Below are 275,490 nucleotides of genomic sequence, written 5' to 3' on the forward strand. Positions count from 1 at the left end.
ACATCTGCAAACTGCCCAGCTACTCTGTGAACGTTTCCTGTTATTACCCTGACTTCAGCCTCCTCTGCCCCCTGCTTTAGTTCATTCGGGGGTTACGTCTGACTTTCCAGTATCAGTTCTGCACAGGGGGAAACGGGCTGCAGCAGCATCGATAAGGTCAGGGATGCAGATGCAAGGAGGAGCTCTGGGAAGTCCCCACGCCCCAAATGACAGGACTGGGCCCTTGTCAACGCGTGGGGAAAAGGAACCGTGCGACCTGGCGGTTTCCCGTCGACTCTCAGCCCCCTGGCAAGGCAGGACGCCGCTCGGGGGCCCGGCAGCGCGAGCGGGTGGTGCCCGGTCCCTGCCCCGGGAGGGAGGGAGGGAGGGAGGCGCAGAGATCCGGGATGCACGTCGGGGCTGGCCCCGGCGCGCTTGTGGTGGGAGAGCCAGACCTGAGAGGGGCTGGCCTCTGGCAGATGATTGACACCAAACTGGGTGAGGTTTCATGTTTAAAAAAAAAAAAAAAAAAAAAGAAAGAAAGAAAGGAAAAAGGGCGAGCGCAGGGGAGGGGGTGACTGTGGGAAGGGGGAGAAGGAACTACTGTAAGAGTAAGAAAGTCCTGCCCAGCTGTTTGCGAAGTTTAAGATTTCCTGTTTCCCCTGCAGCGCCGAAGTGAAGTTTTCAGTGAGTCACCCGCAGTCCCGAGCAGCGGAGCGGAGCGGCGCAGCCCGCTCCCCCGCCAGCCCCGCCGCGGCCTCCCCCGCTGCCCCGCCGGCCCTGCCGCCCCCCGCCCCCCGGCTCCGCCGCCCCCCGGCTCCGCGATGACTCCCCGCCTGCCGAGGAGCCTGCGGCGGCTGCTTCTGCGCGTTTCCCTCTGGGTCCTCATGGGCAGCTCCGTCCCCGCTCTGCTCCGGGGTAAGTGCGCGCCGGCCCGGCGCTCCCGCTTGACAGTTGCTGGGGCCGGGGGGAGGCAGGAGCGGGGCCGGGAGGGGGGCAAGGGAGGCTGGCGTCCGCCGCGGGACGGAGAGACGCGGTTGCTAAGAAAGTTTTGAGGCTGGAGACATTTCGGGAGGGATGAGCGTGTTTCTTTATTGCCCTGCTGGAAAGCCAGCGGGGAAGAAAGGACTGGGAATCTGGGGGTTTCGCGGCAAAAAAAAAAAAAAAAAAAAAAAACGGAGGACCGTCCGTGGAGGGAAGAGCGGGGGAGAAAAGAGAGGATTCGGGCAGGAAATGCAGCAGGGTCTGGTCCGGCCGGAGGAGCCCGGGGAGGGCAGCCCGGGAGCTGACTGCTGTCCCCGGGGGAGCGGCTGCCCGGCCCTGCAGCTGCTGCGGCAGCTCCCGCACCTGGTGCCGGGCCGCAGCGTGTGCCCGGGGGGCGCCGGGCCCGGGGGGACCCACCCGGCCGCGGCCCGCGGGTCGTGGTCGCGGGTGCAGCATCCAGCCCCCGGCACCGCCTGTGCGATGCCCGGTGGGACGGGGAGCAGGGGGCGAGGGGGGGCGGGAGGTGCCCGCTGGGGGCTGCATGGCCTGAGCCGGTGTGGGCCGGCGCTCAGAGCTTGAGGGCCTGTGCGCGGCCGCCGAGCTCGGGGCTGGCTGGATCCGCAGCTGCTTAGCAAAAAGTTGGTTTACACGTGAGTTTGTGCCTACGGCAGAATGAAGCCGTGACTGTGAGCGGTTGGACTGAGAGTAGCAGGCATTCCTGTGGCACTCAGTGCTCACGTTGTTTGATTCACTTTTAATGACACTTCGCATCCCTCATTCCGTTTTCACCAAGACATCCTCAGATAGATAGGTTTCTGAGGCTGTGGCTTGCAGCATTCTTCATAGGATAATTTGGAATGTACTACGAGCTTAAAGTGCTGCCGCAAAAACAAGGTCCCTGCCCTGAGGAGCTTTTGGTCTCTGTCCTACCAGTTACTAACCCACATATGTGAACTAACATCTGTAACCACAAGATTAGGCCCTAAATCGTGTTGCAGCACAACTGGTGAACCTAAAAAGAGAACATCAGATTGCAGCACAACTACATCTGAAACAGCTTTGAAGAATTAAGTAGATTTCTGAGATGTCTTGTGATATCACATGTCTAGTTTTAGTCTTCAGGTAAGATGTGCAGACACCTGAGCTTCTACAAACTTTGCTCTGTGCCTCTGATTCTCCCTTGTGGTCCGTTCATGATCAATAATGATCTCAAAATTGTTGCTAAAATATAATAACATAAACTAGATAGCTCTTGTATAGCTACTCCCAATAGCTATGTACAGAATGAATACCTTCATGTTTCATTAATAATCCTGTCAAAGTCAACAGGTTTTACATACCTGCAAAGTTACTCATGGAGGCTTAGGGCAGATGAAAAAAACAGTTTAAGAATAAGACACTCTGGTGTCCCAGGGCTCAAAATGGTATTTTAAATTAGAGGTGTGAAGCTTCTTGTTGATTTTGATATATATTTTTATTATTCCTGATTAATATAAATCATACTCAACTAATGACGGCTTTTATTTTGACCCCAGTCCTGATTTTTTTGCAGATTCCCATCACAAAAAGCTTTAAATAAAAAAGCTCCACTTCAGTTAATCTTGTATTATGTATTATTATGCTTTTTTTTTTTTCACTCAACCAGTATACACAGTCTCAAACTACAGGCAGATTTTAAAAATGGACATAGCTTAAAGGTTTGTTCTTCTTTCTTGTCATAGGTCCAGTGAGAAAAAATATATAGACTGGTTACAGTTCAGCATTTTTCATACTGATCTTCATCTACACCCTACAATAACTAAAACTGAGTAGACCTGTTGTCAGATAATCTATCCTATAGCTCCAAAAATTGTTTTAATAATCACTGTAGGATTCTATTTTGTGTATAACAGGAAGAGTTGGTCAGAAAATAACAGTTCTGTGGGGGCAGAAAGTATGATGTTTGGATATTGGTTGTTATTTGGCATCAAAATAAAAACTAGAGCTGCCAAATGTTTGGGGGAAAACAAAACACTAAAAAGAGTACTTACTTTGTAATAATCAGTAGCTTGGCCGTTCATGAGGATGAGGCAGGAGAGATACCAGGCTTAGGAGAGCCCAGTTCCCAGGTATGCCTGTTAACCAGCTGGCTCTTGTTGGTGAAGAGGTTAATAAAGCCCCAGCTAAAACTTCATTTTAACATTCTTCACAGCAAAATATTAGACAGGAATGGCATGTTCCCATAAAGGTTCTGGACAAAAGCACAAATTTGTGAGCAGGTCCAATAGGAACTGTCTACTTTGAAAAAGATGCTCTCATGTCCTGTACTATACACAAGTAATTGAAACTTTTCCCATAGAGTGAAAGGACAAGGTATGATTTTTTTGAATGATTGTGAATGCTATATTGAGCATTAAATCAACACATGGCAGTGCAAACCAGCAGTTGCCCACATGAGAAGTTGACGCTGCTGTCTCCAAGTGAATATGAATCTGTAGATTATCTTTGGGGTATCAAAACCAGAAATTTGTTCCTTAGAATAATCTGTGTAATAATTGTTCGTTTCTGAACATCAGGAACTTAATTTTGCCTTTCAGGCAAACTCTACTTGCATTATTGTCTCCTTATTTTTTAAAAGCCATATCATAGTCAGTTAATTTTATAGTAACAAAATCAAATCTAGAGCTTCAGATATTTGCAAGAGGGAGGTAGGAGAACAAACATCTTTGTAACATGGTAGAACATGTTTGTAACATGATCAAATCTAAAATGCACTCCTGCCCCCCATTAAAACTGGCAAATTTCCAGTTATTTTGGGAGGGAAGTAGGAATAGAACAGAGATACTATTGCATTTTCTTCTACTTGTGGGGTATCCTTGAATTCTAAGACTCTATACCTGAGACTTTGAAAATCACTTATTTAATTGCTATTTTGAGCTCCTTGGCCTTAACGTGCTTCTATAATATTCAGATGGTGAATTCCATATAGGAATAGTTTCTAATAAAAAATGATGAGCCAGATCTTAAGCTGCTGCAAATGAACATTAGCATCAATAGAGTTACATAGAGTTATAGCATATAAGTTTTCTGAAACAGTTTCAAAAGTAATTTCAAAAAAAGGGCAATGGAATAATTCAGATTCTTCATATTACTAATATTTTTTCACTTATATTTTATAAACACTTGCTATTATACAACCTACATTTAGCCAAACAGCATTGCTTCAGAATGAAATACTCCTCTCTGGGATGAATTGTTACAGTTTCAAAGATGCAGTGTGCTCTAACAGTGCCTGATAAAAGTTGTCATTGTGACAAGGTTAATTCTGAACATAGGAGCAAAGATAGTGTCAGGTTCTTACCAGAAGGAAAATTCTTCATGGCTGGGTTTTTGGGGTTTTTGTGGTTTTCTTTTTTCAGGACTAGGCTTTTAAGAAAGGAGTTGCTCTTTTGGGGGGAGTAAAAAGAGCATAGTATCACTGTAGCACCAGTTGTTGGAGTTTCCCATGCTTATATTTCTTCTGCAGGATATTTTTAAGTTGACATTTTTGCATCTGTGGCATAGAAACTTTTTTTTTTTCTCTCAATAACGTATGTCTGTGCTTTGCACACATATGAATACACTTTGCTAGCATTCACTCTGTATCACTGTCACTCTTCTGACCTCAGAAGAGCTGTGTCTCATGGTATAGCAAGAATGAGCAAAACCAACTGGTTGGGCCCAATTTGTTATTCTCTTGGATTTTGTATAACAGGGTGCATTTGTATCCGCTAGGTATGAAATATTATCACTAGTGCTATACAGATTTTGATCTGAAAGTGATCCATGAAGTCTCCATGCTGGCTGGCATGGCTACAGTTGAGTGTTCGTGGCACAGTGAAAGTCAAGGCTTCCAGCCACCTTTGTGGCCCCATGGTCCTGGCTGGCATCTGCAGGAGGGAGGCAAGTCGTTACAGTCCTGGTCTGCCCATGGTCCCCGCAGCCCCTCTGGCACCTGGTGAGCTGAGGAACAAAGGGTTGTCCAGAGGCAGGTGGGAGAGCAGCGGTGCAGTGTCTCCTTTGCCACATAGGAGACCTTTGACTCGGGGGATATTGCCAGGTAGGCACATCCCTGGGACATCAGCTAGTTTGTATTGCCAGAGCACTGTAAACGCAGTAAAATGGACTAAGGTATCAACCAGTTATGTGCAGATGTTGGAGAATATAAGGGATTTTCAGCATGGACTAGTAGAGAGCCAGTCCTGTTAGGAAAAAGAAAGTTGAGTCCTAGTGTGAGAGTTTTAGTGCTGAGATTTTGGTTAACTTAAGAGGTCTTTAGCCTTAAATTTTGTTGGTTTCAGAGGGTTTTTCATTTCTTTTTTCTTATAGGATAATGGGAACTGGTTTTTAAACTTTATAATCAAGAATAAAATAAAAGGTCACGACAAAATACTTGTGCTTTTTTAAGAACTCTAATTCTGGAACGTTAAAATATACCGAAATAAATAAGAAAGAATATACCTTGTTTTCAACAGACTAGTTATATGTCCTTTGAAGATAAAATTCACTGCCAGGTGAAAGTGATAAGAGTTGTATTAAGAAACAGCAGAGAAACTTCTTACTACAGGGGATGCTCCTTTTACAGCAAGGAGTGGGCATACAACCTGGGGCAAGGCCTTGTAGTTAAGGTAAATGCTGCTGATCTGTATGCCACTGTAAGCAATGAGTTTATACTAAATATTTGCAAGATTGGGTTCTCAGTAACCTAGCTAAGTCTTCAAAGGTTATTTTTCATAGCATCTCTTCATTCTGGTGTAAAGACAGAGAAGCAGCTCTGGCATTGGTTGAGTACAACCATTTATATCCTACTGCCTGAAAGGACACATATTTAGTTAGTGTACAGATGTTTAGGGTAAGATATGTAGAGAGAGCAAACCACTTCAAACACCATCCAGTGATGAAAAACTCATCCAAAGTAGTAGTTAGAACTAACAAATCTCACCAGAAGTTGCTTAATTCTGCTGGTGACCGCACGCCATCGTTTGTTTGTGTCCATTAACTTTTAGGGATTTCAGCAGAATTTAAATTGGAGCATGTTTTAAGGGGTCTGCCCCACAGTCCATATGGATTCCTGAGTCAGGGACTAATGTCCATTTGTTTGCATTGCTGTGAAGTTTAGCAACTGTTTCAGATTTTAAGAAACAATAACATTAGCAGTGGCAGGAGAAATACTAGTTGACCATTGGTCCATGTTTGTGCATTTATTTTTTTTTTTTAATATGCCACTTCCTTTCTCTTGCTCTGAATGCCACTGTGGTTGTTACAGCTGGAACTACCTGTCCTTTTTTTCATATGAGTTTTACAGCCTTTTTACCTCTGGGAAGATCATCTGGGGAAGGAGTAGTTTTCCTTTGCTCAAACAACTGGTATTTAGCAAGAACTTCCTGCTGGCATTCATCCCTGAGTTGATCTGGTTAGAATTAGAGCTGGTTGAGAGGTTTTGACACTGTTTTTCATGGGAAAATGCTGATTTGTCAAAACTGAAACAATTTGTGGAAATGTACCGGTTTCCATTAAACTTTCATCAGGAAACCTTTTTTTCTGTTTTCCCCCTTAGTCCACGGTGGAATTTCTGATACAGAAAGATAGAGAGAGAAAGAGAAATCACCATTAATCAATAATTAGAATAATCACTGATCAAGGATAGAAGAAAGTCAGGATCAAGTGCCTGGTCTGACTCATAGAATGCACGTTTGAATCTGGAGCTCCCCCTATCCACTCGCCCCAGGATATTGGAGGGCTGTGACTCTCTCATTGTGCATGCATGCACAAACACCCCCACACCCACCACTTCAAATGATTTTGGTTTCGCTCTGGTTGTGAATATGAAAATGTATGAAAAGTTACAGCACTTTGTAGGGCAGGAAAAACATTCTTCCTGACAGTGTTTGTTAGATTGACCTGTTGCCATGTGTTCATTTTCTCCTTGTTGGGTGGGAATGGCAGTGCTCTGAATGACTGGTGTCTTCTAGTTTTTGTTTCATATCATAATAACAAACTGTATTCAGAAATTTCTGTCATGCAAAGGAACCACAATTTTTATTAGTAACAGTCCTGATAGTCTGATTCCAGGATTCCAGTTCTCCACTCACCCAGAGTAGTATTTGGGCAAAAATTTGGCTGAAATTAATAGATTTCAGGAACATATAGAGGACTCTGCTTCCTCACACTTAAAGCACCCTTCAGTTTACAACCCAGCAGATACATCACTACAATGACACCTAGGGTTAATGTTGTGCATTTGAAACAGTAATCTGGAACCAGAGGTATTAGAAAGCTGTCTTCTGTTTACTACATATCTTCTGTTTGTACTCAAGGACTTCAGCCTACACCCTCAAAAGAGCTGTTGCTCTGCTCCATAAGTAAATACCTGAGGTTTTAAGGTAAAATAGAAAGACATATCAAGCAGCCAAAGCCATAAACTCACTGTGATTTGAAAGTCACACCATATTCTTTCTGGCTCGTTTACAGTCACCAGTAATACATGTTTTGAAAGATAGCCTCTGCCCTCTATGCAGTTGATTGGTTCCTCCAAAACATTGCATTGGTATACCTGTAGACTTCATTTAATTCAGCATTTAAACTCAGTTAAAAACCTGACCTATGCAGAAGACATTAGAAAATCCATCTTGTGTTCCCAAGGTCATGGTGGCTCTGTCAGGACTTAGAGACTTCCTTCTGTTAGAAAAGCAAGTGAATTTAAACAGTACATACTCAGAGAGCAGCAGTAAGGTTTCACAGTCTTACTCTTCTCCTCAGAGCAACATTTTCCAAGTAAAGACCCAAGTGTGGTTCTTACGTGCCTGGGGCACTTTAATGGGCTGCTTTAAAAACTAGCATTGTGCAAGTGGAACACATGCAGGGCCAGATTGTCAGCTGGCATAAATCAGTTTTACTCTGTTGAAGGCAAGGAACCTGCCCTGATTTATACCAGCTGAGAATCTGGCCACGGAATAAGTAATAGGCAACTGTATGTTATGAGGCTGTAATTCCCTCGAGGGGGGTTTTGTGATAACAGTCTTACAGGAGCCAGAGTGATCCAGTTCTCCAGTACTTACAAGAATAATTTGACTGCAGTATTTTGAAGTCTTCAGAACATTAGGAAGGAGAGATTTCAGGCAGTCAAAGGAAAGAAGATGCTTCCAAACTTGTATCATTAAGGTTTTTTGCCCAGGAAGAATTGTGGGAGGAGAATTTGAGAGGATGGGGATGAATTGGTTTGGGATAGGTAGTCCCAAAAAAAGAGAAATCAGTAAGAGGGATGATTGCTCATTGAGACCAGGCCTTTCCTTCAAAAGCACTCACGCACATTTCCCAAGCTGTATGAAAACTGAAGGTCCCTCCTCACTGCTAAGATGCTAGTGCTGGTGTAATTAATAAGGAAGCAAAGTGAAGAATGGAAAATGAGGACTAAGGGGCAAACTCCTCCTCAGAATGTGGATGTGGATGTGATTTTTAATTTTGTTTAACATTTCACCCAGAAGGGTAGTAAGTGAGCTGTACTCATTTTATTGACTTAGAAAGAAAAGGGGGCTCAGTTAGATTTTCCAAGAGTTAACATGTAGTTCTCCTGGGTCTAAATATTTTAGACGTGAGATGCAGGTGAGCCACCTCCCTCCTGTTTTAAACCTGCAGTGGATTCTGCAGCTCAGAATGGGAGTAAGCGCATCATACGTATACGTCACCTGTTGGCATCGTTAGGTGGTGCCTGGGGCTTTTGGATGATAATGTGGTAATTTTGTAGATTTCATCTCACTAACTAATATAAGCACATTTTCCATATTGCTTTACAAGAGGGTGAACTTTGAAACAGACCACAGATGATTACTAATGGATTATCACTTCTGGTTATTTTCAGTGAAGGAAGCAGAAGCAGCTGTCCAAGGATTCTTATGTGTCTTGAGATGCTGATCTGGTCTGATCCATGAGATCTAATTAGTAGCTGAGATACTATTGACAACTCACTATATAAAGCTGCAGAACAGCAGTGGTTTTGATAGTATGGCTTAGGCAACAGTTTAAGAAAGGTTTTAGTACTCGAAGGGAGCTGAAATTTCTTAATGTTTTGACTGCTGCCCTGTTTTTAGTGTTACCAGGCTGTCCTGACCAACTTCCATATGCTTTAGGAGCTCTGTGGCTGGAGCAAATCTGAAGTCAGTTACATCAGGACTTAGCATCCTTGTGCACCCAGAGCACTCCAGGAGAGTAGCATGTGTGAATATCTTCTGTCCATTAAAGTGTGTGCTTGGGGAAATATGGTAGATGTAACTATACTTTTTCCCCTTCCGTTTTTTTTCTCCAACTGTCTAGTCTCTTAAGATATTCCATTCTTTAGACAGTATCCACTGTGCAATTTCAGGCCACTGCTAGAGGGAGGTCTGTAGCTACATGTTAGTTTATTTTACTTCAACTCACTGTAAAGATTCTAATTAACATTGAGTAGCACTACTCTCTTATCCTGAGCAAGACATTACATAGTCTGGGATTTTTTACCTCTTACCCTAAAATGGGCTGCATTGTAAAAATATACACAATTAAGGATGTATCTTTTTTCATTATGTTATCACTAGTGATAAGATGGAAAGATAATAAAATCACATGGGGGAGTTCAGCATCCAACCAGCACTGAGTTGCTTCTGGAGTTCACATGATAGTTGGTTGCTTCCTGCTCTCAGGATACTCCCCCCTCAGCTCCGTAGTTATCTTATGCTTTCCTGTAACTTGACTGGGTAGTGACTCCAGGGTGTCCTATTCTTCTTGAGAAACTCATAGAAGGAGTGCAGGAATGAAGAAGTAAATCTTTGTGTGTTTCACTAATGGGAACAATTTAATGAAGTTTTGAACGGCACAAATTTGTCAGTCTGTGATCAGGTACCCATGAAGATTTCAAGAGAAGAGCTGTCATATGCAGGTGGTGGTTGATCCTTTATTTCCTTTGTCTGGTTCTGCCTGCAAGCATGCAGCAATTACCCTTCTCATTTGTCTCCTGCATACGAGGAGATCTATGATTCTGCAGTGACTCTGCTGTGGCAGTTGGCCAGCTGCCCTGCAGTGTACCTTCTACCTCCCCACAGTTCCCATTATGAATTTACATGGTTGCACTGCCTCCTTTTCCTACAGTGGCTGGAGCCTTTGCCCAGAAAGTGAGAGGTCCATGATCACATCACTCCTCAGCCTGAGAGTATCTAAACTCCATCAGTGATGGGCTCTGAGAGGAAGGATCCTTGCTGGCTGAGACTGGCCAGGGGTTTAGAGGTGGCACTCTGCAGAGAAAGGGTTGACGTGTGTGCGGGTGGTCCCCTGAAGCATGTCAAAGGAGAAGAAAGCCTGTTCCATGATGGATTCATTCATTATTCTAGCCCCTATAGGGTGACTGATACTCTCTCCAGGGAGTTCACAGCGCAACAAAGAGATACTTTACATACAGAATCTTTTTTTCCTTTTTAAACTGAAAACAACCATTTCTCATCCTCATAAAAAGATCAGAGAGGACCATGTAATAGTCATGACTTCGTAAGCCTCTTTATTGAAGCTTTCACAAAGTAACTAGGTCAGTGATACGTGCTTCTGGGCTATTGAATTTCCCCTCTTCCCCTCAGTCTGTTCTTCCATTTCCTCACTCAATTTTACCACAAGGGAATGCCTTAAGTCAAAAATCTGGGAAGCTGATCCTTTTATTGCATTTGTAGTATTCTCATCTGGTATGTACGGTGCCAGGCCATCAGGCTTGCAAAGCTGCCATAGCCCAAGTTTGCATGTAAACAGCAATACCACATTGTCTGGTTGTAACTAAAGCCATATCTGCTCTCTCTTTGCCTCTGGATAATAGAAATAGGAAGATATTCATCGGGAAGAGATTGGTGAACTATTCTGGAAAAGGGAATACAACCAAAAAGTGTTTCTTCATCTCTGTTTTTCTTTCTCCATCAACTCCTTTCTCACACACTCCTTCCTTCTCACATTTTATACTTCTGCCTTGAAGTTTCTGCCTGGCTGTGGGCTTTGCTGTTCCCCCTCTTCCCTGAGGCTGCACTGGTACCATGAATGTTAGCACAACAAGAAGCAGCCTAAAGCTTCCCATATGTACATGTTCCCTGCCTTTAATGTGTGTAAAGCAAAATAAAAATGTGATTCAAATTAAATCACCAAAATTCAGGAACATGGAATTCAGAATGAGGACTCAGGCATATCCCATGTAGATTTTGAGTTGTTTAAAAAGTAGGCACTTGACCCTAAAAGGAGGATTTTGAAGTGTCTGTTAGGCATGAAAGCTCCTCCTGTACATGTTGAAGGGGGTTAAAGGCTTATTCTTTTACATGGGAGGAGGAGGAGGCAAGACTTGTTGATGACTTATAACTGAGAACAGCTTTTGCATCTCGACGCATGATTAAAGCAGTGAGCTAGGAATTGAGAAGCCTGGGCTCAGTCTCTTAGTCTCTGGAGACCCAAACCCAGATCTCCAGCTTCCTAGAATTTCATCCACTGTGTTTTTGATGCCACCATTAAACTTCAGTACAGTTATTTGTATTAGAACTGCTGCAGTTTCGACTAGTTCTGCTTAACATGTGGCAAAAAAATTAATGCATTGATGTGTTAATTAGTTTCTATAGACAATTATAGAACTTGTGGGAAATGAACAGAGATTGTTTCAACACTGGTCTACTGTGATTGGGAAACTGAGGTTCAAAGAGAGTCATAACCACTGTTATTTCTCAACAGAAATTCTCAGAGCATTCAGAAATTCTCCTCAGCCTCAAATACCCTGCCAAGTTCAATAAGACACAGTTAGCACTTTTTTTCTCCCCTATTTATTTCAAGTTAAGAGGCTGTGTGCTGGGAGCTGCCAGGGAATGGTGACGCACAAGGAAGCTTTGGTAGCTTTCTTCAGTTTGGCCGTTTAAGGCCTAACTCTTCCCTCAGTTGTCTACATATATATTATTCACAGTTCAGCCAACTTGCACTTCCCCTAACTTTGCTTTTTTGTTCTGGTAACTTGTAATATGATTGTCAGGCATATACCTACTGGTGGTTTGAAGTCAGAAACATACTGGCCTTCTCATGGGTGAAGGTGGGTAGCAAATGCTAGAAGAAAACCACTAATTATTTGAAGTATCTTCCCCTTGAAAGTTAATGAGAAGGCATTTACCACTATTGTAACCACATACCTAGAAATAGAAAACACTGACACCTGCCTTTCCAAGCTGTTGCTTAGCATGGGTAGTTAGACTACCAGTCATCACTCTTCCCTTTAAAAGGTGGATTTTGTTTTGAGTTTCCATTTTGTGCTTTTGGAACAGAGGTGTAGATAGCTTTGACCAGAGCAGTAATTTCCATTAGATTGTCCTTAGGTCTGCAGTGGGTTAGGAAGGAGGTGGTACTGTTTGTTTAGGGAACCATACTGCCTTTTTAGGATTTTCAGGTAAGAGTTTAATGTTAATGATTGCCTGCCTTTTGAAAATGATGGACTGTTGTGGTTTTGAACATATGAAGAACAAAAGAATTAGGAATAGTACCTTCAGCTGCTATTTCCTGGCTGGATACAGATTTGGTCAGATATGCAGACAGTTTGCCATGCCTTAATAAGATACCACACATCACACAAACACCAGTGACAGGGAGCATTTGCCTCAAGACAAATGTAAGGTAGTGCAACCTAGGTAAATTTGTTCTGCCAGAATGCTAAACTGTGGGTAGGAGAACTCACGTGGAAGTTCACCCTAGTTAGTTGATGGAGAATAAAGTGTTAAACTGTGCTAACTTGATATTTCAGACTCTGTGGTGGATGAGATTATGAAAGGTGAACAAGCATCTACTCCAACAAATGAAAGCTGTAGGTGAACTAAATCACTCCAGAAACAAGGTGTGCATTTTTAACAAACAGGATAATTTCATTATTAGAGCCCTGCCAAGGGATGTGATAGACTCCCCAATGCAAATCTCTAAATCCAAACAGAGTTTTGCTTTTAAAACATATACCCAGAGAAGTTAGGGCTTTGCAAAGCTAGCTGAGTGGAATGATTTCACTCGCGGAAGGCCAGACTGGGAATATCATCCCAGTTTTTCCTGGCATAGAGCTCCTGTAACATACAAATCTGTGATGAAGCAGGTTACCACCACCAGGCTGGTATCAGTCATGTATGTTCCCTCTCATAATTAGGACTAGCATCTCCAGAGGCAACAAACAGTTACGCTACTCTATTAACTAACCCTGTGCAAGGATATTTCAAATATGGCTGCGTTATAAAATTTTGCATCCAAGGAATTAAAAAAAATGCCTCTATTCCTACAGAGCACATTCCTCTGGTATAACCTAAACTGTTACTGCATTTGAAAAGCTTGGAATTCTGTTTTGTGAGAACACTTTTTAAAACATACTGTGTTCTACATGAGTGCAATATTTGTGAAAAATGCCAGAGTGACAGCTTTAGAGAATGGGCTGCCCATGTTGCTGAACAGTTACATCAGAAACCATAACAAAGCATGCAACTGCCTCTGAATGTTTAAAGGGACGCTGAGTGGTTCAGCTACTATGGCCATGTTATGCACAGCTTCCTCAATGACAGTTGTTGAAATAGTATTTTCATGACATAATTATTAATCCACTTGGCGTTTGATTAAAATGATCAAGGCATTTCATAGAAGCCCTTAGACATCATGCAGACTATTAACTGATTTCTACAGTTGAATAAGTGCCCTCTAGATGAAGGATGATGATGTGCTATGACCAATATCCAGAAACATTCAGTGACTCTAAACTGTTAAACATCAGCTAGTATAATTTGACATAGCAGCACTCAGACATCACAGATTAGCATCTGCCGAAGATCTCATCCTATTAAATTTGACTAATACATGTGACAGTAAACATCTTCTGTCCTGTGGTATCAGGATGAGGAATGTTATGCTGTTGCCAGAAATGAACTGCCCCATTTAAGAGTTTATGAAATGTCATCATGTTTTGCCTATCATAGTTCTCAGTTGTTAGAAAAAAATTGTTGAAGTAATTGGATGAAATTTGAGATATTCAGATGAAAATTTAGAGGCAATGGAAGGTTGGCTTCTGAGCTGCTGCTTGATATCCTTGATCTTGTGTTTCTGTCTTATCTCTTCCCAGCTTTCTCCCTGAAACAACTCCTTCAATAGAAGTAATTGTTTTGTAGACACTTAAATTAGTTTCTTCTTTGCAGTGTTTCTTCACAACAAGCTTGTAAGTGTATATGCTGTCTTGGAGTGCTGGTGAAAGATTATGGTCTGGAGAATGGCTTAAGATATAGCTTGAGGACTGAAATAGTGGGTTTACAGAAGCAACGACCATCTCTAGAGCAACTGGGAGGGGAAAACCATAGAAATCCAACTCCATGTGTACATTTCACATTTACAGTTTTATTCTGTCTCATCATAAACAAAGTGTAAGAGCCTGCAGTCTCTCACACATCTTCAGGCAGGTAGACTAAACATTTTAGACTGGCAAGTTCCTTCCCACTGAGCTGTGCCTAATGTAGGAATGTCCTCACCTTACACTGTAATGCCAACTCTGCTGGAGGCTGGCTGCTGCAAGCAGTGAGTAGTGTATTGTTGTATGGAGTGAGAATTGTTGTATTCCTACATGCAGATTTTTTAGTGTCCAGGGCTAATTTTTTTAACATGGGGGCTTACCTGCTGAACCACACACACATGCAGAAGAGACTGCCCTTAAAATACTCCATTTTATAGTATAGTGAATGAATTATTTGCACACGATTTAGAAATTATGAGAAAGATAAGGACCTTTCAGTGAACTTTCAAGGGATGTATCTAGGGATGAAACACCTATTTATTTCAGAATGGGCAGGTTTCACCCATGGCTTTTATTTTTCTTTAAGCCCAGTAAAATTTCAGCCTCAAATAGAAATGAAGGAACTGATTACTCTTTCCCTTATTTCAACAGGATGGTATTGCTAACTAGTGATTCAAAGTCTCAAAGGCAAATGCATTACAAGGAACAGCTAATACCTGGGGGATATGTTAGCAAATTTACCTTTGGCAGATAAAGGAGATGGTGCTTTGTTGGTAGAGATACTTCTTTACCAAGAAATCTGATAGCTCTCTAACGGCATGCTACAGCACTAGAATTTCTGCAACAGAAATCAGCAAAAGAAAGTTTTCCTAAGGTTGAATATCATTAGAAGTGTGTATTTTTATGCGTGTGCCCTTTTCTCAATACTCAGTGTATAATTCCCATTAACGGTTGTGGAAGTTAGATGCATCTATCAAGAGAACATATCCCCAGGGTATTAAATTCTGTTATTCTGTTTCTTTGCATGTAACTTGACAGAGACAAATATAACTATCCAAGCTACTGAATTTGAGAAGGATGTGTATTTTTCCCAAAATCCATTCAAAGTGATTCTGCTCCCAAGGGATTACATTTGAGTCCAACTTTCCTCTGATTTACTATTTTAGCTGAGCTGATGGATTATGAAAGAGAGTAATTTCTTTTTCATACTGTTTTCCTGAATCTGTCATTCAAAACTTGCTGTGTGGGGACAGAATGGTTCATAAACATTATCTTCCTGGAGGAAAATGGCTTCTCACAGTAAAAAAGAGCTCTGAACAGAGCTTCCGCATAAACATGTTTGCCCATCAGTGACTGACAGAGAAGCCTCTGTGCGTGTTAAGGATGTGGACTTGTTAAATGAGACTTCTTATTTGGAAACAGTTTTTCAAATAGACTAGGAGGGATGGGCTATATTCAGATCTAAAGAAAGAAATTGCATAGAATTCTGTTTTACCAGAATCTCTAGAGTATATTGTAAACTGGTACCACAGTAGGAGCATCCTCTGGTCAGGGGACATGCCTTAACTTAAATTCCAGATCTCTCAAATATTCCTCAAGTTCAGAGATCTTCAAAAAGCTAAGTGAAATTAGGTCTTTTATATTCCTTACATTAGTAAGTTGTCTTTTTATATTAAGCTTGAACCAAAATCCCCAAGTCTTCATTTGTGATTACAAATTTTACACCCTAAACACATTCTTCTTTTTGTTTCATTTCCTTGTTTGTTTGTTTACGGCTGGGAGGGAGGGATAGAGGCAGTGAATGCACTTTGAAAAGTCTCACTAATGCTGTCCTTTTATCTGGAAAAACAAATATTTATAAATCCCTCTGAATCATGTAACTGTGTACCGATTGCAAGTTTGAAAGCACAGTTGTCTGGTTAATCCATTTAAATGCTTATTTTAAATGGGCAGCTGTGAGTCTTTGTGTGCACACAGCTTCTCCCCATACCTACTGGTGTGTTATAAAATACCATGGAAATTCTGGTTTGGTTCAGTAGCAACCAGAACACATACATATAGTTTTCTACTGTACAAGATAAAGACTCTCCCCATGCAGAGCACCTCCTTGCTTAAGGTGGACTTAAGAGCTGTGGCTGAAGCCAGTTTGCTTGGTCACTTCCAATCCTGGCTGTATAGGTTACTGAGATCATGCTTAAAGAATGTGTGGGTCCTGGTCAGAGGCACAAAGCGCCCCCTAACTCATGACTTCAACATGCTCCAGCAGTTGACACAAAAGGGGCACTTGTGAAGGGCCAGTACAAGAGGCGCAATATGGAATTCTGCATGGAAAAAGATTGAGGAACTTTAGTTTGAATTCCTCTACCTAGGTAAAAATAAAACACTGAACAGCAGGACTGCAATTTATGTACTCCAAACCATGCCATTGTACCTAAAATCTTTTTATATCTTATTTATGCTGTTTGTGCCCCTTGTGCTTCACAATTATGAAATATTTCCTGCTTGTGAATGTGACACTTAAACCAATATTTGAACAGATGCAGCCCATTCCAATTACTGTTACATTTTGAGACTGCTTTTGATTTTCTTTTTTTCGAATCCCAAATTCATTATTTAGGTTTAGCTTGTTTGACTAAAGTTTTGTTCCTTGGTCCACAAGATCTTGCTTCCCGTTTACAGAAAAGGAAGTGTAGTCAGAATCAGGCCCTTTGAAATCAGAGATGGGAATTACAGTTCAGCAAAAGTTTCAGAGCAAAAGGTGAAACTCGGGCAGTACTTTTAGTCTGGGTTTGTAGAGCATTTTCCCAGACTAGTAATAGTTTCAGGTAGATGTTCATCAGACTTTTCCCCCGAAACAAAGCAGAATTGGAGTGACTGGCTGAATTTTATTTTTGGGTTCATATTACAGATCTGCAGCAAAATCAGATGTTTCACTTCACACAGAGGCTATCTGTGCTTCACTGTACTATCTGTCCCTTTTATATAGTCCTTTCTCTTGAAAAAAGTGTATTCTAAAATCAAGACTGTTCTGACTCTTTCAGCATCCTGTGAAGAGGAGACATCTGCTAGGTCTGTGTACTGCTGAGGAAACAGTCACAGAGAGTAATACCTGTCTTCTCAGATGTCTCCCATAAACGTTGTTAACTGACTTGAGATGCCAAAACTACTTTTTCTACACTTCAGAGTTAAAAGAATCTCCCGTCTACTTTCATAGTGGATTTAAACAGCTATGGGGCCCATCCTGAGGTGCCTCTGCAAATATTTCTGGGGAGAAACATCAATCCTTGGAGTGCTTCCCAAAGCGTCATAACCCATGCAGAGGAGTCCTAGGCAAGGCCCATCTGCTCTTGCAGTGATGATGCCTGGCAGAAAAGAATAACTGCAGAGCCCTTGTTTCCTCTCCTGGAAGGGCTGAGACATCTCCTGTCGTGGGGCAAGTGGCCTGTGAAAGCAGACCGCAGTCAGGTTGGAGACAGCAGCAGACAGCAGGTCCCCTGTGTCCCGGGCACAGTGGGTAGCCTGACCCTGCCCCAGAAGTAATTGCAGCCATAGATCCACAGAAACTTTTCTCTGCCCTCAGTAGTGCTGCTGCTGTTGAAATATACAGTTTTGCATTACCCTCGCCGTGGGTTCCCGCTCCTCATACCACATTCTTTATTGTGTTTGTGTAGTCAGATAGCTGTCTAGACTGGAGAACTGTTCTGGGTCAAACTGGCCTTTTGGAGGGGGAGGGAGGTGTGGTAAGGTGTGGTCTGATTCCTCTGCGAGGGAGGAGAAAGTGCAATGAGGGATGTGAACAAATAACTAGAGCAGTGGAGTAGGACTGGTGGTTTTTTGCAAACTGAAACTGTGCAGATATTTTCTCTCACTAGAGAGAAAAGAAAAAGGAAAGAGCTTTTGTGTTCATAATGCTTAAGAAACAAATTAGTAATTTTTCTTAAAATGGTTTGAAGACTTCCCTATGAGGCAGTCAATTGTTCTCAAAATATGTGTTTCCTTGCATCAAAAAGCAACATTAAAAATAAGATGTCAGAAAAGATGTGTGAGTATGAAGAAGGCTCTGCAGTGCATCCCCAAAGGAGGGATCCGCCGAGAGCTCTGAAAAGCTGCATGTGGCAGGAGCCTTTCAGAAGAAAAGGTGGGTATGGCCTTATGACTTCCAAAATCTGTCAGGAAAGTGTGTCAGTAATTTTAAGGGGATATTACTAAAGCAAATAAAATGAAAAATAAAAGCATGAAATGGCAAATACAGGAGTGATACTTTTTCTGATTCACTAAGCAACCTAGCTGTATCAAAGGGAACCTGGGGGAGTCAAGCATAACTTTGAATTTCCTGTTTTGTGTGATTTGTCACAGTCTTAATGTTCGTGCTTTATTTTCACTACTTCAGAAAGTAAGCAAAAAATCTACCCCCAAACTAACGTATTTCACGACCTTTCCTGGAGGTTCTTCTCTGAGACCAGAGTGGGTTTGCAAGTGCCTGTCAGTCTGCTGAGTGAAGGAACAGTGTTGTTAAACATCTGCGCATCTGTATTAACTCTTCATAAGGCACAGCAGCTGCTTTTAGGTGTTCTTTACACAGTTTCCTCTACATTAGTTTGCTTTTTTAAAAACTCTAGAGTGCAGTGGACATACATTTAGCAAGAGTTTAGCTGTAGCAAGAGTTAACTTTAGCAAGAGTTGAACTGTTGTTTCAGGAGGAAGATTTGGCTTTTTGCCACCTGAGTTGCTGCATGCTGCCAGCATAGAGATCAGTCTTTAAATCATTACCATTTTGCATTTGGAAGAAATGATTTTCTGCTGTCTATCTAGCCTTCCTTATTCCTGCTGAAAATGCTGCAAGTAGGTAGTCAAGTAACCTGAAAGCTTTTTCCACATACAGTATTCACACCTCTTGAGCTTATAGTTGATTTAAAAACAATTGAGTAAAGTGCTACAACTTTGTGTGTGGTAATTCTCAGCTCTCACACTGGCTAGACTTGTTCCTAATATAACCTATAGTGAGTTAAATCAGCTTTAAAAGGATTTGAAGATCCATGTGCAAAACTATAAAACCTCCACCCCTTTAATCAGTTAAACTCATGTGGTGGTATGTGTATGCCAGGCCAGCACTTAGTTACTTGAAGCCCTTCGAAAAGTTAAGAATGACAAAGCCATACACTAAATATGAGTAAAGCCCTGTAGGAGTGCCATTTGTGAGTGTTTGGCCAAGCAAGTATGTTACTATTTTTGATTTCTGTGTGGCTTTGGTTGTGCAGTGGTCTGTGGGAGCTGCGGGCAGGGCTCCATCTGCACAGCATGCCGTGTGGCTGCCCGCTCTGGTGTCGCAGTGATGACCCATCAGGACAGTTGTCTGTGTAAGGGAGAAGTAGGAACTGTACCCATGTGCCCACCTACTCTGTCCATCACAGGTACCACAACTGCAATTCCCGGTGGGAAGGATGGCAGGGTCTGGCCATACAGTATAGTGGGAAGCTCGTAACACTTTGAAGTTTGCCTCTTTATCCCTACCATAGATCCTAATGTGTTCTGCTGCCCAGAAGTTTAGCAGAAGATGCAGTCACTTGCCCTATGATAGACTTCAAAACTTCTCTGCCTTCCTCCCACCTGTAGCCTGTCCAGTGAGGATGGTCCTAAAAAAGCAGACAAGATTTGTTTTTGTGTTAAGCAGGTATCACAAGATAGAGACTTAGGACTGCTAGTAAGTAATAAAGGGACGCCTTTAGGTAAGCAGCGCTGATACCTTGAGAATATGATTCATTTTTTGATGATCTCATGGATTTTTCAGTTTGTATGTGGCCTTACGGATAAACTGAAGAGCCAGGATGTGTCTCTATGGAATACTTCATGGCTAATAGAAATAGCTTGGCCATAACGTTGTTAGAAATGTCCTGAAGTATTGTTCCACCTGTACTGGGTGGATTCCTGAATTTCGCTGTTGGAAACTAGGAGTTTAATAAATCGGCCTTTGAAAATAGGGTTCAATGACTTTTTACGGTGGACATTCCTCATTTCTCATGCAGTAAGAGAGATAAAGGGAAGAAATATAAACTGAGCTTTTGGAGGGAATATGTGCTTCTGTCAGGACAAATGATTCACCCTTCCCAATGCCATTATGAAGAATGAAGAGCCCTATCATATTTTGAAGTAGGTTGTTGTTAATGGTGTGACTGTTGAGGGGGCAGGAGTGGAGAGAAGCATGTTTCTACAAACTGCTTGCTTAACTAGCTGAAGGGAAAGGAACGATGGGTTCAGAAACTCCATTCAACCTACTTAGAAGATTCAATTGCATGGTTTTGTTCTGGTGAGGCTCTGTAGCTGAGAGTGGAGGCACATTTGTGTTTTTCTGAGTCAGAATTGTTCCTAATGGTGTGTGTTTTGAATGTCACAGGTTTTGCCACAGAGACTCTTCTGTCATGAAAAAATCTTTGCTTCCTTCTGTATCACAGAAATAACTGTCTAATGCTTGAATGACTGCTGTCTATTTTCACAGCATACAAGTTGGAAAAATAATATTTGTGCAAAGCTGAAGTGTTTATACTCTCTCAGTTCTGTTTCAAGTGAAGCAATGTCAGCTTTCACTGGGTGGGCAAGAATACAAAAGGAGGTGAAATTGCCGGATATGCTTTTTAATGGACAGACCAGAATTAGCTATGCAAATGTCAGTTCTGAACCATGAATCATGCTTATTCCAACAAAGCGGGAAGGCTGTTTTTCCTGATCTTGTGAACCTGATGAGCATTGCTGTACTCAATACTCACTGTATATCTGAAGCCACAGAAGGAGTTAACCCTCAATGACAGCTTCCAGTAAATTCCAAACTTAATGCATTATGCAGAAAAAAAACTAGACCCTGTAGTCATAGTTGAATAAATTGATCTTCGTGTTATATCACATATGGTTCTCCAGTGCTGTGTGCAGTTTATGGGCTGTGTTAGGGAGGCTGCGGGTTAAAGTCAGGAGAAGATGAAACATCCCTTTGAGTGCCCTATGGGAAGCCATCATTTAGATTTTTTTTCAGCCTTTTTGCCTGGAGACAGTATTCTTTTGTTCCGCCTACCATGGAGTGCTAAACAGTGGCCAGAAAATGTGGAAGAGAGCAACAAGTTAAAAATCCGCAGGTAAAAATCCATCTCATTATTTGAAATATCCCAATAATGTTATTTTTATTCCCTGTTTTCAGAATGTGTTCACACTTCTCTTGTAAGTGCTGAGCTGGAGTCTCCTCACACCTGCACAAATGTCAGTCAGGAGTCACAGCAATGAGCTCCGTTCTTAGGCATGTTTGAGGCAGTTCACTGCCATGCCCTGTACCAGTAAGAAGAGCCCAGCCCATAATTAAAACTGCCAATGCTAGCTCATTTTGGAAGTAGTGGATAAAAATAGTGTTATTTTAATGCTTTAAATACAAGAATGATTTTTATCTTCAAGATCTCCAGTTTAGTATGCTGTTCCCTCCCTTATTTTCTCTGGCTGTGTCCCTCCCCCCAGCTCCTGCCAGATTTGATTCTGTTTCTGTGTCAGTGCCTGCAGCAATCCCTAAAGCAAAGTTTTGCCAGTTCTACTTGCTGTTAAAAGCCAGGCACTTCCACTGCAGAGACAAGTTTTCTAACTCCTGCTCCATTTCCTTTTGTCTTACCCCTCTGCAAGTACCTTCCCCCCACTCCTTGCCTACCTGTAGGTGGGAAATAGGGGTTTCCCACATTTCAGTGCAGTTCATCAGTGGCCTTCCCACTGTGAACCAGTTCTTCTGCTGTGGCCTTCCTTCAGCTGGGGAGTGCCCAAACTACTTATGGCTAGATCTAGCTTGTCAGAATGGCTTACCTAGTCTGCCCTCTTCTTTCCTAGCAGACTTCTCAGTCATGGCTGAAGAGCAGGTCATAGCCTGCACAAACTCTTTGAAGGCCTGTGGGCCACTCTGGACCATTCTTTCCCCTGTCTCATAGTGGCTGCTTTGTGATAGGATGGGTTGCAGGACTGTATGTGTTGCATTAACAGTTGTGTGGTTGCCATCTGATAGGTGTGACTTGCGTTTTTTTCATATGATGGGCAAGAGCCATTACATGATAGGGAGAAGTCATGACATGCATCTCCTCCAAGCAGTTCATGAAGAAGTGTGTTCATAAAAAGGAAGTTATTTTGGTCTTTATCCTTTGCAGAGCACCGATAAGGTTTGATCAGACACGAAAGCAACACAAAGCTCCCAACCACTTTGCAAACAAAAGTGCAATCGGTACACTTAAAGGCATGTCTTTAAGTACTAAGGCAGCTGTTGTGCTAAGCCAGAAGGCTGAAGATCAAAAGGAAACCTAAGAGGTGAAACACCTTCTGAGGGGAAAAAAGGGAGTAAGCTGCTAGGGGCAGACCAGGGTGACAGCAGTGATCTGTGACTATATATGATACAGATTGAGGCAGAGAGATTCTGCAAAAGAATCTGTAGGAATGTGGGTTTTTGGAGTCCTGCCACTGGGATAGTTAAATATCTGGTGAGCTAAACATTTATGGAACCTGTTTTCCTCTGACATATTTTGGTTGTATGTGAAAGATAGCTCATATTTGGCTTTACAGAATCTGTCTCAGCACTCTTGATAATCACTGTTGTTAATCTTAATAGAAACAGTCACAAAAGTCCTGTGCCCATGGTAGTCCTACTGGGATAAATCATAGTTGAGGTAAAGGACTGCAGCCAAGTCAGGGTCCAAGACAGTATGAAGTATGTGAGTTCATACTCACATAGTGAGTATGGGGGTATGTACCACAGAGTGACACTCCATTTCAACTCATGATGGCATTAAGCTCAGAATTGGCAGCTGTAACTGAAAAATCAAAAATACTTATTTCATAGGTCACTTGTGAAAGTGTTGTCATGGGACTTATTAGGTGATCTCCAAGTGTTGCCAACTCCTGTGATTTTATGATGAGTCATATGATAGCTGACATTTTTCTTGAAGATCAAGCTCCTGGATTCCAGTGATTTATTTTCTTTTTATCTTTTCATTTTGTAAGTTAGACAGTAATTCCAACCCTCCTGCTTATGGCCAAAGTTTCAAAACATGATTCAAACACACTCTAAGAGTCCAGGCAGCAATGGCAAATAGAAGAGAACCCAGCAGTTGGGTTTTGGTTGGGTTTTGTTTTGGGGTTTTTTTCCTTCCTTTATTTCCGTGATGTCTCTGGCTAGTCTTACGATTTTGTAACTCATGATTTTTGAGTATTTGGGGTTGATTATGGTTCCATCTTTTCTTCCTTGTATTATTACTACACTGAACATAATCAGTATAATTGAGAATAACCATTAGGATATGTCCAGGTCTTAAAAGCAAAGCTCAGATCACACATTTGCCTTGTCTCCTTTCCTCCTGCAATTACTTCATCAATATTTGTAAGGCAAAGAATGTGCTTTTGCATCATCACCTCTCCATTTTCATGATGCTGGTAGTGTCCCCATCACTGTCAAAGGTCTCCTGAGCTTACAGATCATGTATTGGGGTGGTATGCAAAATAGAAAAAATGCTGTGTTTAGTACTGTTCCTGGCAAAATCTTTCTTTCTTTCTGTTGGATGAGAAGGTAATACAGCTTGGACATTCTTCATAGCTGCTACTGTGCTTTCCAGCCACTGAGATATGATGTCATGGAGCTGTGCCCTTTGGGAGAACAAGGACAAACTCTAAGGTTTTCTGATAAAGGCATCCTTCCCCTTGTGGATTTCCATGATGTAGTAGAATGAAGTCTTAAATGCAAGTTTCTCCCATCAGGTGGAATTATTTCACAGCAGCTGAGTACTTGAGTTCCCATTCCAACATCTCCCTCAGCAATTTATTTTTTTTTAAAGGGATGGGATCTATCTGCTCAGCAATGCTATTTTATATGTATACATGTGCCAGAGGCGCTGGATGAGAGAAGAGAAATGCAGTAACAGTATTTTACAAGATAGGAGTAAGACAAATTGACTGCTGTTTCCGAAATGTATCCTAAGACACAAATAAAGTTTTCCAGTGTAGATATTCCCAAAAAGACAGCATGTTGGTTTGGGCTCTATTTAAATGTTGTTGGCTTTTGAGAGTTCTGTAATGATACTGAAAAATAAGAGGAATGTAAAGTATAGCCTGAGGCCTCAATGGAAGTTACACATCTACAAACAACAGACACAAAGCAAACAACTTCAAGACAGTCAGTAGAATTTGGGTGAGGCGTACTGTTTATAAGGTCCTGAGAAATCATAAAAAACATGTGAACCATAGAGTAAAAGTGTTGTCCTGCGAGCCTGACTCTGCCAGAATCCATGGAGTTGATTTCTTATGTAGCTACTCTGGTGTCTCTTCCATAATATCCAGCCCACATGTTGGCTTGCATGTTCCATGCATTTTAACCATGGTGACTGATCTATGCTGAACTGTTTGGTTGAAAGCTTCATAGCCAAGAAACCGCAGTCTTTTATTTAGAGCCCTCTCCATGGATAAGGAAGCGAGGAAAGCTAGAATTAGGCTTCCTGTAGAAGTCAAAATAAGAAAACTAGCATAAGAGAGTAGGTGGCAAAACTCAAATTTTAGGAAACAAGCACACATTTTAGAATGGCTTCCTTCAGATGTGCAAATCTGTGTTTTCTCTGTTGACTTTCCCATTATATCCACTTTTTTTTTTCATGCAAAATGAAAGGTTGCTTCTGTCCACAGTGTTCAAGTGACTTTGGTTGTCTGAATGGGAGAAAACCTTGAGGAGTTGGCTCACGGGGTATGAAGTGCGCAGCAGGATGGTCAAGCATTTTTAGAGATGGACATTCAAGTGACTACAAGAAGAGGAGCAATCTTGCTGTTGGTTAACCACTCATGGCTTGTGGGCCCCTCAAGGAATGAGTGAATACACTTCTCTAGGGAAGAAGCCTACCAACTTGTTATTCTCCCAGCAGGATTTTGTTGATTAGAGATAGGTCTGAGTTCATGTGACTTGGAAGGAGACCAATCTTTCCTGGATTTCTAAGTCCTCAGAATCTAATAGCAGGCTGTGATCAGAAGAGAGTGATGCTGAGGTTCACATCCGACTCCAGGTTTCATCTCAGGCCCTTTGCAGAGATTGGTTTCAGCATCAGCCTGATAGGGGAAAGTCAAACTTGGCTTTAATTTGGGACTAGTTGAATTATCAGAGTGGGCAAGGTTGAGCTGTATTAATGAACAACTCGCCAACACCTGCTAGAACAATGTGACAGTATTAAGGAAAGTAAACTGCAGTCTCACTTTAAATCAAATGTAGAAGCATGGAAGAAAGTTTGACCACCTGGGTAGTTTATCCAGTACCTTGAACTGTCAGAGACATGAATAGAGAGGCACTGTCAGCCTCTATTACAAGACTTTTTAGGGAGAGAATTCAAGTGCAGTCAGTTCTGGAAGTCCTAAAACCCCATTAGATTTTGCCATTAATTTAACCTGTTCAGAAATTAGCTGGTCCTAACTACCCAGTCTTTTGCTAGTAATTGAATTAAGGCCTACCGCTCTAATTTAGAAAATTAAGGTTTGTGACCTTGCAGTGGATTGTTGCTTTCCAGATAGTCTGTTGTTTTTTGGGTTTTTTTTAAATCAAGTTGCTTGGTTAAGAGATCTCTTTTTGGAAGAGGTCCAAACATATTTTCATCTGTTTATTCCAGTGGGTGAGTCTTGGCAGAACCTGGCATGGCCAGGGATGGCACAGGAGCAAGCCCTGACTCTCAACAAACATAATGTGCTTGAACCAGTTTACCTAAGGACATGTGACTTTTGGCTCCAGCGCTGCGGGCACTAGAGAGGACTGAGTCATGTCTGTGGCAGAGGCATCCATCGCGACACAGCTGCCCAGTGAAACAACAGAGCCATATGAGCTCAGAGCTGAGAGCAGTGTAGATCCAGCCAAAGTCTTTGCACTTTGAGCAGCAGATATCTTTCCCCTGTGCTCAGTTGTGAGCTGCTTGGCACCCTGCCACAGGTTTCCTGTGCGAACTTGGGTGAGTCACTTCATCTCTCCCTTGATATTTGCTCATCCAGGTTTTTAGGACCATGGATTGTCTTTTACTGGGTAGAGGGACAGTCCCTCATTATCAGGTTGTTTTGATCAGTACTGGAACCTAGATAAATCAATATAGCTATTAGTTTCTCTTCAACATGGGGTAAATAACAGGTACCATCCAGAAGAGAGGAGCAATTTGCCATAATGATGATTATATTAACATATATTTTGTAGTACACTAGATTCAAGACCTTTTGAGTTCCTACCACACCTACTTCCACGAGGCTTTGTTCTTCTGCATGGCTTCTGGGAGTTGTTGCAACACAAATAATTAAGAACAAGAAATGTTTACCTCAGGCTTACAATTTAGCCAGCCCATAACATACTGCCAGTATTCTCCACCCAAGTAAGTGCTCCCAGTGAGCTCATCATAACCCTACCCTCTGTGCAGGAGCTTCTTCTATACCATTAAAATCATTGGGAGTTTTGCGACTGATTACAATGACAGTAAGATCAGACCTTAGGTCAGTACCAGAGCATGCTAGTGATAAGAAGGATGATGGTTTGGATGAGGAGGGAAGGCTTTTCTTTCAGTCCCTCACAATGGCTCAGAAATCGATTGAAAATGTTAGCAAGAGGCCTTTTTATTTCCTTCTGGAAAAAGCATGTATATTTAATTCCTGTAATAAAACATTCTCATGGTAGTAAATAATGAAGTTCTAGAAGGAAAAAATTGATTTCTCAGCTAATGGAGGAGAGAGGGGGAAATTACAAATCCCTGGTTGCCTGTTATTGGTTGACTAGCAACACTTGGCCACAGAGAGCAATATGAACATAGTATTAACACACAGGTGGCTACGAGAGAAGGACTGTGCTATATGAAGCCCAGTATCTCCTTAAAGTGGTTCAACCTACTTTTCCAAATATATTACAAAGTGAGTCAGACTGAAACTGTTGTAGATAGTCTGCTCCACTTCAGATAGTTGCATATTCATTTTAGTTTTAGAAAAAAGTTTATGTTGGCATTTTCTGTTCTGACTTTTCAAAATAGTCTTTGAACTAAAAATATATTTCCTGAAATTCATACACTGGGACAAAAAATATCTCTTCCCTTACTGCTACCACACTGAAGCAGATGGTGAGTACTAAGAGTCGGAACCTGTAAGCAAGTAATTCTTCAGTGCCTGGGTGCAGAAATGTAGCTGTTGGGTGACAGCAGACTTCTACAAGACAGACTGTCATTGCAAGTTAGTTTGAGTTCAAGTGCCCCTGAGTTAGCCCAGGAAGACTCCAGTAGCAGATTACATACAGCTGCACAGATGTCCTATCGCATTTCCAGCTTGAGTTTCACCCACAACCTCTGGCAGACCATCTACCTTAAGTTGAATGTCAGCTCCAGCTCTGTGTTTTTCTGTGTGAACAGTAATCAGATTAGGGACGACACCCAGGTTATACCTCAGGTTAGTGAAGACAAACTTGCAAAATTCATCGTGATCTGTGTCATAATGATGTCACTCATCTAATGTGCATTCCCACTATAGTATCCACAGTTACTCCGGCACACAGACCATGATGCAATATATTGTACATGGGGGACAGATAAGCTGCCTGTGAATAATGCAAATGAGTGACTGCAGAGTAGTTATTTCAGTGCAAACCAGACTCAGAATGAGCTTGATTCTGTAAATTACAAAGCAACTTTTGCTCCCTCTGAAGTCAATAGAAGTTGATTTCACTTTTCAAATGCACTTTGATTAACCTGGTCTTGACACTGTGCCACTTGCCCTATTGTAAAGAAAATTGGTAGCTGTGAAAGATCCAAGATTTTCTAATTTAAGGTGGGAGGGAATGTTTGCTGCTGATGAAAAATTTGTCTTGATAATGAGCAGTAAAACAATCTGATAATCTACCATTATTGAGTTTCCTTCTCTTTTTCTTTTTCTTAAGCTGAAATTATGTCACCCGTAGACAGAAATAAGGAAAATGGATTGCAAATGCCGAACCTATGCAAATTTTGTGACATTAAAGTAACAACCTGCTCAAACCAACATCAGTGCAAGAGCAACTGCAACATCACTGCTATCTGTGAGAAGAATAGTGAAGTCTGTGTTGCTATATGGTAAGTTATTTCCTCACACAGATGGGGAGAGGAGCACACCTTCATTCACCATTACTTAGTACTTTCCTTGATTGCTCTGATATTTGGAATGTCCCTGCTACCTCACCAGGCTTTGCTCTATTGCTTCCAACTTGTATCTGTGTTGAGCATACTGAGAGTTGCTTGAGGTTAACAATAATTCTGATATGAAATGTTCTGGGGACTTTTTTCTTCTAAAGCAGTTCTGTTCCAGCTTATGCTGTTATTGGAAAAGAGGCATGTTTTTGCTCAAACCATTAAGCTGCATCCACCCACAGCACCCAGAGTAGAAACAGATTTGAGACTCAGAGAGGATTGTGGTGGCATTTGCTGAAGAAAGACAATTCTCTCTCAGGTTTCAAAGTGAACTAGATTATGTAGATCTATCACAGGAGGCTTATTTACCATGTATAGGTGGAAATAATTTCTCTTAATGGTAGAAAAAAGTCTTCTGTGTATGTAGTGACTCTGATGTAAGCATGGTGCTTTTTATATAGTGTATGTCTTGGTTCAGGGAAATTAAGGATATATGAAAATGAGTTGTAATGCTTTTTTAGGATTTGTGGACTCTAAACTTGCATTCCAGTCTGAAAACTGGGGGTTTGCCCTTCCATAAATGGTAAGCCAATCCTTCCAAAGAAAAACCGGAAACAATCTTAATGAGCTCATAAGTGGACAAAAGGAACAGAACTGAGTATTTGCAACATTGCTGCAGATTTAGGAACATAACTAGAAATGCTTACAGAAATACATAATTAATTCATTTATTGAGGCATTAGTTGTGTCCATTGACTTGAAATGCAGGATCAGTCCAGTGTGCTGTTCCGTATTTGTCTTGTGCTCCTTTAGTAAGTGGTCAATATATATTATTATCATACAAACTGACTGTAGTGCAATTTAAGATACATTCTGGATTTTTTCATGCCAAAAAGCCAAGTGAGTTGAGAACTGAATCTAAAGTGCTCTTTGCCTGTGCGTCTTGTGTCAATGAAGTGAAATCTGTGGACCAGGACAAAACACAGGAATATGGTCCAGATTATCAGCTGTAAATATTTCCCTGACAGTGAGGCAACTCCAGTTTGTACCAGTTCTATGGTTGGTACTGTTTTTTTGGTTTGTTTTTTTTTTGTTTTTTTTAAATTATAAAGATAACTTCAGTGCAGAAATTGTGCTGATTGTAGGCTTCAAAAGCAAAATAAAAAGACCAACTCACTAGGAATTCCTCAGATTTTGAGGAAATAATTCCGTTTTTATCATAATTTCCCACAGATTTTTACTGTCTGAACAATGACCACAAAAACCAAAAGTATGTTCTGAAGTTCAGAGCAGTTCATTGAGCATTAGCTTGAATAATTCTGGGTGAGATTTTCGAAGGCACTCATTGGAGCTTAGTGGTAATATGATACAGGAATAGCTATGCCATTTTACAAATGCCCCAGTGTGAGGAGCCCAGACACAGCCAAATTTACCCCATTCAGGAAAACTGGAGAATATATGATACTCTTTAAATCCCATTTGCAATCTCAAAAGAGGCAAATTTTGGGCAGGTGCAGTCCTGTCTGCTCCCTTTGTAAAATATTTCTTCTTTGATTTCAATTTTCTCCTTTTCATTTTTAGGAGACAGAATGATGAAAATGTGACATTAGAAACAATATGCCATGATCCCCAGAGAACACTGTATGGTCACATGTTGGATGACTCCAGCTCAGAGCAGTGTTTGATGAGGGAAAAGAAGGAAGATGGGGGATTGATGTTCATGTGTTCCTGTACGGGTGAAGAATGCAATGATATGCTCATTTTTCCAACAGGTAGGTTTAATAATTTATGCTGCATTCCTAGGCTATACCTTGCAAGTAATATGAACTGTCCTTCCAAGGGACTTTGGAATCACATTTTGTGGAGGAAAACTTCTAGTGGCAGGAGATATTTTGGACTCTTCCAAGCCTAGCAAAATTTAAACCTTTCTTTTCTGCATTCAGAGGATATTTCTTCCTGCCAGGCTGTCCTCCTTTTGAAATAAGTCTGATACTCAGCTCAAGACATTGCACTGAAAAGTTGATGAAAAGAAAGATGAAAACAAGATGTTCAGAGTTGTTCTGTTGACACACCAAAATGCAACATATGCTAATTACATTATAAAACATAAACAAGAGGCAAATGCCATATTTAAGGTCTTGCCTCTTCTAAAAGGCTGTATTGCCATAGTGTGGCATCTGTATATACAGATACTAGTGAGTAACTTGATAGGATGTGAATTTAAAGTCAGCTTCTCTGTTGTCACTGACCATCTGCACTTGTTTTGTGGTAGACATGAAGTAGATAGAAGGTTCTTTCACTGATGGATATGCTACATCGTGCTTACTACAGCAAAAGGGCATGTATGTGAGTTCAGTTAAACCAGTGAAATCTGAGTATAGACCAAGTCACAAGTGTATAACCCATCTCTGTTCTACTTCATGAGTGCCTACATAGACCACTGCAAATTCAGTAAATGCAGTGCAGATGTGTACAATACTGGTGGACCTCATGCTGCACACACACGTGCATGTGTGAATGCACACACTGCACTTTATTTTGTCCTACCTGCTGGATCCCACAATGATTCTTTTACTGAGACTAAGTCAGGTCTCTCTCAGGCAAGTGTGAGGCCTCCTGTTGAGAACACTCTGTGGACACACTTATAAATGAGTGTGGCACAGAACACCTGTACATTCCTTAGAAAAGGCTATAATCAAATCCTAGTTATCTGAGATAACGAAGAGTTGGGACACGGCTTCCACTCCTGGGAGACATGGTGCGTGATTGCATTGACACAGACAACTATGTGAGTGGCTTCTAGCTCTCAATTCCCAGCCCTCCAAGAAGGCTATCTAGTTTAGGTTGCAAAACCACACCAGATTAGCCAAGAGCAAGCTAGAAAGTCTCTGCCTCCCTTGGCCAAGGCTACCCATATCTGGTGCCATCTCTTCCCCTCTTCCTCATCCCGTCTCCAAGTTTGATTTGAAACCAGGCAACATGGTTGTATGACCAACACTTACTTGGGCAGGCTTTAAAGGAGTTGAAGTAAGTGTTTGTATTGTTGTGAGCACAGATGGTAGACCCAGGACCTAATTCTAACAGATTGCCTTGATTTTATTGAAGAGAACGTGTTCACCATGAAAAGATTGTACTCTGTGTCAGCTGTCTAGAGTTCTTATACAAAGTGAACCACACCCTTGTGGATTTTGGCTAATTTGTTATAAATTAGTCACTTTATAGCTCTTTCTCCTGCAGCTATGTAGCTGAATACAATCACTCTGACAAATGTGTGTCTTTTGTGTGTATGCTTATGAAAACCATTCTATAAATTCAACACCAAGTGTCTTCATTCCCATCAACTCTGCAGCCCTCCTCACACTTCCAGAGCAGCCTAAAAGGAGCTGTAGTATAAATTAAAACCCTGTCTTTTTACCTTAATTCCTTTCCTCATAGGTATGGAGCTTTTCCTTCTAGGTCATGTGCTGCAAGCACTCTAGGTGACTCATGAAAACTGTGCCCTGCATTCACATGTAGTAAATGGATAACTACAGATAAAAATTAAAGTAATGTAAAACTTCAGTTTGTAACATTTCCAGTTCATTCACAAACACAAGTATTAACTCCAGTTGGGAGGGGGAGAACTGAGGCTTTGTCATTCCTTTTTTATTGTTGTGGATTAGTGTTTCTTTTAAATGAAAACAGCCCCTTTGGGTTGCTTGCCTGGTTAGCCATGGCAGGAAGACAAACGATTTTTACAGTATCAGACATGCGGTTTCCTGTCTGTGTTTAACTTTGAGCAGAACATCACAGCCAGCTGGTCCACAGCTCCTCCAGACAACTAGATAATAGCCTGTAATGATTTTGCCTTTGAAATTACTGTCATCCAGATCTATTCTGTACATTGTTCTTTCCTCTTTTTCTTTCTACATTTCTTGTACACCAGAGCAAGAGTTTTTGCAGTGTTTTTGCACATCCTATAGTTTTAGAGAGTGGACAAAAGTTAGACTAGAAAAGCCTGATCAAAAAGTGATTGTACTCATTTATTAGCAGAAACTGAGATGATAAAATGATTTTTAATTTTTCACCTGATAATCCTTTCAAGCTATAGCTATAAATGATCGGCGTTTTAGCTCTTCTTCCTCCTGGATGCACACTTAAGACAGAACAGATATGGTTTGTTCCTGGTGTTTCTGAGTTAAGAAAGAAAATTGTAGGTAAGGCAACAAATTCTGATTTCTACCAGAGGTTAGTCACTGCATTCCGGTGATTCACAGCTGAGCTGTTACTGCTTATAGAAGAATTGGTTTATAGCACTGTTGGCTTGTATCAGTCTTGACTGTGAAGGGTAAATCTCATAACTCCCAGTTTTAGATACAAACATCTAAAGGTTTTAGGTAGTGGGAGGTGTTGTGACTCACCCAAGAGCGGTTTTGGAAATGTTTGAACTAGTAACATCCAAATCAAATGCCTGCTTCTTATATGGACTCTCATTTAAATTGCCAGTCTGCAAAATAAGCAAGACACAGTCAGGCATGTGCCTAAACATGCCTGTAGTTCTGCTGTGTCAGGGGGCTTCTGACCCTGATTCGGATCCTTGGCATTTCAGGCCATGGGCAGCCAGTGGAAAACACTATGTGCAGAATCACTCCAAACAACGTTCTGTAGTTCTTGGAGAAATAATACACAGGAGACAGGTAGCCATTGCAAATCTGACTACTCTGTGTTTATTTTTTAATCCCTCTCTTTTTTGCCAAATAAAATTGGTGACTGGCAAGCAGCTTGCACCCCTGTGGTGGAAAAATGCTTCTGACATCAAAATTCAATGCCAGTCTGTTTTAATTATTATTTATTCAAATGTCTAATGTCAGTGTTACCAGAAGGCAAAGCCAGGGAGCAAAACCACTGGAAAAGATGAGCCAAAATCAGGGGGAAAAAAGGCTGGCTAGAAGTTGGCTAGATGGCAGACAGGGGCCTGGTCCTGCTGTCATGGAAAAGATGAGTGCAGAACTGGACTACCAGAGTTTTTTCCTCCCTGATGTCTAGTTGTGTCTGGTGGATCTGCTGCATCTTGCTTTGCCTTCTTATGTTTTGATCTGTTATGATGAACCAGCTCGCTCTGTAGCTGTTAGCACAGTTCCAGGCCTCCCCTGGTGTTTGGGGAGATTTGTTCCTCAGCCTTCCCTTCTCCACACCATCTCCCAGCCTCTATTCATCAGCCAGTGCGAGCATGATCAATGCCTATCAGAGTTCTTCTTTATTAACAATCCTAAACTATTTGGCTGAGGTCAAGGCTTGTTTACCCCAAGGGACCAAGTAGGACTCAGCTCTTTCCAGCCTCATGTCTGACCCATTCTCTATGGGCAGAGATGACCAGGCACTCATTGTAGCTGAGGAAGTGCATGTTACTCAGTGCATGGCCTACCTGCAGTGCAGTGCAACTTCTTCCTGTTGTGCAGGCTCATTCAGACACATTCATTCATTCAGTGGTGTGCAAGAGGGTGACCCCAGCACTGGAGACTGCAGACAGGAAAATAAATTCTTTAACTACTGTTGTCCTTATATTTGCAGTTCTTATCCTGAGCATCAAGTTCAGATCCAAGCAAAACTGTAGAAGTCTCAAAATTTGGAAATGGGATTTGCAGACCTGTAGCACAGCTCTCATTGGTTTAGAGTTGTTTCATTCTGATAACTTACATGGTGATCATTTTTCATCCTCACCTGTCTTGCCATGTTATGCAGCTCTCCATGCAGCTTGCAGTCAAGGTGTGTGTGGGATTGTTCAGGTAGACTGTGTTTATTCCTCATGTACCGCAAGAAGTCATTATTTTGGGTATTCCCACTGCACCCATTGTAATATGGGAGAAACCTGTAGCAGCAACCATGTATACAGGCTTTAATGATTACCTGAACCATCCAAACAGTTGCCTTGAAATATCAAAACTTCGGTAATAGAGATGACTGACAGGCCAACAAGAGTTTATGAGAATAATGAAGCTAATTGGGGAAGGGGGGGGGGGGGGGGGGAAGTGTTGTGCTGCTAACAATCTTCACATCGATCATGGTTTTACTGACTTTGCTAATTGAGAGTGTAAGAGACATAAGTATTTGATTAATCAATTGTGGCTGAGTCATTTGCGCAAACGAATTACAGCGTATGGATTTGCAGTGTGTCAAGTGCTGTGATTGCTCACTGTGTATGGTTGTTACCTGGGAGACCTGGTATTGTTCTGCTGCCTGAACTACCACAAGCATGCCTGTGTGATGCCTTGTCCTGTGCCCAGATCACAGGAAATAACAGATAATGTTTTAGAATTTCCTTAACTTGGTATCTCTCACTTGTCTCTAACATGTTGCCCCTGTCTTTTCCTTTCTTTCTCTCCTCTTCCTCTCCTTACTAGAGTCAAAGCATTAGTGATTTTACTTGACTCCATAGGAGGATCTCAGACTTAAGAGCAGACTTAAGATCTGTGCACAAACAGCCGCCAGGCCATAAATACTCATGTGATGAGTTGTCCAGTGCTCAAGGAACAGCAGAAGGGAGATGATTACAGCTGGACTGCTTCCAAGTGGATTTTAACAAAGGCTTTCATTAATCTGTTTTTCTGTTATCCAACTAACATGTTCAGAAGGTAACTGTCTTCCAGCTGCCCCATAAAAGAGGTCAGTAGCATTACATAACATTGCACAGAGCCTCTCACCGCTTGTATATTGGCATTGTTCTCTATGTTTCCTCTTAGGTATTTGCAGCCACAGAGTCCCACCCAATGCCTGCAGCTGTATGTAACCAAAGGAGAGGCTGTCTAATACTGAACGTCTGATTCACTTAGTGGGATAGAAAGGAAATAGAATGGAAAGAGGCAAAAGAAGCCAAAATTTTGGTTTGCTCTGTATTATTTATATTGTTTGCTTCCTAGGAAAATAACCATGCAGAGCTCAGTTACAGATTTGTGTAAAAACAAACTAGGCAGTGCTCTTCCAGTCTGGTTGGCATATTTGTTACAATTTGCATCACTTGAGAGCTTAATAAGTGTGGGAATGTGGCCAACCTTTTATCAGGTTGTCATGGAAGAGACTTTAATAATTACAGACAGAAACAAACTGTAACTAACACTGGCAACATAATATTTTGGGAAAGGTTGGAGGGGTGAAACACAGGCTGAGAATAAAAATAGTGGTTAATGTGTGGCATCTGTTGGAACATATTGAAACTGGAGAGATTGATTTGTTCCAGAAAACCACCAGCAAACAGCAGCAGACACCAAGTTGTATAACTGAGGCATGTATCACAGAAACACAGTCACATCATGTAAGGTTAAAATATGTGGGCTTTCATATCGCTGAGTAGGAAAGCTGAACTACAAAAGTCAAAATGTGTGAGAGATGCCATGTACACACAGTGAAGTGACATGTTAGAATGGGAGAGATAAGAAGGGAATGCATCCAGGGGTGGGAGATTTTAATGGTGCTGTGCCAGCAAACCAAGGAATTACACCTTCTAGCCAGCAGTGAGGGAATAAAACAGCAACAAAATATTTGTTCTGTCTTAGAGCTTAAGAGTTTCTTAAACCTCCTGGGTGCTGAATAGCATACTTGGCAATTGGTTGAAAAAATGAAATTCTGCTTACAATAGATAAACTAGCCATTACATCATAGCTGCCCAGCCTTTTCACTGAAGTTAGCACCCAGAGGCAATCACGTTGCCTGCCTCCTGCCCCAGTGACTAAAATGCAGCCATTCCCATCAGGTGACAGATGCATACGCATGACTGCTCCAACATGTAACACATGTAACCGGGGATTTTCCCTGGGCATAGCAGAGATGTCTTGAGTCCTGATCACCCAATTGTGGGTAGTCATGTGCCAAGGCCAAAGCTGCTGGCTCTCAGTGGAGAGCAGCAGTGAGTGTACCACAGCTCTCCAAAACTGCTCATACCTTTGCCTTACTACCTACTTCTCAGGAAAAGAGGTAAGTGTTGGCACTGGGCAATGGCCTGCATTAAATGCTCTGAGGGCTGGGTCTGGTTTGCCAGCCATATGTTGACTGCAGAGCAACATTCAGGCTGGCAAATAACCAAAAGGTCAAGTGAATGAGTTCCCACACCTTTGAGCAAACATCCTTAGGTCCCAAATTCCGAGCCATGCAGATGGCAGTGCTTTAGAAAGACAGCTTTAGACATAGGCTCTAGATATGGCTTTACCTTGTCACTTCTACTGTTTGAGCCCCTATAGCAGGCCAGGCAGACCTGCCAGCTACCAGAGCTAGTGCCTCTCCAGGACACTGCTTCGACAGATACTATGTTTTGAATACCCTGGCAGTATCCTCTTTAAACTAAAAGATGAAGACATACAGTTCAAACACAAGTTACTGGCCTTGACAGACTTGGTTTACCTAGTCCAAAAAAAACTTGTCAGATTCAGGAACTGGCTGCAGGAATTTAACTTTCAGGAAAGTCTACAAGAAATGTCAGGGTTTATTTTCTACTGGATAGCAAGATAGAGTCCACTCTGGTTCTAAAATTTAGTAATCTCTGTATTCTGCCATCAGATAGTTCGGCATAGAGCTGAGAGAGGGGTGGAACTGATTTTCTGCCCCACAAAACTATTAAGTTTAAAAAAAATTCTTCATCTCCAGCAAGGATGGAAAATTAAAATGTTTCCAAGAAACTGTCAAGTTAAAAAAAAATGCAGGTTAGTTTGAGGTGCAGCATTTGAGTTTGATTATTTCAAAGTATTTTCTATCAGGATAAACCATTTTCCTAATGAAAAAGCTCCCCATCCACAAAGCCCAAAACACAATGCCTGTAAAATTAGCAGAAGTTTTTAAACACAAAAGTTGGATCAACTTTCAGACCACTTTTGTCCTCAAGATAGGGGTTTCAGGGAAAAGTACAGGAATGTCAGAAGCAGAGATTCTGTTTTGAAAATCAACATTTCCCATCTAAAAAGTTTTGATGAAGATTTCCAAGTCATTTTAATTCTAAAAAGACCAAAATCAGGAAGGTACATGAGACATTGAACTACAGAATTTCATTGTCACTTGAAGATTCTGCAGTAGAGATAAACTAAATTACCCAAACAGCTGCTCAGAGTGAAACTTCATTTCACTGAAAATGAAGCATTTTATAGAATTAGTTTTCATCCAGAAAGTAGCGCTGAAGAGATGGGCAGACTTTTCCATATTTTATTGCCTAGTGTCTTGCCCAGAAGTCAGTATGCATGTAAGGTTCAAACTCGTATTTCGCCTGATTTGGAATAATCGGAGATGAAAAGCTCTTCCCTGAATCAAACAGAGCAGGACTTGAACTTGGAGCTCCCATACCCCAGACTAATCCCCTCACTGGTGGGGACTCAGCACTCGCATCTCTTGCCAAATTGCAACATTTGAACAGAATTCTGTTTATGCAAAAACATTCAAAAAGTGCTAGTTTTCATTCCAGTGTGGAATTGAAACCAAACTTTGAAACCTCAGAATTGCTGCAAAATGGAGTTATCCTCCAGTCAGCTCAAAGGGCTGCTTTGTGTCTCAGGAGCTTGCAAAATAACTGGATCACAGTCCCGGCCCATATTTTGGGACTGTGTTTCTGGGTTTTTTTAAGACACTAGACAGGCTTGCGATACATCAATGTTGATATGTTTAACCTGAGTTCTGCCAATATCAAATATATTCTTGCCCTGCTGTGTGGCTTTGACTAGCAATTGAATAGGCAGCAACTTTAGAACTTGCATAAGCAACAAGCAGCACTAAAGTAGTTCTGTCAGGACTGGCTGTGTATTTGTGCTGCCCTATGCGTTAAAGTGTGGGTTCTAATTTTATTGCCATTGTTTTATTTCTTGTCTCCGAAGTTCAGTGACACCAAAGTTCAATCAAAGGCACGCAATTCAACCTAAAGAATTTGCAGGCAAAGCGATGTTGTGCGTTGAAGCTTCCTGACTGAACAGGGGCTGTACAGTGTTTCCATTTTCCTTGGCACCTGAGCCCTATTCCCTAAAGGCTTAGGTAGTGTTAAGGGCTGTGCAGATGGCTTGTGCTTAGTTTAAACCCCATACAGGAAGCTTTCTTTTAGCTCAACTTCTCTATTGTTATACTATATTAATAGGCTCTTTTGAAGCTTAAGAAAGGACTGATCCTCCTAAATAATAGGTCTGGGTGGGGAAAGTTATTTAGGAGCATGTTTGCAAAACCTGAAAGGCTGTTTAATTTAACCGTTTCCTTGCCTGCCTATGCAGCCAGGTTTTGTTCATTCTGGTGCTCAGCAAGAGGAAGCAGCACTCCCATTTTTGAAATTATGGGGTTTGAGTCATAGGTATTTATTTTTAAGCAAATGAACATATTTATTCTTAGATTCCTGTAGTCAAGCCAGAAAATGTTGGCTAGCCACTATGCAAACATACAGATATGCTCTGAATTTTGATCCTGCCCTGACTTTGTACACAGAATCAACAGAGAAGTACCCCAGTGTGAGCTTGTGCTGGAAGGACTGATTTTGTTCTGCTCATATCAGCAGTCAAAATCAAAGGCAGTTCTAGAAGTGCCTTGCTCTGACCAGCCCTCAGTGCCAGCAGCTCCTGGCTGCTGCTGTCCCCTTTAAATCTACTGGCAGGCAGCTCACTCCCCTCCTAAACTCAGGGTTCAGCCTTGTCAGTCCTGACAGTCAGTTCTCCATGATGGGTGCTCATTCTTGCACTTCCCAAGCCTTGAGTGGGCCTTGTCCTGTGTCCTAAAAACTGACAATGAGCAGTCCCTGTTGCTCCGGGTGGGGGTGTGCAGCTTTTCACCCTCTGCCTCCCTGCTTCCTCCAAGGGACGGTGCCAAAGCGGATGTGTCACTTTGCAGCAGGGGTGCAGGATGATACAGTGCTCAGGGGAAGTGGCCAAACTGTTCAGCTTCTGCTTTGATTAAAATTTTTTTTTCATTCTTTTTCAAGTGTGACATTTGCAGCATCAACAGTTTCTCCCTTCCACCCAGAAATCCCCCTGCACCACAAGTAGAGCTTTCTCTCATGCAAAAAGAGGAAGAGCCAAAGGGGCTGTGAAGTCTGCTGGAGACTACTCAGCTGTAGGCCAAAATAATGCAGTCTGTTCTAGGGCATTATAGGAACGTTTGGAGACCCTCACACAGGTAGCCATAACAGTCAAGGAGTGGCAGCTTTGGGTGAGTTTCTTCTCAGTTAAAGATGAACATGCACCCAACTACCTCCAACTGCTTGGAATCATGGGGAGAAATTGGAAAGAGAACTAATATATCTTGGTTTTTTTCTCCCTCTTTTTCAGGAGGACATTTGTATTTCAAATATCTGGGCTACATATTGCAGCTCTGTGGCAAAAAAAAAAAAAGAGCTTAAAGGGCCCTAAAGAGACATTTCCATCTATTAAAAAGTATGCCATATGATATAGACGACATATTACGCAGTTCCAAGAGCAGAGTCCAAACTTCAAGCATGCTTTTCTGTGGTCAAGAAAAAAAAAAACAAAACAGAACCCCAAACGTTCATCAAAACTATTTTATCTGAGTGTTACAGATCATAGTTGTGTTCATGCAGTTGTGGCCTGCTTGCAGCTAAAACTCTGAAAAGCCATCCCACAATGTAGTCAGTTCTCCACTGGGGTGTTCTTTATAAAGCAGATTTTCAGCAATTGAAGAATGCACATGGGAATAAACAATGCAAATCTTCTGTTTACTGACAGTGACATTTCTCCAGTAAGGGCCATAAAAAAACTGGGGTTTTTTTTCCCTTCTTCAACATGTTGAGAAGCAGAAGGGGTGCCTGTAATCTGTGATGAACTTTTAAGCATTTTTTTCATTTAAAATTTAAAAAGTTTAAAACTTACTAACAGTTTGTTGCCAGAGGAGATCACTTGAGAATAAGGATTTGTGGTTTGCATAGGTGTGCAAGGGATTGGCTTAAAACATTATTTTGCATAAATGAAGGAAATACGTTCTTTGTAGGTACTGCTAATGAATGTCACTGACCTGTGCTAGCCAGGGATGTCAGTGTTAGAAAGGCACTTCCTCTTCCTTGAAACCCTATGAGAGAGGCTATTCAACCCTATTGAATTACGTGCTCTACATCTGGTTGATGAACCTTTCAAACAGAGGAAGCATATCCTGGTACAGGATTCAGGTCTTCTTCCAAATAAAGAAGAATATATTGTTCAGATGTCCCATCACTTGCCTTTGAATAGCTGATGGCTCCTGTTGCTTGCCAGCTAACTGTGTTTCCAATAGAAAAGTGATTACAAGTGAAATTGGAGAGCCAGAGGACCTGCTTGTTCTGATTGTAAACTCTTTTCCCCCACCCCTTTCAGCATTGCTCACCTTCATTTTGAGAGGCACAGAGTAGGGGAAGCAGTTAGTGGCAACTTCCCTTCAGAGCTTATTAAACTTTCCCTTTTCATATTGACTTATTTGACCTGATACACAGAACCTGAGTCAGTGACATTGCTGTAAGCATCTGCCAGAGCATTGTGCTGCCAACACAAGCCACTTGCTTAACTGTGGTTGCAGCTTCAGTTATTTTAGTCCATTCAGGTTAATCTCCCAGGGCTTCTTCCAATCAATCCCCTCCCTCATGGAAAGATAATATAGTACATTTGCTCTGACTCAAAGGAAGAAACAGGCTGAGAGAGTACATTTGCATATGTCTGGTCAAATCAGGTTCAGATAAACTCTGACCCTCCTTCTTTAATCTATTTTCAGAATAAAACTGTTCCCTTTTAAACTGTTTATCTTCCCTAAGAAATACTGAACTAGAAATTCACTTCTAGAGAGACAAGGCAGCTCTTGCCTCTAGAATAATGATCTTTACCTTCCCAGAACATCTCCCTATTCTAGGATATGTCCCTGTTGTTCTTCTATTCCCTATATGTTCCACCTAAGAATGTGTTAGTGTGTGGACTGCACCAGCTACAGAGTTTGGAGTAAATCATCTACTGCTTTACAACAGGACTGCCAGTGTACAGCCAGCAACTGTCACACAGAGGAAGTTTTCAGATACATAAATCCATGCAAAAAGTATATGGGAAGGGGGTGCAACAATTCTGATATGTCATACATGCCTGATTGTGCCTGCAGGATTCAAACACCTGTGTACATGCAGATGTTTGAATTTGTTCTAGCAAAACTCTTTCACATACATCAAAGTAAGAGAATGAGCTTTGTTTTTCAGATGTGTATGCAGGCATACGTATTGTGCCTGAACATTAACATGCAGTAGTTGTGTGCGAATAGGCTTCCTGAAGATGTCTTTACATGGATCCCACTGAAATATCCTGGATCTGGAGTGGTAACTGGGCAAGTGGGAAATCACATGCTGCATTGTCTATTTATTTATCCTAGAAAAATTAATGTGTGCTAGTAATTACTGGTTAAAGGGGCAGATATGTCAAGAATACATTGACAGAGTAAGTGCAGGAGACTTTGGCTATTGTATTCAGGAAAGTGAAGGTTTCATCCATAATGTATTAAGAGCCTGAGAGAAGAACAAAGCTATTAAATTACAGTAGGTTCTTTCTCATTCAGTTCTGGCTTCTTACAAAATAAGCAGGCAGGGAAGTCCTGGTAAGTGGAGGCCTATGTACAAAACAACATTTTGAAGTAAGAAAGCAGTGACAATTTTTATTATCTACTATTAGTGGAGGAGATCACTTATTACACTCTGGATAAAAGTTATAATTATTGACAGCCTCCTGTATACATAAAGCTATTATATCATTTAATGGATGCTTTCCTTCTGCTGTTCTTTACAGATGACCCTCATAAACCAGAGGAGAAAGATGAAATTTGCAAAGTCACAATCATAAGTCTTGTCCCATTACTGGTGATTTCTGTTGCTGTGATTGTTATCTTTTATGCTTACCGCACTCATAAGAAGAGGAAGCTCAACAAGGCGTGGGAGAAGAATGTTAAGCCCAGGAAACATAAGGATTGCAGTGATGTTTGTGCCATTATGTTAGATGATGACCGCTCAGACATCAGCTCTACTTGTGCCAACAACATCAACCACAACACAGAATTGCTGCCCATTGAGTTGGACATTGTTGTGGGCAAAGGAAGGTTTGCTGAAGTGTATAAAGCCAAACTGAAGCAAAACACATCAGAGCAGTATGAAACTGTGGCAGTCAAGATTTTCCCCTATGAAGAATATGCCTCCTGGAAAACTGAGAAAGACATTTTTTCAGATGTAAACCTCAAGCACGAGAACATCCTCCAATTCTTGACAGCAGAGGAGCGTAAGACAGATCTTGGTAAACAGTATTGGTTGATCACTGCCTTCCACGCTAGAGGAAACTTGCAGGAGTATCTCACACGGCACATTATCAGTTGGGAGGACCTCTGGAAACTGGGTGGGTCCTTGGCCCGAGGGATTGCCCATCTGCATAGTGATCACACCCCCTGTGGTCGCCCCAAAACACCTATCGTGCACAGAGACCTAAAGAGTTCCAACATCCTGGTGAAAAATGATTTAACCTGCTGTCTCTGTGACTTTGGGTTATCCCTGAGGCTGGACCCTTCTCTGTCTGTGGATGACTTGGCTAACAGTGGACAGGTAAGTTAAAAGGTTGAAGGGGGGTGTTGTACCAGTTGGTGTGTCAGTTCCTGGGATGAAAAGAGGGAAAAAAACTTATGCTGCCATATTTACTTAAAATAATTAAAAATAAATGTGAAAGTGTTCATAAACAAAGAGGCTCTAAACTTAACATCAAGGCAACAGTGGGAGAAGCACAATGTAGGTTTTGTTATGATCAGAGAGCTGCATATGTATATGATGCAACCATCCTCTCTATACACTTATACTAATCATATATGAGCTTGTTAGCAACTGTTTGTGGTGCTGCTGCGGTACACACACACAGATACAATAAGGCTGTGCTTCGCTGTTGTGCCAGAGTTTTCATGCCTTGTGGCATCACAGTTTTGTGTGAGTAGACCAACCCCTGGTGTACCCCAGCATATGTGAAGTCAGTCTTCTGTCTTCAAGAGATTTAAGCAGATAACTAGAGTGATAGATAATCACTTTAAAAGGCCCCAAATAAACTTGTTTAAGATTATGGTACATTCTCCACATGCAAGCAAATGCAAGAATGTCAAATAAAAATAATTGCCCTGTTGTGCTTTTTCAACTAAGTAGCATGGATAATACTCATCTACTTCACAGGTATGCCAGGAGGATGTTTATGAATGCTTCGAAGATGAAATTTTTCAAGTATATCTCTAAATATTGGCTCTTCTAATGAAAAGTCCCATGGTATAAATTCAGACCATTTAAGTTAATTAATTCCTGATCATTTAATTATACATATATGTGTATTTTATATTTTTATCCATAGGTCGCATCAAAGTCTGTCCATTTGCACTGACTTTTACTTCACGTGGAACTAATATTTTGGTTTAGAATGTCTTCGGGGACAGCTTTTTAGTCAGTAGTGCTCTGTTGAGTTCACGGGAGCTTTGCTGTTGTTTATCTAATGAAGATCTGTCTTTGAAAGTCTCCTTAGTGAGAGGCAACTGTCCTGATCTCATTTTGAGAAGGTTTCTTAACCACAGTCAGGAGTGAATGTTAACCAGTAGAGCCATATTTAAAAAAATAATACAAACACAGCTCACAGTTACATGTAATTTCTAGCATGCCAGACCTTTTCAGAGTTCAGTGAAGTGCTATATTGTCTGTCATAAGGTTGTTTTTTTAAAGTGAAAACAGAGTGTTCGTCAGTGTAAGGCAGGGACTCTGAAACTTAACCCCACAGACACTTTGCTTAAAGCCGACCCTTGCTTCAAGCTGATGTCTCTGGCATTGCTCACAGACACTGGGAAGTAGGAGGACAGCGCTGATACTACCTCTTCCATAATCCACACTGACAACAAAGTAAGGTGCTGCCCAGAGCAGGTTACTGCTTTGGAGTTGGTGTCCTTGGGCACTGGTGTTGAGGCCCACTGTTTTTTTCTGTTTAGCTCCAGTGAATCTGTTTGAGGGTGACCCAACCAGTGTCATTCTTCTCTGTGACAAGGAGTATGATCATGTGAAGTGGCTCAACTTCAACTTCTACCTTTATTCTTCAGGGCACACAAGCACTACTCACTTAAATGCCCCAACATGCCAACTTTAGTGCTGTAGCTTTTGCTAAAGGGGTCTTGCACAAGGATTTGCCTTATGCATCATTTCCAAACTTTACCCTTTGACTCAAACCCTTCCCATGAGAAGGTGCAATTTTTTACAGTATATAATGGAGCTGACCCAAATTTTAGTTCAAGAAAACCCGTAACTTCCTATGAAATAAATAAAAGAGTGTTTTTTACCATTTTTCTGGTCAGCCTTGGACAGTAATAGTCAAGGCAAGTCATTGGGGTTACAAAGCCATCTTCTTTCGCATCTACCCAACTACCTTCCATATCATGCAAATGTAGCCATTATTGACCATACAATACCAGTGCCCTTAGTGACTGGCTGGAAACTGTCTTTTTCCCCATTAGAATCTTTGCAGTCTTTTCAGTTTGGCCACTCGTGATGGTTAATATTTGCAGACATTATTTAACGTGAGTACATAAATCTGGACCTGTGTCCCGTTGTGTTCAAAGGACTGGCATGTGCCAGCAAGGCCAGCAGTTCCTCACCTCAGCAGTGTCAGCAACCCTAATCAGATAAAGAGGGATATCTACTGCTCCTCTGACTGACATACCTCAGGTCACAAAACATCCCCCAACATCTTCAAAGAAGTGTAAGGTCTGCAGTAAAATAAACCAAAAGTCACAAAAATTATAATGTACCATAGGAAGAGAGATGATCCCGCCCTAGAAGTTTTAGAGAAGCAAGAACTGAAAGCAGACTGGTTTTAGCAAAGAGAAAGCATATCCAGACTCCAGAGGGAGTTTAGATACCTAAAACACCTTTGAGACTCAGGACTCAGGTTTCCGTGAGATACAGGAGAAGTGTCTTTGACCCAAAGACCTAATAATCTAAATGCAGATAAAAGGACACAAGCAGAGCGGAACACGTGACAAATCCTAAGCAGGATGGAAATGGGGTTGATTTGATAACATTCTTCAAATTATTTTAAATTTTCTCTGCATGTTCCACTGTACTTTTTAGTTATAGGGTTTGATCATTGTCAAGCAAAGCCACAGACTGATTTTCACTGCTGCAAAGAGGATGTGGAATGACAGGCCAGACCAGCACTTTGTGACAATGTTAAGAATCTGTAGTTAGTCACCATTAACTCTTGTTAAAATCAGCAGGATTTGGGGATGTGAGACTGTGGGCCATAGGGTACAGGTAACCCTTCTTAAGCTTTGTATGGGATCTGCTTGGGGAAGAAGTTGTGTGCTGGGGAACGGATGGGAGATAGGAACAGCCGATGCTGCAGAGTTTCTATACATTAATGTTCTGTAGGGAAGGGAGATTCTGGTGAACTCATTGGTGCTGAGATAGGATTGTCCCAAATACCTGTTCAGTATATGGCTGTTGCATATGTGCTTGCCCTTAAATTCATCACAGAGTCCACGTAATGGGGAATTTAACTTCAGGACTGATCGCACAGGTTTTTTTCTGTCCTCTGTTTATAAGGGCTTTGATCCTACAACCATTTGGATATTTTTGATGCAGAAATTCTCTGCTGTTGCAGGGTCCTATAGCAAAGCTATGTCCTTGATCTTTCCTGCTGTTTTCTTACGGCGCATTGCACTTTTTGTGAAACTTCTTCCCATTTGCCCTGAGCCTGGGGTGATAAGATGTGTTTACAGAAGCTCTTAAAATGGATGTTGTAGGGCTCTCTCAGGGACTGTACATTTACTGTGTGGCTCCCTGCAGTTGCAGACCCAGTAACTGAAATGATCTTTTGCAGTCCTGCTTGCTGCTGGGCTCTGGAGTGATTGCTGTAGTGAAGTCTAGCTCATTTGAATCACAGGTCCTACTGCATCATCCACTGGTACTTGTTCATCTCTGTGATTAACCAGTCTCCCATCTGAAAGTGTCTTTGCCTGATCAAAGACTTATATTTGCAGTTTTTCAAGGGGGATAAATTTTTTATACCTACCCTGTGAAGAGTTTGTCATTTGAGAGCAACTGTTGAGTGATCCAAAAATTATTCCTTAAATCCTTTCTTGTGATAAAAACAGACGTTTAAACTTTGCCTTCTGCAATGCAAGCTCATAATCTAGATCTCAGCAAAGCTGCTAAAATCGTTGCTGAAAATTGCTCAGTATGAATAAAGTTTATGAGAACGGTTTTTCAAACAAAGGGGCCGATTTTTGGTTTCAATTCAAATGTGTGCTTCTGCATTCAGCATTTGTGTATTTGCTTTCTTTTGCCAGGCCTGCATTTACCACTTTCCTTTTAAGCTTACCATGAAAAGAAACAGCTAACACTGTAATATGCAGTGCAAAAGAATACAATGTGTTTCTTGCTCATCTGAAAGACACTCGGTCAGTGGCAATTGCTTCAGGCCCAAAGGGCAGAGTTTATCTGTGAACAGCCAAAAAGTGAGAAAGCTTGTTACTGTCAAAATTATTTGCTTAAGGAACTAAAAAGGGCTTCTTTATTTTTCTTTACCAAGGGAGGTGCAAGTAAGTTGGTAGTCAGGACAATGCCAGATTCCCCTGGCAGCAGAAAATATGACCTGTGCCAAGTATGGCCTGAATTTTTGGATACATGTCAAATGGAACTGTTTCTTTGAAAGCTGAAGTTAAATCACAGCAGAATCCAAAACATGAATTACAATTGCAGCTCCTGAGTTCTCCCCGATCTCCTTTCCTGTAGGTTGGCACAGCAAGGTACATGGCCCCTGAGGTTCTGGAGTCCAGGATGAACCTGGAGAATGTGGAGTCCTTCAAACAAACAGATGTGTACTCCATGGCTTTGGTCCTCTGGGAAATGACATCTCGCTGTAATGGTGTTGGAGGTAAGTGCCATCAGTTTTCCTCTCTCTGAAAATATGTTTGGACAGACGTACTCTTGTGGCTGTCTGGGGAGGGGATGATTCTTTTTAACTCTCACCAATCGTTCTAGTGTACCTGGATGCTGTAAATTAACAGGCCTTCGGTAGTATGAGGCACACATGTGCATGAGCAGGCTTGAAGTGCAAGCACCTGAGAGCACGAGAATACTGGTTCTCAGTTGGTGTAAGGATAAATCTGCTGATAGGTACACCACTTTTAAAGATAATTAATGTCTGTTTTTTCCTATAATATCTTGAGTAGTCATGGATTGACTCAGTCTGGTTGACCTCACCCAAGATGATTGGAAACGTAAGACAATTTGAAATATTAAGACCAAGAAGTGATAACTGCCTCCCATTTACTTTCATGGAATGTTAATTCTGAAACATAATGAGGGCCAGTTAAGTGTCACATTTACTAATTGATCATTTCAGTAAGAGCCATCATAGTGATACAGAAACCTTCCAGCTTTCCCAAAATCCCCAGCTGCTGCTCATCACTTTTTTGATGTTGCAAGAGATCATCCATCTGAGAAATCAAGGGATGTTTGCTGTATGAAGTGCAGTAACAAAATAAAAATGATTGGAACTGACTACTAGAACTGCTCCGGGAAGAGCTGCTGTCCTTGTTCATATTCAGAGTTTGTTCACTGAAACAAAATCTCCGTTTCTGCTTGTCTAAAGCTGCCCCAGAATTCCCAGTGTGCAGCACTGGTATGTGCTAAAAATCAGAAAAGTTGCTGTTGAGATATCTGCATTACATATTGCCATGTTTGAAGATTTTCACCTTACTTCAGGGAGTAAAATGAGACTAAGTTACAGATAAAATTCTTCAGTCTGCTGATATTGTCTAACATTCATTCTAACAAAATCTGCTGCACAGTCCAGGGCTCTCACAGGCAGCCTAAGGAGTGGGGCTGTAAAAGGTGACACTAATGTGAATATCATAGTAGATATGTGACTATGGTTTGATTTGTTACCCTTCTTCCAAAACCACAGAGGCTCCCTTTTCATTGGACTCGTCACGATTGGATCTCAAAGGGCTGCCACAGAGATGGTTCAATCTTGCAGGCTAGAGTACTACAGTATGGGGAACATGGTGTACAGAAGGGAACCAGTGTCCCATGGGAAGATGTGCATAGCTGTTCCTTGTTTCTCTTCTAACACCCGTGGGATACCACAAAGGTGTCCATGGAGGTCTCTGAAGCCACTCTGCACAGTGGCTGTGTGGCTGCAACACGGTGTCCATGTGCAGGCGGGAGGAGTGCCTCCACCTCAGTCTCCTCCTGTGTCTGACCAGCATTTGGTCTTGCTGGGTGGGCTGGACTGTGGGCAGCGGATTTGCCCTCTTTGCACCCTGCCAGGAAAGCTACAAAGCGAGTATGTGTGCAAACAGCTAGTGCTAGCATAAAAGCATGAAAAAAAATTATTTTCTAGTCAAACATTTCAGGGAAAAAACATTTGGTGCTTTAGGAACTGAACCTCAGAATGGCATATTCCAAGGCAAACCTATCCACATTTAACTGTCATGGTCCTGCCTGTTTCTAAATGCATTGGCACAACCTCGGCCTTTCATTAGCACTTTGTAAATGTGGCTGAGGAGATTTAAAACCCAAGAAAAAGGATCTTTGCCCTGTCTCTTGAGCTCTCTCTGTTTCTTGCATTTAGGAACTCACCTTATTAATATAAATATGAGCTGTTCACTGTGGAGTCTTTTATCTTTGCTGATGCCTGAGTCCCTTCCTGTTCATATTTGCTGAGTACAGTGAAATGGAGATTGTGGCAAGAGCAAACCTTATTGCTGCTGTTCTCAAAAGGCAACTGCCTAAAAGAGGATATAAAGGGAGTTTCATAAGGAAGGAAAATCACCAGCATGTTTAGCTGAAAGAGAGTGACCCATTATAACCTTGAGAAGAAGAGCTGAAGTCATTTCAGGAAAAGGAAAGATTTCTCTGGCCCAGCATCCCCTTTGCTTTCAAGGTGGAGCTTAACCCCCACCCACATCCTGATTTTCCCTCTTCATTTCATCCCTCAGTCATCCTCATCTCCAGAAACACATTTCATTAATTTTGTTTCGCTGTTTCAGTCACCTTTCCAGGGGCTGAAGTCCTCAGCAAAACCACAGGAGTACTTGGGCAGATCTGTGGGGGGGTGGAACCTGGGCTTAGTGTCCTCGTCCAGAGCAGTTAAATACAACTCCAGGATCTAGCTCCCTTACCTTGTCACTGGTACGGAGCTGCAGAAGCATTGCGCGGTTGCTCTCATTTTCTTCTTAGATTTTCCCCTGGTTCGTGCAGTCTGACTATCTTTGCAACCAGCTGGTGAAATACCCTTACAGTGATTCATGACTACAGCTCCCCCTCTGCTTTCTTTCTCCATCTGTCACTTGTGAGACTCCCTCCTCCCCTCGCAGCCTTCCCAAGGAGCTGCCTCCACTCACGCAAACCCCTCTTTTCTTCCTAAACTGTTAGGCACTGAGAAAAATAACCTCCCATATAAGCTGGAGCAGGCTGACCTGATTGCAGCTAGCCTTTCCAAAGGAGCCTAAAAGGTGCAGGCACCATCTTTCCAGGGCAGGGTTAATTTTGGTGTCAGCTCCCTGTCGCTAGAGAAACCTGTGGCAGTTCTGAGGGCAGGAGTGGCAGTCTAAGCTGAGGCAGTGGCATTAGCAACTTTAATTAGGGAGAGACACATGGGGGGGGGGGAGCTAATTGCCATTCAGCCACGTAAAGGTACAGTGACTTATTTCTTTTACAAAGGAAGCTCTCAGGATTCATTTGTCAGCATGCAGGTGTTCAATGAGTGTGGGAGGCAATGGAGGCAGGTCCTTTCACTACAACAGCTTTGTCAAACACAGCCTCCATGCTATGCCAGGCCTTTTCAGTCAGCAGACGTTTAAACAAAAATACCCAGCAGCATAATCCATACTGTGAAGCTGCTGTAGTAAATAAGCAGGTGGGGACTGGCTTTCAAGAAAGGCCATGCTGTTCATTGTTACTTTGTTGTGCTAAATATGGAGAAGCAGAAATGGGGCACGAGGGAAAGGGAGACAGAGGCAAAGATCGAGTTTGACTGATTTTTCACTGGAGTATAATTTAAGAGGCATATTTAGAAACTCAGCAATACTACTTTGGGGAGAACTTCAACTGTTCCACACTGCCGTTAACTTGGTATTTCATTCAGTGCAACAGCTGTGCACCAGATGCTGCACGTTGCAAGAAATATAATTTTCATCTCAACCACTTGCTTTCAGAGAAACACAGCTTTGGCGACTGCGGCAAGTGTAATTTCTCTGACAGCCTCCTAGAAAGAAAAGAAAACCATCTGTTTTGTATCAGAGCTGCTACGGTTGGGGGACTGTTGGAGGTGGCAGGGGAGAAGGAGAGGAAAGGGAACTTCTGGATATAAGGGGTTGGTGAAGAGGGAGAAGAGAAATCCCTCAGAAAATGTCGACGTTGCTCTTGCAGTATTGTACTGCCTGGAGTGGTGGCTGGCTTCAGTATAGCAGCAGGGCTTTGTTAGAAATCGCAGTTTTGCTTTATCAGAGCAGTGTTTAATGTGAATAAAACCAATGATTAATCTTATGCTTACTTGGAAAGAGTCAGCCAAGAGCCACAGTTTGGTAACTAAACATTTGTGCATCCTGTACCTCGTGAAATGTTCAGCTTTCATCACATCGATGTGGAGAGGTGACAGTTTCTGGTGGCAGGGAGCATTTTGATAGCCTGTACAGTGGGGCTGTGCCTGCACATTGGGCCCTGAGGTGGCTGTAGCTAGGGCCTGATTTAAACCTCTCCTTCAGTGGAGCAGAGCCCAATTAGGGCATATCTGCACTGCGCTGGCTTGTGGTGGCATATAACCCAGAGCTGGTACATCCACACAGTGCAGCATCACCCCATGACAGTAACTCGTGTCCTAGAATTCTCTAAGTGTCACCACAGTACCACATGTAAGGTAGCAAGTGCTGTCCTTCAACAAGCCCAGGTAGCAGTAGATAAGATCATTGGCACTACACTCCATGTTGGGCGTTGATGTGCTCTGTGTTTCTCCACTTTCCCACCTCAAGATCCAGCACACAGTGACTAAGCAGCCTGTAACCGTACACTGATGGCAGAGCTTGTGCACTCCCAAACCTTTGGAAGGGTGGCTGTGTCTTTGATCACCAGATGTGAAGTCACTTACTTAAAGATGTCTGTGCAAGGGAAATTGCACAGTGAGTTCACCCATCCCAACGCACCTTCACCCTTCCCAGCTAGCATCTGTATTCTGAAGAAGTGGAACAGGGAAACCTAGAGAAAATGTGAACTAAGCATTTTGACAGCTCCTTAAACTTGGCCATGAAATGGCCTTTGGAGCCTCTGCTTTATGCATTATTATCCCTTTGTGCAACAGCTAAGTAGATCCACCGCCCAAATTTCTCTAGCATGAAGACACACACATGTGTGTGTTGTACGTAAGCTGTCACAGTAATTTCACCACTGATTGATTTATCCCTTCTGTGGCTCTCCCTTTGTAAACTATAAAGGAGTGTTTCAAAAGGACCTAAAAGTTCCCAAACACAAACCCACTGCTGTGGACTGTTCTTCACAGTTGATTTTTGCTGGCCTTCTTTCACCTCACTCCTGCTTTGATTCTACAAATGAGCCTTCATATTCCAAAATATGAAGTTGTCCCACAGAAATCATTAAGACAAATCACATGAGGGAGTGTCAACAGGGTTTGCAGGTATGCTGCTCTGACCCAAAGGAAGAGAATTTCACTGCAAAGAATTTAAGAGTAGAAAAAGTTCACATGAGCGAGGTGTATTTTTCATGAGGAACTCACAGCCAATTTTTCCAAAGCATTTATCAGGCACAACAAATAGATTTTCAGTAATGTCCCTGTATGGGGCTAAAAATCCAGTCCCAGCCTTTCTGAGAGTTATGTCCAGGCCAGTGTCAAAGAAAACCAACCAAAGGTACAGCAATCATTAATGCAAGGTAGCTCACAACCATAGAGATTAAATGCTGGAGGTTAAAGTTGAAGGAACTCTGCCATTACCGAACACTAAAGGTGCTGTAGTTCATGGTACCCAAGGTATTTATGGTACTTCAGCCAGTTGTCATTTTTAGTGCCTGACTGGTCTAAAAACAATCAAAAGAAACATATAAGGCATGAAAAATAGATTCAGCATCTGTATACAGCCATGCACAAGCATCTAGGCACAAACATCTTAACCTACCTCAAATTGACATCTGTTACATCTACTGTAGAACGTCAACATGATCCATGAATAACCCTGGCTATTACTGCAAAAGGTGTCTGACACCTGAGATTCCACACCATAAGAATTATTTACTGCAAGAGGATTCAGTGGGCTTTTCCTTCTAAGGGAAAGAGAAGCAAGATAATAAATAGCAAGAAGATGCTTCAAACTGAGGGAAGGCACAACTGTATTACTATAAAGTCATTACAGTGAATTGGCATCTGGCCTCAATTTCTCTTTCTTTACCATAAAAAAACCCAACAAAAAAACCAAAAAACAACCACAACAAAAAAACAAAAAACAACCACAACAAAAAAAGCCAAATGTTGAAAAACCTATTCAGTCTTTATATTTGGAAGAGGAATGCTTATAGCATAGAAGGAATTTCTGGAACAAGGAAAATGTATTACAAACCTATCAATTCCCTGGGAAGGCTTTCCCTTCCCCCACTTGAACCATCTCATGAACCTGAATGGCCTTCGGATTAAGCTCAACAAGAGGGAGCAGGTCAGCACTGCAGCACCAGCTTCGCTCTGTTTGTTGGACATTTGGACTCCTCTGTCTCCTCATACTGCAAGAAGATCTCAGAGCCTTGACTGGTGTCCATGACCGCTACCCCAATCAAACCATGACTGATGGAGATGGTGTAGGAAAAATGGCTGTCAAGGTTATGCTTTTTAAATTTTCCCAGCAAAATTTACTATTTTGGTTAGCTTTGAAAGTAGAGGTATCTGCTTTGTAATCATTGTGCATCCGCTGCAGAGTAATCCAGGTCTGACCAGCAAGATGGCAACTTCCCAACTAACTTCTAGGGCTAAAGTCTTGTAAATTTATTTTGGCTGAGTAATCTCTAACTCAGATTAATGTGGGTGAAACTGGTATGCCTTCTTGTAGAGGAAAGAAAGCAAAGCAGACTTTGGCCCTTGAGTCTTAAAGAAAGTAATTTACATAAGAGAAGATAGGAGTTGTGTTTAGGGACTATAGCCACTCTCCAGAGCATTGTGTGGACAGTGACCAGCACCACATGGTTCAGGAGAAGGAAGGAGAGCTGTACAGGTGGCATCTGTGGAGTGACTACTGCACTGCACACACAGTTGTTTGCAGCTGGATCTCTAAATGCTGCACATCTGAAGCGCAAGGTTTAATATCCTTTCCAAAATGTTTATTGTTACATGGCTATTCTTTTTAAGCATTAGAAATTCTTCGTCTTTAAGCATTATAAAGTCTTCACCTTGGGGCCATCATCTACATCTTCATCTACAGCCTGACTCTAAGGTTTTGGAGAAAAGTCCACCTTTTAGTTATGTTCAATGCTACCTTGTCTTTATCATAAGACATGACAGAAGGATCTGACCTGTGTTATCTTGATCATTAGTTATTTTCAGTATCTTACCATATGACCTCTTACCTTTTTCTCCAGAGGAAACCGAGCCAAGCTTTAGAGGTTCTTCCCATTTTTTCTGGTCCTTTAATCACTGTTGTCACCCTTCTCAGAGCTTCTTTTTACCCCTTGAGAGGAGTGAGCAGCACTGGACACTGCATTTGAACTTTGGTTGTAACATTACACAACAATACCGTGTCTCCCATCTCGTTCATCTCTCTTCACACATCTTCTGGGCACTCACATGCATTCTTCAGTCTGCCTTGTAGATTACACTTCAGTTTTTCTTGCCCTCAATTAATTCCTAGAAAGAAATAAGAGGCAGCAGAACAGGCCAACTTCATAAATCTTTATCTAATACTAGCAAGTCATTAGGCCTGTGAGTAAAGTCTCCATCTGTTCCCAAAGAAACCACAGCATTTTCTACACTGTGTCAGCATCTACTATAATATTTCCGCTCTCAGAGATTTCTTGAGTTTTCTCCAAAGGTCCCATATGTCTGCCTCTTCCTTTCTCTCTCCAAAGAAAAGCAAAGAAAATATGCAACATGAAAACAAAAACTAGAATGGCAGCAGCCCCTTCAGGAAGCTGTGCCCCCTGCATCATGGGCCAAAACTGACCCATTTTGGGAAAGAGGCCTAAAATAAGAGCAGACTACTACTTTCTACAAAGGAATGCAGCTCAGTAATAAACAAGGGCAGCATGGCAGCTTCCAGCACTGCTTCTTACTGTATCTTTGTTCTTTTCAAGCAACTGTTTCCTCCTAGCAATCCGGCACTTTAACATCTATCATGATGTAGATAGATTTCAGTTTATATTTCACCTTGTAAGTGTGAGTGGATGCCAGGGGACCTAAGGGAGACCAGTTCTTGCAAGCCTGGCTCAAGCAAAACCACCTTGAAGCCCCTGTGGGTTTTGCCTCAGCACAGATTGAAAAGCTCACAAACCATTATAGGTTACTGTGCTGCTCTGACTGTTGCTAATATGATTATGTACTAAAGGGTTTAAATGAAAATTGTTTTGTTGGCTAGGAAAGAAAAGGGGAGGGAGGGGGCGTGTGGGAGAAACACATTTGAAACATTTTTGAAAATGCCAACTGGCTTTGCTTTGTTTGGAGCTGGTCAAGCAGAACAGTGGCACTGAGCAGCTAATCAGTAGCTCGTACTCCTCCAGAGAACAGTCAGCTCCCTTCACACTTGGCACCAGCGCAGCCCAGCTGAATACCCTTGTGTTTGCTTATTCTCTTGGCAGAAGTGAAAGAGTACGAGCCCCCATTCGGCTCTAAAGTGCGAGAACACCCCTGCGTGGAAAGCATGAAGGACAATGTCCTAAGAGACAGAGGGCGACCCGAGATCCCCAGCTCCTGGCTTAACCATCAGGTAAGAGCACCACATGTGAGCAGCTGGGGGCTGCACTGTGCATTTAGCTGCTGCCTGAAGCCTGAGCCTTGAGTCGGTGTCCTGCCCAACAGGCTGGACCACTCTTTTGCACAGATTACAGCTCTGTCACACTGTGACACCGGTGCTGCCGTGGTTCAGACACCACAGCGCTCTGCACCATGCCTACCCCAAAGCTCTGGGATTTCTGCTGCCCACCAGTGTAATCTGAAAGTGATCAAAACAAAAAGATTGGAAACCTGAGACCCGACAATCATCCAGACAGCCACAGAATAATTAGGGCCTTAAAGCACACTGTGTGCAGGCTCTGAAAGGTCAAAGAACAACTTCACACATGGGCCCCTTCACCAGAGAAAACAAATCTCAGTACTTTATCATGGAGACCAGTCATAGTTGTATCCCAGCTGTTGACAAGTTTAAGAAAATAGGAAATGAGTCTTCAGCAAGCCAGTCTGTTTTTATTCAGGTTGCGCATTAGCAGTCCGTTTCCCTTGCATGTCGTGAAGCACTCTGTCAGCTTTCCCCATTCACAGATCCCATGGTTGCACTTGCTAGGCGATAGTAGATTTCTCAGTAGATGAAACTGAATGGAAACAAGCCAAAAGCATGCAGCTCTTCACCTTTGCTCTGAGCAATTGTATCAGTAGAGAGAAAATTATAATCGTATCAGAGAAGTGAGGCGTGGTCATTCCACTTGTCAATGAAATATGTTGAGTGGTCTTTACAGACAAAAGGAAAGCATCATGAACATATAAAAGTCCAGGCAACCAAGATCAGCTAGTATTTCCATCAGGAGCAATGTAATACTCCCTTTTTCATTCCAGTTGAGATGTTAAAAATCACAGTCTAACACCTACTTAGGAAAGGCCAAGTGAGTGGCCGAAATCAATCATCTTTCCAACTAAGAACAATGCCGCTTGATGACTATGGCAAAGGGCAGCCCCTTCCTGGGCCACAGGGACTTGCTGCTTATGTAGTCGTCTGTGATGAGTAAGGTTATTGGGGAGGGCTGCTTTAACTGGGGAGGAAAGCTGTATTTTGAGGGACACCTGGATATCTGACGTTACAAGTACTGAAAAGCCCTTGACATTTCTAGGAGCCATAGATACAACCATATTCTAAATAACAAATTGAGCTGGGAAGGAGAGATTATACAAATGCTGATCTTTATAGAAAATAACTGGCTGCAGAAATTTTATTAAAATTGTGGATACGCTGATAAAAGGGATCATGAGTTGAGTGCAGTTGTTTGTTTTCCATGAAGCCAAAATGAAGTTCAAACCAGTAATACATATGGGGTACTTTAGAAGAGCCCAATTAACAAAGCAGAAAAGAATCCTGAGCCAGATCATCTGGGAGATAAAAATTAAATAGTAGAAAATGCTTAAAATTAGGAACAGTGAGAACATTTCTCAGGATATTCAAAAGACATGGTCTCATGTGTGAAAAAACACAAGAAGGGTAGAGAACTGATTAGGGGAACAGAACAACAAGAAGATCTGTGGTCAGCAGACTTGAGGGTAATCACAGTTTTCTCAAGAGCAAAAGGAAATCTAACTCAGTACCAATCTGTTGCTGGATATGAAAGAAAGATACTGCTTATGTTAATGCAAAGGCAGACATGGTCAGCAAATATTTCTGTTCTGCATTTGGGAAAAGTCAGATGACATACATGTAGCAGAAGGTGATGAAAGCCCTTATAAAGCAAAAGTCATTGGCACTTAAAGCAGGCCTGGGGCAGAGTTAGGTGGCCCAGAGGCTTGTCTGCGTTCAGGACAGGGCTACTCCTGTGGGCACTGTGGCAGGGCACTGCATTACGTGGCAGCAGAAACAGACAGTATGCCCAGAGGATATGCCTTGGAGAGAAGTGTCCAGGAGCTTATTTCACGCACAGCCAGTTGTAGTGGCAAGCATAGGTGTGCCAGCATGCCCAGGGTGCCTGGGCAGAGGAGCACTGGGCTCGGGATCCCCGTGGTGCTCAGGCATGGGGCAGGCCCACGGCTGCTCTCATGGCAGCAAGCATGAGCGTGTGGAGGGCTGCAGCTTGAGGTACTGGCGTAGAGCTTGTAAGATACACTGTGAATTTCATCACCTCTGGGTTTACATAGTAAGTAAGATGATCACACTCGGTGTCCTGCATTTGACTTCAGAGGTTTCTTCCCTTTGTAAAACCCAGACCTCAGTCTGCCCCCAGTACAGGGCACCGACTGGGAGGACCACACATCTGTGCTTGTGTGTCACCAGGACGGGCACAGCTGGCTCCAGCAGAGTTCAGCTAAGAGTCTAAGGCAGGAAATGGATGCCTGATAACACACTCACAGGACATTTAATGAAGGTGGATTTAATTCCCTTCATCTGAATCCCTTCAGCGTTTTACATTGCCCTATCTAAAATGCAGTGATGCATCGGCTTCCACGAGGCTGTGACAGTTTGCAACAGCTGAGGAGCTGCTTTGAACTCCATGGAAGTTGCTCTTACTGTAATGGCTCTTCCATATTCATTTCCTTCCTCTGCAGTTGTGTTTTTGTAATGAACTCATTATTCATCGTGATAAAATTCTGGAATGGATTTACATATTACAATTTTCCCCCCCCCCCGTAATGAGATTTGTTGCACTATTGATTTCAAGTTAATGTTTAATATTTAATTTAATTTACTGCTTGTAATTTCAATGCCAGCAGAAAACTAATGTTATTTGTATACAGACAATAACGTTCTGCTATTAACATTGACATCAGTCAACATCACCAATTAGGTAAATTATGCAATTAATGCAATGTTGTGAAATGTTATTTTTTTAAATAAGAAGTTTAAGATAAATCCTACTTAATGGGCTTTTAGTGTCATAAAGCAAAGCACACAATTTCCTGGCAAATACTTCATGTTTATAAAATGCATTACAGAAACGCAACTGGTTTTTGCTCCTGTAAACATATGCATCAGCACTGAAATGAAGGTTAAATAGTTACATCTGTGAGTGACGTGTTTAAGTGTTTGTGGGACTGTGGCCCATATTTGCACATAGATTTAGGTAGTCTGCAAGGAATTCATAAAGGGCTGATGTAGGACCTGATATTGCTGGCAAACAGAATTTTGTTTGTAAAGCCCAAACAGAAATTCAGGCACACAAAGGCATGGGTTGAGTGGGAAGTCACATTATCCAAGAATTCTGATCATATTTATTAAAAAAAACCCTACTTGATTCTATAGCACTGGTCCAAAGCATCATTTTTCTTGTTATAAAGTATCAGAACATATGGCCAGAAATGATGGTGCCACCTGAAGTGCTGAAAATAGTGTAGTAGGGTTTCTTTTAAAAAAAAGAAAAGCATGTCCCCATGACAGTAGCAGCAGAGCCCATAAAGCACCTCCAGGACACACCTGAACTTCAGAGGGCACTAAAGCAACTATCACACATGGGCTTTGGCGGTGACTGGCTCCATCACAGCTGCTCTCTGTGCTCTCTGCAGGGCATCCAGATGGTGTGTGAAACTCTTATTGAGTGCTGGGACCATGACCCTGAGGCCCGGCTCACAGCGCAGTGCGTTGCCGAGCGCTTCAGCGAGCTCAAGCACCATGACAAGCTCTCGGGAAGGAGCTGCTCGGAGGAGAAGATCCCTGAAGACGGCTCTGTGACCACCGCCAAGTAGCGTGCACCCGACAGCTCCGAAAAGGAGGGAAGTCACTCCTAGACGCGTTCACCTTGGCAAAGGAAGAAGTCTCGATCGGTGCCTTGACTTGCTTCCTGAAGGACTGAGGCTGTCCCTACTCCCTTTAGGCTCCGGCTCCAGACAGGGAGATGTATTCGTGGGAATTAAAAGTCAGGGAGTAGGTGTCATACCCTAGCATTGGCTGCCGGCATCATGTCATAGGAGGAGCTATGTATGTTAGCACTTCCTCAGGAAATGAGATTTGAAAATAGCCAATAACATTATGCACTTTATTAATGCCTGTATATAACTATGAAATTGCTATTTTTATATATATATATATACATATATATATATAAAATGTGTGTGTATGTGTATATATATATCTCTCTATATATCTATAAACAGCCATGCTCTGAAAAAAAAAAATTTTAAAAAAAAGTGTTTCCAGGAAATTACCGGTGCATTAAAGATCCCTCCTCCTTAGGGAAGGAGCCTGGGGAGACTGGCATAGCACAACACCAGCAATTGTGCACTTAGTGCTCTGCCAAAAAGGTAAGAATAATATGCAATAAGAAGATGGCTTTCAAAGCATGTGCTGTAACCACCTGGCTGTGGCCCTGCAGTTCGCAGTTGCAGGAGCAGTCTCACAGCAGACAGGCCAATTTGGCTTTGCAGTTGTACCTGCGTGGTCCTGTCTGCAGCACATTTTGGAAAGTTCAGGGATGCCTTTGCTCTCTCACTTTAACCCCAACGTCCTCACAGTGTCCCAGAACAGGAATGTGAGGAGGTTTGGCCCTCCTACATGTGTGTTCTGATACAGAGGTCATTAATGTTATATGTTTATCGCTCGGAATTCATGCTGCTTGCAAGCAGGTTGAAAAATATCAGCAGGATGAGTTTTCCCCTCCTCCCATCCCCACCCCCAAACCATACAAAACAAGATGGGGCCAGCAATAATCCAAGCAGATGTTTTATATTTGCTGTGCATTCTGAGTGCAGGCAGTACTTTTCTTTTTTTCCTTCCTTTTACCTTAATTGTGTTGCTGTAAGAACAAACATTTTTTTCCCCATACAGCATGTCTAATTGCTTGACACACCACAGTCTGACTCTGTTCCACGCTTTCTAGAGAAAAGTAAGAGATAACAGCTGGTGCCTTTATTTTTGCAAAAGGACCATGGAGGTGATGGAAAGCTCCGTAGCATTAGGTTAATGACATATCCTGCCCTCAGCACTGCTTGCATATAGGGCTGCCCTCAGCAAGTCAGCAATTAACAGAAAAAAACAAAACAAAACCCAAGAAAGACGATTTATTCCAAAAAGACCCTTCAGACATTGCTTACATTCTTTCAGTTCTCCAAACTGTTTAAGACAGTTGACATCACATTGGGCCTATATAAATGACAGCAATGCATTTAATAAGTGCTAACAATTTTGTCTTTGGGAGTTTTGCAGTGATTTTTCCACTTTTTTCTTCCCCATGGCATGTAAGCAGGCCTTGGAAATTAGAAATTCAGCCAGCACAAACCAGTCCTATACAGATGTATCTGGTGTAATTTATTAAACACCTTTGACAGATAAACATCGATATTTCTCTAGAAGATGTTGCCATGTAAGTCAATAGGAATCATGCTTATTCAAATAGGAGTTAAGATTTACGATGACAAATATTTGAAATGGTTTTGTATCTGCTTTTTTTTTTTTTCATTTTAACTAAACTACTCAGAAATATTTAAACAGAGCAGAGCAAAACCTCAACAGCTACAGTGGAATTCAGAGGATACTATGTCAAATTTTATAGGGGGGGTGGGGGGTGTTTTTTGTAAGAAGAAAAGGAAAGAGGGAGCGGGGCCCGCTGCCCTCTAGCGACGTGCCCGCCACTGCCCGGAGCAGGAGGTGGGGAGAGGGAATGTTGAGGCCCGTTTCTCTTCCTCCATCCACGCTGAAGGTCAAGGAATAGTGCCCGGTAGTTCCTGACAATACTGACATTTTTATGGTGGTTTGTTTTTTTTTTACTACTACATGTAAAGGAAAATTTTTATTCTTTTAAGGAATATTTCACCGTACATCATGTATGAAATAGGAATGTGAACGATATATACTCTTGTATATCAAATGTTTCAAGCACTTAACTTGCTTTGTAAACAGTTTTGGGGTTTTTTGGTCTGTTTTGTTTTGTATAAATCAAATGTTTATTGGAGTAAATAAAATAACACTGACTGAAGTTTGTCTTTCATCTCTGGAGCATCCAGAATAGGGAGAGGGCTCTTCCTAAAATGAACCCTATTCTAAACTGCTTCAGTGTTTCCTTTCCACCAGAATGTCATGCTCAGTGTGTCCAACGGCTTTTGCATGTGTCCTGCTTGCTAATGTCTCCTTCCCGCCGTCTCCATCCTGCCCTTCAGCAGAACAGCACTAGCAGATACCCAAACCTGCTGGCCCCTTAGCCCCTGCACTCCACTAGCCTCAGGGGAGGGGAGGAAGAAGAGGGTTCACAGCTGACTCTCCTACTTTTAGGTTGCTCAGTTCTCAGTGCAGATAAGGCCTTAGTTAAACCTCAGTTGTTTGGTGCTGGTATTAAAGCGAGCCAGAAGACAGCCCACTAAATCTGTGTCACTGAGAATTGTATGATTAATGTGCTTGTGCCTTACAGCTACTGCTCTCCACTCAGAGCTTTCACCTTTTTAAGCTGATACCCCTCCCAAGACAGACATGCAGAACACAAGCACCACATAAACAAAGAGCAAGATACCTCCCTCTTCCCCCCCTCAAATTGCCTCAAGTGTGACTTAGGTTGAATCTAAGCCTTTACACAGGATGCAGTCCACCAGTGCCTGATGTAGGCATCTGAGACTCTCCAGGCATCACCATTTTTTTCAGGGATTGTATTTTGGTGCCAAAACCTCCATCAGAGCTCATGTTTGGCTTCACTGAATATCTCCTTTTGAACTTCAAGTGGGGATTCCCCAAACAGGCACCCATGTGTCTTTGTTCATGAATCCAGCAGAACTGCAGAATAACTGAGGCTGGCAGGGACCTCCAATCCAGGCGCTGTGCTCGCTGGTCATCTGGTCCAGGCTCCTGTTCAAAACAGGCAGCTCAGATCAGGTTGCTCAAGACCTTGTTGAGTTTTGGATGTGTTCAACACTAATGATTTCACAGCCTATCTGAGCACCTGGTATTCCGAACAGCAACACACATAGCCGATGTCAGGTGCAGTGCAAAGCACAGTGGCCACATCCAGTCTAAAATCAGTAAAATGAGAGCTTTGTGAAGAAGGCCCCCTCCAGCCTAGGTGTCCCCTCCAGCAGACAGCTGCAGGTGACTGGCTGTTCCTTCAAGCCAACTACCCTCTGCCCCATACTGCCAGACTATAAATCAAGCTGCACTGTGAGGGTGAAACCAGCCTGCTTGGGGACACCATGGAGGGGCCTGCAGGGACCCTTGCTGCAAGACTGCTGCCAAAGATGCAGTCAGGACAGGACCCCTGCCAGCGGCAAGGCAGCGCTGCAAGCACCAGTCTGGCTGTAGTCGGTCTAGCATTGAGGAATGGTGGAATGCTCAACAGCCTGCGCCTCCCCAGCAAGCATTAACAGTGCAACGTCTCTCCTGTTCCTTCAGTAAAGGTGAGGTACAAATCAGCTCTCAGCTTCCCTACAGGCATGCAAAGCCTCACTGCCCCCACCTCTGTGGTTTCCAGCAGTGTCCTGCCAAGCCCTAGGCAAGCCTAGCATCACTGTAGCTGGCCCCAGCATTTGCTGGTGCACTGGTGGCAGTGGCTACTCCTCACATCCCCACCGTTGACCGTGTATTGGCAAAGATCTTCAAGCCCTGACATCCTGTTTACACTGGTTCAAAGTCTAAAAGTTCTTTTGGCATAACAAGGCAAGCAAGTGTTGCAAAATCAAATATAAAAATGTATTAAGGAAATGTAGCAGGCAAACTCCACAGACCTTTTAGTCTTGAAGTACACAATATCCTTGAAATAAAGTACACTATATCCTTTCAATATTTTTTTTCAATTATCGTTTTTGCCCACCTTGGTTATCCTTACTATAGTATGCAACATCCTTCTTAAGCAGCTCTTAATTAGCATGTCAATCAACATTTTATCACCAGGGTACAAGGCAAGGAGGCTCCAGCTGTGCAATGCAGAAGGCAGTCCTTGGGTTTACTGCTGAACCGTGCCATGGTCTAAACCAGATGGCAAAGTTTCCCAGCACAGCCTGCCTCTCTGTTACCAGTTCACACAATTCCCAGCACAACGGGGATTTCACCCCCTTCTAGGATAGTCCCAACTGCTACTGGAATAGAGATGAACAATAAAAGAATAAAAAGCCATGACCCAGCTCCTGAGGGGGAAAAAAAAGAAAGGCATTAAGACATCGTTATTCTGAATGCTCCTGGAAACAAACTGGGCCACATGTAGAGCACCTGCAATATTGTCCTCTTGTCAAGCCAGCTGTGCTCAGACCCAAGGGCTTCCTTTGCTTCCAGAGGAACATTGATTAATTTATTTCCTGATCCTTAGCTCTTTCTCTCTCTCCTGCTTGCTTTTTTTTTTTTTTGGCATTATGTTTTTAATAAAACGCTGCCTATGGCAATTTTTCCCTCTGGCCACAAAGAAGATGGAGTGAATTCTGTTCCAGACTGTCTGCTTGTTGTTTCTGAATGCAGTTTGGCTGCATTTATGCTGCTTATTACTTGGCAAATGTTCATACAAGTGGGTGCACACCATATGCAGGTTCAGAAGGCTCTTGCTGGGGGTTGGGGTGGGGGGGGTGGTGTTGGTAGTGCCAAAAATTCCAGTCTCTGCCTGGGTAGGTACAAGTGACGCATCTCACTGAAAGATTTTGGTGGGATATTTTTTAGGCACCTGTGTCATAACTGGGTTCCATTTGATAGCATGACCCAGTTGGCCTGAGCCCATGGTGGCCCAGCCTGGCTGTCCAGACCCCATTTCCCCACAGTGCTTTGACCTATTGGCAGCTCTCACCTATTTTTGACCTCCAGCAGCTGAAAGGCCTTGCTCATGAGCAGAAAGTTGAGGACAGTCAGTGGTTTGTTGAAATACAGCCAAATTGGGAGGCTCCTGGGAGGACCAAGCCCAGGAAATAGATTTAAAACTCTTGACTAATGAATGCTTTGAGCACCCTCTAATCACATCATGAAGAGGCAAAGGCAAAAGGCAGCTCATAAATTATCTGCTGTGAGTGATTTGCTCAGTTATAATGGTGATAAACCAATCTCTTCAGACAGTTGCATTTTTGACGCTAAATACTTGAAAAATAAAATGTCCACCTGATCAAGTTAGCATAATTAACCTCTCACGGCTGAAATTTCTGTTTCGCAAATGTGCTGCCATATGATTGCAGGTAAAGCAAAGATCCCTGGCATTTCTTCCCAGGTTAGCTGTCGCGTGTGTCACAGGAGGGATCACTCACAGCTGAAAACACCCCCCCTCTCTTCCTCCTCCACTGCAGCAAAGCTTTCCTGTGGAAGAAATAAAAAGCAATTCACCCTGCCCTCTTATATTTCACCCTTCCATGGCTTCAAGCCCAAGCTGCTGCCCTCCCCTCCCTGCTGCTCCTCTCCTCCTCCCACACACCTTTGGGTCCTGCCACTGGTTTTGGATCAGGGCATTGGTCTTTCTCTCATGAAAGCAACTCATGGTATTTGTGTTTCAGAACAAGACCAGCATCAAATATTGGGGTTTAAGCATTGAGTTCAGCCTTGTATGGCCTCCTGAAAGGCACCTCACCATCGTTCTGCACAGGCTGGAGCATCCCTCTCTCCCTCGGCCCCCTCCTCTCCCCAGCAGGGACTTCCTGATCACCAGGGTTTGTCCTCCTCTGGAAATAGTGCCTGAGTAAACCCATTGCATACACCTGTTTCATACACCACCACTTTGCTTATGTAGGGCTGGAGCGATGCAGAGGAAGCAAAGACCAAAGGAAATACACATCATGTTTCTACCCAGTGTGCATGGAGATGGCGAGCAGGTCTCCAGCCAGGCTTGCCGGCTTTCTGCTCCAGCATGAGTGGTTGAGTGAGAGTCCCCAGACCAGGGCTGTCTCTTTAGTTTTCTGAAGGAGAGGATGACCACATCGTCCCCTCCTGGCACCCCAGAGTGATGCTTTCACTGTTTTTTGCAGAGTGCCTCACCCACCAGTTGGCTGTGCGTGGGGTTTAGGGAAGTGCTTTCTTTAGGATGAGCTAAACCGATGTGACATGCAGGACGTTATCAGAGCTATATGGTGGGCTACAGAAGAAGAGCTCCTCACCACCCTTCACAGCCCCAACAAAGCCCAAATCTGGCACTTTCTCTCTTGCACAAAGACCTCCAGAAATAGACTTCTTCTGTTAGAAATATGCCAGGGTCTTCATGCATCAACCTTGCTGGAGACCATTTAAGGTTAGAAAATGTTTTACAGAAGATAATGATTACATCTAATTCCTGCTTTCGCTTGAAGGTGAAAACTGTCTTTCTAGTTCTCACACAGAAGACAGTATAAACTTCTTCCAAGATAAACATCTGTCTGTCTGTGGCTGCAAATGTTTAGCTCTTAAAGGCTAGTCTTTATCTACTGGCTTCCTTATACATGTATGTGAATGCTGAGAGGATCGCTGCACTCATCTCGCAAGACTGTCTATGCTATGACTACCCAGAAAAATAAGATTATAAAAACATTGATATTAAATTGGGAATACATCATTTGGCAACATATAAAAAAATGCTTCCCCAGACTCTGACATGCCAAGGGTTGTTGCTTCAGAGGTTGAGATGAAAATGCAAGGCCTACTCTGGGGTCTTTCAGTGCATCATTGCAATGATTGTTTGAGAATCATTTAAAGTAAAACACTGTTTTTTGAAAGAGCAAAGCCTTTTATACAGGGTATATGAATGCCTGGAATGACAAAAACAGTGTTCTATCTTTGATCCAACAAAACTGAACTAAAGACTGTCAGAGAAAGGAAAAAGAAAACACAGAGCCCATACCCTCACACCACCAAGAAAAACAGCCACACAGTGCTGCCACCAAGGAGAATTATAACTTTTGGCACATGGGTTAACAGACAGCATATTCAGGAGCAGGCCATCCATAAGAAGAGAGGCACTTAGCAAATGAAAGATGATGATAACTACTGATACTTGAATCCAGCCTCATTTCTGGAAAGGTGAGGCTTCCTCCTTTGGTAAAATTAAAGCCAGGGTAACGATTCTCTTCAACTGAGGTACTCGCTTTCTATAAGCCATCCAGTGCTCCTAGAGGCAGAAGAAAGTAGGCCATAGCTTTAATTAGCTAAAAGGTTTTGAACAGGACATAAATCTCATACCAAGACTTCTAATTTTCCAGTTGTTAAGCCTCGTACACTTTTACACAGGTTTGCTCATGTGCTTTGGCTACAGCACCTTTTGCTCATCTAATCCCCATGTGAGAAGCAGGAAAAATATTTCTTAAACATGACAACGTCACTGACACTTCAGCCTCACCACTGAGGAGTCATTTGCAGAAGCAACTTGCAGGGGATTAGTCTGAAATTTTTCTTCTAACGCTTTGAATGGCATAGCAAAATGCTCCCATGTTTTAAGGTATTAAGGGCATCTCCCAATAAGCAGCAGGTTGTTTAGCCTGAGTACTTCTGGAAAGGACATGTAAGCCTTATTAAATAAGGGGGGGGAAAAATAAGGCAATTTCATTTTAATGTAGGAATGTTAACATTAATTTGCTTGTCTTGAAATAATTTCTGGAATGGTTGCTTTAAGAACCTAATCTTAACAAAGCCATAGGAAATGGAAGAAAGAATTTAAATTAACTTACTTCATCCATTTATAAATTGTTTAGGTTAATCACAGTAAACCAAACAGGATTCAGTCATACTTAAACACAGCCTTTGCCCAAGTATAAACTGTTTATTCTATCCATGACACACAACCAGACAAAATTCATTCCCGATCTGGGGAAGAATCTAATTTGGTTTTATTAATTCTAGAGGAAAACACTTTGGCAGCAGAAGGTTCACTTTTCAATATGAAACATTCTCAGGAAAACTGTCCCAAGAGCGAGTGAGTAATGCAGCAGAGTCTCACCATGTTCACCACATCAGCTGCTTGGCCTAAAATTGGGTCCTATGGAGGGCAGGCCCTCCCCAGGTGGGAGCTGGGCTGTGCAGGGAGCCAGGAGGGAGCCTCAGCACAGGCAGCCAAAGGTCAGACAGCTGAATCTTGGAGAGATGATGCCTATTCCATGTGTTTTCATGGGCTTGCATTAAGACCATCCCTTCGCCTCACTCAATAGGTTTGACTTCAGCAATTTGACCTATTATGTCTATGGATTATAGGCAGATTTTTAGTATGGACAACATGCTTTTCCCACCAACATGGAGAGCGCCACAGACTAGCTTAAAGACTGGTTGTTCTTTTCTTTACATGTCTTCATATTAGTACTAATGACACAAGGTATTTGATTCAAAATTCTTAGCAGGAAATACAATGGATTTTTACAAAGAAATTTTTGCCTTTCAATTTTCCAATTAGCATTTTGACAATCCTTGGTGGGTCTTGATTGCCACGTGGGTTGGCTAGGCTGGAGCGCTGTATTTTTGCATCACTTGCCCTGATATGCAAAATCAATCATATTAGCTTCTAGAAGAGATGGAAATTTATTTCATGGACAAATGCATGAAATAAGCTTTGGCTACAGGGTCAGACAGGTCAAATGATGATGTTCATCTTTTTTCATCTTCTTTTCTATACATGTGGCCAATGCATTAGCAATTAGAATATATGAATGCTATAGAGTGAATGACTCCTCTCACCATCATAGTAACACATTTCTTGCTTGAGCCACACATCATGGCAATAATAAAATTATTAAATTGAGGATATTAAATGCCTTGATTAATAAGCTGTGTATGCTTGTGACTCCATTTTGCTGTACTTTATGGTAAGAATTGCATTTTTAAATAACTGCTTTAATTGCCTACCAGGAGTATTTAAAATTAAATTATAGGTATTGTGAGCTGCATGTAGTGCTTTCATTAAGACAATAATTATGGGGGAAGGGCTCTTAATAGGGCAAGGGGGAGGAGCTCTTTTTTTTTAATGTCTTATGCCTCATCAGGCCCAATACTTTGGGTCCAGAGCAATGTCTTTGTCTTCCAGTTCTAAAGGAACCCAGCTAACTAAAAAAACTGGGGGTAAACTAAATACTGGGAGTATTTTTTTTCCTACAGAGCAGTAGCTCTCGTAAAACAGAGAAGATACAGTAAACATCATAGGTCTTGAGCTTAGAAAGGCTTTTGACATCACGTCAAGTGATATTCTTGTTAGCAAACTAGGGAAATGTTGTCTAAACTCAAGTACAGAGTGGGTGCAAAGCTGGATTGAAAGATACGGTAGTTACCATGTAGATCCCTAGGAGGCATTGAGTATGGTTCCACAGTGACCCGAGCCTAGCTCCTATTCAATATTTTAAATAATGGCCTAGGTGATGGACAAAAATATATGCTTATTAAATCTGCAAACTGTATCAGTCTGTGAGAGGCTGCAAGTGTGCTGCAGGATGGACTGATAATTCAAATTGTTCTTGACAGATTGAATAATTGTTTTGAAAAAATATGATCCTCTTTAGGGGCAACACTTATAAAGGAGTAATTAAACGTACAGATATCTATCTAATGGGGAAAAGCCATTAGATATAGCAGCCGGCCAAAAAAGCTCTAGTGCCCAGGTGGATCGCAAACCTCGCAAGAGTCAGTAGTGTCTTGCTGTTACAAAAGAACTGTGATGTATAAACAGCAGTGGTAGCTGAGAGATCTACAAAGTGATCCTGCCTCCCTTTTAAAACCTGGTAAGGTTTCAGAGAACTGCTCTGTCTTGTTTTGGGCAACAGAATAATCAGAAGAATTTCAAACATGACCTCTGAGGAAACGTGGGAGGAATGGCCGTAATGCAGGACTAGAAAAGAAGATAATTAAGGGGAAATAAGATAATAATCTTTGAACATGTAGAAGTTGCAAAGAGGAAAAATATGTGTTGGCCCTAATCATGATCAAGCACAGCAGGGAAAATCTAGATTAGCCATTAAGAAAACCTCATGGGAAGGCTGTCCAGCATTTTGGGTCATGACTTATAGACTAGGCAAAGGTTAGACACTAGTTCTCTGGTATCACTGCTCCTATCTAGGATGGAGGTGATATCATCTCAATGACGTCTTGAGATACTTTCCTGCCACAGGGGTTGATGTTCCATGTTCGGTCTGTATCTCCAAAGGTCTGAGGTTTGGGGTGGTCAAGAAGCTGGAAATTTTGTTCTATGGGAAATACCAAAATGTGCTGGAGCACGGAGGCAAGACATCCTCTTTTGTAACTCGCCATAGAACATCAGTATTTCTCATGGAGAGGAAAATATAAAAAAAACCCAGACATTTTGATTACTTCAGAACAAAACCAAGCCTGGAAACTCAGCATTCTGAGGCCATACAGCTTAAAAGTGGCTTGCGTGTTCCTAACTCCATTTTTAACCCTGGTAAAGAGCAAGAGTAAGGAATCACTGCTCAGCTGAGGGGCTCAGAGTCAGGGAAGTGCATTTTTCATGGCACCCTGAGCTCCCCATTGCTCAGCTTGGATGTCCCAAACACACCAGTGTCGTCGTTGGAAACACATTCCCATCACTATTTAGGCAGGATGACAAGAAATGATCACAGGTCTGCATGCATTTCCCTGAAGTCCATTGAAATTCAGTATTTTCACAGGAGACTGACTAAAACAAAGCAACATTTTCTGACAAAACATTCTTGTCTGAAAAATCCCAATAAGTTTTAGTTCCAGTTCCCTCCTCTGCCACATGTGAGACATCCAGGAGTACTCGTTGGAAGAGACATCCCATGTGTGGTACAGTTGGTTACCAGAGAACACACAACTAGGAGTGCCACTCTTTGGCTCTGTTACACCGATTAATATTCTCACTTCACTGCTCACATCTTGAGGCAACAGAGCTGGGTGAAGGAGGCCTGGACCAGCCATGAATCTGCCACCCATCTAGCCTTTCCTTGCTGCTATGCTCCACCTGAGAGGCTAGATCTGCTTTGGTGTTTATCATTGAATTTCTTGGCTGGCTGACCTTATTTATACGGCATTTACACTTAGCTCATACTATTTATACCATCAGTAGACTTATCCCCACAATTTTCTGTTTCCCAAGTGTTTAGTACATTCTATCTCTAATCAAAAACTTCTTGCAGCTTTTCTGCAAGTCCCCAAAGATTTTGCACTTCATTTGACTGTCTCCCCTGCCACAAGCTCTTAAAATCACCTAGTTCTTCTTGCATGTCAAACTCTTAAAACTTCCAACATAGCTTCATCAGCAATTTTCACGAACATATGTCTGATCTTTCTCAAAGGGTTAGTGATAAGAGTATGAAGCTAGATTAGCCCAGAATCAACACCAGTACTTGAGTGGTATCTTCCTTTCTCCATCACTAGAAAGTCCTAGCCCCCTTACATTTGCCATTCTGCTTCCCATCTTGTGCAGGTTTTCCCGAATGATACCACATCAAATACTGTAAGGGTACAGTCTAGAAAATAATTTTTTTTTTCCCAAAAAGCTCTTTGGTTATCCTAGCACCATCTCCCTCTGCTAAACCCACTATGTCCCATTTTTCACTCACTGCTGTCTCCTGGTAGTGACTCCTTCAACAATTTTTCTAAAGCCACAGTGTAAGCTTTCACAAAAACAGAAGTTTTAAGTTCCTTGTGCATCATTCTTCTGTAAAACAGGACAACTAACATTTCTTTCTCCCACCCTTTGTCTTATTTAATTTCCGAAGGCCAAACTGGTCTCCCACATGCACAGAGAAGTCCTGATCTTGGTGTTACCATAGTTCTGATAGGAGCAGTGAGCGATCATATGAGCATCTAGACAAATCCCTTGCTGAGAAAGAGAAGGCAAAATGTCACTTCAAGATACCAACTTGAGCGCTGCTTTTTCTTCGGCTTTCAATCTTCCCCCTTCTGCTACGCAGACATTTTTCCGATGGTGCCAAATACTGAAAATCTCCCTCTGAAAAAATGTCCAGGTATGAGAGAGGCCACAGAAACAGAGCAAGAGTAAAAACCCACATCACCTGGCATGAAAGGGGAAGGATGTATAAAGCTGCCAGTGCCAATGCCTGTCAGATTTAAGGAGTCACTTCCCAGAATGACATGCTGCATGACAGTTTCTTGGAAGAACAGTGCTGTGCGGAGGACAATATAGACTGCACAGTCCCAAAGGCAGATGTTATTTTCCACGGGCTTCTGCTATTTCATGGCAAGTGCTTTCATCATACTTCCCATTTTTAAACAGAGCGCTGTAGAAGTTAATGCTCTCCAAGTTACTTACAAGAAAGAAATTACTTCATCAAAACAGAACATCTGTGTTTGACAGAACTATTAAGGGTCCATGTCCTTCACTTTATTTATCCATCATAAAATAAAGATTTTATTGGTTTTTTTAATGAATTTTAAAAATGTGATCAATTGTGCTTCAATTGTACATGAGCTACTAAGGCTTAAAGTAGTCATCTCTGTTGGACTTGTTCAAGATTATCCTTTCAGTATCACTCTTATTATTGAGATCGCTTTAAAACAAACTTTACCCTGATATATACAAAAACCTTTACTGTACTACTAAGTCTGAAAGGACTTGTCTAGGATCAGTGGATGGACCGTGCTGTGTTGGGGCAGGTTGCTGCGGTGTCAGGGTATATGCAAGCTCTTTGGTGACTCCATGATTGGTACAGCTTCACTGCTGCACTCCTGCAGCACAGCCGTGTGGTGCATCATGTACATTAGATTTAGCAGAGGTTAATCGTCCGCACAACCATTGTTTCCTTCTGTGGGTTTGCCTCAAAACCTTTGACGTTCTTTTTATTGTACCTCTTGCTGTGCAAATTTCCTTGTTTTGTTTTGCTTCTCAAAGTAATTTTTGGTTGATTATTGTGTAGTTACAGAATTAGAGTAATAACATCTAATTGTACATCTGAAGCAAAAACATGTAATTGTGGGAGACTAGATTCAATTTAAAGAAAGAAAACCCTTCCACCAGGGTTTCTCATGGTTTGCACAGTGCATTTGCCAGGCAGTGCTGCTTTGATTGCATCTAACCTGCAATTAGCATGTGCAATTAAGACATAATGAATGTGTGCAATTGCATTATTTCGGGATGTAACAGTAGCAATATTTAGCAGTTACTGTACTAGACACAGTGCTTATAAGCTCAAACGATTTATCAGCACTTAGCAATTATGCCACAGGAAGAAGGGCAGGCATGTGAATGGGCCTTACCTACAGCTGATTTCCAAAATGAACACACTTCACTCTCCCACTGAAAGCCCATGGAAGTAGCCAACAGGGAAGAGAGGCTGGACAGATTTGGCACTGATGAAAATGGGAGACTCAAATGACACTTTCAGCTTACCTTTGGCTTGTCACAGAGCTCATATGTGACATAATAGGAGAAAGCAGACTGAACATTTAGTGTTTTTGAATTATCCTCTGCCTTCAACATTTCATATCAGTTCTGTAAGCCCAATCATGGTAACCAAAGATTTAAAAATAAAAATTATTTGAGCATGAACTAATTCTGTGATCTGTGTGCATGAGGAAGCCTCAGGCACATAACAGGTTTTTACATGCTCTTACCTGACATTCTGGGAATGCAACTCTACCAGTTCTACCAGGCTTTTCTTAAAGGACATTTCTTGTCCTTTAAGGGTCAAATGATATTTGAAAAGCATTTTAATGCATCATTGAAGGATACAAATGAAAATACATTTCAATTCAGTCTCCCAGAAATAAAGATAAATCTGAATTTCTCTAGGCACGAACCTTGAGTAGATAAACTGAGATGTTCTGAGTGCCAAACTGCTGGTGTTGAAATGAAAGATCCCAGCGATAAAACTCAGGGCCCAATCCAGCAAGGGTTTCCAGTTAAGTCAGTGTGAGTTAGAAGCACTAAAATCATATATAACCAGAGACTATTGACTGGTATTAATCTATCACAGAAAATCATATTAGAAGTCCTGAGACAAGGACTGCTTGTTTCAGGCACGATAATTTGTATGAGTGATTTTCACATGGACCCAGTCCAAAGTTCTGACAAGATGCATCCACGCAACTAAGAGCAAAAACTGCCTCAGCATCCCTTCTGTCTAAATATTTCCTTCATTTCCTATTGAAAAAAGATTATTAGAAGTAGACAGAAGAAATTGCAGTCAATGTATCAGCTTCTACACAGACTTCCAGAACTCGGTTTAGCATCTTGAGAGATGGTGCTTGTCTGTAACTAGGAGAGGGAGCTCATGGGCCAATGGCATCTAGTTAGAATAGTAAAAAAATAAATAAAATGGCCATCTCTGCAGACAGTCTAGTTTCTGCAACTGAAAGGAAGAGGAAGATAAATTGTGACACGTTTTCATCCAAGATGTTTATTAAAGATGATATGGGCACAGCACACAGATAAACCACATCCTGAAGCAGGGTTAAACTAGGTTTCACATTTTAAAGCTGTGCTGGCAGTTTGTTGTCTCTCTATCTGGAGTGCTCATAGGTACCTTCTTTATATATATCTCTGCAGTTTTAGATTGACAAATGACAAACACAGCCTTCATTTATAACAGTGTCATTTACTTCACTTTTTATTAAAATCACCAGCTACAAAATAGACATTTTGTACATACTAGTCCTAAATAGGCAACTATGAGAAAATGACATTAGTCCTGAAATAAGACCATCATATTGCACACCTGGGACGTGATAAGGGGTCAGAAATAATAGAAAATATATGACGATTAGATAAGGTACTCACATCACACTGGAAGGTTAACCTATACCTTTGAAGAAATCAGTGCACATGTTGATCAGAGACGTATTTTCTGCAAACATTAAAAAAGTTCCATTTCACTCTCAGTTAAAAATAGTATAGCCAGTACTGCCACAGAAAGGAACTGTGTTACTTCCGTCTGACATGTGCCATAAGTGTCACAGTATCTGGAAGCAGAAATGCGCTAATATGAAAAGAAACAAGACAGTAACACTTTTTTTGATAGCAGTGGTGTCACAAAACACCATGGACCAAATTCTTAGCTGATGGAAGGTGACATAGCTCCCCTCGAATAAAAAATCAAGTACTTACCAAGAATCTGGACCATAACCAAAATGTCCTGACACTGTATTTTGCCTTTCTCTTCCAGGTCAAAAAAGAGAAGAAGAAGGGGTAACAGTCCAGTCTAACTCAAGAAGAAACAGCAAAGTCATCCCATCCATCCAGCTCCCCTTGTGTACTCTGCACTCCACCCGGAGTGGCTGAGGGGCTAAATAAGCCTTATGGCCCATGAATTTAGTTAGGGCTTTCCAAGATCCTGATAGCTGGTACAGCCAGAAGCACAAGGCAATAAATGATAAAGTGATCTGTGGGTATTACAGGGCAGAATCCAGGGGCCACATTGTGATATTCACTTTTATATTAATATCAACGTGGATTTTGGCTTAAAGTCCAGTGGATCACTATAACAGCACAAGAATATTCACTTCCAGGACACTGTTAAAGGCATCTGTCAAGTGCCGCAGGGTGACTCTTGCTCCTATCTACTGCTCTGATAGTGTGACCTCCTTGGTTACCATGACCTTGTTAAACTTTCCACACCATCATCCTGGAGATTGGAAGTAGGAATGTCACGCAATGGATCCTAATACAATGTAGGAAATGAAAACAAGAAAGCATTATGTTTGCAGACAGCTTTCAGCAGGACAGAAAACATTATAGCAGTAAGCTTCATATTGGTCAGTTCTACCTCGAATACAGAATAAGAAACAAGCATCAAAACATTAAAGTTAAGCAGGTGTTGATTACATGGTGAAAGACACGGTTATTTCCACTAGTTTGCTGCAAGAACGTCACCCCAAGAAATACATCTCTATCTTTATAAAATAGATCATTTTATAGAATAAAAACAGATCAAAAGTATATTATAATTCTTAATGCAAAGACAAAGTTTAGAACTTAATTTTACAACTTAAGATTGACCAAAAATGTTCAAGCTGTTCATATCATAAAAACACAGGCAGGCCTTCTCTGATCACCACCACCTTAATTTCAGTGTCAAAATATAAATTATACACTGATAACATAAGATTGAGTCATCTCAAATCTGTAGTAAAATACAGACAATGACAAATAAGTCATTTTGCTATATTCTTAATAGATATAGTCACCATGCATAAAAAATACGTATCTTTCAGGTAAATATATCTTTTTTCTGTTATAATTTTAAAGTGCATCTAAAAGCTGCTAAATAAATCTTTACACTTTAAAAATAGAGGAAGGTGAACAGCAGTTCAGAAACGATAGGTAACTCCTATTAACAAAGAGGTAAGAAGTTCTAAGTGCTATTCCAATATTCTCAGTCTGCTAAAGTGGTGGTGATATTTTGGGTGGGCAACATTGGCAAACACTGATGGGACCCAATGATTGTATTTCATAGAATCACAAAATCCTGTAGGTTGGAAGGGACCTTAATAGGTCATCTAGTTCAGCCTGCTCAAAGCAGGGTCAATACTGGTTGCTCGGGGATTTGTGCAGGGGAGTCCTGCAAACCTCCGGGGATGGTGACTGCACAACCCCACCGAGCCCCGTTCTGATGTCTGCCTGTGCTCACAGGGGAAATCCTGGGCAATCCACCTAGTTAGGGGCCTTGAGGAACTCTTCATGTAAGTCCACAATTTCCAGTCCTATCAGTGTAATTACCAACCAGGCCTCTACCCTTAAACACATACCAAAGTAAAATACTGACAGAGTAGACAGAGTATTAACTAGCATTTTAAGGCTCACTGAGCTAAATCCACTCCTAAAAGTAACTTTGGAGGAATATTGCCTGCATATGTAAGTGACCAGTTTGAGCTACACTGTGCACAGGCACCCCGTAAATAGCTGCCCTCCCTGGGACATAGACACCATTTTCAGAAATGCTCCCTTCTTGAGGAAACACTTCCCAGAATGGCAGTGGTGCTGCAAGCACCAGCCTGCTCCTGGCCACTCAGCTGATTTGCCATCAGCAAATACTTTCCTGTGAATGGGGTGTTCTACCTGCAAAGCTCTCAACATCACTGTAAAATGACAGTTTCCAAACTACATGTCAAGTTTTTTACTACGTTTCACAAAGTAGCACCAGAATGCTGCTGCCATTCTCTCTCCATAAACATCACATGTGAGCAGCACCTGGTGCTGTGGAGCTACAGCTACAAGTCCTTAGCAAGCAGTTCAATTTCATCCAGCAAGAAGTCCATGTCCTCTCGACTAACATGCGGGCTGATCACCACCTGGCGGAAGAAGTTGACTTTGCCCTGGTGAGGCTGGTACCCAAGCATCATGCTGCCCTTCTTCATCATCCTTTCTTTAATTATAGGAGCAACCTGAAAGTAGAGACAAAAAAAAGGTTGATTTCACACACAAAAATACAGCAGATTTGGGCAGGAACTGTATTTTGTGACTCTGAAGTTTTTTTGAAGTGTCTGAGTTTTGCACCCCTTGCCTGCCTTCCCACTGCCTGCCCCATGAAACAATAAAGCTCAGACTTAAAGGTTTAGAGGCAGACTGTGCACTGGAGACCCTCAGGTTCTGGGACTCCTGGAATAATCAGTGCAAGATCTAAAACTCTCAAAAGCCTGCTGCTTGGGACATTCATCTGTGACATGGGAAAGCTTGGGTTAAGGTCCCTAGATTTCCTGAGTTAGATCATAGGTTTGAACTCAGGAATAACATCAACTGCAGCTGGTAAAAGGCAGGGTTTCTCTCCTTGTGCTAACTAGGCTAAGCCTGACTACTCACCCTGATGGCCCTTCTCCTGCCACATCTGCAAAGCCACTCTCCCTAGAGAACACTCTCCACTGAACCCCTGTGAAACTTAAACTTAAAGAAGTCAGTGTGATGCAATATTAAGGGAGAAGGCCTGATCCTGGAGCGTAAGATTTCATCTTTCAGATTCAAGTCATAAGTAGCATTTGGCTACACCACTCTTGTATGGAATGGGATAAAAACTCATAGGTGTCTCACAGCAGAAAAAAAATCCATGGGTAAGACTGGCAGAGTCAGGTCCTTATAGCTGAACACTTGATCTCATCCCAGCAGGGCTATTAACCTTGTCCAATTAATCCTGTGCTTAACTTTAAGCATGTGATTAGCTCCATATTCTCATGCTTGAAATCAGTCATAAACTGAAATGCATTGCTGGATTAAGTACTCTATTCCTTGGAAGACAGAAATCAACATAAATAAGTATTTTTACAGAAGTAGTATTTTTTAAAATGTGTTGCATTTTAATATATTACTAATAACACTAACGTATTTCAGAACAGTGCGTTCCTTTTCTTCCTTTTGTGACAGTCTGACTTTGAACTAAGTAAATAGGTATATGACCTAACCTTGGTTTCTGCATTAATTTATTTCAGCTCTAAAAGTTAGTGCCAGAAACTACCACCTGATCTGCAAAAGAAAAATGATGATGCCAACCTTGCCTTAATAGCTTTATTTTTACATGGCACATTTTAGTAGGCAAGTCCCATACAATTTGCTTAGATAGAAACAGCTAAGGTTTTCAACATTAACAGCTTAGCTTTCCCATATTTGTTTAGTGGTACATGTCTAAATTACCATTGTTTCAGAATGTAGATTGAATTCAGAGGAGGAGGGTTTATGGTTCTAATTTAATTTGTCTCTCTGATTTTGGTTAATCTTTGTGACAAAGCTACGTGTTTTATTTAGTGTTGGTTTTCTAAGCTATGAGAGTGATGGAGTCAGAATTCTAACTGAAGTCCAGAGTGTGACATCAGTATGAATTATGCACATGAAAGAAATGTGCAATCAGAATTTTGTTTTTTTGTCTATTGCTGCAAGCAACAAATTAGAAATTAGTTGTGAAAGTAGTTCTGATAAACATTAGGGAAACAAGAAGAAAACAATGAGGGCAGGAACACTCAGAATTACAGCAGAAATGTTAAGAGGCATACTGTGATACCCTCAGTCACATTCAATAGCACCTTTTTCCATAAAATTCATAAAATCTAATGTGGAGCTCCAGGTGTGCCTCCTGTGTAAAGATCCTAATGAAAGCTACCAATGAAAGCACAATTCTGCTGTGTATCTGCAATGCGTACATCGTTTAGAAATAGAAGTAATCAAATAAATCCCTATACCATCATCTACCTGGGTTTCTGTCTGCCTAGCAAATGATTCAAGGATTCCTCAATTCTCTTGTTTTATGGCTCAGAATTACTTCAGACTAACTTCATTTAGTCCACACTTAAGAAAAAATTAAACACTGGAGTTCTGCTCAGATAGAGATGGTAGCTATTTTGCATGAGACAGCCTTCTTCATCCTGAAAAGTATGTTACTCAACAAACAATCCTCTTTGCTTCAGATGAAATATTCCAAACTGCATCCTAACAAACCACTGAACGCAGTACTGTGCAGTGTTAACACTAGGGCAAAATCTGGGTCTTATAATTGTTTTTGCACATTTCCCAGTGGTGGAGTCAAACAGGAAGACTCTTGGTTGGGACCATTCCTGGTTATGTACACTACTGTACATACCTGCAACACATCTTCTCTTAAATAGTGAGTAACTTTGGCATGATAAAAATTTTCCTACTTCTCCTACAGTTTGCTAGTGTTGCACCCTTGAACAGCACACGAGCCTAGTAAGAGCTCTACACTTCCATTATTATTCACGCCAGCTATGGCCTGAGATAGCAGTAACACTGTGACATTGTTCAGAAGACATCATGCCCAGGAGGCACTGTGCTGGGCACCATATAGATACAGAAAAGAAAAAATTCCTCCACCCCTGTACTTGAGAAGAACCCCCAAGCGACTTCTAGTCATGGAATAAAGACACTACAAGTGCAAGGGGAGAAGTGAATTCTTCTTAATACACTTTCTCAAGCTCTTCTTTAAGATTCAAATCCCTATGGCAACTTTTAGCCTTTATTGATGTTCCATCAGAGTTATTTCATCTTTTGTATCACACTATTGATTCTCTTCATCTCAACACCCAGTGCTCCACAATCCATCATCCCAAAACGTGCAGTAGCACAAATGGAGACCATGAAAGCAAAAACATTTAGAGCTTCAGTAATATGAGGACTGTAAATATACTGCAATTCAGTAAGGTCTTCTCTCATGAAAAGGAAAGAGAAAAATCTCATTTTCATTATCTCATTTATTAGCTCATTCATCCTCCATACTAATGAAGCTGTCCTCGATTTGAAGTGCATCCATCCCTTTTTGATGGCAAAACAAACACTTCCTACTTAAAAGAAACAACAAAACCCATAAAACTGTCTTATGGGCTTTTAAGAGGATTATTTTTGGAAAGGTTTTCCATCAAGTATTTTGCATGTTCTGCTTGCTAGTGGGATGCAGTCAGTGTAACAAAACTATCAGGGTCCCTATCCACAGAAAACAAGGAACAAAATATATGCACAAATGCTTAAGGACATGTCTCACAAAAGAACCATTAAAGGATACATGCATGCTAAGGCTTGAACTTGAGGATCAAAGGGTATGACTGCTAACTGAAAGTAAAGGCAGCTACCACTTTGCAGCAGAAAAATTAGACCTATAAGGAACTAATTGCCTAGTGAGGAGTTCAATGAGTTTAATTCCCACCGAAGCCAATGAAACCTGAGGATGCTCAAATATCAGAAGGAGCTGCACAGCCCCATTCAGGATAGGCTCCTCAGAAAGCAATTTAGTGAGAGTGAGATTGCTTCACCAGTCCAATTATTTTACTACAGAACTTACTTCAAATTGTAAATCTAATTCTTTATGTTACCTGTCAGTGGAACAGTCTCAGAATTTTAAGTGTAATGTATCCTAAAACTGAAGTCCTCTCCTTTGCTCCCTTCACCACTTCCTTCCCATTGCTGGCCTCCCCTGCCAATCCACCCTGGAGATTATTATTTCAAATGCTCACTTCAGCAGCATATTAGGTATCAGACATGCCCTTCTTCCACCTAGAAAGGTGGAGAGAAGGTGCAGTGCATGGAAAGCCATCCTACAGCAGAGCTGCGCACATTGCACTGTGCAATCAGACGCCCAGGGAACTGCTTTGCCTGAGGACTGATGGGTGCATCACAGTCTCCCCATGCAAACCTACACAGAGTCTGTAACATCTCATGTTTCCCTTACTTCTAATAGCAGAGGTTTTTAAACTAGAGAAGCAATGACACAGTGGTTTAGCTCCTTCTCCATTTACCTGGGTGACATGATAGTCTCTTCTCCCACTCTCAGCCAGCACTCAGCCACACTACAAAAAGTTTTAGCCCTAAAGTTTAAGCTGTTTCTATCAAGAGTCCAGACCACAGCTGACCCTCATATATATTCACATGGAAGATGCCAATGTTCCTTCCCAGAACATAACAGAGCAGTGCGATAAGTAGCTAGGAACACCTTGGACACTACAGCTGAAGTACCTAGTGCACCAGGAGGATCAGGAAAGCAATACATCTCCCTCTCCATATCTCAAGTATTCTTGAGAAAAATGGTTCTGCACAATTGTACCACAGGGCAATACCTTAAAAAACACTGTGTTGCCCCTAACTGTTTTGTCAATGGCATTCAGTGCATTTCTCCAACACTTCAAGAACTTTCACCAAGCTCAGGCCGTAACCACATAACACCCTTCAGCAACCACCATTAAAGACTGACTCATCAACAGAGTTGAGCACATTCTCAGCAGGATAAACATGTACCTAGTGTCTCCAAGAGCTAGTTCCCAAGTTTGGACACTTAAAATCCTTTCAGAGGACTTGATGAAACACCTATTTCAGATAATTTCTTCTCCTTCCATCTAGCAAAGGCACCGAAACCATTCTCACAGTGGTCAAGTTATGTAAGCCTGGTTCTTAAGGATCAATTTCCTAGCACATGTGTTTGTTATGTGAAGTGAAATCTCCAGAGCAGCTCTGTTAAATAGGTGGTTTTTCCCTCTGCACTAGTCACAGCACAGTATTATGCTTTGGAATTCATTCACTGTAAGCTGCCTCCTACAGAATAGTATGGACATTTGTAATTAGAGTTGGTTTGTAAAAGTTTATTCTAACTACACAAAAAAAAAAAAAAAAAAAAGGATAATATCATAATAAGATAACCAGGTGCCTAGCATTTTAAAACCACACAATCCCATTAACTTCTAAAATACATACCCCACTATTACCAGCTTATAGCTCAAGTTCAGCACTTAGTCCAAAATAGCTGATGCCTTCTGATAACAAGGGACAGAAAAGAGTAATGTAGCTCTTCTGTTCATATGAGGTAAATCCACTAAGCCCTCAACCCCAACCGCACTAATGCTGCTGGGTATGGATAGCCAAATAAGTTGCCCTAAGGACAAGCAGAATTTCCCAACAAATATGCTACCTTGTTTTTCTTGCTTAAATAAAGAAATAAGCACCTACTGGGTTTAATTAGCCCCTTATTTTTCTCCTCTAATGTTGGTTCTGCCAATTGCAATTAACAGATATTCTGACAGTGTAAGATAGCTCAGGTTGAACAACTGCAGAATAGTTTACTGATAATGGAAGACAATGTCCAACCTTAGTTATGAATTTCTTTCTCCATGCCCGCCCTTAATCTGTAAGGGATCTCCTTTTAGGCCTAATCCAGTATTTTCAAACTGTCCCATCACAAATGATTTTCTACGCCTCTGACACTGTACCTCTGTTACGTGAATGCTACTTGTACTGCAGTCATTCTCACAGACTCTAGTCATATTAGTCTAGTCATACCAGATGTTGACATATCACAATAGCTTTTCCAAACTGTAGGCTAGAGGCTATATTCTTTAAAAGCAACATTCTGTAAATTTTGTATTTAAACACTCAGGTAACAGGAATGAGTTGTAAATTGATAACAATGCTGGGTAAAAATATTCTGCTAAGCAATGAATTTACAAAAATATTTTGCTTCAGGGGAAAAAATAAAAATTCAAATTTGAGAAATAGCCCAAGTGAAAAGACAGCATTAGCAAGAAAAATTAAGAAACCAGAAAAGCCTAAAGGTTTTCTAAATTTTTAAAAGAAAAGTATTTAGAATATTTGTTTTAAAAACACTGTTTTCAATTAAATCTTAAATTAAACTGGAAATTGACCCATTGTTATTGCAGAAAGTAGAAAAGGACTGAAGAAACCAAAACTGAGCAAACTGTTTCATTTTAGCTTGTCTGAAAACAAAAATTCCTTCTTGTTAAGTAAAACCAAGAATTGCTTTCAGTTTCTTAATTCAGTGGCCAAACCAAAAAATCCATTATTTGTCCAACCATAAATATGTGGGATCAAAAGTGATGACACTGCTTAACTGAAACATCTGTAGAATTTCTGGCCCCCAGAAAAGACAGAAAGTATGAGAAAATTCACGGGACTGCCTGTTCTGTCAGCAAAATTTGGCTGGGAATCTCAGGTGAATAGCCTCGAGCAGTGTGAATGACTCTAAATGTGCTAGCCCAGCAAGCGCTACAAAGTCAGAATGTCTGTAAAAACTGGTGTTAATACTGGCAATTGTTTGCAGAAACATTTTTTCCAAATATTTTGGACAGTCCCCAGGTCACTGAACATGTATGCAACATAAAGCTGAAGAGTTATTCCAGCTGCTGGCAGCAGCAACTCCTAGCCACCAGATCCCATTCTTCTCCTCCTGAAATTAATTTCAAAATTGCCACGGACTTCAATGGAAGCAGAATGCAATTATCTAAATTTCCTCCTTATGTGTCTGCTTCAGGTGGCAGTTTGCAAACAGCCTTCAGCTTTTACTAGAGAAAGCCACACTCGCAGTAAATTGATAACCTTTCTAGGGATCCACAAAAGAAGGCTAGACAGCGTTGGAAGGACAGGAGCATATTAGCAGCTCAAACTATTTCTCTTCCTCAAACACAGCCTTGATGAAATTTTCCAAGGTACTGAATCTGCACTAGAAATTGGCCAAAGATTTGTAGCTGGAAGACGAAAAAATCACTCTTTTGACAAAATGGAAAGATCACATTCTCATGATTTCACAAAAATGGAAAACACATTTTGTGTTCTTGCCTCAATTATTGCTTGCAATGAAAACCAATTTTATACAGAACAGTCCCCTCTCATCTGACCACAAAAATCTATTTTGGCCACCTCAGCAGAGGCAAATTCTCATTTGGAAGTTCATAATTGTTACTTAAAAGGCAACTTATTGGCTATTCAAATTCTGACAAGTTACGCTTCCTGCTAGAAATGACCAGTTCGGATTCATGTATATTCATAAGAAAACAACTATTGCACAGAATTGCCACCAAAAAAAGTAAACAAAACCCCAATTCAGTGAAGTATTTGGATGCAATTTTAAACTTTTACATACGGGCTATTAATTTCAGTGGGTCTTCACAATATTGTTTCTTATCTTGCCTAAACGATAGCACCGTAGTTGAAGTACTGGATACAGACTCAACAAATAGGACCGGTCCCTAAATCTGCCAGAAGCTGTTTGGACAAATCACTCCATCTCTTTTGGGTAACATGTTTCTTTTTCCCTTCACAGAAGGCATATAACCCTTCCAGGCAGTGAAGTCTCTATGTGTTCACACATCTATTGTAATCAGCCCTGATACCTCATGGGTGCTCTGTACACTGGTATTATATATATTAAATAATTTCTGTGCCAAATAGGTCTCACAAACATCTGTCACAGCATATCTGCTGCATTTCCCAGTGTAACTGCAGAAGATAACTTTGATATCAATGATACCAGTCAGTATTAAGTAAGAACTGTAGCTGGCATTTTTAATATCGATCATTGGATGCAATACAAGTGAGCAAAACAGTTTCCTTGGTTGGCTGTAATCACAAAATTAACTAAATACTATAAATATTTGGAAGCAATAGTGCTCTCAACATATTATAACACTGAGAAAGTATATCCTCCACCGTTAAATATCTTTCCTTGCCTTGTGCTGCAACATCAGTTGCTGGCTTTAAAACAACAGGCTTTTTCCCTTTTGGTGATAATTAAAAACAAACTCAGACCATTTGTCAGCTGTCACCCCAACCGGGACAATCGAAATACCAAATATTTGCACACCCAATCACAGCTTTGTTCCTGTAGCCAAGGCGCTCTGTAAAACCCAAACATGTTTTTCTTTTGTCTAGAATTTGTTCTGGGCCCACATCCCTAAACCACTGATAAATTATTGCCGTACACTATTGCGCCAGTGTTCCCCTTGTGCCACACCAGGCAACAAAAGGAGAAATAAGTGCATTTGTCAAAATAGCAGTAACCACTTCCACATTCTTCAGAGCAACTAACACATCAAAGGAGAACAGATGCTGCTGTATTTTTGTCCTGATACCGACACTCTCCGTGCACCTTCAACTCAGGGCTGTGCAGTATGTCTACGCTATCATATTTTGCACGTCATCTTCTTAACCATTGCTTTTTGCCAGAAGACACATTAATGAACCCCACAAATCACTGAAAATGACCTGACTAATATGAGATGGCTGGTTGGCTTGGGATTTTGATTGCCTTAAATGACTTCTTCAGCCAGTCATTTATGCAACAAAAAATAGCCTTCAGACAAAGGCTTTTACACTAATGGCATTTGCCTCTGAAAAGGAGGAGGCAGAACAGACAGCACCCAGAACAGACAGCACCAGAACAGAATCAGCACTTAAAGATGTCTGTCTATATGTTTACTTACAGCTAAAACGTACATTGGTGAAAAACACAGCTTCCAGGTGCACAGTCCGATGTCATCTTCTGTCTGAGCCCATGTGGCTTTTCAATACAATTCACATGGATTTCTTATTATTTTCCTGTCATTTCTGTGGTGCTTTACCAAGGTCTTATTAAGTAGCAAGAGAGTTGAGCACTACCGCTTTTATAAAAATAATTGTTTTAAAAGCTTTCATAGTGTACATGAGGTTCTTCTGTGCATCATTTTGTTAAGTTCCCATTTTAGTGACTAAGTTTTCCAGGCTTTCAACCCTGCCAAAGATAAGTTCCCTGTCTCCATCCAGGATGAAAGGACAGCTTGCCATCTTGAAAGCAAGAGTAACTAATAAAAAAAATATCCTTTTTAATTTGTATGCATAGGGATGAGCTTCTGTTCTATTCCATGAGGGAAAAAAGAAATCACAGTGCAATGTGAATGTCTGGGGCTGGGAGGAGTACTTTACAGTAAGCAGATTACATTATATGGTGACACAACTTCAAAAACTCAACACACTTCTGGTGTAGAAAAAGGAATGTTGATTCAGAAACTTTGAATTATTCCCAACCATTAAGATCTTATTTACTACTTGCACAAGTCAGCTTCTGGCATAAGGTAACAGCACCTCTGTATTTGAATTACAGTAAGGATTAAAGAACAGTAATATGGCTTTGTTCATATTCTCTAACCAGATCTAAAGAAAAATTAGTATTTCAACAAAACTAGTTATCTTTTGTGACTTTTTTTTTTTCTCCTTTAGAACATCACAATGATCTCCGAGGCTGCTTACAATCTCTTGCGGGGGATGAGGGGACGGTGCCTACCATGACCCAGACCGCTAGCACAAAAGCAAGGCTGCTGTCTCATCTGATCACCCAATTTAACAAAGAAAATAATCCCCTTTCTCCCTCCACCCAGTGAGATATAGGACCTGTAACTGTCAGTTATTAGAATTGTTTTGCCTACCTGAGACTCATTTATTTAAAGCCCAATCTAGCCGTGAAATAAAGGCCACCAAACCCTTCCACATGGAGGCCTATCAAAGTCACAACACTTCCCATGTGCATCTTGTCCCAGGGCAAATTTCATTCCATCTCAGCCTTCTTCCTCTCCTCATCTCCAGTGAGCATGTTTTGCTTTTTTTTTCATCCACAATTTAAATGCAACATTACAAATATCTATGTTTAATTACATGGACAATCAGGAAACTGAAAGAACAAAGCAGGATCCCTAGGGTTTCAAAATTCACAAATTTTCTTGCAGTCTGAAAGGGTGGAAAGTGAAGGGAAAATAATGATTTGCACTTACGAGTGTTTGCAAACTAAAGAACCAAAATCTAGGTAATTATGATTAATAAAGTCTTAGCTAAATAGAACTAGACTGCAGTCAGTCCCTAGATAATTTAAGGGCAGTTGGAGGGGGAAAGGCACACTGAGCTCAAAATTTAGCATCTGTTTTGCAGAGATTTGTAACCTCAAAGGAATACATGGAATAAAAAATTTGCTAACCTTGGGCCTACCCTACACCCCAATAAATACAGCTCAGCATTCAGAGTCACAGATTAAATCCTCTAATCCTGTACACTAAATTTCTTTGAGAACCTTATTCTTTTGCCAGTCTGACCAGGTATTCACTCTGGACTATGGCAAATACCACAATTTCCCTTAGTGCCACAGCTACCTACAAATCACACCAAAAAGGTAAAAATCACAGAATCATAGAATCATCTAGGTTGGAAGGGACCTTGAAGATCATCTAGTCCAAAATGGTACAGTTAGAAGGAAAAGAATAGCAGGGTGAAAAACTTACACATTTTTGTCAGGCTTCCACATCAACATAGATATTTTTACAAGAGAGAGAGCAATCTTTTGCTCTTCGAGAGCAGTTACAATCTACTATATAAAATTCATCCATTAAAGTCTCCTAGATTTCACTTCCTTTACTGAAAAAAATCTGCAGAATTCAATAAATACAAATAATCTTCCTACAAAATGTACAAAGTCTCCAACTGATCAGTGGCTCTGGAAGAGATTCTCCACATTAATCAGCATTCACCTACAGAAGTCTGCCATTGAAGTCAGGAGAAGTTTTATAGCTGAATTCACCTGCAGTAGAGTTAAGCTAACACGCTTCCTTATAACTTTATCAAATTTTAAAGGAAGGTCTAAATATCTGCTGAATGGATATCAATCTCAAGTCTTTTCTACTGCTTTTAGAGGAACTCTCCTCAGCTATAAGAAATTTTGTAAGACTGGTAGATATTTCCAACCATACTGACCCCTTTGGAGAGTAACAAGAAATTCCTTCCTTGCAGGCATGAAAAAGAAATATATTCCACCTCAATCCTTGAGATGCCTACAGTTAGAAAGGAATATGTGCTTAAATATCTGAAGAACAAAATGAAATCTGAAGTCCTAGAAAAAACTTTGTATCTCAGTACACATGAAGGAGCAGGATTTCCTCCCACTCATCCCCACAAATATTTTTGACACCACTCACAACATTACACAAAATATAAAGACTACTTAAGTGAGCAGATGATGCAAGCTACACACTTTTTCTGTGGCATTACTTGTAATTGATTTCTTTCTGAACATTTCTGAAATTCCTTATATAGCAACAGTAAGGAAGGGCAGTTTTACATGAAGAAAGGACAAAGACTTTAGGGCCCAAACCCTTCTTCCTCTATTTGAAAATTCAATGTTTTCTTGCAATTTCTTAAAGAAGCATTTGATACAGCAGGAAGGAAGTGCAGCTCCCCTCTCCTCCTACTGAAGTTGTTGATAGGAAACAGTGCTAACGTAGTAAGTAGATACTCATTTAAGTGGAGGCAAGCTTAAGATTTATTGACCTGAGAGCAAGAGGTCAATATTTATTCAGAGAACAATAAATCTTGATACTTGGTTCTAATAGATGTTAATCCAATGTATTATTAAATCCATGCCATTAAAGCTAATTAGATTGTGTGTCCTCGTGAGCCTTGGTTGTCAATAGTCATTAGTATTGCATGGGTCATAATTACTGTGCTTTGATAATTAAATCATATAATTTTCAATAAATTTAAATATGTGGGTATAGAAATACTTATTTTTCTCTACCATGACTGTATTATTATACATTTCATTGGGTTCTTCCTTTATGATGCTGTAGACCTTCCTTCCATGCTTCTGCCAGGACCAGCACAGCTAAGGAACCAAAAGCTCTGAATTACACCATTTTTTAAACTTCCTCATTCATCTTAAAAATCTGATACTCCTAAAGCCACATCCATCTACTATTCATGCACTAGGCAGGTAAGGAGCAGGGACACAAATCAATAAGTAGCTGCTGTCAGGGAAAAGAAAAAGGGAAAAGAAAAAGGAGTCATACTCCTAAGCATAAGTGAAAAAGTCCTTCTATTTTGGAGTTTTACAGTGCTTTCCATCCCCACATTTCAATGTATTTCATAGACAAGAGAAAATACTATCATCTCCATCTTAATCTCTGGAAGGAACTGAGGCACACAGAAAGGAAATAACAACCAAGATCTTAATCACAACTCTATACCAAAGTAGATACCACTCGGGTACATTAGTGAGTCAGTGAGCAGGACAGGGTATTTTTAGTGCAAATTTGTCTTGCAGAATACACACAAACTTGCCATCATTTGGGTCAAAGAGGTTTCCTTCTTGAAGGAACCACAGCCGAACTCAGTGTGGGTGCAATGCAGAGTGCCCCACTTGCAGTGCAGATGACAGCTCCTCCAGTGGTCAGCACTTCATGCACTCACAGTGCACACCTAGGGCTGCTGACTGCTGTGAACTTTACTGCTGGTGAGGACTTAGTGAGGATATGAGGGATCACAGAAAATCAAAGCCTGGTTGCTCCATCTTCTTTATGCCACACACATCAGTAATATAGACTACAGTTCCCAAGTTTCAGCTCCATGTATTGACTTACATTGATCCTTGACAGTATTTTTCCATCGGGACCTGCATTGTGTACAGATGGTAGTTGCCTATTTCTGTAAGAGTCTCACACATAAGGGGAGTAATAGCTTGAGAGGAAGTGTTAGGTGCATTGAACTGTACGTCATGTGTTACCCAGAGACATGGCCTCCAGCACTGAAGTTAAAATGTGGAAAGTAGGATTCAAGTTCCATCATTTTGGCAGTCTCAAAGTTAGACATCTAGCTTAAGATAGTCACCTAGGCTTTGCCTTTAATTAACAGAGAAAAAGAGGCACCTCTAGAGAGTAGATCGTAGAGTAGGCATCTAAGATAGATGGGGTCAATTTGAAAAAGCTCCTCTCTTCCTCCATGGGCTTCAGTGGAAGAGCTCTACCTAAATTTCAGATGGCTAAAGCAAGGTAAGACAAAGTCTATGCAGACAGTTTATCTTAAATCAAAGATATCTAAAATCCACATTCCTCTGCTGTTTCTAGGCTATGGAACTGCTGGACAGGCCCAAGAGCTGCACTGGTCACAGTGCAGAGGGAAGATATCCAAAGTACAAGCAGAATCAAGGGAACCAAGTGCTCCTCCAGTGACTAACATGGTGAATGTGCATTAGGTGATGTGATTAAAAGCTAACCTCAAAGACCCAGCAAGGATCAGAGAAACAACAACAAGCAGAGGAACCCTGGTAACCTGAACAGTGAAAATGGAGCACATCACATTGACTACTCCTCTGACTATCACTTCACACTTGCCCCTAGTGTGAAACCCACAAAGAAAAATAAATTTTAAACTCTCAAAGGTATGCCAGGCAAGGGGTACAGTACTTACTATGGGATGCAGAGGGAAGAAGATTCTGGGACTGTAGAAAACATTTTATGGGATACATAGGTGAAGGACCAAAGATATGGACAGAGAGAGGTCAAGAAGGATTGGGGAGGAACAAGTGTGGTAATATAGAGGGAAAAGAAGATAAACAGGGCAGTCAGATACAAACAGACAGCTGGTCAGTACACTCACCTAGCCAAACCCTGCACTTGATCACTGCAGACTTTATTCTTATTAAATTCTATTTCTTTCTTCTGTGTGGATGTGTGAACAACAGTGAACTTCAAGATGGACAAGCCAGCTAGCAGGATAAGAGGTCTGAGTACCTGCAACCTGAGAGGTTTGCAGACCAAGGTGCCAGCAAGTGGATAGACTAAATTTCTAAAACTAGCTACCAGAGAGACCATATTGTGCGTATATTTACCCTGCAAGATTTCAGTCCTTATCAGCTGAAGAGAATTTGGTTGTTCATACTGTTCATGTCTGTATGACTATTATGTGTGTTTATGGGAGTGCCAGTAAAGACACTGCTCTCTGTGTTGATCTGTGCAGTCAGCTGTGTGTATACCATGTGTTTTGTGTATGCGTGCACGCACACGTGCACCTATTGGAATATGTGTACTCACCGGACCTGGGGACAGGAACCACAATGGCCTCACACCTATTGGGCTGGAAAAGGAGGAATAGCTCCTGGGTCCTGAGAACACCTGGATTCAGCTGCCTTCTGACATTGTACTGAATTGCCACTGCTCTGAAGTCTTTTCTGTGGCTGACAATTGACAGTTTACAATTTTCACTCAAATGGTGGGGACATGTGCTTTGAATCATTTTCTATATTTAAGAACTCATTTGCATTTGATCCCAGGAGCATCCCATTGGTCTCACACATGCATACTGATCATTAAAAACCTCTGTCTTCAGGGTGGAGGTTCATCTGGCATGAACTTGAAATGGAACTTCAGACTAGGATTAAATCCACATATGCTTTTACCTCATTATCCTATCGTATGTTAAATTCTCTAAGATCAAAAACTTAAAATGCATAGAATGAGACAATGTGAGGTTTGCATTTCTGATTCTTTTTGAGGAAGAGCCATATTTAACCAAGAACAGTTGTGAGAATACGTGCTAACACCATACTAAGGGTGTGCTTCAGCTCTCTTGACGCTATTTCCCTTCTACGTTCAGAGCCAGTTTTTATAAATTTAGTGCATACAAATCCCTTTGGTGCACTGCTGCCAAGCTGGCTATGTGTACATGCAAAGATCCATTTTTCGTGTATACACAGATTATTTGCATGCATATATTACATGCACGCAAGTGTATACATGCAGCTGTGTAGGACCAATTTAGAACAAAAGTCAGACTTGCAGTGGACTCCTCCAAAAAACACAAACACAAAAAACAGGCCAAAGAAAAACCTCCATCTAGTACGTGGCACAACCTCCATCTCTCCAATGTGCTACAGAGCAATTGACTCTCCGCATCTAGCATGGCTACAGGCTACTGCCCTCCTACAAGCTTCAAACTGTTGTTATTTTACTTCCCTCAGATGATTCTCATTATAACCGAGCTGAGTGCTGAGTTAAAAAGTCAGCGTATGAATCATATCATCAACTCAGTTGTCTGGAATCTTGCTTTTCCATGCATTTCCTCATTGCTACATGGATCAGCAGTGTAAAACATGCTGTAGCTGCATCAAATTTCCTTTTGTTCCTTTTAACCCTACAACTGCCTGTGAGCAGACACTTATTTACCGTTATCCAGCTTCCTAACCACTGATGATCTGTGCCTTCACTGCCTGCCTCACATTAGTCACAGTTACAAATATTTAACTTGAGGTTATTGCCCAAAGGGGATCTCTTTATCCAGCTTCTGGGATAAGGTCTCAGCATTGGCTGTCTGTGTTCTGCTCAGGAAGAAAAAAAGAGGACTCTCAATTTAAACCTAATTTAAGCCATGCCATTACTCCACACACCATCAGATCTTCTCCATCTCTCCACACATGAAGGTGGCTCCACAGCACTGTATCTTTTGCCATACCCCATGGGACCTCCTCCCATGCTGGAGCAGCAAAAGAGTTGGTTCCACCAGCTTTCAACCCTGCCAGAGGAAGGGTATATGCATGAAAGTGGCCCTGAGCACCAGTCCTGAGACAGGCTTCTGCTCCCTTACTTACAGACATTCAAAGAGGACAAAAAAACAAGCTTTCAGCTATTAAGACTTACTATTTATGTGACAACCTCCTTCTTTCAACTGTTTATTTGAACTACGCTTTTGGCCTATAATGGCTATAGTACAGTCCAGTGTGTTATACAATGGCATCTTACAGTCCCGTGTTTTCCACATTCCCCTTCTACTATCCAAACACTGCACCACTGATATTTCCTACCTGCCATCACTCTACACAGTATTCTACTAGCTTTCCCCATGTCCCGAATCTGTCTAAATCCATCTATCAGCCTCCAATCCTGAAAATAATACTTTGATTTTTTAGTAAAAGGAGTATTTTTGACTGATTCTTTTTAGTGGAATGCATTTTTCCAGTTACAGAATCCAAAATACATCTTGCAATCTTTTCCTTTGAAGCCAGTTTTGTTCCCAAGGTACAGGATTAGAGCAGCTTTTATAATTTCAGGGTGGGCAGTATGAAATGGTTTCTCCTTGGTTTGTTTTTAATCTTATAAAAATTTGTAGTCATGTTTTCAGAGTAGTGCTCCCCATTTTTCATTACTACCTTATATTAACTGCCAGTAATCAATTTGTATAGAGACTGAGTTTCAGTCCATAGCAACTATTTTAAGAACTGGTATATTTGAATTCCTGTATTGTGGAAACAACACTAACCCCAGCCTGAAGTTACGGTATATTTTATAAATATTTCATGATCACACAGACAGAAGTACTTCCTATGTGTTTATCAAACAATTGATTTAAAAATCACAGTTCGAACAGGTTATATGAATTTAGCAGCGCCCCTAAACGCTTTCATTTCTACCTTAATCTTCAAGAGGATTCTGCTAAATAGATTAATCATTCATGAAAGAGAAAAAAGTTTAAAAGCTTGGCACGAAAAACGGTCAGTCTCACATGCTTTCATTTTCCACTGTCAACTGACTTTGGGAAAAGACCATACAACTTGGACTGATTTTGATCACCATCTAGTGCATGAATTAAGGAACTGCACAAATTTAAGGAGTGACTTCCCGATTTAAAGTGAAGCAGCAGTAGAATTAACAATTTTTATCATTTTTAGAAGACCTCAGATAGGCTTAGTGAACTTGAAAAAACGGTAATTTCCAGATGCCACTAGCCACCTGATGAAAGCCAGATGTTTAACGATGACACTGTTTTCTAGTAGTCTGTGACTATGGCGGTCTAGGGATATTAAGAAAGCAAGACGTGCATAGTGAAGTAGAATCTTCTCCAGGCCAAATTACTTAGTGAGAAAAAGCATCGTGGTTTCAGGCAACGAGTTCTTTCATCAAGTCTCCGTGTCTTTTTCCAGGTGTCTAAATATTACATTCATTTCATTTTTGTCAAAATTGTCAGAAATAGTATTTGCAAAATTTTTCACTTACAAAAATTAATTGTGTGTGTTGTTATAACTCAAGCTCACATTCTGATTGTGCTTCGACATTCACCCATGCAATGTGGAATTCAAGGCCAGTAAATCAGTAAGACAACTGGACAAAGGAAGACCACACACCATTGGGGATGAAAGTCCCTGGCAGCTTTAGGTTTTGATCACTGCAGATGACTTGGGATAACTTGGACAATGCTTTCCAACAGCACTGGCTGAGCAAGGCCAGGTCTCGGCCAGCAGCCTTGCCTTTCAGAAAGCATACTGTGACTCAACACAGAGAAACTCAGTATCTTTACACTGAGGAACTTAAAAAGGCTAAACCAAAACAGAAATCACATCTTTACTTAAACAGGGTAATACCTTCAATATTAAATAATAATACTGTAAATTTTCATCAAAGATTAGCAGAAGGAATTTCAGAAGATGCTTGGAAGAAGCCTTTGCCTGCAGACAGCAGAAGAGCCTTCTTTTTAGATGGAAAAATATTTCTCTCCCCTTTTCTTGTGAGGCCAGGTCAGGGAGCAGGCAAAGATATTCTGACACCATGATTTACCAGTAGCCTATAGTCATTGTTATACAACATTTACCCGTGCTAAAATCCACACAGAGCAACTAGCCAGAAGGGATGTCTTTACGTATCCCTTCACATCTGAAATTCAGATCATCAGCTGAATTGTCACTGAGGAAAAAAAACCAAACACCACCACTCAACTGTTGTTAAAACTGTAGACTAACTCCTCAAACATTACTGGATTCAGACTCCATATAAGACACTCAAATGCCTAGGAAGGAAAGAACTGTAAAATCTTTACAAGCAGTTTCGTATTTTCTTAGACACTGACCTCTCAGTGATAATTATTCAAAATATCTTATTCAAAATTACTTTCTAGTCTAAAACTTGTAATCAATACGTAATTTTATACAGGGGAAGGGGAAGAAAGGAAAGGAAAGGAAAGGAAAGGAAAGGAAAGGAAAGGAAAGGAAAGGAAAGGAAAGGAAAGGAAAGGAAAGGAAAGGAAAGGAAAGGAAAGGAAAGGAAAGGAAAGGAAAGGAAAGGAAAGGAAAGGAAAGGAAAGGAAAGGAAAGGAAAGGAAAGGAAAGGAAAGGAAAGGAAAGGAAAGGAAAGGAAAGGAAAGGAAAGGGAAAGGGAAAGGGAAAGGGAAAGGGAAAGGGAAAGGGAAAGGGAAAAGGGAAAGGGAAAAGGGAAAAGGGAAAAGGGAAAAGGGAAAAGGGAGGGAAAAGGGAAAAGGGAAAAGGGAAAAGGGAAAAGGGAAAAGGGAAAAGGGAAAAGGGAAAAGGGAAAAGGGAAAAGGGAAAAGGGAAAAGGGAAAAGGGAAAAGGGAAAAGGAAAGGGAAAGGGAAAGGGAAAGGGAAAGGGAAAGGGAAAGGGAAAGGGAAAGGAAAAGGAAAAGGAAAAGAAAAAAAGCTAGTGCTGCCTGGAAAGTAGGAGATAACTCATGCTTGCTATAGTTTATTCTTTACCAGCTCGTGCCTTCAAAACAGAGCTGATAGTATGACTGAAGAAATAATGTTGATTTAAGAACTGGAAGAAATTTCCTCCCCTCCGCAAACATCGGGTTTTTTTCCCGACTGCACCAAACAGACATTAACAGCGTGTGCACTAATTAGCAGGTCCGACATATTACTGTTGTTCTGGTGCCCCCCAATGGTCACCTGCCTTTACTACTAGCTACGGCTTAAAACCCTCTCTTGGAAAAGCTGTGCCCCAGATGGCATCCCCAAGGGCACGTGTAGCTCTTCAGCCGGGGGGACCCGAGCTCGGCGCCCTGGCACTGCTACCGGCACCGCAGATTTCCAGAGTTGGGCGTGCAGGGCAGGTCCTACAGCCAGGTACTAACCACCCTCCCTAACCACTTCCAGCAGAGTGCTTGGGCAGCCTGAGCAGTGAGCCCTCCAGGGCAACACAACTACCTCATAGCTACTGTTGATGGCAAAAATTAACCTGATTCACAAGCACAAATGCTACATCCAGGGTCTCCGTAGGAAACTGCACTGTATTAATTGAACTGAGGCATCATTCAAGCAGCTAAGACACCTGGATACCCAGCACTGGCTGTGCCTGCCTTCCCTCCCTTCCCCAGTCGCCACATCCCATTGCCACACACGCTGACCTAGCATGACCAGACAGTCCCCATTTCATACAATGATCAGTTTTGCACAGCAATGCACCCTTTCCCAACACAGCAGCAGGAGTGGCATGGACCCAGGATGATGCATCTTCATTTCCAACCATATCGCGGCACAGAGAAATTAATCATCGCTCTATAAATCAGCACTTCCCTCTGTGAACTGATCACAACCTGACTATACTCACTGCAGCCAAAGCAAAAGGATGGTCCCAATCATAAAGGGTGTTTCAGAAGACTTCATTTCCAAAAAACTTCAGGTGGAAAAGATAGATGAAAGCTTAAAGCTCTTTAAGAAGAGATTAGATGGCCAAAAGCTGCAATCCTTCAATCAAGAAAGAAGACAGCTTTATCTAAAAGCCCATCCTGGTTTATTGGCAAAGCGAAGATAGCAAAGCAATATTTAACAAGTTGAAAGGGGGAAGCAGATCAGATAGCAATCAATACAAATGTGACACGGAGAAAATTTATCAGAAGGAAAAGAAATCCTTGACTGACAGGGCTAAGGAAAGAAGAAACACTTCAGTATGTACATTGGGGATGAGTTAAGCCCTACCTATGGTTAATCATTAAAAATGCAGGCAAGGCAGAAGTGTTCAATAAGCTTTCAGTTTCTGCAGGGAGGGATTCCTACCACAGATCTGATGAACTTTCCAAGCCATCAGCAGCTATTGGGACGTTAAAGATCTACTGAGCGCAAATTTTTAGATCTACAGGCCTGGATGGCTTGTACCCAAGATTAAAAAAAGCTCACTGAATCTTTGGATGATTTTTGGAATATCATGGAAATTTCAGAAAACAAGCACCAGTATTAGAAGTGGTAAGGAGATAGATCTAGTGAAATAAGGATGCTTAAGCCAATATGAACAAAAAGTTAAAAAAAAACCAAACACTTGTACAAGATTTAGTTTGTAATGTATTAAAGGGTAAGAATATATAGCAATTTTAAAATTGATAGAAACAGATTTAAAATTTAGTCTTTTGTGTTCGGTTACATTTATATCTTTGGCAAACACCATTTTTTGGGTCAGCCTGCCTTCATTATTTTGCTGATATTACAAGTTTTCTTGATGATTTACTTGCACTTAGAGCTTTAATAAGAAAGCCTTACACAAGCCATTTAGATGAAAAATAGCAGGAACAATTCAAACAGCAACAGCACAAAAAAATTAGGACCACACAATAGCAATACAGTAAAACTAGGCAAGATTTGAATAACTAGCATATCTCCACATGTAGTAAACAGGGTGTCAATCAAATGTCGCTGCTAGTGAGGCTTCACAGAGATCAGGATTAGCCTTGATGCTAATCCTCATTGTTGGTTTTCTGGAAGTCAATAAATGGCAGGTTATACCATTTGTGAGTGAGAGGCTTGCAAAGGGAGAAAAATGAGGAAGACACAGCATTGCACAGACCTGGAGTGCTCAAACCAACTCCAGCAATGGCTTTTTAATACAGCCAAAAGCTAAGTTGTGCATGTAAGAAAAAAAAACACAGATAGCTCAGAATGGATGACTATCCTAAAAACGGTGACTCTGAAAAGACTGTAGCAGTGAACAACAAAAAAAAAAAATCATATGAGCTTCCAGGTCACATATCAGAAACCAAGAATCCTTCCTGGCAAGAAACTGACTTCTCTGCAATTGTTTTCACTCTACATCAGAGCCAAATCAGCTTTTAAAAGCTCTGGCAAGAGACAAAGTTTTGTAATTTATAGATGCTTCAAAACAGTTAGGGCTGCTCTCAGATCCATAAGCACAGATCCACAGATCCTAGGACCACTGGTTAATCTGTGATGTCAGCCTGTTTTCCATGGGCCAATGGGAAAAAACAAAAAAACAAAAAAACAAGATGTCTTTATTTTGTTCTTGAAATAGTCATTTATACACACAAGAAAAGTTTTCATTTCAGCATTCATCATCACAATGTATATACATAACAAAGACTCATCAGCTTGAGCTCCCAAAGAAATATGGTAGAAGAAAAAAGTTAATATGATTCATGATTTTATAAACAAGTGTACATGCATTAAGGAGGCAATTTTATCTCCATACACAGTAGGGGAAACTCAGGTGCTGGCAAACAATACATAGTTCAGATGTTCACTTTTTTTTTTCCAAATAATAATGAAAAACTGGAAGTATGCTGATGACAGCCACAGAAATGATTCAATGGCTAATGATGACTCAAAGATGTGAATCTATTTGGTTTATAAACAAAAGAATGAGAGGTGACTTGATGATAGCTTATGAGCATGTGAAAAGGGAAAATAGAATAGAGGAGGCTATTTTAGTATGGAAAGGTATTTTTTCACCATCTTTTTTTCCTCCCTTCTCAATCAATCTCCTTTCATACAGGAAGGCTAATTAGCTATTGAAAGAATTAGCTATTGCCAGAAAAATGGTAGTTTTACCATTTCTTGATATTTTCCAGTCAAGAATAGATGCCTTTCTAGAAGATGTGCGCTTATATAAAAGTCACCAGCCTACCCAGAGAAAAGTCCCCAAAATACAGAGGTGGCAGGGTAATTCCTTTTGTTTTTAAATTCCTTTTGATCACAGGCTTCCATTTTATGGCTGGATGCAAATCAGCTACAAACATGTAAATTAGTTGATTCATTTATTTTCCTAAGTCACTTGCAGCAACCTGAAGCTTGTTAAACAATAGCTAATACGTTCCTGTCTGGCAGGAACAATTCAGTTTAAGTGTACTTTCAAGGGAAAAAGGTAAAGCCAGTTGATGCCTTCCCACAGATCCCTGGACTGACTGCAGCTGGCTCAGGTGGTCTGCCCAGAAGAGGGAAAGGGGAGAGGGACGGCATCCCCTGTCCAGACGCATCTTTTCCAGCACACCTGGTCTGTTCAGAGAGTAAGGGCACAAAAACTGTGCTGGTAAAGAGCTGTGGCTGCAGGAAGCAGCAGAAAAGGGCAGAGAAAGACGGGAATGGCAGGGAAAGTACAACTTCATTGCTCTTCTTTGTCAGAGAGCATGCTTTCCTCTGGAGTACCTGCACTCCTATTCCGGTGCACAAAAAAACCTGCATCTTTTGGACAACCAGGAACAAAGTAATGACACTTCCATGCACTACTGCTCTTCCACAAAATCTACATAAGCTGTCCAATATAAGCAGAAGTGTAAAGCCATAAATGTTTCATTCAGACCCTAAAACAACCACTAAACAATTCTTTGATCAAATCTTTGTAACCCAGGTATGTTTGTCATTCTTTTCTAGAAATGTTGTATATGCTCAAGTGCCCACATCCTCTGCAACTCCACCCAACATGGGAGTTCCACACTTATACCTGATATAACAAATACAATGAAGTATTTCTCCAGATAGGTTAAGCCAGCATTGCAGTTGTCACCCATGTTTCAGACCACAGCAGAAGTTTACCTTTCCTGTGAGGTAAAATAAAGGCTTATCTTGTTAAGCAGTTTCTGGTTTTCTGGCTGATAAGGCAGAAAGATATCTTATCTTGTTTTCCACCAAATACATAGTAACTCACGCTGTAGGGGTCCATTAATTAAGGGTGAAACTCAAAGATTTTATTTTCCTTCTGTCCAATTCCCTATAAAATGACCCCAAAAAATCACTGTGCTATTTATCTTGTAATCGCTATTACTGCACTATAGCCAATTCATTGTTGTTATTTATTAAACATGCCAAAACCAACAGAATGCTAGAAAACATTTGGTTCATTCAGAAAGCACAGCAGGTACCAGCTGGCAGGGCAGAATGGTCACGCTGCCACAAGAAAGATTTGTAACTGGAGGAAAGTTTATTGTGTAGGGCAGAAAGGGTTCATTTAAAAAGCCAAACTACCAACAGACCACACTAGCACTCATTATTCATTCACGAAGTTGTCATTTAGTCCACCCACAATTTCTGATATTCAAGTACCTTTATAAGATATTTAAAGCATTCAGAGAAGCTCCTGTTACCACACCCTTGTGGAGGGAGAGGCTGCACTTAAAAAGGTGCCAACCAAGAAATGGTGGCTTCCATTCCACATTACAGTTTTGCTGTGTGCAAAAGCAATTAAAATCATACACTAACAATTAAACAACAGCTGAAAATAATTTTTGCTTAGCCACGTTCTTTGTTTTCACTCTCAATGAGATTCATCCTATGCAAATAGGAGGGGCAGATGTTACTTTTATCCCACACATATCCTTCAGCATTGAAATATCAGTTATTAGCAATGTTAAGGAATATATATAAGCATCGTATTTCAAGCCAGTGACTCTGCTGGACAGTCACCTCATCAATCCCTAGTGCATCCTAAAATGTTCATTGCAAGGGCTCACCTAAGAATCATCTGCTATTCCCTCATTTGCATTCCTCAGTCATCAACCCCATTCACTTCAAACCCCCACTCTATAACAGAAAAGACAAAACTCCTGATCCTCTGAACCGCATACCAAAATCCTCACAGGGACAGGGAGCCACCACTTGGACAGCTGGAGGAAGGGCAGCTCTAGGAGCAGCTTACAGGCACAAGGCGAAACAATGGGGTGAAACAATGATGGTCTTCAAGGAGCACCATTGCCCACCATGAGATGGGACTGATCTGGGCTGCATGGCTGCCTCACTACCTCTAACCCTGAGGGTTCGTGTCAGCCAGCATGCCCCGCACCAGCCCAGTTCTGCTACAATCACATGATGCAGCCCTGGCACAGGAGCCCCATGATTACAACTGAAGAAAGGCCCAAGGGTCTCAATTTGGCCAGACTTCCTACAGTTTCATTCCAAGTTTTTTTTCTGTCAGTAGGATGCTGCAAAAGTCAACCTTCCTTCCACCACCTTCACATAGGAATACAATTTATCCCCTGTGCAAACCGCAGAGCACCAAGTCCACAAAACCCTTCTGTGACTGCTGTTTTCCTGAGACAAGACTATACATCCTCCCCACACTCACACAATACCACCTGTGCAGCCCCAAGGTTGCAAATTATTGTGTTCTCATCACCAAGGGACCAGTTAGGAACCTTCAGAGAGCCCCCGGGACTTCTCATATGAAAGGAGTAAATTCAGAGCTGGCATGCAGACCAGTTTCACAGACCCAGAGAACGTGTTCAGTGCACCTGTGGGACTGCTCTGCAGGCACACAGCACAGAGAGGAGAGAGCCATGAGTTGAGTGTACTGGAGACACTCTGAAATGCTAATGCCTCTGAATGACTGTTTTTCTCATTTCACAGAAAATTAGGAGGTGAAAGGGGAAGAAAAAGGAGTTCCTTGTTTCCTAATGTTCATTCCCCTAAATGCCAGATAAAATAATTTAAGTCAGTGCATTAAAATATGATTACTATTTGTTACAAAAAGAAAAGATGGGGGGGGGGGGGGGGGGAGGGGACACAGCTTTTATTCAGGTAAAAACTGAGCACAGAATGAAGCTTCTAGTGACCTCAAGACTCCAGTACTTAGACATTCCCAGGATGCTTCAATTATTGAGTTCCCCTGTGATGTATATTGGGTTTCATTTTGATCCACAGGCTATTAAACATGATCTATGACACTTTCAGAAAAGCTGCAGTTTGGAGTTCAGCCTGTAACTCAAACTTTTTTTTTTCCCATCATAGGTTATTAATGTCCATATGGCACTGAGAGCATAATGAAGGAGTGTACAGATATGCAGGAGCACAGTGCTGCCTTATAAGAACATAGTCAATAGGGTCAACTAGAACTAAATTTACTGTGTTGAGTGTCTTCAAACTCTGCTTTCTTATTAAAAGCAGTTCTCTTCACAGGCAGGCACAAAAGAACATTTAAAATATTAGTCAATATGTTTTAACACCAAAATGAAGCAAAGGAAAAGAAGAGTAATTAGCCCTATTTAAGCAGAGGAAAATACATGCTGTTTGGGCAAACAAGTACTACGTAGTCAGGAATCTGGATGCACTAGCTGAAACCAACAAAATACATCAAGAGTATAGCAATTTCCCATAGCTTAGAATAAAAAATATTTGACTGTAAATAGGCTAAGAATACATACTGTATTTTTGTCAAAGAATAAACCATAGATTTACAGATCACCATTTCTTGGAAAGCATATATTTGCAAGGAATAATGTTGTGTTTGCTTTCATAGGGTTGTGGGTTTGGGGTTTTTTTCCTTAAAAGTAGCCAAAGACTATTAAAATAGCAAAAATATTGACCATATTTAAGAGAAACTGGAACATGCAGACAATAGAGGCTGGAGAAATGGGCTGATAAGAACCTCATGAAGTTCAAAGGGAAATGACAAATCCTGCACCTGAGGAGGAACAATCCCATGCACCAACAAATGGTGGGGGCCACCCAGCAGCTTGGCAGAAAAAGGACATAGGAGGCCTGGTGAACACCAAGTTGAACATGAGCCAGCAATGTGTCCTTGCCACAAAGAAGGCTAGTGTAGCCTGTGCTGCATTTAGCAAAGCACTGCCAGCAGGTCGAGGGAGGTGATCCTTCCCCTCTACTCAGCACTGATGAGGTCACACCTAGTGTACTGTGTCCAGTCCTGGGCTCCCCAGTACAAGAAAGACATGGAGAGAGCCCAATGAAGAGCCATGAAAACTATTAAGGGACTGAAGAATCTCTCCTATGAGGAAAGGCTGAGAGAGCTAGGACTGTTCAGCCTAGAGAAGAGAAGGCTTGGGGGGGGGATCTTATCAGTGTATATAAAGCTGGTTGATATTCAAGGATCACCTCCTCCAAGCTCAGAAGAGATGAATCATAATAAAGAGGAAGTCCAGCAAAAACACCAGGAGGCCTGCATGGATGAACAAGGAGCTCTTGGACAAGCTCAAACACAAAAAGGAAGCCTACAGAGGGTGGAAGCAAGGACAGGTAGCCTGGGAGGGATACAGAATAATTGTCTGAGCAGTCAGAGATCAGGTTAGGAAGGTCAAAGCCCTAATAGAATTAAATCTGGTCAGGGACATGAAGGGCAACAAAAAAAGCTTCTATAGGTACGTCGGTGATAAAAGGAAGATGAAGGAAAATGCGGGCCCTCTCCAGAAGGAAATGGGAGACTTGGTCACCCTGCTATGGAGAATGCTGAGGTACTTAATGACTTTTTCACCTCAGTCTTCACCAGCAAGTGCTCCAGCCACACCACCCAAGATGCAGAAGGCAAAGGTAGGGACTGGGAGAAGGAAGAACCACCCACTGTGAGGGAAGATCAGGTTTGAGACCATCTAAGGACCCTGAAGGTGCACAAGTCCATGGGACCAGATGAGATGCATCTGCGGGTCCTGAGGGAACCAGCAGATGAAGTGGACCAGCCACTATCCAACATATTTGAGAAGTCATGGCAGACCAGTGAAGTTCCTGCTGACTAAAAAATTGAATCATAACCCCTATTTTTAAAAAAGGAAGACTCAGGGAACTACAGGCCCGTCAGTCTCACCTCTGTGCCTTGAAAGATCATGGAGTGGATCTTCCTGTAAACTATGCTAGGGCACATGGGAAATAAGGAGGTGACTGGTGATGCCCAACATGGCTTCACTAAGGGCAAATAGTGCCTGACAAATTTGGTGGGCTGCTATGATGGGGTTACAGCACTGGTGGGTAAGGGAAGAGCAACTGATATCATCTACCTGGACTTATATCTGACACTGTCCCACACAACATCCTTGTCTCTAAATTGGAGAGACGTGGATTTGACAGATGGATGACTCAGTGGATAAGGAATTGGCTGGATGGTCACACTCAAAGAGTTGCAGTCAACAGCTCGATGTCCAAGTAGAGAGCAGTGACGAGCATCATTCCTCAGGGGTCGGTGCTGGGACCAGCACTGTTTAACATCTTTGTCAGTGACATGGACAGTGGGATTGAGGGCACCCTCAGAAAGTCTGTCAATGACACCAAGCTGTGTGGTGCGGTCAACACGCTAGAGAGAAGGGATGTGCCATCCAGAGGGACCTCAACCATGTAAACCTCATGAAGTTTAACAAGGCCAAGTGCAACATCCTGCACTTGGGTCGGGGCAATCCCAAGCACAAATACAGGCCGAGCGATGAGTGGATTGAGAGCAGCCCTGTGGAGGAGGACATGGGAGTAGAGGTGAATGGAAAAGTGACTATGAGTCAGCAATGTGCGTGTGCAGCCCAGAAAGCAAACCGTATCCTGGGTTGTATCAAAAGAAGTGCAGCCAGCAGGTCAAGGGAGGCTATTCTCCCCTTCTATTCTGCTCTCATGAGACCCCACCTGCAGTACTGGAGTTGTGGTCCCCAGCATAAGGACACAGACCTGCTCAAGCAGGTCCAAAAGAAGGCCACGGAGATGATCAGGTGGCTGGAGCACTCTCCTATGAAGACAGGCTGAGAGAGTTGGGGTTGTTCAGCCTGGAGAAGAAAAGGCTCCAGGGAGACCTTATAGCAGCCTTCCAGTACCTAAGGGGAGCCTACAGGAAAGCTGGGGAGGGACTCTTTATTAGGGGGTGTAGGGATAGAATGAGTGGTAATGGTTTTAAACTGAAAGAGTATAGATTTAAATTAGATGTAAAGAAGAAATTCTTTCCTGTGACGGTGTTGAGATACTGGAACAGGTTGCCCAGAGAGTTTGTGGCTGTCCCCTCCCTGGCAGTGTTCAAGGCCAGGTTGGATGGGGCTTTGAGCAACCTGGTCGAGTAGAAGGTGATCCTGCCCATGGCAGAGGGGTTGGAACTAGGTGATCTTTAAGGTCCCTTTCAACCCAACTCATTCTGTGATTCTATGAAACACCTGAAGAGAGGGTGCAAAGAAGACAGACCCAGGCTTTTCTCAGTGGTGCCCAATGACAGGCTCAGAGGCAATATTCACAAACTGAAACACAGGACATTCCCTCTGAATGTCAGGAAACACTTTTTCCCCTGTGAGGGTGACTAAGCACTGGCACAGGTTGCCCAGGGAGGTTATGGAGCCTCCATCCTTAGAGATATTCAAAAGCCTCCAGGACATAGTCCAGGACAACCAGCTCTAGACATCCCTGCTTAGCAGGGGGCTTGGATAAGATGACCTTCAGAGGTTCCTTCCAACCTCAACTGTTCTGTGATTCTGTTAAGTTTTTCTAAGAATTCAGTTACTTGAGTAATACTATGCCTCATTCCATCCTCTCCCTTTTCAGGAATAATTTTCTTTTACATGATCCCAAGATGTAAAACCAAAGTCATATACGTGTATGCATGAGCACACACATTTACATTCAGAAGGCACATATGAACAATTTTGAAGAGTCTCACAGTGTTGCATTACAAAATATGAAATTTTTCATTTCTATAGTAGTAATGAACAAAAAATGCAACACTGTTTTGTGTGGCAACATGACTCCAAGTAAGAAATGCTTATCTTTATTTTGCTATTGGGAAAGGACAAGGGATAAAAAGTTGAAGTGCTAAATGCAAAACCAGATTATAAACTTACATCCATGCCTTTTTTTCCTTATTTCCTTTATCTGTAAAATATTGATAATTCGCCACTAATTTACCTGTCTTTCAAATATCTTACAAGCGTTCTCTAGTGGGACAAATTCAATGTAAATTCCCTTCAGCTTCCTATACTCTGAAAATAGTTTAATGTTTGCTTTTAAAAATGTCAGATTTGACTTAGTTTTCAGATCAGCTGGTTTTGCCTATTAGCATAAGGACAGGCTAATAAAAAACAGAAAAATGTAAAATTATTCTTTGTTTCTGTGTTCACAGCAATAACCATTATTTTTCATTTCCACCTTGGTCATTCATAATAGGATATACCATTTGAATGCTTCAGTTTTACCCTAGTATAACACTTTAACCAAGACGACCATTATCTTGAAATTAGGAACACTTAGATATATATCTTAGTTTTTCAATTCTTCACAAACGCAGAGAGAATGATTTTGTGAGGTATGTCATGAACTGCCTACTTAATTGATATGAACTGTGCCACTTCCACTTAATGCCCCCAAAAAGCCACTTTTCTGGAAAAGAAATGTGGTTTAGTTTTACCCTCTTAGTCCTTCTACAATCTGTGAGACTCCTAACAATAGATGCAAAATGTCCACTGCTCTGGGTAACAGTGGTGTTTCTATTTGAAAGCCATACAAATTAAATAGTACTGTCCTTGTTCACACAGAAGTAGCAAGAAGCGCTTATGCAGTGCTTAAGCACCCTTTAGCCAATTGAATCTGTGGCAATAAAGCAGAGAATGCAGTCCCACTGAATCCCCACAGCCTTTGTTTCTGTGATCTTTCAGTTAGAAAATAAGGCTTTTTAGATGTTTCCTGTATGTAAACATAAAGATTTATTATGTGTGAAGCTTTTAACAGTGCAAAGGTCTAGAATCACCTTGTTTTCCATATCTGAACTGAAAGCCAGAATGACCCTCAGGTTTTAGCGAGGCAGTATGCAAAATTTTTAAGACATTGGACAAGTAGAACCTTATGCTTGCTCTGTAAGAAGGTAGTACATCTACATAAAACATATCGCACTATCATAGGTGATTTGCTTGGGTCCCGACAGAACAGTCATGTTAACTAACCCGTCCTTATGAGATAGTTTTTAACCTGAATTAAGTACCATACTTACATGTGGCCATACTGCTCCTATTACCTGAGCTAGTTAAGGTACCTTCAGAGAGCGTTACGTACTGTGACGAAAATACACCTTGCATTGATCTCCCTGGAAGGTTTGGTCCTTTACTTTGACTCTGTCTGTCTCTCATGATTTTATTTCCTCACAATATTTTTCTCCACTTTGTCTATCTCCCTCCCAGCTTCAGTTCATGCCATTATGTGTATTGCCACATGGAGAAATGATTGGACCCTCCATTAATCCTTAAAATGATTTCAAGCAAGAAACAACTAGTGTGAAACCTACTTCACCTCTGAACATCTGAGCAATCTTGCTCTGCAGGTGGCTGGGGGAAGAGGAAATCCTTGTTCAGCCTGAATGCAACACATGGAGCTGCAGCAGACGCCTTCCCCGCAGCTTCAATCATTTCTGTAGACTGAGCACTAGGGATCAATAGAGCTCAGTCCCCAGTGGGCCTTGAACATGCACAGCCCAATGTTAAGCCTCTGACAAAAGTTGCCCTGCACTCATCTAGTAAACGATACAGCAGCAAAGCCATTTGGGTTTCTTCTCTTTGTTCTGAGAATGGAGGGGTAGTTTTAGCAGCTGTGTAACAGTGCTCTTACAATAGAGAGGTTTTGCTGTCAGATGCGTTATTATTGCTGGATGGGATGTAAATATTGTCAGTTCAAGATATCACCTGGTATTACATGTCTGGGAAGGGACTGAGGAGTAGAATAGAAATAGTAAACTATCCAAAGGACAGAAGTTAAATGGTTAAAATGAAGTGAAAGGTTATTTAGGGATGTTGATTCTTGCCTATTTGCCTCAATTGAAACAGTACCACCAACCTAAAAAAAGTATAGATTTCTGCATGAATAGAACTGCTTTTAACTGGAGCCCAACTGGTACTACCCATTCCTGAAAAGCCAGTCTGGAAGAGGGGCAAAGCAGAGAGCTAGAACAGAAGTCTCTACAATTGCCGTATCATGAATTACTAAAATATCACTTAGGACTATTATAGAAAGCATGGGCTGGAAGCAGTTCACATATTTGCCTTATTGCCATATATTTGCTTACATCTACTGTAGGTTACAATAGTCATATAAATATACCTTCTTTCTATTCCCATACACACATCTGATATGCCAGTCATCCTATGAAAGAGGAAGTGTAAGATCAGGTCAGTCTCACAAACCATTATATGGGGCCAAAAGTTAAGCAGATACAGGTACAAAGTTGGTACAAGTTGGTACAAACCTAACAATATAAAATATATCCTGAAGTGTTGCTAGCACCTGGGTCTAATGCTAAGGTGAGATGGACACCATCAAGGTAAAATGCTCTGATATTTTCTTCTGCTGATGGAGACTTTAACAGTGAATTTGGCCCCTTAGACTAGCACTACTACTTCAGCACTCATGCAAGAATAAATATAACAGAGAACAAAGACATAAATTCCAGTTATGTGCAGATATGCAGTCAGAAACCAAAGTATTCAATTTTGAATTAACAAATTTTTTTTAAAAGGCATGTTAGTTTTGTGTTCTTACAATTCAAATCTATGGAGGAGACATTTAAAAAAGTCATGCTAAATATTTTTTTTTGATTACAGCTACAGCCACTTTTGTACTGACGAGTTATATAAAACTGCAGGAAAAAACATTAAAAGAGAAAGTGTGCAAATCCCTCATTAACAAGGTACTGAAACACTGCTATAATTTTTCTCTGTTATTATATTACACTGTACTGTTCCTTCTCATTTATCAGAGCTCAGATCTCTCTTAATAATAACAGTCATTTATATGCAGGTAAACTACAAAGATTTTATTCATCTACTCTATATTATGTACTATTAGTTGCAAAATAAGAGATGTTGTTACTTTAACAAGTGACTACTTATTATTACGTTTCTGAGCACCATCCTCTGCTGAGGAATGGTCACACTACAACGTAAGTCCTGGTTATTATTGTATTACTCATTTTGTGGCTTCAGGGCTTATTGTGCCTCTCTCCCTTAAGGTCTTTGCCTGCAGCCCTGCTTCCACCAGGCCTCCTGCTCCCACCTCTCCCAGAATGCTGCATTTCTGGCCCTCTTGAACAAAATACTGAGAATTCAGCTGGGTCCATTGAATTAGGAAGAGATTTTGCACCTCTTCCCTCCAGGAGTCTGTAAAATAGAGGCCTAAAACAGCACACAGCATGCTGAGAATTTAGTGTTGGGTTCTTCTTACTTGTGTTTATTAGCTAAAGCACCCAAGTTGGGACCTTGACATCCCTAAGGTTCCCCTCCTGAATAATGAAGACCGACAAGTCTTTCCCAAGGGTGCTTCTGACTGTAGGTTGCCTAAGTCATGTTCTGGGAGTTCCCCTTCTCCTTCTCCATGTTAAAAATGAAGGAAAACTGTGCCAACTCCTCAAGTAGCTTCCGTGGGTAACTGCCTCAAGTTATATACAATGCATCTGGAGCTTCTGTTGACCCTGAGGATTTCCCTGACACACCAAGTTTCTTCAGACAACCCCTGTGGAGGTCCCCATCTGACTTGCTAAAATGACAATCCATCCCCCTAGGAGGTCTTTATTTTAGACCTGCCAAAGCAATCTCTTCCACTTGTAGATTTTTGTTTCTTGGAAGTCCACAACAGATATGTAGGTTGCTTTAAGAGAAGGCAAAAAGGTTAGGGGATGGCACCACCTCTTAACAATCCTTACATGTTGCAAAAAAAAAAAAAAAACCCAGAACTTGACCCACTCTTTTTCTTTCTGTTCTTTTCCAAACATATTTCTACATGATTACATTATTTCAATGCAACAAGAAAGCACATGGGATCAGAAACAATTAGATCAACATACAGTATTCACAAATGACTGATGAACAGTTCCAGATCTGTCAGTCACAATGATTTAGCCAATCTAACTCCCATATACTTCTGTGTAAATCTTACTATTGATTTTCTTGTCATTTGATGTGGCCCTCCACAGAAACTCATGTCAAACAGAGCTAGATGCTAGAGTCAGTAGGCTACTTGTTACCATAAAAATTACTCATGTAAGTAAAGTTCACAGAAATGGGTCTCTACCATTACTCTTCAAACACACACATTAAAATATTGTTTAATTGTTTTCTTGTTCAAGCATAAGAAAAACTCGAAGTACAGTACACAAGGATGACAGGAATTCAGGTAACATTTTGCACGCAAATCCCAAGTGGAAATATACTTGCAGTAACATATTGGGGACCTTTCTTGCATATAAACCCGGGCTCACTGCATTTAATGTTGTGGTGGTTATGTCACTTTTCCCTTGTACTTCCAAAATACAGGGGACAAATGTTATTAATATAACCAATTGGAGGTTTTGTTTTCCCTTCCCATTCAAACCGCTTACCATAGTCAATAGGTATTTTGAATACATAAAAAAATACTGAATCGGGTCCTTGATTAGTGTTTGATTTATACCACAAAGACCACAAGATTCAGAGGTTGCCAAGGCAACATCACTTCAACCTCCTTACATTTCTGCTTCAATATGAAACCTCTCATTATATAAATGTATCACAACACCAGTCAGCATGACAGGCTATTTTACAAATATGCCTTCGGATAGCAGACAGCTATATTCTCTTAAGTGGGGGGGGAAAACACAGGAATAAGGTTACCTTTCACTAAGGGGAAGAGGGGAGGAGCAAAAATGGCATTCAAAGCTATAGTATCCTGAGCCTTCTAATACAGTCAACAAATTTTGTATTTTTTTGGCCAAAAAACCCACAAAAGGGCAGGAAAGAAGCAAACAAAACAAAAAAACCCAAACACAGCACACAAGTAGAGTGTGAGACTGATGCTAGAATTTTGAGTAATTGGAACCAACAACTGTGCATAAAAGCTTTACTGAGCCATTGAAATCTGATACCCCAGCACATGTTGTTCAGAACTGCAGACCAGGCAAAGTTTAGTAAAACATAAAAGACATACCAGGAACCTACTGACACCTTTTTAAGCCCAGTTTTAATGTCTATAGTGGTACTTCACAATATACCACTAGCCTTCTTTACTGAGCAGTATTCAATATGCAGTAGCCTACCTACACTTATGCTCCAGGATCCTTCAGCAAAGCTAGGCTCCCACAGGAAGAGGGCTCTGTTAAAGATGGCTACTTCTGTGTCTCCTAGACCACACTGAGTTTGAGCAGACTACAAGCTCATCCAGAATGCACAAGGCATGTCTGGCTGGCTGGGTTAGCAACAGGATGGCAACAGTTCCAGATGCATCCCTCCAAACCCTTCCTTATGCCCTAGCACCCTCTGTGCTGCCAGGAGGCTTTCCAGAGACAGTATTACTAACAATCAGCTAATCCTGCATCATCTGGAGACACTTCAACATAAGCTGAGAAAGCTGACTTCTCTAAAGAGAAAATTGTTACAAGTAAGAATATGCATAGACATTTGTAGTTATGGAAAAAGTACGAAAATCGGAATGATCTGGGCTTAAATTTCTTACTTCTTCCCTCTCTTCCATTTTTGGCTTGTAATTTCCAGTTACACTTTTGTCACTGTGACCTTGTGACATTCTGACCACCCTCAGCAGTAAACAAAGTAAATCTTACAGTGTGTCACAAGAGGAAGAGGAGCAAAACCACCACTAGAGGGCACGTACAGTACTAGCAAAGCAATTGTGCCTTCATCCTGTCAATTATGTCAGTTCCAGGTCAGAGACAACTGCCCCCTGTTTGCAATGACAAAATAACCCCGTCTATAAATATTTCTAGTTGAATGTAACAGCAGCTCCCCAATTACCAGAGAGTGCCCATTTGTATGGTTTCTACAAGTAGAAATCCCTCTTCACCTACTTGTGAAGAACGTTACTGAAAAACACCTTACATCACAGGTTCCTTTAAGGTCATGCCATCTGCTCTGCCTTCAGTGTTCTGCAAAATGTTCAGGGCACGGACTATCTTGGACCACCCAACTGCATCCAAAACCTTGCTGTACAGTCTACAGAACCAGTTTCACTACACAGCCAATTCCCACTGTAATCCCAAAAGATGAAAGTGGTGTAAGACTGCGGATGTGCAGAGAATTCCCGGTTTCACTGCATAATGGAGTAACATACCATTTATGCTTTTCTTTACTTCCCCACCAACTTGTTGTTTCTTCTTCCCCTAAAGCATTCAGGTGATGAGTCAAATGACCAGCTAGCAGCTGTCCCAAATCCTTGAGGCCTCTCTTTCCTATCACCTTTCTTTTTTGAATGTTGGGGACTCTTGAAGAGGGCTAATTTTACACCTAAAATCTAAGGCCTCAGAATTTAAAACAAACAAAGAAACAGCCTACCACAAAAAAAAAAAAAATGCTTCTGAGAGACACAGTTTATATAGGACAGCTATAAGACTGACATCAGAATCAGGTATCACACTGCGATTCAGTCAGCCCTGACATATTTTCACCTAAAGTGGGCCATGAAAGCTAGAGAAGAGCCAGTACAGCAGAAAACCTTCACGGTTACTTTGCATAGGACTATGCAAATTCTTCACAAAGCTGAGGACCTGAGATCAGAGCTATTTGCCTATCAACTTTTGCCAGCACTGAAACTCATATAACTAACCTTAGAAGACAGCATGTTATTCTGAACAATATTGCTGAACTAGCAGTTGAATAAAATCAATTACTTGCTCAAGAGATTTTTAAGACATACATTTCCTTAATTATTGTCAGATATGCAGGTCAACAAAAAGGAAGACTGATTTCTGGATAAACAGAATAACTGTGATGTTAAAATGTTGTGTGAAAGAATTTGTGAATTAAAGCATTTTAATACTCATTTTAGTGAAATGATGAGAATATTCAGGAAGCACTTGCAGTCAAGAAACTGTACACATCCCCATCTGCCCATCAATGGCATAATGCAACAACCTCTCCAGTCTTCATCTTCTTATCAGTTACACCTCACTGACCAGGATGCATTCCTTCTTCCCCAGCCATATATTTGTGCTGATTAATGTAATATAATGACTATGCTGTTTGCATCAGCAATGTTGCAATCAACAAATTGACATTAGCTGGAAAAGTCAGACATCTTTTGTGACCCAGTGCTGTCATCTCATATGCTCACTGATACATGTTGTGCCCCAAACCGGCATCCAAAAAGCTAAGTAACCCCAGGCCTGTCCCTGTAGAGGATCAAGGAGGTGAAATAACATGTTTTAGTTGTGTAACAGGCTCATTTCTGTAGTGTCCAAGAACTTCCCAGCAGTGCCTAAAACAACGCAACTAACAATCATCATTTGTTGTTTCCTCTGGGAGAGGAATTTGTGCCATTCAGTGCCTTGCTTTGCTAGGGAGTTTTAGTCTGTTTTGTGGTAGATTTTTTTTTCAGGCTTTTGTGGGGAGGAAGAAAATAGGTTATGTTTTAGGATTTTGTGTTTCTTAGTGTTTCATCAGAGGAGGCATAACAATCAAAAAAGTGTCACCTTGAAAATGAAAGGAGTGGTTGAGATCTGCAATGGTGCTCAGTTCTTGGGAGAAACTGCACACAAGCTCCTTTCCCTCCAAGTTCTCTCCCACAAAACACTGGCTAGGAAATCCGCATTTCCAGCATCAGTCTATCTACATCAGTACATAAAATAAAGCCAAGCATCTATTCCCCACCCTGACTGGAAGCACCATAAAGCATCAGAGCAAAGAACCAGTAAGTTACACTCAATAAGCCACTCACAATATATGTGCTCAAAGCCATTCATTGTACTTCAGCCCTTACCTCCTCGGTCCCTTCCGTAGCACACATAAATCAAAAGGTGACAGTTGCAGCACTGTTTCTTCTACGCCTTCCCATTGCTCTTTTCCAAATCCTCACCACTCCATGGGCAGAGGAGCTGTTATAAAGTTCTGTGTGTGTGTATATATGTACACATATATATAGGCCTTCCACTCTAACAGGGGAAAGGGAAGCCCCATATGAAAGGATCATAACCCATCCATGCTTTGTGAAAGCATGGTAAATGCAAAGCCCTTGTATCCACACTGTGGCTATGCATGGCTTTGTACTGCAAAAGTTAAACATACTTTCCGAAACAATACAGACAGTGTTAAGGAAGACCTCAGCCCTAAAGACACCAGCATCCCGCATAAATTGAAAGCAATTCCTGTGAAAGAAAAGCTGCTGAAAGGAGAGCAGATGTTATAGGAAGTATGCATGTATATATAGTATGTATAGCATCTGTATACAGTATGTATACAATATGCATGTTTGCATATGGTATGCACATCCATGCTCTAGCTTAAGTTTCCAAAAGCAAATTCTAGGAAAAAATAAATGCAGAACACCAAAGCTGCTACAGAGAGGAGCAAAGAATGAATTAAATTCAATTCCTCACAGAACAGCTTATTCAGTAAAACATAATACCATAGTGTCTATTGGCATCTTAATTAAGTCTTAACTACTGATTCCCCAGTAGTAACTTCAAAATGTTACTGCTGCTTTTTTTAAGATGTTCATGATTTTCTACCAGGATGGCAGTTACCAAAACACTCACCAATGAAGTTTTTCCCATTGTATTCCTGTTGTCATTTATCACAGAATCGTCTAGGTTGGAAAAGACCTTGAAGATCATCCAGTCCAACCATCAACCCAAGATTAACAGTTCCCAACTACACCATATCCCTCAGCGCTAACTCGACCCTGCTCTTAAACACCTCCAGGGATGGGAACTCCACCACCTCCCTGGGCAGCCCGTTCCAACACTTAACAACCTGTTCTGTAAAGAAATGCTTCCTAATATCTAGTCTAAACCTTCCCTGGCACAACTTGAGGCCATTACCTCTTGCTTATGGGTTGTTTAACATCAGAAATATATTCTTAAGCACTTCCTCACTTGCATTATCATAGATCATCATCGATAATGCAAGAGAAGTTCCAAGGACAGCATTAAGTGTCTGAAACAGGTAATGAATACTCTGTCTAGACAAGAGATGCAGACAACACTGTTCCTCTTCTCTTGGTTCCACCAGCTGCTAACAGCTTTGATAGTAAGCTGAATACTTGTAAATGCCTGCATCTCTTACATTGAGAAAAAAATTAATTATCCTTGTCTAAACAGAAAACAAACTTAAATCCTACCAACATCTAGTGAAGGATTAAATCCCCATTCTACTGGTAGGTTAATGGTGAGCAAAGCCAAGGGCCATTTCACATTCTTATCTGGCACACAGATCAGTCAGTAAGATACAGATAACACTGTTCATGTGATGCTCACCTGGTGTAGCTTCTGCCAAAATTCAGGTCCATCCTCCATTTTTCTTAAACTTGGTGGAATGTACCAAAAGCAAACGTTTGCATACTCCGGCTAAACAAGAGAACAAATGATTGCTTACAAGATGTAACAAATGGAACAGGAATACATATTATAGCTTGTCAAAGAGTTCTGCTTTATTGGGGGGGGGGGGGCAGGGAATGGAGGGAATACCTTTGAGTTTATACCCTTTTCATTAAAAATTCCTTCTCTGACTCACGTTTTGTTTCCCTTTTTTGAAGCTAGAAATAATTTTCATATCATCCATTTCTCTTCCTGCTGCCAGAAAAAGGAAACCTGTTGTGGTTCCTTTTTCATTTCTTCTTCCTATATACATATTTAACTCTGCTTTGCTCACTAAAAACTTTGGTTAGGAAAAAAACTGTAAGAGAGGCATACAGAGGCAACTTAAAGATTTCAAAATTGAAGCAACTTTAAAGAGAGCAACACTCTTTTTAGTATTTTTTTAAAATGGAAGTTTCCTATGATGCATTTTACAGAAACACAAACTCAATTTTTGTCACCATTTAACCCTTGTACACCTAGTCATATTTTACTCAACAATGCTAATCTCCTTTTATATTATATAGCATGCTACACAGTGCTGGAGTTAATGCTGGCTTTCTCAATCTCCACATTTTACAAGAATCTCGGGACTCCTTGAAGGGTATATGCCATATCCTGGATATATCTTGTTCAATATCTAAGCAGGCCTTTTGAGCAAAGACTGAGACTCCACATGTCTGCTTTCCTCCAGAGAAATTTTGCCTTTAAACTCAACAGAGAGTTAGCTGTAAGACTCACAACAAGAATGGCTGTTCACCACGCATTATAAAATAAGGCATTTTATGCTCATGAGGTTTCTGTTTCAGCTATGATTGAGGAAATGTTCCCAGCAGACCAGTCCAGGGTGTGTCTACATTTCCTGCTAATTTGGAACAAATTTAATTTTTTTTTTTTTACCTATACAGATAGCAATAGCATGAGGAATAGATCTGCCTTCTAATCCATCCAACACTACCCATAAAACTACTCAGTCAATCTTGACCTATGTTATTTGCACCACAGTATTTAAGTGGGGTCTAGATTATAACGTGGATTATAAACTCCCACACACCTCTCCCCTCCCACATGCCATCCTCATTAGTACTGGTTGAAAGAAAAAAAAAGTTAGTAGCTGGGTCACACCATCTTTTAGCCCCACTGTGAACGCGACTGCTATTACAATCCCAGGCAGTCCCCTGAACGAGGAGAGCCCACCAGCTGAGACATGTTCTTTCATGAAAGGGCACTGAGAACTGCTCATATCATTTTCTGCCTCACTTCAAAGAATGCATTAAATACAATTTAATCATCAAGAAGAATATCGTTGTCAGCAGGAACAGAGCTGCAAACCTGCCACCTGCTGCCACTGAATGAAATAAAGCTCAGCTCTTAAAGTCCCATTTCTTTCCCCAAGGAGCATGCATTGAGTACACACATAAACACAGACCCTGAAAAGGCTGCGGCTTCCTCATGAGTGCAAGCACTAGCTCACTGTTACAGGGTTTATTTTAAAAATATTTAAAATCAGATGGCAGGAGTAGACAGATGGCATATATTACCATATTGTCATTGCCTATATTGCCTTCTTGATTATCTCAGTTTCCTTTCACACATCAAATACATCATCCCCCTCTGAAAATACCATTCATCCTAGAAAAACTTAACTGCCCCCAGCCATGCTTCACTATTTCTGGTTATCTTCTCACAGCAATTATCCAAGCAGGTAAGCAATTATACCACAGAAAAGTTCAAGATGAGTGAAGTGCGAGAGGCATTTCCAGGCCATAGAGTGGTTCTCGTTACAGGACTTTCCTCACTGCACGTACCAGAGGATCATCTTCCTGAGCTTCTTGTCCAAAGTCCAAATTCCTTTCAGAAAGGGCTCACATAACTGGGCCTAGTTGCCTCCCAGCAGTCTTTCTTTGAATTATCACTGCTTGTCTCCCTGCACTCCTGAAAACCTTTTCTTAACCCTTGTTCAACTTCCTTCTTATAGCCCATACTGTAGCACTCCTTCCAATCCCACTTTTAATACAGGTGTCCTGTTCCTGCAGGAACTAAACAGCAGCCTCTGCTCTCACCAACAGCCTTCACATCTACAGTAAATCTGAGCTCTCTGCTGAACTCTACAATAACAGAAAATGGAGAGTTTTTAACAGACTTGCCACTTTTGTAATCTCATCACGTGCTGCTGGTCCAAACTCCTTCACTCCATGTAAAGTTTCCCAGTACGCACTTTTAAATTCAGTTTTCAGAGTTAAAGGGAAAAGTTTATATTGTATGAATAGCATAAAATATTTTCATATTTCACATTTCTTCTATTCTAACCTGGAATGCTCATGGCATCAGCAAGTGTAAACCAAACCTGCATCATTATGGTTTGTCGGTCTTCATGTGTGGCACTTATTCCATTTCCCTTCCTCCTCCATGTGTTCTCTTCCTCCCCATGCTACATACCCAGCTGTCTTTCACACACATACACTTCCAACAATGCAGAAGGTTTTTCCAAAAGTGACAGGTCTTTGCAACATCCTCAGATATTAGTCTCATTAACCAAAGAGCTGAGGATAAGTGGAAAAACAGCGCTTTAGCTTTGCCCTCTTTACTCACTCTCCCCCAAACAACATCACCAACAGGTAATAAACTGACAGGTTTAGCAAAGGTGAGTGGAAAACACAACTTTTGGGTAGTTTTTATTGAGATAGGTGTAGAAAAAGAATTAAGGAAAAAAACCATCAGCTTTAACAATGAAAACTCTATTTTAGGATCAAAATATTCTTCCACATAGTACACAGTCTGACAAGCACTGGTTTTTTTGCAGTCAGACTCTTCACTTTCACAGACAAGTGCTCCATCTATAACCCCTGAGGCAATACAGGCCCAGAAGCTAGGAAAATAGGTAGAGTGGTGATAGGGAATACAGCGCATGTTATAGGTGTTCAATAGTATCTGTGTATCTCCAGTACACAAACTTACTATATACTTCAAATACAAATTGGCAATTGGCTAAAAAGAACAAAATCAAACAATAGACACCCTCCCCAATAACAACAACAGTTCAGTTCCATTTTCACTTACCTCCAAAAGAAGCTGGAATCCCTCTCTTTTCTTAATTTCCTCCACTAGATATCTGTAATTAAGAATGCAGCGTTTTAAAGCACAGAACAAAACAATACATGCAGACAACAACAAAAAAAGGTCTTGAACATGTATACACTTTTTTCCCTTTTTTTTTTTTCCCCTCCCCTCCCCCTAAAGAAACCAGAGTTAAACCTCATTTCTACCTGCTGTGAAAATGCAGTAGCTATCAGTTCCTGGAAACAAATGAAGGCTACAGCCATCCAAGGAGCACTGAGGAGAGGCCAAAATCTGTCCTCAGGCACAGATTTTCAGTGGAGCCACATGGCACAAATTGATCCTATTTGCATCAGACTGTGAACTTTCACAATGCAAATTTCCATTGATGTTGCTCTCTACAAATTAATTCCTCCATCTCTTTCTCAAGTACTGATGCTGTGCTGCCATGTTATTTCATGGTCACTCTGACATCTCTTGCACTAACTCTCAGTTACTCTTGTAACTGCGACCACTTAGTGTAGCCCAGAATTTAAAAGTTTCCATGTACTTCAAGCCCAGCAATTTTCCCAGTGTTCCAGACTGTACACAACAGTGCACATTTTCACTCAGTAAGCCACTGCTGATGCACAATAATCCCTGGGCATCCTACGCTAACAATGCACTGAAATACTGATTTCTTTCCTCTTTCACCTGTCAGTATGAAAAGCATGGAAGCCTTCACTGGGAAGATGAGTTTTAATCAAAACTTTGGATCCAAACAGCTTCAATTTATAGAAATTTTTTAACACATGACCTCAACTTTGCCATGGCACACATCACACAAGAATTCTGAAGCAAAGAGGACACTGATATAGCTGGGACTTCTCTCTTTATTCCCCACCCACCCCACCCCACCCAGCCTTCCCAAAGAAAACTCCAAAGAAATCACCCTCAAATTCACACAGCTTTTCCATTTCAACAGAACTTAAGTCTTCCACACAAAGATTTTGCTGTCTAACAGTAATAAAACTGAGACAGATAAACCACTGATTGTGTATGAATCTGTTCTTTTGGTGCATTTATTTGGCATTTTCTTACCTGCAGCTGCATTACTGGTCAACATACAAATAATTTGTTTATCTACTACTTGAAGAAGAAAAATATTGTCAAAATAACCCACCTTGGTCCTATCCACATGCCTGAAACCTGCCCCCACAGGGACACCTCTAGCACAGTTGTATCTGCAACACCTGCTATTCAGTAGACATGCTGCAGAAACAGGTTGGCTAGGGAGGCAGTAATCAATACCCTAGATAGTATACATTTTTCAAAACAGAGCATAGGGAGTTGTCACACTGTTTATTATTAACAAGTATTGTGCATCTGACTCATTACCTCTTAGCACACATCTCTGCAAAATGATTGCTGTGGTGGAGTGCCAGCTCCCACAACACACAGCTCTGAGTTGCACCGCACTGTGCACTGTTGAGATGTTTCTTCTCACTGTAACAATCTGAGGTTCTGGGACTTTTCTGACATGATCATTTAGATCCTACTGTGTGCATTTGTTTGTTACCTGGCTGTTAATGCCCACACTACTGTTTAGGTTGAAAGAGAGGCATGCTGAAAGGTAAGCAGAAGGCTAGATATCATGTGAGCGTATTGGGGGGAACCTGCTTCTGTAGGGAAATTGTCTTAAGTAAAACAAGCTGAGTGCTTTTGTCCTGTTGATTAGAAGATACTTGTCCGTGCCATAAAACCAACATTAAGTGAAATCAGCAAAAAAATGTGGCCCTCTTTTTTCTTTAATAAATCATGAAAAAGAAACCTATGTATGATCACCTTTATACTCTTCCCTCTTACCATAAGTGCCTTCTTTTAATACCACCATCTGATATAGGACACCTGATGTTGGTCAAGCTCACAACACTGTTAATCATGTTCTTAACTACATTGCCAATAGCCTAAGAAGGCAGCCATTATAAAATCCATCACCCATGATTTATCTTGCCAGGACCATTTGATGGCAGTGGAGCAATTTACTCTGTGCATCTTTCCACAGTTGACAGTGGAGTTTTATTATCATGTCATGGCTGTAGAATGTCAGAAGGGCTTGAGTCTCAGTGAGGACTGGAGCGCACAGAGAAGTGGTGTTTGCTATGATTAAGCCTTACAGAAAATGAGGGATGGAGATCTGCAGTGAAAGTAGACATATGTCTGCTAAGAGTGGGTGTCAGAAGAGGAATCGGGCAGAAAAACTGCAAAGATGCTGAAGCATAAAACGCAGAGGTGGTTGTATTCTAAAAGCAGTTTACTTCTATTTTCTTTTTAGTGTACTTCATAAAGCAACATCCCCGCATCAAAAATAATTGGAAAAAAAAAAAAAAAAAACAGCAAAAAACTTTCTGAAGTGATCAGCAGGATGCTCTACTGTAGGTATTTTAAAAATAAGTCTTTCCAAATAGGTAGCATCACAGTGTTCCTGGGATATCTAATACACTGAAAACGTGATTCATCTCCAGAGCAAGAAGAAATTACTGGAATAGCCAATAAGCAAAGTCTGATGCAATAGAAATTTGCCTGCAATTACACTAAAACCTTTGCAGCTCTGCCTGGCCATGGGAAGAAAAAAAAAGTAATCTTGCTCTTAAATTCTATAGTCAGTGGACTAGGTCCAGAAATAATCCAGGTCTGTGTTCGGGAACACTGAAATACTATCTTTGCAACATCAAAGTAACACCTACTGTAACAAATCAGGAGAAGGGCTGCACAGCTGTTGAATAGTTAGGAAACCTGGCGTAGTGCCCAGTAAACCTGATGTCTCAGCTGCAAAGCGTCCATGTCCATGCAAATTCAAGACAGCAATGCAGCTACTGTAAAGAATATGTTTCATCAGATAATGACTAAGAATTTCTTCTTAAAGTGGAAAAAAAAAAAAAAAGGAGACAGCCCAGTCACTCCCTAGAAGCACTACCAGCTGAATCCTAACGTTTAAAGAAAATATCGATCCCAGAAAAGTCATTAATCACTACACTCTCAAACAACCTTGGCCAGTGACCTTGATAAGGCTGAATTCTCCTACTGATAGTGGAATGAATTACTTACTCTGTACAGACACAGAACAGTACAATGCTTCGGAACAAAAACAAGGTGCAATTTAACCAGAAGATACTAAGGAACACTTAACCAGCCAAACAATGAGTGGCCTTAAAGAAATAAAATAGAGAAAAAAGCCACAGTTCATTTGGGCTTTTCTGGTTTTGCTTCTTTTTATTCCTTTCTAATCCATTCTGGGTTTAGGACATGGGTATTTTTAGCTTTTCTTTAAGTGACTTCATTAAAGTGGGACTATTCCTTTAATTTTCACTGGAATAAATATTCAGTTCTTTTCAACTTGGTAGTTCATAAAAAAAAATAAAATGGCAATATGATATGGGTGACTGTTTTTCAGTATTAATGATTTGACTTATAGTAGTGTGTAGCTAGCCCAGGAATTGGTGAAGATTTCATTGTAGTTATCTTGTATAAATTCTGAACAAATATGATACTTCAGTCAATTATTTTTAATGGGCCATTATCTTATTTCAATATTGATTCTTCTATCAGAAGACAAAACAAGCTGTGTATGGAAGTTTCTTCCCAGAAAATGAGACATCACCATCACTTTAGAAACACCGTCTAGCAAGGATTTTGCAGAATTGATTTGTAAAACTCATTTCTGCAAGACCAGAAACTTCATAAAATTGAACAGGGTGGGTGAGGGGAAGGTTGTACAAAAAAGGTGCTTCAGTCCCTAACAGATCATACTGTAAAAGCATTAAGAACTTCAGCAAACTTGGAGAAAAAACAAGCAGTATCTCAGAACAATATGGCTTCATATACCTCTACTACATCCTAACATTAACTGAGTGTCCTCATACAAATTTCCCCACGTCATCGGCTCTCTGCATTTTCTCAGCCATGAGGGATGAAGCGAACAGAAGAAGGGCTAATTCACTTCTTGATAGACGCAGCTCAGAGCCTGGCACATAGGGCTTTTACATTAACACCAGAACACACAGTTATGAGTTAGAAGAGGGTGTATTGGTAAGCCTGTCCTATGTCTGGTTCAGATAACGTAAATGTTAAACAATGTAGATTGATAGTCTAATTTGGACTTCTATGCTTACCAACATCTATGCTTATTGCTAAAAGTAATAATTACTATTAAATACTGTAGCAAACGTAGTAACACTAATTATTATTGCTATTAGTTGTTCCTATTATACACAAACAAAAGGAGAGGGAAAAAAAGTAACAATGTAGTCTGTTCCAGGATACAGAGTATCAGCAGTGTCAACATTTCAATCAGATTAGACATATTCAAAATTGTGAGGTGGTACCTAGCCAAAGCCAGTGCCCTGTTTACTCTCTCCTCCAGGCCTGTGGTTCCCAATGCTTTCCACATCAGCCAGAATTTGAACGCATCCGGACGCCTGCTGCACTGAATGGACTTGTCACCAGTGTCATAGCTGACATCGTAGAACTTGTCCTGCTGGAACAGGTATGCAGCCTTGGCAGAGTAACACTTCTTCAGGAGGCCCTATTAGAAACACAACAGAGACTTAGACTGCTGATAAGCATTTTGAAACCTCTTATTCTTCACAAGCCAAAGCCTTTTTTCCCCCTGTCTGTACCAACTGCTTAGTAAAACACAACTGGATGTGCAGGAAACTATCCAAAGCTTATGGTATGGTTTAAGAACCCTGCATGAACCCGAACCAGTGAAGACAGCACTGACAACAATGAAACTTTTTTTTATTATTTTCTTCTTCACGTCACTGAAGAGTTGCAGGCTGAAGAGGAATTCTGACTCAAGAAGCCATGGGAGTGAGTACCACAGAAACAGTTGCCCAAAGAAATACACGGGTGGGAAAGAGGGAGGAGAAGCAGCAGCCTTTGTCCACTGCTCCAGTCCACATATTGGAAGAACAGTGCCTGAGGAGCTTCCTATGTGTTCACAAATGGCTCAATCTATTCCATCGTTGTCAAAGAACTTTATATACAGCACAGTTAGTTGCAGATAGGGAAGGTTTTAGCCCCAAGAAATAAATGTTTAGCCCTTATGAGAAAATAAAGTCACTTAGGATTTAGCATAGGCTGACTGAGTGTAAACACCACGAGAAGATTAGCACAACCCCAGTTTTTGTCTCTTTTCACAGTTCAGACATTTTAACATTTAAAAATAAACCTCAGTAAAGGTACTTTAGCATACCCTAATTATGGTTTGTTAATGAAATTATTTTTATTCAGCAATCTCCAGCCTCCAAATTCTGAGAGGCTGCCTGGGCAGAGACAAGCAGCAAAAAACAGAGATAAACGAGTAATGTGGCAAGTTCCAGCTAGGAAAAAAGCTGGGAAACAGAAAGCACAGAAGCTGTTACAGACTTAAAAGTGCAGGGTAAGAGAAGAGGCATAGGACTTGCCGTTGGCCAAAGAATGAAATAACAAAGTATACTCTGTAATAGTATGAAGTGGAGAGAAAGACAGGCAGAAAGCAGGTTACGAGAGCAGAGATGAGGGTGGCCCTAACAAGGAGCCCAGGAGACAGACAAGGTTGTAGATTTGTCAGTGATATTAAAAATGGTTAAGAAAAATAAACCACAATCTATAAGATAATACTAGAATAGAAATTCAGATGCGGTTAAAAACATGGCCACAGCATCTCAGATCTACAAACATGTACTTAAGTGACAGTTGAACCAGAAGTCTTCTGTGCAGAACAGACCAAGGAACAGAAGTGGACACAGCATGACAGAAGTTGCTAAACAGTATCTCGAATAGCACAATTTATTTTCCAATTCAACATCACTCTTTGATTTGAACCAACTGAAAAAGCATTTCACATTTCATCCTTTTCTCTGCATCTGCTGCAAGTCTGATTTTAAAATGGCAGACAGTGTCTGACATCACTCTTAATCAAAGTGTCATATTCCCATAACAGAGGTACAATTCTTGATCTACACTACAATACACTACTGATAACTTTGGAACTGACAATAAAATAGAAAAAAAAAAGTCAAGACAAAAAATCCAAAGGAGAAATAATCCACTGGCATACACAGAATAAGTCTCCCTCTCTCCTACCTTTTCAGTTCCCTCTATCAATACTAAAAACAAAACAAAAAAAACCCCAACCTGTGCACCTATTCACAGAGCACAAAAGGAGAACACCAAAGGTTTCTCCACAACTTCTGTAGGGGTTTGAATATCCCACTGTAATATTGCTGGTTTGCAAAAATGACAGCAAATTCAGTCTGAACTCTAGCTACAGGACCAGCACATTCAGGCTTGTGAAAAGACAGTTTATGTGACAGCTTGGGAAAAAAGGGGCAGTGGCCGCTCTCCCTCTGAGGTCAGAGCAATAGTGTGCTGTTGCAGCACATGGTAGCCGTAGTTGGAAAGCCAATCCCGGGCACAGTTCTTTTTGCAGTATACAAGATTCTCACACCCACTTTCCAACTTTCTCAGAAAAAGAAAGGCGAGAAGATGACACTAGAAACCAAAGAAAAGTCAAGCTCTGAAGCATCCACCCTTCACAGTTCTTCTGCAGCTTTGTGTTCTCTGGCTAGCAGCTGCACAACAGGAACAGGAGTCTATTTGTCAAGCCATTGTGCCCTATTCATTTACATCCCCATACCTTAATTTTCAGGGTAAATACAAGTTTACTAGACACTGTATTTTAAAAAAAAAAAAAAAAAACAAAACCAAAAAAACAAACACCTAGCAACATCCAAAAATTTAAGTTAATTGCTTTGTCTCTTACTGACTTGAAAATTTTGCAGTGTTTCTGCAGTGAGTGTATAGCAGGGTTGATCAATGTGGGACTATCTTCTGTCTTATCAGAATGTAATAGAGCTGCACAATAGAGGACATCACAGGATATTAGTTCCCCTCACGCCTGTCATCCGAGAAATAATAACTTTTGTTTGTCACAAGGAACCCAAACTCAGTTGGCAATATTATGGAGAGATTGTGAAAAGTTCACTTAAGATCACAGTACAGCTGCAGAGTTTCATAGTTTAAAAACAAATGCTCTAGAGTGAAAACGCAACAAGAACAAATAGTTCAATCTCTCTGAGTGAACTCAAATTCCTGGGAACATATTTAATTTAAAAAAAAAAAAAGTGGGTACTGTCCCACTCTCCTGGTACATCTGAAGCTGACAAAACATGCTGGCTTGATGATCCTTTTCCATTGCTTATCTTACTAATAATGCAACATGCTCAAGAAATCCTGCTGAAGATATTGCCTACTGTCAATCTTGACAGGCAAGTACAGTGACATCCTCCAGCACCTCACTAGAGCAGACAGAAGAAACAAAAATCATGCTTTGTGAGAAAAAGAAATATGCCAGACCAATGCAAGAAGCAAGGTGGAGGAGAAAGAGAAGTGAAGACAAAGGCAATGTTAAAAAACAGTCTGGGCAGGAAGGACAACAGAAGAGAGAAAAAATCCAAGATAAAATTTTATGCTCAAGAAAGCAGTTATTCCTTGATCACTGTTGTCTCAGAAGTAATAGACTCAAACATGCTGAAGACATAAAAAGTCATCTCAGTTTTCCTAGTCATATGATGGAAAAGTAGGGAAAAAAAAAGTAAAAAAGTATATGTTTTCTAACACTCTCAGTCCCAAGAAGACCCCAACATTTTCACAGAATCACGGAATCACAGAATCATCTAGGTTGGAAAAGACCTTGAAGATCACCTAGTCTAACCATTAACATAATATTGACAGTTCTGAACTATACCATATCCCTAAGAGCTATGTCAACCTGATTTTTCCACACAGTAACTGAGCTGCTTCATCTGTTCAGAAGAATTGCAAAAATTTCATTAGAACTGCCCGCCCCATTTGACAAGTTTAAGATTCTTTCTTCAGCATCTTTTATCTTTCTAACCTTTGTACAGAGACTAATGGTAGCAGCTCTGCTTTATACTGGAGCTGTTAAAAGTTTAGAAAATGGAAATACTATTTTCATGGAGGTCCCAGTCCACTGTGAAGTTTCAAATATCCATAGACTTCATCAAAACCAAACACTAGTTGCTGTGTATTCTAATTAAAGGCAAATAAATGAGTAATTATTGATACTGAAATCAATACATAGAAGAACTTCAGTTTCATAATTCAACATCATTTTCTCATTGAATGCACTTACCTACAGCAATCCTCCTGATCTCTTTCCATTTCCATTGCTAGTTTAAAGTGAATTTCAATTTCATTAACAAAATTTTTTTTCCCCAAGCTTTTTCTCCCCCGAGACAAACAACTTCCTGATTTGCCTCATCTGAAGCAATAAGGACAATCTTTTAAATGGCATACTTGAAAATTCTCAAAAGCAGTGCAGTGCAAAAGGCCACCCCTGTAATTCACTTCAAGAGGTGAGAAGGATCTCTCAGTTGTACTAACCCCAAACAGAAAGCAATGGGAATAGATTATTTCCCGCAGCTGCCCTGTAAAGGAATCAGGGAAGTAGATATCTTTGTGATACTGCTAATGAGGAGGAAAAGATTACGCTGTAGATGGCTACCATGATCACCTCAATCAATTCTATTCTGTGCTAAACTGGGATTTCATTAGCTACATTCTTTGAGACTTTATTTTTAAGTAAGAAATGAAAATTCTGCTCATTACCTAGAATTGATTGCTAATTACCTAACCTAGTGCTACATTCTAACAAGTCACAGAACTTTGGCATTGGTGATAAACATTAGTTCTCTATATGGTGATAATATTCACATTTATATGGATTATAGCAAGGAAAAATTGGAGCAGGTCTGTGGTCCTAAGGGAGTATGTATAACCCAAGACTGATTCATAGCATTTTAAGAACATATAAGAACAAAGCTGAATCACTAATGTTTTGAGAATATTGGTCCACCTAGCTTTGTGTTTAAACAGTCACTGCAATTCACACCACAACAAGACAAGTGTTTTCTGAGCAAGTCTATCTTATTACAGAAGTGATCAAAGTTACTAAAGGTATGGCAGTGAAAAAGAAATAGCTGTGCATTTCTTGAGTGCTTTAAGCACTGAAGAACTAGTGTCATTGATCTGAGCTTTTACAAAGATTTAACCAATCTCTCTTTCCCCTTGCTGAAAATGCTTCTCCCTTCCAACCAAGTCAAACACATATTTCTCTTTTCTATCCCTACCTTCTTTGGAAATCATTCCAATTTTGTTTTGCTAAGGCTGGAAAATACTCTTTTATCAGTATGTCATTGCAGTTTATCCTTTTTTAATCTATATAGGAAAATATTTAAATACAATGTTTCATTCTAATAATCTAACTGCAATGTCTTAAGCCTATTAACATTGCTAAACCACATAGCTTTATTGATGCCATGTGGCAAAAAAACCTAAACCAAACAAAACCAGTCACTATTACTTTTGCTAATGGGAAATCAGGGTGTCACTACTACATCAGAAATACGATGATTCCTTCTCAAGATTATCTTTTCATAAAGTAAAATACAATGCTTGGGCTTGTTAAACTATCTATACCCTAAAAAAAAAAAAAAAAAAAAGAGAGAGGGAGAGAGAGAGGAAAAACTGAAGATTATTTGTCCACTTATAACCACCCAACCCTAATCCTGAAGTAGTCCACAGTTTCCAAATGGATCTCAAAGCAAATGGGAAGACAGGCTAACAAAACTTCTTTAATCAGACCTTCAAAGGGAGCTAGGGCTTGATTCATAAATGAGTTTTAACATCTGTATTTAGCATTTTGCTAGTCTGATTTCTTGCAGAATTCACCACTTCAGAAACCACCTGAGGTTCCTTGAACATTCACTAGAAGAGTAATGTGTGCCAAACTCTTCCAGCTCTCACTGACACATCCTAACCACAGCATGAAGGAATTATGTTCACAAATAAATCTGTGCTTCACCTGCAGCCGTAGGTATTCATGTGATTTAGGAGCAGTGGAACAAGCTCCAAGGTGAGAAACAGAGACACATGCTCTTCCTTATCTTAATGGTGTGAAAACAGCATTTTTAATGGGAAACTGGATTCAGCTGCCTGTTCTGGTAAGGAGAGGATCAAAGTGAAGCAAGATCTTTCTGCCAAAGCATCTTTAAGATGCATTTGATCTTTTTTTCTTAAGGATTTATATTTCAATACTTTCAAAAAGCTGGTAAGAAAGTATTCAAATCTGTACGTGTGTCTGTTTGCATATAAAGACTGCACTGGCACATACACACGTAAATGCCAATTTTCCAGAAATTAAGCACAGAGTATAATGCCCTCTCCTCCCCACATAAAAATCTTCTACTTTCCAGAATGTGTCTCGCTGTACAAAAGAAACTGATTGCATGATCAGTAATACTTGTGTTTCCACCCCTTAGTGGCCTAAGATTCAACTCCACAAGTATTTCCAGTACAACATTGCCTAGCTGTGATTTAGAAGTGGAATAGGACTCCTCTACCAGACATTACACTCCCTGGAAGGAGAATACAGAAAGGCTGCCAGAGCCCTGAAGTTGGAAGAGTGTTTGTAAAGTGACTATAAATGCCAGGGCAGCTAGAATATTTCATTCCTCTCCGTTTCTTTCCTCTTTCTTTCTCAGAAATTTCCACTGTGCAGCCCCAATAGTCTAATCATCACCTGGGGCTATATCTATGTACTGGGCCTAATTAGTTAAAAATATAGCACTGAAATCTTCCCAAGCCTGCAATTAAGACATTGCATTTCTCTTAGTCAATAACTTCATTCTGCTTGTTTTTCATCCTGGAATAAAGTGATGGACAGGTAGTACTGGAGTCTAATTCTCTTTAATCCCACCAGACTCTAATCTAAGGAAACGAGGAGGCACACTTCTCCTTGCTGTCCTGCTATGTCTCACCCCTGACTTGGAGCAATCAGCTCCACAAGAGCACTGATTAGCATCTATGCTCTCTGGTCCTCATCAGTTCTTACTACCAGAAGTTAGTAACCAATTACATGGATAGCTAACCACTAGCAGCTGAATAGAAACTATCAGCTGTTTTGACAGACATTTATAAAAGTGATTTACAAACCATGGCCGCAAAATAGTGATGCAAACCTCAGGGGCTCCATATCTTCATGATGTTCAGTCATTCATAACCTATGAAGCACAAGCTAAAACTCACCCCTGATGGTGGACAATTGACGTAAGTTTTAGCAGGGCCGAGTTTGAAATAGGACTTGAAATAATAAAAAAAACAGAAAGAGGTCAATTAAGATAGAAGAATTCCACAAAGATATAAGCAGGGACTTTCACCACATTGTAGACTCATCTCTACTTTTGTGCCACTTGAGATCAGAGCTCTGTTGTTTCTTTGCCAGACCTTTTAATTAGCCATGGCTTTTGGAAAGCCTAAATCACCCTGGTGATGAGGAAGAACTAGTAGAGTGAAGAGAGAAGGCTCAGCACCTTTACCTATGTGTGCTTCAGTTCCTATCCCTCTCCTTTCCTGCTCTGGTGCACCCATGTAAGGGGATGCAAAGAGGAGCTCTGCCTACTTTAAACAGATGCAGTACTGCTGCAGTCCCAATGGATGACAGCTATTCTGAGGACTTTGATGAGCTCAGTGTTTAAGTGCTGCAGACCCAGGTGACAAAATACTAAATTCTGAATGCAAATCATGTACAGAAGTTAACTAGCAAGGGCACCAGCTGCAGAATTTGACCACTGGTGAGTACAGTGACTTGGATCGGTTTGACCCTGCTCTCTTACCCTTTTATTAATTTTGTGGTGAAATTCAAAATAATATCATTCAGCATTTGCACTGCACTGTAGTAAAACTGACTTCCAGTTTTTTCTAATTGTTTCCACTTCCATATTACAGCAATGAGAGCCTAGTACATTAAAAAAAAAAAAAAGAAAAAAGGACAGGAGGACTTACAGAGTTGTCTTTCACCAGAAGAGCACAGCATTGGATTCCTGCCAACAGCATTTTATGGGGATTCCAGGCAACAGAATCAGCCCTGCAAAATTTATAAATGGAGAAAGGGAGGTGGAAATTGCACCTATAATCATGGATACTAGAGAATCAAAAATGGGCAAACACAATCCAAGCAGACAAGTCAGATTTCCCACTTCTCCCCTGCACAACCCCACAGTTCAGAAATCTATCCAATTAATAGTATTTTGTAAAATGCAGCTCTCATGGAGGCAAACAGGCCACACAACTTCATGGGGAAGTGTGCCCATGAACTAAACTGACTTACCTGTGGATGCCATGAAGAAGTCTGCAATGCTTCCTTGATATCAAAGCTGAGCCACCCCAAGAAGCCTGTTGGAACATTTATAGAGCCAAGACAATATTATTGGTATAAAGTTCTTTTGATAATGTTTCAACTAATAATTTCTGAAGATGTTTTATCTCATTTAAAACTTAGTTTACCACACGGTCAGTGAGCTAAATTTTGCCTTTAGTATCATCTACTGAAATAAAGATGACAGCCTGGGGCTATGCCTAAAATAGAGGAGCTGATGGTTTTTGTTCCACTATGTGAGTCACAAACTACACTGTCCCTTCTGTGTAAGCAAGAGCATGAACCAAAGTGTCTTTGCATAACCAGACCCAATTGTGACACTGAATCAGGGGTGCTTCCTTTCCCCCAGCCTAAACCTAAGCAGTGAGAGCAGAAAGTCCCATTTTGCGTATCTTCTTCCTGCTAGACGTTTTCTTTCTGAGACATTCACAAGGGAAATGGTAGCGAATGATTGTCTCTGTCAACTGGAAAGTCCAGGCTCAGATTTTCCACAGAATTTGGATACGAAAAGCAAAGTCAGTGTGTCGTCAATAGCAGCACTTCTGTTACCAGGAATCCAATTGACCTTAAAATGGAGTAAGATTCACCACATCTCCCTTGGGTGATCTAAGAACTGTGTGGTCTAGGATCCATTTAGGCCTTCTCTGTAGTGAGGCACCCTCCAATGAAACTCCTTATCAAGTGTCATCTTATCTACTCTAGATACCTGTCTTAGGGTGACACCTTTTGCAGATGTCTCTCTCCACGGGTCCCAGACAACAAATTACACAAGTTTAAATTCTGGGCAGCTTGAGTCAGGGAAGGTGATTCTCATCCATGAATTCTGCAAGGATCAGATTTCACCCACCAGGTCTTGTGAATTTTCAGTTCTCAAACAACAATATTTGTCCACATGGGAGGGGTGGAGAGAAGATGCAACAAACAGTAGACATGTCATACAATGCATTTGAGAAAATATTACTAAATATGAAAAAAGTGATTTTCAATGTTCATGTAGGCAGAATCCACTTAAGCAAATTCCCTGTGAAGTAAGCAAGGCTCCTCGGAGATGCATCAGTCCACAAAATATCTGGACTCAGTTTATTTAAAAAAAAAAAAAAAAAAATCATACATTTTGGGCTAATGAAGAAATGAAAAAAAAAAAATCACTGATGTGAAGATTCCTGACCTAAGCATGGAGAATACATGCTTGTATGCTTGTTTGGCTTTTGTTCTTTTTTTCCCTTGAAAGAAACAGATGTGATAGCTGATCTAAGAATTTAGCATCAATATTTGCTTCACAGGCCATACTTTAGGAATAAGATCTGCTATCTCTGGGAGACAGGCATGGTAAAGGCTCACAAAGGAAATGAAAGGTTAATAACTTGCCTTAACACATGTCGTTCTCATTAATGCAGTACATTAATGCACTGCACCATATTTTATGTTGTCATGCTCACAACATCCTTGCTGAGGAAAGGGGTGCTGCTCAATGCACAGGTGGTACCTAAGGTAGGAAATTATTTGCCTGAAACTTCACAGTAATCCTGTGGCAGAACCATAACTTGAAACTGGGTTTCCCCAGCTAGCCCAAATTTGCCATGTTATGGGAAGACAATCAAACTGAACTTCCTAGTCATAGACAAATTTCACCCTTCTCATTCAAAACAGTCAATAAGTTATTCCCTGATTTTCATAACTGATAAGCAATCCATTGAAATATAATAAATATAATAAATTGAATAAATAATAAAAATAATAGATCTGCATCCAAAGGTATTTGAAAACGTTGACATTTTCACATTGTCTCTGAAAAACAGGACTAGAAAGGCCCTCAGGAGGCCATCTCAACAGTGTGCCACACCCAAAGCCAGAGTCAGTCATACTAATCTCACTTCTGGCAAACACTTGTCTTTTCTAGATATTATTAATCAATGAACACACCCAGCTTGTGACTAGCATCAAAGTGAAAAATAATGTACAGATAGACACCAGCAATTGCTGCCTCCACAGCACTATTGGCACTACTTTCTGCCTTTGTTTTAAAAATTACTGCTGGAGATCTGGAAGAGAAGGATGATAATACTGGAGGTCCAGGCATCTCTACCACCTCTCAATCTCTCAAGCCACAGTGCTACAAGATGAATTTGTGCTCCATACTGCTTTATCCAGTTCAAAGATCAACTGCTTAGGGATCCAGGGCTAGCAAAAAAACCCCAAAAATTAGTGAGAAGGCACCTAAGACTGAGAATCACTGGCTTTGTCTGGTTTTAAAGACCTCTAATGATGGAGGCTGCACAACTTAACCACTTAATTTGTGTTTAACTGTAACAACCCTACTGATTTAAATTGTCAGTCCTAAATATTGTTACCACTTGTCATACCTGCAGTGGTCAGGGGAACAGATTGTTCCTTTTCTTTTTGCAGCAGCTTTTAAAGCATCCATAGACTATTACGTATTTTCTAGTTTAAATAACATCAGTGCTTTCAACCTTTCCTCATTGGTCATAGTTTCTAGATATGGTTCTGTTTATCCTCACTGCTCTACTATTTTCTAATCTTTCTCCTGTAGGTCCTTGACCTTTTTGCAATGCAGCTTTTTATTTGGACACAATCTAGATAAAGCAGATGGAGCACCAAGCAGAAAGAGAGAATTATTTTATATATCTTCTTTGTTCAATTCTGAAAGACATTTAACCTTATTTGGAAATGCTTATGACTGCTGATTTGTGATGTACTGCAAAACCCAGATCTTTTTCTGAAGATCTGCTATCTAGCCAGCAATCCCCAGCCTGTGTTTGTGCAGTTGATTATTACAGCTTAAACTTAGAGCTCTATCTTTATTGAACTGTAGCCTAGTTTTTCCACTTTTTTCCTCCAAACTGTCAAGATCTCTTTGATTTCTAATCTTGTCCTCCCACTGCCTCTTGCAGCAGTTTTATGTTATTTTCAAATTTAGTCAGCATAATCTTTTTCATCCAAGTTATTAATGAAAATACCAGATAACTTCTAACTTAGGATGGATTTTTGTGGAATCCTGCTCAAAATTTTCTCTCCTTTCAGCAGTGAACCACTGGTAACTTCTCTCTGGGTATGATTTTTCAAGCCAGGTTTTCACTCACTAGCACAGCTGCAGCTTGGCATGTTTCTTTGGCTTTCTGATGAGATATTTCAAAGACACAATAAAGTTAACTGTTTGTCCTCCAGCCATGAAACTACAGAAGGAAGGTAGATTGATCAAACTAGATTGACACATTTTGTTTATGACAGATTCAGCTGACAGCAATGCAGGGTAGCTCAAAACACAAAGATTATCACCTGTGTCCCATGCAATGTAACAGGTAACTAGGTATAAGAAAATTACTGTGTTTCATGTGCAACAAGCCGCTTACAGCTGAACGACAGGAATCACAGTGTCTACAGTGTCATTAAACTAACTACCTAAGCACAGTCTAATAGGTCAAACATAATTTTTTGTACTGGTCTAGCCATAGGAAAAAAAGTCAAAGTAAGGACTAGCAGGGAAGAAATACTCATACATAGTATTTAAATTTACACGAACACAATACATGACATACATAAGTGCTGGAGCTTGAGCGCATATTGATGATGCAAAACAAGTCATTAAGGCATCATAGATGTATGATAGAATGCAATAAGCAACTGGAATGCCTGTACGAATACTGTAACATGCACAAAATAAGCCTGGTTATAGTCTCTGCACTTAGACTGTTGAATGGCTTGACAGCTGAGACACTTTGGGCTCATTGGTATTATATGCTTAAAACAGCTTTTTCCTTAACTCCCTTTTCCTCTTTAGGTTTGTCTCCATGTGAGAGCTTATCTACTATTTCTGATTTTATTGAAATTTATCTTCCTGAAGCCCACAGATTTTATGTTAACAGTCTCCCTTTTGCCCCTCCTAAGAATCATGAGCTTTATCATTTCGTATTTAATGAAAAGTCTCCCTAAGGCAAACATATCAATTTTCAGGATCAGAAAACATTCTGAAATGAGACACATCAGTGTAAATCTGGAAATAACACCACTGACATTCATGTAAGATATTCTTATAAACAGCTCTTGAGACCATTTGCAGTAGATAATCCTGATTCCCATCATGATACATGAAAAGGCCTAAATTAGATGAGACTTTCCATGTTTTTTAATCTTTAATTGTACTGTATCTTTTTTTTTCTCCAAAGTTACAGCAGGCCCAAACAGCAATACTCACTTGCTGTAACTCAGAGTGCATAACATGTAAATCATTCAACCAGAAGCCAGGCCTTTCAGAGGAATGTAGATCCTCAAAGCTTTCAAAAATATTATATTCTTGCCTATAAGGCTAGAAGGAGGTAGGCTTGCCTAAGAACAAAGAAAAAAAATCCAACTCTTCACTATGTTTCTTGTACACTCTCTCTGAATGGCAGATGCCTGGTCTCACTGTACCTTTTCACATATTATTCTAGCAAACCTATTTTTAATGGTGCTGTGAGTGAAAAAAGGGTCACATTATGAATTACAATCTGTTCATTTTACCATAGTACATTTGTATGTACATGTATGCCTAATGCCACTTACGTGGAAAGCTTTCAGTCTTTTCCCCATACTCTGTTCTCATATAAATACAGCTAGAAACTTTAAACAAAAAATAAAGAAGCAGCTATCCACTCAACTCTTCATATAGGGTGAAAGAAAAGATGGAAAAAATACTGACAGAACTCCTGAGAACCACTGAGAGGTTCGTAATATGAATCACATCTTAACAGAACAAATGGTCTTCCAAGACCATAAACCCAATTTATTACCAGACATTTGTCCTTCTACTAGGAATCAATTAACATCTGACAACTACAGTCACTATTCAAACAGCAAATTAACTTTAAGATATTCACTGGCATTTTTACCTTAGTTTAACATGAGGCAAAAGTCAGAAGTTAATTCTTTACAAAACACTATCAACTGCCTATAAGTATATAGTTCAAAATATGGCCCAGGCTCATCCCACGTGGTTTTAGTTATTCAGCTACATGGAGTATGTTAGGAGACTACTCATTGTCCTCCTACAGTCATTGCAGGTGTCTCCAGCCCTGTCTATTCAACTCACCTAAGATCCAATACAGATTCTGAATACATCCCTCTTTCCACCAGCTACAAGCAGACATGCAAGAGATTAGCACCTAATGTGAATGCTGCACTTCTGCTGAAAATCTGCTGGGTTGTTCTCACCAGCACACAGCCATGAGGAGGCTTTGCAGGCACTTTAAATACTAGGGCTAAATTCTGCATCTTTGTCTCCAAGTCAATAAGAAAGCTCTTTTGACTCACACATTATGCGAGACGTTTCTTTGAAACATACATTGCTGCCTGTGTGATTTTTCTTTACATACTCAACATTAAACAAACACTTCAAAAGTTTAGATCGGGTCTAAAAGTCTCCATTAATGTTGCTCCAAATTCTCTCATTGTTTCATGGCTTTTATCTAGCCATTCTTGATTTGTAGCATTGCAATTATAAAGAGAATACAATTTTAGAAATTATGAAGCGACCTAGTTTTCAAAAAATACATTTACAGCTTTTTCAGGTAATAAAAAGGCTCAATGATTATTCCCCCAAAAATTATGAATGGATTTTAATATCCAAACCTAAAATTATAAAGAAATGTGAAAAGAAAAATTTCTAAACAATTTAGGAACATATGAGGAGATCCACAGAAAACTCAAACCTGTAAATATGAAACAGAATAATTTATGACTGGTTCAGTCAGAAGTATACCTTTATTTTAACCTCTATGAACCATATACAACAATTCTAATGTGTCTGTTCTCCAATAGAATGTGGAAAGAATCTGATGTTATATGTGTATGTAATTACCCCTGAAGCATTTTTAGGAATAGCAAGAAGAAACTGATTTTAAAATCATTTTGAAATATAACCTGACACTGACAAAATAGCTTTGGCTGTTTCTCATAACCAAATTATTTGCTGTTTCTCAGCACATGTAACAGACAAATCAGAATGTATTCGTTCTCTATGCAAAAAAAAGTTATTCGAGCCCAACTTACTTCTACAAAGAAACATCAACAGTCCGAGAAAAATAGCAATTATAAAAAAGCAATATTAAACAAAACTACACAGTATACAAACTCACATCAACATGAAGCCAGAGGCCATGCTTTTCACAGATATCGGCAATTTTATCCAGAGGATCAAATGCTCCCAGCACTGTTGTGCCTGCTGTAGCACAGACAAGAAATGGTGCTGACCCCTGCAATAGGATTCAAAACAAAACACTGTCATTTGCACTGCTCATTTCCTCCAGTTTATCTGCAAAGCTAAAGTATAAAAAGGTCTAGGAATGTAGGACAAAGATGCGACAGTCTACATTTTAGTTTCCCAGCAGAAGGTACTGCATTTAAAAGTGCTGACTAAAAAAAGAAAAAAAAAAAAAGCAACATTTTTCATTTCCACTTAACACCATCCCAGGGCAGACTTCACCAGCTTCAGACTGTTTTGACAGATGCTAGTTTTGTCAAGATCAAAACATACCGCATATTTGACATCTCTCTTTATACACTGATTTTCATTTCTCAATCTTCCACATTTTACTACATATTTTCTGCCATTCTGCCAAATAAAATAAAGCTACTAGCTCAGCCAGCAGGCTACCCATGCAAGGAAAGAGCTCATCCCTCTAGGGGTTCCACCTGCATTGTCTCTACAATGCCCCTATTCTCTGCCTGGTGAAGAGGAACCTTCAGTTAGGGAAGATGATTTGCCTTCGGCAGCACTGGCACATACCAGGACCGCAACATTCATCGATGCCTGATCCCCATCTACAGCAAAGCACTACGCTCTTGCTCCTACCCTGTCTAGAAAACAAGAAGGACTGTAGATGGTAACTGAATGTGAGGAGAGAGATCACTGGAAATCTCAGACAGTTTTAAAGTTAGACAGGTGGGATAAGGAAAACTTTTGTCAGGTTGCAGTCTCAGGCAGCCATCATAAGCCATACATCTTGCTTTCAGTGGCTTTGCTCATTGCTTTCCCATTCAAGTAATAGCAGGGGTGCAATTACAGTGGCAGACTAGGTCACATACCCTTGCAGATGTATGTGCCTGTGTCTACTTAAAAGCAGAAACTGAAACAATGAAAAGAGTTGGTGGAGTCTGTAGCAACTCCATGAAATTGAGGGTATCAGCTGTAGCAATGGCTGTGTGGTCTCACTTGCTGGTAAATACATGCTGAAGGAACTTCTCTGCACGTTTCAGCATCTGGTCCACACCGTGACAATGCAGTTACTGAAGAGGCACTAAAGTTGTTATTAAATTGTACAGTCTGTGATCCCTGGTGTTCATTTGCAGTGAATTAAATCTCTCAGATGATGTAAGTCTCTCTGCTGATGTAACTCAATGTAGCTTCACTGAAATCAGACATCAGCTGAAAAAAAATCACACTCTACACAAGTCTTATGTATCTTCACTTCAGCTGAAATCTGATTTTTTTTAAAAAAAGTTGCCACTTTTAAACACCTGCTACAGAGACAGACAGGCTTAATTCACATTTACACTCTGACAGTTTTATACTTCTTTAACAGTGTAGAAGACTGTTACATAATTATGATTTATCTGTATTTTTAAAATTCTTTACAAACTGCTACAGCAGTGAAAAGTAACCTTGGAATGAATTTAAATTAATCCCATACATTCACAAAGAATTACCAGACTATAATTCACTTCTTGATCATTCATTCCTAGTACAGCCTACCACAAAAGTCAATCAAACTTACAAACCAGCCTTAAGCCCAAGTACAAAACACTTGCAAGTGAGACAAAGATGTATCTGCTGCATCTAGTTTCTGTTAGCGTTCTCACCAATTTTCTCCCACAGCTACACTGAAGTCAAAGGTCCCCCAGCAGCCAGCAGGTAACATGACTGAATATGGGGACAAGTCTAGGATCTCTACGAATTCCGAAGATTGTTACCATTACATTTTTTCCCCACAAAGAAGGGAATTAAAATTTTATTATTCTTGACAATATAGTTAAATAAATCTTCCTGACTAAATTCTCTAAAAAGAGACCTAAGGCTCTTACTATTCATAGTCAGTGATCATTTTGTGCTTCTATCACTAGCAAATACATCCTCTGTTGTCTACAGTCATTAGAATATTTACTGTAATTCACTGAAGTGTCCTTCTGTAAAAGTTGTAAAGTAGCACTTTATCAAGGACAGACACACTTACTGAAGCTCTGATGAAATGAAACCCTTCAAATATACATGTAACTTCCATTAAAATGCAAGTGAAATAGTGTCCTCCTGTAAGCAGAGCATTTTAATATAGAATATTTGTTTTTAAATTGCAGAACATCATACTGAGGTTGACCTTTTTTAAAAATGATAAATGCCAGAGGATTTCTTTCAAATAACCATTGAATTTATTATTACATCAACAAACAAATTCTGGTTTTGCAAGAGCAAAGAGCTCATTCTCCTGTCAGCCTGCCTCCTCTTGCTACATTTTATTTCAGTCCTTTTTTTCCCCTCCACCTTGCTCAAATGAGTAAAGTACAGGTTGTCCTCCACAGATAAGTACAGAAAGAGGCAAGCAGGAGAGTTTGCTAGGTCAGTAGGGCCACCATGTATCAATAGTTACTCTCTAACATGAAGGTCAAAGATGGGATGGTTGTCTGGCAAACGATGTATCTAAATCAGATCTTAGTGAAAGTTCTAAGTCATGCAGTGCATGACAGGACAGCACTGCCTTGGCTTTTCTATCAGCCACAAAATTAGGTTTCCCCAAGGTAGGATTCCAGGGTAGGTATCATCCACATCACAGACATTGGACTAGCTGCTTGGTATTCACAGATTGTGGACTAAGGGCTGAGCTCTGAATCCTATTGCTCTGATGCACAAACTGGAAGTGAGAAATAAGGTGAGCTAACCAAGCCCAGAGAAGATGCTCCGCACCTTAGAATTCACATTCAGTCCTCCAAGCTATCTAAAATAAATTATGTTGACTATAGTAACTGCTATCTTACAGACTGTGGGAATGTATGTTAATACTGTCCAAATAAACATCAGTACATTTCCAAATGCTAGTCTTTGACTTTCTGTTTGGCAAAGTCCCTGGGGGAAAAGAGGCAAAGGACTGAATCTCTGCACTCTTGCTACAACACTAGAAAGGAACAAATTCAGCATTTGTAGCTTGTATTATAGTTTTAGAGACTAAGCCGCATGTTACAGTTCTTGCTCACTGCAGAGGATAGAGCGATTGCTGCTGTAATTAACTGAAAACCCAGTTTTTATTTGCCATTTAAGGAAAACAAATACTGCATCCATTTAAAAACAGATCAAGGGCAAAAAAAATCCTAGAAGAAATGTGCTAAATACTTCAGAGCAGCATTGTGCTTGGGATTTTCATTAGTAGCAAACACCCTGTGGAATTTTTCTCCTTTATAAGACTGTAGCACCTAGAGGTCTTGGCTTGTTCCACAAGTTTGTGGCAAACAGATTGCACCTATAACAAGGACACTGTTACATTAACTGCCCTATTTTTAAGATTTCACTCACTCTTAGTTTTTCTTCCTTTCACTCAGACACAAAGCACACAGTCTGCATACACTCCTCCTCCTCTCTCCTTCATGCTCTCCCCCTCTCACCTCTTTCCTGGCCCGCTGGACTTGTTTCTCCAGTTCCTCAGGTATCATCTTACCTCTAAGGGACACAGATTTAAAACTTTTTCAGTTACATTCAAATAGGTTGGTTATGTACAGCACTACTGCATTTTAAAAAGGCTCAGAGACCACAGCCATGGCTTTTGCTTGCTTACCTTTCATCTGTTTTGATGAAGTAAACATTCTCTGTACCAATACCCAGGAAGGAGGCTGCCTTCTTCATGGAGTAATGACACTGTAAATGAAAGAGGCATGAAAAAAAAAAAGTACACAATTAAAATGAAAGAAAGAAATTTCTTAGCATAGGGAACAGTGACACTGAAATTAATTTAACAGCAGCTAACAGTCATGACAACAGCATATTCTAACACAGAAAGTGAACTGACAAAGCTACGCAGCACCAAGACCATCTTGTATTTAACAATGACACACACTGAAGACTGGGAAAAATAAGACAAAAAGAGATGTGTACCATGTTTAAAATGTGGGTTTAAAAAAAATAAAAAGCTCTACTCCATACAATTTTTTTTAAAGCTAGTTCTGCATTAGAATGAAAAGTAGAAATTTTGAAGTGTCGTCAGGGAAGAATTATTAATTGTTTATTTTAGTAGAACTGAGTCAAAACTATCAATAAGTAAGAGTTAGGAAATGCATGAGAAGAAAGGTCCAAAGACTATTGAACTCAACAGCCTAGAAGCAATCGATAAGTCTCAAAGTCCAAAAGCACCACTCCTTGGAAACTGGACCTTTAATTAGGATGTATCTTATGATATATCTAAAGCCTCCATCATTTTATCTTTGTAATTTTTCTATATGCTTTCTCTAAACATCAGCTGTTGGCCACTGTCATAGACAGGATACTATGCTAAACTGACCCTTGGCCTGATCCAGAAACTCTGTTCCTAGGATCAAGAAGCTCAAGTCCCAAGACTTACCAAAGCCTGTAGATGTGCTACAACTGGGACTGCCAAGGCTTTCAATGCCCTATCTCTGCAAAAGGATCTGAAAATCACGGTGTTGTGAAGTCTGTTCACATGAACATGAAACTTAGAAGATATAATGAAAGCAAGCAGACTTCAGACAGGACTCAGCACATCTTCAGAAGTAAATATGGATTTTGTAAAAGGCTCCAGTCTGGACCAGTCTGCATTTTTCAGAAAATGAAGTTATTTCAGCAAAGAATTTTAGCTACGTCTCATCATAGAGACCTCTTTGAATAAGTACAGATGCATGCAGTCCAGTTCTTACTTTGTGCTGAATAAAGGGCATTAGTATATGAAGCCTGTGAAGCGAGCATAAAAGAAGAGGCTCCTTCACCTGCTAAAAGGATGCTAGAAATGGGTGTTTATTCAATCAGAATGTGGTAAAATGGTGAGGATACTCAAGACCACAGTCCACTCTGTACTTTTTACAAGCTTTTTTCTGTTAAACAAATATTCAAGGTATATCTTACCATATTTCCAACATTCACCTCTATAAAGACCTGCTCTACTGTAGATACTATTATTCCAGCATAAGAGCATTTTATAGTCTTATTCCAGAACAAGAGTATGCTGATCTCAGCTTAATCCATCTTCAAGATTAGCCTGGGAATTCAAGATACAGTAACCTTCTTAATCTGAAGATATTTTTAGATGTCAAAACCACTCTGAATAACCTGCAGCATGCCAAATGCCTACCCACTCAATGGAGTCAGTTTTGAGAGCATGCAGCATCTCATAGGACTACACAGTTCTTCTCAGAATCAAGATCATCCAAGCCATGGATTATCACTGTTCTTCTCAAAAAATTAAATTGGCTCTTTTTCACATTATTACTGAAAAGTTAAAACAACGCATGCTCCAGCAACCATGAAGATGTCTAGAATTGTTACTTTTCATACAGGAGGTGAAGCCAGGTGGTTAATTAATTCCATTTTCTTCCAAAGATTTCACACAAATGCAGTTACTGCGGAACGTAATTATGAAAAATGTACAATATTTTAATGCGTGGGCATGAATATATTAAGGGTATTAAAACCTGTCACGCTTATTTTGATGAGATGGATCATCTCAAAGGGCTCTTCTTTTTGACAAAAAGGTTTCCCCCACCATCACCCACTTTTTAAATAAAGGCATACAAAGACACTACCTGATACTATCAGGTAGTTTTAAGAAAGCTTAATTTTGTAACATGACACATCCACAAAGCCTTTAGGGCTCATTCATTTAGGCTGTTACAAGAATAATAACATACATAGGTGGATAATTAGTCTTACATTATACCAAATTACATCAATAATGGTAACAATGATAGAGTGGCTGTGTGTTGTTCAGTAGAAGTTTGGAGATGTTTTCAACTGATTAGTGAATCACTTAAAATACAAGTTGCCTTCATCACTGATTTCTATCTATTAGGTTCAAATGAAAGGTATGAATCACCAGGAATAATCAGATTGCTCCAAACCGAGAAAGCAACAGACCTGCAAATTCAGTATACTAGTAAACAGACAATGACTAAACCATATCTTTTATTATAAAAAATGGTATGGAAGACTGGGAGAAAGATGAAAGAGGCTTGAGCACCTGAAAGATTATACCAAAAAGCAGAGAGAAAGAGAAGAACAAAGGGAATACCAAAACAAAACAGGCTGCAAGATACATTATTTCTTGCCTCCACAAGTGCTTCTGTGCCTCGTGGAAAATTTTGTCAGGTCTTCAGTAGGACAGAAAAGGGACAAGGCTTACACTACTACATAGACTTGGAATATGCTTTCTTTGATGAAAAAAGTAGTCTTTCAGTTACATTGATTGAAAACATACAACAATTTCTTTTTTTCCCCCGCTATCATTACTAGAAGCCATTATGCTAAATTACACCACATAATTTTAAGAAAAAAATATACCAGAGAACATTTAGCAGCTCCAGTCACAATAGTGTCAACTAATTCACTTGTTCATAGTTCCCTTTACCAAAAAAAGAGAAAGAAATATCCAGATAAAAGGTATTATTTGTATCTAGATTATATACGTAATTTTAAGTAATAATTTTAAATACAATGAGTTCAGAGTCCTCTTGCCATGTCTTTTGCAGTTTTGTTTGTTTGGACACATTATTAAATCTGTAGCCATTTGGTGTAAGAAATGAATGCCTTTGAGCACAAGATAAAATTGGAACAGTGCATTTAAGATGCACTGCTGTACTATTTTAACTATAGCTATAGTTTTCATTTCCTAATAATGTTTGCAAAGGCAAGGTACTTTCCCCCTTTGCTCATTAAAACAGAAGATAAATCTGTATTTCCTTGATTTTTGAAAAGTTTCTTAGAAACATGATTGCATAAAGCAATTACATTATTATGAGATTGTTTTATTACTCATTTTTGTCCATTGTAATTTCAACAGGGGACGACATGGTGAGTTAATGTTGTGCTCTCTCACTTTATTACTTTCATGATCAAGCTGCACTGGGGAGGAATTTAGTTTCATTGCATCTAAAAAACTGCTCACATCAGCATGCACATTTCAACTGTTTACACATCCTCAACTCAAATTTAGCAGATTTCTACCTTTCAGACCAATGCAATACATTCTTGGGTCAGAATAAAGTTCAGATGAGACTCAAGTAACAAAAAGTGATAAAAATGTGTGCTAACACCTATAACTACAACTGTATTCAGCTCCTACAGAGCCACAAATCATCCCTCAAGAAAGTGGGATATAACGATTTCTCTACTACTGCTACTGTCTCAAGAGGAATCACTATGTAATGGTCCAGCATGAGAACTATGGAGTAGTAGCATAAATAGTGTTCGTTGCGTATCACCATAATTTTAAGTAGTTAAGTATTTTACTTGCAGGAACAAGGAGCTTTTTTATTCCTGAAGGCCAAACAGAGCACATGAGGACCTTGGGTGGGCCATGTATTAAACATACATCTTCATGTTATCCACAAATATACAAGAAATACATAGCCCCACATCGCAAAGAATGAAGTCACTGACAAGTCTGTGCATTCCCCTGCTCTACAGGAAGGCAACTCTTTCAGTCTGCCAAGTGCCAGACTGAAGCTCTGGGACTTGGCAACTCAAGGCAAAAATCATTTCATTTGAACACAGTGTTGAAGCCAAGCCCTAAAATGACACAAATGCCTTGAGCAGCCACGTGTTTTGACTCCTTATCAATACTTTCAGTTCATTATAGCCTCATGGCTTCCCCACATGCCAACACTGTTTGCCTGAATCACACTGAAGACAAACACAGATTGTTAACTTCTCCAGGATCATTTTTTTTTAATCATTTGCTCCTCCAAGTACCTCTTCACTAAAAAAAAAAAAATAAAAAAATAAAAAGAAGGCTCAAAATAAAAACAAATAATTAAAAATTAAGATTGTGTGACACAAGCACTTAAGTACTTATCTTCAGTGTGGGCCATTTATTACATATTCTCAATATATCTGAACTAAACAAACTTGGAAAAGTAACATAACTTGGACTCAGTACAGGTGGATCTAAAATAAGTATATATGAATATGCCTATCTCCTCCCTCATAACCATGAGTACACACTAGAGATCTTAGACAATAGCCACAACATCTAACTACCAAAAGTGCCACTAAAAGTGGCAGCCGCAATATCTAACTACTAAAAGACAACATGATTTTGTGAATCAAGGAAAGTATTAGAGATCAAGAGCACTGCCTTACAAATAATTTACCAATTTATTTTTCCCAGTCAGTTCTATGTTTTATGTTTTTGGTCTTTCTGCTGAAGCAAAGACATCAAAATAAATTTACACCGGGGGTCAAATAAAATTTCTTTTGTCATGAAATTAAACGCTTGTTTGTTTTAGAGTACAAGTATACATTTTAGTTAAATCTTGAAGTGAAATGAAATGTTACTGCATGATAAAAATTCTATGTGCTTCATTTCAAAAGCACTAACAGAACATGTTTCAGCCTCACTTTTTCCTCCTTAGCTATTTCTAAGATGTAATGTGATGGATTAAGCATGAACTGGCATGTCATTTCATATACACACTTTTCAAAAAGAAAAAAGCTTAATATATTTTGCCGGGGGTGGGGGGGGGGGGGGGGGGGGGGTGAAACACAACAGAAAAACCACACCTTTATTTAGGACATTTGGATTCAGTTCCAAAATATATGTGCTGTCTTGGACAACTTATGCAACGCCTTCATCCCTCAGGCCTCTTCAAAATAAGCCTCTCATCTATTTACACTGCAAACTGTTTGGAGCATAAACTTAAGACCTGAAATTATTTCAGTAACTATATATACACTTCCTAGTACAACAAGGTTCTTACTTCTACCGGGGCCTTTATACAGTGGAGTCAGAATTAACAACCCTGTACTAATCAAATGATAAACTCTTAAAATTGGAGAGACAGGTGAGAGAAAAAAGCCACAAAAAAATTTGCTTCAGAATAAACATATGAATGTAACTCAATTTCCCACAGGCAGTTCAGACAGATATTATTCAAAAGCTTTAAAACTAGCCACATATTTTCAACTTTTTAAAGAAGAACTGTCTAAAGATCCAGCATTTTTTTCCAAAATGCTTCATGGTAGGTTTGGTTCTGTACCATAACCAATCTGTATTTAGACATAGGGCACAGTGGGAGCTGCAGAACACCATCTCACAGGTCCACAAGTGCTCAGCTTAGTACAAATTAAACCTACAGAAAAAAACTTTGACATCCAAAAGCTACCTATGGTTCCTGCTAGACATTACGCTGTGGGAAATCAAACGCTGCAGACCTCCATAACACACCATATGCATTCTGCTTCAGGTTTGCCCCACATACAATCTATTCTTATATCAGCAGTTTCCAAGAGCAGGAACATCTGTGTTTGTTTTCTAAAAGCAAGGAAGCTTCTTCAGGGAAATTTACCATCAGACTTCTCCACTTAGCTCCAATATTCCACATCATACACTGATGACAAATTTATTGTACCAGTGCCCCATCAAATATGCAAATGATATAGTTTTGCAGCCATTGAAAAATAAAGTTCAAAACCCATTTTTTGTTTTGTTTTTACCTCTTCTGAAGTGAACAGGACTAGTCTTGGCAAACCTGAAAGCCCTTTTTCCTTTATCTCAGGACAAAATTTGTATCTTGCTAAGTTCATAGCATACATATTAGAAACAGAGCCACCTGCAGAAAAAGATATACAAAGATTGTATTAGCCACAGTCCTAACACCTGTTCTGTGTCTGAGTGCTTGACGTATTAGGGAAAAAGAAACAAAAAACAAACATACAGCAGGCCTATAGATGCATCCATCATAGCTTATTTCCTCCCCCAAAACCTACAGACATAAAATGAACTTTGGGCTCTGCAGCATGCACAGAAACAGAGTGTGTTTGAATGCTCTTTGGGGATATTTCCTGAAGATTAAGAACTGTGCTCAAACAGTCCTCCCCAACAGAGAATACGCTGCAACAGCTCCTTCCCATTTACACTGAAGCAGTGCCAGCTCAGCTGCCCACACCAAGCTCAGCTGCGGCTGCACCATACAGAGTCTAGGAGATCTCTTGGGCAACCAGGCCTCAGAGCATTATGGGGAGAAAAAAGCTGTTAGAAAAAAAACACAGTGAGTGGGAACTGAAAGATCTGCAAGGTAAGATCTGGATGGGCTTTATTCACTTAAAAGAACAAGACCAAAAGAAAAGAAAAACCCTTACATAAAACCAGCACAAAAAAGTACAATTCATTTATCTTTTGACAGTATCTCAGAAAGTTTCAATTAAGCAATTGTGCTTTAAAAGCGAGGATTCTACTGAAAATACACATCAAATCTGATGTGAAAACATATCCAGGGAATTTTAGTTTATTTAGTTATTTATTTTGCTACTACTAGGCTAGAATTACTGACTTTGTTTTGGTTTTGGAGGGGGGGTTTAAATCCATTTACTCATTTAATTTCTCACCCCCAAATTAGATAGAAAAGCTTCACATCTAGCCTAATAATTCATTACCCAAATAACCTGTGGAATAATATTATTACGCTTTGTTATTTCAATTCAGTGGGCTGGAATGCTACTTTACAAAACAGCCATGTCTTATCAAGAAGCTTAAGAAATATTTGTTTGGTTGGCGTTATCGTAACATTTAATAAAATTATCAAAACTAAAAGGAGTTAAGCTCATGACACTCCCACCAAGATAAACTCTGGCTCCCACAGCTGATAAGCAGGATACACAGATCAGTGCCCTCAGGCACCACTGGTTGGTGTCTAGCTGATAAATCAGCTCCCTGCCTATCAACCAGTTTGACTCAATCCAATGAGGCTGTTGGTATTGTTGTTAATAAGGTCAGGAAGGGCATCAGTTACAATTAATTTCCACATAATTATATTTAATGTAGAACTGCTTTCATTCATTCATGATCACATTCACAGACTTATTTCTAGAAACACGTAAGATAAGTCCGGACTAAATAGCTCTCTGTGCGCATTACTGGATTTTTGCATGCATTTTCAAATATTCTACACAAATCCAATGTTCATGGAATTACTGGTATTAGTTGGTTTATAATAACTCAGCTTGAAATCTGAACTGTTCCTACCTGGATTAAATATACCATCACCTTCTTCCCAGCCTATGAACTCAATCATTTTCTTGATGACTGCTTCTTCCACCAAGAGAAACACAGGAGATACTTCATATGTATATCTGTACAAAAATAAAAGCATTGTGACTGATATTAAGACTACAGAACTCATGCCACAGAATATTGCTAAAACTAGATGAAGGTTTCTTGCACCTTTCTCTAATCTATCAGGAAGTGACCACCATCAGCAGAACTCTACACTAAAAACACTATGGATCTGACCCAGTAGATCAATTGCTTACTTCCTGACAGCATCACATTGACACTTTCACTCTCAAAGTAATACATCAGAGTTTGCTTTTAATGTAGGTCACACGTTTAAGTTTCAGCTATAATAATCTACTCAAAGCAACAATTACTTTTTGTTTAGGCTTTACATTTGCAAGAAAACAGTAGACAAGTAATCCATTTTCATTCAACGCTATGCAGAATGCTTCAAAGGAAATGAACAACTGAGTAAGTCTGATTAATTCCTTTTTATGCACTAAGTAAGATAAAAGTCTAGGTTTAAAAGCATTGAAAAACAAAGATCTCTCCTCTTAAACCCCACCTCACAAACTACAAAAAAAGGCCTCATCAGATTAGCCAACCTTCTGGTGAACTATTCAACCAATCCAGACTGTTTTCTCTCCCAAATTCCTACACAATTCCTACCTCCTCTGTAACACTGAAAACAGAAATCAGAGGTGGGAGGGAGCAAAAAAAGCTGTTATTCCAAAAAACCTGCTAATTCATCATCAAGAGGACAAAGATACACTTACACACTTGGGTTCAGTGCTTCTGTAATGAAACGAGCCACTAACGAGTAATAATCTATTCCAGCATACAGCTGATTGAAAAATCTTGGATGACCTGAAAATACAGATGAAAAGCGGGCAATGACAGGATATACATGAAAAGAGAATATATCACAGGCCCTCTTAGTTGAACGCTGATCACCGCAAACCACAATTCGCTCCATCATTCATATTTTCTGGAGTTACCCTCCTTTTCTTTGGTTAGACAATTCTTTGAAAGTAAATTTAATAAGCACTTTCAGGTCCCAAAACAAGGTTTGAGATGTAAGTAGTGCACAGAATGAATGTCAGTTGCTCACAAGTTTTACAAATAAAAAAAAAAAAACAACAAAAGGGGGATTGATAATTGAGTATACACAGTGGCTTTTAACAGTGGTCTTCAGAGGCCACAATGGATGCTCAGCCAAATTTTGCTAAACAGTAAAATACATGAACCTGTTGATCCCAGGCATCTGTGCCTGTGCTCCCACTGAAACTGAGAGAGAGGCGCAGTATAACAGCTTGGAAAAACCTGATGTAGTTTTTGACAAGTTAAGAGAATTTGTTTATCTGCCTTGAAACACTGAGATACAACTAATTATGAGAAAATTCTATACTCTTGTTGACTATAAAAACAAGTCAGTTCAGCAGTGGGATCACCACCTAAATTTTAATCCACAGCATAGTGCTTCTACATGCAAAACCAGGTAGACTGTATCGCTTCATTTATATTTTATCTGGGCCTTCAGTAAATGTTATACTTAAAGACTATTTGCACAGTATATTTTTATATACAATATCCTTTCTAAGATGACATAGTGTAACAAATGAAAATCTAAAGGCAATTTGCAAAAGATAAACAGAACACCTTCTAGTAACTCAGTAATTATATCTGCATATTAGTAGTGTACTCCCCTTGTAGATCAATATTGCTACTTTTCTATGGTTTTCAAAGGCATGCTTTCTCTCTCAAAATTATTTTATGGTCTTACTTTGTAGCAACAGTGACTGTAGCAGGGAACATGCCCTGGAAATGCACAGCTAACTGTATCAAATGTCCTCACTTTCCAAAATACAGCCTAAACTACGCCACATTTGAAATCCTAAACTACTGATCCACAGCGCTATTTCCTGAACAGATGTTGTTCATCCCTTTCCACTAAAACTGAATTAAACTGAAACATACACATGCTGCAGAAAGGTTAGCCATAGAAAACTAATCCTGCAGACATGTGGTATACTGTCTCTGAAACACTGCAGGCTATCTTCTCAGTGTCTGGAATAGGAATTACCGCCTATCAGCAAATTAACACCCTATAAGACTATTGCTCAAAAAAACAGTAGTAAATGTAGGCTAATCTTCACTAAGAATGTATGAGGGCAATGGTAGCAACTCCACTCCTCACCACTCAGACAGCAAGGAAATCACATACAAAGGTCCTTCTCCTGCCTGTTTTGCTAGACTGTTATATCATACCTGTCTAGGTGATTTTCACAAGACTTCAAAATGACAGAATCTACCATTGATGTCAATGGCATTACAGGAATTAGTTTTCGATTAGTTTGCCATGATTACACACATTTTAGTCGAACCTATGGTGACCAGCATTCAGTCAAACAATGGACACAGGGTCAAATGTTTGCATACTTGTATAGGCAGGCAGAAAACAAACATTCACACTCCCAGTCTCCTGAAAGGTGACAGAACTTTGTAAACATTATTCTGTCTTCCTAAGTTAGCATACAAAATAACTTCACTAGAAATCACATTCCTACTGGTTTTGACGCTGTATTGTATAACATCCCGGCAGAGTTGCAAGAGTTTCTGATGAGATTCTCCAGTGTCCCTCATTTCCAGGTCAAGAATCTGCTTCAATGTCTCAGGGGCTTGCCATTCACAGACCTAGCGATGGAGAGGGAGAGGAGACACCAGCAGTGAACAGGTTAGCCAAGAGGAAGAAGTTATAAAGGTACAAGGTAAGCACCACAGTCAGCACTGGTTTCACAAAACTTCCCATTGCAGGGCAGCATGCCACCAGAAAATATCTCTGGTAAACTGGTCTCATGGGATCTTGGTTTTGTTGTGTCTCAGGCATTGCTTGACCATAAAAATTAGAGTGGGGAATGCTGGAAGGCAGAAAAGCACAAGGCCTGTGGGTCAAATTCTGTCCTTAGGTAAGGATTTGTAATTACAGCATTTTCAGATGCTGTTCTGCCAAGGGGTATGAGCAACCAGTGCACACCCAAAGGCAAGCATGATTCATTTGCAGCTCTTCTTCCCATACAGCCTCTTAAGCAGGGGTTCTGCAAAACCCATAGCAACCTCATAATATTGCCCTTTCACAGTGGTACCACATGCACTAGTCCTCCTTCTCCAATACCAGTGCCCCTGAGAAGCAAACAAGTAACTCCCCTCACCCCCAACAAGAAAAACACTACACCCATTTGTCATCTCAAAGAAAGTGACCATTGAACTCCGAGATGAAAAAACTCATTATTTTCTGGCAAATATGTATGCTAATTATGTTATTGAAAGGTTTTATAATATGATCTTTCTTAATTTGTAAGGCTGTCTTTTTATTTCAGAGCCAGGCACAGACTAGAAACAATTTTAAGGCTACTTAAAGTGCAATAAAATACAGCTTAGAAAAAAAATTATTTACTGTTCATTATCTCCGTTACAAATTCTCAACACAACTCTATGGCTTTACCTTTTCTGTTACATCATCAGCTTTCTGGATGACTTCTTCCATTATAATCTTACAGGCCTCTTCCACAAACTTCTCTCCTGCTTTTGAGTCCATTATTGGACCATTTAGGATGACCCCATCCACCAAAACAGCATTCTTCTTCTTCTGGAGCATCTCCTGTTTGCAAATACCAACTGTAAGGTAAATAACTCACCATTAGAGCAAGGTCTGAACAACTAAATCATAAACTAAAAAAATATTATTTCATTGCTGAAGATTTAGTCAACTTAAGGAAAAAAATTCACATGGCCTTTTCATGTGTACAAAAATACTAGATTTTGGTGGAAGAATCTTTACAGACAAAAAAACCTAACGTGTTACTTCAAACCTAAATTGTTATTACATAGGTAATAATAGCCTACTGTATGGTATCTACTGCTTTCTTAGCATACAAAAGCACACAAGGCACCTTCCAAACACAGAGAAAAATAGAGTTCTGGCCTAGAACATGATACAGCTGGATAAACAGAAATAAAATGCAAGATTACAGACATTTTTCTTAGCTGAAAATGTCTCCCTCCACATGTCATCCCTCCTGCTCCTCTTTTTTCATGAAGTAATTTTCAGCTTTATTTCCCGTATCTTTATGCTGCTCCTTCCCACCAGCCAGTCCTATTGCTCTGTGTCTTCTGCGTCCTTTGCAAAGCATCTCACTGACCCACACTCCATGAAGATAAAACCTTTTGAGATTGCTGTCAATATCACATACCTGTACTTCTTTCCTTTCTGCCGTTATGCTATTAAGTGCCCTCGGTCACTAATTACAGTAATTTGCTGTGCAGATGATCTTGTCTATTCAATTCAATGACGATCTCTTTCCTCTCCCTCATCCATGAGACGTACTCTCCTGATATGTTCCATAAACACATTGCTACTTCCTCCTTTACATTACTTCTGAAAGCACATCCAAGATGCTTATAAGACACTGGCCAATAGCGGCAACCACGTATCTGTTTCATGTATTGATTTCATATGGCAAGATCAGGACTCCAGTTTTAATCAACATGAGGATAAAGATGAAAGTGAGACATCTGGAGATATCAAGGGAACAGACATTTGAAACAGTATAGTGCTGAAAGGAGAAGCCGTAACTACCATATCCAAATTATCTGGGTTAAAGACAACATCTGCCCGCTGATCTTGTCTTAGCATAGGTAAGATCTATGAAGCCAGGCAGCACTGCCTCGAAGGGTCGTCTTCACCTACAGCGAGGATGGTAGAAGGGTAAAGATGTATGAAGGAGAAAGCTCTATGCCCAAAACAACTTTATCTTCTGCTTTACCTTTTGCTCCAGTTACAAAGTACAAAAGAAAGGCGCCTTTTCCACAAGTCTAAGCAAACAACTGAATTTCTAGAAGACTGCCAGACACTGCAGTCTGACACATTCATCATGCTTATCATAATTCCAGTTCCTTATGCACAGGAGGATATAGAAGAACAACAATGCTGCCTAGAAAGGTGCATGAATTCAGGGTCCATTGATTGAAAGAAACCCTGTCAATCTCATGAGCTTTTATTTACTGACAGCTCAGAGAAGCTATTCAGTTCATTTTCACTTATCAGGAGAGGTATGACAAGCAAGATAAAATTCTAACATGAGATGGAACCTTGGGCTTCCCGTAACACCAATGACAAAAATGAGACCCCCAGTCTTCACATTTCTGAAACCACTTCTATTTTTAATCCAAAGGGGCAATATACTAAATTTTGTTAAACAGAGTAGCCTTTGGCACGTTGTTATAGGAGAGGCATAAATGTTCCTGTGGGACAGATACAGAACAAGCAGGTAAACAGTATTACATCTTCAACAGGCAAAGAGGGAAAACCACAGATGTCAAAAACGTCAATTCTCATCATGCTTCCCAGCACACCACAGCTGAGGCACTGTACAGAAACTGCAGCTTTGAAAAAGTCTTAGAGGTTTCTCTCTGAAAACACAAGCCAGAAGAGGTCAACTTTACAAGACTTAAAACACCACGTATTAACAAGGAATTAGAAGGCATCAGGTCTTTGGGCAGACAGAACAGGGACTATTTTCGGATTGAGAGTTAGTTATTTGACGCATAAATAGCTGCCTTAAGTACTAACCAGAGTTTAACATAAACACAAAAAATAATTTCAGCCTCAACATCACCTGGAGATGCTACCATCTCCATGTATATCAAAGATATTTTGTTTCTATGGAAAAGAAGACAGGATCTAAAAAAACTATATGGGAACTAATATCTATTGCAGAGGGCAGATGTTGATACTTGGTTTAGTTACAAGAAGAATAGACAGTGGAGCAAGAGTATTCGCTCTCCCCCCCGCCCCCCCCCCCCCCCCCCCCAGGTCTCTGCTAGAACAAGAGCTGTGCAAAAGCTTTCTGTTGGTAACTCCATCAGCCCCAGTTCTGACACTTTTGCGCAGAGATGTTATACTAGTACTTCCATGACACTACAATGATCTCTTCCAGGGATTCTGTGAAAAGCAGAAGCAGAACTTTACTTTTTCTACCAGGTCTTTAGGGGGCTGGGTGATAGGTCTAACAACAGCTCCCTATCTGCAGCAAGTCTGTTCACCTCTACACAGTTTTACAGTCTCCATAGAACACTTTGTGGAGCCTGAGGAAGAAGACATCCTCTGGAAAATGGGTGATTGTCTACCTCTAGTCTCAACACATCTGTGTTGGACTTCAGGCACAGTCAATGAAAAAAGAAAGGCAAAGCAAAGGGTCAGAAGGAAGGGAGAGAAAAGAGCCTTCATTTCAACAACAATTTACCTGTATAAGGCTCCAGCAAAGAGTTCAGGACTTAGCCCACATTATATTTCATGAAATAATACACCATGCTATTACTTGCTGCTTTCCCAATAATTTTTTGGTTATCGCTCACCATTTCAAGCTGAACTTGCCGAGCTAAATTCTGCCCTGGAACACCATAAGACTATTACTGGAAATTAATGGAACAACTATTTCACAATCAGCAGCTTAATCAAGCCCCAGATATACACATTTTCTGAGGTAAAGGTCTTCAGATTTTGCAAACCACTGCTGGATATATACGCTATTCTCATCCCTCATGATTTTACTGCAAATCCTGTGATACTTAATCTTCTACTTATAACTGTCTGACTTCTGGGTTCTTATGAGAATTCCAAACCCTTCTTTATTGAAAAGTAAATGTGTTTCCTCTTGGCTGCAGTAAAAACCTTGAAGAGGAAAACTAGATGATAAAAGTCTGAATTTCCATAAGATTTTTTTTCTTTTTATCACATTTTTAAAAGATCCTATGACCAATTTATTATGTTTTAGATGGTGAACCTCCAGAAAGAATCAAGGTTCACTTTTTATGTCACAATACCCAAGTTAAATAGCATGCCTTTAACACCTTCTCAGAGCTCAAGCTAAGCTAAGAAACACAGTCTTTATGAGCTGATAATTCATGTTGTCTCTCTAAAAAAAAATAAAAAATAATCATACCTCAAATGCTAAAAACATTATTTTCCAAGAATTTCGAGCCTTTTACATATATACTTCAAACACACCTGATTGGACTAAGGGAATGTGTTCCACATGGAGCCCACTTCATAGATAAAGCATCTTGTCACATACACCTTTTTTGTTTTCAAACATGATAGACAAACAATCTAGAGATGTGGCTGCAATAAATGTATTTTTTTCTATTTAAGAATACAGAAACAGACTCCTAAGCAGACTCAGAAAACAGACTTCCAGAAAGTATATCAAATGCAATTTCAGCCAAATGGCTCCAGGCTTGAAAGAGAACTAAAACTTTACCAAATGGAAGTGCTTTAAATCAGAGATTAAGGATTACTGACAGTTCAAGATATCCTTCAGCAAAAGAGAAGACTCTTCAATTGGAGAAGACTCGATCCTGCTCCAATTGAAGGAAATTGGGCATTTAGCCACTGGCTTCAGCAGTGGCAGAATCAAGCCTATAATTCTCACATTTCATCCTGAATGAAATATTCTATTACAGAAGCCTAAGGATTTCCAACCAGCACTTAATTGGAGCTGAAATAATGTACAGAAAAATAAACATTTTTTCAGATGTTTCTATATCTTTATGCAAGCACTACCCAGTATTTTAAAAACTGCATCTGTGTTTCCATAAACATATAGAAACTTTCACTGCTAAATTCCTGCACTACAAAAAGAAACTGGAGTCTTGTACTTGGCACGTTCTGACAACATTTGGGAGAGTAGAATAAAATGCCCAGAAAGATTTGCTGCTCACAAGGAAAAGGCAGAAACAGAAGGGGGTGGTTGTGAAAGAGGAGCTTGTGCTTGAATGCCAGAGCCAAATCCTGTTCAGTTTATGCTGTACTAGCACCACTGACTATTCAAGTGAATGCAAAAGGCTGGCTTTGGCCAAAAGCTGATTCCTGCTTTGTAACAAATGCAACAGTAATTGCCAGCATTAATCAGAAACAAATTTCAAATTTCTCATTCTGTATGATCTAGTCATGGTTCTTCTTTCAGAAGACCTCAGTATTTTCTTTCAGTGTGTCCAGCAAAAGAAAACAAGTGAACTTCAGTGTCAAGACTCCACATCATCATGTTTAATGGATTACTGTGGTGCCATATCATGTATCAAAGTATTAAAACACAAACCTGTCCTGTACTGTACAGCTATCTGAGTCCGTTGGCATACATAATCTTTAAAGAAAATTGTTTCTTTAATCACCACTTTCTGTATGGCTATAACTGAAGTAAAGCCACTCATTTTAAGGCAAAATACATTGTTTCTTAGTAAACCAATTTCCCAGGCCTGTTGCAAGTAAAGATGATGCAAGTTTCTTTGAATCCAGTATATAAGTTGACTTGGTGTCCTGGCAAACCCATCCATATGAAAAAAAAGTAGGTACATGTATGGTAGGGCTCATGCAATTGCCCCTATACTATGTGTTCCTGTTTTGCCGGTTTATGGACCAGGCCTGCGGACAGGGAATAAGTTGGGTGCTTCCCTTCAGAAGGCCTGCAACAGTCCCCCACACATAGGAATCCTCCAACTGTGAAAATGCAAACATGACCTTTATAGAGCATGACTCAAGGAAAATAAAAGTACTTGTGTCCAGGCTCAAAGGCCTCTCAATAGACTCTTTGAGCACACTGCTAGCACTAAATGGCAACAGTACAACAAACGGGTCCTATTCTCCGTCCCACACCTGAATTTCCCATTCTGAAAGGGAAGGTTGAGAGGAGAGAGAAAAATCTGGAGAGGAGCCCCAGGGATGAATATCTGACAGGGAATGCAAGGTCCCCACTAGGAGAGAGGTTCTGCTTTCAGAGATGTTTCCAGAGTCTTGGGGGGGCACTTTACTAGTTGAATGCTCATGACATGTTGCGCCCATTTGCTGCGTGCCAGCACCTGCTATACACAACAGTACTAGGCAGGACATGCCCAAAAAAAAAAAAAAAAAAAAGGCAGACAAAAGTTAAAATTTTTATGTAGCCAAACCTCGGGAATTGATGTTAATATTTAATAACAACTCAATGCCCTAACCAAGTAACTGCAGGAATGACTCATGCTGTAACATTTCCAATTAGGAAGAAAGGCTGCGGAGAATCAGAATTCACCTTGATGCAAAACTGAGAAACAGCAGATGCCAACTATGAAATGGAAATCCCCACTCCCTGACCCCAGTGAGACTCTCTCAGCTCACGTGTTCTAATTTTTAACATCTGCCAACAGTATAGGAAGCATCTGAGAAACAAAATGGCTTTTATTTTAATTAGAAGTTGCACACCGATAATGAACATTTAATGAATATTCCTTTTTCTGTGGGAAAGTGAATATATTTACCACATCCAAGTCAATCACAGGCACTGTGCATGGGATAGCAAAGTTAACTTCAGGAGGCAGAGTTCAGACAGAAGTGACAAATATGTGTGACCCATATAGAATATAAAGAATCCCTGAGACTTCTCCGCTTCCCACTGGAAAAAAATGAAGTGAAAATACAATTGGGGTTTTTTTCCAAATGGAAGTCCTGCAACTTGATTCAAGAGAGTCCACGACAGCCTGTAATTTCATGCAAGAACTATTATTTTTAGTCATAGTAGAAAAACAATTTTTGACCCCAGTCTTTCAAAAATCAACTAAGAAAGCAGTAATTTACTAAAACTGAGTTTTCTGGGATTCAATGCAAGTTAAAAAGTGAAAATAGATGAAAAGTCTAAATTTCATTTTAGGAAGTTTTACCTCTATGCTCAAGTTACAGTCAAAAAAACTTTTTTCCTCTTTCTTAACACCATAAACACTTCAATATTTTCTGTTTCATATGAAGGATTTACAATTACTGCTCACTAATTGATGTCTCCAACATTGCTCTGAGATATGCCCTTATGTACTAACACGGGGAAGCTAGTGCATAGTAAATCAGGATGTAACTTTCCAGCCCACTAGGTCCTCTGAAGTAGTTCCTATGTAGACAGTCATAATTTATTAGCATATTATGTATAGCAAAGTAGTTCAATTCACTTTCAAAATGGAGCAAGCTGCCTTGCGCAGACTATTATAACATTGCTGGTCAGATCAGCGGAGACCAGTCACACAGACGAGGGACCCAGCAGGGCCCCGAACCCGTCACTTCAGATGGTGCCTGCCTTGATTTTCCTATGTGGTTTTGGGAAACCATTCCTGAGCTGCAAGAGGCCAAGCTGTTGGGTGACAATACACATTGGCAAGTACCAGCAGAAAACACTGGCAGACCTCTTATTTGGGGGGCTTTTTTGACCATGCCAAAACATTAACCAGTCATTTGAGATCAGCATCAGCACTGCAACCAAATAGCAGGTACATACAGCATTTGTTGTTTGCTCTTTCCCCTTCGGGCAGGTGTAACAGCTTTTTAGCATGATATACTGGCCCCAGAGGGGGCTCAATAATCCCTGAACAATGGAGTAGGTCTGCTTGAGAAAAATTAGTTTAAGCAGCTCAATGGGACACAAGCTGTCCTGCAGCGTAACTAGCGGAGGGAAGCCAAGCCGCTTATGAGACAACCTTTCTGGTTGAAACCCTGACATTTGCCAATGGCTAAGATCATATTTATGAGGCTTTTCAGCTTACATAAGGTGAAACGTGACAAAGGGCAGAGACATCCAAGCTTCAGAACCAAAACCTCTTCTGAATTATCTAGATTTAACCAGCTACTTTGTAGAGTTATTACTACTTCGCTAAGAAAAGACCGTGGTCTCTAAGAACCAGTCCTCCTCATATATATGGCACTGAAAAACCTCTGGTCCCATGACTTTTCTTTAAGGACACCTCCCTTTGCTGACACTTGACAAGTTTTTCATTTAAAAAAAAAATATTAAGATCACATATACTCAAGAAACAGTAATAGAAATGGACATACATACATTTGAACCAGGTCAAAGTCACCTTTTATTACCCTTAGACTTGCCCTGACAATAATCATCAACAGAAACAATCTCCATTGACACGCCACAAAGCAACAACAAATTGGTCTTTTAAATTTATTATTCCCCCATTGCACATGTATAAACCCCATTAATGTTAAGATAACTTCCATGCACAGATGGGAGAATAAAAAAAGGGAGGAAGTGGCCCCAATTTAGTCCTGTCCTGCTGAGTATCCTTGAGGTATCAATGCTTTACAACTACCTTCCCAACAGCCACTACAGTTTGTGACATAAGACAAAGCAAAAAGGCCATAAGAAATTTAACTTTTGATTTTTGCAAAGCCTGACGAGGTAGTTTCTGTAAACATCTGGGATGAGCATTAGGCCTGACTATCCCAAATCTGACTGTGCGGGGCAGGGAAGGTCAGAGAAATACAAAGACATATATTTCAATGTGTCCACTTTTTTTGTCTTGAACATGTAATAAATGCTTATGGAAATACAAATGGTTTTTAATGAAACAGGCTGCTTAAAATAATCAAGGGCAGGGAAATCAAGGCACATGAAATCTAAACTGTTTAACAGGCAATAATAGCTGAATCAGTATGCAATAAGCTCTCTCAATGCATTAAAAAGCGACAATTCTTTGTTGCATAAGTGACAGCTTAAAAGATGCCTTAATCAAGAAAGAAAAATTATTTATTGAACTTCTCAAATGTCAAATTAAGCTTCTTCACTAAACGTTCATTAACTGCCAAGAAAATTCTTATTCATTTTGAAGTACAGTGAATGCACTCACACAGAATGGCTTTATTTAGCGCAAACATCTTTTCTTGCAAACCTATGTCTCCCCTCCTCTGACGAAGTGATATTAGCAAAGTTCCTAGTATCTTTTTTATCAGATTAGATTTTAAGACACAGGAGAGATCCTATCCCTCTGCTCTGACCAAAATACTAACCCGAGTGTCACATTACCAGAGCTTTAAAGTCACCCTAACTTTCAGTATGTTTTACCATGCTTCACATTACACCTGTTGAGATGGTAACACAGCAACATCTTACATGAAATAAACGTTTTCTGACTCATCTCCCCATCCTGCTGGAAGATGCAAACCATGTAACACCCCAAACATACCATATACACACTGAGCAGACAGCAATTCAGAAGTTAAAGAGCAGCATATTGCATAAGTGCCGGCTGCTCCCATCCTCTTATGATTTCCAGCTCCAACTCTGTTTGTTGTACTTGATGAGCTAGTAACTTGCTTGAGACTCTTCTTAATAGACTCAGCCGTTATGTCCCACAAGGATACACCTCTTTTTTTTTTTTTTTGGTCCAAATACAGAATTCTCTAGGCTTTCTCCATGCCAAAACAACCTTGGAAAGCTACCCTGATGCCAAATGACTGAAGGATATATGCAGTCAAGATCTGTTTCAGCAGCTAGGAGTACAAATCCACAACCTGGCCCCCTCTCATTAATGGAATTTTGCTATCTTTTGTGTTAGTGGAAGCATAGCCTAAAAAAGCCTTTTACTCATCCCTGCAGAGTCATTAAGGCTGACCTTGTGGACAGTGGTGATAACGCCTGAAGAAATTAAGCTCACTTAGCAACAAGCAAAATGAACCTTACAAGTGCTTGCTTTCAGATACATTAAGGGTCTTTAAAATTAAAAAAAAAAAAACACCAAAATGTGTCACACACACACACCCCCCACACACCCCCCCCCCCAAGAGTGCTCCCAATGCGTTCACCACAGCAGCTGGTGCAAGGGTAACTCTATGCACATCCAAGCCTTCATTTTGCCAGCTGCTTCAACTGTGCAAAGCAAACACAATGCTACTGCTGCAACAGGCAGGTGCCTTCAGTCCTTGTCTCCTAGATGTCTTCCCATATCATCTTAAAAGAAAAGAGCACATAAAACCAGTACTGAAAGGAGAACTGCACATATCAGCCCAAGAGATCTGATTTTAACTGTGGATTCACACTTGCTAGGAAAAAAAAAAAAAAGCAGCTTTCCACAGGGAACAAAGACCTTACCACCTCAAGAACTAAAGAGCCCCACTTCTTCAACAGCTCAAGATAACAGGAGCAAAATCTTCCTCCAGAACCCAAATCACCTGAATTCACAAATAAGGCAACAATCAATACTCACAGAAAAGGCTACAATGCAGCCCAACTTCCTTAACCATCCCACTCACGTGAAGTTCATTCATCAAACAGAACCTAGCAGAAAACCGCAAATCACCAAAGATAAAGGGAAGAGAGGACAGGGAGAATAAAAAAATTCCTCAGGAGAGATAAGGTACGCAGAAGTTACAGACGCTACTCATGAATAGGGTAGAGAGACTGGAAAACCTGCAGCAGCAAGGGGGGGGATCATATTATCACTAGACAGTCTTACCAGCACAAGCCAATGGTTTTAGAAGGAAATTAGACTTTTGGTAGTGTACTTCAGGCAATATTTGAACAAGAGCACTACTACTCAGCCGGAGGGAACACCAGGATCTCAGTCTTAGTGACCACTCGAAGCTTATCTTTGGTGTTGTCTTGGCAGAGGATATTAAGATAAGCTGCGTCAGAAGCAAATCACTTTTAGAGCTGCTGTCACTCACACAGTACTGCTCCTGCTACTCACACAGTACAGCCTTAAACTACTATGCACGCTAGAATGTATTTACTGCACATTAGAACTGTCATGTAACTTTACAAAGCTCATTCAATTTACATCAAATCAAGCAAAAGGGAGTCATCATTCTTAAAATATTAAGTTTCAGGAGTTTTCTTTCAAATATATTATTTTGTTTGGAGATTCTCCATCAATAGAGTGTTAATGACTTGGGTCACCCATGAATGCAAGACACTGAACTTCTGGGAGACAAGCTAGACTTTCCCAACCTGGGACTAAAATCTTTTTCACTGTCTCATTCATGCTTAGGGTAAAACTAAAAGAAACATACTAGGTCTCAAGCCTTTTTGACTGTTTCCATAACAGATTCCCAACTTGGGGTAAGTGGAGAAATTCTTATCAAGAATATTGATCTTGTGGGAGACAGAACAGGAATCTGCAAACACTTTCACTGTTTTCTGCCTTAGCAACCAGTTTCCACTCACAAGACCAAGGAATTCCTCATTTCTTAACGTTGCAAATAATGACATACCTGAAGCCTAGGTGTACCACAATTTAGTCTCTGGATTTTCTAAGCTTCTCCAGAAGTCCCATTATTGTATTAGGCATAGGTCTTTCACACTCCCAACTTTTATAAACATACGGTCAACTTTTCTTTTTTATTACACAATGATGCAAGGCCTTCCTGCTAATGCAGGTAAACAAGTTAACTTAATAATACATTTATAAAACAGGATTAACTTCTCCCTTCCTGAGACCTTCTGCTCCAAAACAAATCACTGTATTGCCACGCCTGCTTTATCTGGTGCCTGGAAAAAAAAATAACGAGCTAAAAGGCACCCGTCTTTAAAAATCATTTATTTCAACAGAAATACTGTGCTGCAATGCTTTTCTAACAAGCGATGCAAAGTCTACCTTATTAAGCCGTTCTGGCTAGGTTACTGCTGCACTTTAACGAAAGGAGGCTATAGATAGACACTTGACAGGCCACCTCCACAGCTTACAGGGGAAGTTTCCGAACCGGCGGGAGCCCCTCGCGAAGGCAGCCCTACCCCTCCCGCCCCTTGGCTGCCAGCCGCCCCTGCCTCCCGCCGCCGCCCCGAGGTCCCTCTCCTCCCGGGGCCCGGAGGTCGCCGTGGCGGGGAGCCCCCAGGAGCCCCCGGCCGGAGAGGACGGGCTAAAGCGCCCGGGGGGGGTCAGAGATGGCGGCGCTGCCCGCTACCCCGCCCGGCCCCGGGGGCGCCGCCCCGGCGGCCGCAGCCTGAGGCGCGGCGGGTGGGGGCCGCAGCCCCGCTGAGGCGGGCAGCAGAGGCGGGAAAAGGCGGCTCTGGGGCCGGCAGCGTTTACCCTCCATCTCGCCTTCGCGGTGGGAGCCGGGTGCGGACCGGAGGGGTGGGGGAGAGGCACTTCCCCGGCGTGGCCGTGGCCGCTCCCGCGCCGAGCCGAACCGAACCGTCCTGTGCCGAGCTGAGCCCGCAGCCTTCGCCCCGCACACCCGCAGCCGCCCGGCCGCTGCCTCCGGGCCGCCTATTAATACCCTCTGCGCCGCTGGCCCGCCGCCAGCCGCCTCCTCCGGCGGCGGGGGGGCGGGGGACGGGACGCGGCCGGGCGCACCGGAGGGGGGAGCCGCCCGCAGGCCCTCCCGGCCCGGCTGCCCCCGGAGCGTGAGGGGACCGGCGGCGGGGAGGCCGCGGTAAGTCAGGAGGGAGTTTTTAAAGCCCGGGCGCTGCCCTCACTCCGAAGTCAGGGGTTCGGTGCTGTCGCTCTTCGTGACAAGAGTTTGTTTCGGTGCCTCAAAACCCTTCGCGGGGATGAGGGACGGGGAGCGCGGGCAGGAGCCGGCTGCCGGCACGGCCCCGGCTCCTCAAGGCACCGCCGGGGATATTTTAAGGCCTCCGGGTGAGTTGTAGCTGACCTCCTTATTCCAGTTTATTCTAGGACACCAGCCCCATTCAACGCGACACAGGCCTTCTTAATTCTCATCCCTTTATTGCCGCGTAATTGCTACCTCTAAAAAAATAAACCAAAAAAAAGCGTGAACAAGCTTTCTTCTTGATAAAAGGTGTTAGTGCTGTTGTCACAGAGAAGTCTGAGAATGGCCAAAAATTAACCACCAAAGCCCTCAAAATATCATGTCTTCCATTAAAATTCGGGCCTGATTAAAGTTTGGCAAAGATTTTTGGAAGCTAGTGAAACATTCGGGTGTGAATTAAACATTTATTCAAATATAGTAGCCTAAATTTCCTTGGTTGTGAGGAAACAAGTGTAGCCCTTTTCTAGCTTCATCTGCAGACTCCTCGAAGTCATTAATAACTTCTACAACTTGCAGAAGGTGATTTTGTAGCTCAATAGATAGGCTATACTGCAAGAGATAAGTATTTGAACCTTGTTGTGGTAGATAAAAATGGTAGATATCACTAAATTAAAAGTTCGTAGTTGCCTGGGAACAAGAACATGGCCTGATTGCATTCATCATGGGTAAATGAAGGACAGCCCTAATCAAAACTATGTATTTCTGCTGCTTCAAAAGAGCTAATTTCCACAAACTGAGAAAAACAGTAAGGGGAACTGTCAAGGCAAAAACCACAACATTGGAAGAGGGGCTTTCTTAAAGACTCTATTAAATGGCCAAAAGACTTACGATTTCGCAATCACAGAAGGCAGTAACTTTCCCATAAAAGCTCAAAGGTGGCACTTAGAAATAAAATGGAAAACAAAGAGAAATTAGATAAATTACAGTTGCTATAAATTACAATATCAAAAATTGCTAAAGGAAGTTAATAGGCAAGAAAAAAATCTGTGGTTGTAAGAGCTGAAGACAAATGAGACATTTCAAGTGTGTTAGGAATAAAAAAACCCCAGTGGTGATACTGGCCCATCAGTAAATGTAGTTCATAAGTGGTTTTGTGCTGATGTGGAAAACGTAAATATGTTCAAGAAGTACTTCTGTGCTACAAAAGAAACAAGTAGGTGGATCTCAAGGGGATTATGAAGAACTGCTCCAGCCTGATAGTAATTAAGAAAGATAGGAATCATGACTAGTCTCCCATAAGCAAACTTAGATAACTTTTACTCCCAGTTCCAGAATAGATACTTGGGTTCTTTCACCTGGTTTAGTAAACTTTGGAATTCCAAATTTGAAATTCCAAAGGGTTGCTAGTGTTATACCAGTAGTCAAAAAAGGGCAATTGCAATGACAGCAAAATATGGGCCAACATCAGAACCCCAAATAATAATGGAAATAACAGATTTAATGTAAAAAGATTTCAAAGAAATGAATAGAAATAATTCCAGTCTTTTTTATGAAGACCAGGTCTAATCAAACTTCTCTAAATTCATTCTTTGATGAGATTGCTCATTTGGTTAAGTGCATATTGATGATTTAGACTTTCTTTAAGACAGTCTGAAAGAAAATGTAGTACCCCATGATATCATTAAAGCAGATGCTAAATTGACTAAGACTTTGCCTAAATGACTGATGACAAGGAGTAGCTGTCACTAAGGAACCTTCATCAGATGAATGTGTTTCTGTAAAAAGGGCGTCACATCTGAAAAATGACACAAAAAGAAGAGAAGTGGTAAAGGTAATAAGGACCAAGCAACCACATGAAGTAGTCTGAATTGAGTGGTAAATTGGGCCTTGTCAAACAAAATACATATACTGTAACTAAATTCCTGTAACAAGCTTGAAGGACTGTAGGTGCTGTGTACTGAGAGGGAGATGGCACTTGCTGAAAAAGATTTAGGGGTTGTAGTCACTAACTCATCATAAATGCTCGCTCTGACACTGTTAAGAGGAGGGATTATTCTGCATCGGGGGAGTAGGAAGTAGGGGAGATAGTTTTATCTCTGGATGTATCACTGATGAGACCAATCTTGTATACTATGTTCCTTCCCATGTTTTGAATAAAATGTTGAAAAATTGGAGAGGGGGCAGATTAAGAGCTGAAAATGTGATTTGAGAACTGAAGAAAAATGCTGCTAAGTGAGACTTAAAGAGCTCAATCTGTTTATCATATCAAAAAGATTGACTTGATTACAGCATATAAGTACCTCTATGGAGAAGAAAAATACTGAATTCTGAAGGGCTTTTTAATCTAGCAGAGAATGGCATAACAAGAAGCTGTGGTAGAAACTCAAGTCAGACAAATTCAAATGAAGCACACAATTTTTCTTCTTAAGGTGATAATACATCACTGGAACAAGCTAACAAAGGTACCAAGAAATTTTTAATGGTTTTATGTCCCCTGACTGGGACAAGATGTCTTTCTGGAAGATAGGTTTTAGCCAAATGCAAGTTACTGCCCTCAGTGCTTGTACGTGCGTGAAATTTAGTAACATAGGATACAGAGGAGATGAGATCATATGACTAAAGGGTCCTTTGTGTTCTTACTTCATTCTTTCTTGTTATACTAAGTAAATATAAGAAGGGGTGGCTACTGGTGAGCATCTGCTCAAGATTATATTCTTTGTCAACTGACTGCAGTCAGTCTCCATGAAAACATGCCTACCCTGAGTGTGTAGGATTTTAAATGATCACAATGCATGAGACATTATTGGCAAGCAGAGTATGAAATATCAAAAGACAATCAACATTAGTCACCTATTTTCATTTGTCAGTGCACTAAGCTGACAAGATTTCAGTTCATCTGGGTCACAAAGGAGCTCAGAAGAGCTTAAGGAGAAGCTGAAGGAAAGGGCAGAAGCATGAGTCCATTAAAAGCACCAGCCATCAGACTTAGGTAACGTGATAATTAAACTGCAAGCTTCGAAATGCTGGCAGACAAAACAGATGACTAATTCTATATGCAATATTACACTAGTAAATATACATCAGTTTTAAATATTTATGGACTTCTTGCCCAGCTTGTGCATAAATGAATCAAGTTACCTCACCTGAAGCTATGATCCCCCATAATGAGCTGTGGTATGCAGTGAAGACTAAAAGGTTTGACACTGACAAGTAATACCTACCTCTCTGAAAGCAGCCAGGACCACACAACTGAATTGTGTTGCACATAAACTATTGAGAACCGAATTTAAACATTCATGAACTAACATTCTTCTTAAATTGTTGTATTTGCCAGGATGTGAACTTGCATCTTCTCTCTTCTGCTTACAGAGTTGATATGGCAATGTTCATCTCGGTGCCCTTTCTGTTCTCATCACCTGTCCTCCTCCCTGAAGTTTGTTACATGAAGACGCAACCTTTTCAACAAGTGAGGAACCTCCTCTAAACTATGCAGAAAACCAGTGGCTCTAAACAAATAGTTAAAACAGTAGAATAACAATATATTCCTTACTGAAGGAAGAAAGAATAAAGTTGGAGAGGGAGGGTTCATTTTGGGGTTAGCATGTAAACTTTTTTTCAATTCTGCTACCCCAAAATTCAAAACAAGATTGCTTTACAAACAAGAAAACAATTTTATCTAAAAGACACTCAAAGATTTGGAACTACCTAATTTTGGTGTGTAAGCTCTTAACACCCTGTGAATGGTTCTGACTTCTAGAAATTATTTAGAAAAATGCCAGGCCCTTTAGATGGTCTTAAAGATGGAAGCTTTCAAAATTACCATATACTTTTGCAAATCTAACCTGTAAGATGCATAAAGTAGGGTCTCAGCTCTTTCTCTGTCTTTTCCCCAGGAGAAGTTGTGAGCTCCATTTTTAAAATTACAAAGAATTCCCAACTCCAAATGGAGTAAACAAAAGCTGCAGGATCCCTGCACTTGTGAAAATCAGATCCTGGGGAATTAATAATGGAAGTGTCATGGTTACCTCTATTGGTATCAACATCACCTATGGAACTCAAACATTAGTAGTCTGGTGCAGGTAACTGAGACAGGGAAGAAAAGCATTAAGAGGTTGAAGGGCATTCATTACCTTTTTCATGCCTAGAGGAATAATGTTGCTGTGCTACTGGAGGCCAACCAAAGGTGAAGGCTGATCATTCTATACAGTAAAACGAAGAAGTAGTTAGGCTCTCAAGTTGCAGCATCTGATGCCTTCAAAGGAACAATATTACATTAGCTGGTTGGCAAAACACATGGTTCAGAACGTCAAGGCTCAAAACAACAAAACATCAGTTAGGTGAGGCTCGGACCCTAAAGGCATCAGCAAAGAAAACAGCAGAAAGAATACTGACTTTCAGCAGCAAAATATGGCTACAGGACCCTTCCTGGAGGTTATATTCTGCGCATCAGAGGGGATCAAATGTCATTCCCTTGAGACACACATAGGCCACATCTTCTGGACAGCACATCGTCAGACATCGAAAGGTCTCTACATACTGTGAAGAGTCTAGGGGGAGGAAAGCACAGGGAGCAGTTCACAAACAGCAAAAGCATCTGCATCCTTGGGAGGCAGGACAAGGACCTGTCAAATACCAGAACTCACTGCTGTCCCTGCTGGTGGTGCCAGGGGCAGGATGAGCAGGAAACAGCAGCAGCCTAAAAGAGTCAGAAGCACTGAAAGGACATCCCACCACTCCACTGCAGGCCTGGGCTGGACATCCAGCTCAGGTCTGTGGCAACCTAATGTTGCTATCTTTATCCCTGCTTGCTGCTCAGATGGAAACTCACTCAAATTGCTGGTTTCATAGACCCAGCTTAGATACCCACGTTGTGTATTTAAATCTATTAAATCACGTCTATATTTTCTTGGAAAAAAAAAGTACGGTAATCCAAATAGGGCTATTTATAACACTTGAGCATGCAAACTTTCAAGACTGGCTTTTGTTGATTCAAGTCAATAATGATAATTTCAGATCTAACTGTTATTATTCCCATGTTTAATAAAAGAAGCCTAGCAACATACATTATTAAAGGTAGACTACCTAAGGTGCCTGATCTCAAAATTGTAATACTATTTTTATATAACTGATATGTCTTGTACATTCTCATTTAATCAATGTTGGCAAACCAGGTCATGTCATATCCCTTCTCTAATGCTGGTTTTGGTGGGAGGAAAAAGAATTTAAAACCTCATAGGAGGAAGAACCTTGCAGGACATGGGAATCAGCATATTGTTTCACCCATTATGTTTTAATAAAATATTTTCCTGGGGTAGATATGTGCTCTGGGAAAGATCCTCATGATAAAATAATGCTTAACAAATCTCATTACTCAGGTTTATGAAGTCGCTTGCCCCTTCTGTAATTCAGAGAGATTAAATCACTCCTGCAAATTAAAAATAGGACGATCAACCGATTAGAGCAGGACTTCTGTTTGCTATTTGAATCAGGCAGACAAAAGAGGGAGCAGAAGCAATAAGGAAATCAGTTCAAGAATTGTAACAAATAAATGAGGATATTTAAAATCTCAGACTCTAATTGTATCTCAAGATCTTATTGATTACAAAGAAAAATACTATACAAGCTTCATTCTTATGGTTTATAACATTACCAAAATCTTTTGATGGCCATATAATTCACATTTGCCTGTTATATTTTGTTCTAGATAGAGAAGCCTAGGGAAAAATGGCTAATAAAAGCAAGGTGTTTTCATCCTTATGTGTCTGTACTCGAAGTTTTTTAATAAACAAAAAGATACTAGAAGTGCATATAGCTTTTTCTTTCTTTTTTTTTTTTTTAATGCAAGAATCTTAACATTCTATTTTAAGCATAGAAAGAGAAAGGGGATCACAGAGGAGGGATAGAGAAAAATTAGAAAAACACCAGATACTGCTCTACTGCGGTCACTACAGCTAGTGTGGGCATGCATGAGCTATCTTTAAACTATCAAGCTTGGATATTGCTAAAGAAGTAGCAAAAGTAACACAATGCTCAAGGCAAGCTGCAGACTCTTCCTCAAGGCTGAGTATTTGGCACGTGGCTCACACGGAGCTACATGCTGCTGCATCCAGAGTGCTGTCCTGCACAGGGCTGTAACAGATGATCATATCTGCTGGCAGAACAGATCAAAGATCAGCCCTTGGTTTATCTTGGAAGTTAGGAGAGAAAACCCGTGTATGAACATTACAAAAGTTGAAGATACAATTAGTGAAAAGACAGGGTTTCACTCATCAGTCAGCTGCATCGAGTAGACTCTCCCACAATGGCTCTTTTCCTAAATATTTTATAGATACTTTTGAATCAGGCTTCACTAGATATTCTTGAGACAGTAAACTGAAGATCACAACAGTAGAGGTGATGAAGCAGAGAAGGGGCAAACTCTCCACTTTCACATTTTGTAGTGTCAGGAATCTTAAGAAAACCCAATATACCTGGTTTTCCACATAGAGTAGCTTGCATGTTTGTTCCCCACCTAAAAAAAAAAAAAAAAAAAAAATCTCTTGTCATTTTCCAAAAAAATAAAAACTAGCAAATTTTGAGCAGTCTAAGTATATGCCATCCTGAAATACCTTTGTGGCAAATGCTTTAGTTGCCACATTAGCAAGCCATAAAATAAAAGGCGTGGATATTGTTTCTAGTATCAGGATTTATGTCCTTTGTAACTTGCAGCCACCAGAAGTTAACATGAGTCCAAGAAATGCCCTCAGACAGGTCTAACACCATCCAATGCAGGGCATTGTGTGGTACCATCTGGAAGCAGATACAGATACTGCAGAGTGGAAGTGGAACACATCTACATTGTCTTCCAGAGCATGTAACCATGTTAAGTAAAGACGGCTAATGCCTGAGCTTCCTGTCTCTGTAAACTTCAGGAAAAGAATGAAGTTTATGTCAATTCAAGACAGATTTTATATGAATTCTTTCCTGTTGCAAAACAAGAGTCACAGACCACATAACATTCAGAAGAATGCAAAGCTGCAGGCAATTTCAGAACCATACTGAGCAATGTTATTTAGCAAAAAAGAAGTCTGTGGGTTCTGCAAATGAAATTACTCCAACACTCGCTTGCATAGCAAATGTAGAATTCGGTGTACAACCAAGGTACAGTAACCATCATGAAACTGCATTTGGGGACAAAAAAAGCTCCTTTGAGCCATCTTCATATCTGATGTGACCTTGTACAATTTCACTGTAGTGAGCACGATTTCTTGTATTTGTTCAAAGACCTGTTATGACTAAAGAAGTCTGAGGTAAAATGAAATTGCTGTATGCAGGGACTGTAATAGTTGATGTCATGGCTGGGATACAGAGACTAGGCATAGGCAAGAAGCAAACAGATGTCACCATCCCACACCCAGAACAAAGTATTTTTTTAATGGTAACACATTTTAAATAATGTAAATACCGCATGTAGATTAGAGAGATGGTTTCAGTTAAGTGGCTTATTATTTCTCTGTTTTCCAGAAGAAATGAAGCAGCAATAGGGAGAGGACTAACTTCTTCAGGATAGTATTAGCTCTATGAAACCAGAAGGCACTTCTGGCCTATGTCAGCTCTTCCATGCTAGCAGAGGCAGAAATCAAGTATGTCAGTGGCCCTTTTGTCTGTCTGTACACTGTTGGTTAAACAGCACAACTACACCAAACACTGTTGTTGTGATAACTGGAAGCAGTTTTAATATCTAGGTTCCCATGCAGAAAGTAAAGCAACCAGTTACTTCCAATGGACACACATTCAACTCCAATTCGAGTCTATCTTGATACACCTCATATAGCTTTCATAACACTGAGCTACATCTTTGGCTACCAAGAGGTAACCTATGCAACAAGCTGGCCTTGCAAATTCAAGCCTAAGACCAAGAAATGGAGATGATTGGGAGTTGGGCACAGTACAGTGCATATAAGTAATGTCTGCAGTCTTGGGGCTTTTTTGGTAGTTATTTCTCCATCAATTCTTTTCTAGTGAGGAAAAAGGTTAGTTTGTGACAAAGCATCTTTTCTGAGATCAAAGGAGATAAGCAAGAAATATAAGCACCTCTCAGGACAAGAATTATGCTAAGCAGCTCACTCCTCTTAGCATCCTCAGCTCTTACATAACTTTAAAAGTCCCTTTTGTTAGATTAAAGAAAACAGCTTGCATACAGACAATATAGTGAATAGAAAGGTCAATGCCAATGCGTTGCTGAAAGTTACCTCCTACACTCCTGAGAGAGCAAGGATCTGAACTCCTGTCTCCTGCATCCAGCATAGTGCCCTGCACATGGAGTACCTTTCACATTCTGAGGTTGAGAATGAGCCAGTGATTTAAAATTACTACACAGCAAAAAGAAGCGGAAGTCCCAGCCCCTAACTAGGAGAAAAACCTGTCCTTGTTGCTGAACACTGTAACCCCTGTTTCTGCTTCTTAAGGACTCAGAAGACCACTTCCTCCAAAGAAGACACCCATGAAAAGCACCAGCTGTTTCTGCTGATGGAGCTGAGGCAAAGCTAGGACAGGTCCACCTGAGGTAGACGCTGATATAACGTAAGATGTGGTACTTTAAGAGAATAGCACAACCTTTGTTCTGGAGTAGACTTCTGACATGGATACCTACAGACCTTATGCAATATGATCAGTATATTAATTTAAAAAGAAACTAAAGTTTCCAGTGTAGAAATGTGAGCATGTAAGCAAATGAGAGAATAGAAGAACTTTGAACAAGAGGGTCTTTTGACTGTTTTCAGCCAAGACATTTTAGACTCTTTGACAAAGATATTCACAACTGAATAGCTGGACTGGAGCCTCTGCGCTGCTATTTCTTTCACCGTCAAACACTTTGGGAACAATATTAGATACTAGGATTATGTGAACTGGTCTCTTGAAACAGTGATTCACACAGTATTTTTGAGATTTTTTTTTGGAAGAAAATTAGATAAAAACTCGTCAGCTGCAAACCAAAAGTTGCAACTTGAGGGAAATGGTTCCAAGTCCTGGATTTTTCAGTTAGGTAGACTCTTTCATGAGATGTGCTGGTATCGGGCTACCCAGGCAGGAAGAAGGATTCATTATTTCCAATAATACTTTTTTATTTAATTGTTCAGAACTGATTTTCTCCTGAGACATCCTCCATTCAAACTTTTAAGTTATTCTTTGTCAAGACTTCTTTTCTCTTTGGATTTCACAGGTAAAGAAATGCAGAGTGTGATTGCTCAGTCAACCACTTGTATTCAAAATAGTAGAGATGACAACACTGCATGGACTTCCGTACTTGACAACACAGAAGACTACAAATACAAAGACTTACTCTACAGGCATATCAGAAAGAATGGAGCCAAGTGAGTCACAAAATACAGGGCCTGCCTGCAGTGCAATGGAAAGAAATCAGCTTCCACCTTGTTTTAGAAAAGATGCTAGTACCATTTTACAACTGAACTGAACTATAGGGAACATCTGACTAGTATATAAACCTAAAATGTATAAATATACATACTGTTAAAAATTAAATAAAGAGAAAATGCATAATTTTAACACATTCTTTTAGTACCTACTTACATAGAGCAATACAGAGTGGTATATAACACATTTAAGGATAAAGATGCCATTAAATTATATAGTTCACAACCAACTGTGATCCATTAAAACCAGTTACATTCCCTCCTGAATCATAACCGTCTTCAAACATTTAATGTCAACAGCAACATAAAACCAAAATATGTAACTTTACATCATCTGTGTTGCATCCTGCACATAAGCAACCCATTTCTGTCTAGGCACAGTTTTAGTGTCAGTGTAGCTGTTCACACATAGAAAAACTACACAACCACTGAAATAGATTCTCTTACCACTGGTATTTAGAAGTGCTAAATCAGTAGCTCAAATCAGCATATTGTCTTTTAAAATAGGACTACTTTTATTGATTAAGTTCATTCTTCTTAATCATATAGCTATTTGATTCCTCTTCAAAGGTCAATCCCTATAGTTTAGACATTTTCAACAAAATTTCAATAATATGGTCCCCTAACATAAATTGGCCCACTGTAGCAAAATTAGGTATCTCAGATTACTTCCAGTTTTTCAAGATGACTCTTTAAGGCCATTTGCTTTTTATTGCAGTATTTGGCCATCAAAAGACAACACTGCTGTGTGCTTTCAATATGCCACACACTGCTACTGTTTTTGACCCTGCTCTGTAAATCCATTAATATATTCTTTAATCGTAGCCCCTTGTTACTCGGTTCATTTACAGTGGCAGAGTGGCAATAAGGACTTTTGTTCCATTCTGGATGCTTTGGTTTCTTTTCAGATGTCAAACAAATTCCTGAGTATTCTTAGTACTAGAATGAAGGTAATAATCACACCATTCGTTCATCAGGCAGAAACCTCTGTTGACAGCAAATGGGATTTTTTGCTTAACAATTCTAGCCCTGAGTATCTTTCACACTTTACTGTTCCCATTTTCTCAGAGGCAAGTCTTAAGAACTGATGTAGTAAGGGAACTTCAAGTATCCCAAGGAGTAGCCTCTTTTCTTTTTTCCTTTCCAAAGAAAATTAAAGTTTGTTGAAAAAAATACATAAGTGTCTGACCCAGCACAGACTCATTAGAAAAATCTCATATTTTTAATTTTGTTACTCTGAGGCTTTTTTCAGTATTCTATTTCTCACAACAATAAAAGTCAGACACTAATTAGTTTTATAATAAGGCAAGCTATCAAAAATTGAGAGAGCTAATTAGTATTTCTCCCTTACCAGTCGAAAAAAATCAATTCAATAAAAAGGTTACATCAAAATGGTAAATAACAGGACTGCATTCAGGGTGTTTCCAGAATCTACACAGCACTAAAAGGAATACGGAACTTTTGGTATATTAAGGCATTATAAACCCAATCTTTTCCACCTATTGGGAACTGTGCATGAGACTTTCAAAGCTTTGCAACTCAGAGTTGAGTTTGTCTGCTTGGAAAATGCCTGGTGATTTATGTGCTGAACTACCCGTTTCTGTCCAAGGACAACACAACGACTAATGGACTCTTTCACAGCCCCCTCTTTGTTGTGCCCTCCTCCAGAATGTTATGTACAACCCCTTGGTGTAAAGAATGGGCTGAAGTTTTCAGTTGATTTCTCTTTCACAGTGTCTACACATCTGCTTTCTTCTGTTTCGTTTAAAGGCTAGAAGCATATGGCTCTTAGTTGCCTTAAAACCCTGTAGGGTAATTTTAAGAGACATTGTCTGTGATAAAAAGTCTAAAAGTTAACCTAGTTTGACAGCAGTCCCACCTGGAGGGGTTTAATTTATAAAAGTGCATAGAAAAGGCCAGATTTTCTGTCTGATACTTGCTACTATAGACAACGGTGAAAAAGTAGACACATATGGTGGCAAAACAGGAAAGTAAACCAACAAGACTCCTGTGCTAGTCCCTAATGAGGCCCTTCTTCACCCTGCAGCAAGGTCTAACTGGAAAACAAACAAACATTAAAAAAAAGGTGGGCTTATTTTCAGAATTTTTTTTTTTACAAGATTTGATAAGATCTCTGTAATGGTGAGTGAATGGTCAACATAAGATGTGTCTGAGAGTCTCTGTACAGTGAATTTCTAGAGTGTTTCACTATCACTATATCCATAATTGATACTAACAGAGAACCTTATTAGCTGTCTCAAAAGGTAGAGGCCAGTAAGAAAACTGAATGGACATGGAGGATAAACAGCTCTCCAAATCATGATGCATCTTGCTCAGGCATCAAGGGCTAAGCTGGTCACCAGGTTTGGGGTCAAAATTTCTTTCAGAGCAGATTGGCAGGGAAGGCTTGGAAAGTTTTGGTCTCTCTCAATAGCATGAAGGATTGTTTACTTTGTAGGACCTTCTGGACTTCTTTAGGGGACAAATTCTCCTGATACTTTAGAGTCTGAACACACTGGTAATGGCCAATCTCTTCTGCTCTCTTCCTGTGGTATGCTTTTGTGGTTCTGCCCTTTGTATTATGGACTTTTATGTTACTACAAGTTTGGAGGAAGTGTTCTGTGGCTCCTGGGATGTACACAGAGTAGCATTTTGTTGACTTATCACTACTATTTATCACAGGGCTTCCTGCTACTGCAGAGGACTACATTTGATGGCTGAGGTGTTTCCTTCAAGATCCCTGTTCCATCTAGGTGGCCCTTCCAGTTTGTGCATTAGCCACGGGCAGCTCCCAGGAAGTGTGCTCCAAATCTGCCCTGCCTGGCCAGTGAAAAGAAAACTAAACAGTCTCCAGAGCCATCAACACAACATAAGCTCAATAGTGCTGTTAAAATAAACAATAAAAGCAGAGATTTCTCAGTCTGACTGCAGCTGCTGCTGCTGTTTCCACCATCTCCTTTCTCACCCCGGGGAATCAAACTTCGCACTGCAGATGTTTTCACAATACGTCCTCCCGCCTGGCTGCCTGATATATTAACACCAGACTCAAAACAACACAGGTTTTGCATCAGCACAGGTTTTCCATCTACCTCTTTCTCTAGCTGATTGTAATCCTTGGTCTGCAGATTTTAGTCCTTTCCCTCATGAAATTTGTCATCTTATTTTAGACATTTTTTCACCTGAAGCAACCTGCTGTCATTGCCACATGCACAATTCCAGAGCCAATAGTAAAGAGCAGTGCTGAGGACAAATACCGTAATCAATGTGTTACCTAGATCCTGCCCTGAACTTGTTTAGGAATTACAAGGAGAAATGCTGTGCCCATACGAGTCAAGAAAATGAATTACTATTAACTGTAACAGAGTCAGATTTTTCAGCCATGGTGACTAAAGCTCCAAGTAAAGCACTTTATACTGAAAGTTCCCTCTATGGTTACCGCCAGAGGACCTCAGTCAGTTAGCAAGGTATTTGGAGGAAAATATGAAGACAAAAGTAGATCCACATTTATACACTTGCTCACATGCACTCCTTCATCCATTCTCCTTCTCCAATCCATCAATATACCTGACCCACTTTCTAAATCCCTGTTGTTGCAGATGTTGCTGATGCAAAGCCTGTTTCAGCTTATTGGGAGGATACATTCATCAGAAAAATAATGCAGTGCAGCAGTGTCTTCTTCTGTCAGAAGCAGCTGGAATTATTGCTTACTTGGTCACCCGGAGGCATTCATAATTGGGAGGCAGGAGATATGTGTGCCAGGATAGGCTGTAAAAGACATTTTATGCCAAAAGCAGGTTGGGAATGTCATTGTAAGTACAGCAAATGGTTTCATTTATACCTTAATGAAGGCAATTTTCTTGGATTTCATTTTCACAGTTTGCATAGAAGCATTTGATCTGGTGCAATAAAGATTCAAGTAACATACATTTATGATGGCGCAGTACCAAAACCTGTTACTTCTGTCTGCAACAAATTCATAAGGAAAAAAATCTCCACAACTGCTCACATTTCTGAGTATTCAGATGAGAATCTAAGGATTTAACTTCACAATGATGTTTAACATTAGTTTAACCAAAAGCATGATTTTCAATTAATTTTAAGTAATTTAAAATTTAAATTAAGCATAAAGTGTGTTAGTTTTAACCCTGTTCAACAAGTTTAAAACAAAATCACATCATCTCCCAATGCACCTGATAGTTTGCAATACCAAAGAGCGTGGGTTTCAACTAAAATGACAGACGATGAATGGGAATGGTAGGGGCAGAGGTACACATTTCTTTTTGCCAGGTCTCCTACAACAATAGTAACTGCTGGCAGAGGGAGGGTAGCAAACAGTAAAAAGACTCTAAGAGCTTAAACCAGTGCAGCTGTTTTCTTAGCAACTGACTTAGCCTTAATTGCAAATACACCAGCTCTAGCAGCTTCACCAAGTGGGTGATAAGTTGTTATCACTTGTCACATTCCCTTGCTTGGCCATAGTCTGAGTAAAGCTACCTGTGATGAAAGGAAATTAGCAGTCTAGCTCCAGATGAAGAAGGATTGTGGGCAAGATTGCCTCTCTCTACTCCTTCAGCTCTGCAGTTTCCCAGTGGTGCACCCTCCCATCCTCTTTGCTCTTCAGGGGCACACTGAATAGACCAATTTCACAGAATCACAGATTCACAGAATCATCTAGGTTGGAAAAGACCTTGAATATCATCTAGTCCAACCATTAACCTAGGACTGACAGTTCCCAACTATACCATATGCCTAAGTGGTATGTCAACCCTACTCTTAAACACCTCCAGGGATGGGGAATCCACCACCTCCCTGGGCAGCCCATTCTAGTGCCTAACAACCTGTTCTGTAAAGAAATGCTTCCTAATATCTAGTCTAAACCTTCCCTGGTGCAACTTGAGGCCATTACCTCTTGTCCTATCACTTATTACTTGGTTAGAGAGACTCATCCCCAGCTCTCTGCAACCTCCTTTCAGGTAGCTGTAGAGGGCGATGAGGTCTCCCCTCAGCCTCCTGTTCTCCAGGCTAAACAACCCCAGTTCCCTCAGCCACTCCTCATACAACATGTGCTCCAGACCCTTCACCAGCTTCGTTGCCCTTCTCTGGACACGCTCGAGTAATTCAATGTCCTTTTTGTAGTGAGGGGCCCAAAACTGAACACAGTAATCGCGATGCGGCCTCACCAGTGCTGAGTACAGGGGTAAGATCACTTCCCTCTCCCTGCTGGCCACACTATTTCTGATGCAAACCAGGATACCATTGGCCTTCTTGGCCACCTGGGCACACTGCTGGCTCATGTTCAGCCGGCTGTCAATCAACACCCCCAGGTCCCTCTCTGACTGGCAGCTCTCCAGCCACTCCTCCCCAAGCCTGTAGCGCTGCTGGGGGTTGTTGTGGCCGAAGGGCAGCACCCGGCATTTGGCCTTATTGAAACTCCTACAGTTGGCCTTAGCCCATCGCTCCAGCCTGTCCAGATGCCTCTGCAGAGCCTCCCTACCCTTGAGCCGATCAACACTCCCACCCAACTTGGTGTCATCTGCAAACTTACTGAGGGTGCACTTGATCCCCTCATCTAGGTCATCAATAAAGATGTTAAACAGGAGTGGCCCCAAAACCGAGCCCTGGGGGACACCACTCGTGACCGGCCACCAACTGGATTTAACTCCATTCACCACAACTCTTTGGGCCCGGCCATCAGCCAGTTTTTTACCCAGCGAAGCATGTGCCCGTCCAAGCCACGAGCAGCCAGTTTTGCCAGGAGAATGCTGTGGGAAATGGTGTCAAAGGCCTTACTAAAGTCAAGGTAAACTACATCCACACCCTTTCCCTCATGCAATAAGCAGGTCGCCCTGTCATAGAAGGAGATCAGGTTTGCCAGGCAGGACCTGCCTCTCATAAACCCATGCTGACTGGGCCTGATCATCTGCTTGTCCCGCATGTGTTGTGTGATGGTACTCAGGATGAGCTGCTCCATCAGCTTCCCGGGCACTGAAGTCAAGCTGACAGGCCTGTAATTTCCCGGATCATCCTTCCAACCCTTCTTATAGATGGGCGTCACATTGGCCAATTTCCAATGTGTCGGGACCTCTCCAGTCAGCCAGGACTGCTGGTAAATGATGGAAAGCAGCTTGGCGAGCACCCCAGCCAGCTCCTTCAGCACCCTCGGGTGTATCCCATCTGGTCCCATAGACTTGTGTATGTCTATGTGATGCAGTAGGTCACTGACTAGCTCCTCCTGGAATGCAGGGGTGTCGTTCTCCCAGTCTCTGTCTTCTGGCTGAGGCCGGATTCCCTCAATACAACTAGTCTTGTTATTAAAGACTGAGGCAAAGAAGGCATTAAGCACGTCTGCCTTTTCCTCATCGCTTGTTACCATGTTTCCTCCTGCATCTAGCAGGGGATGGAGGCTCTCCCTGGTCTTTCTTTTGCTGGTCACATACTTACAGAAACATTTCTTGTTGTCCTTGATTGCTGAAGCCAGATTAATTTCCAGCTGGGCTTTAGACCTCCTGATTTCCACCCTGCATAGCCTCACAACATCTTTGTAATCACTGTGAGTGGCTAGCCCCTTCTTCAAAAAGCTGTAAACTCTCCTTTTCTCCCTGAGTTCCAGCCAAAGCTCCCTATTCAGCCAGGGTGGTCTTCTCTGTCGCCGGCTTCCCTTACAGCACCTGGGGACCGCCTGCTCCTGTGCCATTAAGACTTCCTTCTTAAAGAGTGTCCAGCCTTCCTGGACCCCTATACCCTTCAGGACTGTCTCCCAAGGGATCCTGTCAAGCAGGTGCCCAAACAAGACAAAGTCAGCCCTTTGGAAGTCCAGGATGTCAGTTCTGCTGCCCCCTCTCCTGGTCTCTCTAAGAATAGAGAACTCTATTATTTCATGATCGCTGTGCCCTAGTCAACCTCCAACCGCCACATCATCCACCAGTCCTTCTCTGTTCACAAAGAGGAGATCCAGCAGGGCACCTTCTCTGGTCGGTTCACTCACCAGCTGCGTCAGGAAGTTATCTCCCACACATTCCAGGAATCTCCGGGACTGGTCCCGCTTTGCTGTGTTGTATTCCCAGCAGATGTCTGGGAAGTTAAAGTCTCCCACAAGAACAAGGGCAAGCGATCGTGAGATTTCACCTAGATGCCTATAGAATATTTCATCCAACCCTCTGTCCTGGGTGGGTGGCCTATGGTAGACTCCTACTACAACATCTGCCCTGTTGGCCTTCCCCCTGATTCTAATGCAAAGACACTCCACCCTGTCTTCACTATATTTGTGCTCGAAGCAATCATAACAGTCCCTAACATACAGCGCCACCCCACCACCTCTCCTTCCTTGTCTATCCCTCCTAAAGAGCTTGTAGCCATCAATTGGCACACTCCAGTCATGGGAAACATCCCACCATGTTTCTGTAATAGCCACTACATCATAATTTTCCTGTTTCATCATGGCTTCAAGCTCCTCCTATTTGTTACCCAAATTCTAGTTACCCAATTTACTAGTCTCTGAACCAGCCTGGCAGGAGCCTTCCCCTTGTCAGAAGGAATTATTACTTATTACTTGCTACTTACTACTTATTACTATTTATTAAATATTTCTAAATTGTACAGACTCCATGTATAGATGAGAAGTAGAAGAGGGACCTTTGTTTTATGGCTGAGGAGGTCCATGTCAAAGCCAAACCCCTTTGCAGGACTATCCCCATGCATTTGACAACACTTTGACCATTCCTGTGAATAATTCAGCTGGGAATTGAAAGTGTTGCAGAAGCCTTCGATATGGTACATTGTAGACCACTGACTCCCTACCTTTTTAGTCTAGGCCTCACTTCCGTGAACCCTTTTGCAGCTGATCATAACCAGTGTAGCTCTTCAGCAGTATTGCTTGACTGGGGGCTCTGCAGAGCACTGGGCTAGCATCTCTGTGTCATCTACATGTGTGAGTGCAGGCCAATAGTACCCCAGAGGCCTATGTGTTGTTTCATTACATAATACAGAAACATCCCCCATGACCTCAAGTGACTCTATACAGCATTCAGAGAAGTCCTTCTTCACAGATCAAGTTGCAGGATTGGGGTCAAAGACAATCACACACAAAACTGTACCATAATAAGCTCTTTCCTCATACCTCTTCCTGGATAAATAAAACTCACCTCCAAATGACCAAATATTGCTAAAAAAACCCCACATATTTCAAAGATATTATCAACGTCATTGTTTATCAGAAAACATTTTAACTGGAATTTTCTGGCAAAAAATATGACCTGGAATTCCCAGATGCCTTTATATTTTAACCCAAGTGAGTGGATGATCATTATTCTTTAAAAGCAGAAAAATAAATTAAGATAACAGTCACAACACAGAGGAAGAGAACACTGATCCATTTTGACACGACTTTCAGATCAGAGACCAGATCAGTACTGTCCTGCCAAGATGGATGAAAATCACCTAGGGAATGCTTATTAGGCCTATGCTTCTCTGTCCATCCCTGACATGCCATGTGTTGAACTTCTGCTTCTTTCCTCTGCAATCGAAAGAGTGAAATTTGTGACATTTCTTCCTGGGCTGCAGTGACCATTAAACAAATATATGAGGTTACAGGAGATATATTTGTTAGGTCATCTTAAAACTGAGTTGAAAAACATGCATTTTTAGGAATGAAAAGGAAGGCTTGTACCGAAGCACAGGATTATAGCTACATGATCAGAATTGTACAGGACAGAGTACCTCAAGGCAAAAGTCTGAAAGGACTTGGCTCAGAGCAGCAATGTGCAAATGCAGAGTTTCCATGGGAATAAACTATTTTGGTCCAAAAGAAATTACTAGGGATTCAAACTGGGGCAACATTTCTAATGCAAGGGCACCATGAGGTCATTATTTTTTTCCCTTGAGGGAACAAAGGTTTTCCAGTCTTACTGCACTTACACATTCATAGCCACAGAATAGGAAACCAATTCAAAGCCAATGGAGTAAGTGGGGTAAGTATTCACACCTTTTCTTTACGAAGTTTCTTTACTATTGCCGGAAATGGTGAGCCATTAATAGCAATAGTTGTTTTCCTTGTTGGTCAGCCTTGTTGATAATTGTCAGCATTATGACCCTGCCATCATGGTGATCATCATTACAATGTGTAACACTGGAACTTAAAATACCCAAGAAGTTCAGTCTTAAAAACTATATACTGTAATGTAAGCAGGGCCAGGTACGGACCTGTGTTCTCACCCATCCATGATCATCAATGCCATTTCGGTGTTAGCATGCTCCCAGCCCAGTTCTCATCCATGCTAACTCACACTCTCCCACATCCTACCTGGGCTCAGTTTTGGGAATGGAACTGTATTGGCATGTCCTTATTAAGCCATTTGGGCTCAGTCATCATGTTTGAAGAGGGAAAGAGAATTTAGCCATGTGAACATGAGCTAGGCTACACTACCTGGCCTAAGGGCAGAGAATGCTCCCTGGCCTGTTTTATCTAGCATTAGAGACACAGCCACTGCCCCTACACAATCTTTACAGCACTGTGCAGCAGAGACCCGTCTTCAGGCTAAATTACCACACTAATTGCCACCTTAAAAGCACTCTAGATGACTTTGGGCTGAATCCATTGTTAGAGAGAGAAGCTGCCCTTGGTACACTTACAGGTGTGCTTATCTACCAGAAGAAGGGCTTTAATCTCTGAGTTCAGTGAGTCTCTTCACTGAGACTGAAGCAATTTTAATAATTGAAACTTTGTCAAGAGGACTTATTTTTAAAAAGTTCTCTGAAAGAGAATAGGTATATATTTAGGTGTGATAGAAATATAACTTTTTCCAACAATGAAAATCGTCTGACACTGCTAAGGAAGTCTGTAAAACTTTTACTGGAAGACTTCAGATCATCACAGTTTATATCACCAAATTACATTTTTTTCAAGAGGGAGGGAAATGAAAATTAACTGTTGCATTTTGAAGTCATTAAATGATCTCATGTAAACTTTTTCCACAATGTTTAATCTAAAAGGACATTTTCAGCTCCAGCAATGTATGGCCAAGTGCAATAGATGTGAATATTTAGGGGCTTTTTTAAACAATAAGACAGTATCTAACTCTTTTGTTTTGGTTCCTCTTGAAATGTTCTCCATATTGATATTTTCATATTTTTACAACTGAATCAGGGCTCACAAGACATTTTGAATTCGCTTAACATCAGCAGGTAGATGAAATGCTGTGAAGTGGGCAAAGTGTGAAATTGCATGTGTTATTAAATCAAGGCCAAATGAAAAGCAAAGGTGCTAAGATGGATACTTGGAAAAGGAAATGGAAAAAAAAAAAAAAAGAACAGCGAGGACAAATTTGTCAGAAATCCCATTCCCTGCAATATCAGTGACCCGTGCAGATCACAATCATGTCAGAGTCCTGCAAAACCACAGGGCAAAGGGTGGGAAAAGTCACAGAGTTCTCCCAGACATCTGAGATGAAGACAGGTCTCAGGAAAGAAGAACATACCACTGAAAAGGCTAAAGGCCAAAGGAAGCAGGCAGAGTGCCAAGTTCAGTTCTCTCTGCCAAGAGAATCCAAAAGAGCAAATTCCAAGTCCCAGAAATATCAGACAAGAATCTCTAAACAGGGATACCAATTCAGAGCACATAAGGACATAGTACCCATTGGGTATGTGCACACAGATGGAGAGGCCAAGACTGTGAAGTTCAGAACCAGATTCCCAGAATTCAGTGTTTAGGGTATCAGTGCTCAGGCATAATGGGAAAGAGACATGGTCATGAATCAAAGAACCTGGATTTCATTTCTGGCAGCTAACTGGAGGAACTCAGGGTCTGGACCTGAAAAAAATAAATCAAATATTTTTTTCAAAGTTTGTATGTCAAACAAGTGTGTACAAAATCAGTTTGCAGGAGGGAAATAAAAACTATATTCTCTACAGCACAGATAATCAACAGGGATCTGCACAGGGGACACTGGTAATATTTTCAGATTCTGTGATTTATGCAGCCAAAGTATGTGTTTTCTATGCGTTGTGCTTTCAGACTCCTTACCCTAGCAAACATTTCGTATCAGAGTCACTTTTGACTATTAAGGAAGGTATTCACATAGCCTTCACTGCAGGAGATTGGTTTGTTTTGGTTTGGGTTTTTTGCAGCATTTGCAAGCTGCTTCTTTCCCAATATTCAAGTCCCAGTGCCTTCAGCGGATGATAGAGGAGTGGATCTGGTAAGCCTGGGACAGGCAGGGATCTTGGCAAAAGGTTCCTGATGAAGAAGTTCTGGAATTCTCTTCTGAATATTGGATCTCACTGAGAGAGCGTATCTGTGCTTCACGGTAGCACCACATCCTTGTCCCTCCACAAACCCATGCACCAGGTGCCACTACTGGGAGATTCAGATCACATTCGTCATGCACATCCTCCATCATCAGGTTCCACAAAGCAGGAGAAAGGGCAGGGTGTTATATAGTGGACAGCTAAGACAAAGGACAGGCAGGTGAGGAAAACAAGATGTGACTCCATGGCAGGAGCCTCTTGAGCAATCATGAGATTTGACAGGTCTGTGATTTCCTTAATCTAAAATAAAAAGAACACATTATCCATTTAGGAGGAAAAGAGCTTGGGGCTCTTAATCCTAATGACAATTATCCTAATAACATCCTAAAATAATCCTAATAACAACCCACAATAACTGAAAGGTCAAAGAAGGATTGCTACTAGGTTTAGTTAAGGAAGTTCACTTACAGTATTAATTAATGATATCCAGCTGCCTTAAACACTGTTCTTTGGGCTTGCTTGAGCATGTCTCAGAAGGTGTTCACTGGGCCTCCCCATCCTAACCTGCAGGGAAGGAATTCATGATAGTCACCACAGAGCCAAACATGCAGACACCAACAGAGTCAGCCTGAGCTGCCTAAACTTGATTATACCTCTCATGTATTTGCAGCTATGGACACTGTGGGGCTAGTTCTTAGTTTCTCAGACCACTTGCCAAGCAGGAGACACTCACAATGAAGCATACAAAGAGGGGGAAACAGGACAAGAGGCTTCCTTGATGGAAAATGACTGATCAGATTTCTCCAGTATCAAAAACGCTGTACAAACAGATCTTTCCGTATTCATCTTGTCAATAATTTACAATAAAATTAGCATATACTTAAAATATCCTACACACAGATGGACTAGAAAACTTCCATGAAGCATTACACAATCAAGAGGGCAAGTAGATGTTAGGTGCAAGAGATCAGGGATCAAAGCAGGAGCTGAAGCCAGTACAGACAGAAGGGTCTAATAACCAACTCACACTGACATTGACTGAAGATTCAGCTAGCAGCAGAGAGCAGCACGAAGCCACCATTGAATGGAACTTGCTTTCTGATGTTCAGCTCAGAAAGGAGACAGCTGACAGGAATGAAATGGGCTGTGTCACAGTTAAGGGACCAACTTTATTCTCTCACTGGTGCTATAAATATTCCCTTGATTTAACTGGTTTCCAGCAGTAAGTGCACAGACACGTCAGGGGAGAGATACTGCCTTTTTTAGCAGGATTTCAAAATTGCAGCCTCAATGACTCGCTTTTAGGGGGGCATGTAAGTGCCAATCAAGACTGGAAAATTATGTTTTTTAATGGCCTCCTTTGAAGTCCCACACTCATAGGTAGCACATCTTGACAACCAGAAGAGAATTATGGTATTTATCAATGTGCAAAAATGCACTGTTGCCTAGAAATATGTATACTGACATTTTTGCTTTATAGTATATTGATAGAAAGTGAAAAATATTACCAAGTGCTTAGCTAGCCATATGCACTGTGAAATGCACTGTGCTCTGTTCTGCTTTCTTGTGCATAGTAGGCTAACAGCTCCCCAGGCAAAGCACAGAGATGTTCTGTACTGCCTGTGACATTCTCACCTACCTTGTGAGCTACATTTGAACGCACATTGTACTGAGCCTACTACAACTAGCCAAGATTATAGTAAAGGTCATGTAGATTTCTATAGTGACAAATTCAAAAATAAAACTGTTGTAAGAACTGTATGAAGAAAAAGAAGTCAAACGTGAAACTTTCTCCCTGCAATGAAATGGGTTCCAATATCCAAAGCAGTGTGCGTGAACTGGAGATGTCTGAGGAAGTGCTGCTGGATTTTCCAACAACTTCACTATATCATCAAAACTTGCGTATGAAAGCATCACATAAAAAGCACGTCCCGATGCAATCCAACACATTTTCAAGCACTGCACTGTTACAATCTGGAGTCCTACTAATTAAGCCTTGCAGGTGAAAAAAAAAATCCCCTGCAGAAATCATTCAGATTTTCTAAACTTTCCTCTAACTAGTTTTCTTTGTGTAACTTGTACAGCTGGCACCAAACATACATTACTGTGGTTTCCTTGGCATGATGTTGCAATGGCAGAACGCCATGTTGTTCAAATGATAAAGCTACTAAGTACCAGATGCACAAGAAGGCTAGGACATCTACATTTCACTTTTCTTTGTGTTTACCACCCAGCCCTGAAGCTAAGATACATAAGACTGCTGGCTGCCTTCTTCCCCAACTGGCATGTAAATCCTCAAGTCCCTCAAGGGACTCAAGTGTAAACATGAGTGTTCCCCAAGTATCTAAAGTACTTCTGGCCATACACACAGATACTTAACATCACTTGGCAATCCCTGCTGGGTCCCACCGGTTGGTGTTCCCGTTGACAGGTGATCCAGGTGGTGGTCTATCAGAATGTCTGAAGGAGGAGTGTTACTCCTGCCTTTTGACGCACAGCTAACAAATGAACTACTTCTCCTCTGTTTGTACCACAATCTAGTGGTAAATTCAGCAAATGAAGTGGCAGAAAACACACGTTCAAAGCCATCTTCTGCCTAAAAGGATTCAACTGGCTTCTAAAAAAATCTGCTCTTACCACAAGTGTTTGGCTATTTTATGGGGCAGGAGTCCTTACTATCTCTCTGGCTGAGTCTGCTTCACTTTGCATAAAAAATTAAAAGCTCATTGGGTGAAGGAAAGTAACCTAACTCTGTCACCTAGTGGTCAGGATTCTCCCCACGGAGTTTGCAGTCCCAGGTCAATAGAAGTGACTACAAATTTTGCAATGAAATGTTACAATAAACAGTGAAATCAACACTGGTGAAGGGATGGTGTCCCAGGACTTTCCATGGGGGAATCACTGAATACAAAGCATGCCCCCCAAACCTTTAATTATTTTACAAAAAACACAATGAGGGGATGTAAAAGAACTAGCATCCCTTATCCTCAGATCAGGGCAGTTTCATCAAGATGAGCTAAATCTCATCCATCAGAGCAGAACAAAGTGTCCCGGTGTCTCTGTGTGCTGGTTCTAGCCTCTGAGCTGTTGTGCTGCTTCATTATTCTTTAAACAAAAAGGACCAACACAAATCCAGGCTTAAGAAAAATGCATACTGCAAGCCGAAGGGTGGCTGAAACATAACAAGTCTCACACTCTTACAGAATACTGATTTGCATTCTAGCACTTGTACCTAGGGGCACTGGGAGCCTCTGAGTTTGGTTAGCTTGTCATCCAGCAACCAGGTGAAAAGGACACCTGGAGAGTGACTGTACTGTACTGTTTAGACAACCATCTTCTGCTTGTTTTCTTTCACAGAGAGAAATCTCTGAGTCATCAGCATGATTACTGCCTCCTTTTTGCTTACCTAGCCTCATTAAAAGGATTAGACCAATCAGCAAGGGGCAGCAATTTAACCGGTGCATGCTTTACAAACAAAGCTTCACCATCTTCTTCCATCTCTTCTGATATTTTTGCCACATGAAGAAACACTGTGGCCTGATCTTCCCTACATAGGACTTTTGTTCTTGAAGAGGCAGTATTTATTATTTGTTGTCTCAAATACAAAATGTGTACGTTTTAATCCTTCCCATCAGCCTAACTTCTCTATCTATAGTAAATCTAAGATGCTTATCATGCTATTGGCTAAGTAACTGCCCCGTACATGGCAGGGAACATTAAATGCTCCTTAAATCCCATTACAGCCAGCAGAATATGAGTCACTGAGTGGCAACTAAAATAACCGTGGCATTGAAGTTGTTTTCAGTGACTATTGCACAAAGCCTATTGACAAAGTCAGGATGAGTGACACCAAGAAAAAATCTATTGGCAAAATCTGTCTCTTTCAAAATAAGATAATAATCAGTGGCTGAGATTAATGATCTAATGATCACAAAGCATATATATGCTTATACAGAAATAAGCTGCAAACATCTCTGAAATGCAATGAGAGCCACTTGGAAAAGCTATCATATAGTACAGAGTAATGTTAGGGGACACAAGAGTCCACTCTTCTCATGCAGCTGAAGGATAGATTTGGCCAGGGAACATTAAAGGCGAGGCCCATCCTACCTCAACAATAAAACTAATATAACAGCTATGGGCAATGACAACCCTTCCCTTCAGTTGGAAATTTAGCTTAATCCTCTTTCCTACCCTGCTAGGGCAGTATTTGGTGCTGAGCCGGAAGGTAGAGTACCACCTATTGCCCTGAAATATCTTCATTTCAGGAGAAAATTATTTTCTTGCTAGTTTGCTATATGAGCAGGCACCCTGCCTGGCCTGCCAATCTACCTATAAGCAGCTTGTAAGTCTGATGTGATACCAGTGTTTTATAGTCAAGGATAGCAGCAGAGAATTCTTTATCTGTGGGTTTGGCTAAGCTGATACTTGCATCTCTCAAGTGAATGCTGAAGTCCTTATTCCTCTCATCTCAATGGGATCTCTGCCAGAGGGGTATCAAGGATGCAGCTCTCAGTATTTCTGCTCTTCTAAACAGCATCTTAAAATTCTACAGCTATTGTTAAATAAAAACTAATGAATAAGATTTGGCACAAAGTAACAGGGCAGGCTTTAGATCTTCTGCTTATTCAATTTCATTTAGTAAACTTCCTTGCATGGGATTTAAGATGCGGCTTTCTAGAGCAGCAGCAAATATTTTGATTTCTAATAAAAAAAAATCATGTTGATTATTCAGGCCAATGGATTCACAGCAACCGTGACATTACTTGTGACAAGTGATGGGAACACTGGATATTTTTCGCTAGAGATAGTAAATAGGAAGACAGCTGAAAAATGGAGCCAGAACTGGAAGAGATTAATGAGAAACTAAATGATTTACAAGTACCATGTCTTAATTTGACTCGGAATTAGATAAATTAACCAAAAAAAAAAAAATCAATGCTCTAATGAAGCTGAAGAACAACTCCACAAACATATCACAAATGGACTTGGAGACAAAGGGAGGAAAAGAGAGGAAGAAGAAAGAAAGCAAAGAAATAAATGACAGCCTACATTTAAAATGTGCTTAGAAACCCAATGGAAATTATAACAATTCAAGCAGAAGCCCTTAATGTTGTTTCCTAAGGGTGACAGGCAAAGAAGGAGAAGCTGGTATTAAGTAAACTTGATCTAATATAGCTGATATAACTGTTAAAAAGAGGATATCTTATATGCAGGGAAGTCTTGTAAGACAACTGGGACATGCTACCCAAAATTCTAGCAGAAGTTTAATTTTAAACATAATAGACTGGCTGGACAGAGGAGAGTTGTAAATGCTGGAGGTAGAGAGAAAATAATCCTATATTAAAGAACATACTTCTGGGGATCTTCCAGGATATATTCCTCTAACAACAAAAAAATGCTGAAGCCACGTAATTTTTCCTACTTCAGCAAACTTCCATAGCCACAAGATGTAAAGTATTGATTCTGCACCAAAGATAAAGTTCTGTATGAAAAGGAATACTTCTTGGGAACCTGCAAAAAGTTACTGCGTAGCAGGATTTTAACAAAGGAGATAGCACACCTGATTTTCAATAATTATTGCCACCAGATCCATTTCTTAGTCACTGAGTTCTAGCTTATTCTTGCTATAGTCAGAAAAGGGGCTACAGCTGCAGCAGAGGATGACCAGCCATTTACATATTAATGGTTCTCCCTTCAGCCTGTTGTTTTAATGACAGAATTTTCACTGAACCTGGAGCTGAGGGCTATTCAGTACTTGGTTTATCTTAATTATTTTAACAAGACCACTTCTTGGTTTGTTTACTATATCCAGGTTCCTGGAAAACTGGAAAGTGATTCACAAAAGATTTTTACAGGTCAGGTCTGTTGCCCCCACAATCCGTTGTGATTCAGCTATATCTTGTTAACTAAAAGTCTGTAAGATTTTACATCAGTTTTACCTTTGGTGGGAGTTTGCACCTGAAATAGCTATGTCTGTATAATATACTCTATTTAAACTACTGTTTAACGTGCTTAAAGCTTCTTGCTCTAGCATTTAGTGGTGTGCATTATAATTAATATGTACATTACTAAATGTATATTCTTCTGAAGCTCTTCCCAATCATGAATAAAAAGCAAAAATATCCAATTTTTCTGATTCAGTGACCAAACCAAGAAATGGAAAAAATATTTTGACTCAACATTAAACTATTTGGTTTCATCTGAAAATTATCTTTAGTATAGAGCACATTCAAATAGTTTGACAAGAGAGAGAGAGACAGTGAGAATCACTCTGGATGGTTTCAGGTCTTACTTGTAAAGGAAGCTATTAGGCCTCTCTGCTGCAATAAATGCTTCTGTATTACTATGCAGTAAAAATGTTACATCGAGAGGAGTCAACACACCACATCCCAGAGATGAGCAACAAGGGCTGTTCCAAGATGTGAGAACCACTGTTGTGATTTAGGTTCAGCCTTGATGTCCTGGTTTAGCCAGGATAGGGTTAAGTTTCCCCAGCAGTGGGGGGGGAGCTCTAGCCCGGTTATTCAGATACCATGCGGACATCACATCCTGGCCCCGAAGCGAGACGGGTCAGCTAACACGTGTGTTATGCCATCGCGCTTCTCACTGCTGTATTGGTAGATATTTTGCTCTGTTCATTGTTATTACTGTTATCCTTATTGTTATTGTTTGTTGTGTTGCTGTTATACTGCTGTATTAAACCTTTCCTTATCTCAGCCTGGGGCTTTGTATTTCACTCCCTTTGTGGGGGAGGGGCAGCAGCCGCGTGGTCTCAGACCCCGGCAGGAACTAAACCACCACACTTGATTTAAAACTTCCTCATCTAAAGCCCAAGCAAGAACCACTGGAATATGGTCTATTAATGGAGAAAAGGAAGATATCATCCTCTTCTTTATTGTTGCAAGTGGTATCTAAGTTCCTTTCTGAATCAAATCAGTCAAATTAATGCTGAAATACTCATGTTTGGAAAATAACAGAACTATCCTTGTCAACATTTGCATCTCTTCTTTTTAGTTTTCTTGTTTGTTTGTTTCAGCCAACATCATTTGCTGAATTAATCTCAAATTCAGGAGTTGTTCTAACCAACCAAATATGGCCTATTTATTATTGGAGGAGGGTAGGAAGCAAGCAAGATGCAATTCTGCTCTGGGTAAAGGCATTTTATAGGTACTGTTTGTGTAAATAAGGTTAAAGAACATCGCAGGGACCATGAGACGAGCTGTCCCTTTGATGTGACATATAGCCAATTTTAACAGCATACTTAGAACTACTGGAGAATGAAATTCATCTCCGTGTAGAAAATTGCACTTAAACCTTCAAAACAAGGCTTTAAGCGAGACATAAATGGTTGTCTATACTTTTTCCTGGCTCTTGAATGGAGCTGAATTTCCTCCCAAGAGGTTAGGATAAATATGAATACTCTTCTGAAAAACTACAGAAATGCCACAGGTAAGCAGAAAAATATTTGTTTTAATGAAGGCTTTGAAACAGAGGGGTGTTGTGAATTCCTCTGAAGCCTGCCCAGTTGCAGAAGTACCCTTATGTACAGGATACTTTCTGGTAAGTGTATGCATGCTGTGCCTCTTCACTGCTTGGTAGGCACAGCCATAAAAGCTCTGTGGATTTTTTTATATTTACTCATGAGGATTTTCCTTTCGATTCCATTTGACTGCTTAGGTGAAACAGAGCAAAACATACTATCCAAAAAGCATCATGTGCACAGGGCTACCTGTGCCACTTCAAACAACCGTGGTTCAAGAGAGATTCATAATTTGTTTTAATTCGAAAAGGTATGCTAACTTTGCTGGATATATAACCATAATCAATGCTTTCCGTAAGGCATTACTAAAAGATCCATAGATCTTCTAAAAGTGAGATCCAGTTTTTCATCCAATCAGCATGCAAGCACATTTTTTTTCAAGGATTTGAATGTGAAAATAATGTTACCATGGAGCAGCACAAAATAATATTTTTTGAACATGACATCAAGTTCCCATTAAAATCTAGTTTTGCTAGGCACTGAGTAATCTGATGACAACTGAAGTTGTCTCTGTGCTTTGCACAAAGGTTCCCAGTCTATAGCAGCAGGATCAAACAGAAGGGAAAACAATATGAAGATGATAAGAGAAAAAGAAGAAATAAATGACCTTCTGTTCTGCCTTAAAGTTATTTGCTATCAACGTTGACAATGTTGCAATGAAATTAAATCTATTCTATGATGCTGCATTCTCAAAATAAACACATACTGATTTATTTTCTTCATATAAACAGTATATGTCTATCTAGCAGAATCAGTGTTGTAAAAGGAGCAACTTCCGAGGCACAGGGAACTTGTTATGTTCTTCCTAGATCTCTCTGAACGTACACAATAATCTGAACTGTCAGTCTCAGTAGGCAGGCAATGAAGGAGCACTAAAGCCACTGCTCCGCTGGTAAAGAAATTACTGATCTCTGTGTGCAAGGATAGCAGTGCAGTGCTTCTTCACCTCTCTCTGAAGAAGGACACCCCACCTGCCAGGACACACCGGGTAGCAAGCAAACTACTCCAGCACAAACCACCACCAAGTAGGCACTTATCAGCAGAGTGCAGAGCACGTAAAGCATTTGTGGGACTGCTGAGGGGAAAAAATGCCCGCAAGAAAACATGAGTGTACTTGAAAAGGAGGCAGAAGGAGGAAGAGGGGAAAGGACAAGATTATCTACGAGGTCAGAGGCAAGAGAAGAGACATCTGTAGCTCCACTTGGGGTACCTTTGAGACTCTTCCTACCAAATTCAGTGGGATCAAAATGTTTCCCGGTCTTTTTAAGGATAAATTGGAATAAATTGAAAGCTGTGAGACAAGCCTCAACTTGAAATCACTCTGATAGATTAGTAAACACTAAAAGGAGGAAAATCAGGTTCTGAATGAATGAAAAGCTCCAGGTGCCCTGCCATCAATACACTAAATGAGCCATCCTTACTCTCCACTGGCCCTGGGACAAGTGACAGAGATGCTGGCAGATTCAGAGGAGTTCCAGCCACACATGACATGCACCTGCGACTCCTTATCCTGGGGATGACTCAAAATTAATCTCTGAACTACTGGGTGACATTGCCAGAACTTCACAAACCATTGCACCACAGGAAAGCAATTTTTAAAAACAAAAATGGAGATCAAGAGGAGGAAACCCCGAGGACAAATTATTTGAAGTATTTCAGCACCCCACTGCATTCATTTCATTATGAAGATCACAAACAATATTTGATGGAGCAACCAAAGGTGCCAAAGTGTAAGACATTTGCTTCACTATTAAATTTTAAAGCTTTAATTATAAAAATGTCTGACCAACTTTAACTGGCACCTTTACCTTTATGATAATGAGAACAAGAAGGAAGGGGACTTGAGAGACTGAGCGACTCTTTCATTCTTTTAAGTCAGCCCTTAGGATAAAGGCAAAGGCATAAATCTTGTAATTAAGAGGGAGTTTGAACTGCCAGAGTTTGAACTAGACAAACTAGATTTGTCTTGTGTGTAAGCAGGGGTTTATAACCTTGGTATGATAGTTAGGACACATACTCATTAATGTCTGTCTAGATCTATAATACAGATATTTCTTTACACATCTGTGTCTTTCATTCTCCAGTCACAGGCTTTGAAAACTAGAATTTTTTGGCTTGCCACCTGCCTTCTCATCCATTCAGGAAACCAGCTCACACTCTGTGGACTCAATGCCAACTTCATGCAGAGGGCTGGCACATGGTCTATGGACTATTTGAAGCAGAAAGGAAACCCAGATGATACACAGTCCTTGTACTAATCCTCCAAACACACACAACATCTATCCCTTCTGACTACACCTGAATGAATACTAAGAAATATTCAGCATAGGTGGAATTCAGGAATGTAGTAACAGTCCTGGCAGGTGTGCCCAGAGGTCCCTCCTGCCAAAATCCTCTCTCTGACAGGGACCAGAACTGGATGCTTAGGGAAGAGAAGAACAACAGAGTTAACACGTAGAGAAACTGTCCCAAAGTACCATGCCAGCCATCAGCAATTTACAGCTTCCTGAACCATTGATGATGTATTTTTATTTCCCAGTCCATGCATTTGTCCTGTCATTTTTGGAACCTGCACAAACTTGTCAGGTACAGAACGACACTTCCCTCAGGCAGGCCAAGCCTAATTTTACCTAACTTCTGCTGTTTAGATCTTGAATGTCTAGTCTAAGCCATGTTTTCTATGTTTCTTCTATCAGCTGGGAGAAGCAGGCTTTTCAGAGGGAAATTCCACTCATCCTAAGATTAGGTATTACAGACGCTGGGGATAAATTGCCTCCAGGAGATGTTATTTCTTCCTCCATTAACTTAGGAGAGAGCCTGATGAATGCCTAGCTTCTGACAACTCTAGTTAGGTGACACAGATTCATTGCCAAAAGCATGCCTCTGGAATGCAAAGATACCATTGCTGTAAACAGCTGATCCAAGAAACCCAGAAAATAAGAGTTAAAAGGGACCTTAATAGAGTCCCTTTAATGATACAGAGATTCTCTGGCTGCTGATCTGAGTGATCCCATTGTTCCTCAGGACAGAGCTGGTTATTGGAATGACCTACTCACAGTATGTAATTTCTTAATAAAGTCCAGGGCTGTGGCAAAGGAAAGTGAAATTAGTACAATATTTGACAACATAATTGACATTTCCAAGAGAATGCACTAACAATAACAATAATAATAATAAAATGCTTCAGAAAAGCTGATCTGATTATGTGGTGAACTGCTAAACTAGAATCTGAACAGAATTTTTAAAGGAAGATAATTAGGCAAATGTTCAAGACATAAAGTCTTGTAAGAATGTCAAATGTCACAATTATCCATTTATTTGATAAAACAAGTACTCTGTTGATTAAATCTTATTGCTCTCACTGCTTCCTGCTTTAAAGATTAAAACATCAGAATCAATTCTAAGACACCAGGTTTGTTAGAAAGGAGGGGGAGGGTGCCTGTGGCAGCAGAAGTCAGACAAATTGTGAGCCACTTCAGAGGGTCTGTAACATCCACTGCCTCTCACATGCCTTAGTTTTTCTCCCTGCGCTGGAGGGATGAGTAGAGACCACAGTTTTGTTTTCATCAGACTTTCTTTTGGGAAATCTAGTGCACCCACCACCACCACCAGCTATTCAACGCATGTGGTCCTCACTGGCCACAATAGTTGGCCACTGCAGAGGTCAGGATGAGGAAGACTTCACTGACACTCTGCTTTTCTGTAGAACCAGCTATCACCTGGCTTTAAGCAAACACACAAAAGTCATTACCATTTGTGCTCCAATCTGATTCACCATGGCATTTCCATACCAGTGTAACTTTATCATGCATCAGCAGAAGCATGGAGTGACACAGGAGTTATTCCAGCCCTGGCTATTTAGAGCTCCTCAGAGGTGAGCCGTGTGTGTTACAGTAGCTTCGCTTATGTAAGAGGGGGACCTAGTGATTTACAGCTCCTGAAAGAATTTGGAAAGGCCAGCTGGCCAGCTGCTTTCAGTCTGTATTACACTGCTGTTGGCTCTAGCATGAAACTGCCCCACCAGTTTTGGAAATCCCTCTGTTTCTACACAGGGCTATTTCTACATCTTGCTAATCATGTGTAGCAGCAACAGCTACTCTCTCTGCCACCAAATCCAGACACATTGACTCCAGTCTTCTGGCCTGCTTATTCAGTGCCATCTCTGAGCCATCCCTGCAGGGTGTGGAAGGGTGCTGCCATACTACTACGTGGACTTCTAGCTTCTTGGCTCAAGCTTTCAGTGGACTAGGAGCAACTTTAAGCTTACCAGGTGTCTTCTTGCTCCATCTCTCCAGTGGAAAAGAAGAATGGGGACTGTGCAGCAATACTGGCTAAATAACAGCAGCTGCAATGCTAATACCCATGGGGGGTACCTGGAGAGATAAAGTAAGTGTGAGGAAGGGGAGGAAGAAAGTACGTGCTCCTTCAACCACATCTTCTTTTGATACATACCGATGTACAGGAACAGGAGCCGAAGGATGCTCAGCATTACAAAGTATCTGCCAAAGGACAGTGAATACCATTATCTCTATTCTGCTACACATTTTGTCCTTTGCAGCACAATTTAAAAACCCCTGAAGACTTGGGCCAGAGTTTTCAGAAATAGAAACCTAAAGTTAGAGCTACATTTAGATACCAGCATCAAATGGTCAGTGGTGGCTGCTGCATGCTCAGAAGCTTTCACAGTTAGCCCGCCCATGTCTCAACACAAACTTGGCTGCTCAGGTCTGCGCTTCTATTTCTGAAACTCTTGTGTGGTGAACCCACTTCTATCACACACTAAATCCCAGCCCTCCTGCTCATTAGCTTCTGATTCAGTATCTTGCCAACTAGCCTTATGTTCAGATGAGCTACACCCAATTCTTTCAGAGCCTGCTATCACCTTGCACTGTGATTTCAGCTGCTGGGCAGATTAACATTCAGAGGGCACAACCAACTACATTTTGCTTCATTACTTTTAAGTAATAAATAAAAAGGATTCTGAAAGTTCTCCCAACCTGTTTCTCACTCTTTATTGCCTTGATATACTAAACCACAGTGTCCCAACCAAGGCATATTTCTCTTACATTCAGCTTACTTCACCGTGAAATGACTTAATTCAGCAAGAAGGTTTGAAATATACAGCAAAGACAGTGTAAAACAGCACCGTTACCAAGTGTGGAAAAAGAAATGTAGTTCATAAACAGAGCAGAAAGTATATTTAAAAGAACTTCTAATGAACTCGAGAGACAGCAGAGCTTGAACCAGGCAACATACACCTGACATCAGCATCAGGTTTCAAAAAATCACATTGTCCATGGGTCATATATTTCACTGCATCTCTGAAGAAATGTTAAATCAATAAAATACCTAAAGGTTGCCGATGAATCAGACAGTGTTCTATAAAAAGCCAACCATTATTGCTGAGGGGCAACATAAGAGCTGAAGAAATATTTGCAAGGAAAAGGCCATCCCTCCCACTGGAGCCCATTCATATTTGGTCGTCTGACACATTCCAGTGGACACCGGCGGGCAGTATCAGGTGCTGGAATCATATCGGCCCACTTGCTTTGCTTCAGCAGCTTTTCTTGATGATGTAGGATATCTCATACACCGACAGTTTGATTTCTTGGGTGCTTCCCCTCCCTGAGCCTGGTTTTTAGCAACATAATGAAAACTCAAGCTTGCGTTGGCAACACATTCATCAATTAATGTTTGCAGTACATCAGTACTCATTTTTCCAGATTGTACATTCTATATTCAGCCTTAAAAAGGCCACAAAATTATTCATACCTTGTAATTGTGAAATCAGATCTGGGCACTTTTTAACGACCCACAGTAGATCTTTGTTTTAGTTGTTTATGTATGTACCACAAGGATGCAATCTTCATGCTGAGGAAAATATACAGAGGAGAATAAAATACTCAATGAAAGCAAGCTTTGATATTCTGCTGTGAATCCAGAAATTTAGCCTATCAGTGTCATAGAAAACTTTTGTTTCTTGTTTCCTTCATATGCTGACATCCTTCTTACTAGACACATGAAAGTGAGTGTAGTCCTTAGAAAATCAGACTATCATACTCATCTGCCTCAGTTTTCACAGTAGTAAGAATAACTGTAGGTGTCTACTTGCTGAACTCCCGCAAAGCACTTTGATCTTTTTAGGCTAGCAATTTTAAGAGAGGGCAAAGCAGTCTAAAAGCTAATCTAGTGTTGATGGGAGGATAAGCACTACTGGAAGTAAAATAATTTTAATTTCTTGCAAAAGCTGGGACTAGAACCTCCATCTCCTGATGTTAACATTGTACAAAGCCCTCTCTTTTCAGTCACAGTAGCATACAACTCTGCAATAGTTTCAGAAAATAATAATTAGTTCCACAAGAAGTGTATATTACATATATTACGTCTTGGCAACACAGTTCTCTGTCCTGCTTTCCTGTTGCTAAAAATACAAATTGTTCACAACTATGCTTTCAATATCCATTTAATATTTGCAAACAGGATGTCTTTGACAAACAGTGGGTTTGGCTAAGCTTCAGTGAACGATGTGTTCAGCTCCATTACCTACAGCATCACAGCCCTCTGAAGATATATCCCCCCACTGTTGCCACCAACATAGACACAAAAAAGGGGTCTTATTCTCCTCACAGTCACTCTCCTGCGAGCTTCACAGTTTGAAAAAGTCAATCTCATCTTCATTTCATTACTCACCTCAAAGAATTTGCTAGTTCAGGGGAATGTCAGATAGCCTTTAGGTTTTATACTTGTCTTACTTTAAAATGTTGTTTTAGTTTTACCCCAAATCTCTACCTCTCTTCCCCTACACACTTCCATGCTGGATTCACTTCTTGTTTAGAGATATAGGCACTTAGCAATGCCAAAGACAGTGCTTTCAAGCAGATGATTTTGTGGGTGACCAAATGCTCACCAGCCAAATGTACATTGACCAAATGCTCACCAACCAAATGTACATCAAAATTGTTTTCATTAGTTTATAGGAATGCAGCCCAGAAAGACTTATGGATTCCAGAATGTTTACCACCACATGTATTTCAACATTATGCTTGATGGCAGATGTTTATTAAAAGCTTACTTTCACCTACCAGTTCTGTAGAACACTTACAATACATCAGGTTTTTCTCTCTCCTCTGATAAACCCGCTTGATCCTCACAATTTCGGGTTACAAATCTTCTCCATTTCTTCATACCTTTCCTAAGTTAGACTTTGAGATACTGGACAATGAGAAGCAGTTTCAGACAGCATACTGCTAATGTCTTTCCCTGTAAATACATCAGACATTTCAATTTAGCTTTGCAGTGATTTTTATCCCTTTGAAATTATCCTTTTGATTCCAGATGCATCCTGTCATTTTCCTGAGTAGAGCATTTATTTTATAATAATTTCAAACAAGTTTCTGGGAAACAGTCATCCTTTTAGCCCTAATATTAAAAAATAAAATCCGCTGCTACACTGTATTTTTTGTCATTACACTGTATCCCTTTTGTACAACACTGACTTCTTGTTTATATTCAAACCTGACATAAGTGGCATAAGTGGGAGGGATGATGAACCAAATTCAGTCCATGCATCTTTTCAGCCACAAGGAGATTAAACCAAAAATGAATTATGCCTAAGTAAGGCTTTACTTCAGGAATGACAAAGCAGAGCATCTTGAATATTGAGTGTGTTGCTTAGGAGTGAACATTTACAAAAGATCAACAGATACAGACAACCATTTTCCTTTTCACAAATTCTGATGCCCAGAATGCCATTAACAACATCAGCTCACTAAGTTTAACAAAGATAGATGTTCTTGTCAAATCGTCATCAAATGTAATGTTTATATCCTTCACCCATCAGAGTCATTAGTATTAGCACAATACCATAGTCCCACAAAATAACTGTAGATTAGTTTGCCTTGTTCAACATTTATCAGGCTATAAAATGAGCACGGATCATACCTGGAGTGGACTCCCCGCCCCCCCCCCCCCCCCCCCCCCCCCCCAGTTTCTGTGGAGTGCATCTTGTGGTTTTTATTGTGGTAGAAGGAGAAAGCTATGGGGAACACCTTAAAAATTGTCTTTTAGTAGAGCAATGCCTATACATACAAGCTCCTAACATCAGGGTGAATCTTGCCACTGATTTCCGAAGGTGCTAGGCAAACCCTAAGAAGTAGGCTGAACATACTCCCATTTCTTCCTTCTGAGCCCCAATAATGCTGTGCACATCATGACTCCTGTTCGAGTGTTAAATGGAGGCTGGGAAAAGCAGCTGGCTCTTTGTTACTGGGATGCTGAGGGTACTACAGGGAAAAGACAGTTAAGGATCTATTTAAATCAACATTTCTGCAGTAAAAAATTGAGACTGGTAAAACGTGTGCAATTTTTATAGCATTATTTGTGTTTCTTCAGGCTTGGGATATGGTATTGTAGTGATATCACTTCTCTGCCTGAAGTGTGTCAAATCTAAAGTGTATAGGATTTGAAAGAAACTGACTGTTAAAAAAGATATATGAATTGTGAAATCTTTAAACAGTTGACGACTATACATACAAGACCTTTTCAGATTAACTATTATGGCACATATCTCCATCTTTTTCTCCCTGTACTATTCAAAATTTTAAAACTGTCTCCAATTATTATTTGAATCTGAGCTAAGAATATAGATGCTGATCAGATACAGCTGCTTTAGCGCACTTCTCAGTAGGTATAAATTGAGGTAATTCTCCTGTATTAACCCTGAGGTTTGTAAATTGGAGTAATGCTATTGTAAAACCCTGAGGTTTGCTTTCCATCTCCAGAAGAATGCTGCTCTTGCAGTTGATGATTCAGAAACCTGCTCTGGTATCAGGATCAAGGAAAATAGGACTAGGCAGAGTTCACAATTGCCAACTGCCAAGGACAGTCAAATTTTGGACAATACTCTAGGAATGAACTGCCTGAGCTCACATGAGCCTATAATTTGCTGTGACTGTCTCCTTCTGCTGTTATTTATCTCAGTAGCTGTATTATTCAACTTTGTGAAGCATATTGGAATACAGTTTATCTGGAGAACACTATTAAGTGCAAAATGAAGTGGTACTCTTAAATCAGATTTCACTGATTGCTTTGAAAAGCTTCTAAAAATTCTCACCTTATGCTTCCCGTACAGTCATTCTTTACACATCTATTCCATAACACAACATGGAAGAAATTTTAGGCTTCAGCCCTTCTACTTTCTGACTCTAGCAGCTTCTGAAAATCTTTCAGATCAAAGAATAGACGACAGTTTGTCATCTTTGTAATGATGCAGTTTTAAAAGGTATAGCTAGTGCAAGAAGTTACATGTACCTTTTCTGCGTCACTGCATCTTTCCAATTAAGTAAGATTCCCTGTTGCTGCAGGCTCGACTGGTCAGATAATGGACTGCAGTGAGATATGTCCTGAGCTGAATGCTGCAACATGGACAAAATTAATGCTGGAAGAAAAATGACATGAAAAGTAAAATTAAGTGGAATGATTGTAATGCAGCTATGTAATTCACTTCTAAATTGTGAGAAAAATGAGAAAACTGTTAATCTTTTAATATTTAATGGGCCAAATTAATCTCTAATTTATATAGTCTGTTAGAATCTAACAGAAAAGTGAAAAAAGCCTGTGAAGACCATTTGAGCAACTTGGTTGAAAATTATATCCTTACTGCACACTACTACAGGACTTTTTTTTCTAGGGTATAAAAAAGGATACATTTTATAAAGACATTCTGTTCTTTCAAGGCTTTCATATTTAGGGAATTCCAACCAGTCCATTCTTGCCTGGTGGAGACAGGATGTCTATTTGGCCCCTGACTGCTGGGTAACATGTAACTAATTCTGTCACTGTTCTGCAATGTTTTTGCTTCTTATTTTGCAGATACCTGATCAATTTATATTGCAAATTTCCTGAGCCCAGGACTGTCACTTATTGGATGCATTTACAGTAACAAATCTACTGGTGTGCTCATTGTAACTTGAACTTACTTGATCTTCACTTGATCTTCAGCAAGAAAAATAAAGTAGGAGAAATACAGAAAATTTACTTTGGTTGCTTTTATTTCAGCAATGTGTGTGTACGATGAGTAACTAGACAGACGAATAGGTCTTGGGCAAGGAGACACTGTTCACATGCAGTGTAATCAGTGACCCAGAACAATCTCTGTATCCCACACTTGGCCACAGTATCCTGTAGCACAGAAAAGCAGGCTGCCCAAAAATTCTGGTCAGTTTTCAAGTTGAAGAAGTTCAAATTGCAATACACACTCCTGATACCAGATTAAAGCATCTTCTGATCAACCATTGTGATCAGTAGCATCTCTGATACATAGCTAGACACAGATTTCAAGATCTTAAAAGGAGCAAAGGGTCTTACTTAAACATTCTTTCTAGGAAGGAAAAATGCAAATGAATGAGTCATGGCTTCAATTAACATCAAGTGCACTTTAATGGCCAGCTTCACTCTGTCAGATTCATCATTTAAAGCTACATGTACTACTCCAGAATTAATAACTAGGGATTCACTAGTGCAGTCATTCAACTTGCAGAGTTCTTACGCTGGTTTAGGACATGAAAGCACTATAAGGCCATGACTGTCATAACACACAAAGATTCAGGATTTATAGATACACAGGGCAGCACACTTCATCCCCAAACAGACCAGTCCAAAAAGATGCAACCATGCTGGGTATTTGATGAAACTAGCCTTACTTTGAGCAAATAAGCCTCTTTGCAAGATACATACAACAATAAATGCCATAAATAAAAAGAGAATATTATCTACATGGAGAAATGTTCTCATTTCAGAAGAATAATATATAATTAATCAATACATCTCTGGTCCTATAATTCCCTTTTAGTAAGGTTTTGGCATGGAGAAGCAAGGATAGTACCTTGGCACTGTTATTAGACTATTTCCTCTTAGCAATCAACTTATGATTTTGGACTAACAGTTAATGAACTTCAAAATATTAAAAGCCATCAGATTTCCCTTTATTAACTCCTGCATCAAGTCCAATGATTGTGTGCAATTGAGCTAGAACAAATCTTTCAAAAGAAAACATTGAATCCTGATTTAAAAAATTAGCAATTGTCAAGGACCCACCACTATTCTACGTAAATGGTTTCCAATGATCAATTCTCTTCTTTTTTAGAGAAGTGTACCTTATTTCTCTGAATCCCAGTATTCACCATCATGGATAACTGCTACAAAATTATCTTTTTTGGATCCTTCCAGGCGTAAACACAGAGCTGTAGCAAGAAAAGCAACTGATGTCAGGAACTGGACAAACAGATCCCCACACAGCGTACACCTTTTCTTTATACTCAATGGCTGAACTGGAGACTAAAGGTTTCCATCTCATTAGAGATGTGAATGTGAAATCAGTTGCTATAATCTTTTTCATTCATTCAGGAAGGAAGATATTTTTCTGCCCTAGGCAGCAAAAGAGAGTGACTGAAAAATCTCAGGTTTGGTTTTTATTTTTAATCAACAATTATTCGCTAAAATGGGACAAAACTGAACACAACACTTGAGTACCAAGGAAGTGCTACCAAGTAAAAATTCACAGAACCTCAACAAGGAAAAGGCCTGATTCAGCAATAGGGGCAGATATGAATGGATTTTGAGGATGCTACTGTCTTATGAGCTAAAACACAACACTAAGACATAAGTACATATGTATTTTATATTACATCGCAATAGTTTACAGAGCTATTCAGCCAAATTATCTGCCAATTTTAATTCACAACATAGACTGCAGTAAAAATATGCAGATATCACTGCCCATCTTCTAGAACCAAACAAACTAAAATGCTTCCAGGTACCATGTTAACACTGAAAATAATCATCCTACGTTTTATCAGCCTTAGAATTCTTGAGCATTATTTGTCTGGCTGGATTTAAACTCTGAGAAGCCAAAGACTTTCCTTAGAAGTAAAAGACATCCATGGAGAAAGATCAAGTCTGAGAAAGAGAATGATCGATGGTGAGCCAAAAACTTGGCAGTTCATCCTGGGCTGATGCTGTAGTGACAGGGAATATTGGAATTCTTGAGCATTATTTGTCTGGCTGGATTTAAACTCTGAGAAGCCAAAGACTTTCCTTAGAAGTAAAAGACATCCATGGAGAAAGATCAAGTCTGAGAAAGAGAATGATCGATGGTGAGCCAAAAACTTGGCAGTTCATCCTGGGCTGATGCTGTAGTGACAGGGAATATTGAATGTATTGGAAAACTGCAAAGCTCACTTCCCCTTTGCTGAACCTCTCCTTACTCAATGAGCAGCTAATGGGATACTGTCATTTCTTCATTAGCACTGCTGACAATCAGCCTCTGCTTTGGGCCAGGGGACAGAGTTGTACAAGGTTGTGCTAAGGAACAAGAGACATTTGGATCAGGGTGCCAAGTCAGGATAATTATACAAATCATTGATTTTATCTCAGGCAGCCAAAATATTTCCAGCAGACTCCAACATTCACATTTATTCAACCAGTTTCCTCACAGGTTTCTCAAGTATTCACATGATAACAAGACAGCAAGTAGTCACAACGAAATTTACTTCTAAACCAAGCGTTACTCTCCCCCTCAGCTCCCTCCCACTTCTCACCATTATTTATCCTGCTCAAATATACAGAATTTACAGCAATCTGTTTAAAAAAACAGACCAATTTCTTTATTTCACCTTAGAAAAAGATGAGGTGGTTGGTGCTTGCGATCTGAATAGTCTTCATTTTCCAGACACAATAAAGCCAGACTACCTAGGTTTGCATTGCTTTGCTTGTCTGAGGTCCAGGGGTGCTGTACCTTGCTTTCTTCCACCTTTGGCATGAAAATTCCTATGCATCCTAGATTTTACTAACAGATGAGAGACATGGACAGCAAGACATTGTTTGTGGCTAAATCCTGCTAAGATGTCTGCTGCTAGGCAACCTGCCTTAAGCACAGTGTGAATAAGGTTAGTCAAGTTTGTAGTTCAATGGGATATATTTTCTGCGAGCAGAATTTGGTAGCAGACTTGATCTCACTCTTGACTCCAAATTTCCCCTTACTCTGCAAGTCTCCCTCTCTGTACTTGGTCAGCTGTTTATTAGCTTTGAAATACTGCTAGGATGAAGCACCTCCTTATGCAGGCTGGCACTCTGTTCAGCACAGCCTTCATGGGAGAGGTTGATTATTGCAGTGCACCTAAGCCTGGCAGCCTGGTGAATGTTCTGCTGTACTGAAAATACACAGTGCAAACCCTTGGCAGATGCTGGGACAGGGCAGGCAAAATATGCTAAGTGCAAATAGGATGGGTGTGACTGCTATGAGATAACCCCCTCACACCAGGTCACATCCAAGGGCAGGCTGAAGGAAGCTACTCAGAGCCACTGAAAAGCCTCTTTGCTTTTTCTCTGGTATCACCTGTATCTGGTGCACAGGACCACAGAGACTGCAGGAATCTGTAACTCCGTGCAAGGAATACATGCAGCGCCACTGCCCCAGCAGAGACACGGTGGAAGCAGAGAAACTGGGGCTTTATTGCTAGTAAGTGACTCATGGGCCACAGGACAAGTCGTTTCATAGAAACTTCATGTTATGGGCCCAGATTCACCCCAGCTAACTTCAGATCCTTCACTGAGGCATCTAATGCCTAGGCTCCCTCTGTACCTGCCCTTCAGCAGGCAGTTCAGATAGTCTCTGGAGGGAAGTAAGTTGTTCTGCCGCTAGCCCATATGCTTTAACTGAGAGTCTTTGATGAAGTGGGGTGAATAAGGAGCATGGAGCCCTTTTTTGATAACTAACCAACTGATAGCACTGTAGGGGTTGCACTATAGTTCACTACAGCCTGATTCAGCAGTGACACGATGTCCCCTAACTACTGATAGCAGCAGTTGTAGTGTCTGTTCAAATTACCACAACAGCTAAGTACCCCGTAATTCCACTCCATTAGAAAAATGTTTAAATAACAGTTTCCAGTTTATATGTCTAATTTTCCAAAATGTAATTGTCCCGAAGATATGGATGGTTAGGAAGAATGGATTACCTGTCAAAACTACCCAAACTCTTCCTTGTTTTGACACTGGATCTAGATATATATTAAATAATAAATACACAGCACATGAACATATATATGGCCAAATACTAATCCTTACTACTGTGTGGAAAAATTGATCAGGAAGGCTTTTGATCTAACTTAAAAATAATGCAAGCAGTGAAGTGTGTCTATGCATTTTAAATAGGCTGAATGCATAATAATGTAATTTTTTTTCATTATTTCTTATATGCAATACAGGTGAGTTGAGCACATTCAGAACACACTAGGGTTTTTTGCCTGACTTCACAGAACAGTTGCACATCATATTATGCTATGAATATTATGTTTGAAGTTTTATTCAGATTGCTGGTTTTTCACACTTTCAACAGAATTAGCTGTCATGTTCATGTTTAAAGTAAGTTTGACCATGAAATCTTTAGATAAAAAAACAATAGCCACCTCACTATAAAGCTGCACCTGGTAGACTGTCACATAAGAAGTGCTTCCTGAAAGACAACGGACAGAATACAGCTGACAATGTAGTTTGCAAAACAAGTGCAAGAAGTAGCATACATAAAAGTCCCCCTGTTTTGATCGCCAAAACAGTCACTGTTACAGTTTGGGGACCTGAAATTTTTATAAAGTCAAACCAAACAATTTTAGCCAGTGACTGTATGCTATCTAAACAATATCATTACAGGGTAGAGAGGTTTTTTTTACTACCAGATGGTTGTTGCGCCAGCTGTGCTAGCCTAGATACGTGCTGACATCTAGTGGTCCTTTAGAGAATAAATACAGTCCATATGTTTATTAATTAGCGATAAAGAGTAATAAACTCAGATTCAGAAAAAGTATTTTCCCCCTTCTCTCCATTTTTCCCCACAGTGCATTTAATAGTGTTTAGAGATAACCAGCTTCTGGTGATTATTGTCCTTTTTGCTATTTGCTCAAGCTGAGGTTTCCTAAAGCACTGTTCCCATTGACACCATGCTGGGTCGACTGGGAAAATCCACCTGGAGGCATTTCTTGACTGACAATCACCACGGTATTTAAGCAGAGACTGTAAAATTGAAAAAGAAATAGATAGGAGTACAGTTCTGAATGTCTGGAGCCACAGTATGATCTGTTATTACACCTGATCTCATCAGAGACCCCTTAAGCTATTCCTACTAAATTCAGATCAAAATTTGGCCTTAAACTGTTGTTTACCTATTAATGTAAGAAAATGGCTACAAATAGTCTTTAAATGATGATTTAGTTTACTACTATATTGAAAATATCTGACTGTATTATAGACCCCAATGAATATTTATGAGATGACAGTCAAAACTCTACTTAGAAACCCACTTCCCACAGCTTTTACTCCATCTTCATTTAGCACATATTTGTGTTCATTTGCAAAGCCATGCATGTAATGAACCCCCTACTCAGGATAACTAAACTGGGAAGAAAGCGTTAGAGCTTTAGTCACTGACGCAAAGTAGACTGAAAGAGGAAATAAAACCAGAAAATCAACTGCCTATGGGAAGAACCTATTCAGGAGACTAAATCTCCTGCTTAGGTTTCAGTTGATTTTAGAGTCCCCACCACTGAGAAAGGCTGTTATTACTTGACAAATAAGATAACTGAAGGTTTTACAGTGATGTGTCTGGTCAGAGAATCCCAGCCTCCAATATGGCATATTCAAACCCTAAAAAGGAGGCCTATACCACCTCCAAGGAGTCCCTGAGGCCATCTTTCAACCTGCTTTGATTTCCAGGAGATAGTCTTTCATGCTAAAGGAATAGGCTGTTGTAGAAGACCCCAGGTCAGAGAAAGGGAAAGGAATGATATGCTGAACTAGCACTGAAGAGATTTATTTTGAAGGAAGAAAATGGAAGCTGATCAGAAAATGGCCTGATAGCTTGTTTTCTTGTGGTGACATGGTTTCACACAAAGATCACCAGCACACCTTTAGTGTTTCCCAGACATGTATCCACCAGTGTCCCTAACAACCCAGTGTGCTCAATTCTCCATGAACAGGTCATTACTTATCACCTTTGCATGATGTTCATTTTGGGGGTATTACAATTCAAGTGGCTGCTCAGCTGGTACCCTATAAAGAGTCTTTCCACAAAATGTTATTTTTCATTTTTTGCCTCAGTGCAAGACCTGCTTGTGATTTATTGGCTGTAGCAAAGCACAAAGCCATAATTTTCTTTTATTGAACTCACTCTGGGTAGCCATCACTCTGCAGAAATGCAGATGGTCATCTTATTCTTATTCTTAGTGACAGGATGAATGCCACAACTCTGCTGACAAAGACAGCAAAGCAGTCATTTATAATAGCAAGAGGAGCATTCAATTTAATATCTGTGTTAACTGCACACAGGCATTCTGGACACAGCTTTTATAGGATCCTGCTCTGTAATACTTTAGGACTTTACAGTATTAAGGGAAATTTGCATAGTATGTATGCTGGCATCCAGGTGTAATTTCTGTGCTTATAGCAAATGAAACAGATACCATGCAGAAAAAGCTGGCCCCCAGCTGAACTCTGATCATAGTCAGTTTTTATTATGTGTATTTGAGATACTGCACTTTAATAATTCGTCTATCTCTTCCCTTACTTCACACTTCAATTTTCAGGGGTATCCACACTGAACATGAAATTCTGGATCTGGATCAGAACCTAGGAGCTTGAATGAATGAATGTATTTAACTAGTTCATTGTCAATGGAATTACGGAGATGACTTGCATCTTCTCTTCCATCTCAGAAAATGTGGATTTAGGAAATTGCTGGGCCCAGCATGATGCACAAAGCACATTTTCTCTGTTCTGGGGCAAGAAGAGTGGCAGTGAATAATTCACAGCACCTAGTGGAATGCCCAGAGACATGCCCTGTGATGACCAGTGAGTTTATGGAGAAAGAAAATATGGTGTTGAATATTAAACAGAAAGGATCAGGTGGTTTTTTAATAAGCACCCTGCCTGATCCTGCCAAAGGGCCTCCATACAGACCTTAAGAGCCGAATCTGGAATGTGCTTCATTTCATCACAGAACTGGCTATTGCTACAGCAACAGCACTTGGAGAATAATTCAAAGAAACAAAACACAGACACAAGTCAAATCCAGGGATTAGAGTATTTAATTGTTTAGAATAAAGGAAGCTTTACCTAGCATATTCAGTGAATGGATTCAGAGCAAAACCACATCCAACATCTGCTAATGCCACATTTCAGTATTGCCTCTTCAATCAGAGTAAATTATATAGCTTAAATGTTCATATCTCCAATTAATCTCTTCTGAATCAGATCTGCATATTAGTTGCTTGAAATAAGCTTAATATAGTCATAATTGTACAAAACATGAATACCATTTTTCATAATAATTAGGTAGTCATGTTGCCTTTTCTCTCAATTTGTCTAAATGTTCATATGTACATTAGAAGTTAGCAGCTAAATTTTATCCATACAACACCTCTCAATTACTCCATTTATCTGTCTATAGCATCTTCCGCTTAAGGCACCAAACCTGTACAAAGTATAGGTGTTCAATATGCAGAGTATTAATTTCCTCAGAGACCCATTTGAAAGGATTGGAACTCTGTTTCAGCAAGTGCATGGCAAGGAAGCACTTTTCCCACTTTGGAAAAGGCTCAGTGAGAGGAACCAGTCATACTGACCATCAGATCGTTTCCTTGCAAGCTGAGAGCAGGCCAGGACTTTGCTCTGCGGGGGCCATGGAGCCTTGCAAAAGAACTGCATTGTGCTGAAACTACCCAAGCATTATAATGCTTTTCCATAGCACAGTTTGATCGCTTCATTTGCTACAAAGACCCCACAAGTGACAAGGAGATAATTACTCTGACCTCTGCTTGTTGGAAGTTGATAGAGAAAGAGTTGATAGCAGTACCATGAACCGTCCTCATGTTTCATTTGCTGATGTGCTGTAAACCTTTGACTTGCTGCCAAAATTTAAGGTTGCCTTATGAGATAATCCCAGCTAAGAAGTTCAGTTTATATGCATCTTCCTGCCCTTCTGCTGGAGACAGGGACATGATGCAGTTAGCTAAGAAAAGAAAGACAAAAACTCCTGAGCTATGAATAATGATCTTGAATAAGTTCTTGGATTTGCAAAATGGTGATAATACTATTTACCCTCATATTAAATTTATAAAATACGTCTCCCCTGCTGGAGTCTCTAAATCCCTGATTAGACCACCACCAATTCTCTTATACATTTCCTTTTGGTTTTGAACACCCGTCTCCATCTTTCAAGGATATTTTCCCTAAAGAAAAAAAAAAAAAAAAAAGGCAGAAACTCTGCATTCAGAAACAAAGTTACAGCTGCACTCAGGAAGGGTATGAGAGCTGAGTTGCAATAACTTTAAAAATACTGTAAATGCTTTATTAATCCGTGCTGTTGACAGCTTTGAGTGCCAAATTATCTGTGTTGTATTGAGCCATGAAACTATCCCATGAGGTACTAAGTCCACCTTGAGACAGCAGTGAAGCCAAAGCTTTGATCCTCAAGGCTGACTTGAGTAAATCATTATTTTTAGACTCTTTAATCCCTCATGCATCCATAACACATAATTTTAGTAATGCCTTTGACTTAAACTTCTTATTACTTCAGAATTCAGTCCAACTTCTACTGCAAATAAAGTCAATGCTCCCAGAGGCTCCAGAGAGCAGAACTAGTCTGCTCTACCGCAATTCTCCATTGAACTGATGAGACAACAGAAACAGTGTGTCATCTGGAACCATAATTTTACCTTCTTTGGATGCTTTTTTTTCTCTTTTACTGTATTTCAGTGTAGTGTTTTCTGGAGATGAGGAGCACAAGGATTGGTGGTCTGGAAGTCCTCATTGCTCTCACACCAGCTCATGAGATTCCATCTTAGCTCTTAGGGTATTTTCAGAAGCAGCAGTGAGTTCCTTGACTTGACCACCTTATCACCTTTGTTTGACTGCTAGAAAATGACCACAGATAACACACTTCATACCAGACAGCATTTTACATCAGCTCAGATATACTAAGCTGAGGATTCATACTTTATCCATATTGCTAAATAAAGCTCAAGGCATTGCCTGGCCACTCTACATAATGTTTAGCCCATGGTTTCCCTTTGATCCCCTGTAGTCACCTCATAGCCTGAATGCATAAACACTATTTCATTGCATATTATTCTCAGTTCAGAGCATTTTGAATAATGTGATGACGTGTCACAACTCATCAAAATAACATTTTATCAGCATGAAATTGAGGCTGTAGGTTGCACGCTCTGTGGTGTAGCAGAAGCCTTGAAGGTGCAAAGTATATCCTAGGATATCATCTGAGGGTGAGGAAAACAAGCCTGGTCCTGACAACGCACAACAGCACCACACTGCAAAACAAGCATTGAGTAGGAGCAACAACCAGCAGCCCCAGGAGTTCATTCCCTGGCCCTAGTCTCTTCTGCAGTATAGACACAGCCATTGAGTCCTACATGCTCCAGCTGCCCCAGTCCATACTGTAGGCTCTCTACCCCCAACACACTGCACAGGGCTGCCTCAGGCTGCTCCTGCCTGTAGACATACCTCTTGTGCAGTCAAATACAGGCAGGCCTGTAACACAATGATAATAACATTTACCCAATTACTTTCTGTAAAGTTCACCTTCTCAATGCCAATACACCATTCACTGTACTGAAAAAATACATCTTTTTTGTGAATACATATCCTGAATAAAAAGAGTAAACAGAGAGATGTTTTATGTCACTGCAATTGCAAACTGTACCTGTGATTTAGGCAGTTATTTGCCAAGTGCTGTAAAACACACCCAGTTCTGAAACTGTCCCGTCTATTAACCGTTAGTTCAAAATCAAAGGCCAAACAAACCCCTTCTGGCAAAAATAATTAGTGCCTGAGTATGGCCGCAGCATGCTGCTCTCTCTGCAGTTCCTGGAAGGACAGGTTGGAGAGGGAGCCAAGGATGCTCAGCTGCAGGACTGCCCCCACAGAGGCTCTACCTACAGAAAGTATCACCAGCAAAGCTGAAAGGAGCTGTATGTGACTGATCAGTAATCCTGCATACTTCTTGCTTGGCTGATCTAAATGGCCGTTGATTTTCATGGTGCTATCGTAACTCAAACATCATTCCAGTTGAAGGAAGCTTATTTTGTATGATACGCAGTGTCCTGGAAGAAAGCCTGTCACTACTGTCTCAATCTTACATTGCTACCAGGAGTCAATGTTCTGTGAACTTGACGTTGTCTTTTGAAAACAAATTTCTTACTGCTCAGAAAAACGTCACGTGCTTAGCGTGAAAAGGACTGAAAACAATCCCTTGCTTTGCCTGCTCTGCTCTTTTCAACTCTTTAAGTCTTTAAAAATCTCCTTGCTGGAAAAAATAAGCTGATATGTGGATGATCCATTTCTGTTTACCATGTGCACATATATGCCAGTGAACCTGTTTTCTAAATAGCATTTAAAAAAATCACAGTCAGCTAAACGTATCAGATTTTTGCTCTTGCTTTAAGGGAAGCTCAATTAAAAAGACAGGGAAAGGCAGAAAAAAAATAATTTAAAAAAGAGTCAAATTTACCAGCATAAAGCATCATCATTCATCAGAGAACACTTTCCATTTAGTACTGCACACACGGCAAGGGCAACAAGTCCACTCAGACCGACCAAGCACAGGAAAGCAGGGAAGGTGTGCTTCCACTTACCACCCTGGGAAAAAGATGAATGCTGGTCCTCTGGGTTATGTCCAGCAAATATCACCCCATTAAAACAAACTTGTTTGCATAAGTTGCAAAAAGTGACAGTTCTCCCACCACCACCACCAAAAAAACAACCCACAATAAGAGGGAAATAGCAGACACCCTCCCATGCACAAATTTCTCAGTGAGCAGTTTGGTGTGCTCACTTTTAGGTGCTTCTGATGATGGGTATCTCCCTGTCTACTTGGGACAAGAACCTGATTTTTACCATAAGAGACACCTGGGTATAAGACAACACACTTTTTCATGAGCTGCCTGTCAGTTGGTCTTTCTGTCCTCTGTCACTAACTTCTCTTGCAGAAAATGCAGAAATCAGTGCTAATTACAATTCTAACAACATAATTTCAGTACACTGCAGACCTTCATGCTTAGACATCTGCAGCTTAGCAGCACCATGCAGACTAGCTTTGCAACATAGGATTAACAATATGACCTCCGAATCACATTTGCTTGGCTAACAGACTAAGGGCTAAGAGGGAGACAGGAATCAGAGCTCTCCAGAATTTTGACATGATGAATTTCTTTGTTGGTGTTATTGAAAAAATAGAAACAGAAAGGAAAAGAAAATGCAGTGAAACTGTCCTTTCACAGTTAAAATGAGCCATAAAATAATTGCTAATGAAGAAATTCATACACTATGAATATAGAATTAGTAACCGTAATTCTTATAAGGGAATCAATTAAGATCAGCATAATGGTAGCAATGTATAAGTTTATATGACAAAAAATAATGAACTTCAACAGTTCATTAATATTAAAAATAATATGTTAATATTACTTTACTAAACATTCTTGAAATGTTTATAGGTATATTTTTATGTTATCTGGGTATTTATAAATCCTTATCACTATAGAATATGAGCATCTTACAACTTCCAAAGGAAGTTTCTCATTTATTTTTCTTCAAGGATGGGAGAATATAAAGATAATGAAAAATATTCAAAATGCTCTACGTTTTGTCTATAGTTCTTCATATTCACTGTAGAGTCAAATGTAATTCTAGTCTTCCTGATATAATAATGTCAATCAAAAGCTTCATTATTTTACAAAAAAAAAAAAAAAAAAAAGAAATGCACAACCAACAACTGTTGAAGCCAACTGAGAGGAATAAATGCATCTCTAGGTTCTATTTCCACTTATAAACTCTCCCACAAACACAGCAAGGAGCAAGATGAATGTGACTCAGAAATGATCATGCTATTTGTACAGGGAGGTACCTCCTGTTAAGACACAGCAAAAACTTCATCCTACTGCATTCTATGCAGAAAGGGACACTGCAACCTGCCATCCTAAAGAATGCCTTGCAACTGCGGGTAACTATGGGATTTGGGAAAAACAGAGAGGTTGTATAAACCTGTTTCTTAGGGAAGGCAAAGAAAGGGTCTATACAATTATCATAACAGTCAGACAAGCTACAGATGCACAGCCATATAAAGCCCAATTGCAGACACACGCTGAATGGAGAGAACTGAAAACTGGTCTGCTGCTGGGTAAATGTCAATGAGATCAATGACACTACTGAAGAGGACTGAAGGAACAGTACTCAATATCAACCAGAACAGGTGGATTTCATCTCAGGAAGACTAAGCTGTAAAAAAGTGGCAAGATTTCATAATGAAAAGGTGTGAGCATGGGCAGTGGGGGAAGAAATTCTATAAAACTCTTGATTTCCTTATGATCTCATCTTCCCTACTTCCCATGCAATTTTGCCTGTTTGAAACACCGTCTCCTTCCAGTTTTTGTCCTTTCCTTCTTTCCTTTGCCATTCCTTCTCCTAACAAAGTCTTTTAAAGTCCACAGAATCCAACCTGAGCTAAGAAATTAAACAGGAGCACCTTGGAGAAGAAAGAGCAAGTGGGAAGCCAGAGACAGGAACCATTTAAGTAATGGAAAAACCACTGGCCATGGAATCGGAAAGTAGGTGACCATATCCCTCTCCTAAAAATCTGTGTGCTTCCCAGCATCCTCTTCAATTCAGACTGCTTCTTATGTCTGCTCTCTCCATCTAATAAATTACAGGCTCACTCTACAAAATGTTATCATCATCACTCCCATGAACCTTCTCATATCTACAGTAGTTTCTGCAGTCTTTGTAGTATGCTGCTTAGAAAACAAATGTACTACATCATGTTACTTGGGAGATCAGAAAGATAGGGTGAATAGGGACATTCTTCGCATTAATATTTGCTCAGCTGAAGCTAAAAAACAGTACATGCAGAAATGCAAAAAAAAATTTGAAACACTGACTTGTGAATTTTAAGCCATTAAAGAAAGGCATATGGAATTATAAATTTTCTCCACTGACTTGAACAGATCACAAATCACGCTGTTCTTTCAGAACCACCCCATAAATAAAATCAGACTCACAGATGCATTGATGTGCCTTATTCAGAATCAATAAGTAATTTTGTAATAACGCATTCTGAAGTGTGAGAGCTCTACAATAGACAGTGTACAGAAACAGTGTAATATCCTTTTAAACAGCTGGGGACCCCTTTAATGATCTTCACTCTTGTTCGGTGTCCAGAAAGCTCATGAAAGCAGCTGCATACAAAAGAAACTAGCCTCCACTTGCTCTGTATGATTAATAACTACATTTATTGGCTATTTGGTTAAGTATCTTACCATAATTATGCATATAGGCAAAAAACTGTTTTGTTTGTGCAAGTCCTTATCAGGCTTATGTATAAAGAGACAACTATACCATGCTAATATAACAGAATATAGCTAATATGATTATTAATATATCATAAATATAGTTAATATAATTTATATTTATATTGCAAATATGCATACAATATCACCTAGTTTCAGACATCATGTTAGCTTGAAAAGGGTGTTCCTGAGGCTGCTCTAAACTACAGTCTCAAGTTTTCATCTCTTGCACCTTGACTCCTCACAGACCCTTGAATCTCAAGCAGACCACAGGATTCCACAATGTGAGAAGAGTTATAATTTGTAGTTAAAAGGCATCTCAAGATAAACTGGGCTTTCTGCTTAATTATAGCATAGTATGGAATCATTCTGTACACCATGCAAGTACAGACAAGTACAAGTATAGCAGAATGTGTTATCATCCTTTGACTACCAAAGAATTGTATAATGGAGGATGGTCAAGTCCCTAGTTCATTGCTGGATGGATAGAAACAAAGTATCTTTTGACACACAGGAGATACACATCCTGCAGGGCACTGTGTAGGTGTTCTGTAGTCTACACTAGAAATGTATCTGATCTAACACGAGCAAATGCAGGATTTGTGGTCTACAGATTACATTTAGGCAAGCAGAAATAGGAGCAAAGTAAAGCTGGGTTTTTAACGGGGTTTGTGACATCTTGGAATCACATTCTATGACCTGTATATTTGACCTTGAAACTTCTAATGCAGTATTGGCATACTTCATGTTTCAAAGCAAGAGATGACCTGTAACTGATAAAATTCAGGAGACATTTATAAACCCACTTGCAGCATGCACAGATAAAACTTATACAAATATAATAGAGTGTTTAAGATTCTATTGCGTACATATCTCAAAATTGAGTGCTGTAGAAAAGAGACATATGGGTAAGAGAGAATAATTTCTTTCAAATGCCATAAATTCTTATATTGGAATGAAAACATTGCATGCTGTCTGTGCACGATACTAAATTAATTCTATTTTATATATACACAAATACTTCATCACTTTGTTAATTTAAAAGGTTTCTGCCTTTTCACATTTCCCAATTATTGAAGTGAATCGATTACTTATGAAAGGTTACACATCACCAGTACTTTTTACATTGGACCAAGGACTCTGCTCTTTAATTCACTAAGCATCAACATTATTTATTTGGACCTGAGAGGCCCAAAAATAGCAATCACTGGGGCTAGAACTGAGTTAGAGAGCCTCTTCACAAGCTGGAATGTCTCTGTGGTGCATCCTGGCAGTAAATCCCAGTCAGAGTATAGATGAAGGGCACATGTACTTTTCCTATGGATGTAGTTGGTGCAGTTCAAATTCTAGTCCTGGGCTGGTCCAGCTGACTGATCAGCAGGGTAAAACATGCCACTCCAACATCTATTCCCCATCTCTTCCAAGGAAGAAGCAGCCAGCCTCACTGAAACATCCCACAGCCTCCATCCACTCCACAAATCAATCCAACAGCAGAATCTTGCAGCTTTTGGACTGGCAGCACCAAAGTACACATGCAATTTTAAGCATGTGAGCTAATGAGACCTATTCACAGTACTCTTCTAAGTGAGATACTACAAAGGTATTTAGAGCATAGCAAAAAATTCCCAAACCATCTCATCAACATACCACAACTTTGGCACACAGACACTAACATAAGAGAGTTATTCAAGCTTCAGCTGTATTCATCCTTTAGCTGTTTTGCTTACAATTTCCACAAAACTTATAGTCTTAATAACACAATTTTTTTCATTAGTAAATAGACTGACACCTTATCTGTCACCTATCAGCTATCAAAGAGTAACAATCTCCATTTCTTCTGGCATGGGCCACATTTTAACTGGCCTTGATATAAATGTCTCAACAGCACATACACAAAGCACATCTTTATTAGATCCCAAACCATGCACCAAAGCTGCATTTAGGATCACATTAAAAATGCAGCCACTTCAGAAACAGAAGATACATTGCCATGGTAGGAAATACAATACAGACAATGCTGAGAGAAGGAGGAAAAGAAGTCGGTAGGGTTAAATTAAAAGTTCAGTCCAAATGCTTAGCAGTGTGAATGCAGTTGTCTGTCAGACAAAGAGCATAGTTTCCAATACTGTCAGTCATTTACTGTAGAAAACTACAAAGTTGCTTTTTGAACTGGTCAGAGCCCAGGAGACTTCACATGAAATGAAAAGTGGAATGAAGAAATGCCAAGGAGGCAGCGAACTGTTTAAAGATCTTTCTGTTAAAAAAAAGAGAGAGAGAGAGCGCAAGACAGACTGCGAGAGATTTTTTTTTTTTAAGCTTAAAAGGCCAGAAAAGAAACATGATTTAAAATAATTTCTTATATGCAAACATTCCAGTTGGTTTTGAGCAGAAAGTAATCTCCTAAGTACTGTCAAATAGAGCTCACCAGTGAAAGCTCTTTCCCAAGTTTTATTGCAATTCCTTAAATTTTATGGAGGCAGTTAAAAGGGACGTGCAGCAAAGAAGGTATTCTCTTAGCCTTTTATGACAGGCATCACAAATTGTTTTATTCTAAGGAAATAGCTGTACCTATTTCCTACTGTATACAATAATGATGCCTAGGAAATAGTTACTTCAGTAAAATCAATTGTAAACCAGGTTTCTTTTTATTTTATATCTGAATTGGTCTCCAAAGACATTGCCAGCATTAAATTCCTGACATTTCTTGGCCATGTAGAAAATTAGGGATGGGTAGGCATATCATGCTGCTGTACCTCTAGAATTACTACAAAAGACTTAGCAGGACTGGGAAAAAAAAAAATGAATCGTAAGAAAAAAAGGCTATTTAATCCAGAAACATATTCAGAGAAATAGCTCGGGTTTTGGAGGAATGATTTAAGATTTAGTCTTTCCTTTATATTTAGCTAGTCATTAGAGAGAAAAATGTTTCTGGAATATCTTTACAGAACATAAAATCAAAGCAGAGGTGAATAGCAAATCCAAACAAAAGGAGAAAGCGTTTGCTATTCAGATCTGTATCTCTGTGAGGAAGAGACACTCATTATTCCAAGATGTGTGTGTCAGATGAATGTTAATCTTTGCCTTGTTAAGATATCTGGCCAAGTTTTCTTACAGGTGCCCCAAATAATACAATCCTAATTTGCCGACACAGCACCATACACAGGCATTCAGGCAAGGATGTCCAGAAGGTCAAACAAAGAAGATGCCAATTTCTGCTGAACCTCAGCAAGAAGTGGATGCCTAACTCATCTAGGTGCCTTGGCAGATCCAGACTGGGAACAGAAGCAACCCTGAATGATGATATTTTGGTTGTATATGACAACAAAACATTTGAAAGGGCATGTTTGAAAAGGTGCCTGTACAGTTCAGCATTAGCCTTTCAAAGTTTCACCATTATTTCTTCTACAGTCATTCAACAGCTATATTCTAATTAGCTATTAAAAACCCTGCATCAGTCTTCATGAGAGTATTTTTTTTAGAAAGTGCAGTTTGTATCTAGATAGAGCTTTTCAACTCAAAGAGTAAATTTCTCGTTTGAAGCAGTGATATTGATTCCGGTACACAAGAATGGAAAAAACAACTGTACCATGCTGGATTTCTGCCGTACCATCAACTCTGCCACTGGCCAGTACCATCCTGCCTAGAGCAGAGTGGAAGAAAATAAATATTTACCCACAATACCGCCCCATCTTTGTGCAGTTTATTGAGGCAGAAGTATGAGCTTTCTGTTAAACAGCACTCCTTGGATTTTCTTCCATGAATCTGTCAACTGCTCCATAAAACCATAAAAATTTTCAGCATCTTGTGGCCATAACTTTCTTGACTGAACTACACATTACACACACAAGTGCCTCTTTTTGCTGTGAAAGTAACATCTAATTTCATTTGAGGTCTCCTATGTTTTACACTGGAAAGGACAATGAACAGTTTCTCTACTCACCTTCTTTATGTCAGGCTTTATGGACTTCTAGTGTGTTGTCCCTTAGTCAAGTTCTCTCCAGGCTACACAGCATTAGCATACTTAACTTCTTCATATTATGGAAATGTTTCAATACCCGTGATTATCTTTGTTATTCATCTCTCTAACTTTTTAAGTTATTTTACATTTTATTTGAGATGGAGGACCCAGAATTGTTTAAAGCATTCAAGATCCAAGCCTAATGTGGATTTATACAGCAGTATAATAATGTTTCCTCAAAATTGTAAAGACAGCTTGCTTTCATCATATAAAAATATAGAGATAAAGCATCAGGACTTAGAATTCAGTATCTGTAAGTGGATTTAGACAGTATTTTAAAATATCCTTGCTGTCCTAAGGGCAATCTTATTTTCATATATATCCAAGAGAACCTACAAATCACTACAATCCAATAACTAGCAGAGATTGACCTGCATCACTTCCTGTTTTATTCATAAGGCAGAATCAAAGTCTTTCAGCTAACACCCATATGGTAGTTGCTACTAATTCTGTCAAATTATTAAGCGATAACACAATGATCAGTAAATTAGAAGAACCTGGATAAAATCAGGCAGAAGACTGTAATAACTTAACTTAAACTTTACTTGTCCAGTGCTGAGGTCCGGTACGGGACCGGCATGAACAACTGCTTCTCCTTTCAAGGAAACAGAGTTAATCAAGTTGATCCAAGTTTACAAGGTCCACCAATAAATTTCCCTTGCATTGAAACCCTGCACCAGACAGGTGGCAAAAAAATATGTTACGTTCTCAATTTGGTTCTTTTAGATATTTGCACAACAGAAAAAAATGTTATATGACTGTGATAGCCTGTGCTCTGTAGCAGCTCCTGGATAACAGCAGAGCGGGTAATGCTCCATGCTGAGGTGGTTTGGCTGTGAAATTCCCCATGACAACCCAATGAAAGTTGTTATATCTCTTCTATCAAGTCTGGTGGCAGAAACCTACGTCTTCCTCTTTGAATGTTGTAAAAGTGTTATCAGGTTGAATGGGATATTGCACTTCATAAGCAAAAGATGTGTAAGTGAGGTGATACACTGAGGCAGGGTGCAGCTTCTCTTCCCTGGATCCCTTCCCCGCAGCAAAGTGTCTGCTGAATTGCGTGTTGATAGATCTCTTCAGACTGAAATGGGGACAGGACAAAGTTGGTCCCTCCTCTTTAACATCCTCCTTTAGTTATCAAGCCCTCAGCAAACCACAGCAGGAATAATCAAGGGACTTAAGGCCTTATGCTGGAGGGAAAAGACAAGAGAGTTGCACTAACATAAACATACAGATGGTGTTCACACATTTATAGCACATCCAAACTTAGGTTGTCAACTGGTCTGCAAGAAGTAACACCAGACCATGATGTTCCAGGTTGCAAGGTCAGCCAACAAATGTCCTGGGAACTACTCCTCAACGCTGCAGAAAATCAAAGGGAAAATTAACTAACATTTTTCATCTCTTGTGATCTGCTCAAAATTGTTTTATGTAGGAATGTACATCATTCCTTCTTGTAAAGAGTATCTATGGTGCCAATTTCCTACCAACACTATACAAACTAAGACAAGAGGCAAGTACCTGGAACTAGATATATATTACTTGGCTGAGCAGACTAAATGCAATAAAACTGAACTGACTCCCAAGAGTATTTTAGTTATTGTATATACCACCTTTAACCACTTCTCAGTCTTTCTTGCAAGAATTTAATACAAGTTCAAAGCTTTATGGGTCTTTAAAAAAAAAAAAAAAAGATAAGATTAAGATTAGCACTACAAGAATGTTTTCTAGAGAAAGGAATGTCAGGATATATTGCAGGATGTTCTCACTCAGATGTCTAACAAATAAGGACTTATTTTTGGATAAAGCCCTGCACTGGCACTGAGGATATTTACATTCAATCAGCAGCACTGCCATCAGCTTCCTGCATGACCTAAGGCTAGTCAGTAAACTGCTCTTTTATTCAATTCTTGTGAGTGAGGACAATAATAGTTAATTTTTCCCACTTGTGCTTATTTAGACAGGAAGCCATTTGAGGCAGAGACTCTTTCTACCCTCATGTATATAAAACACCTATTGTAAAAGAACTGTGATCGTTTGTGCTGCTGTAATAGAAGTAATTGTATGTATTATTTCCTCCAGGTATTCCCCTGTTCTTTGAAACTAAACTCCTGGATCTACAGGACAGCTGTGTAGTTGCCACTAGAGGCAGGGTAAAACTATATAAAAAAAGGATGCCCTGAGGTATGGGTATGAAGATACTTATATGTTCACGTTGTATATGACTGTAACTGGTCTTGGCAAGACATTCCAGTTCATTTAAGCACAGAATTAGCCCTGATTAAGAGTCAACCTGTGTTAGCAAGTACCACTTAATTTATTCTGTAAATTACCTGTGATAAGAACTGTTGTGGCTAAGACAACAAGATGTAGCACAGCAGAGGAAGACTCTCTTCGAATAGTGATTATTGTATGAAGGCATGATATACAAAAGTAGCACAGTTACATGGGACTTCTCCACTCTGTTTTTTATATAATTGTTATGCATTAAAAACAGAAAGCAAGTCCTAAAAATTTACCCTCTGGTTAAAGTGTAGTCCTTGCCCTATAGTATTTGCCATTTTCTAAAGTATAGTCAACCAATGCTTTTTTGACCCTAAACAAAATTTAAGAAAACATTATTCTGAATAGTAACTATTACAAAATAAACTCTTGTCAATCAACACAACAGAGCAGTGAAAAGTGTTCAAGATACTGACCTATTGCTGTCTTCTGACTGTAGAAAATGAAATAAGTGAGATAAAGTATCTTAGATAAAAGACAGGGAAAAAAGGAAAAATGGATTCTTAAAATATATCGGTATAATTTTAAGTATGACTCAGCTGCCTTTCCTTTTTTTTCTTTTTTTCTCTCTCTGTGGAAGGCCAATCCTTCAAATCTCTGAAAAGTCAGATGGTCAAGCAGTATAAAATCCTGTCATCTATATTTAGAGTGCTCAGAAAATTGTCTGTATAGACATTCTCTTGTCATCAGCACAAACATGTAGGGCTCTGGAATGTATCTATCTGCAACATCAGTAAAACTAAAAAAGAAAACAGAAAGGTGCAGCAAGAAGAAAAATAAAACATGGGAAATTATTTTAAAATCTGTATACAGTATGGCATGATTTAATAATGTCAATGATTTGCAAGAGTTTCATGAGCACTTGGACTTGGATTCCTATAGAAGAATCACAGTATTTTGGCTAAGACAGAGGACTGAAATCAAAATGCACATGATAGGATGTCAGGAAATTCATGTTTGTCAAGCATAGGATATATTATTGACAACTGACCTTTACATTTATATATTTAATAATCTTTAGTTCTGCTGATTCATTTCAGAAACCTAGTATAAACTGTACTTGCAGAAAAACCTTTCTGTGTGAATTATCACTGGCTGATACCAAAATCTAGATCCTGAGAGTTTTGTCCCATTGCTTCAGTTGCTTTTCAACTTGTCTGTGATTGACTCTTTCATCAGAATTTATATAAGCTACAAATTGGATCTAAGAAGCGTAAGATCGCACCATATTTTCTGAAACTATTCCTTAAATAACCCTTCACTAGGATATTCTATGCGATGCAAGTTGATGATACTATTTTAGACTGTAAGTTGTGAAGTGAACTTTAGCGTTCAAGCGCTGCTTCTATATCCTATAAAGGGCAATGTTAGGAATATGAACAAAATTATGGTCTGTCACTACGAAATGACATTGTGTTATCAAGTAATATCTGGTGAGATGAAGCAGTTGGATGTGGATCTAAACACTTTTGATATTCATCCAAAGTGAAGAAAATCATATCTGCTCTGACTGGTTGAAAATTTGTTGAGCAATTTGTCAGACTATCGATGCCAAAGTTAGTGTTGTGAAGTACAGATTGAGACAGTAATTTTGGTCTGAAAGACAAACTTTAATTCCAGTATTAAGAAAACATAATATTAACACACATTGTTGTAATTCAGACAGCTGTCAGATTAGTTGTACCACGAAATGAGCTTTGAGAGACATTAAAGTGCCAAGACACTTTGTTAATTACTTCAATAGTAGATGATGCACCAAGTATGCCTAGCAATGAAAGCATCCATTATGGAAAGCTGTAACTTGATGTAAACTAATGCTGTTTGTTTCATCTGAATGGCCCTCTCACTGGAAATAGCTGACACACAAGCAAAATTTGCCATCAGAAAAGTTGCTTCAGCTGTTACTTATCCAGCTGATCAGAGACCTTTTTTTGGACATAGAACTGTGGTATTTTATATATTCATATGAGAAAGCAGCGCAATACTCTCTGGGCAAACAAGGCGCCACTACAAATGGTGACCTGATAATCAACAGAACAAAAGAATTCCCTGACCCCAAAGGATTAACAATATTAACCCTAAAAGATACCAATTTTTACACTTTCTTCTAGGTAGCTATATACAAACAGAATTCAGTTTAAATAAGATATAATGTTACATGCTTCGTAGGAGAAATGAACTGTGGTTCATGTGATCATCACAATCATAGGTTATTTCACATCTTCCAGAAAGTTATGTTTCCTACCATCTCCTTCAGCCGTATACTGAGTTTTTCCTGTTCCTGGTGTTGTTGAAGCAAGTTCTCTGCTTTGCTCTCCAGTTGTACTCACTATTCCTTCCCAGCTCCTCAAACACAGTCCCATTCCACAACTGGTTGAAACTCCATCACTTCACTTTCAGCCTGCTTTAGATTGCTTTGCCTGCCTGTATCATGGTTCTCACTACACCAACCTTTAATATTTCTTTCCACTTAATGCACTTTCCTGTAGCTTCAGGATTTTTTTCACCTTTGTCATTCTCTGTGAACCCATAACGTCTGGTCTTTTTCCTAATGGTTCTCCATACTCCTCCCCATGCCTAGAATGTTATATCCCTTCCATCACACCAAACAGCACCATTTTGTTCTTCCTAATTCCACTGTAAATATACCTTCTACTGCTATCATCTACCCATCTAATCTGCTCTTTTCTCTCTTCACTACTTACAGTAGCACTCATACATAAGAAAACTAAACCAATACCTTGAAATTAACAGGACGTGTTCAGTCACCTACACCATTTATCCTGTTTATATTCCATCCCTTTGGTCCCAACCCCAAAGTTGGGTTTTATTACCTCTTTCTGTTCTGCTACACAAAGATGCAAAGATCAACCAGAATTCCTCTGTCACTACTGGTACCTCAGTTTTCACATGTTAGTTCACATACTTCATGTTGTTAGACTACAAGCTCATTGAAGCAAGGATCACCCTTTTTATATATCTTTTAAAGGCCTTTGGGGGTCAATTCCTCTCTCCCACACCTTGAATCTCTACCCTGTCTAACCATGCAGCCCTTCTCTTTTATCTGTGAGATGCTGCAGCCCTCAGTTTCTACTACCATCTCCCTCCTCCTTCTCAAAAGCACTGAAAATGTCATGTTTGTTTAGTCCATAGCAAAAGTTGAATGAAGATGTCTAGAATCAGGGTCAGGAGAAAAGATTTTAAAACTAAAAGACCAAAAGGAAGGGGTAGGCATCTCATATGAAATTGAGGGCTCCTTTCAAAGCACTGTGTCAGCTAGAACCCTGTAAGGGTTTTTAATCGACTGCTATGCCCCAAAAGAGACAGGGACCTAAAGAGCTGGGGAAGAAATCCTGAATTTTTAAGGGAAATTGAAGAAGTCAAAGATGCTTGCTTATCGGCGTTATCCACCCAATACAATGGAGGCCGAGCATTACAACATACAACAGCTACAGTATTTGAATTATATAAAACAAATTATTATCATGCACCACTAAGCCATTTCTGACCCAAAGATTCAAAAGTTATGTACAGAGTCACACCCCTGCTCCCCCCTGTCCAAAGCAGGTCAAATCTGAGAGGTTAGATTGGTCCACTGGAATCAGTTATATAATTCAAGGCTGGTTTGGATGAAGTTCTGGCCAATATAAATATGCAAATTTACATCAGAGTTGGAGACTGGGTTCAATTCTATCACTAATAAACAATGAGATTATGTGAAATAGATTAAAAATTGACTTGCACTAAATGAGATGTTCTCATTCTCATGTTTTTCATTTCACATTTTCACAGGAAACATCTCACCAATTAACATCCATAGATATAACGATAAAGCCATACAAAGGAAAAACAAATAGAACACAGTCAGTACACAGAGAAATGTACTGCACTCAATGTCTTCTATTTTTGAGTTATACTTTTAATTTTGACATCTGACAATATCCACTAGTACATTCTTTTATCTCACAAATGGAGTGAGAACCAGTTCCTCCATGTTTGAATCAATTTCTTAGAAATTATTTTGGAGCATAAATTACAACATACTTTTTTTTCAGATTAGCCCACAGTGTCTTTTAATTGTTTTTAAGATGAAACAGTACTAAATAAACTTTATTCAACGTGGAAGTCAACTGAGTTCTATCAAGCCTGATGATCATACAAGATCTATAACCTTTGCTTGTTCTAATCTCAATTTCTGATCTATAAAATATTGTCTTCATAAATTCTTACTGATTGCTAACAATGCTTTTTTAAAAGGAGTTTATTTTCAGCATGCCTTTAATGGCAGTGCTCACATAGACTGCAAGGACATTGAGCACTCTGAAATCCACAATTTCTTTTTTCTTTCTAGGCCAGTCCTGTAGTGATGTTCTCCAGAAAAGCTGAAGAGTGGTTTAAAAGAGAGAACATTTTTCTCTGTTGTTCAGGCTTTGATTTTTATATGCTCAGTAGAATCACCGATATGCCTTGTTTCACATATGTTTTGAGGAGTTGAACATCAGAGTTCAGAGTCCAAGCACAGAAGATTAACACAAACTATTTCTATTGAACTCTTTCTGTAGGCATCAGGCACAGAGTCAGAGCAGGACATTTTGTTCTCAACAGTTTTCAGAGCCTGTTTATTTTGAAATACATATATAGGCATATGTCTATATCTAATGCTTTCAGGTGTTTTACCAACCTCGCATTTCATGGGAGACTATCCTTTCCCTTTTTCCCCAAAATGAAAAAAGTCCCCAAATATTTTTTATATATATATATGTATGTATAAGTACTTACTGCAAGAGGACAACATGAGAATTTAGTTGACCAGTCTTATACCCCAGGTCTCTAACTGTCCTATGTGCTACACATCACTACACAAAGGGCTGCTAAGGGACAACTGATGAACCATCACCAGATCTAGAGGATCTGGTAACGCATGTATTCTCCTGTTCCTTTTCTAGAGGATGCAGGAGTGACTTCACTTACTGAATTGGAGAAGATCTATAGAGCATTGCCTCAAACTAGAGCAGGGAATTTATTTTTCCCTCTTCTGCCCACTATTTGACCTGACACTCAACATTGGACGTGACCGAAAACTTCAAAATAGACAACTACTTTTAGCAAAAAGAATGCTCAGATCACGAGGTTCAGAGTAGATTATAGGCTAGCAATCAGAGATCAAAAGAAAGAAACCAATAAAATAACTTCTTACTCTGCACTACTTTCCAATTTAAGTCCACAGCCCAATACAGTTAATTTATCAGAGCATGCAGGGATGAGGCAAAATGCCATCAACTATAGTCTTTGTAGACAGACTCATAGCTAGGAATTCTTAGAAAAATCATGTCTGAGAAACAGCAGAAAAATCAAGCAATAGGGATTGGATTTCTTTGTCGTAGGAGAGATGATGAAGAAGAGTGGCACAGGAGAAACAAGATTACAAACCATGTACTTTACATAACAAAGTCCCATTCTTTCCCTAGAGTAAGGATGCCAGTCAAAGCTCATTCGCTTTGAATATGACTTCATTTCTTATGTAAATAGAGGTAATATAGGTAAGAAAGATACATACACCACAGGATATCCCTTCTGATCAAAATCCCCAGAGGGAAATGTAGATGTATTAAAAAACTAAGACATGAGAGGAATCATTATCATTTAGTAAAATCTCCCACTGCAGGCAGGAATTTGTGGAAGTCAGTGAAATAGAAGAAGTCTAGTGTCATTATCAACTCTCTCCTGGCCCCTTTAGTCCCTCTCTCTACTGTGTGGGCAACCCTTTGCAATCCTGCTACCTTCTTCAGCACAGCCAGCTTCCTGCCAAGAGAGCTCCGGGGATAAGGCCAGGACTTCTGCCTGAATACAATACAGAACAACAGGGAAAGTTTTATCTCATAGTCTGACAGTTCAGCCAGAGAAAATACCCATTGTTCTCACTGATAATGAAGAGTTCGGTCTCTCCCAGACCCTCAGACTAACAAGTCCACATATATTTGGCTTCATCCATCCTCTCATGTCATATTAAGTACACGCAACACAAATTCTTTCTGCCACATTACAAATTGAGAACTGCAATGGGCTGTAACACAGCCCTTGTGCTATTTCATGGGATCTGAACTGGAAGGAAAAAAATCTGGATGTCTCCTGGAATCCAGAAGAGACCAAGGCCAAGTGTCCAGCAGGATGGGCTAACCCTGAGGGGCATATACTCAAGGTACTCTGTACGATATGGTAGGCCTTCCAAAATGCTGAGTGAACAGAGACCAGTGCTTCCCCCATTTTTGGAAAAAACTCAGTATGTATGCATGATTACCTGAAAGTCCAGGGCAGACTGTGCACTCTTGGCCACTGTCTGTCCCTGCCAAAGACTCTCACAGTGCTCACATAACTCAGTAACATATCAGTACTCCAGGTAGCATCTGGTTGTAATACACAAACAGGATTTAGGAAGCAGAAAGACTACCTGGATGATCCCCGCTGTCATTATATATCTCTGCAAGGTCAGGCAAGCACAGTATGACCTAGAGACATTAACTTTGTGCCAGCTGTTCTCTTATTCCAGGAAAATAATCTTGCTTTAATCTTATTTGCAAGAGTCTGATAAAAGAGAACCATTTATCATCCACTTTAAATGAATAAATCTCATTTAAAAATCATTGTGATGCAGTTTATATGTGATCTATATTGTTAACTTATCACTGCAAAAGCTGACAGGCCTAAAATTAGATCGTCCAGCTGCATATGGATATGGGGAAGTAAGATTGAACACCACACTGTCCCTCTGCTTCACTGCTCTATGGTGGTGAGGAAGAGTGAAGTCAGAAACAAGCAGAGCAGAGTGGAGGCTCTCTTCTTGCATATTTCATTCCTTTGGAAGGTGTTTCAGAGCCCTCCTGAAACACAAGGAAAAGATGCTGTGGAAAACAAAAGATCAGTGAACAAGTCAGTAGTGTATATTTGTGTGTGGGTGGTGGTGGTGATGGCGAGTTGTCTGTCTGAGAAGCTAAATTGTTACTTGTATAACAGCCTTGCTTCATTTGTGTATACAGCTCACTCTTTAGGAGCTATAGGATAAAAGTTTATTTGTTGCTTTGTTTGCTTGTGTTTAAGTGTCACAGGAGTTTTAAGACAGTGTATATATATATTGGACACATCAGCCTTGAAAATGTCGCTGTAAATTGGTGTGTGAAACGAACTATGTGGCAAGACCTCAAGGCTACTACATCAATGGACTGCTGAACATAAGGGTTCAGAAGACAGAAGAATGTGAATTTCCCGATAACCAGACACTTCATTGGCAGGTCACATCTCATTTTCAGGCTTTGTAGAAATAATACAATAACATATGATCTGACACCCCCCAGAGACCTTTCCTGAGAAAATGATGGTAAGGATTAAAATTACTAGTGTTTTTAGTGACTTGTGTTCTATGTGATCTGATTCTCTCTGGTTTTGTTTTACATGCACACACAGGCACAGAGTGGTTGAAATTGGCAGGCGTGTGTACAGGTGTGTGATGGTTTAGCCCCTGCCAGGATCTGAGACCACACAGCCGCTGCCCCTCCCCCACAAAGGGAGTGAAATACGAAGCCCCGAGACTGAGATAAGGACAGGTTTAATACAACAGAGCAACAGCAACACAACAAACAACAACAAGAATAACAGTGATAACAATGAACAGATCAAAGTATATACCGATACAGCAGTGAGAGAACTGGCTGCGCCAACCCACGCGATCACCGATTCTTCCCGCGCTCGCGCCAGGATGTGACGTCAGCATGATATATGAATAACCCGGCTAGAGCTTCCCCCCCACTGCTGGGGAAACTTAACCCTATCCTGACTAAACCAGGACAAGGTGGTGGACATTACATCAGTAAGTATGTGTCCAGGCACTCTTTATGTAAAGGAAATCACAGAATCATAGAATGATTTGGGTTGGAAAGGACCTTAAAGATCACCTAGTTCCAATGCCCTCCCATGGGCAGGGACACCTTCCACTAGACCAGGGTCCTCAAAGCCCCATCCAACCTGGCCTTGAACACTGCCAGGCAGGGGGCAGCCACAGCTTCTCTGGGAAACCTGTTCCGGTGTCTCACCACCCTCACAGGGAAGAATTTCTTCCTTATACCTAATCTAAATCTATGCTCTTTCAGTTTAAAACTGTTACCACTCATCCTATCTCTACACTCCCCGATAAAGAGTCCTTTCCCATGTTTCCTGTAGCCTCCCCACTTTAGGTACTGGAAGGAAACTACAAGGTCTCCCCAGAGCCTTCTCTTCTCCAGGCTGAAAAACCCCAACTCTGTCAGGCTGTCCTCATAAGGGAGGTGCTCCAGCCCCCTGATCATCTTCATGGCCTCCTCTGGGCCTGCTCAAGCAGGTCCATGTCCTTCTTACATTGGAGGCCCCAGAGCTGGACACAGGACTCCAGGCGGGGTCTCATGAGAGTGGAGTAGAGGGGGAGAATCCCCTCCCTCGACCTGCTGGCCACACTTCTCTTGATGCAGCCCAGGATACGGTTGGCTTTCTGGGCTGCGAGCACATATTGCTGGCTCATAGTCAGTTTTCCATCGACCAATACACCTTGGATGATCTCAAACCTGATCTTCTCCTACAGTAGGTGGTTTTTCTTTCTCCCAGTCCCTGCCTTCTGCTTCTGTGTCTTGGGTGGTGTGGCTGGAGCACTTGCCGCTGAAGACTGAGGCAAAAAAGTCATTGAGTACCTCAGCCTTCTCCATAGCAAGGTGACCAAGTCTCCCCTTTCCTTCTGGAGAGGGCCCACATTTTCCATAGACTTCCTTTTACCACTGATGTACCTATAGAAGCTTTTTTTTGTTGCCCTTCATGTTCCTAACCAGATTTAATTCTGTCAGGACTTCAGCCTTCCTAACCTCATCCCTGGCTGCTTGGACAATTTCTCCATATTCCTCACAGGCTACCTGTCCTTGCTTCCACACTCTGTAGGCTTCCTTTTTGTGTTTGAGCTTGTCCAGGAGCTCCTTGTTCACACACTCCTGGTTTCCTTACCTGACCTCACCTGAGATTAGAGGAGGTGATCCTTGAATATCAACCAGCTTTCTTGGGCCCCTCTTCCCTCCAGGGCTTTATCCCATGTTATTCTACCAAGCAGACCCCTGAAGAGGCCAAAGTCTGCTCTCCTGAATTCCAGGGCAGTGAGCTTGCTGTGCGCCCTCCTCACTGCCCTAAGGATCTTGAACTCCACCATTCCATGGTCACTTCAGCCAAGGCTGCCCTTGAGCTCCACGTTCCCCACCAGCCCCTCCTTGTCAGTGAGAACAAGGTCCAGCATGGCACCTCTCCTCGTTGGCTCCTCTATCACTTGGAGAAGGAATTCAGCATCAACGCAGCCCAGGAACCGCCTGGGTTGCTTATGCATTGCTGTGTTGTTCCTCTAAAAGATATCAGAGCGGTTGAAGTCCCCCATGAGGACCAGGGCTTGTGAATGCAAGGCTGTTCCTATCTGTATAGAGGGCCTCATCCAATCAGTTTTCCTAGTTGGATGGCCTGTAGCAGATCCCCACTATAACACCACCTGTTCCTGCCTTACCTTTAATCCTGCCCCATAAGCTCTCAGTTGACTTCTCATCCATCCTCAGGCAGAGCTCCATGCACTCCAGCTGGTCATTGACATAGAGGGTGACATCCCCACCTTATCTCACCTGCCTGTCCTTCCTAAAGAGCCTATATCCTTCCTTTCCAACACTCCAGTCATAGGAGTCATGACCCCTCATCTCCATGATGCCAATAAGATCATAGCCCTGCAGGCATGAGCACATCTCTAGTTCCTTTTGTTTATTCCCCATGTTACATGCATTTGCACAGAGGCATTTAAGCTGGGCCCCGATGAAGCCGACTTACTGGCTGGAATTCCTTTGTGCTGCTCTTCAGGTGCTCTTCTACTGACCTGCGACCCCTCTCCAGGCTCAGGGCATCTATTGCTGGCACTGGCATCAAGCTGGTAGGAGTGGGATGGATTGAGGAAATGAGACAAACGAGGATGCCAGGACTTCAGAATGTGCATACAAGTATTATGAATTCCTGTTTTGACCACTACATTTGTTAAGACTGCAAATAATCCCGTGTACACAAAGATTGCACACCAAAAAATTGAGGATCTGAGGAACCCCAGAACAACAGTCTGCGCAGTGTTTTGAACTGAATGCAAAGACAACCACTGCCTCATGTAAATCCTCTATGCCTTTGTGTATCTACTGAGAAAACTAATGGAGGATGCTTAATGCTGTACTTATCTTTCTGTAAGATGGGAATTCTGTGCAGCAGAATGTTACCAGAGAAACAAAGTGTTAAAAAGGAGGCTTGTAACATAGGAAGCCTTGGGGAGATGAAGAGGAAGCTTTGGGAAGGAGATAAGAGGGGAACATTCTTTTATAGCAGGATGCCGGTCTAGCTCCAGGAACAAAGAGGGTTAAAGAGAAACTAAACTGGAAAGATTCAGCAGCTCAGGAGACCAGTCATGAGCTACAAGAAAGCAATTCTGGACCATCCCAGAGGGACTGATCCAAGACCCCAAAGGATGTTTCAGAGTAGTAAGAAAATTGAGGCATAGAAATATATCCAGGATTTATTGTTTTGCAAGCTCTGTTTTTTCACCTGCAATTAAGAGTACTGGCAGGCATATGAAAAACATTTATCCCAGCTTCCCTGAAGAGTTACACTATAGCCCAAGGTACACACATAGTTGAAATTGTGAGAAAGGGTGCTAAAGATACACAGGTGTTTGGAGATGTTATGACCAGTTTTAGACCTAAGCTAGCAAGGCATCAGAAGCATAATGGAAGAAATAGCGCTACAGTCCATTTGCTACACACAGAAATTTTGAGCATATAAACTCAATAGAAAAGAGCCAAATAACATCAATCTGCCAAGTTTCGGTACTGCAAAGACTTGATCAGATCCCTGACAAATCATTAGCTGCATCTTTTCAAAGTAAGCAGGCTCTGGATTATATAACTACACAGTTAACCCAGACTCAGAAACACTCTTGATTAAATTTCAAGCACATGAAATGTGCTTGAATCATTTAATGATCACTCCTGTTCAACTTTTTCTGTGAATATTTTGTGTAAGCATTATGAGAATATTAGGAACACAATAAAATTATGCAGATGTATCTCTGTGTCTTTCTATCAGGTATCTGTGCTATTTATTTCCACTATACACTTAGTGTACAGTTTCATTTTTTGGTCATATTACTGTTCCCACTGTCCCTGTTCTCTTCAAATCATTTTGCTGTTCAACAAATATCTGCACTGCCCTGTACAACACTGCATTCTTAAAAACTAGGGTACCAAAGCAACCCATGGTAACCTTTCACTTCAACCACTCCAATTTTACACACAAATATAGCATGCAATACAGATATACTCTCAGCTCCGTTTTCTTGGGTGTTTAGTCTTGCTCTGGTGCCAGTGACAACTTAGTTTCTGACTGAGTTCACACCAAATAAAATGCTTGTCAATGAAAGTGAGGCTTTTCTGAGTGCATGTAGTACAAGGGGTACAAATTCTCAGCACAGCAGCCACTCAATTTTAATTCCCTTTGTAGACACTCTTCACAAAGCAGAAGGCAGCCTTCTCCATCTCACATAAGCCAACTCATATTAGATGTGCTGTTAGTGCATACTTGAATGGTTTCAGAGACAGCATGGCATACCTATTGCACTTTATACTCATAGCCTTCACACTAACTTTTCATATAGACAAGCTCCGAGAGACATCAGGTATGGACTAGAAATAAGAGAAATAACATGACAACAGATTACTCACAATCTAGACAAGAACAGGTCCACAGAGTACAGTTTGAGAGATCTACCATCTTGTACAACTCCTACTAATATGCCAAGTTAGATAGTTGTTAACAAATCTCTAGACAAATGTTGACCAAAAAATTTCAAATAAATGCAAGTTAGAGTCTTGCTAAGAGCCCACACAGATTTAAAAAAAAAAAAAAAATCTATAGATTCAAGGAATGAGACAAAAAAAGAGCAGTATGTCTTTCTTTGTCTTCAACATGGGATGAGAGTTATGTACTTTCCTATTAGCTTCAGTGTTTGACTCTAAGATCAAAAATAGCACTTCTAAGACAAGGTCAAGATCATGCTCCATCTTATTGTTAAAGAAACAGCACATGAGGTCAGAACCTGTGTCTTGTTGATATTTTATTTTCTCATTGCAAGGTCCCTATTACCACAGCTTCTGGTAGCGTAATGCTTCATAAAGAAACTACCGAGATGACTGCCCACAGAAATCAATAGTATTTCTTTCACCACTGATATAGATGATTGAAATATATCTCAGGATTAAATTGATTAGAGGGAAAGTGAAGGAGTAAAGACTAGAGATAAAGCAAAAACTTTAGGAAGTGCCAAGATCTTGGCATGTGCAAATAAAAAGATCATTAACTATTCTACACTGCATAAAACAGAAGTTTAGACTAATCAAGAACTGAGGTCATGAATGCAACAAAACCAAGAAGTGCTCAAGCAACCCAGCCTACTGGGCAGGGTGTGGAGACATAGTAACAAATATTTTTTCTGTTATTTTGTCTTTTAATTAATGGTTTTTTACTGTTACCATCCAAACCCAGTTGAAGCTGTTGCAGATACAAGTTTAAAGTTTAATATCCTCAAAGACTTAGAAGCATAAGAGAAAAAAAGAATCTCTTTAAGAAAATCTTTCTTAGGTGATCTTTTAATGATGCGTTAAATTTCTGCATACTGCTGAAACCTAGGCAATTTAAGAAATGAACAGATAAAAATGGAATTGTCATGATGCCAAGTAGCATTGACACTGAGAACACAAATATCAGCATGACAGGCTTTATAGTTCCGTTATTTTCATTAATATTCCAGTCAGTCTTTCTGGTCTATTACACCTAGGCATGTAGGTCAGTTTTACATGATCATGTGTAAAATGAAAAAGAATAGTTATAAATCAAAACCATAATAATTTACAAGTGTTTGGCTGAAAGGCAGCCATGTTTTTCTTTTTCTGGTCAAGACCACTTAAATGAGCTCCAGACTTTTCTATGCTCTAAACATAAACTCCTCTGCTCCCAATTCTTAGTTTTAATAAATCTATAAGAGAAAACAAGTATCCACATGAAAAGAAAAAAAATCTGAAGCAATGAACTAGACCTCCTAGGTTTAGGGACCATCCAGAGATTTGCTGCAGTTCATGCAGACATGCATGTACAGCCCAAAGCAAGGCTGTGCAGGAATACTCGAGTTGTTTCTGTTCAGATACATCAGCAAGGCTAAGCAGCTCTGGCAAGCTTGTACCCCAAGGTGACTATATTGCTTCCAGTAGCCGTAGTAGCTCGTGTGTCCTGTAGGCATTTCCTTATGATATCCTTAGCTATCTCATTACAGTGTTGACCCTTTCTATTAGTTAAATAATATTCAGGCTGTTGTGCCTCAGGGCTGCACTACACTACTTGGGTTGTTCGGGAAATCAGAAACTGAAAGGTATAGTAGTCTTCTTATCATACCTTTTTATTTAAATGGCCAATGTTTCCTTCAATGAATGAGAAGATTTTCTTCTGCTAGGATTACTTAATTCAGGTGCCAAATGATTCACATCACCACACAGCAGGGGAAAGATCTAGATATTGGTGGGGACAAGTCAGCACTCAGTCAGGATACTGTAGCCATTCAAAAAGACTGCCAGCTACTGGACTAAACAATGTTCCAATTGATACAGAGAGACAAAAATTTGAAAAAAATCCAGATGCCACTTAGCCTCGAGGCAACATCTTCAGAAAAGGTCTCCTCCAAAAAAGAAAATGTTGAAAAGGCAAGCAGTTCAAACCTGCCATAAAAATCAGGTGGAGGAAAGAAGCTACACATACTCTAGGAATAATCAATAGGACTGGAATAATTTGAGTTCTGAGCCTACACTCTATTCCCTCCGCTCAAGCCTTCAAGTGAGGACATCCCTTGGAAAGAAATGGCACTCCACAAAGGCAGGCATCCTCCCATGTGACTTCAAGATTAAAAAGAAATAGAGTAAAATGCAAGTGACCCAAAATTTGTGATACATTGAAAGCAAACTATCTTTTTTGAGGGAAAAGAGGACCTGTTTGTTTTCCTCCCAACTCACATGGTTTAAAGAATGATCAGTGACTAAGGAACCTAATGTAATTAGGAAACTGAATAACCCAATGTAATTAGGTAACTGAATAACTTAATAGCAAATGCATCTTAAATGGAGTTGAATGTAGAATAATGGAAGGAACAACATGAACTCCTTGCATGCTCTGATGGCTTGTATCTGTAACAACCATTTGGGGAAAAGAAAAAAAAAAAAAGAAAAAAGAGAGACATCTTTCTGAAAAGTATAATGTCCAGTGGCAGTATAAAAACCCTAAGTAACTTTTAGCCTTCATTAAGGAACTGATAACAAGCAATCTGCAAAATAGCAAAGTGTCATTATATAAAATCAATGGTACAATCACATTTCAGTTCTGGTCATCCAATTTCACAAAAAACAAAGCAGAAATAGTAAGGGACAGAGGATGGCAATAAAAACAATTAGACACACAAATATTTCCATATTGTAACAGATTAAAAACAAAGAAAAAGAAATACTATATTTGTTGTTTGGAAAGAAAAAAATGGGAATATGACAGATCTATAAAATAAATAACATATAGAAAAATGCAACAACAGGATTCTAGCTAATAATGAAACATACTAGAAGAGAAGATATTTTTTAAACTGATAAAACACATGAAACTCAGTTCCATAAGATACTATTGAAATAAAAATTTCAGTAGGATTAGAAAGGGAAGGTATTGCTGCAGGCACAAGAAAGTCTCCATCTGAAACTACTTAAAATAAATACATTTCAATAACACGAACCTGCTTGCTTTCAGATATGATTGTGTATAGGGATATTACTGCAAAACTATCTATGAAAAATTAGATTTTAATCTTTCTCTAAAATACGTGCTATTGGTTACTGCTTGTCTCTGGAAATGCAGCTCTAGACAGATCTTGAATCTGACCAATTACAGCAACTCCTGTGTTACTTCTGAAACTGAATAGCATGTTTCCACTAATAAATTAGTAAATAAACACTTAAATTGACTGTTTACTTCAGGGGGGAAAAAAAAGTTAAATGAATAAGATAACACCTCAAGGAGTTATTTGTAAAAGGAGGAAATAAAACAAAACAAACAAGAAAAGCACCAGGAACATGATACATATCAATGAAAGTCTTGTTGTTTTGAATTGCTTAGCACAACTAACTTTTGCCAATCTGTTCAAGAGCCACAAATGCTGAAAGCTTCTGAAAAATATGATTTATAACAACTTCTGCAACTACAGTGCTTTAGCTAAATGTTACAAAGGTTAATCATTTCTCATGCTTCTCTAGCCAAGGTTAGCAGTTGATCTCACCCATAATTGAACTACTACTTCAGGAAGTAAAGTACACTCTGAAGGTATTCAACTTTTTATGAAAGATCAGGACAAGGTTTAATGATTCCAGGTTTTCCCCCCTCTGATTTTGGCTCATGGTAGAAAGTTTCACACTGTATAATTGAAATAAATGAGATATTAAACCCTAAAAGTCAAGGTACATATAATTAAAAAGTAATCACTGTTCACTTCAGCTACCTGCTAGGACATCATCTTATAAGTCTCAAAAGCCACATCATTTTAAGTGACTCATTTCTGTCTGCCCTTTATTTACAAATTACTAGCACTACTGAAGTATGTCTGCTTTGATTATTCCACAGACACCACCTAATAGAGAGGTTTGAGCTTTCCAAGCTCATTTGACAGAGGTTCACAGATCAAACTCAAACCAAGGTCTCTGAGATAAAATGCACTTATTTATCCACTAAAGCCATCTACTGGAAAATCAATCTCTCAGATGTAATGAGTTGTAAGACAAGTAAATTAGAGTACAGATTACTCTGTCAATTGGAACACATAACTTTCCTCTGTAATTAAGTATTTCATATGTGGTGCATTGCATTTGGCACTGGTTCCTTTGTCTAATTACTGTACATTTTATTTTAAATGAACAAGAAACTTCCTAAAATACCTTGGCTTCCACTTCCAAAGGTGCATGAGCCAAAACAGAGGCTCTGGAGTAACCAGAAAAATTTCTTGCCCTAGCAGGAGCTGGCATTGGAAATAGTATGCTGCATAATTAATGTGCCTGTCCTTTCTCACTTCAGCCCTGCTACTGATATGGAAACAGCTACTTTAGAATAGCTCTAATCATCACTTATCCTAGTCACAGGAACAGCGTGGCTATGAAAAGCAACATGAAAAATTATAACTTAAATCCATAACTCAAGGAAATATTTATATTTAAATATGCAGCTAAGAAGAAAACACAATTATTTTATGTCGTTCTTAAAACATCCATTGACTAAGAGCATGCAAAACCCTGTTCAGATTTGCAGATGGTTGAGTCATCTAAAACCTGTTACACCTGTACTGAGTATGCTGTAAGTTCAGGACATACGCAGGCAACACCATCAACTTTGGAAAAGGAAGACCTTGGGGTGGGGTGGGGTCCTGGACAAAGCCAGAATATTCTGAATGCTGGACACTTAGATTCAAGAGGAGTCTGAAAGTTTGGTTCCGTTCAACAAGCTCTAATACAATTTAAATGCAGAAGGCTGATAAATGCTACGTTTGCATTTTAACAGATCCAAGACTTATATGTGGATTTTTTTAAAAAAGGGCTAGGAGACTGCACATGCATAGCTGTGGAGGATTATATACCAGAAGGACGTACTGGAAATCCCACATCGCCACATATGAACTGATATTATTTTTTTTAAAAAGACATTTCATATTATTCTGCAGGTACCGTATATAGAAAGGTTTTGCTCACTCTAAGAATAAAAAAAGGACTGTGTTGTCTGTAGTTCTAAAGAGCATCTTTGTGGACAGAGATAAAAAGTTCACTTTCTTATGGTGTTCATTTGTTCTTCAGCTCCCTCCTTTTCACTGCAGCATCTGATCCACTACCCAGAGAAATCAAAGGAAGATTTTTCTGATCAGTGCTCCTCCGCTGGTGTCAGATACAATCAAAGACTGGGAGTTTATTACATTACAAAGTGTTGAGATTTAGTGACAGATCAGATCAAATTGGCTAGGGGAAACTACCATGGATCAACATTTAAGTGCATTACCTTTTTCTTGAGTAAAACCTGGCCTGTTGTCAAGGAAGAAGACTTTTTATATGTTGATACTCACTTTGTCCTTTCAAACAAAGTCACATAAAAAACCCACATATGTATGAGAAAATAGTTGTTTGGACTGCCTGTTAAGTGGGAATTATTATGATTTCTTATTTAACATGCACTGCAGAGAAGATACTTTAGTGCCAAGGAACCACAAATTATTCTAGACCAAAGCCCTCCTGTACCACCAGTAACACAGAAGCAAATTTACCTAAGTATGATCTCTATTCTAAGTTCATTTTACATACCTGATCAATGTAAAGAGGTCACAGTGTTAATTAAGATAAGGCCATTTCCCATCTTCAGAAACCTTTACCCAAACATTTTCTAGACATCTAGTTGGTAGCTCAGGTATCTCCTTCAGGCCAATATTCACCATGCAATGAAGTAATGCACAAGAGTCTCCTAGGCAGTAAATCTAAATGACACAACACAGAGCTACGTGTGGTGACTAGCTCAGATGAAGAAGCTGTGTCTGATGATCTCAGACACCACACCAGAACAGTGTGCCCATCCTGCTTCTGAGACTGACTGGCTCAAATACCCCTGACATAACCTGTTCTCTCAAAAATTTTCACAAGGCAGGCATCTTATTCTTTTAAGCCCTCTTACAATGAAAAGTAATCTATTTTCAGCAACAGAGATACAAGTCAATAAAGCAAGGACAGCTTTAGGATGCTTTTGTGAACCATGGTTTTTAGCAGATCTAAAAAAACAGCAGCATAGTTATGCATTATAATTCAGCTGACAGGATTCATGACTTCTTCACATGACAAGTCCCATCAAAATCAGAAAAATCACAAGGACTTTAGGTGCTGATATCGCAAATGACAGCACACAGACAAACTGCTGAGACTACACACTGTCCCACTAAACACTGATAGATACTTTAAGACCCCCCCCTTTCTACCCTGGTGCTACCAGTTACTGAATTAGAGCTACATTTTGTAGTCTTGTAGTAGAATGTTCAAATAGAAGCAAATACACAAAGAAAATAACTCATCTGCTTATGTTTTTAAAGACTGGTTATACTGCAGTCCTGAGCTCTAGTCAGTAAACTGCATCACACAGAAGTTTTCCACAATAAGCATGTTATAGATACATATACATTGTGCTAAAAAGCTTACAGTGTAATTTTCAACTTCATACCAAATATACATGACTCCTTTTTACAGTAAGACAACTAGCTTTAAATGACTGACCTGAGAAAATAACAACAAAAAACATACAATGGAAACAGCACTGTATATTTCTTAACCACAACACAGCTAAGCAAAGTCACATTAGGTAAGATTTGCCACAGGCTGACCACATCAAAAGCAGAAGTTCCTAATACTTTGACTCCATCGGGAGCAGACCAAGAAAAAGGGAAAAAGCCACACTCCTTGGAGTGAAAGTGCAGGAGACAAAGGTTTTGCGACTCTCACAAATAAGCCATGGAGCTGGACACACAGAGTGATCTCTCCACCTGGGCAACCACCAGCTCAAAGTCTAGATGAACCGTAGAAATGAGCTTCAAAACTTTCCCAGTCATTCAGCACTCAGAAGGACTTAAGGTACAACTCACCTGCTAACCTTAAATAACAGAAAATCAAATTACAAGAGGAGGATTGTATCAACTTTAGAGTACTCTGATCCTAGAACAATAATTCAGGTGATTCAACCTGCCTATCCTTATGCTACCCTTCCATCCAGTTTGCTGCTAAAATTAGATGCCTTTGTCACCTTGTTTGTAGGCATCCACAGTATAAACATTGAAAATATGAAAGATGCATAGCCTGAACTGTTTCAATTTTGCACATAAAAGTGCATAAAGAGCCATTCATTTTATTCCTAGCAGTCATGCAGACACTTTTTCCTGAGTATTAATCATAAGATCTAATCTTGAGTGTCGGGTTCAACCATGCCCTAAAGCCCTGAAGAAAGCACTGCTGAAGCCATTTCTGTTTTAATTCAAAGGAACTAGGTGTGGGAGAATATTCAGGAAAAGTAATCCAAATTCACTTTTTAAGAAGATTAGTTGAGCTGCATTAAGCTGGCAAGTAGATGCTTTTACTCAGAGAGAAAGTGGCCTTAACTTGGTTTAGTTTAATTTGCTTTGGAAGAAGATCAGGAATTAATCTGATTTAACTAATCCACTTTAAGTCATTAATTACTTCTGATTCTTGAGTTTTCAAGTGCAGACAAACCCACTTTCATCTTAATTGTCAGTCTGAGCTTGCAGATCTAGATGGAACAGTTTAAGGAGCACATTTTAGATACAGGTTAGCATCTCCATGGCTGAACCTCATTAAATAATTTTGTGATCTTACCCAATACAATTCCATTGCAAACCAAAAGAGATTAATTGCCTTCAGTGGTCTACAGAGTAGGCCATGTGTGCACTAAATACAATAGACTAATTTAAGGCAGGCTCACCAGATAGTCTGTTGCTCAAGAGGTTTTTAGCTGATAATGGTTGGAGGTTTTATGGGTCAGATTGTTTTAGCAGCTGAACTAGTATATTAAAAATACTAAAAATGGATCTCAAAAGGAAGAAAATACAGAAATTTCCTCTCTGAACTTATGTCAGCATTGGTCTTCTATCTAGATTTTTAAAAGTTCCTCCTAGAGCAGTTGATATGTAAACAGAGCAGATGCTCTGAGGTAGAAACTTTCAGGTGGCCCTGGGCCACTGATCCATCACCTGGAGATGATGCTGGTATGAGCCCTGCTCAGTATCTTCAAAGATTTTCCATCTGTCAACTAAAAGGATGTCAAATATATAGATTATTTTGCAGAGCTTCTGAGGATGGAAATTACCATTAGATTAGGGAAAATCTGAACAAGTGAACCAAATGCAAATGGTAATTCACTCCAGGAAAGAGAGGCCGAAGTCAAGCCTGCTTGATTTCATTTGGGACTCGTGACACTTGTCAGCCATGTATCACAACCTTGCTTCAGGGAACAAGTAGAGAACAGCCCTACTGTTTCCAACCCAGCCCAAATACTACCTGCAGTTCTCACCTACAAATGTGGTTTTGGAAAAGAACTGCTTATGCTTCAGGGAGAACTCAATCCTCCACACTTCTCACTGTCCCAGCTCCCTCCTGTAAGGGCTGCTACTCTCCCTGCCTTACATCTCTACTGACCCCAGCAAGCAGGACTGAATGCAACTGGGGCCAGACACTTTTCACAGGAACTCTTTAACCCAGGTAGAGAACAGCAGCTTGGGACAGGATACACTGAATCCATGCTAATGTTCCTTCTGGCCTCAAGGAAGAGGGACTGGGAGGTGTGGACTCCAGCACGAAACTCAGAAAAACATGAGGATATGGCACAGATGCTATTTTGCCCTAGGAGGAGAAATATCTCAGTAGGACTCTGCATATAATTGCCATCTCACTGAAGTACTTAGAAAAATCAACAGCAGGAGTTGTCAGGTTTCAGATAGTATCTGAGCAGCGTATGACCTCAGCTCATACTCTGCTACACAGTGCCAGTACAATGCCTCAATTAATTTGTACTCTGCCTCTACTAAACTAGACTTACTCTTAGCAGGAAAACTCTCTCAAACCCATTCATGGCACATTGTTCTCACCTGCGTTCCTCTGTCTATCATGTCATGAAGCCAATGAGCTGATGCCCAAAGCACAACTAATGACACACGTTTCATAGCTCAGAGGGGATATATGACCCACTCAATCACTGACTGAGCAGTAGTTGTCCTACCTGAACATTACCACATATTCTCCAGCCAGTTAAAAACATCACCAGACACTGGCTGTGGCAGGCAGAATAGGAAAAAACATCTAATCCCACCATGAGCTCCCACATCACCATGAGGCCTGGGAGATGCCTCATCACTGGTTAGCTGAATATTCACGGCACTTTCTTTCACATTAGACTCTGCCTAGATGCTCTCTAGAAGAGCAGAACTGATGCAGCTTATCCACAGTTTGACTAACCACTTTCAATTAAATGCAGTTGTCGCAGTAAAAAAGCCATGATGACCTAATCCCAACTGATGAGAGTAACCTTGCTTACGAGTTTGAATAGAAAGTTAACGCTAGAAAGTTAATGCTAGAAAGTTGTAACAAGCTTGGAAAAGAAGTAGTTTTGTGTTGTTAGGCTTCTCCAAGATTCTTAAACTTCTACAACAGCAAAGCAGATAAACCCCTAAATTTAGCATTGAAAAGGCTTTCTATTTTAAGGCATATTTATGACAATAAAAACTGTTATCTTCTACACACACATACAAGTGTTATTGTTGGTGGTTTTTTATTGACTTAGAAAGATATTTTCTGCTAGCCAGACATTAAAACAACAAAAGAAAAAACTCACACACTATGTAAACAAAATCCATTGACCATAAAAGCCCAACTCCATGATGAATATAGAAATAAAATCTTATGTCTTAATCATAATATTACCTGATTGTCAGATACAGCAGACAATTAAAAAAGAATACTCACAGTCTACAGCGGACTACAGCAATATATAGCTGTATTTAAATGCAAGTGATACATAATGGATATCTCCACCACCATCGCATACCTTGCCACTCTCCAGCTCTTCTACCTGGGTTTTTGGATGGAAGGGAAAAGAAAAGAAATCCATGAATAATGACATTTTCTAAGTATTCTGCCTTACATGTATTTAGCTTCTCCACAAGAGGAAGAAGGAATAACCTATCAGAAGTGCTTTTACAGATAGATAATTCACAATGAACACTCTCCCCCACAATGGTTATTTGTATATATTTTCAATTTTTATATATGTAAAAGACATTTCCAGACAAAGTAATAACACATGGGATCTCATACAAAGTTTTATTAGACCACATTAAGAAAGAGAGAAAGGTATAGGAAATTGCTACATTAAGCAACTCAGACGCTATGACTTTTCACAAATTTTAACAGAATATAGACTCAAGACACAAAGAGAAGATAATTTGTTTGTTGCTTCTCTCTGTGCCATGCCTGAAAGACTGCAGAGCCTGTGGTTGTGGAGGCACTGGGCTTAGCAATGCAAAGAAAATACACTCAAATTGTTCTTGCGCTGTTTCAAGGTAAGGACAGAAACATAAACTACTCAGCTACCACCCCAAAATCTACTCCCACACAGCTGTGCACCCATAACACAGCTAGTGATATATATGCGAACAAGAATCAAATCTCAATTTAAGTCCTGAATGATGTTGAAGCTACTTTATGCGAAAGTCTTTCCTAGTCACCTTCTTCCTTCTTAACAGTAGCTCTTCTCTTCCTCCTTTGATCAGCCTTACCACCTTTACCTGTAACCTAAGGACTACAGAACAACTCCCTGAAGTGCCTAATCCCCACCACCACCAGCCTGTTTACTGCCTGTGCCTACAGATAACTCACTAGAACTTCTGAATCTTTTCTTCCATTATGTTTCTAGGTCCTCAAATTTGCAAAATTATCAACATTGCTTCTGACCAGATCTTTTCCAGAATCCCTCCCTTCCATCACAAATTATACTTCTTGTACACCTTCTCACGGCCTACTTTTCCTACCACCTATCCTTTTTCAGCATCTCTTATGACCATATTTCCTTTACCCTCAGCTTTTCCATGTTTTTTTAATGATGTTACCTACTTCCTATCTCTCCCTTTTCTTCCTCTGCTCTTTTCAGTACTTAGAATATTTTCCTTCCTCTTCACAGACAGTTCAATATGCCCTTTTCTCACCTCTTCCACAGGCTGTATATTCTTCTGTTCCTCACTCAGCCTACCCTCCACTCTTTCATTCTTACATTTGATTTTGAAGCTACATTCAACAAAATCTAAACAAAAAGTAGGAAAGAAAGAAAGCACTAGTAAAGCCCTGACCATAGCTCCATACATCCATCCTCCAACAAAGTTTAGTTCTAGTAGCCTTGCTAACAGTTTAAGGAGGACCAATAGATCACTTTCAAGTAACACACCTGGAGCAGCAAATGACTGCATTCAGCTGTCTTGGGTCTATCTCACATCATTAGCACAGAGATATTGCTGTGCTCCATGAAGCCAGGCATTACTCTCAGCGTCTAATATAAACACCACATAAGCAAGCAAAACTTAACACAGGACAAAACTACTTACTTCATATTAATAAAGCATTCTGGAAAATAAATCCCCAGAAGACTACTTCTCTTCTGGTTGCGTGGCCTGCAGCCTTGCACCTTTCAGCAATCCAGCTGAGGCAGTCAATAACCACTCTGAAAGACACTGCTGCCCATGATGAATTATTGCTTAATTAGATGGAGCTGGGATGTTCTATCACATGTGCAATGCTTTATGAATAAAATCCAGTGTATCCTGCTTTCTAAGTATTCACCTCACTGCAGCACAAAGCCTGGGAAATGATAGCTTGCTACCAGGAGGAAAGGCACCCAAAAGGGGTATCTGTTATGTTTCAAAAAAAAAGTGCAACTATAAATAGTTCAAACAGCTCAATGGTCTGCAGTGCTTCAGTCATAAATGCTTCTGTGGTGCAGAGGCAGAGAAAAGCTCCAGTCAATATCAGGACCCCACTGTGATGAGCAGCATTGACATGGGAAAAGAGCTTGGTGAGAGTTTCTTCACAAAAGCAGCTCCATGGTCGCTCCCCTTCTATGCTCGCTCTAATTCCTCACTAGTATGCCTTTATACTAATCTGCTTCCAAACTAGTTTGAGGCAATTTCAGAAAGATCCTCTGTTTGGATTAAGAGTGACCACATGAAGAGTTTGTGCAAAAATAGCTGGCATGCTTTAAATTCCCATTCTAGATTGTTTTGAAACAGCTTTCATGTACGAGTATATACCTTAAACATAAAATCTCTGCCTTGAAGGATTTATTATCCAAAAATCCAATCTCGCAATCACTTATACATCTTCTTAGCTTACACAATTAAACCCTTCCAGTGTGCTTTAAGAAGGTTGCATAAAGTTTCATGATCTAAAATGTTAGGAATAGCTTTTAATTTCCAAGTTAATTGGAGGTGATCTCCCTCATGTCAAACTCCTAACAACAGGTCAATAAATTCAGTAGGAGGTCTTTTCAAGATGTATTTAAATTTCCAGTTCATAAGAGAGGACTCTAAAACCTGCATATACTTGAGTGAATACTGCACTTCTCAAGAGGATAAAATTACTTGTACTTCCCACATTTCAAGCATTTTGTTAGATATAATACTATAAAGACATGTGTTTACACTTTGATTATTTGGTTAGTCCTTTACTGAGGGCTTTCTATACAAAATTGGCACAAAATTAATTCCCTGTTTAATTTAAGTCTTAAAAAGGTAGTGCAAAGAGTGAACAGAAGGATGAAGGAATATTGTAACTAATATTACTGCTAAAAGGTTTTGTTATTTGTGTAGCACAGGGCACATCCCTACAAACAAGACCTAAGGAAACCTTGTGTGATATATGTATAGGGCTACAAGTCCAGGGGAACAGTGACAGTAGTCCAAATAAATCCAAAGGTTAACTAAATAAATAGAAATACTGGTAGTGAAAAGTGATTCCAATCCCCATTCAGTACGGGGTTGAGGGCAGTAACCGTCAGGTCTCCTAAATGGGTGACACTGTCTACAGAAGGGAGTAACCCAGCTGGGAGCAAAGATGGTGTACTAATTCCATTGAGCACCTCTACTGATAGGTCTCTGCAAAAGGTCCTGGCTACATGAAGCTGATGTTCTCCAAAGGAAGCCCTGAGGAAATGTAATCAGAGACTCTAACTAATGAGTGGAAGAAGGACTGTTGTAACACTGAAGGCACAAACACTAAAGGCAAACATGAGCAGTGCATATTGGACTAGTTATCTTTTTACAATAACTGTCATCATTGATGTGTCATGTGTAATCTCCTTTGAAAGCTGGTAATATAATAAAGACCATGAACTTAGAGAATGTATGTGTAATTCATCTCTTCTATAACATTAAATATGTGACATTAATAGTTCCATCAGGATATTAAAGTATAAATTCCTCAGCCCACCCTGGACAAGAGTAGTTAGCCAGCAGGCTAGCCCTCAATGACTGCCTCCAGAAAAAGCCATCAAGTCCTCACATTTTTATTCCAAACCTCAATTCTCAAAGACATGGACCATGCATGGTTGAAGACAATAAAGCTTTAAAAAAAGAGAGAGGGCAATTAAGTTCTTATAGAGAAGACGGAGAGTTCTATTGGCTACTCAATGCAAACTTTGAAGCTGAGGAAGTGAAATTTAGTGGGAAATTACATTGGAGGGAGGCTGCCCAGAACACAGACACATTTAGGCTCTGGTTGAAAAAGGATAAGCATACCTACTTATTAAGACTAACTGGATTTTTTGTGTGTGTTTGTAACATTTCCTTCTATATTGGCAGGCAACAGTATGGCCTTAACTCTTGCTTGGCCTTGTTTGGCCGGTTAAGTTTGTCTGAAGTTAGCTACAAGGTGGCTTGGGGGAAAACCACTGAACTGAGCAGATAGTAAAAATTTCAGTGTGACAATGATCCTTGCGGACCTACAGGCATTTTTAGGAGACCCAGTGCTGAAGGGTACTTCTTGCTACACTGCTAATGACCCTTATTTGCAGTTGGTATCATTGGTGCCAAACCTTGCAAAATAGTTCCCTGCAGCAAACACAAACCAGCATTTCTCTTGCAAAGAGCAGATGGATGAGCAGTGCCCTGGGACTGTAGGCAAAGCCTGAGGCATCACACTTGGGAAATTTTCAGTTATCTTTCTTTTCCCTGTTTCCATAATTTAAGCCAGACAAATAGTGCCATAACCTAAGGAACATTTCTACAAGTCATATGGTTACATTGCTTTACTGGTTATACTATAAACTGGTCCTTTTTTTGTTAATCAAGGAAACTGCTGAAATCTCTTGTTTCACTTCACTGGTCATAAATACCATTGTTTCTCAGCATCCCAATTCACAGTGAATACTTGAAAGTACTGCAGATAAATCAGCTGGGGTAGCGAGAAGAAAGAGGGGCAACAGCTGCTGTTTTAGAGGCCAGTGGATTTAGTGTGCTAGCCTCTTTCCTGGTTTACATTGTGTAATGTTGCAACATTCATATAGTGCAAGACACCCTGGACCAGCTGATTGTGAAAGTAATTTGGGTTTGTATCTCACAGTCTGCAGCTGCCTGGCTTGGATAGAGAGCCACCATTCTCCAAGTGAGCCTTACCTTAAAATGAGCTTTTGTTATTCATTGTATGTCGTTCCTCATCAGCTACAGTCTTGGTTTCTTTGGGTTATGACAGTTCTGCCAGGCATGTGCTTTTCATGGGAACTTAGTGCCAGCAGCCCCACAGAAACAGTCTCCATGAAAAATTCATTTACGTCGAATCACTGCAGCATCTCTTTTATCAAAGCAAGTGCTTCTACACTCCACCAGTGTAAGCCACAGATGGGAGGTTTTAGGCAATCATCTGCAAGATTAGGAAGAAATCTGAATATATAACCTGCTCATGCATTTCTGAATTTAAAAAATAAATACCCAGTAGCATAGGAACAGTAGGCAACAGGTCACTGCTGTCCATCAAATGTTTTATCAACTTCAGTAATGGAACATGGATATTTATCTGGGATGAAAACACACTGCTGTATAGTCTGCTTTGATTAACTCATCACATAAATCCTCTCTTACAGGAATTTTCAGGAGGTATTGAAAGCATTATTAGAAATGTCAAGGCTAGAACTGTCAGGAGCTACAGCATGGAGGAGTCTCAATTGAACAAGGCAGCACATAACAAGAAGAAAACCCTCTGAATTAAGAATCTTTGATTAATTTAACTTTCTTATACGCAATCAAAACCCCAGTTTGTTTCCTAATCCTTCCCTTGCTGGTCAGAAAAGTATCTCCACTTATGGAACATTAATCTGATTTAGTTTCCTGCTACGATTTCCCCAAACACTTTGGCCAATTGGATGTCTCAGGTCAGGTGAATATTCATGAATGACTGGACTGCCAATAAGTTTTAAGCTTCCTACAGTTTTAATATTGCCTCAATAATTACATATCCCTCATATATCCAGAAATAAACATAATTTTTCAAAGAAATGATATCAGACAAAGAAGATCCAGACTGAGTTGAAGTCCTTAGAGGAGCTGTGGATGATGAGAGGATATCCCACAGCCTGGATAATAAACAATACTGTTTGGAGTTCCTAAGAAACCTGCAAAGACTGTAGAAACATCAGGAAAAGTCATTAGACCCTTGCAAGGAAAAGGAATTTTACATTTTGTTGCTACTAAAAGATCCAAATAAAAATGAATACAATTAAAAATAAAGTTTTGATAAAATTCTCTCAATTATTATTCCAAATCTCTTCCAATTCCTAGATGTAGTTTTTGTGATGCTAACCTATTTTTAGCAGGTACACAGCATTTCTTAGAAAATATTTACTTCTTGTGCAAAATGAAGAAACAAATATCATAAAGCTAGAAAGGTCTCAATTTTTGGTTTATATATGAAAACCTAACTATTTTATTTGGATGTTTTATTACAATACCTCATGGAAGTCATACACTGGTTTCTGAATGCTCCCATTCTCCCCTGCACATTGTGCTCCCTAGCTGGATTGTCTCTTCCACCAGTAAAGACCTTCTCTCGCATGGGATGAGGCTGTCATAGTCCCATTATGAAGGAAGGAAATTATGAGCCAACAGGGAAATATTTTCAAATCCAAAATACAACTAGTTTGAACTAAACATTCCATTTTCAAGTGTTTTGCCAAAAATGTAATTTTTTTTCAAAACAATAAAAACAAACTAAAGTCTCCATACAGCTTTATTTTTAAATTTTGTCAACAATGGGAAACCATCAGACACCACAGTGCTTGTCCATAACAATGACTTATCTAAGTGTAGGAAAGCTAGAAATCCCCAAATTTAGGCACAATAAACCCAGAGTATTTCTGCAATGACAATAATGCTACTGAAATTGTTAGTATTATAATTTAAATCATAGTAGGTCAAATTTAATTTATTCAGGCAAAATTTGTTCTTCCCATCAGAACACCTGTGAGGGATGTTGGAAAAAGAGACAAGTGTTCCATGCTTTATTCAGATTTCTTTTACTAAACCAAATATATTTACCCAAACTGGGTAATTTTCAGCATAGTAAATCCAGAGGACCACTGCAGCCAGGGAATGCTAAACTCTTTGCCCTCCCCAGAAGGAAAGCAAACAGGATCACTGAGAAACAGAAAATGAATGCCTGAGATTCTCCAGTATAAAGCAAGCATGCCCTCTAAGTCCGTCCCACATGTTGTTCAGGCACTAAATGCTTTCTTCACTATAGTATTCAAAGTGAGAAAAGGTGTGATACTGCAAAGAGGGTGAAGAATGTTAAAATTAAAGGAATAATGTCATAATAACCCTACTAAGATTTCTTGCCTGTGTTAGTGCTACAACCACACATGTTCTTAAAAAGATATATTTTTAAACCTGTTGTGTTTTTTAACATATATACTGCTTGTTTCCATCTCCCCACACACTTTGACAGGTAGTTTCTTTCTCTTATTTTATTTCTTTTTCATCTGTTGGTTTTCAGGAACAAGAACTGTGTTTGTGTTTTGAATCTATAGCACAGTAAGAACATATTGAATTTGAAGCCATAATCTAATGTAAAGACATTCAAATCACTACAAATAATAAAAGGCAGATATAAATTGTCCAAGACTGCATAGTTGGAAATGCAAGAAATATGAGTCAAGATTAAGTTGGAGTGGCATTTTGGCTGTCTCTATATAGACTAAACAGAGATGGAACGCCTGCTCTGATCTTCATAAATTGAAGTTCAGCTCCTGTGCAGATTTTGAATCTCCATTTGCATATGCAAATAACACCGTTGTTTATGTAAATTGGACATTTAGTCACATGGCAGAGTAGAAAATGTGCAATATGTCTACGCACAATTAGTGCATGCAACTGTGCTGTCCACATACACAAAAGAAACCCTGATTACAATAAGCAGCTATCAAGTAACTTCCAGGTCAATGCTACACTTCCCATGCTTCAGCAGCATGCAGTCAATTACATTACTTTAACAGTTATTGTCAGACATTACCAATAATCCAATAAGGGGAAAAAAATAATTTTCAGATGTAATAACAATAGAGAGATGGCAGTCATATCTCTCACATTGAGACAAGAGGAAGAGCAGAGATCATTTAACTCGGTATTCCTGAAAATATTTCTGAGAGCCCTTGCACTCCAGCAGGCCTGAGCTGCCATCACTTCACCATCACAGATTGCTCACTGTTTTCTGGCTACAGCAAATACTTTTCCAACATCTGTGCGTATGTATGGTTGAAAACAGATAGATAAGCCAATGAGACACATACTAAAATTGTTGCAAAGTAATTAATCCTTCTGCTTCAGTTATTCATCCAAAAATAATAAATACAGGCAGACTTTGCACACATCATGCAGGTCAGGTTTGGCAGGGAGGCTTTGATAAGTGAGTGAAACTATGAACAAAATCTTTTCTAGGAGAATAAAAGTTACCTCATGATGACTTTGAAAGTCTTTCTCATATCATCTTGTGATGAGATGTATTTCTTTATTCTCAATTTATTTCCCTGTGGGAGGTCCAGTCTGAAGCATAAGCAAAATGGCAATCCCACCGAGAGAAAGGGAAGGAGGGAGGGGAAGTAAGTGTCTTATTCAAGGAACAGAGATACCTAAACAATGACCAGAGTATCTGTGAATGAACACTGAAGGTACCTTTTTGATCCATGTTATTTAGTCTTATTTAAGAAAGATTGATACAGCTATCAAAGTTATCATATATAATTGCTGCCATTTTCATGGAAATAAAGAGTGTTCATGAAGTCATTTGACTCTGCTAGTCCTTCTTTACTCATAGTGAAATTGAGTAAGAACATGTTTTTAAGCTGAACAGAAGCCCATTCCCACCCACCCCCCCAACTATTCTTCTTGAGCACCCCTACAGGTCTATACACACTTTAGTCTTTACACTTTAGCAATAACACAGCTGTTCCCCAAATGTGTTCAACAACTGTTCTCTAATGCCATCAGTTTCATAGTGTAAATGGGTCCTAAAATAGCTGGAACATTATGTCCTTTACCATTATATCTTCCCGCCTGGCTGCCAGATTGTTCTCTTTTCCTTTTTTGATGGACTAAGTAGAACCACAGCAATTTGTTGATTTGAAAACTAAGCAATCTCTTTAAACTGTCTCTGTGCTCATTCACTGCTGTCACTGACTCTACCTGAATTCATTTTGGAGCCTCCATTACAAAAGCTTTATTCATGAAGAATTTGCATATGCAAGCGGTGTTGATGAATCCAATAAAATAGAATCATTTCATATCTAGAGACATCTTTAAAGATTTACTTTTTTGGCTCAGTTGCTGATATTGGCTCCCTTCGTTTGTCTTCTTGCCTGTCTTTTTAGGGGCATAAGTTGATTCTGCAAACATTTCACTAGTAAGTGATATCCTTTCACAGATGCCCCTCTCACTGGATGGTGCAGAGATGCTAGCAATTACAGCACTCTTCCATGGTTTGCAGCAGCAACAGGGCTCTATTCAAGCATCAGTGTGATTTTTCATGAAACCAGCAAAGATAATAGTCCCAATCCCATTGCCAGAAACCAGGAAGAAATGAATTAACAAGAGACTTGACATCTGAAAGACATTCTTCTCCACGACTTAAGAGCTCCCTTCTCCAGTGAGAGGTGTTGTGGGATCACAGACCAGCTGTTAAGGTTTGGCTATGACAGCTTGTGGTGGGATGACCCTGGCTGGACACCAGGTGCCCACCAAAGCCACTTAATCACTCTCCCTCATCAGCTGGACAGGGGGGAGAAAATATAACAATAAGGACAGGGACAGTTACTATCACAGGCAAAACAGATTCAACTTGGGGAAATTAGTTTAATTTATTACCAATCAAATCAGAGCAGGATAATGAGAAATAAAACCAAATCTTAAAACACCTTCCCCCCACCCCTCCCTTCTTTCTAGGCTTAACTTTACTCCTGATTTCTCTACCTCCTCCCCCCGAGTGGCACAGGGCAGACAATGAATGGGGGTTGTGGTCACTTCATCACCCCTTTGTTTCTGCTGCTCCTTCCCCCTCAGGGAGAGAAATCCTCACACTCTTTCCCTGCTCTAGTGTGGGGTCCTTCCCACAGGAGATAGTCCCCCATGGGGTCACAAGTCCTGCCAGCAGACCTGCTCCAGTGTGGGCTCCTCTCTCCACGGGGCCACAGGTCCTGCCAGGAGCCTGCTCCAGCATGGGATTCCCATGGGGTCACAGCCTCCTTTGGGCATATTCACCTGCTCTGGCATGGGGTCCTCCACAGGCTGCAGGGGGATAGCTTCCATCACCATGGTCTTCACCACAGGCTGCAAGGAAATCTCTGCTTCAGCACCTGGAGCACCTCCTCCCCTCCTTCTCCACTGACCTTGGTGTCTGTGGAGTTGTTACTCTCACACATTCTCACTCCTGTCTCCCACTCAAGTTGTCATTGCACCATTTTTTTCCCCTTTCTTAAATATGTTATCACAGAGGCACTACCACCATCACTGGTTGGCTCGGCCTTGGCCAGTGGCAGGTCCATCCTGGAGCCACCAGGCATTGGCTCTGTTGGACACAGGAGAAGCTTCTAGCAGCTTCTCACAGAAGCCACCCCCTGCAGCCCACCCCCTATCAAAACCTTGCCACACAAACCCAATACACAGCTCTTCACTCAAAGGGCATAACCACAGTCCTGTTGCCCTTTGTCCCAGAGGAAGAACTAAAAAACTTTTGTACCCCAAAATCTCAAAATGGAGCAAAAGCTTGCACTGGTACAGTAGGGAACATTAGCCAGGTCAGCTCACTCTGCCTTTTCCCCTAGTTCACCAATAGATGGTGGCAAAGACCCCCTCCGAAGCTGCCACTGGACTTGCACAGTTAACATTTTTTAAATCCCTATAATAATGTATAAAATGGGGAAGGCAGATGCAGACACGTCCCTTGCTACAATCACCTATAAACAATAATTTTTTATTTCTAACATATCTGTACATAATTATTCTGTTAACACTCACTTTCTTTATCTTAAGATATGAATGTATTTGGTTTTTCTTTTGTAAAGTAACAATAGTGTTTCTCTTTAATTTCACGCAACAGAGCATAAAGAGGAACATCAGAGCAAGCTCTTCTAAAATACTTAAGAAATTACACTTGTTCCTAAGAACTCAAGCCCATCTCTGTCTGAAAGGGAGGAGGGACCAGAGAAAAACGACTCACAGAAAGTAATTTCAAACTCTTGCTACAGTATGTGATATTTTGAAGAGCAGGCTGCTCTCTTCTGAATTGCCAACAGTTGGGGCAACTTCATGTCATTTCAAGAGCCTCCACATAGCTGCATGCCTCTCTTGGCCACCTGTGTCAGGCTCAATGGAGTTTTGATGGCTCAGGGGAGCCAAGTATCAGAGCCTTGTTATGCAGTATTTGGTGGTAAAATCAGCAAAGATTAATTTGTTTTGATTCAAAGGCTTTTTGAGTGCCATCTTCGTGCTTCAGGAAGTCATGCAAGAAACCTGCTTCAGCCTGACTCAGGAACAGAGCAGTACATGTAGAGCACTAAGGGTGGCTAGAAAGCCACTAGCACAGGTGATATGTAAAACAGGAACTCTGAATGTTTGCAAAGAACCTATCACAATACTGGCTGAAGTAAACCAGATGTGCTGGCCAAACTACACAGCACATCATAATATCCTGCCTATTTTAATATGACATTGTTTTCGGTTCATGATGATATTCACCACCTCATTTCATGATCCTGTGTAATGTTGCCAGCAAATGACTGTCCCATTCCACACCAGCTTTTGAGAGATGGCCAAGCTTTATTAATCTTTTATTTGAGAACAAAGACCTTTGAGGTCCTTGGGTTCAAATCGGTAAAAAAAAATGTGATTTTAGTCTGTTTGCTATCAGGCTCACCTCTGAACACAACTGTGCTAGTTTCTTTTACCACATACCTTTGTAGAGCACTTCACAAGGATTTTCTGTATTTAGATATTTCACTTATATGCTTTTTCATTCTTTGCTTATTTGAAGTAACTCATCTCCAAGCTAGGGATCTATGGTCAGCTTATTTGTTTAAGTACCAATCTGTCAGTATAAACAACCCATTGTGCATCAACTTTTCCACCTTGAAAATAAGAACAAAAAAGATATTCTCAGATGTTTTTACCCTAGCAAGCATAAGGAAAACTTCCCCCACTATTTTGCACAGAGAATAATCTTTCAAAGTTTTGTATAGGGGCTCTAAACTAATTTTTCTAAATCATAAATCTTATTTTCCCTTCTGGATTTGAAATTTAGGTATGTAGAGAGTCCAAAAAGACATTTTTAGTGACTCTTATTTCTTACCAAAAGATAGAAAAAGCAGCTCTGAACCAGATATCTGTGGTGGTGGACCAGATGAGCTCCAGAGATCCCTTACAAACCTAAATTATTCTATGAATCTATGACTCTATAATTCATTCACCTATTAGTTTGCTTCTCTTGGTTTTTATGATAGAAGGCCTGTGTTTCTGTAAAAGAGATAAGTTCAAAACAGAGAAGATGGATAAGTAGTTCAGTTTCTGTTCTTATCCAGTCCTGAGCTGATATAAACATAAAAACTGATAAAATACTCACACTCCCAAAAGGCAGTAGAGTGTGGGTACTAATACTTTGCTAAGAGATCATCACAGATAACACACAAACCTCCTAACACTCGAAAGTCTAGACAGCTTCTTTTTTACCTTGGTAAGATATCCCTATCTTGCTGAGTCACATACTCTTCAGCATGAGTTTTTCATTGTCTACATGAGGTGAGGTGGTGTTTTTTACAAAGTGTATGCTAAACTGGGATGTGTCCTGTGGCTTAATTCATGCCATCCAGAACCAGCTTATGCTCTTTAATTTCATCCATGCATTTAGCTGAGACAAGAGGATGGCAAGAACCCGCACTGGAATTTTTCTGTTATTATTACTATTATTGTTGTTATTATTATTATTTTTAATAGAGCAGGATGGAGAAACACAGTTATGTTCCCAGCAACCATCTTATTCTTCATTGACTTTTACAGATTTTTTGATTGTTTTCTGATGATAAAATGTATTCCTGAGGGCTTCAATATCATGTAGTTTTTTACAGAGCAAACTGGGCAATAGTAGCAAAGAAAACTAACAGTAGTCCTACCACAAAGGGACAAAACCAAGTAATCGTTCAAACAGTTTAGCAAAAAAGCTAGGTGAGGGTGTAGTGCACTGGTCTGAATAGTGGTCACCCTTCTTGTCAGCGTACTTAAAAGAGATTCCATGGGAAGTGGGTATTATGGCATTTCTTGGGCCAAATAGCATAATGGTCTGAGGGCAAGAAGTGGAAGCACACAGAAGTCATAAAGTTTCCAAACCCACCAGCTGTGCTCCAGCCATCCAGCAAAGACTATATGCAACAAAGACACATTTTACATGTGGTTTTCCCATCCAACAGTGTTTGCTGGATCTTGACTACTGCTTTGATCTAATAAGTTTCTTCAACATCTGCAAGCTAAATTGGAAGTGGTAGTGGGAGCACTACGGTTTCTGTTTGCTTAGGCAGGAAAAGGGAATTGCTTGTTTGTTTGTTTGTTTGAAGTCACCGCACATAATGGAGGGAGTAGCATTCAGCCTGAAGAGAAATACTGGGAACTTCAGCATACTGAGTATAATTATTCCTAAAAGCTCAGCACTTGATCCAATGTCTATTTAAGTCGATGGGCGTTTTTCATTGACTTGGGGTGATAGATAAAATGGGCCATTAGTGCACTTTTTAAAAGCTCAGCTGAACAAACACATCACTAGGTGGTTCAGGTCTTTTTTACAATGCCTTTCCTTCTCTCTCAAATACTGCATTTATCTCTACCCTTGTCTTTTACGCAGCTTGTATTGTAACACTTTCACCTGTATCACAGGAGGAGAAAAATTCTCAGCTTCTTTTCCTCTTAGTAACAGAGAATCTGCTCCATTAGTGTCCTCATACCACTGCAGCTCTGAAGATTAAGAAACTTTATCAGGGTATATAAAGGTGGATTTAGGTACTTCATGTTATATGCCCACATTATAAAAAAAAAAAAATCATATTATTTTCTTTAAAATTCTAATTAAACTATTTTGTTAAAGAGTTTCAGATCTCTCACTTTGAAGTACAACAGAGTGAAACAACTGGGCAATAAGCAAAGATTCATAAAATGAAAAGTACTTTGAATATTTCTACTCATGCTGGACATTTCCCAGAGGAGTAAAGAGAGAAAAAGAAAACAACTTTAGAAGAGTCATCTGCATTATACCAAATTGCCATTCCATTCTGCCTTCTAAAAAGGTCTTGTTAACGGATGGTAGTGTGATTTAATAGCTAAGATTAGGTAAAAGTAGATACCATGGAGAAAACACATAGCACACAGCAGTAATAAAACACAGCAGCAGGCTCTCATTTGCTGCCCACATATTGTAAACTTGTGGGTAACTCCATATGTGTTAAGCACCCTGTATTCAATTCACAGAGAAACAGAGCCAAAAAAAGCCACTGACTGTAGCTGTCTGGACCAGTAACACCTCCCACCTGCAATGGCACTTACATGTTTGCTTTTTATTTTTTTTAACTTTCTGTTTACTTGAGATATAGTACACCCAGTCTTAACATCATTGTCCATATCAGGGAGCAGAGCATGGGCAGACAGATCTATGATAAATGCAGTTTACCCACCTTTCACTGCTGGTCTAGACTACCAAATACATGTTTACCTGCTGGTTTACTTGCCATTGCACCACTGGAATAGAAATGTTCAAAACTAAGCAGTCCTTCTGCAGCATGATTACCCTAATCACCTGGAATTCCTACAAAGACAACATTATTAGTTCTTATTAGTACACAAAAGTGGTAGGTCAACATTTCCAGAAGCATATCAGTTGCTTAAAGGTCTGTATGCTGGTGAATGTCATTTTTATTTGAAATGCAACAAGCAGTGTTTGAAAAGAAAACCTTTGAACTGAAGGATAATATAATTTTCAGAAACATTGACAATGTTGCTGAAAATGAAATCTTGGAAATGAAACATTTTCAGATAACGCTGCCTTTCAGTTCCCTTATGCTTTATGAGACAAGTGAGTCACAGCATAATGACCTTATTGATAAGCAACACTCTGCTGACACAGCAGTATCATGATTAAAAAAATATGCAGTATCACATAATGAGAAAATTAATAGGTGTTGATAGCACATGATGTCTCTACTCTGTGCTACCTGTGTCTCTGCCTCTGTTTCCTGCCCATGTGAGCCTGGGACAGCACTGGTAGATCAGGTCCCTTGGCCCAGCAGCAGACAGCTGGAAGAACTGGGATGGCTCTGCCTCCCTGTTAGCTCGCAGCTCTCCTTCACTGCTACTCTTGTGAGGCTGTGAGGACCTAAAGGTCTGGGGAAGAAAGGGGAGGAGGGAGGGATCTAACACTTTTGCACCCTGTTCTGCAGGCTCCTACTAGCCTGTGAAGCTCTCTATTGACAAGCCCCAGCTCCCCAGTCTTTCTCCCCAAGCCAACTAATTCCTAGACTGAAATCAACGGCATTTCAATAATTTCTTTCTGTTATCACTATCATTATAGATTCCTAGGTGTTGCCCCTCAGCAAAAATGGAGAATACAGGACTCAACTTAAGGAAGGGTGTGGCGGGGTGGCACACACGCAACACAAAACACCCTTTTGTTATTCATGAAAGGGAACGCTATTTCATTTTAAATTAAATCATGAGGCTTTCTATTTGTCTGAACATAGCTTTTTGCTGATACCCTTACTACTCACCATGTCTAGAGTTTCTGATTTTCCATCTGGGTATATAAAAACAACATAATTTGCCTCATAAATCTTTGTTAAGGTTTTTTGAATGCTGGCTACTTCCCCACACACAGGCAAGCAAATGCACTCCCATTTCCACAGCAGAGCACCACATCTCACAGCAGGACAATGAAGGGGAAAAAAAACCAAGAAAACAAAAACCAGCTGTAGCACTGTTCTGCAGAAATGAATGTTACCAAAGCTCATATAGATTCAACCTTCCCTTGAATTTTGTGACTTCTCAGAATGAACACAGCTTTACCTCTCTTGTCAAGGAGCAAGAAGAACGGTTTTTAAAGAAAGGAGGCATTTGGAACTGTTCAGAGAGCTTCCGCTTTCCAAAAGCCTTTGCTTAAGGTAGAAAGATGGGTGAGCAAAGGAGGAGGGAAGGAAGGACTTGTCAACAGGCAGTAATGAGAGGAAATCAAGATAATACTCACTCTTATTCACAAACTATTGCAAACTATTCCAGAAGTGTTTGCTTCTCTCCCTCAATTCCACTCCCCAGCTTTCATGCTGTCACTTTTGAAATTGATCACAACACACCGTCTTATCAAAAAAGTTAAAACTCCGTCCTTCATGTTCTTCCCCACCAAGGACAAGCAGCAGTTGCTTTCGAGGCAAAACTGTCAGTGTACACTTATAACAGTAAATAAACAAACTAAGGATTACAAGCGCTTAATGAGGTCTTTGAGGCTTTACAGATCAGGCTTCTTAAATTGCTGTTCTCTGAACAAGGGAGTCTTGCTAATCATTGGATTTGCGCTTTACAATTTTGAGAAGTTTGCAGTGCTGTTCAAACTATGTGATCTGCTTTTAAATGTCTTTCTTAAGGAGTTTAACAGAACTCTCTGGGCCCTTCTCTTGGGCCCGCTTCAGCAAAGTATTTGGTTACATAGTAAGACAGTTCTTATTCATAAATTCACCCAGGCATGAGTTTAAAACCATTGCACATAAATCCCAGTGGAGTTTAAGTATACATTACCTGAAAAGTAAGTTTCCCTGACCAAAGCTTTGATAATGGATTCAACAACTGAAAAATTATTTTGTAGAATATAGAGAACTGTGCCTGCTGGATAAGCATCTAAGATGCTCTTTCAAAGGCTTTGTTCTTTCCTTGTGTTGTTTCCTTCCCCAAGTTCAGATATGCTGAGGTAGCAGGTCTCTATGATGCTGGCTAGAGAGTTGCAAAATTCTCTCTTTCTTGCTGTGCTTTGACCTCATCTGATTTCTGCATCTTTTCAGCTTGGCCTGTCAAATTTGCTTGATATATGCCTAACTCTCTTCCTGACTCTCTTCCAAGGGTTTTATCACTCCTGTTTACTTCAGTTCACCTACGTTTCATCAACAGTTTGGTTCTTATGCAGAAAAAGCCAGTTCTTTCCTTGGTCCTCCTCTTCAGTCCAGCTGTCCTCCATAGAGGTAGATGCTCCTGACGGCATGGGACTTCGACTCTGACTAGAGAAGGCTCTTTTTACACCAACAAGCACCGCAAAGTGTGAATCAAACCCAAAGGGTGTTTGAGAATTTAGAAAGTTAAACTGCTGAAACGAGTAGTTTATAATTAAAGTACTGAGAAAACCTTAACTGAAGAATCACTAGAGCAACACTATAATTATGCTGTCCTTCATATCCTGCCATTAGCATTTCTACAAGCGACATAATAATAATGTGGCTTTTTTTCTCTTTAGGAACTGTCAGCTCTCTCTACAAAATTCAAGTAAGTTTATAAAGAATATCAAGTTTTTAAATGGAAAATGCAAATGATGATTTTTGTGTAAGAGACATGACAGTCACATTAGTAAGCTCATGAAATTCATGGCCATATATGTTTCAAGTCGCTCCAGTGGAACACCTTTTTCCTTTACCTTTTTTGTCCCCTATCTATTCAGGGTTCAAGAAAAAAAAGACCTAGCAACCTGTCTTTTGAGCTCTCCTGTTAACTGTTCAAATCTAATATTTTTGTAGGAACACAGACTGCCTGTACTTCCAGGAACACACAGAGGGCCTATCTCAGTCAATTAAAAGGAAGGTTCTGATCCCAGACACCAAAAGGACTTTATGCAGATAGCAACCAAGCTTGTATTAAGAAACACATTTTGGGGGATGTCCCAAGTGCCAGCAGACAACATTCCTTCTGCCCCATAGCAAGGAAAAGGCTGCAGTACCGGCTGTGGCTGTTGAGTGCATGGGAGCCTATTTCGGTGTGTATTCTCCAATCACTACATCCCTCAGGAGGTGTAATTTGATTTGCATTCTAACACATCCTAACATGTTCAGAAGAGGTAAAAGAAAGTATGTAGCCCTGTGTTACTACATTGGGGATGCTAGTGAGACTTACTGCTGATTCTGAAGGAGAGCTGATACACTTTCAAAGCACAAACTGTCAGAGTTGTGGCTCACAACAGGACGCGAGGCTTTGGCAGCCAGTTCTGTTCTGTTGATTCTCAGTCAATCATAAGTGTTGATAAAAGAAAAATGTGTTTAGGAAAAACGCATTTTCTGTCAAACAAGTACCACAAGCATAATGGAGTTGAAATGACATACTTGAATGTTTTAAATCTTTTGTGGATTGTGAAAGTGAAGTAAGTACTAAAACTAATCTAAATATGTTTTCTAATAGGTTTTAATTATTGACTGCTTGAAAATAAATTATTATATTAAAAAAACTATGTGATGTTGATTAAATTGCATGAAATTATATGGTTAGGATATTTCATAGTGCCTGTGGTATAATTTGCTGGCCTTTTAAGATCATAAAATGTTACATGGAGGGCAAATATATCTCATTATAACAATTTTTGGGGAAGACAAGCGTCTCACATCTGACACAGACAGATAGCATTTACCTGTTATTTATGTACATACAAGATACTGATTTACTAAGGACAGATAGGAATGAGAGTGAGGTCCTGGGAAGATGTGAATTAGATTTGAACTAAATCTGCATTTACCAAGTTAGTGCAGCACCAAGCTCATCTCATAAACTTTATGAAAGTCAGTGTATACTTGCTTGAGTCTAGTACTACTTAAACGTAGCTATACTTCTTTCATAGATCAGTTCCCACCAGCTCAGAGCAGCAGTAGAAATAACTCACAGCTGACAAAACATGCCAGGAAAATCGCTGCTGATAAAACCTTGAACTTTTGTTCTTTTTAGAAGCCTGGTCCAGAACCTGTGTAATACAAGGTGGCCAGCGTCCTCACTCCCTGCCAGCCAAAGCTTCTTCTTCCATAATAGGGATCACAGCGGTAAGAGATGGACTTCTGCATAAGTTTCTTTCAGTTGCATACAGTGCAAGAAAGAATTTGTCTTTACGCCACAATTAAATCAAGTTGTGGCTCAAAAATCTCCCTTTCCTGTGTACAGCCCAAACCTCCCTTTTACTGTATATATGACAAAGGCTTCCAGCTCAAGCTAGTTGGCTTGTAAGATGAGGGAACTAGATCAAATCAGCATAACTCAGTTTTCACCCAGTCTTTCTGTGTAGCATATTTTCGTGTGGCTAAGGGCTAGTCTACATGAGATGGGAGGGGAAAGAGTGAATATCTGGGATGTTCTGGTATTTTGGTTTTAGGTTGAAATCCCTGCAGCCTCATGATTGAATTCTCCCAACTAGCAAGCTTCTGCTAACTGGAGAAACTCTTCCAAAAGGGTATTACATTCATTTCATGATGAGTTAAAGCAGGGGAAGGAAAAGTTCATATGGTTGCATCTGTATGTCAGATGCCCTTTAGACTTTGGCAGGCTTCCCACTGCTGTCCTGCACTTTGCTGTCTCACACCATGACCAGTCTGTCAGATTACCAAGCTGACCAGCTGCTAACTCACTGCTTTTAAAAGTTGGCATGGAACTCAGTGCACTCCACTGGTTATCACACAGTCCTAAATACTGATTATCCTACTCAGCATCACAGCAATCATGCCTAACACTAAACAGGGGTCTCAGATTTCTCTGACACCTGGTAGAAGAAATTATTCTCCTTTAAAAGCTGTCACTGTAGCACAAAGAGCTATGAACAATGAGTAAATAAAGGTAGGGTATTTGCCTAGGACACATTTTAGGTAACGTCAAAAAGAGGTGTAACTTTTTAAACAGCACAGGAGAGAAAGAGGTCTTCTAATAATTGTGCAAGTCCTCATCCTCACTCTGGGTTGGACATTACAGAAAACACTAAGACACTGAAGATAACAGAACCAGAATGCTGGTGAGTTAGAGATGAAAATCAGAAAAATTTTGCTGTGAAGGACCAAAGAATAACACAGAGAAATAGACAGAGAGAGAGAGAGAGAGAGAATGAGTCCCAAGCTCAACAGGGTTATGAAGGAGAGACCTGGCAGTACATGCTGCTTTAGAGTACGTGAATGGATGATCTAAACAAAGACAGATCCTCTGTGCCTGACAGAGGCTGCATTTTAGGCAGGTGTTAGTGAAGACCCTTTCTGAACCTATTTGGCTCTATCCCCACATTCTCGCATGTATGCTGGGAAACTCACATCAGCAGCAATCATTTTCCTTCTATTTTCAGATCCCACAGCCCTCAGCCACATTAGCACTTAACCCTCAGCTGTCCCCTTTCATTTGGCTGGCATTCAGGGAATACTACTGCACTCCAAGTGCCCTGTGTAAGACTTCATATGACAAAGCAACAGAGGACAAGTTGGAAACCTCAGCATCAGTGGTGGAATAATGAGCCTTTGGCAAGCCTTTGTACCTTCTGTTTCAAGTGTAAGGCAAAGTCCTTTGATCTTTCCTTACCTAATGTATTTCTGTAGAAGCTTGTAGACTGAAAGAGCAAACAAACAAATAAAATCCCTCAGGTCCACCGAAATGAGAGACCTAACTGGACAGTATTTCCTCCTAGAAGGAGAATCTGAGAATAAGCATGTAAGAGATGTGTAAAATATATGGCTTAATGCACTAACAGAAGGCTCTCGCATGCCACAGGGATGAATGTAGTCTAATAGTCTAGGGAAAATGGAATTATCCTTAGTAGCATAACTGCAAATGTCCTCCATTGTAAATGTAGATTGACTGGATTCATTTTGATAGAAGAGGGTTAGGCATTGTTGGCAGCCCTGAATGTGTGATAGCTTCTCATAAGTGGTGGTGATAAGCAGTTGTGGCATGAGCTACTGGTGGTATCTGCTTCCTACTGCAAGCAGAACACAGCATCTCTCCATAGGCTTAATAGCTAACCTGTTTAAAATGGCAAAACTGGTGGTCATGATCTATTTTTTTTAATGTGATATGTCAGAGCACAAAACTGATGCCAGTGCACCTGTGAGCCAGTAGTATTAGAATGAAGTGCAAATCCCCAGTTTATGTTACATTCTTGAATGCCACAAAGATGGGGCAAAAATGATTCCAGCTTCTGAAGCATCTGATAACATCATTTGTGGAGTCTGAATGGGAAACCAAATCCCAGTCTCCTTTACTCATGTGAGTAGCTTTGTGCTGAGCTATTCTTAAAATAATCATCAATTCCTGCTCAGTGCTTCCATCCATAAATTAGTTTCTGTGATGTATAACAGCCACTGAAAGAAGAATTGAACAGGGGAAATTAACTGCTTTTCAGTAACAGAAATTTATCAAGACCACAGTTTTTACTGGGACGAAAACAATTCATTTAAGCCTTGTCAAGACTCCTAATTAAAAATCCTCTACTCCCAATTGCAACTTACAAATACTGTGTTTAATTTGGAAGTTAATAATATTTCCATGCATTTCTGCTACACTCTGCTGTAGCAGCTATGACTCTAGTCTGATAACAAGAGCACTGTACCCAAGCCAGCAGTAAATGACTTCCCTCATCTCTGTGCAAAAATGAAACTTATTTTGTAGAAGGGGGATGGGGAGGCTTGAAACTATTTACTGTCTGAATTTCGGCTCTATTGTATGAGATAAGAAAGATCCATCTCTTTCAGGCTTTGACTAATATGTCAGATATTGCAGGCCTGAAAAGCTTTGACATTTTATTTTGAATCAGTCGGCTCCCACCAAGCTACCTGCTGCTTGACAGGTCTCCATTGGTAAGTGTTTGTGTGAGCAGCTTGGATCACAGGTCACACTAGTGGAAGATCAAGCCTTCAACCAACTAGCCTATGAGTAGAACTCAACTCTACTTTTCATTAGTTGTGAGTTGGAGGAGGTCTCTTCCTTCAAAGATTTTGGTAGTGTAGACCTTCAGCATGTTCAAGGACCAATTTTCTCTTCTAGAAGAATATGAGTAAGATTATTCTGTTCTGTGATGGATGATTATGATTTCATAGGTAATCATTCAAGCCTATAGTACTTTGGATTTTTTTATGCAAATTACAATATGAACTTGAAAGAAAAACAACTCTCAATCTTTACTAACACATAACACTTCATCTTTCTGTACTTATAGAGGAGTATTACAATGAAGAACTTGACATGTGACAAATCTCCAATGAGACAAAACTCAGTATCTCTCTTAGATTTCTCAAAAATATTTTACTTTGAAGCAACCCATATTCTGCCTCATTATACATCAGTAACACCATTTCCCTACATTATCTCCTCTTTGTTTGCCAGTTGCCTCCCTGCTTATAGTGTGTGAGATAAGAATATGCACAAGAATACTTGCTAATCATATAATGAGGGTCCCAAACATTTCTTTTCCTGTGCACTAGCAATCTCATCACCTCAGTAGCCAGTATGTTGCTAGAGTTCTTGGGGCTACCGCTTAAAAACAGACAGTTTTAAGGAAAGATCTGAGAGAGAAACAGGAGGCAACTTTTCTGATATTTATAGGGAAGGGTTTTCTAGTCATCAGGGCCAGCACAGGAGAAGCTGTGAGTTTAAAAAATCAGGCTGGATGTAATGGAGGATATGATCCTTGCCTGACCACAAGGCCATCATGAAGTTTGACCTAAACTGTATCTTCCAATAAAACAACTGAAAACCAGGTTTGACTTTCCTGATGTTTACAAGCACTTAAAAAAAGAACCATGAAAAGCTTTTTAAAAGGAGAACCAGCTTTTCTGTTCTTAGTTTTATATGAGTTGGATATAAACATATCCAACATAAAATATAACCAACAATGGATATAAATATAACCAACAGTCAAAAAGCAACTTAAGCAATGACAATATAAACATTGAGGGGAAAAAGCATCAGTACAATGATTTTGTCCTGTTTTTTAAAGCTGAAATTAAATATTATTTTTTTCTTTACGTTTCAGAGGGATTTTTTTTAGACCTCTCAGTTTAATCATCTTAGGAATCATTAAGAGCCAAAACCAAGTTAAAGCTAGGTACTAGTGAGACATTTTTCCTTTAATAGTTGAAGACTGGCATACATACCAATTTATGAACTCAGAGATGCAATGTGCAAATCACCTGACTGACGGGGAACACTCTCAGGACCTCCCTAGCTAATATTAATAATTCTCCCTTTGAGAGTCACTAAGAAACAAGATAATAAAACTTCTCCTCATGTTGTTAGAACCCAGTTTAAAGCCACTGAAGCCAATACAAGTCTTTCCAATGGTTTCAGATTGGGCCATAAGTCCTAAGACAGCACCATCTCTTGAATTTGATGAACTATGATTCCTCAGTACTGGTGGCACACACTGTTACCATAAAGCTCACATCAACCATGAAACCCTGCCAGTGCTAGCAGCCAGCATGCCTTTGGTGACATAAGAGAAAATCCAATGGGCTATATGTTTTTTGCAGTTATCAGTTTGCACTTAATGCACGGGGAAAAAGAGGGAACAGAATGAGTCTCAGCTCTGCCCCTCTACCTGATATTCTCTGGCTCTTTTTTTGTTTTTCCATTTAAAATACTGTACACCTTATATGGCAGTTATTTTTACTTACTCAAATTATGAGACACTTTCTTTTTCTGCTCTGTAAATAGATGTCTTGGCCTATTGAGCTGACATCACTTGAGTAATCAGGCCAATGTTGGAAGCCCACAGTTTGACCTTCTGTGTGTTGTTATGTAGTTCTTAAGGATGTAACTTTTGTTAGATAAAGCACAGTTAGACAGTTGTTATAACTGACAGAAACAGCAGAACTAACTTACACAAGAGTATTTACCCAGTGACTCACTAAACCACTGAAGGAGCAAAAGCTCACAACAGTCCTCCAGCCAGAAAAGTTCAAACAATCTGGAAGATGCTCTCCACCTCATAAAACTCATTCACCTCAGCCTAAAGAGGGAGAACCACAACTCTGCCTCTGGGGATACCTGACCTTGAAGGATCTCCAGGGATGTCTGGGATGGAGATCATGCAGCCCAAACCACTTAATGTCCTACTCCTCTAAACTATTGATAACTGTTGCTCAGGTGATCTGCTAAAGTGGAAGTGAAGACAATCCCATTTCTGTAACTTTGTAGTCTTCTATGCATTAATAATCACTCTTTCACAGAGACAATAAATATCCAAACTTCTTCGCACAGATTTAATTATCGCATATTATTTGATGCCTGAGTTCAGTCTGTCCTGACCTAAACCACAATCATAGAAAATGCACTTTAAAACTCAAAAGTTCACTGAATTTGTATTAATTCTGATGAGCATGAAAACAAGCAGGACTACTGACAGAAGGTTCAGAAAGTCTAGAAAGGGTTTAATTTCTGTTACAGCCATTGTAAAACATTAAATAAATAAATGCAAATATTCTTCCTACATATGAGATCCCATTAAAAAAGATCTTCAGAAGTCATCACTTCCTTTTCTAGTATTGTCATGGGGCTGGTGTCACAAATCAGGTTTCTCTGGACATACAGGTTTATCTTCTTGCCTGAGATAAATGACTTTAAAAACCCTAATTTTTCCAAAAAAAACTTGCATTTATGAAAACAGCAAAAATACCTAGTTGCTGTAAATTTTGTGAAATAATAATACATTTTCTGCTTTCAGACTTAAACCTGTATCTAACCAGTGCTCAGGAGGGCACCTAATGTAAAGAACACATTAGCCTCATTTCTATATGAAACAGGTGGTTTTTTCCATCTTCCCTCTGAAACATCTGGTGCTGGCTATGTTCAGAGACCAGTTTGTAGAGTAGATTGATAGGAAGTCTAATTTGGTATGGCAAATCCTCTGGGACAAATTCCACCACAGAGTGCAGATGTACCATGACTCTCAAGTCAACAATGTTGCATAGTTTATATCATTATAGATTTGTCCCAAGTTGGTTGGGTCTGGGTTTTGAGGTTTCGTTGCTGTTCTTTTCCCCCTTTTTAAGTAGGACTTTATTGAATTTTAACAAATATAGACAAAATTGTGTATTCATTAGCATATTAACCCCTGGATATAGTGATGAGGTTTCTGTAAGGCTACTGAATTCAAACAAGGAAAAAAATGCCCTGTTTCATGAGATGGTCACATTAGTCACGTCAAGAAGTACGATGCAGTACAATGGGCAGTGATCTCATATATGCCAGTGCCTATTCTCTAGATCTAACAGCACAGTTGCCTCTTCACCAAGTGCTGCCAGGTCCTACAAACAAAACCGATCATATTGTCTCCAGCTGTATTACTCAACATAAGGAACATTTTGTCAATAAGAATGCTTTTGACCACCTGCAGCCTGCCCTGACAGTCAGTTCTTTTCCTTCCTTCATAAATGTATGCAGAATTTAATCTAAATCAGGAGCAGTGATTTCTACCTGGAAACAATTTGAGAGCTTGTGACTTGTGCACACAGGGAACCCACAGATGGTCCAATAGGTCCTGAGAACAAAGGGAGAAACGAGAGAAATTAATAGACTTGTCCTTATCCTCCTGTTCTCTGTCTGGAAGACACCTGTAGACTGTTTGATTTCTTTCCCATTGAGAAGTGAATTATTTTCACTCATCACCTGCTAGAAAAGGTTGTGTTCATGTTAGAAGTAGCAAATACTTTTTCCTCCATGGGAACTACAATCCTGTTTCTCACACTGCATTAAATAATCTTTTTTCCAGAATTTAACAAAGCGCTAATGGTCACACAACTGTTCCCTCTGCAGTGCTTTGATTATGTTTACATCAGGCAATGAAAACACCACAAGAAGGCTGTTATACAATGGTAAACTTAAAAAACTATGAATTTGCATAGTCAAGCTGGTGACAGACCTCTCATACCTGATAGTAAGCCTCCATGAACACAATTGCAAGCTGTAGATACAATCAACCTATATTTTACTTTTACTTCAGGACTTAAAATGGTTTCCTTCATGCATCCTGAATACAGCAAACACCAAGTATTCATTACAATCAATAGAGTGTATTATATTGTGGCCTCTCAGCTGTAGCAAGATCTTTCACCCAGCAGAAATCATTCTATCTGAAGGGCCCTTGAGCACAAATTAAATGAAAGTAGACTGCAATCGAGGGAAATTATAGTCATAACTGCTGTAGAAATGAAGTCAACTCTTTCTCTGCATGATCACAGCAAACAGTGCAGATGCTCTCTGCTATCAGTATTGATGCAGGTGCCAAAATTCCTTCCTGCTAAAAGAGTTTTATTAAAATGCCTTTATGCTTAAGGGATGTGTCATCAGTATTACACAAAAACAAAGACAGAAACAAGCCTTGAAAATACAATAGGAGCCCAGGAACCAATCTGATGTACTAGTGCCATTATAATACAAACGAGTGTCTAATGACAGATATTACACTTCAGGTGTGAATAAGAATGCATACATTGCCTGCCTAAGTGATGTGTATGAGTTGTACAAAACACACTTAAAGGTATCCTGCCCCAAGAAGGTTGACAGAATCACACTCTGAGAAACCCAAAACATATACTTATTTAGAAAATTTAATATTTTCTTTTTCCTTCCAACTCCTTCTTCAGCACAGATTTTACAGTATATCATTTTTTTTTTCTCTACAAAGCTTACAAAAGCAAGTGATAGATACTACAAAGTAGTAAATCATCAGAATCCAAGCTAGCCTGACAATAGCCAAAAAGCTAAGAACACATAATGGAATCTGCTTGCCAACAGCCACCAATTGAAAATACAAAATATTACTACTTATGACCATATTTATCAGCGAGAACTCACTAGCTGGTATAATGTACTACAGTCAATAAAGGATCATAGAAGGGGCAGAGATGTTGTTCTTCTCAGCAGAGACACCAACTTCAGGGATTTAAGCCTTTAAACAGAAGACTGGGTTTAGCGGAGATTTTGAGCTCTCTAGGAGAATAAATGGGCCTTTCATGAAAGTAGAAATCTCTGAGTTTCCTAAATAAATTAATGCAAAACCCACAATTCTCTTTTAGGACTCAAAGACCTTGAATGTAGATCACTGGAGGAGCAACAGGCCACTTTATTTCAAAGACACCAGGGAATTAAAAAAAAAAAAAACAAAAAACAAAAAAAACCCCAACAACTTTAGGAAATGCTGGTCAAAAACTACTTAAGGACACTGCCTCTTTAAAAATATGATTCACAAACATATCAACTAAATGAATCCTTCTTAAAGGCTAACTCCTAGTACATGTTAAATATTAATTTACAGTGCTGAGTTCTCAAAGAGAAAAATGAAAATAAAAACAAAACATGTTGTCTTAATTGAACTGCGGGAAACACACCCATTTCCATCAATAACAGACAGCATGCTCTGGGGACCAGAACAGACAAGCAAATAGTGAGAAGTCTGAACTGATCATCTCTAACAGCTCTTTAGAATTCCCTTCTCTTTCCATTCTGAAACTTAAAAGCTGAGAAGTGGGGAGAAATATCAGAGGAAGGGAAATATCTCTTTTCCCCATGAAAAAAAAAATGCACAAACATACTATCTTTTTTATTTTTGGCCTCAGCTCTTTATTGAGACAGCAAATATTTGCATATATGTGTATTTTCCCCATTAAAGATTTTTTAAAAATTTAATGGAAAGTCAAATTACTATTTGTCATAGTTCTGGCTGAGTCCTTTTCATAGGCAATCATCAATCTGATGTAATTGCACCCAACAGTTGCATCCCACATATTATCAAGTCAGCTGGATCTGGCAAGATTCCAAATACTGTCTTTACTCTGGGTCTGTCCAGCAAATTTCTGGGTACAGAAATCCTGTCTAAAGCCCTCTGCAAGGGGTCCTTTTGTCCAACTGTCCAGGGCCTGGGACCAGTGGTAAAACCCAACTCAACTCTGCTCTTAGGCGTATTGTCCCAGAATTACACCTAGCTGTAGCTGTTCTGGTTCATGTTCAAAAAAAAAAATAGACATTCAAAGGAATTTCCTACAAACATATATTTTAATTTTAGCTAGTGCTGGAGCATTCAATATTTGTAAAAAACCACAAATACTTGAAAAACATCTCCCTTTGAAGCATTTGGATTTGGTCTCTGTCCTCGAAGAACAACATTCCGCTTGCCCCCCAGATCCTTCAGTTGTCTTCTTTTTCCAGAAGTAGGGTAGACATACCTCCTTTTCTTTTATGGATATGTTTCCTTCATGGTATCAGAATACCATCATTTTTCTTCTTCTTCCACTTGAAATTTTCCCATCTTTGCCCATTACTTCCCTTTCTTTACTGGCAGTTGAACAGGGAACACATCAAAAATCAGTGATTCTGCTAGTAGAAACCTTTTTATTCTACCACAGTGGAAATGTTTGCTGAGACCTTGATTGGCTTCTTTCTGCTTCCCAGATGCATTCAGCACTACTATAAAACAGATATTCTTCTCTTCATTGAAGGTTACAATCATAAAGTGTGCTCATGAAACAAAGAAGAATTCTTGTCCTGACAGGGGCATATTCCCCACACTGTCACACTATTGCTCCTATCTTTATGTACCAGAGAATCAACAGACTCTGTTGAAGGAGAGCTACTGTAGCAGAGTATAAATAGCCTCCCTCAGTAGAGCCCCAGCCATGTGTTATACTAACATGGCTAGGCTGCCTCTAATGCCCATCTTAGCTATTCGGGGTACACCTGTGTGGTGCTGCCCTAGAGGCTTCTGACCACGAAACTACTGCTCCTCATTGCTTTTGCTAATCGGCATTTATGGGAGCATGATGTGCTTTGGATGCAACTAAATAAGCATCTCTACCTATGGGCTTGCAATTGAAAACAATCATTTCGTGCTAATGTTTCATTATGAAGGGCATTGTCGCACATAATAATTCATCAGTACAAAAATATAAACATGAAATTAAGGCATAAGGAGCCTCTCTAATGTAATGGTCCATGAAACAGATAACTTCAGAAGATATTGTTAAGGGTTTTCAGGCTAGAGAACACAGATACTCCTTCTTAAAACAAGAAACCAATACTTATCCCTAGGCTCTTCATTTGTCAATTTCCTTCACAAATCCCTGTGTAGCTGTAATGTGGGTCCAGTCTAATTTTGAAACATCTTGTAAACTGAACCTTGTCTCAAGCTGAGTTCTCCAGATCAGGGAGTGAGGTCAACTCACCGAACATGCAAGCCCCCAGCTATACAATCAATCATGAAGTCAGGATTTTAGGCTGTGTGTATTTTACAGTGTATTTTAAATAAAACAACACCGAAACTCTCTTAGCCACCTGACCTGTTGGTCCTAATAATAAATAGATCCACTCAGCCAAACCCTGCTGACACAAAGAGATACGTTTAAATTAAAATAATCCTTTCTTCCTCTTCTCATCTGTTGCCGCCTAATAGATCAGTTTATAGGATGTAAAAAAAAAAAAAGCAAGTCAAAACAATTAAGGAAGATTTTGTGCATGCTTAGAGGTGGCCACACATGAGAACTGAGAATAAAATTCTGAAAGATTGATTGCACCACAACTCAGGAAACCTGTAATCTTAACATCATCATTTCTTTCCCCTCCCTACTAACAGTTTCTTAAGATTAACAATTGTATCTTTATGAGTTACATAGAAAAATTTTGCACCCTCCATGTATTATCTTCTGAGCCATACCTTGTCATTAGCTTCTTTCTGATTGCTTAATATTTGCACCGATTGCCTCCATTCCTTGTGCTGACTCTCATGACACTTGCCATTAATTTGTTGCCTAAAGAAATCATTCTGGAAAACTGAAATAACTCACTTGTTCAGCGCATAAAATTAGGCACTTCTACAATAAAGGATGCAGCTTCATCAAACAGCCAAGTTCTAAACAGAATTGCTTGAGTCTTGATTTGATGCCTTTAGGCACTACGTTGTCATGTAAAGGAATTGTTAATAAAGCAAGCATAATTTGTACACCTAGAACAATTCACTCTTCAGTTGGGAAAAAAAGGATACCAAATCATTTGAGCCAAATTCCCAAGAATGCCTGGGAAAAGGGCCAAGTAGCAAAGAAATCCATTTCAGCACAAGACCAAAGAAAGCAAAGTAGAACAGGTTTTTGATGTTATCCTCTAGACAACTTTGACCTACAGCAAAACAAATTATAACCACTTCTAACTAATCAGATTACTGCCTTTTTCAGTCTTACTCTTTCTTTACCTATGCAGATACAAGGAGTTGATAGAATACTGGATTCCTTACTATCCCACAACTTCAGAAAGAATGAGACAGCATTATTTTCATATGCAATAAACAAAGCAATATTATCTGGGAATAAACGTTCTTCACCTTAGGACAGGAGAACTCTCACACTACCTTCCTCATATTAGAATTAGTAAATTACTTCAGCTACCTGAGAAGCTTTGTTAGCTGACTGCTAAAGGGCAGTTTGCAATTTGCTTAAATGGAGTAGAAACTGATTAATCAGTTTCTTTATATTATCTATAATGTTAACAGGCTACCAAGTAAGTGCACTAATGCATCAAGTACTTCAGTCTGGGAGATGGGGTACAGGAGGTGTCAGAGGGAGAGAAATTACATATATTTATGTATTAATATATTTTCATCTCAAGAAGTTGTTGATAGGATGCTGTTAATATGTCAGCGTTTTGACTTGGAATGACTTTCAGCCTCCTCTCTCTCCTGAAGCACTGTGTTGTTTCTGGGCAATAGGAAGAACATGTCTATAAAATTCCTTCTAGGCTGAACAGCAAAAACAGCAAAACCAGCAGCTGCAGGAGGTATGAGTGGCTTTTTGGCAGAAGAGCATCCTGTCATGTATCAGACCCACACTCATTAGTATTAGTGAGTATTGCTGCAGTCAGAATTAGCTACTATGCATAGGACTCAAGCATATTTTAGCCCCAAACAATGAGAAAGCATTTGTATTTTAACATTAGAAGTAATGGTGGCATCAGCTCGGCTGCACTCTTAATTCTTTTGAATAGAATAGAAAACTAACCCCACGCAGAATGCCCTCCTGTTAGTCTAGTTGAAGACTATTAAATATTAAATAGAAAATATAACACAGTCTTGTAATGGGACAAAACAAAGAAAAACCTGATGTGAAAAAAAAAAGCATCATTATTTGGACCTACTTCTGCACAGTATGAGCACATGCTGAACATTAAGCATTAAGTATTACTAAGCATTAAGAGGTCTCATTACTATTCAGGTAGCATCTAACAGAATCAGGCCTTTTACGAGGAGATAGTAGCTACAGAAAAGGTCATAGCAACATTTTTCATCAGTACATCTCAAAGCACCGCATGAAAGAAGCTGGTATCATTATGCCCATTTTACAGATAAGGAAATTGAGGGAAAGCACTGTGAAGTACCTTCATCAAGACTTGACAAGTGACTATTAGACCTAAAACCAGAATCCAGTTCTCTTAAATCCTCATCTACTGTAGTCATGAGCATCCCAGGAGAAAAAGGAGACAGTTGTTCTTGGACAATGATAAAGACTTGACTTTTCAGAGGTGCAGCCACCAAAGGAAACAGACACTTGAAGCCTACAGAAAAAAAATGCATGTGGTTTTTTTCCCTTCTTATAGCCCACACAGTCATCAGATCAATAAGCAACCTGGAGTGCTAAGACCATATTTCTTGGCCTGGTTTCAGATGGCATCCCAAACAAATCCAACTGTCCCCAGAGGGTTGCTCTGAACTGAGTGGGATTCCCTTCAGGCAGAAAAGCTGCATGCACAGGACAAGTTATAGGATCAAGATATAATAGCATGCTGAATTATTAATTTTAAAATGTTTAAAATTGCAACATCCCTTTAAATATAAACTATTTCCTACATAGTCTTGACAGTACTCTCATTAAATGCTAATAGATGACTCTGTAATAAACAGAAGCTTAAAAATGAATCACGTTTATATACCTTGGGATGTCATGAGTAACAGTGTTTTGCAACTTAGGAGCGCAGAGAATCTTTTTTTATGATACATTGGCACCTCCTTCTTGGCGTTGAATAACACTTCATAATATCTTACATTATAATTTTATTTCTTTTGCACCAAAATTTGTAGTTGTTCTATAAATTTCAAATGTTAATTGTATAATTGTCCTTTATGAGGATACAAGAAAGTCTCTTCAGATTCACCTTTTTCTACACATGCAGAGCAATCACTCCCTTGTGTGCCATAACGATGACAAACCTGAGGTATTTTTTCTTCTGAGCTAAAAGTGATATACCACTCCCCTCATTAGAAATGTAAATATTTGGGCTGAAGAGAAGTACTATAACCAAGCAATGTTTTCAGAAGGTCTCATTTCTCATGACCCACTGTCTAAGCCTACTCTAGGTATGCACATCATAATCTATTCCAAGCAAAGCTGCTGGTAATGCTGAGGTAACAGTTAATTAAATATGTTGTTCTAAGACACTTTGAAATCCTTCAATCAAAGGCACCATGCAATTTCAACTACTATTACATCCAAAATCACTGTTCACAGCTACTATAATAATATAAATTACTTTAACACAGGCTGCAGGCCTATCAATGCAAACAAACTTGTATGTCAGAGGAGTCCTAAAATGAGATTCTAGTGTTGGAACAGAGGCAGGTGATCCAGCCGTTAAAAATGCAGCACTCTCTCAGCTTTTCTTCTTTGCAACAAAACTATGGGGTACATCTCAATTCTGACGCAAAAACCCCAAATAAGTCAACAACTGTTTATCACTGCTCTTCACACAGTTCCAAGCTCATCATAACCACTTGTTAGGGAAACCACATTGTCTGCATATTTGTGGTATTCGAGCTGGAAATAATAACAGAGCAAAATAAAAGGTTTTACATGAGTTTTATATTTGGAACTACCAAGGGAAAGAAAACACGATAAGAACTACGCTATTTACTTAGGTACAAAAGGATGTGTATAGAGATCCATTTTTAGCAATAAGGTAAGTTACTAACATTGGTTGTGTAAAAAAGCAGACAAACATACCATGTAAGCTCTGCAGTTTAGTGGCAATGTTGGTTTTAATATGACAATTATTAATTACCTGTTTTAATTATTAGTAGTCACCTTGCATGCAGGGCTACAGCACAAACATAAACCAGAAGACTTAATTTCTTCTTTCTTTACATCTACAGGTTCTAATTCTGTCTACTGTGGGGTTTTACAGAATGGTGACATAAGTGTTATTATTACTAGCTATGACAATATCAGGATCACATTACTTATTTTATTTGCTCATCTAGATTCTAAAAATTGGCAAAAGACAAGTTTAATAGTTACTATCAAATTAGTTACATCAGTGCAAACTCCTAGAGGTATGTGCAGAAACACAAATTACTGTGATGTAAAGCAAGGTATGTATTTAGAGATACAGTAGACTAATAGAAGGATTAAAACAGCATAGCTTAATTTGGGTATGTGCATGTCAACAGAAGAAAACAGCTTCTCTTTAATTTAGGCTAACATTTTAGAGGGCTTTACTCAGGTATACAAAATAAGCTGTCTGGAAACTCTCAGACATTGCCACATAGACAAATTACAGTAAGTTAACAGGCTACTGTGTATCAGCTGATCCATGGCCACCGTCCATGTCAGTTTTCTTAGCCTGTAACAAATAGTGAGATAACCAAAGTTAGCTTAGCCATCTTTCCATGAAACCTAAACTAATTCAAACAATTTCTCATCTGTCTTAGACAGATTCACAGTCACTGTAGATCAGCTGATACACAGTATCTTGTCAAGAAACTGCATTGGATGAGGAATGTGAGAACAGAGTAAAATTGGTCTGTCTTCTGCCTAAGAAAAATAACTAAATGACCATAAACTGCATATTGTTCCAGCTGCTGCATTTTTCAGGGAACTATGTTGGCCTAAACTAATGGGTATTGGTGCCAATTTTCATTACCTAGATGGAAACCTACAGAACCATCTATAAAATGTAGCACTAGTTTAACTAAGTATACATTTAAAATGACTAAATGTAACTCGGTTCAAACCACTACATTTAAAGTAGTTTTATTTTAATTTGCCTTAAATTGATTAGGAATAGGTTTAAATTAAAATAATGTATTCCTAAATCAGAATGCTGCATAAGAATACTACAACTATGCAGACTATTTCACCTGGAAATTTGTTTAAAAATACTTTCTAACCTTCTCATCAGACAGGCCGAGATTAATACTGCTAAAAGTAGTAGAAGGTCCAATTAAGACTTTCATTTGTTGCCAAGAAGCTCTCAATTGCTGTAGTCTTTTGCACCTGCAAATGACCCAAAGGTGGAAATATTTCCATATGCACGGTTATTA

At 40.2% G+C, this 275,490-nt stretch overlaps 2 protein-coding genes across 7 annotated transcripts; one reads left to right on the top strand and one right to left on the bottom strand.

Annotated features, from left to right (window-relative positions):
* The first annotated feature begins 321 nt into the window (after nucleotides 1-321).
* TGFBR2 (transforming growth factor beta receptor 2) lies at nucleotides 322-61,210 on the top strand. The gene is made up of 7 exons (XM_074839231.1): nucleotides 322-897; nucleotides 28,179-28,350; nucleotides 29,986-30,176; nucleotides 42,132-42,931; nucleotides 47,135-47,276; nucleotides 55,190-55,317; nucleotides 58,806-61,210. The coding sequence occupies exons 1-7, from the start codon at nucleotides 804-806 to the stop codon at nucleotides 58,983-58,985; spliced, it is 1,707 nt and encodes a 568-aa protein (XP_074695332.1). The 5' UTR covers nucleotides 322-803; the 3' UTR covers nucleotides 58,986-61,210.
* A 12,425-nt stretch (nucleotides 61,211-73,635) lies between these two features.
* On the bottom strand, nucleotides 73,636-161,726 carry GADL1 (glutamate decarboxylase like 1). Of its 6 annotated transcripts, none has more exons than XM_074839245.1 (15): nucleotides 161,569-161,726; nucleotides 150,185-150,357; nucleotides 149,250-149,376; nucleotides 147,459-147,549; nucleotides 146,653-146,759; nucleotides 145,125-145,240; nucleotides 139,243-139,322; nucleotides 139,073-139,127; nucleotides 135,562-135,678; nucleotides 129,383-129,447; nucleotides 129,058-129,139; nucleotides 121,533-121,732; nucleotides 117,172-117,223; nucleotides 114,013-114,102; nucleotides 73,636-76,440 (listed from the first exon to the last, which is right to left on the bottom strand). In XM_074839245.1, the coding sequence occupies exons 1-15, from the start codon at nucleotides 161,573-161,575 to the stop codon at nucleotides 76,267-76,269; spliced, it is 1,536 nt and encodes a 511-aa protein (XP_074695346.1). In that variant the 5' UTR covers nucleotides 161,576-161,726; the 3' UTR covers nucleotides 73,636-76,266. The 6 variants fall into 6 exon arrangements, with proteins under 6 accessions (XP_074695346.1, XP_074695366.1, XP_074695375.1 ...); XM_074839265.1 differs by lacking the exon at nucleotides 161,569-161,726 and adding an exon at nucleotides 159,997-160,059; XM_074839274.1 differs by lacking the exon at nucleotides 161,569-161,726 and adding an exon at nucleotides 159,997-160,025 and having other exon boundaries at nucleotides 150,185-150,340.
* Between the last annotated feature and the right edge of the window lie 113,764 nt (nucleotides 161,727-275,490).

The sequence above is a fragment of the Strix aluco genome, chromosome 1 (assembly GCF_031877795.1).
Source record: "Strix aluco isolate bStrAlu1 chromosome 1, bStrAlu1.hap1, whole genome shotgun sequence".
Classification (NCBI taxonomy): domain Eukaryota; kingdom Metazoa; phylum Chordata; class Aves; order Strigiformes; family Strigidae; genus Strix; species Strix aluco.

Coding starts and splice junctions, on each gene's coding strand:
- TGFBR2 (XM_074839231.1), top strand. CDS start 804: ATGACTCCCCGCCTGCCGAGGAGCCTGCGGCGGCTGCTTCTGCGCGTT. Junction 898..28,178: donor CGTCCCCGCTCTGCTCCGGG/GTAAGTGCGCGC, acceptor CTTTTTCTTAAG/CTGAAATTATGTCACCCGTA. Junction 47,277..55,189: donor TCGCTGTAATGGTGTTGGAG/GTAAGTGCCATC, acceptor TTCTCTTGGCAG/AAGTGAAAGAGTACGAGCCC.
- GADL1 (XM_074839245.1), bottom strand. Junction 145,241..146,652: donor TGATGGTATATTTAATCCAG/GTAGGAACAGTT, acceptor CTTTTTCTGCAG/GTGGCTCTGTTTCTAATATG. Junction 121,733..129,057: donor TTCTGGTGAAAGACAACTCT/GTAAGTCCTCCT, acceptor TGTTTCTAATAG/GGCCTCCTGAAGAAGTGTTA.